General features: G+C 35.2%; 2 protein-coding genes across 2 annotated transcripts; one reads left to right on the top strand and one right to left on the bottom strand.

The window, feature by feature from the left end:
- Positions 1–62,818: 62,818 nt before the first annotated feature.
- OLFM3 (olfactomedin 3) lies at positions 62,819–257,803 on the top strand. Its single transcript, XM_036864400.1, has 6 exons — positions 62,819–63,309; positions 213,531–213,677; positions 219,756–219,911; positions 225,036–225,255; positions 255,792–255,898; positions 256,986–257,803. Exons 1-6 carry the CDS (start codon positions 63,241–63,243, stop codon positions 257,661–257,663), a joined length of 1,377 nt encoding a protein of 458 aa, XP_036720295.1. The 5' UTR covers positions 62,819–63,240; the 3' UTR covers positions 257,664–257,803.
- LOC118900471 (oocyte-expressed protein homolog) lies at positions 142,186–143,010 on the bottom strand. The gene is made up of 2 exons (XM_036862838.1): positions 142,647–143,010; positions 142,186–142,265 (listed from the first exon to the last, which is right to left on the bottom strand). Exons 1-2 carry the CDS (start codon positions 143,008–143,010, stop codon positions 142,186–142,188), a joined length of 444 nt encoding a protein of 147 aa, XP_036718733.1.
- Positions 257,804–288,358: the final 30,555 nt, after the last annotated feature.

The raw sequence follows: 288,358 nt of genomic DNA, 5'->3' as shown, positions 1-288,358 counted from the left end.
CTACATGTTATATTAAATCAGCTACTTGCAACTGATGAAATACATGTTAACACCTGTATATCTCAGGGTCACTGTTAGACATCTTTTGTTGTAAAATAGGTATCTAATTGCAAGGCAGTGTTATGTGGGATAAATGCCTAAGAGATTAGGCGTTCTCTAAACTCTCAGTTGGTCACAATGGAGGAGGCACTGTGGGAAAGGAAGATAAACCCAGATCTGGAGTTGATGTCAAATTCCTAACTGCTGCCTCTTCTAGGGTGAATGGTATCTGCTTCAGCTGAGGTATTTAAAGGGTCTCCAGGAAAGCGGAGATTTCTCTCCTCTGTGAAGGAGCACAGATCTTTTTTTCAATGCATAGAAAGTTGAGGGAAATTTAGTGGTCTGAGTTCCATGGAATCATCCATCAAAATGTCCCCATCCTGTTCTCAAAATCTTACTCTTCCTATCAAGGTCTTAACCAAGCAGAAGAAACAAGAAAAAAGGACACCTGTCAAGGCTATGGATTTATCTCCTTTGCAATTCTGCCTCCCTTATACATAGATTCTGACCTGATTTTCAATACAGTCTGTCTTGAGACTATAGGAGATGAAGCTGTCCTTAAACTGCCATAGAGACCTGCTACTCTTCAGTTGATGGTTATGAGATTTAGCCTCTGATTTTTTTTTTCCAAAGATCCCAGTGCCAGTATCTCCACAATCTTTGCAATATTTATTTCCTCTATATTTCCCAGGTATCACAGTCACAGTGTAACATAATGCCTTACTATTTTTCCTTCATCCCAATCCATCAAAGGTGAGAATAATATGAATTGTAAAGCTGGTGTGTATCCCAGGGTTTTTCAGCACTCCACTTAACCCCAAGAAACCCCAAGTTTCTTACTGCCATATGACTGATTAATGACCCACCTCCAAATTTCAGCTTTCTAGGCAACTTTGGATACTACTGTCTTAGCCTGTTTTTCCCAATAAAACAAAGCCTAAAATGAAAGTTTAAATATAAGTAATTTATTGGGAAGTATAAGACAAGCAGCAGAGGTTGGGAGTGGGGAAAAAAAAGCAAAACAGTTGAGCAAACTGAAATGGTGCATGACAGTGGTTGATATAAAGAAAAGGTAAACAATAAACAAAATAAAATGTACAGTTTGGTAGGTGGTGATAAATGCTATGGAAGAAAAATAAATCAAGAAAAGGGGATAGATACATCAGAGAAAGGTGAGTCAATTTTCAATAGAATGAACAGGGAGGGCCAGAGAGGTAAAATGTGGTCAAATCATACAAGGCTTTGAGATACATTTTAAGGAGTTTGGTGCTGAGACAGGAAGAAGCCTTTGGATGATTTTGAGAGGAGATGTGGCATGTATTGACTTATTTTTTAAATAGCTCTGCCTGCTGTCTGGAGAACAGACTATATATGGGGAAACAGCTGAAGCATGAAAATATATTGAGGCTATCACAGTAATCTAGTGAGAGAAGATAAAGTCTTGATCCAAAATGGTAGTGGTGGAGACAGTAAGAAGTGATCAAATAATGGATATATTTGGAAGGTAGACCCAATGTTATTTGTTGACAGATTTTATGTGGGGGTCTAAGATTACAGACTTGAACAATGCAAGGACTGAAATGGGAAAAAAGGTATATTATATTCATTATTTTAAATTTACTCTGTACAATTGGTATTATTATCACCATTTTCTGGATGAGGAAACAGGTTCAAGAGAAGTTAAGTGTCACATCCAAGGGCAACTAATACAGGCAAGAACTGGTATTTAAAAATATGTCTACTGGTCTCCAAGTCAGATGTTATCTCTTATAATACACTTCCTTTTCAAAGATCATTTCTGGAAATGTGACAGAACTGACTATTTTGAGTTTCACAGCATTGAATTAGAGCCCCTTATATTCTTTTTGCTTAACCACAGGATTTGGGAAGAAATGGAATGTTAAAGTATGAATTAAGTGACCTCAACTTTGGTGGTAGTGGGAGACTTTACAATTATTTTGAAGTTACAAAAATTGAAGCATGAAACTCTAAGAATTGTGAATTAAATCACCAACTTCACAGTCCAAATTATCCAAACCAATGAGCAGCCCCATGGCTATTGGAGCCCTGGAGAAGCTGCGTGGTTGTCAAGTCCTTAATGCTGGTAGTCATAGTGATCCATCAACATAAGAGAATGCTTCATGCTTCATACTTTAACCAAAAGATGTTATCCTTTAGTGAAAGATGACACCTTCATGAGCAATCATCTTGAAGGAAGGGAGAAGTACTCTTGGAATACCAGCTACTTAATTTATTGGTTTGGCAGGAGGGTAGGAAAGAAGCAATTCCATTGTCTGAAAAATAAATCTCTGGAGGTTGTACAGTCTGCCTTTACTCATGAAATTCATCTAGACATAGCACTTCCACTAACCTCCCAAGGAACTCTAACCTTTGATCGGCATCCCTAAGGATGAAGAATTACAGGAAAAACTGTCTAGCTCCACCATACTTAACACCTGTAGAAATGAAAAATGATAAATGCCTTTACTTTGGGTTTATAATTCTCAGTTACCTTAAGAATTCCACAGATTGAATGGGCAGTAGGACAAGGATGTAAATATGAAAATAAAATAATGACTGATACCAAGTTTTGTGAAATAACATTACTGTAAATTGAAGTCTTTTAGGAATTGAAAGGGCACTTTGATTAGTGCATTTTAAGTAGAAAATTTGTATCTCAACTATTGGCAATTGATTTGGAGATTTAACTCCACTGAGACATTAAAACACAAGCAAACGTCTCAGTCTATTAAAACACCAATAAATCCTGTGGTGTTAAATATTTGTTAAGGTAAAAACTTAATTCTAATGCATGTTGAAAGTTCCAACCTTTGGTGGAATTTTGAGTCTAAATCTACAACATTATCACTTAGCCTCGTTTATACTTGTGAAAAAGGAAAATATCAATTATATTAAAATAGGGCTAAAAATATAGACTACTGTAATTGGGCAAAATTTGGAAACTTTCAAGTCTATGAATTTAATACACATTTCTTATGTATGTTGTACATAATTTATAACACTCAACATAAAGCTATCAAAATAATTTATAATAAGACCAGATAGTAAAAAGTATTTAACAAATATTTTTCTTTAGCATAATGTATTAAAGTACTCTTTAAATACACATATGAGAAACAGAAGGATCTTTAAGTATCTGAGAGTTTTAAGTAATTACACAAGGAATTAAAACCTTAGGATTAAACTAGCATGTGCCATTAAAGAGATTTAGAAAAAATGCTAAAGGATTTCAGAGAAGATTCTACTCCCAGCTATGAAAAGGACAGGCACCAATCTAAAGCTAATGACTTAGTATCCGTTGACTAGATGTGAATTAAGTAATTAAGTAAAATATAAAGTAAAACCTTGGCAATGCAAAATCTTTCATTAATGACTGATTCACTTGAGACACTGAGGAGAAAGCATGGTTAAATCTACTATATATCTGCTTTCCTTCCTAAAAGGAGTCCAAATAACATAATATAGCTTTTACTTTATGATTCAATGTCTTCATTATAGTTGTTAGTTATTCTCGTGCACTCCAGTGGAGTGTTACATAATGGTCCAGCTGGAAATGGTATTGTACATGAGGTTAAATGTGTAGCAACTACAATGGAAACTAGAACTTGATTTATCAAAAAAAAGGTCAACCCTTTTTTAATCTTTTTATATATTTTTCAATCTTTTTCTTGGAAATTTCTGTCTTTAAACTGTTGCTTGAAGGATGAGTACTTGCATGAATTCTGAAATTTCATAGCATAGTTGTGTGTGTGTGTGTGTGTGTGTGTGTGTGTATTCACAGGTTTAAGTAGAGAGTCAAAGGCTAAAACTGTCTTTCCCCAAATGGCTTTCTCAAATACTCTTTAACTCTTTAGCACCATTTAAAACAGCATCTGATTTATACACAAACACATGAAAAACAAGCTCCTTCTTAAGAGCCTGCACTTATTATTCTAGGTCATTTGAAGCACATCTGACCTGGTTATGAAGAAGTGGTAACACCTTTCAAGAATCTGTGGTCAATTTTCTTAAGGAAAACATGATCCAAAGCCTATATTTTTCATCATCAGAGGAAAACATTTATGTATACCTGATACTAGGTAATATTTATTCTTTAGTTTTGACTTTTAACATAACTTCAGAAACAGAAGGTTTCTTCATCATGGAGCTACACGCCCTCCTGTCTCAGGAGTCAGAGAAGTTGAAGGAGAATTCAGGGGAAGGTTGAACAGATACAAGACTGCCTGCTAACCCCACACTGACAGGATTAGACAGCAGATTGGAGACAATATGTGCCAGCTAGAAAATGCCTGTTGCTTCACTTCTCTCCTCCAAATCTTGCACAGAACTCCCAATTATGGCCTCCCCTAACTGGAAATGTATAAAGAAGGAAATTCTGGGGTGTGCATTTCACTCTAGCCAAGGTAACACATTACAAAGCCACCACACCACATACCATTTTCTTAGGCTAAAGTTCAAACTTCTTAGCATATTATATGAGATTTTTTCAAAAAATCTCTGGCTTCACTTTCTACCCCTGTTGGACAGTTACCAAACTATACCCTATACCAGGGTCTCAAAAATTTTTCCTGTAAATATTAAATAATGAATATTTTAGGCTCTGTGGGTCATATATGGTCTCTGTCACACACATACATTTATTTATTCATTTATTCGTCAGCCTTTAAACCATTTTTAGCTCATGACCCTGTAAAAATAGGTCACAGGCTGGATTTGGTCTGTGGCTTGCAGTTTACAATGTTGTCTCACCCCATCCCACAGTGTAGAGGCTTACAATTACACCCATTTTCCTTACATAATCACATACTTTCAATAAATAAATCTATTTCTCTTTCTTTACAGGTCTTTCTTTAAGAGATACATTTCTCAATGTTCTGTAAAACTACTATTCATCAAATAAAATGTCTTTGTTCCTAAGAAAACTCTCCCAATCTCCTAAGCAATAAGGTACTTTCATTTTCCCCATAGAACATAAAACTCTATAACAAAAGGTAAGCATGAGGAATTAATAATTATAAGGCATTGTTAAATGCCTTATAATTATTAATTCCTCATGCTTACCTTTTTAATTGAACTATGAGTTCTGTAAAATGTGTCAACATTTGTGTATTTTGGTTTGCCAGTGGCTAGGACAATGATAAGCACTGAGTGGGCCCTCACTTGATATAACTTGAATTGTAACCACATCTGTATCCACTCTGACTCTTTAAACAAAGGATTTGAGGTTACTAACAGCAAAAATATAAACAATGAAATGACAAAATAGAAATGTAAAAACAGAGCCGTGGAAAGGGAGGCTACTGCACTACTAAAACATGTATCAACATAACTGCTGCGGTGAGTTTCAAATTTGAGGAGCAAGAAAAGAAACACAATTTGTTATATTGTTTTGTGCATAAAACAGAATGAAGCAGCATATCATTTGTTCATGAGAAACACTGACTTTCTTCCGGTAGAATTCTAAACCAATCTCAAGAACAGCTTTATATAGGAGATTCTAGTTGAATGATATGATAAAGTGTCCCCTACACTTTTGCAGCAAATACAGTAGTGAACTGAATCCAACTAAAATGGGAGTTTAAGGAGGATGAGAGCCTTCAGATGGAATCAGGTGCCTTGAATAATCTTTCTGGTACTGTTTTGGAGTGATTGCCTTACCCACATAGACATTGTATGGGCAGCTAGACAACTACAGTCATTATCTGCAGGAGCACAGTCTGGTTGATTGAGTTTGACAACCCAAGGAAAGCTGCTTTGAAGGAGAAAGAGGCGAAAACCACAAAAGATTCCTCTTTAATACTTGTCCAAAAGAAGAATGTGTAACCAAAAAAATGGCACTTTTGCCAATTTATTCATCTATAATCACTCCTATGTGGAGAACTGAGTAAGAAGAAAAGGTAAAGAAAATTGGCTAATATCATTAAATATTCTTGCTTCAATACGGAGCAGTAGTGGAAGTTTTCTTGAGGAAAACATAAGGACAAGATAACGGGTCCACCCAACAGCTGCTACTACAGAAAATCATACCCAAGAGCATAAAATTACAATACAAGTTATAATGAAAGGAATTTTGCTGTGGAGCCAAGTTAACATGGTTGGTACATGTAGCCTGATAGTGGTCATATCGATGCAAGAATACCTCAGAGTATTAAATTGCATATGTCTAAAAATTCTTTCCTAAATCTGACTTTTCTCAGTTGGAGTTTGGATAGAAACCAGGCAAGAGACCATTTTCTGTGTGTTTTCATGAAACGGAAAAGCCAATATTCTATATCACTTCTATATTTCAGATTTAATAGTTCAATGAAGAATTTAAAAATGAATGAACAGTAGGTGACTATTATTTACCATATCTCTTCTATGTCTGTCCCTTTATGACACTGTCTCTTTTCTGCTGCAGGCACAACCTCTGCTCGTGGCCTCCATCAGTTTCTAATAAACGCTGATATTAATGCAGCTTCCATTGATGCCATTACCGCCTCACATCTCTTCCTTTGGCTCTTCTTCATGCTTGTCTATCCTGCCAGTGTCACGTTTCCCATTCTTTCTGGTTTATAGGTAAAATAGTTGGGCTTTTTACACTCTGTGAAATAGAGAGCACGTTTCCTTTTATATGATCTTCAGATGTACCAGACATAAATAAAATCTTCCTAACTAAGCTCAATAATCTCTTGGTGTCAAGGGTAATTTTGGGGATGATTTTAAGGCTGGAGGTTTTCCTGGGGTCTAACATCCTAAGTGCCAGATTTCAGATAGCTGAGATTTCGATATCTATGCTTCTATATTAAATTTTGTGGCATTTGCAGTTTTCAGTGATTTAGTTTCTGGCTTTCTTGTAATAAGTCCCTCTGTGAAATTGCTGCTTCAGCCAACATATATTATCTATTGCCTGTTACATGGGTCTGGAGAGCTCCCTTCCTTGTGCCTTTCCTCAAGTGTTCTCTCTGCCTGCAGTGCCTCATACTCCTTCTTCCACTTGTGGAATTCTGATGGGTGTTTTAAAACCTGGTCTTTATCCAACTTCATCTGTAAAGCTTTCCTTATCTTAGCCAAAACTTCTTTCCCTTTGTGACCTGCTGTGACAGTGGCAGGATTCGTAGAAATGGAACAGCAAATAAGAAAGAGGTAGGAAATTTGCTTTCTATTCTTGGTTCCACTAATTATCTGACCTTAAATAAAACTCTTAATGTCTTGTAGTTAATAATAATTATCCAGCTTAACATCCAGTTCTATTTTGAGCTTCAAAAGACATATGATGCTTGAATTTATAACATGAAAAAAATCTTGGAAAATTTAAGGTGTGTTACAAATAACATTTCTGTTTTATAATTAAACATTTGCTTAAAGTCATTGTTTGTTATGATTTCATGCTTTCCTCACATGATGACAAATGCAGTACCCACCTCCTAGTGGTAAATGAAATACATGTGAAGTGCTTATCACAGAATCTGGCATTTAGGAAGAGCCTGATGCTTACCACAGTGCTTTTCTTTGACTGCTTTTAGATTCATATTGTCCCACAATTCACTTATGTCCAGTTTTTCCAGTCTTTTTTATATATGTGTTTGAGTTTGAATAATTTCTATTGCTATGTCTTCAAATTCATTGATCTTTTTTTTTTTTTGCTATGTCTAATGCACTTTAACCCCATTCGGTGTATTTTTAATTTTAGGTATTTTACTTGTTCATCTCTAGAAATACCATTTGCCTCCATTTCTTTCCTCATTTTATTCATGTGTTTCTTCTCATTCTAGACCATGTGGAACATACTCATATATGTTTTAACATCCTTGTCTGCTACTTCTATCATCTCACTTGTTTCTGGGTCTATTTCTTTCTCTTTTAATAAATTTATTTATTTTATTTATTTATTTTTGGCTGTGTTGGGTCTTCGTTGCTGCGCACGGGCTTTCTCTAGTTGCGTCGAGCGGGGGCTATTCTTCGTTGCGGTGTGCGGACTTACTGTGGAGGCTTCTCTTGTTGCAGAGCACGGGCTCTAGGTGCACGGGCTCAGTAGTTGTGGCTGTCGGGCTCTAGAGTGCAGGCTCAGTAGTTGTGGCGCGTGGGCTTAGTTGCTCCGCGGCATGTGGGATCTTCCTGGACCAGGGCTCGAACCCCTGTCCCCTGCATTGGCAGGCGGATTCTTAATGACTGAGTCACCAGGGAAGCCCCTGTGGGTCTATTTCTATTGATTGATTTTTATCCTATGTGTGAGTCATATTTTGCTGCTTCTTCCCATGTCTTGTAATATTTTATTTGGCTGCCAGATGTTGCAAATTTAACAGTATTGAGCACTCAATGCTGTATTCCTTTAAATATCACTGGGTATTCTTTTGGACCACAGCTATGTTACTTGGAATTAACTCAATCCTTTTCAGCCTTGATGTTGAGTTTTAATAGGGTATGTCATGTCCACAGAAACCTTATTCCAGGGCTTATTTAGCCCCACAGCTAGGGCAATTCTCTCCTGAGGATTCTATACAAGGCCCTGAAACTACAAAGTATTAACATGCTGACCGCTGGGAAAATAAACTATCCCCAGTTTTATGAGAGCCCCAGAGACTTTTCGGTCTGCTGCTTTCTGTTGGTTAGTGCCTACTCACACAGAGAGTACTCAGCTCAAGGGTCCTGCCAGGACCCTTCTGCAGATCGGAACTCGCTCACTCTCACTCATTCTAGACCTCTCTCTCTCTCTCTCTCTCTCTCTCTCAGCAACTCTTTCGTCTCTGGTACTCTGCTCCACAAATTGATCTCCCCAAACTCTGACTCTGTCCTCCACTCAGTGACCCCCCAATGACTTGTTTAGGTTCTCCCTCCCTGAATTGCTAGCTGGAACCTACTTCTAGGCAATAAGTTAAAGTAATCATAGGCTCACCTTGTCTGTTAGTTTAGTTAAATTTATTCTTAGATTAATTCTTATTTATTAAGAATTAATTTCTTAAATTCTTATTTATTTATTCTTTTTTTTTTTTATTTCCGAGATATACATTTTAAAGTAATAACTAGGATTATTACTTATAACATTATACCAGAACATATAAGATTTTTAGAAATTTCATGTAATGTCTGAAACATTTATATTAACATATTTCCATACATATTTCCATACAGATACAAATACACGATTTTTAGAAATTTCATGTAATGTCTGAAACATTTATATTAACATATTTCCATACATATTTCCATACAAATACAGATATAAGATTTTTAGAAATTTCATGTAATGTCTGAAACATTTATATTAACATATTTCCATACAAATAACCCAATGAAAGTTTAGTATTAGTTGTTTTGTTTGTTTTTTTATACTGCAGGTTCTTATTAGGCATCAGTTTTATACACATCAATGTATACATGTCAATCCCAATCGCCCAATTCAGCACACCACCATCCCCACCTCACCGCAGTTTTCCCCCCATGGTGTCCATATGTCCATTCTCTACATCTGTGTCTCAACTTCTGCCCTGCAAACTGGCTCATCTGTACCATTTTTCTAGGTTCCGCATACATGCATTAATATACGATATTTGTTTTTCTCTTTCTGACTTACTTCACTCTGTATGACAGTCTCTAGATCCATCCACGTCTCAACAAATGACTCAATTTCGTTCCTTTTTATGGCTGAGTAATATTCCATTGTATATATGTACCACATCTTCTTTATCCATTCGTCTGTTGATGGGCATTTAGGTTGCTTCCATGACCTGGCTATTGTAAATAGTGCTGCAATGAACATTCGGGTGCATGTGTCTTTTTGAATTACGGTTTTCTCTGGGTATATGCCCAGTAGTGGGATTGCTGGGTCATATGGTAATTCTATTTTTAGTTTTTTAAGGAACCTCCATATTGTTCTCCATAGTGGCTGTATCAATTTACATTCCCACCAACAGTGCAAGAGGTTTCCCTTTTCTCCACACCCTCTCCAGCATTTGTTGTTTGTAGATTTTCTGATGATGCCCATTCTAACAGGAGTGAGGTGATACCTCATTGTAGTTTTGATTTGCATTTCTCTAATAATTAGTGATGTTGAGCATCTTTTCATGTGCTTCGTGGCCGTCTGTATGTCTTCTTTGGAGAAATGTCTATTTAGGTCTTCTGCCCATTTTTGGATTGGGGTATTTGTTTCTTTGATATTGAGCTGAATGAGCTGTTTATATATTTTGGAGATTAATCCTTTGTCTGTTGATTCATTTGCAAATATTTTCTCCCATTCTGAGGGTTGTCTTTTCGTCTTGTTTATGGTTTCCTTTGCTGTGCAAAAGCTTTGAAGTTTCATTAGGTCCCACTTGTTTATTTTTGTTTTTATTTCCATTACTCTAGGAGGTGGATCAAAAAAGATCTTGCTGTGATTTATGTCAAAGAATGTTCTTCCTATGTTTTCCTCTAAGAGTTTTATAGTATCCAGTCTTATATTTAGGTCTCTAATCCATTTTGAGTTTATTTTTGTGTATGGTGTTAGGGAGTATTCTAATTTCATTCTTTTACATGTAGCTGTCCAGTTTTCCCAGCACCACTTATTGAAGAGACTGTCTTTTCTCCATTGTATATCTTTGCCTCCTTTGTCATAGATTAGTTGACCATAGGTGCGTGGGTTAATCTCTGGGCTTTCTATCTTATTCCATTGATCTATGTTTCTGTTTTTGTGCCAGTACCATATTGTCTTGATTACTGTAGCTTTGTAGTATAGTCTGAAGTCAGGGAGTCTGATTCCTCCAGCTCCATTTTTTTGCCTCAAGACTGCTTTGGCTATTCGGGGTCTTTTGTGTCTCCATACAAATTTTAAGATGATTTGTTCTAGCTCCGTAAAAAATGCCATTGGTAATTTGATAGGGATTGCATTGAATCTGTAGATTGCTTTGGGTAGTATACTCATTTTCACAATGTTGATTCTTCCAATCCAAGAACATGTTATGTCTCTCCATCTGTTGGTATCATCTTTAATTTCTTTCATCAGTGTCTTATAGTTTTCTGCATACAGGTCTTTTGTCTCCCTAGGTAGGTTTATTCCTAGGTATTTTATTCTTTTTGTTGCAATGGTAAATGGGAGTGTTTCCATAATTTCTCTTTCAGATTTTTCACCATTAGTGTATAGGAATGCAAGAGATTTCTGTGCATTAATTTTGTATCCTGCAACTTTACCATATTCATTAATTAGCTCTAGCAGTTTTCTGGTGGCAGTTTTAGGATTCTCTATGTATAGTATCATGTCATCCGCAAACAGTGACAGTTTTACTTCTTCTTTTCCAATTTGTATTCCTTTTATTTCTTTTTCTTCTCTAATTGCCGTGGCTAGGACTTCCAGAATTATGTTGAATAATAGTGGTGAGAGTGGACATCCTTGTCTCGTTCCTGATCTTAGAGGAAATGCTTTCAGTTTTTCACCATTGAGAATGATGTTTGCTGTGGGTTTGTCATATATGGCCTTTATTATGTTGAGGTAGGTTCCCTCTATGCCCACTTTCTGGAGAGTTTTTATCAGAAATGGGTGTTAAATTTTGTCAAAAGCTTTTTCTGCATCTATTGAGATGATCATATGGTTTTTATTCTTCAATTTGTTAATATGGTGTATCACATTGATTGATTTGCGTATATTGAAGAATCCTTGCATCCCTGGGATAAATCCCACTTGATCGTGGTGTATGATCCTTTTAATGTACTGTTGGACTCTGTTTGCTAGTATTTTGTTGAGGATTTTTGCATCTATATTCATCAGTGATATTGGTCTGTAATTTTCTTTTTTTGTAGTATCTTTGTCTGGTTTTGGTATCAGGGTGATGGTGGCCTCATAGAATGAGTTTGGGAGTGTTCTTTCCTCTGCAATTTTTTGGAAGAGTTTGAGAAGGATGGATGTTAGCTCTTCTCTAAATGTTTGATAGAATTCACCTGTGAAGCCATCTGGTCCTGGACTTTTGTTTGTTGGAAGATTTTTAATCACAGTTTCAATTTCACTACTTGTGATTGGTCTGTTCATATTTTCTGTTTCTTCCTGGTTCAGTCTTGGAAGGTTATACCTTTCTAATAATTTGTCCATTTCTTCCAGGTTGTCCATTTTATTGGCATAAAGTTGCTTGTAGTAGTCTCTTAGGATACTTTGTATTTCTGCGGTGTCTGTTGTAACTTCTCCTTTTTCATTTCTGATTTTATTGATTTGAGTCCTCTCTCTCTTTTTCTTGATGAGTCTGGTTAATGGCTTATCAATTTTGTTTATCTTCTCAAAGAACCAGCTTTTAGTTTTATTGATCTTTGCTATTGTTTTCTTTGTTTCTATTTCATTTATTTCTGCTCTGATCTTTATGATTTCTTTCCTTCTGCTAACTTTGGGTTTTGTTTGTTCTTCTTTCTCTAGTTTCTTTAGGTGTAAGGTTAGATTGTTTACTTGAGCTTTTTCTTGTTTCTTTAGGTAGGCTTGTATAGCTATAAACTTCCCTCTTAGAACCGCTTTTGCTGCATCCCATAGGTTTTGGGTCGTCGTGTTTTCATTGTCATTTGTCTCTAAGTATTTTTTTATTTCCTCTTTGATTTCTTCAGTGATCTCTTGGTTATTTAGTAACGTATTGTTTAGCCTCCATGTGTTTGTCCTTTTTACGTTTTTTTCCCTGTAATTCATTTCTAATCTCATAGCGTTGTGGTCAGAAAAGATGCTTGATATGATTTCAATTTTCTTAAATTTACTGAGGCTTGATTTGTGACCCAAGATGTGATCTATCCTGGAGAATGTTCTGTGCGCACTTGAGAAGAACGTGTAATCTGCTGTTTTTGGATGGAATGTCCTATATATATCAGTTAAATCTATCTGGTCTATTGTGTCATTTAAAGCTTCTGTTTCCTTATTTATTTTCATTTTGGATGATCTGTCCATTGGTGTAAGTGAGGTGTCAAAGACCCCCACTATTATTGTGTTACTGTCGATTTCCTCTTTTATAGCTGTTAGCAGTTGCCTTATGTATTGAGGTGCTCCTATGTTGGGTGCATATATATTTATAATTGATATATCTTCTTCTTGGATTGATCCCTGGATCATTATGTAGTGTCCTTCCTTGTCTCTTGTAACATTCTTTATTTTAAAGTCTATTTTATCTGATATGAGTATAGCTACTCCAGCTTTCTTTTGATTTCCATTTGCATGGAATATCTTTTTCCATCCCATCACTTTCAGTCTGTATGTGTCCCTAGGTCTAAAGTGGGTCTCTTGTAGACAGCATATATATGGGTCTTGTTTTTGTATCCATTCAGCCAGTCTATGTCTTTTGGTTGAGGCATTTAATCCATTCACGTTTAAGGTAATTATCGATATGTATGTTCCTATGACCATTTTCTTAATTGTTTTGGGTTTGTTTTTGTAGGTCCTTTTCTTCTCTTGTGTTTCCCACTTAGAGAAGTTCCTTTAGCATTTGTTGTAGAGCTGGTTTGGTGGTGCTGAATTCTCTTAGCTTTTGCTTGTCTGTAAAGCTTTTGATTTCTCCATCAAATCTAAATGAGATCCTTGCCGGGTAGAGTAATCTTGGTTGTAGGTTCTTCCCTTTCATCACTTTAAGTATATCATGCCACTCCCTTCTGGCTTGCAGAGTTTCTGCTGAGAAATCAGCTGTTAACCTTATGGGAGTTCCCTTGTATGTTATTTGTCGTTTTTCCCTTGCTGCTTTCAATAATTTTTCTTTGTCTTTAATTTTTGCCACTTTGATTACTATGTGTCTCAGCGTGTTTCTCCTTGGGTTTATTCTGTATGGGACTGTCTGCGCTTCCTGGACTTGGGTGGCTATTTCCTTTCCCATGTTAGGGAAGTTTCGACTATAATCTCTTCAAATATTTTCTCTGGTCCTTTCTCTCTTCTCCTTCTGGGACCCCTATAATGCGAATGTTGTTGCGTTTAATGTTGTCCCAGAGGTCTCTTAGGCTGTCTTCATTTCTTTTCATTCTTTTTTCTTTAGTCTGTTCCGCAGCAGTGAATTCCACCATTCTGTCTTCCAGGTCACTTATCCGTTCTTCTGCCTCAGTTATTCTGCTATTGATTCCTTCTAGTGTAGTTTTCATTTCAGTTATTGTATTGGTCATCTCTGTTTGTTTGTTCTTTAATTCTTCTAGGTCTTTGTTAATCATTTCTTGCATCTTCTCAATCTTTGCCTCCATTCTTATTCCGAGGTCCTGGATCATCTTCACTATCATTATTCTGAATTCTTTTTCTGGAAGGTTGCCTATCTCCACTTCATTTAGTTGTTTTTCTGGGGTTTTTTCTTGTTCCTTCATCTGGTACATAGCCCTCTGCCTTTTCATCTTCTCTATCTTTCTGTAACTGTGGTTTTTGGTCCACAGGCTGCAGGATTATAGTTTGTCTTGCTTCTGTTGTCTGCCCTCTGGTGGTTGAGGCTATCTAAGAGGCTTGATGGGAGGCTCTTATTTATTTATTCTTATTCTAACCTCTTCAGTTAAATTTATTCTTTCCCTGAGCATAGTCCTGAGCTGCCTGCTTCCCAATAGCTGAAAACCTTGTTTCATATATTTTGTGTAGTTTTCTAGTTTGTAAGTGTAAGGGTAAATTCAGTTTTTCATATCCCACCATGGCCTAAAGCAGAAATCCTTATCACGGTGTTTTACAGAAAATTATACTAAGAAATATTTCTGATATTAATATTCTAATTAAATAATTGGTGATGGAACACAACTAGGTGAATGTCTGAATGATTGAGTTGGCATGATCTTATCCTTCATGAACCTGAATTCTTTGCTTTAAATTTCCTGTGGCAGAAACAAATACAAGACCACCTGAAAGGAAATACAGTATACAGGAGAAACTAGAGAAACATACGTTTGGAAGTGAGTCAAAAAGCAAACAATCAGATAGGTATTAAAGTTTACCAGTTCACAAAATGCCCTATGTGTCCTGTTTTCATTAGTATCCTAGGGAAGAAAACAGGGGGACGGAGGAAGAAGCCTGATTTACTGTAGGTAAGAAAGAATACTTGGAATAAGTTTAATTTTTCCACTGACTGTCTTTAGAAATTAAAAGTTTGGGCATATGGTTTTTGAGGTTTTGAGGTTTTGAGGTTTTAAATCCTTTAGATACAACAATTATGAGTCTGCCAAAATGAACAGTGAATAAAGCAAATCCAAAAAAGTGCTGACCATGCTCTTTCTATTCTGGTTTATAATTTATGAGTGTTTTTCTTTCTGGTTGAATTCTCTATATTACAGCTTTATAACTTGTCAAATCCCAGCCACAACTCTATTTGTCTATCAAAACCTCAAACATCACAATATGGAAATAAAGTCCAGTGAATATAGACTGTTTTAGAAATGGCACCAGAATACGACAAACTGTACTCACTATACACAGTGAGATATGCCACCATATTTAAATATAGTTCAATATCAAAGTAGATTAGAGCAATAAAGACAGATGACCACATATTCACAGGTGCTGCTATAAAATCAAAAAGTAAGATTTATACCTAATATATGTTTTAACTAGTAATTTATTATGGGTTAGGAAACCAGCTAACCAAACTTGTTAGAAAGATATAAAATAAAATTAAGGACTTTTGTGCATGGATTTATAGATATCTGTTTCATTGTTTGGGGTTTTTAAAATTTGTGTTATTGTTTTGTTTTTTAATTTTATGTTTCCTTTTTTACATTTTCACCCCCTTCACTCATTTTCCCACTCCTCCACCCCCACCTCTGGCAATCATCAATCTGTTCTCTGTATCTTTAAGTTCAGTATTTTTTCCTATTTTTTTTAGATTCCACATATGAGAGATCATAAGATATTTGTCTTTCTCCGTCTGACTTACCTAACTCACTTCACTTAGCATAATGCCCTCAAGGTCCATCCACATTGTCAAAAATGGCAAAATTTCATTATTTTTTATGGCTTAATAATATTCTATTGTATAAATACCACAAATTTTTATCTACTCATCCATCGATGGACACTTAGGTTCTTTCCATATCTTGGCTATTATAAACAATGTTGCATCAAACATGGGAGTGTACATATCTTTTTGAGTTAGTGTTTTTGTTTTCTTTGGATAAATACACAGAAGTGGAATTTCTCATTCATATAGTAGTTCTATTTTTAATTTTTTGAGAAACCTGCATAATGCTTTCCATAGTGGCTGCACCAATTTACCTTCCCACCAACAGTGCACAAGGGTTTCCTTTTTGCCACATCCTCACCAACACTTGTTATTTCTTGTCTTTTTGATATTATAATAGCCACTCTGACAGGTATGAGGTGATATTTCATTGTGGTTTTGATTTGCATTTCCCTGATGATTAATGATGTTGAGTATCTTTTCATGTGCCTGTCGGCCAACTGGATGTCTTCTTTGGAAAATGTCTATTCAGATCTTCTGCCCATTTTTTAATCGGATTGTCTTTTGTTTTTTTGTTTTTTGTTTTCTTTTTGCCTTTGAGTTGTATGGGTTCTTTATATATTTGGATATTAGCCCCTTAACAGTTACATGATTTGAAAATATTTTTCTCCCATTTGGTAGGCTGCCTTTTCATTTTGTTGATGGTTTCTTTTGGTATGCAAAAGCTTTTTAGTATGACATAGTCCCCCATACTTATTTTGGCCTTTGTTACTTTTGCTTTTGGTGTCAGATTCAAAAAATCATCAGCAAGACCTATGTCAAGGAGCTTGCCACCTATGTTTTCTTCCATGAGCTTTGTGGTTTTAGGTGTTACATTCAAGTGTTTAGTCCATTTTAGCTAATTGTTGTGCATGGTGAAAGATTGTGGCCAAGTTTTATTCTTTTGCATGTGGCTGTCCAATTTTCCCAAACACCATTTATTGAAGAGATTGTCACTTCTCCATTGCATATTCTTGGTTCTTTTGTCATAAATTAATTAACCATAAGCATGTGAGTTTGTTTCTGGGCTCTCTATTCTGTTCCACTAATCTATGTGTCTGTTTTTAATGCCAATACCATACTGTTTTAATTACTGTAGCTTTGTAATATAGTTTGAAATCAGGAAGCATGACAGCTTCAAGCTTGTTATTTTTCAAGATTGTTTTGACTATCTGAGGGGTTTTGGGGGGGGGTTCCATAAAATCCATGAGCAAGAAATATCTTTCAATTTATTTGTTTTTTCTTCAATTTTTTGTGTGAATGTCTTGTAGTGGTCAATATACAGGTCTTTCACCTCTTTGGTTAAATTTATTCCTAGATATTTTATTCTTTTTGATGCAATTGTAAAAGAGATTTTTTCTTTATTTCTCCTTCTGATATGCCTAATAACTTTGACATAATATAAATATAATAATATATTATATAAATGTATACTATTTCAATAGATTATATGTATGCTATATAAATATATAAAAATATACAGATACTAATGAAAAGTCAGTTTACAATTATTCTGCCAGGAATATTGAACTAACGTATTATTTTACCGAAATTCCAAATAATTCCAAATAATTATAAGTAGCCTGCATTTTTTTCTAGATATAATAGTGCATTGGTGTGCACTGCTTATTCAATACTCCTTCATCAATAAAATAACTCTGCATGGGCAGAGACAGAGTAGAGTCAACAGTTCCACAAAGATTCAAGATTAGGACTTTTTGCCAAGAGCCCTATGTTATAATGATGAGTTAGGTTCATAAGGTACAAACTACATTTCAAAAGAATTTTTACATCTCCCCATAGTATTTTGTATTTGATTTTCAGGCAACTACATAATAAGCTAGCAGTTATTCCCTTAAGCACACCTCATGAGGTATCCCTTTAAATCCATGTCAGAAACAGAGTGCTATAAATGCTGTTCTGTCCACTGATCACCTTCAATTCAATAAACTATAATGGAACGTTTACTAGTTAGTTTAATTAAATCACTGTAAACAATAATATTTCTAAATATAATGACTATATTTTTAAAAATAAAAATAAAAGACAACTCTTAAGGACAGAAACTTCCTGTATATTTTATGGTACCTGGTATCTTAAACATACTTTTCAAATATATTAATTTCCAAGAAGATAAAGGTATTTTATTGAACAGTAATACATATTAAAATTTCTTAGTGTTTGTAGGCTACAAAAAAATCACATTCTGGGTTTCTTGAATTAATCTCGTTTGCCTCTAGATAGCAAAAGACTAACGTACCAACAATACTGATAGTTAAAACTTACCAATGGATATAGTTCAAAACCCATCATTGTTATGGCATGTAGACATAGTCATAATTAGGCTAAAATTTAAATAACTTAAAAAAGGTAAAAGATAGATGTTACCTGTTTGAGCAAGTGTATACAATGGTGAACTGACACACTAGAAAAGGGACTACCAAGAGAGACCATCAGAAAATTAAAAATATGAAGTTCACATTTTCATATTTTGCTATTTTTAGTAAAAGAAGATAATTTCAGTAGAATTCTTTTTGAAGAAGAATAGGAAATAAATAAATCAGCACATGTAAACTTTAATTATTGAATTAGGGAAATGTAAACACTATTAGTACAACCACAAGTTCCCCATGCATAAAATGGATGTTGAGCAAAACATGATTTGATTTGCTTGGGACTGAAAATGATTTTTTAAAGACAATAAAAATGAAATCTACTTGAAGTCAGATGCCTAAAGTTATAAAATGCTGCCTGTAAAATAAAGAGGATATATACATTATTTAAACAAAGGAAAATATGTACTAGAAAAGATAATTGATTTTTCTTTCTCTCTTGAGACTTTGGGAGCTTAACTATCGGGCTTTTATTCTAGCTCATGGCATCATTCAAGTTATCTCTCAAAAAATGTGTATAGCAAAATGCATTTATTACATATCCAAAGCAATTTTAAAATATATTAGCTCTTAATCGTCAAATATAGATAGCAGTTTTGTAAATGATGGCTTCTCTCATGGGAGTTTGAAAATCAAGATTTAAAACTTTTAAAAATTAGGTTTGAATCCTCACTGTGCCACTTGCTACCCAAGCGACTGTCAGTCATGCACCATTCTTAATCTTTGTTTCTAAGTGTGTAATGTATGTAATATCTACCAGCTTGCTGCAATGATTACATGCTATACATTCATAAGGCACGTAGTGTGGTGATGGGTACTGAGTAGTCCTCAGTAGAAAGCTGTGGTTGGTTACCACTTGTGGCAATCATTCCCAACAAATATTATTTTATAATTTATTTTCGTTACCTTTTCCTCTTTTGTGGATTCTACATTTTAGTCTAACTGTACTTCAAAATAGAATGCTAGTTGCAAGGGTTTTAAAATGAGAAAACTGTTCAGGAGAAAACAGGGTAGCTATTTGTAACACCCTCAGAAATATACTGGATCCTTATATGTTCACAGCTGTAGATACCAGTACTGTGCCAAAAGTCAGTGTCTTCCAACCCATGCTCTATAAACCCTGAGTAATTCTTGGTGGGGATGGGAGGTGGGGGTGGGCGATGTGAGGGGATCAAGATCGTTCAGTCTTCACAACCTAACAGTCTGGGAACTGAAGAAGATCAAACCCGGTTTATTGCAGACAAGCAATTTTTAACCTCCAAAGAAACACAAAAGGTACCCATTGTGATTGTCTCATAATCTTTGCAGTGTTACTACTTTCTGCACAATTCAGTCACCATTTCCACAAAGACATGTGTGTCAAAAACACAGCTTCATAAAGCAACATGACTCTTCATCACTGATTGCTAATTGTCCTTGCTAATCTCACACTTTTATGTCAAAGAGTAATGAATGCTGTGGGATCAGTACCAATTAACACGAACCTCTGTTTTCTGAAAATCAGAGTTTATTTAAAATTCTTTTTTCATCTAGTTGGCATTCCCCTAAGTAGAAAGTACTCCTACTGAGTGTTTTGTATGTCCTTTCTTTTCTAAGCTTTTTGTAGGCAATTGAAGATTTATGAAACAGGAAAAAAAAAAAAAAGAAAAAGAAAAAGAAAAAGAAAAAAGAAAAACCATGCCCTCTCACCGCAAAGCAGAGAGAAAGATCTCTAGCTTTCTCCAAATCACACTGAAGTGCTGGTAAAGCTGCTGAGAAATAGGTAGTCACACACTTTGCCAGTGGGAGCCTAAATCAATAAAATATATTTGCAAAGCAATTCAGCAATGTTTTTAAAACTCTGAACATGTTTATACCTTTGACACATTAAATGTAGTAATTTATTCTAAAATACCATAAGAAATGATGAAAAACTTTTTGCCCCAAATTTTTGTTGAAATATTATTTGTAATAGTGGCAAATTGAAAATAGCCTAAATATTCAATAAAAGAGTTACTATGAGGTAAGTTGTGTACTTCCAGTAATACTTTATATTATACCCAATACATGAAAAAATATTTTAAAAGATTTTTAAAGTTGTTTAAATGAAGGTAATATGATGTAATGTAAATAGCAGCTCCACACTTAGGTTCTGGAGTTGGACCCTAATCTCAATTAACTACTAGTTAGCTTGGTGATGTTGGGTGGGTGAGTTACTTAACTTCTCTGTACCTCAGATTCCTTATCTATAAAATGAGGAAAATCATATGATTTACCTCATCAGGTTGTTGTGAGCAACGAATGAAATATTGCATATAAAGTGACTACAGCATTCCTGACATAGAAATCAGTCAATAATATTAACTCTTACTATTACTTGCATAAAATTATGACACCTAAATCTGTGTGTGATGTGAAAAATACTTAGAAACAAGACTTACATAAATTGCACTCATATGTTAAAAGTAGTAATCTTTTAATGGTAAGTTTTTTTTTTTATATTTTGATATGATCACTAGATTTTCTATACTTTTCTACATCTACTGCTTTTTTCACTGAAGAAAAGTAATTTTTAATTATCATTTAAGATTAAATAAAAAAATAAATGTCTCTGAAAATTTTTGTAGACAACCTCTACTTCTAAATCAGCATCTCTGTGTCATGAGGAAAATGTCAACTGTGTTGCTCAATCACAAGTTAAGCTATACATTACATCAATCACAGCTTGTTAGATGCTAGTATACTTCCAAGAGAAATGACAGAGACACAATTTAACATCCTCAGATGTTCTCAATTAGTTCAACAGCTCACTCGCTCTCTCGATTAAAAACTTATATCTACATGGCTAGTCATATAACGTTCCACTTGCCATTACTCAAAAACTACGTTTCAAAACTAATCAGGATTAATGGAGGAGGAGTTCAAGTATAAAATGACTTGTTACACTAAGTCTATATTATAACGTGCCCTTTGCTATTCTATTTGTCAATGGATTTCTTCTTTCTTGGTCTTTGTCATTTTATATCTATTTCTAGTGTCATTTTTTGAGAGTCTTAAGCGAAACTGTATCTATCATTTCCTGCTTAATTGGCCCACAGCAAGACTCTTCACTGCAATTATGCTAGACAGCATCAATAAGTAATCATTATAATTTTAGCAATGGCAAATTTAATAGGTATGAGAGAAAAGGTTTATAATAGTACTTAAATTTCAAAATGCTGAGTTGTAAAAAAGTGGTAAAGCAATAGTATATATTATATGCAGTAGGTTATATTTCTTTTTATTTTAATACTTGTTCATTTTATGTGATACTAACAGGGTTCAACTGATGTAATGATTCTCAATTCTACCCTAAAACAAACACACAGAGAAAACAAAACATAATGTTGCTAAGAATTCAAATTCATGGAAGTCATAAGATTCTAGAAGTGATACTGATGTTAGTAAAGCTTGCCCAATATCATGAGACACATTCACTTTCATAGGCCTGCAGTCTCTTTAAGTAAATTACAACTCCTGATGCACTAAATAACACTACTCACCTGACAGAACATCTTTGAAAATTGAGGACTATCAGTTTTGATACATAAGTAACATAGTTTACTCTTTTATGTATCCTGCTTCCCAAAGTGGACCTGTTTTGAGATAAATTTAGTTAACTTGATTTTTATTTCTAAATATCCTTATTTACTTCTCTCTTGTGTATGACTATCATCACTGTTGAAGTAAATTCTTGGCATACTGTGGGAATGGAAAGGGAAAGAAATTTCGAAGAGCCCAGTAATAAGGACACTGGCAGAAGACAGCTATGGAACAAAACCAAGTGAAAAGTGAAGGCAAATCTGAGATAACAGACTGGAATCCAGTGGGTATCTGGAAGCCCATGTCTACGGAGAGCATGGAGCCTAAAACTGGTGAACACAAAGGAGGAGTACTGCATATAGGAGTTGTACACTGCTAAAGCAGTGTAGCAGGAGCCAGGAGACACCTGGCTGGATGGCAGCAGAATACAACTGGCTGCAGAAACATTAAGAAAGTTTTAAAAAATAATAAAATGTTAAAATAAAAACAAAAATAGTAGTGGCACTATAACAGCAGCAGGAGCAAGAAGGTGGGGTATCAAGTAAGAAAATTAAACTGGAAATCTTATAATTAGAAGATAAGGAACTTAGGAAGATAAACTAAGTGTCCATCATGGGTAATACAGGAAAGAATAATTTGTTTCTTAGACAAGTTTTTAATTCAACCAATGATTTTCTAATACAATTTCTGTTGGAGTAAGAATTAATCCTGAAATTTAGACAATTTATGGTCTTAGGAGTAAAAATGAAACATGCCAAAAAATAATATTAAGTCTGGTGAGACTGTGGTCCATATGTGTATTATCAAAGAATATGATCAAGGCAAACATTCATGAAATCAAACCCTTGCTGGATCATTTGCCATCAGGGTGACTGTGGGAACATCATTTCACTGAAACTCAATTTTCTGATCTCCAAAAGAGGATATGAATTCCCACCTCAGATATTATTGGAAGACTGGAGATAAATGTAAAGCATTTAGTACATAAAAGATGCTTCATAAATGATAGTTATTTTTACTAATATTAAAATCAGAGAAAATTTTAACCTAAATAATTTAAGCAGTAATATATTTCTTCCTAAAAATTATAAAACTTTTTATTTAATCTTAGCCATCTTATGATAATATATCATAGGGATCTGATTCCTTTCTTTTTGGTTTTGTGTATGAATTGCCAATTGTCTTTATATTTCTCAACGTCTTATATTTCTCCACTGACCCTCAAAGCCACTTCTGCCACAAATGAACTTTGTATGTATAGGTTTGTTTCTCAGTATTACATTTTATTGCATTGATCAACTTGTTTATGCCTGTGTTAATGCCACAATATCTTTGTTTCTTCTGCTTCATAATATATCTTAAAATATGATAGAGGAATTCTTACCCTTGGTATAAAATTTTTTTTCTGAGATAAATCTGGCTATTCTGTCTCTTATAAATTTGTTTGTTTTGCATGTTTAAATAAACCTATGGCTTTCAACCAAGGGTATTTTTCCCTCCAGGAGGCATGTGGCAAAATCTGAAGCCAGTTTTGATTGTCACTACTGGAAGTTAGGAGGTAAAGGCCAGGGATGCTGCTAAACATCCTACAGTGCATGGGACAACCCCAGATGATAAAGGATTATCTGGCCTCAAATGTCAATAGTGCTGAGTTTGAAAAACCCTGTATTATGGAATTGGTAGTCCCTAGTTTATGCCAACTTAGCACCTAGCACTTCTGAATTATATTTATCACAGTCTTGTTTCTCCCATCAAGGGCTCAGAGACAGAAAGAGAGAGCATGATAGCAACGAGCAAAAAGAAAGCCAGAGTATTCGGACCTGAGTTTCTAAAGCAATACCCCATCACTTTTACCATTTTCTACGTATTAGAAGCAAGTTACTAGGCCCAACTCATACAAGTGAAAAGGGGATTACACAAGGCTGTGAACACCAGCAAGTTAAGATCATTAAAGGCCATTTAATAGGTTGTCTACCGCAGTCCTTTCTCTGTCCTTTAATGATTCAATCCCTTCCTACTATAGCATCAGCTCAAAGTCTCATCATATAAATCAGATTCAAGCCTCTAAGGAGGCTTAGGTAAGCCTCCTTAGATGTTATTCTTAACACCTCAGCTGTAGTTAAGCACATTCATACCACACCATTGGGAAACGGCACATGGAAGCTAGTGCACAGTTTCTCTTGGACCCTTGCTTTTTTTTTTTTTTTTTTTTGCTGATTTTAATCTGTATCCTTTAACTGCAATAAACTGTAACTGTGAGGATAAAAGCTTTTTCTGAATCCTGTGGGTTCTATTAGTGAACCATCAAACATGAGGGCGGTCTTGTGGACGCTCAACATCTACCCTCAACTCTTTGCTTGCAAATCTCCTTAGCCATATCATCCAACTCACTAGGCATACTTTCTACTTTTCATGTTCATTAAGTAGATACTGTTGTTAAGCTTCTGCCACTCCATAACAAGTTATGTCCCTTCCTCCAGTTTCTAAGAACATGTTTCTCATTTCCCTTTAAGTTCTCCCTGGAAAGGCTCTCCACCTCCATATTTTTACTACGTCTTATAGTAAAGACAATTTAGGATTTTTCTAACACTATGCTGAAAATCCTTCCCAGTCTTTACGCACTACCAGCTTCCTAAGCCACCCTACACACGTAGATATCTGATAGAGCATCACTCTACTCCTAATACAAAAATCTGTATTAGTTATATATATGGATTTCTCCACAACTTAATGGCTTGAAACAACAAACATTTTTTTTAATCACCTAGTTTCTATGGGTCAGGAATCCAGGCATAGTTTAACAAAGGTCCTCTAGCTCAGGGTTTCTCACGAAGTTACAATCTAGGTGTTGGCTACAGCTGCAGTCTTCTCAGGGTTTGACTTGTATGCAAAATGTGCTCTTAAGTCTCTCGTGTGGCTACTGGAAGCCTCACACCCTCACTGGCTGTAGGTCAAAGACATCAGTTCCTTGCCACGTGGGCCTCTCTCTGTAGAGCTATCCAAATATGGCATCTTGTTTCTCCCAGAATGAGGCCCGATAAAGAGAGAGAGCAGGAGAAAGTGGTAGAAAGAAAGAGAAAGAGAGAGAGAGAAACAAAGAAATGGGAAGAAAGGGAGAGGAGGATAGAACCCAGAAACATTTTGTAACCAAATCTTAGAAGTGACGTCTCATCACATTTGCGCTACTCTGTTCATTAGAAAGAAGTCGTTAGTCCCAGCCCACACTTAATGGGAGAAAATTACACAAAGGTGTGTATACCAGGAGTTGTAGATGAATGGGGCTATCTGCCACCTACAACCAGACCAGAAAAAATGAGAGGAGACACAATTACAATAACAGGATTGAAAAAATACTATTTCTATAGATATAAAATGATAATAAAAGAATATTATGAAGAAGTTTATGCTACTACATTTAACAACAAATTCTTTGAAAGACACAAACTTCCAACCTTCTTGGAAGTTATTAGTTTTCTATTGCTGCATAACAAATTACCACAGATTTAGCTTACCATTTATTAGCCTACAGTTCTATATGTCAGAAATCTAAGCAGATTTAGCTAGGTCCTCTAATTAGGCATTCATGAGGCCAAAATCAAGGTATTTGCTTGGTTGAGCTCTTACATGGAAATTCCGAGGAAGAATCTACTTTGAAGTTCATTTATGTTGCTGGCATAATACATTTCTTGTAGTTGTAACACTGAGGTTCTCCTTTCCTTTCTGGCTTTTAAGAAAGAAACTCTACCAAATCTACACAAATACTTCCAGAAAACTGAACGGGAGGGAAACTTCGCAATTCATTCTTTGAGGCCAGAAATCAAAACCAAAGACATTCAAAGAGAAAAGTACAGAGTAATATACTAACCCTCACGAACATTGATGCAAAAGTTATAATTTTAACAGATGGTATTAAACAATATATAAAAAGAATAATATATCCTAAGTGGAGTTTATTCCAGGAATAGAAGGTTGGTTCAACATTTGAAAATTAATAAATGTAATTCATTCTCTTAACAAACTAAAAGAAACCCCTTATGATCATCTCAACAGACACAGAAAAAGCATTCCACAAAATTCAAAATCCATTCCTGATTTTTAAAAAGAGAATAGAAGAAAATTTCCCCAGTCTTATAAAGGGCATCTAGGAAAATCCTAGAGCTGAAATCATATTTAATGGTGAAAGACTGAATTCTTTCCTCCTAAGATCAAGAGCAAGTAAATAATGTCTGCTCTCTCTCCTTCTATTGTACAACTTGCCAGCACAACCAGGCAAGAAAAAGAAAAAAAAAGCATCCAGACTGGAAAGGAAGAATCAAAACAGCCTTTATTCCTAAATGGTGTGATTGTCTATGTAAAAAAAATCCAATGGAATCCTCAAAAAAAGAACTATCAGAACGAATAACTGAATATAGCAAGGTTGTTGAATAAAATGTCAATAAGGAAACATCCATAGTATATCTATGTACTAGTAATGAATAACTGTACACTGAATATTAGAAAAAATAACATTTACAATACCATAAAAATATGAAATACTTAGAAATATATCTGGCAAATGACATGAAAAATCTGTACACTGGTATTTAAAAAATGTTGCTGAGAGATTTAAAGACCTAAATAAATATAAAGATATATATCACTCATGACTAAAGATTCAATAATATTAAGATTTCATTTCTTCTCAAATTTAGCTATATATGCAATGCACCCTAACCAAAGTCACAGCAGTCTTTGTCAAAAAATTATAAAATAGTTCTAAAATTCATAGGGAAATACAAAGGACCCAAAATTGACAAAAAAATTTGAAAAACACAGAGTTGAAAGACTAATACTATCTGTTTTCAAGCCTTATTTTAAAGCTTCAGTAATCGAGATGGTGTGGTATACGGGCAAAGATAGACCAATAGAACAGAAGCGAATGGCTAGAAATAGACCCATACATATATGGACAACTGATTTTTGATAAAGGTACAAAGGTATTTCAGTGGAAAAAGAATAAAGTCTTTTAAATAAATGATGCTGGAATAAATGCATATCTATATACACACACACACACACAAAGTTAAGAAAGACCTGTGATTCATACCACATACCATACTCAAAAAATAACTCAAAATGGTTCACAGACCTAAGTATAAAATGATAAAGCCTCCAAAAGAAAATATAGGAGGAAATCTAAGTCAGGCAAAGATTTCTTGAAAAGTACCAAAAGCACGGTCCTTAAAAGAACAAATTTACAAATTAAATATTATTGAAAATAAAATATCTGTTCTGCTAAGGACAATGTTAAGGGAAAGAAAAGATAAGCTAATGATCAGAAGAAAATGTTTTAAAACTTATATCTAATTTTAAAAGGTACCTAGAATATATAAAAAATACTCAATAATAAAATAATAGCTACCTCAATTAAAGATTGGGAAAAAGCCTGGACACTTCATCAAAGAATATATACAGTTGTAAATAAGTTTATGAGAGACTCTCAACATTATCAGTCATTAGAGAAATACAATTTAAAACCATAATGAGATATCACTACATACTTAGCAAAATGTGTTAAATTTTAAATATCTGACCACACCAAGTGTTTCTGAGAATGTGGAGGAACTGGAACTTTCATACAGTACTAGTAGAAATGGAAAATGGTACAACCATTTTGGAAAATAGTTTTACGGTTTCTTAAAAAGTTAACCATAAACATACCATATTATCCAGCCATCTTATGTATTTACTAAGAGAAATAAAAGCACATGTCCATTCAAAGACTCATGTACAAATGTTAATAGCTGCTTGACTCATAATAGACAAAATCTGGTAATAACTCAAATGTCCATCAACAAGTGAATGGATAAACAAAGAGTTATATCCATACAATGGAACACTATTCAGCAACATAAAGGAATAAACTATTGAAGTGTGCTACATGTATATCTTTCTAAATAACCAAGCCAAGTGAAAGTATACAGACAGAAAAGAGTACACATTCTATGATTCCATTTATATAAGATACCAGGATATGCACATTAGTGTACAGTGAAGCTTATCAATGGTTGTATGTGAAATTAAGGGAAATGAGAGGTGGCCTATAGAGATTACAAAGTTTCATGATAAAAATTTTGGGGGTGATAGATATGTTCATTATCATGTTTGTGGTGATAGTGTTATGAATATATATTTATGTCAAAATATCATATTGTACCCTTAAAAATGTACAGTTTAATGCATGTTACTTATTCCCAAATAAAGTTATTTAAAAAATTATTTTAAAAACACACAATATAATACTACTTTATATAAACCATATTGGCAAAAAATAAAAACATAGACAATTCCATAATAACAGAAACGTTTATACAGTACTATTGGTCAAGAGAATATAAGTTTCAATAAGAGCAAAGATTTCTTTTTTTGATTTGCTCACTGATTTATTCCTAGGTCCTAGAACAGTGCCTAGCAGATAATTTATGCTTCATAAATATAAATTTAACACTTGAATAAATGAATGAAGCATTTATCAGCACATTTGACATTATGTCATAGAGTCAACAGTACTAACTTCACAAGAGCCAGTAATTTCATTTATCTTGTACTTGCACAAATACACCAAGAGACATATACAAAAGCATTCATTAGCAGTATTGTAATGACAAAAGCCTCAAAGATGCAAATGTCTGTGATAGGTAAGTGACAACTCGACAACATACCATGCAGTGGGATACTATAACTCAAATTAAGGGAATTAGTACAGAACCATGCGGCAGTATGGCTGACTCTCAAAAATATAACATGCATGAGTGAAAAGGGCAGTAACAAAAGAATATGTGCAGTATGATGCCAATGACATAAAGTTAAGAAAAATTAGTGATACATTGGTTTTACTATTAAAGTATCAATAGCAAAACAATTGTGAAACTGATATATAACAAGTCAAAATTCAGAATTGTGATTACCCTTGGTGTAGAAAGGAATAGGATGTGAGAAAAAGCACAGACAGTCATGGTCTATGTAACTGTATGTTCTTAGCTTCTGTTATTATCTGTTGTACCTTATTTATCTGCATTGTATTTATTATTTTGTACATATCAGATAGTCCATGAAAATAAAATCATTTTGAAAAATAGTAAGGAAATAGGAAAACTGGGAGTTCTGCGTGTGACAGCCCGCAGAGTTAGAAGGTGGGTGGCTGTGTTCCGGGGTGTGGGAGAGTAGTGGGGGTGTAAAGAGCTAAACTGAGGAGGCGTTAATTGCTCTGCCAACACTCACATTAACTTCTCTCTTTTTCCCAAGATGCTTCTTGGATGTTTAAGAGAATATTCTTTTTTATTTTATTTTTTCCTGAGGGTATAATCATCAGGCTCCTTTGCTCCGTGGGCCAGGGATATGTGAGAGGAATAGGAAGCAGGCTCTCCTCTGTACATCCCTTTGTATTCACCCACTGCTGGAGTTTCAACAGGCAGAGGAGCTCACTCGGTCAACACAAGAATGTTTCTGGTTCCCTCTCTCGAAAGGCTGCAGTTTTCTCTCCCATATTTTCCACCATTAACACTCTTTTATCTAACTTTTCTTGCACAGTTTTATTGAAACCTCATTTTCTTTGATATCTCTGCTCCTCTTACTTTATACAATATCCTTAAAAAATACATATCCTATATATTTTAAGAGAACCACTAGTGAGAGAAGCAATAAACACATTATGTTCAGTCTGCCATCTTGAACTGAATTTCTATATTTATTTCCCAATGTAAACACTCACACAAGAAAAAAGATACCAAATATAAATAGGCATAATGTTTTGAATAATTAGCTGTTTTGAATTATTTCATTTTTCTTTTCACTAGTGTGAAATTGACCATATAAAGCAGCCATTTTTAGCTATTGCTTTCTATTCTGTAGCTTACCATAAAATAAGACGACATTAAGATCAGTTTGTTCTGGTTTCTTAAATTGATGATTCAAATAATTTACTTCTTGATTTTTTATGAAGAGTATCTGTCTGACTAAGGGGCAGCATGTGAGAAAAACTTGATCTTTACCAACTGAGGGAGAGTGAGAAAATAAATAAACCAAGTTTACACAAACATCTAGTAGCTTAAGATTTCTAAATGACCGGAATGGCTTCCAGCTGACAAAGAGATGACATTCTGTATTCATTTTCAGTGAAGCACCTACGTTTTGGCTGAGTTGCTTAGGATCTGAACACTCAGCAAATCTCACAGTTAAGTAAGTTATACCAAAGCAAGACTTGGATGGGCACCATCCCCGAAAAAGGAATATAAACGTGTTATAGTGGAGATGATGTTAAATTAAAGATGTAGTTCTCTTTATTTTCTAAATTAATTTTAAACCTTTCATTAAGGCAACTTCTTATATAAAATTTAGGCCTTTGTTACCTAGGTTATTCATATCTGGGTCTAATCAAATGATTTATTTCCTTGGCAACTGTGTGACCAATAATACAAGTATCTTTCTTTTTAACAGACTAATCTTGTATATAATCCCCTGAACACCCAGACAAAGTCTCCTTAACAGTGGTGACAACAGAATGGCACAATGCCATGGTACTTATTAAAATGTGTATTTTGAGATATAAGAACTAAATTCAAGTTCTGAATTCAACTCTGAGATACAAAACCCGAATTCAAAATCAAGTTCTTAACTCAGGTTGAATTACAGGTTCATTTTTAAAGCTGTATCACAATGAGAAGTTACTTGAAGTCTCTTATCTTAATTTTGTCATCAGTAAAATAGTTAGTCCCTTAAAGAGAACACCTACTTACTTGGATTATTGTGAGGATCAAATTAAACAACACACGGAAAAGTAGTGTGCAAACTTTATAAAAGTTATGTATGTAATATGATACATTGCTTGATAAATATTTGCTCATTCTAATGGAAAATCCTGGATTGTTTGTAGTATGAAGGTTTCCTAAGTATATAGTAACTAATAAAAGTATGATGCACCCTAATATTTCTTGGAAGTTCTCTAACACTTCAAAGTTAACACAGCACTTTTTTTTTTGTTTAATAGTTTTTGGTTTTGTTATTTTTATTTATTTATTTATTTTATTTTATTTATGGCTGTGTTGGGTCTTCGTTTCTGTGCGAGGGCTTTCTCTAGTTGCGGCAAGTGGGGGCCACTCTTCATCGAGGAACACAGCACTTTTACACTCATTTGACCTTCCCACTCTTTTGCAACTTTTCTGCGTCTACCAGGTGTCCTCAATATTTCTTCTCACCACAGCCAAATAATAATAATAACTATGTGTGTTAATGTATCTTTAATGCCTTCTTATTATCTCTATAATCTCTACTTTTTATGATATAGTTCCAGAAAATGTAAGGTTATTCCATATAAACTCTCCTGAAGGTAACTGGAGAAGTCCAAACAAATGCCTGCAATGAAGAGGGCAACTGCATTAGTTTTCTGTTGACACAATGACAACTTTCTACAAACTTAATAATCTAAAAAACATGAATTTATTATCTCACAGTTCTTTAGGTCAAAAGTTCAAAAGGGTCTTACTGGGCTTAAATCAAGGTGAAAGCAGGGCTGCTTTCCTTGATGGAGGCTCTGGTGAAGAATCCACTTCCAAATTCATGGAGATTGTTGGCACAATTGAGTTCCATGCAGCTGGAGCACTTAGATCCCTGTTTCCTTGCAGGATATAGGCTGGGTCATTCTCAGCTTCTAGATACTGTCTGAGTCCTTGGCTCATGGCCCCCTTTACCTTCAAAACCAGCAACAGTGGGTTGAGTTCTTCTCATACCTCATCTCTCTTATCTTCTATTCTTCACCACATCTTTGTCTGACTCTTCCGCCTCTTCTTTCATTTTTAAAGGCCCATGTAACAATCCAAGATAATCTTTCTATTTTAAAGTCAACTTATTAGAAACTTGATTACATCTGCAAAGTCCCTTGTACCATATATCATAACATATTCACAGGCATTTAACATAAGTGGGTTGAAGATTATGGCCGATGTTAGCCAAAAACAGCACAACCTAATAGATAAATAACCATTTAGAAGACAGGAAAATATTAAAAACTTTTAATATTCTACAAAATATTCATATGAACACTTTTATGTACTCTGATTTTAGAGAAGATATTTATTCAAGAAAATATGAAATACGGCAATTCTGAAAGACTAATCAATATAATTCTGTTATTCCTGAGATATATTAAAACAAAACTTTTCAATATAATATGTACCTAGACTCTTCTTTTTTGTGGTCTAACTTTTTCCTTTTTCATTACATTCTGGATAATTTATTTTTATTTTCAGTTTTTTGGTTAATATGACTTAGGTCAAACTCTGGCAGAACTCAAAAGATGCCTTAGACCTTATTTTTATTTTCAAATAATGTCAACTACAAATACAATGGATTATTACTCTACCATAAAAAGAATGAAATTTTGCAACAACATGGATGGACCTTGAGGGTATCATGCTTAGTGAAATAAGTCAGAAAGAGAAAGACAAATACTGCATGTTATCACTTATACGTGGAATCTAAAAAATAAAACAAACACATGAATATAACAAGACAAACAGACTCACAAATACAGAGAAGAAACTAGTTGTTACCAGTGGGGAGAGGGCAGTGGGGAGGGACAAAGGAGGGGTAAAGATTAAGAGGGACAAACAACTATGTATAAAATAAGCTACAAGGATATACTGCACAGCACAGGGAATATAACCAATATTTTATAATAACTTTAAATGGAGTATAATATATGAAAATTTTGAATTACTGTGTTGTACACCTGAAACTAATATAAATAACTAATATAAATCGACTGGACCTAAATAAAATAATAAATAAGGTGGCATACAATCAATCCATTCCCTTATTATACGTAATGAAGGACAGATATTAATATTGGAACATATAAAGTATCATCTATAGAAGGACTGATCAACCAACATTGAATTTGGAGTAAGGAATTTAACACTATGATAAGTCCAGCACTAACTGCCCAAGTCACTACAGGCAGGTCATTTATTTCTTCCATGTACATACTCTTTGCTTTATAAAATATTGCTGAATGAGTTATCTTTATGCTTTACATAGTTTGGGCTAATTACTCTAATTGTAGCAATACAGCATTTTGCTTAAGAGGAACAATTTGTGACCACCACGGCCTGGTTCAAATCCTGGCTCTACCACTTATGAGCTCTGTGACCTAGGATAAGTTATTTAACCTCCCTATGCCTCAGATTCTTTATATAAGCAGTGCATAAAATTACAGAAAATTAATATCTAATTTCACATGATTATGTTAAAGATTAAATGGCTATTATTTGTAAAGTTCTTAGAAGAGAACTTGGCACATATGAAATATGTTCTTTTTAAAAAAATTTTATTTTATATTGGAGTATAGTTGATTTACAATGTTGTGTTAGTTTCAGGTGTACCACAAAGTGATTCAGTTGTACATATACATATATCTATTCTTTTTCAGATTCTTTCTCCATATAGGTTATTACAGAGTATTGAGTAGAGTTCCCTGTGCTCTACAGTAGGTCCATGTTGATTATATATTTTATATATAGTAGTGTGTATATGTTAATCCCAACCTCCTAATTTATTCCTCCCCCCACCTTTCCCCTTTGGTAACCATACATTTTCTAAGTCTGTCTGTTTCTGTTTTGTAAATAAGTTCATTTGTATCATTTTTTAGATTCCTCATATAAGTGATATCTATGATATTTGTCTTTCTATGTCTGACTTACTTCACTTAGTATGATAATCTCCAGGTCCATACATGTTGCTGCAAATGGCATTATTTCATTCTTTTTAATGGCTGAGTAATACTCCATTGTATATATGTAACACATCTTCTTTATCCATTCATCTGTCAATGGACATTTAGGTTGCTTCCATGCCTTGGCTATTGTAAGTAGTGCTGTAATGAATATTGGGATGCACATATCTTTTTGAAGTATGGTTTTCTCCAGATATATGCCCAGGAGTGGGATTGCTGGATCACATCTATTTTTAGTTTTTTAAGGAACTGTCAGATATTTACACCTGTTCTAAAATGCTTACTGGCATCTGATTACCTGTAAGTTTCAAATTTCTTAGTGTACCATTCATGATCTTCCATACTTTGATTGTATCTTCTTTTTCAGACCTAATATTCCACTCTTTTGGCCAACTTCTCCCCCAACACACATACCTCTCTGCTGACATGATTTTTGGTGACAAACAGGTTTATTTTTCACCTCAAAACACCCTTAAAATGTCTGGTTTCTTTTTTTATTACCTACACTACCACCATGGATTGCCCTCCCTCAATCTTTCTACCTGTTCAGTTGTTCTCACCCTGCAAAGTCCTATTCATATTAATAACACAGGTTTATCACCTCTGGATGCCTAATATTTATGTCTACCATTCATTTGACAAATGTATACTGCGTTACTTTCAGTATAGTTGCAGCTTCTTGAAGACAATGTTTTCAGCTTCTGCATATTCACTACTATGTCATTATTTACAATAAAACTGTGTGGGCTTATTTATTGAACACTGACATTATAATTTAATTAAAAATTGAAATTACACTATTATTGAATTTGATCTTATGCTACAAATTAAATAAAATTATAATAGGAATTGGTACTTCTCTATTATTTCTTTGTAATTCTATAGAACAAAAGCATGAGTTTACAATGTAATCATGGCAGAGACGCTTTAAGGTATATTACATTGTTGGTTTAATTTGAGAAATATGAACACAATGCTTTCTGGAATTTTTAATATAACAAAAATACAATGAAAATTTCAAAATAGCCTTCAAGGGAATAAAAATGTATTTTGTAAGAGAGTTTATAGCCTGGGTGTGTGTTTTTTTAAATTCTAGCTTTACTAAATATCTGAAGAATTGAAAAATTGAAACATTTTTCCCTTCCCTATAGCAAAGCCTTTTAATTTAACTACCAGGTTGCATACTAGCCATTTTTACTATGAGTTATAACATAATGTGAAAGATTAACTGAACAAGTGAAAAAGTAAATATACAATTTGTTTAAAGATTTACAAATGTAACAGAATAAAAAGAAAATGAGAGGTGTCAGATTTTATATTGCTATACAACTTTGGTTAGGCATAAAGAGGTACATCTGTTTCCCTTTAAGAATTTACAAGTGCTTCCTGAAATTAAATTGATACAGTCATTAGTTTGTTAATTTGGAAGCAGAACTTTAGGGATAAAAAACTATAATGGATGAGAAGCTTATCTAGTCTTGGTGTTTTAACAGTGACAACAAACCAACTGAATTTTTAAAAGATTTGTCTTGGATAAGCTAATAATTGAAAGCTCCTATAAGTATTGCTTGCCACTATGGCTTATCAGCAATAAAAACAAATGCAAATTTAAAAAGAAAAGCAAAGAATAAACTATCTACTTGATCAAAATTATTTCTGAGGCACACATTTAATACTGCCTATCTCTGATAACCCTATTAAAATGTTAACACATTTTAAATAGCACAGTAAGTATCACGGTTATTTTATATTCAGATTTATTAACTATTACTAACAGAATACATACGTAATTTGTCAGTAGATAAAAGTTTACACCAATAAACTGATAGGCTAAGTTTTTTCTTTGTGTTAGTATTTTGTTTTTATAACATGAAAGGTCAATCAAAAGAAACTACAGATGGGTGATTAAGAGTTTCATTTAAGATCCTGAATATATGAGAAAAAATTCATAAGATATGTAATTTTAGATAGCAAACAATAAGAATTTATCAAAGAAATTAAACGCATCAGTAACATTTCAGTTCCCTTGGATATTGTAATAGCATCAGTTGGTAGTGTATTTTATTTTGATTTTTTTTATTTTTGCTTTTTTTGTTTTGCTTTTTTTTGGCTTTTTCTTCTTTAGGCAATCTTACGAACAAACTGCTTTTTATTTATTCAACATGTTTTATTCAATTACAGTCATTATTACTTAAATTCCTCTAATTGCTCCACATTTGGCCAGTGAGAGCCTCTTTATATGAGCTGTTATGTCCTTTCGACATGACCCTATTAGTCTTTGAAAAATTTCTTCTTACTGGCACAAGACATTCTCTGCTCCTTTTGTGTAGTCTTTGCCCAAGACCTAGAATCAGTGAGTATTTCAAGGAGTCCAAATTGTTTTAAGTGGAGAAAACACACACACACACACACACACACAATCTGTTTCTGATTTTCCAAAATGTTAATGCTATTTGGAAAAAGAAATGCGAGGAGAGACTGTTACTCTCATTGCTCTCCTTGGTTTTCAGGAGGATAATGAGAAGATTCAGTAAGAATCTGCCAGTAGGGTCCTGATAAAACCCTGGAAGTTTACAGTCAAAAGAGATGTCAAATCATGAAACCATTGAGAAACCAAAAGTCTAGTATGTATAGGGATTGCATAGGTCAAAATAATAGGATATTTTGAATGCAACCTCAAACCAGAAGTACCCACATATCAAAGAGGAAAACAAGGCAGATGGCTGAAGATAGAGTGGCTGGAAGGAGCAAGGAAAGATCAAAACACATCAGACAGATACACAGCCATAGGCAGCAGTACCAAGAAGATCTGGAATCTGAAGTTAACTTTTTCCTGAAAATATCTTACATGCATCCTGCTGAGGTAAAGTTACATCTTTGGATTTGGCAGCCACCTCATAAGATAAGAGAAAAATAAGCATCTAGACAAAAGTAGTAATAATTAAAATTTTGCAAAGTCTTTGAAGCCCTCGCAAAAGGTACAAGCTGATTCACAAGTTAATTAATTAATTGCCTGAACAAAATTCAACACTGTCTATAGTAAAGCCACAAAATCCAGACACTCAACAACATACATGCAAAATGTCCAACATCTAATAAAAAACTATGTCAAGTAAGGAACGTGACCCATAACTAGGAGAAAAATCAATCAATAAACAAACTCAATATATTAAAGAAGATATAATTAGTAGTCAAGGACCTTAAATGAGCTCTTTTGACATATTCAACTACTTAGAGTAAAGCATAAAAAATATGAAGATGGACTTCGAGACTAAGCATGGAACTTCCAGAGCCAAAAAATATCAGAATGAAATATCACTGGCTGGGCTTTCAGAAAATTAGAAAAGGATGAAAAAATATTAGTAAAGTTGAAGACAGGAAATAGAAACACCAAAACTGAAGAAGAGAGAAAACAGACTTGAAAAAAGGAAAAAAACAGATGCCCAGTGTCCTGTGGGGTAATATCAAGCAGTCTAACATACATGAATTTGGAGACATTTGTAAAAGACAAAGAGAAAAGAGGACAGGGGAACAAAGGTAAGAAATAACACAAATTTCTTAAAATGCAATTCAGAAGACAATGTAACAACATCTTTAAAGTGCTGAAGGAAAAAAACAAATTGTCAACCTAAGTACTGTTTGCAACAAAGCAACCATGAAAAATAAAGACAAAATATTCACATTTTCAGATAGGCAAAAGCTGAGTGAATTTTGAGCCATCAGACCAGCACTACATGAAATGCTAAAGGAAATTACTCAGGCTGAACATAGAGTTTCCAAAATGGTAAATATGTGGATGAAAAATACTATTCTAGAGTTAATAGAATAATTCTATTCTATTCTATTCTATATACTATTATACTATAATAATGATAGTTTACTTTTTAAAGCAAAATTAATAATACTATATTGAAAGTTTATAACTTGTATAGAAAAAATTCATGATAATAAGAACAGCACAAAGATAAGAAGGGGGAAATGGAAGTATGCCCTACTAGAGTATTTAATTACATATAATGCTATAATATCTTTTAAAGGTAGATGGTCATATTTTAAGGATATACACACACACCCACATACTCCTACTATGTATAGTAACTTTAGCAACCATTAAATCATAAGGCAGAGAAGTATAGGTAATAAGTCAATAGATGGGTTGTTTCTCACCCCTTTCATTACTTTCTACATTCCTTCTACCTGGACTGAAATTTCCTGCTGTTTTCTCTTTTTCCCACCACTTCTGTACTTCTGACCCTACTTTGGAATTTTCAGTTATTTTATTATATATGAAATACTTCATATATCACACCCTCCAATCTCCAGTTATGTGGCCCACCATAATTAGGGCACACATCTTAGGGCATACAACATTACTGCAAGCATTTTCTTTGATGAGCTAGACACTAAAATAGGTACTGGGGATGTGGCACTGAACAAGTTAAAATGAATTTCTGTTCTCAAAAAGCTTGTATTCTATGACTAAAGACAAATATTAAATGTGTGATAAGTATAGCTAAAGAGATTTACAATACAACTAGTTCTTATTCATCTTTGTTTCCCTATTGCCTAGTCCATTTTGAATCACAGAAAGCACTCAGTAAATAATTACTGACTGAATAATGGAATGTAGTCATGATTTAAATGCTGTTTTCTGGTAATGTCTTCTCTGATTTCTCCAGGAAATATAAGCTTCCACAGCTCTTTGTTCATGTCAGTTCTTAATAATCCTTACCATCATATCGATGATAATCTATCTGCTTAAATAACTGTGGGCTACAGGAAGGCAAGTTCTGTACATATTCTATGAATAATCTGAGTATCTCCAAATTAATAAAACTTCTGAGGTAACCCTTTATTATTGTTTAAATCGCTTTGACTGATTTTTCAAATGGATAACCACCCTTGCATTACTGAAATAAATTCCACTTGTTCATGATGTATTATGCTTTCCAAATACTGTTGGGTTCCATTATGAGTTAGGAATGTTCTTCTCTATTTTATATGCTAAGATAAGATTGGTGCTATTTCTTTCTTAAATATTTGGAAGAATTCTCTGGAGAAGACATATGGGCCTGAAATTTCCTTTCAGTGAATGTTTTTAGTAAGAATTTCAGCTTCTTTAACAGATATAAGACTAACCATATTTCTTATTTCATGTTCTAGAAGTTTTAGAAAACTTTGTTTTTTAAAGAATTTGTCCATTTCACTTAAATTCTAAAATTTGTTGGCATAAAGTTGTTCAGATCACCTCCTAAATAGTGTGATTGTAGAAACTGTGTTGAGGTTACCTTTCTATTTCTAATCTTGAAAATGTGTTCTTTTCCTTTTTTCTTGATCAGTTTTAAAGAGTTTATAAATTTATTAATCATTTCAAAGAACATAATTTAGGATTGGATATATTCTTTATTAGACATTCATTCTCTATGCTATTGATTTCTGCTCTACTTTTATTACTTTATTCTATTTCCTTTGCCTTTGAATTACTATGCTTTTTCTAGCTTTGTGGAATAGCAATTTATCATTCATTTTTAGCCTTTTTTTCCCTAATATGTACATTTCATTCTTGTGAATGTTTTAGCTGTGTGCCATAAGTTAGATATACATATTTGTTATCATCAGGCTCAAAATATTTTCTAATTTCATTGTAATTCTTTTTGACCCATGGATTATTTAGAAGTGTATCTTAATTTTCAAGAAGTTGGGCACTCTGTTATTGACTTCTAGTTCATTCCACTAAGGTCAGAGAGTATACTCTGAACTACTGAGGCTTTCTTTATGATTTAGAATATAATCAATTTTGGTAAAAGTTACACATGCATTTGAAAATAATATAGTCTTTGTCATTGGATTCATTTTCTAAATATGTCAATTAGGTCAGTTTATAAGTTGTGTTAAGATTTTGTCATTTTATTCTGTCAGCAATTAATAAAGACATTAAATTCTCCCTTTCTGATGATGGTTTTGTCTATTTCTGCTTCTGTCAATTTTTGCTTTATTTATTTAAAACTATGTTATTGGGTGATATACATTTAGAATTGTTTTATCTTCCTTATGGATTGACAGTTAAATGAATGAAAACAAACTCCTGTAAATTTGCAGTGATGCATTTTAACAGTTGTTTTGTCAGCAATACATCTACATGAGCCTAGTGATTAAGGTTTGAATAGTAAATTACTTATCCTTTTACTTCCAAACTTTTGAGGGGTTTTTTTTTTTCCCCTGGGTATGGAGTTGTAGTTTGATCTGAATTATCTTTTAGCATTTTAAAGGTGTCATTTCACTGTTATATGGCTTCTGTCTTTAGTGTTGAGAAATATTATTGTTCCTTTGAAAATAATTCCCCCCCTTTGGCTAGTTTTAAGATTCTTCTGTCTTTAGTTTTCAGCAGCTTTATTATGATGTGTTTTATATTCACTGAGCTTCTTGAATCTGTTGGTTGATATCTTCCTTCAGTTTTATATAATTTTTATCATTGTTTCAAATATTACATTTGCCACATTTTTTCTTTCCTATCCTTCTGGGACTCCAGCAACATACATGTTAGGGATACCAAATACACATATGGTTGAATGTGTCCCACATATGTCTTACCATCTCTTTTTTTCTCCATTCTTTTTATTTTTTATTTCTACCTCAGAAAGTAGATTTCCTATTGAAATGCCTTTTGAGCTACTGACATGATTTCTGCTGTTTCCTGTCTACTGTTAATCTCAATTATTGAGATCACAATTTTGGACATTGTAATTTTCTAGTTTGAGAATGCCCATTTGACTTTTTTTAAAGATTCCATTTTATTATTGAAATTCTGTATCTTTTAATTCATTTTGCCAGTCTTTTTTCTCTACTTTAACATATTTATAAAAGTTATTTAAAGTCCCTATCTGCTATTTCTAACATCTTAATCATATGAATCTGCTTCCATTATCTATTTTTTTCTTGGCATACCTTATAATTTTGATTGAATGCTAGGAATAGTGCATACAGAGTCTAGAGATTCCATGCAATGTTATCTTCCATCAGAGTGGGTTCACTTTCTCCACTACACAGATAAATTGACACGTGGGTTGCATCTTAATTTAGAGACTGAGCTGAGTTGAGTCCAGGCTACAACTTTTCTATAACTAACTGTACTCTTACATTTCCCCTGTTTTTTAGATAACATCCTTCATGCTTTCAACTGGTGTTTTCAGTAGGTTCCTGGATCCTGGCACATCTTTGTCTTCTGAGCACCATTAGACTACAGGTAATTCCACTCTGCTTTTCAGAAGTCTTCAGCTTATCTGATTGTCCTACCACCCTGCTTCAGAATTGAGCAAATGTCTGCCAGGGAAAACAGGCTGTTCATTGATTCTACTCAGATTTCCTATTTTGTCACCTCAAGTCCATACAACTGCCAAAAGCTCAGTTGGTTTCTCTATTCTAGCAGTACATCTGTCCAAGTTCAGATTCTTAATTCTCAAAACTGGCAAATACCACCAAGGGAAAACATTTATAGATTATCTGTATCTTTAAATACAACTCTCAGATATATTTAGACAGATGATTTTTGCCTTTTAAAGTTTTCTCAGTGGGAGTATTTTTCTGCTACAAATAACCTAAAAACTGTTCCTTAACATGAGAAAAAAATCACTCAAACTCCACTCCAACAAAATTTCAATAGGTCCAGTACTCTTCCCAGTATTTCTACAGATCTCTAAATGTGGGATTCAATGCCAGGTGAAGTTGAGGGGTGGTGCTTTCTTTTTCTTGTGTATACCTATAATCTCTTCAAATTCCTGCTCTCTTAGCTCAGTTTCTGTCTTTTGTTGTTAGCTGCCCATGATCTTGCCTGCTGTTTTCTCTGGCTGACTTTTGCCTCAAAACATTAAAAAAATTACAGGAGACAAAAACTAATTTTTCACTACCAAACCCTCACTAACACAGCCGGCTAATATAAACAGACAGTTTATGATGTTTCAGGCATAATAACATGAAGTTATAACATTTAATTTATTCTATTATGTAAAATATTATAACATCCCCCAAAACAAACTAACCTGGACACACCCTTTCTTAGTCAAAAGGCTCGATAATATAACAAAGAAAAGAATAAGTTTTCTCCTGTTGTTTTCTTTGAACAATTAGTCAAACAAAAGCCAATATTTAAAATAGTATTTTTGGAGATACCTGTATATTAGTGTAAAGAAGACTAATTAATATAAAATTGTAAAGCTTCTGCCTGAGATATGGTAGATGTCTGGTGATATTTATAAGGGATAAACCACATATTTTTCTCAAGTATAGTTTTTACTAACTAAGCACAAAGAGTGGTATTTATTTTTTTCTATACCAAATGATCTTTAAATGCCAAAAACTGGGCAATGAGAAATTTACACAAATCTGTTTTTCTTGGGCACATATTTGAAGGAATTATTTGGATGGTGGCATTATTTGAAGTCAGAGGGTGTGTGTTGAGTTCTGATTTGGCAATTGATTAGCTATGTCACCTTAGGTAACAAATAGATTACTCACTAGTTCTTTCTGAATCTGTTTCCTCAAAAGTAAAATAAGAGAAAACTACCTACTCTGCAGGGTTGTTGTGAGGCGTAAATGCAAAAGCATTTAATCATTCATCTTTCATTTAGTGCCTATTTTGAGCACTATGTTGAATGTTGTGGAAGGAGATATAAAAGATACATTTCTGGCTCTGAAAGTGTTCAGTGTATACTGAGGAAAACAGAGATGCATGTACATGATTAGAATTAAATGTGATGAATACCATGGCAGAATCAAGCTTAGGATGTAATAGAAATCAATAGAAGGGCTAGATTCAGCCTGGAGGGGCTAAGAAAGAAGTAAATTGAGATGTGAAACCAAATACAGAAGTTCGGAAAAGATATTCAAGGTAGAAGGAACTGTTTGTGTAAAGAACTGTTGTGAGAGAGTGCACGGTATTTTGGAAAAGTTAAAAGTAAATCAATATAACTTGATTATCTTCACCTAACAATTAGGATAGTTGATTAAGGAGAGCAAGGTTGTATCCAAATGCTAAAAACCTTGTGTGCCATCCTAAAGGATTTATATTATTGTCATGGAGTTAATGGGGGGCCACCAAAGGATTTTCAGAAGGATCAGATTTGCGTTTTGGAAAGATATATACGTTCTTATTAAATGCTCAGTCATGATTATATAAATGATAATCTCTTTGCTGAACCTGAATTCATGGACTTGCAAAAGATTAAAGTTAATTAGAGAATGGATCCATGACACGGCCTCATTAACCTAAAAATTTGCCAGTCACATTTTGTCATGTCTGACTAACAACTAAGGGACAAACATTAAGCCCTACGAACCATAAAAAATCAAGGAAGTTTTATGACATCCCTATGGCAAGCTCTATACAAAACTTCAGCACATTTTATCTTCATTAAACACTTTCAAAATATCAAGTTGTGAGTTTCTCCACAAAAATCTGTATCAAGGGGTTACCATGGATCAGAGGAAGATGTAGATGCTGGTGGGGGGGGGGGTGGTGAAAAGCAAGTCATGTGGTGGGTTCATGGATTTATTTTTCTGCAGTGGGCCTAATCCAGACTATTTTTTTTTAAGTGATAGCTTTGTCATCCAAGCCCAAATCAAAATTCCTGCTAAGTCAGGATACTTTTTTTAAACTTTCTTTACCAGGTCTAGGATCCTTCCTTAAGCTAAAATTATAGTGCTTTTATAAGATCTGTGCTGCACACAACAATATTGATTATTAGCTAATACTAGTGATCATCAAGGTCCTGTCAAAGTTTATTGATGGTTTGTTCAAGTATTTTTCCAGGTATCAAGTTAAAAAAAATGACAGTTCTGTAACCTTAAAATTTTTAAGAAGTTCATTTACAAAAAGAAAAAAATGCATTACTGTTCCTTCTTCCTGGTTTAGAGGTGGGGTTGTATTGCAGTATCTTCAGTTAATACTCAAACGTAATAGCTAAGGAATATAGAAATATATGACACTAAGTTTCCTATAAATGAAAGGATTTAGATTATTTTAGAGAAAGGAGGAGCTTCTCTATTAAGAATGCATGCCTCTAATCACAGATTGGCTCTAATCTAGTTGTCTGACTTTATTTGCTAAAACTAACATTTTTAAGTAGAGTATTAATAGCCCTAGTGTCTTAATATCTTCTGACATCAGTGTTTTCACCAACCACCACCTCCCACCTCAAATTATCTCATTCTTGATCTACTGAAGGACACATTTTTTTTAAGCTGTCACAAAAATAACAGTTTGCTGTTCTTATTGCTTTGTGTATTTGTTTTTGGTTAAATGTTTTGGTTGCCAAAGGCCTTTGTTCTAAAACAAATGTCTAAGTTTAATAAGATGATATAAACCTTTGGGTCATAGTATATAAAGATCAAACATGGAAAATTGTTTCAAACCGACATGCCAAGACTATTAGAAAGTACATAAGAACTGCATTTCAACATTTTCTACCATTACAAAGCAGAATTTGATTAAAGTACAGAAACTGCCTTCTTTCTTTTTATTATTTGCAGTAAAACCAATGCATTAAGCTACTGTTCCTGATGACCAGACTTTCTACTCCTCCCTTTCCAAGCTCAAACTCAATTTAGAGATTATAAACTCTAAGTAGTAAATACGATTTGCAAATACCACTAAGGTGGCAAGTAGAGTCCATTAAAGGAAAAGATTTCTTCTACTTCTCTATAGAAATATTTGTCTTACTATTAACACAACGTATCAGGTTGCCCTTGTCTGACGACCCCAAATATAAATCTGAAGCACTGAAGATAGAAGTCCATTTGATTTGATTCCAAAACCTAAGGGCAGAACTTAAAAGAAAATAACAATTAAAATAAACAAAAAAACATTTTTTGCAAAAGCAAAAAGTGTAAGAACTTCTGTAACCCCGTATAACTAAGTGGTAGGGGAAGAAATGGCCTTTTTTTTTTCCATTTTATAATGGTCAATATACCCTCTCTTGAGAAAACATTTCTAGTTGGTGGTGGGTCAGTACTCAGGAATATTATATTCAAATGAAAGAATGTTCATCAGGCTGGTCTTTTTTTATAAATAGCAAAATACACTTACCATGAAATTTACCATTTTAACCATTTTTAAGTGTACAATTCAATGGCATTAAGTACAATCACAATATTGTTCAACCATCACCACGATCCTTTTCTAGAACTTTTTCATCACCCCAAACAGAAACTCTGTACCCATTAAACAATCACTCCCCACTCCCTTCCCCCTGCCTTACTAACCTCTATTATTAATTGTCTCTATGAATTTGCCTACTTTAGGTACCTCATGTAAGTGGACTCATACGATATTTGTCCCTTTTTTGTCTGTCTTATTTCACTTAGCATAATGTCTTCAAAGTTCATAGATGTTGTAACATCTATCACAATTTCATTTTTTAAGGCTGAATAATATTCCTTTGTATGCATATACCACATTTTATTTATCCATTCATCTGTTGATGGACATTTGGGTTGTTTTCATTGTTTGGCTATCAGATATAATGCTACTACAAACGTTGGTGTGTAAGTCTGAGTCCCTGATTTCAATTCTTTGAGGTACACACCTATAAGTGGCATTGCTGGATCATGTGGTAATTCTATGTTTAACATTTTGATGAACTGTCATACTGTTTTCCACAGTAGCTGCATCATTTTACATTCCCACCAGCAGTGCACCAGGATTCCAATTTCTCCACATCCTCACATTTGTAATTTTCTATTTTTTTGATGAGTCATCTTAATGTGTATGAAGTGATATTTCATAGTAGTTGATTTTCATGTCCCTAGTGATTAGTGATGATAAGCATCTTTTCATGTGCTTATTGACAGTTTCTATATCTTCTTTGGAGAAATGTATATTCAGATTCTTTGACCATTGTTTTAGTCAGGTTGGTTTTTGTTCTTGTTAAGTTGTAGGAGTTCTTTATATATTCTGGATATTAGTCTCCTGTGATTTACAAAGATTTTTTTTCTCATTCTATGGTTTGCCTTTTCACCCTCTTAATAGTATTCTTTGAAGGACAAACAGTTTAAATTTTTTTTTAACATCTTTATTGGAGTATAATTGCTTTACAATGGTGTGTTAGTTTCTGCTTTATAACAAAGTGAATCAGTTATACATATACATATGTCCCCATATCTCTTCCCTCTTGCATCTCCCTCGCTCCCACCCTCCCTATGCTACCCCTCTAGGTGGTCACAAAGCACTGAGCTGATCTCCCTGTGCTATGAGGCTGCTTCCCACTAGCTATCTATTTCACCTTTGGTAGTGTATATATGTCCACACCACTCTCTCACTTTGTCACAGCTTACCCTTCCCTCTCCCCGTATCCTCAAGTCCATTCTCTAGTAGGTCTGTGTCTTTATTCCTGTCTTGCCCCTTGGTTCTTCATGACCATTTTTTTTTTTTTTTTAGATTCCATATATATGTGTTAGCATACGGTATTTGTTTTTCTCTTTCTGACTTACTTCACTGAGTATGACAGACTCTAGGTCCATCCACCTCACTACAAATACCTCCATTTCATTTCATTTTATGGCTGAGTAATATTCCATTGGATATATGTGTCAAATCTTCTTTATCCATTCATCTCTTGATGGACACTTAGGTTGCTTCCATGTCCTGGCTATTGTAAATAGCGCTGCAATGAACATTTTGGTACATGACTCTTTTTGAATTATGGTTTTCTCAGGGTATATGCCCAGTAGGGGATTGCTGGGTCGCATGGTAGTTCTATTTTTAGTTTTTTAAGGAACCTCCATACTGTTCTCCCTAGTGGTTGTATCAATTTACATTCCCACTAACAGTGCAAGAGGGTTCCCTTTTCTCCACACCCTCTCCAGCATTTATTGTTTGTAGGTTTTTTGATGATGGCCATTCTGACCAGTGTGAATGATATCTCATTGTAGTTTTGATTTGCATTTCTCTAATGATTAACGATATTGAGCATTCTTTCATGTGTTTGTTGGCAATCTGTGTATCTTCTTTGGAGAAATGTCTATTTAGGTCTTCTGCCCATTTTTGGATTGGGTTGTTTGTTTTTTTGATATTGAGCTGCATGAGCTGCTTGTAAATTTTGGAGATTAATACTTTGTCAGTTGCTTCATTTGCAAATATTTTCTCCCATTCTGAGGGTTCTCTTTTCATCTTGTTTATGGTTTCCTTTGCTGTGCAAAAGATTTTAAGTTTCACTAGGTCCCATTTGTTTATTTTTGTTTTTATTTCCATTTCTCTAGGAGGTGAGTCAAAAAGGATCTTGCTGTGATTTTTGTCATAGAGTGTTCTGCCTATGTTTTCTTCTAAGAGTTTGATAGTGTCTGGCCTTATATTTAGGTCTTTAATCCATTTTGAGTTTATTTTTGTGTATGGTGTTAGGGAGTGTTCTAATTTCATTCTTTTACATGTAGCTGTCCAGTTTTCCCAGCACCACTTATTGAAGAGGCTGTCTTTTCTCCACTGTATATTCTTGCCTCCTTTATCAAAGATAAGATGACCATATATAAGTGGGTTTATCTCTGGGCTTTTTATCCTGTTCCATTGATCTATATTTCTGTTTTTATTCCAGTACCATACTGTCTTGATTACTGTAGCTTTGTAGTATAGTCTGAAGTCAGGGAGCCTGATTCCTCCAGCTCCGTTTTTCTTTCTCAAGATTGCTTTGGCTATTCGGGGTCTTTTGTGTTTCCATACAAATTGTGAAATTTTTTGTTCTAGTCCTTTGAAAAATGCTTTTTTGGTAGTTTTTGCCTGTGCTTCCGGTGTATTATCCAAATAGTTTTGCTTAAAGAAAAATACACAGTAGTTATGTACAACTATGTACTCTCAGAGGAGCAGAATAAGTTCACTTAATGGATTTACTGTATCCTTTAAAAGCTATAAATAAGCTTTTTGGAGTTATTGATTGTTGTTTAATTACTCTTAGGTCATGGTGTCTGTGATTCCATGTCTAGTTCACCAAGTAGCTAGAAGTACTCCCAAGGAGTGGTTACACTCTGCCTCTTGCAAGGCTTATCTGGGGGTATTTATCCTAAAATACATTTCGGCATCTAATTTTAAAAGTTTTAAAAATCAGTTTGTAAACTGCAAGTCACTTAGTATTTAGATTAAGCTTTATAAACTGAAAAGGCAACTTCCCCATTGCCTTCCAGATTATCCTAAAGAAATCTTAGGACAGATTTCTAGTCAACCTTCCAGATTATCTTTGCCTTTCATTGTTTTGATTAGGCTATTTTACAACCCTAGAGAGACAGAAATTAATTTGTAGAAAAATGTATAGCTATGCAAACAATTCTTGTCCATAGAAATGAAACATCTCTCTAGTGGAGGTTCAACTGGTTTCCTTTACCCACTGTAGAAAAAAAGAGTTTGTATCTATTAAAAAAACTTATTTTAGGATTTCTAATGGCCTGTAAATATGTCTGCTTTGTGGATTTTCCATAAAACCAGTTACAACATTTTTCTGCTTCCTTTATTAATTAATGAGTTAAATAAAATCTTTGACACATTTATTTTACATTTTTATGAGAGCCATGACTTGGAACATTTACAAAAATATTATTTAATAACCTGCACCCCACTAAAATAGTTATTTAAAAAATACTCAGGATGGGGCTTCCCTGGTGGCGCAGTGGTTGAGAATCTGCCTGCCAGTGCAGGGGACACGGGTTCGAACCCTGGTCTGGGAAGATCCCACATGCCGCAGAGCAACTAGGCCCGTGAGCCACAACTACTGGGCCTGTGCGTCTGGAGCCTGTGCTCCGCAACAAGAGAGGCCGCGATAGTGAGAGGCCTGCGCACCGCGATGAAGAGTAGCCCCCGCTTGCCGCAACTGGAGAAATCCCTCGCACAGAAACGAAGACCCAACACAGCCATAAATAAATAAATAAATAAATCTTAAAAAAAAAAAAAATACTCAGGATGATTTTTTTTAGAGAAGTAAATACATCCTTTAAAAAACAGCTTGTTTTAATATTCTTTCTGTGCCATCTTAAAATTCTTATCCCTATACTATGCATATTTTAAAGTCCAGGTCAAGGCTTTTCTGGATCAATTTAAAAATTTTGGATTTCCCTGAACTCAGATCCCTTATGCACCAACAATTTATTCAATAATTGATCTTGCACAGTACTGGAATGCATTTGTCTTCGTACACTGTTTAATTTTTCATATATTAATGTCTATTTTCTCAACATAGGTCTATAGTTCTTATATGTTGGGACTTTTCTTTATAACATCCATAACATAAGGCTTTATATAGAATAGGAATTTAAATATTTGATTTGATTTGCTGATTTAATTTTCACAATGTCTGATAAAGCTTACAGGTACAGTTCATTATCAGATTAATCAAAATTTTCTATTAGTTAATGACATAAACACTTAGGGCTTAAAAAAATAGTACTAACACTTTTTTTACTCTCCCCATCGAGATTATATGGAATGGACCTGAATAGATGACCAAGAATGTCTTCTTGACTTGTTTTTCCTTAATCTAGTTTAGTCTTTTTAAAATTTACTTTACCCTTCCTCCAGCTCCACCCCCACAAATCTCACACAGTCTAAGCTTGACTATAGATCAATCTTTCTCAACCTTTTCAGTTTTGCTTCTCAAGAGAAAATTTGAACTTAATTTAAATTTTCATTGAGTGTGGTAAAGTACTAAGGAATAACATTTTGTCATGTAAGATTGAGCTTTGGAGGGCCAAAATATATTGTAATATCTAAATTATTTTCTTTCCCACAAAGCCAAGTTTTACCCCCTTGCGGGCAATATCACCTCCACTGAGAATGCATGCTATATATGTTTTTCAAGGTTGCTGGAAGTTGTAATTTCAGGAAATGACTTAAACTTTTTAAAAAAGTGGAGCGTTTATGGGGACACAAACCTTTATCATATGACTGAAATTTGACACATTATTATGCTAACAAAGCCCTCTCCTTTTATGTTATTTCTCAAAGACCCTCACCCCAATTTGATAGAGGTGAGGGTGAGGGAGAAAGCAGGTAAAGAGGAAAAAGTATTGTCCTTTAACACTGTCATTTTTATTATCTCACTATATATTTTAAACATTTATATATTTAAACATTTCTAAATGAGTTATTTATTTATGAAGTTCCATTCTCAAGGAGCATGCATAGTACAGATAGTCCTATCTTTGCATGGTTCTATGTGCACAAATGTCAATTATCACGGTTTAGTTTAAAAAACATCAGTCACCCAAAAACATGGTTCTAATTTCATTTACCATACTGTACTAGCTCTAATTACATAAACTGCAATTTGATTCTGTCTCTTCAGACCACAGATCACTATGTAAATAATAGATGTACATCATGATTAGTGATCAGTCACATCACTTCTTTCAAAGTCTATCAATGACTGGTCACTGTGCATCTGTTATTTAGTTCACAGCAAAAGTGTAGCTGTGTTGCCTCCTTTTTCCCAGTGATAAACTCACAAGACATTTTACAAAATGATTAATCAAAAGAGAGCACTGGTCAGTAAAGATGAAAGAACAACAAAGAAATGAAAAGTGATAATGCTGGAAGTGAAACTGAGATCCAAAGTAAATGGAGTAACAGAAGAAACATCTGACTGCAGTATTGCTGACACCATCACAGTTCAAGAGATTCTAGAAAAGCAGCCAGGGAAACTTAGTGAAGGTGAACTTATGGGCATAATGGAAGAAAATGATTGTGATGAAAGGAAAGGACTTTGAGAGGAAGTGAGGTCAAAAAACTTCACATGAATGCAACTCAAAGAGATATTTCAGGACACTGAATGTGCAAAGCCTCCCAAAATTTTGGAAGTTGTTTCAAACTTAGAATGGAGTACGACAATCCTCCAAGGCAAAGAAAAAATACTCTATCATGTTATATCAGGAGAAGAAGCAAACACTGTTCAAAGTACTCTTGATAATTTTTTATAAACATAAAATCCTTTCTCATTTAAAAAAAAATTACAGTGCACTAAATACATACTAGTTTTACTATATTTTTTTTCCCTATACATTTACAGCCAGCAGTAAGAAAGTTTTAATGTTTTGACAGGAATATTTAGAAGTTATAGAATAATGGTATTTTCCCCTATTAATTATTAGGATTTTTTAGCACAGATTTAGCTTTCATGTCATTTTCACCTTTATACACTACCCAAGAAAGCAAGACCTGCCAATTCTCAAACTTGACACCATTCATTCACCAAGTTCCAATGTCTGATCCCATAACTTATTTATATTATTTAATGTAAATAAGTCTCATTGATTGCACATGTTAGTGGATGCCAGATATTTTTTAAGCCATTGGTTAGGTACCATCATGCTGATCTCTGAACAGAGATGGAGTTACTAGAGGTGTTTTCTGAATTTTTGTTCCCAGTTACTTCCTTTGCATATGATTGGGCACTAAAATGTGGCTGGTAGCCACCTACGGTGGTAGGGGAATTTTTTTCTTTCCTTCTTTCTCTTGACCTACTAGTTGATGGTTGTTATGATTTCCCCCTCTCAAGACATCTCACCCCTTTTCCTGTACTGAGGCTGATCTGGGTGATAAGAACTTTTACAAGCAAAAATAGCTGCAAGTAAAGAAACAAAAGAGAGAGAGGTACTAGAAATGCCTAATAAGAATTGAATTTCAAAGTATCTCCTGTTCCATTAGCTCTTTTCCAAGTAAAGCTTCTGACCTATTCCTCACTTCAGCATTTGTCATAAAATATTTGGCATAATGTGGGATTTTGTTTCTGAAGTATAGATGACTTTCACATATGGCTTTTGTGTAAAAAGGCAACCGATTAAAACGTACATGCATTTTTTTCTTTCCCTGCAGGATCAAACAGAAGGAGGAGAAATCTCTTAGTAGGAGTAAGAAATATTTTAGCTCTCAGTCTGTGTCCCCTTGGATAATATATAGTAAAATGATTTAAAAGACTTCAAAAGAACTTTGTGCCTATGTACCTGCACACATGGGGCTTATAAAAATGAAGATGACATCAGTTGCCTGAATTCAATTTCGTGATAGCACTATTCTGTTTGATTATACTTAAGCATAATCATTCGTCAAAATATTAATAATATGCATTAGGATTATTATAGTATCTTCATTAGCTATATTGGAATCTTTAATCAGAATTCAATTAAATGTTTTTCAGTTGTTAGTATGGATGAGAATATGTGGGGAATTTGCTAAAAACTAGAGATTCCACGTCAGAAGGACTTGAGTGGAACTGAGGAATCTGCCATTTAAAAAAATGTCTTGAATAATTCTGTTGCTGGTACACTGAGGACTAAACTTTAAGAAATATGGAAAAATAGACCTGCCATTATTCTACTGCAATGTGAATCAAAGACAGTCTCATGGGGGCTTCCCTGGTGTCACAGTGGTTAAGAATCCACCTGCCAATGCAGGGGACACAGCTTCGAGCCCTTGTCCGGGAAGATCCCACATGCCGCGGAGCAACTAAGCCCATGCACCACAACTACTGAGCCTGCGCTCTAGAGCCAGCGAGCCACAACTACTGAGCTCGCACACCTAGAGCCCGAGCTCCGCAACAAGAGAAGCCACTGCAGTGAGAAGCCCACACACCACAACGAAGAGTAGCCCCGCTCACCACAACTAGAGAAATCCCGCGCACAGCAACAAAGACCCAACGCAGACAAAAAGAAATAAATAAGTTTTCAAGGACAGTCTAATGAAGGTGGAAATGTATAGTTTATGGAGTTATATTGCTTGACTTCAACATTAACTCCTTCACTTATTAAACGTGTGATCTTGGTTAAGCCATAAACTTTCTCTGTCCCAGATCCCTCACCTGTAAAATGGAAACTAGAACAGAACAAGTTTTGCAAGGATGATGTGAAATAATCCTTCTAAGGGTTTAACACAGTGACCAGCAAGTAGGAAGGGCTTAAAAACAGTTGATTCATATTGGTTTTCTTTTCTTTTCTCCACAGGTTCTACAGATCACCTTGTTGTCCCCTGAAATTCTAATTCCATGTGAGAATGCATTGTAAGATGTCCTTGTGTCATGGTTGTTAGAGATGATTTCAAATAATTTTCAATCTCTTTTATATTTATTCCGTTTGAATTTTAAGAGTCAGAGACCTGGACTTTCTTCTAACACACCCTTTTAAACAGATATCCCTTGTTGACTACTATATGTAGGAAAGTTGCCCTTATCTAATGGAATATCTGTGCATCTCCTTGTGGCTCTCACTGCTCCTTCTGTTCTGCCAATGATGTGGCTATGGGGTAGAAAGGTTGTCCTCTCAGTGGAGTCAGTGCTAAAAGTGTTTTCTCCATTAAACTAAGTCAACACTATTAAATGGTTCCGTTACTGCAAAAACCTGCAATTATACTGGCACACTCTATCGGCAGATATATAGACTGCATATTGTTCCTCAATTGATCTTTTTGGTGCTTAAGTCTATATGTCAGGCATATCTCAAAGAAAAGGAGAGGAAAGGGTTTAAATGATTATGACCAGTGACATCTCCCAAATTCAGTAATCAGATACTTCACCCCTCCTCCCACAGAAATAAGTGAATAAGGGGAGGCAGAACGAGCAGACATGGTTCTCTGGCAAAGCCCTTCCTCATGGAAATGCAAGGAGATGGGAGTGAACAGGACTAATCAATATTCATCTTGGTAATGTGCAGCAAGTACACTGGCAAGGCCCATCAGGTGCTGAAATATTGACATAAAATGCAAATTTGAATGTAATGTATCTGGTCCTTTGCACACACACACACACACACACACACACACACCCCACTACAGCAGGCTATACCTGCTACTTTCTAAACCTGGAATGATACAAACCTGCACCTTTGGCAATTGAAATTTTGGAGACTTTGTTGCAATATGGCTGGGTTTTCTATACTTTCCTACCAATTGGTCAATAGCTGACCAAGTGGTAGTATACAGTATATAAGGCATAATAATGGGGTAAGTAAAGTAATTAGTATTTAATAATGTAAATACTATGTATACAAAGCCAAAAGTAATCATTGTATATAATGCCAAAAATATCTGGATTTTCCTACAGCCACTCTACACATGGGGCTGCCTCAGTACCTTCACTTGGATCTCTGCCCTTCCCTCCAACCCCCAGGATATCTGCAACCAACAGGAATTAAATGTTCAGCAGGTGTGCACCATACATTTGCTACATATTTTGAATATTCCCTTTGAAAACCAGGGTTTTTTTCCTAATCAGTACCACTGAAAGGTGAACTCTTAACTAGATTCAAGAGTTCATTATAGTGAAATGCCACAAGCCAAATTCAAGGAGCTCACCAAAGAAACAGAAGTGATGACTGGGAAAATAACTAATTAACAATACATATCAAAAGAAGGCATCACTGCCATATTTTCTGCCACTTCAGTCTACTAGACCTCTAGCCCTTTTCCCTTCCTACCATTCCAACTAGTCCTTTGCCTAAAGGAGTCAACTGGTCCTAGATAAAGGAGCCACTTCCTAATACTTAAAGCTCATGGCTGAGGTGAAAAGTAGACGCAGCCCCTTTCACACTGCAGCATGAAAACAGGTCTTCAGAGCACAAAAAATTTTTTAAATGCCCTTTCCCTAAGGTATGCATTTGCATATGGTGGCTTATGATGTTATTACCACTGTACTGTCCTTCAGCAACCTTGGATGATCTGAGATTCTAACACAAAAAAATATTTCTAAATGGAAAACTGACATGTATGATGTTTGGAGATTCTAGTTATACGAAAGTTAGATGATTGTTATATATTTTTCCCATCGGTGGTTACAAAATTTTACAAAATTATTATTTAATAAGATGATGCACTGAGATTCTTGACACTTACCTTTACTTAATACATAAAAATTTAATTCTGTCTTATTCACACATTAATTTTGAAAATGTTAAAAAATACACAGAGAAGTCCATGTTAATGTATTATAATTGTTTATGGTTTGCATATATGTATAACATATCTAAAAGAAATCAATCATTACTAATCATGTTGAAATCTTTATTACTTCCCTCTATTCTCAGGTGTATGTACAATGATAAATATAGTTTGTTATTTTCCAAAACACATATTTTTCATAATTATTACTGTCTACAAACAATAGTAATATTATTTTGCATGTTTTATTCATATAAATTATATCATACTTGAGCTGTATTTTCAACTTTATCTTCATCCTCTTATTATGCTGATGTATTTAAATCAAGTTTATTTATTTTAGAAATGGATAACAATAATTCATTTCTTCTTTTCCTACTGAGAAACATTTAGACACTTTTTCTGATTTCCCTATTACTAGCAATTATGCAAAAGGTTCTTTTTATGCACGTATGTGACACATTCTCTAATGTATCTACAGAGTATGAGTTTTGTATCACAGGCTATGTACATTTTCAACTTTATTACTTAATTATTTTCCCATTGATTTTTTTCCCAGATTGCATTCCCATTAGCACTATATGAGTACCACATTTTCCCACATCCTAGTTAACACTTAATATTTTCAGACTTTTACATTTTTTCCAAATTTAGAAATATGAAATTGCATCTCATTTTTTAATTTTCATTTTCCTGTTTACTAGTGAAGTTGAACATTTTTTCATATATTTTCAATTTTTATTGTTTTGGCAGAGTATATAATCAAATGAAATGTTTCTGTTGTTCCACTTATTAAAAAGAAAAAAAGCTGTCTAATTGGAATTAAGTACTTTAGGGAAGAGATTTTAAATAACATAAATAGAAAACTATAATAAGAAGGTGAGATACTTTAAGCTGTATAATTTGGCTGTTATAAATCATGGACTACAGAATTTCTCTCTACATATATGTAACCCATAATTTTTTCCACGCTCAATTGTTACATTTTGAATTATAATGTAGATTTTTCTGATTCTATGTCCTTTCATTAACTCAAATTCAACTTAATTAAAACCAACAAATATTTCTCCCACTTTCCCCAAAAGAAGCACAACATATTTTCTTTATGATTTTTTTGTTACCGATACCTCTCTGAATGCCCAATATTAAAATTTCAATTATCCTATAATTATCCACTGACCAATCAGGCACAAAATTCTGCCAAGTCATTCTTAAAATAATTATACACAAAACTAAATATTTAGGTTTAGAATGAGAACCAAAAAAGATTATGTTTGTCAGGGATCTATTGTTATGAGTAATCCCATATCATCTTAATACAGTGTTAGAGATAGTGATGATCAGAAGCTGTGCATAAAAGTATTCATGAAGACTTTTATTTGAGGTTCCCCCTTACTTATAGGTGTGTTAGTACTTAAATATCTCAACCCAAAATAAGGATAGGACAGGAGGAAGGGGAAAAAGGAGGGACTGCAGGGTGGTACCTTGGTGATAGAATCTGGAATTCCAGTTTGAGTTACCTTAGCCCTGTGAGGCTGTTAGAAGGTCTGCTAAGTTTCTCAGCCTCCACGTAGACTCTTCTGAAGGTGGCAGATGCTCTTAATGAAAATGTAGCCCTAAGTGCTAGGTATTCTTCTATTTCTTCACTCTTCCAGATCTTGGTCTCATACTTTGTCATTGTCATTATAATGCTCCAATGCCTTTAAGCAGTCGTATTTATATATCTCTGGCTCTTCCAGTCCTTCTCAGTGAAAGAGTTGGTCTAAATTATCTAGTCTTGCATTATTAGAAACAGAAGTCTTCTGTAATATTAGTGTTTATAAATATGCAATTCCTTCTTACTGGAATTTTTTCTTCACCCCTGCTAAATTATATCCAAATCAAAATCCATCTTCAAAAAAAAATGCTCAACACCACTAATTATTAGAGAAATGCAAATCAAAACTACAATGGGATATCACCTCACACCGGTCAGAATGGCCATCATAACAAAATCTACAAACAATAAATGCTGGAGAGAGTATGGAGAAAAGGGAACCCTCTTGCACTGTTGGTGGGAATGTAAACAGATACAGCCACTATGGAGAACAATATGAAGGTTCCTTAAAAAACTAAAAATAGAACTACCATGTGACCCAGCAATCCCACTACTGGACATATACCCAGAGAAAACCATAATTCAAAAAGACATATGCACCCCGATATTCATTGCAGCACTATTAACAATAGCCAGGACATGGAAATAACCTAAATGTCCATCAACAGAGGAATGGATAAAGAAGATGTGGTATGTATACGGAATATTATGCAGTCATAAAAAGGAAAGAAACTGGGTCATTTGTACAGATGTGGATGGACCTAGAGACTGTCATACAGAGTGAAGTAAGTCAGAAAGAGAAAAACAAGTATCATATATTAACACATATATGTGGAATCTGAAAAAATTGATATAGACAATCTTATTTACAAAGCAGAAACAGAGACAGAGACGTAGAGAACAAACGAACAAACATATGGATACCAAGGGGGAAAGAAGGGGGCGGGATGAATTGGGAGATTGGGATTGACATATATACACGATTGATACTATGTATAAAATAGATAACTAATGAGGACCTACTGAATAGTACAGGGAACTCTACTCAATGCTCTGTGGTGACCTAAATGGGAAGGAAATCCAAGAAAGAGGGGATATATGTATACGTATAACTGATTCTCTTTGCTGTATAGTAGAAGCTAACACAACATTGTAAAGCAACTGTACTCCAATAAAAATTTTTTAAAAATCCTAGCTCAGATAGATTCGTGATTGGTAGGGGTACCATGAGAATTTTAAATGAGTGTGCAAAATGATCCCTTTTTGAATATATTTTCAAATACAGCATCTATGAATTTCTTCCCTCCCTGTATGCATATATTGTACTTTTACATTAAGAGCTGGAGCCTAGTTTACTTCCCTTTAAATCTGGGTTGGCTTTAGCTGCTTAAGCAAAAGATGTTGCAAACGTGACTGTTGTGCTTCTGAGTCTAGGTCACAAGAATCTTTGCTGTTCATGCCTAGGTCTTCAAGAATACTAGCTCTTGGGATGCTCCCTCAGAACTTAGCTACCATGCTGTAAGAAATGTAAGCCACATAAAGTGAAGACATGGAGGTGATCTAGTCAACAACTCCACCTGAGTAACCAGCTGACAGCCAGCATCAACTGCAACCATGTGAGTGAGCAATTTTGAATATCTAGCCAAGACTAGCTGTGATATGACCCTAGCCTCCATCTGACTGACACTGCACAAGAAACCTCAAGTGAGAATTATCATAGCACCATGAGAGTTAATGATATTTTTTGAACCACTAAATTTCAGAAGAGTTAGTTATACAGCAATTGATAACCTAAACATCCTTAGGAGCTTTACAATCAAGTGAAGAAGACACAAAAGTAGATTCTAATAATCAAGTGTAGTAAATACAATGACAAAAGTGTTCACACAAGATGTTACGGAAAAAAAAAACTGAAAAGAGAAACCCTGAGAGAGGGTACTGCGGACCCAGGAAAAGATTTCTAGATGAGATAATATTCTTAAAGAAACTCAGAAAAAAAATAAGAATGGTTCAAGCAAAAGAAATGTCACTAAAGATGTTTAATGTTCTTCTCTATCCTCTTTAAGAGAGAACAATGTTAAGGGAACTACAAGCATTAAAATTTTACCGGATTCAAATTATTGGGAGACAATGGGTAGAAAAGACTGGAGAAAAAGGCAAGAGACCATATTATGCAGGGCCCTGGATTAGTCATTTTAAGGAATCCTCACTTGATTGTCTAGAAGATAGGGAGACATTGAAGGCCTTTAATCTAAGAAACAACGAGGCAAAATTAGTCTTCAAATCAACCATCTCAAGTGCTGTGTGGATAATAAATTGCAGATTGAAAGTAGAAGAGACATAATGCCTGAGGCAGAGTTGAGTCCTTACAACAGGGATCATTTGGCAGATACAAGAAGATGCTCATCTGTGAACCAGGAAGGGGGTCCTCACCAGACACCAAATCTGCCAGCACGTTAATCCTGGACTTCCAACCTCCAGAACTAATTACAGAATGCCCAGTCTTTATTTGATTCATGGCTGCCCAGAAGGAAGATTAAAAATCCAGACTTCTTCAGAGCTAGATATGGCCAAGTGGCTAAATTCTGGCCAGTGGGACGAGAGAAGAAATGATGTGCCTTAAAAGAGAAAGGCTTGCCCCATCCTTTTCCTCTTCCACACAGGTACAGGTGACAAACTAAGGTCACAGAGCCACCAGGAGAAGGAGACTTGATTCCTAATGTGCAGAGGTGCTGGAAGAGAGAGAAATCAACCCTCTCAACCACAGCTGAATGGCAAAGGAAGGAAGGAAAAAAGGAAGGAAGGAAGGAAGGAAGGAAAGAAGGAAGGAAGGAAGGAATTAGAAGAGAAAGAAATACTGATGGTAAGAAAGGGAAAGAAATCACTCTAATAATTCATATCATATAAAATAAGGTCCTGACCTAGGCATACATGGAGGAGTAGGAAGGATTTAGAGATATTATGCAGAAAATTTAACAGAATTTTTGATGGATTGAATGCAGGGATAAAGATGAGAGCGAAATCAAGTGTGATTTCCATGTTTCTTGCTTTGCAATGGAGAGAAAATTGTGCTACAAACTAATATGACTGAAGGAAAATATTGGTTTGATATACTGAGTTTGAAGTTCCTGTAAGAAATTAAGTTAGTGACATCTAGCAAATTTTGGGTATATAAATATCATGCACGGAGGTACTAGGGTTAGAAATTCACTCATTCACTCATTCATTAAATGATTACTGATTAAGTGACTACCAGGTGCCAGGCACTACTCTAGGTGATTAAATTAGAGCAGAACAAACAATGACCCTTCCTTCTGAAGAATATATTCTAATAAAAGAGACAGTAAATAATAAAAATAATAATAAATAAATAATAAATAGAGAATGATTAAGGTACTATTTTGACAGACTAGTTAGGGGAGGTAGGGGATCTAGATAGAAATGACTTAAAAACAAGGGAAAAAGTCACCTCAAAAGAGAACAAAAGAGAAGAGAGCAAAAAATGAAAGTGTGGCAGTACTCTGACAGGTCAAGGACCTTAGGAAACGTTTCAAATACTATTTTCATTTATATAATGAAAGGGGAAATTTTTCTCAAGGGTTTATATAACCTACTGGATAATCCTTTTTAAAAACGTTTATCTAAAATAACTAAGTTCATCAATATTAAATGATAGATAAAAATCAAAATAGGTAACAGCATTTTTTAACATAATGGAACATCTCTGGAATGCTGAAGCAGTATAACATATATGAAAGAAGTATATCATATAAGTTTTTTATCAAAAGAAGACTAACATACATAAACAGTTAACAATATAATCCATTATATACTATTAAGAACTTACTTTTGTAATATTGGGCATAAATGTTAAAAAAGTTTCATTCTTTGTTCTATGTGTTGTATATGTACAATTTCATATAAACTTATTTTTATGTATGCCTCTGTAGATAGTACTGGCTAAATATTTTTGTAGTACTTTATAAATTTCAAAGCTATTTTATACCCATTGTAGATACAGAAGATCAACTTTAATTAGATACATAAATATCAAATATTTTTCTCATGCATGTATTGAAAAATGCAATATTTCTAAATCTATGCTATGCATCACACTTTATCATTTTGTTCTAAGTTCCAGTTCCCAATTTAAGTTACAGTAACCAATCTGAAGTGACTGAAAACAAATGTAGTTATACCATTTCCTCTCTATAATAAAATTATTTTGAATATCTAATGTAGGACACAAGATACAAAGAGTTTCATGGACTTTCTAAAAAGGAGGAATTGCTATGTACAGATAAGATATGATATGGCCTACAATACTGTCAAATTGATTGTATGGAAATGTATTATAAGAAAGTTTTACTACAAAACAAATTACTAATTAGAAACAATAGAATTATGTTTAAGAAAAACTATGCAGTTTTATTTTATTTTTTAAAGAGAGATAGAAGAAGTAGTAGGGTATGGTTGAATTTATGTATAGCTACAGCTTCTGCTTTTCAGTGGTATGGTCAATAGTTTTTGGTTTATTACTAAACTTGAGTGTTCTCTACAAATGAATAAGCTTCTCTTACAGCAAGTATGTTTTCTGTATGCTAAAATCATCTGTTTTCATCTGTAACATATTACCATCCACTGCTTACTTGATCTTTAAGTATTATCATCTGGTATCACATTTTCATAGAATTTGTCTTCTTATTAACTGCTTGTTACAAATGATCTCCAGTACCATGAAATATAGGGAAATGGAGAGTTACAGGGGAAAAAATGTGCTTATGTAGGAGTTTTGGTCCAATCATTAATATTGGACCATACATGTATGAGATCAGAATAATTTTTATTCCCAGAAAAAATATTCATATCATTAAAAGAATAGCAGTTGACCTTGAGGCTTCATATGATTATGTTTTCATATTTTGTGTGTCTGTTAAATACAGCTTCCTGTACTCAAATAAGTATGCTGCCCTGCCTGCTGAGAGGTGGAGATGGAAAAAGATTGTAGAAGACATTCTGAGAAGAGTGAAAAGCATAAGTAAAAACAAATAATCAAACAATCATGTTGTATTAAGTATTAATGCACTATTATAACCACCCAGCTACTGTACCTCTATAAACTCATTTTCAAATTGTGCAGTGATTTGAAAGGTTTGAAAATGGGTGCAGAATAAAATTCCCAACAATTTTTATGTATGGATCATTGAAAAATACTCTATGCTGATTTACCCTTGATGATAGATAGATAGATAGATAGGGAAACAAATGTAAAAAGAGAAAGACAGAGTTAGCCTCAAACATGCTCTAGAAAGTTATCCCAAAGAGTGTCAGACATAACTCTGTAGTTTTATCTATTACCTCAATAGAAAAGTTCTGTTTTCTGTTTCTGCTATGAGATAATGGAAATTTCAAACTGTGGTTATGATTGCTAGGGTTATCATTAAACTAAAAACCCTCAAATAATTCCACCTTCTTTCTGCTATTCTGCAATCTCTTTTTTATGCGTGATCCATCTCTTCAAAAGAAATTTTCAAATTTATTTTTCTTCTTGTTATTGATGTTTTATGGGAAAAAAAGCCTCAAGTAATCATACACACATGCACTCATATTCATCATATCAGGATAAAAACAGATGCAATATGATGCAAATCCTTGGGGATTATAACTTTCAAAAGTATTTGAATCCTAATTGAGATTTCTTGAATTTAAAATATACATTATATATACATGAAGAGTTTTCAGTAAAAGATTGTAGAGATTTATACACAGTATGTGTCTGATATCTCAAACAATTTATCCTCTTCTTAATGTAGAAGAAATGCCCATATCTCTAGTTCATTTACTGTAGTCCTTAAGAAATATAACTTCTAGAAAAATCAACAGAAGACAAAACTCAAGTTGTATTAGAGGTGTAATTGTATGAGAGGGTGGTTGACAACTCTTCCCCATCTTTTTATCTTATGGAAAACACATTTTCCAGCTACAAAAAAAAAAAAAAAGTTTCTTGAGTATAGTTAGGTGATGCAGGGTGTATGAGAAAGTTAATTTGTCATTTACTCTTTCTTTGCTCTTGTGAGGCAGCTACCTCTTTTCTTGAGCTCTAGAAAACAAGTATTTGGAAGCTTAGAAATAATGCTTTTCCCATCCCACTGTCCACCCATCACTGAATTCTACCTCAGGTTGACAGGGAAACTACATTTCTGGGTATGGCTGTGTGTGAGGAGGAGAGATTTCAGCTGTGTGGGGTCACTAGTGGAATATCCCACTTACAAGAAAAAAAAAAAAAAGAAAAGAAAGCCTCTTCATTTATTTATGCGTAGTATTTTAGGTGACCAAAAGCCCTAGATAGATAAAAACACATGAATATTTAACCAAATAGATTATTTCAATAGGCTAGTTATAAATGACAGTGCATATATGCATATATAATAGCTATAGACTGTGTACCTTGAACACAAAATACACATTGATAGTCTGCATTGCAAACTTTCTTTAAAGCACTAAATACAATAACAAGTCCTCTGTCAATGACAGCAGACGATTCCAGGCACTATTTGTTTCGTAATCCTGTATCTAGCTGACTTTAATTCTCTGAAGATCAAGATACCAGCGAATGCTGAACTGGAGCAGGAGAGTCAATCCTTGTTTGGATAACAAATTTCCCACAAAATATCTCCCCAAGCCCCAAGGAGCTGTAGTGATGTCATATCCGTTGTCCAGGTCTCCACACCTCTCTCAGCTGTTACTCCCTTTATCTTTTTCTTGGGTCAAAACTTTTGAGGTAGTCTGGCTATATAGCCGCAGGAGAGAAAAGGTAAATTGGGGAGCGCGGCTTGGAGGAGCTTCAGCACCTCGGTCAGCGACCACTGCAGCTCTATCCACTCCTAGAGCTCGCGGACTCCCAGCCCTGAGAATGCCTGCGGAATGATCGCCCCCCAGGGCGGCTGCCGCTACTGCCGCTACTGCTATCGCTGCTGCTGCTACTACTGCCGCCGCCTCTTCTCCACTCAGCTCTGACTGGCAGGCAGAAAGTGCAACTGACGAAGGGAAAGGTCTCCGCAGTGAGAGTGGAGTGGCTACATGAAAGAGAGTAAACAGGGGCAAAAACCCAGATCAGAATGCAGGCGGCATCCAACCTACTCAATCTCCTGCTGCTGTCTTTGCTTGCTGGATTAGACCCTTCCAAGGTATGGGCAATATTTTAACTCTTGTTTGAAATAAATGTGCAATATGTAACAGACCGACCAAAAATGCATTTAATTGTGCAAAAAAAAAGCAGCATGAAAGACAGCTCTTCCAGCTACCTTGTGGTGTCTGGCGTATCCCCACTGCTTGGAAGATAACAAGGTGAACTACCCGAGGAATAGCTCCACAAGGTAGAGTCCCGGAGAGAGGGGGGAGGGACCAGGAGCGAATATAATGTGTATGGGCAGCGGGCAATGCGGCTCTTGGGAGAATTTAGCTTATTTGGTATCCAAGTGTTTAATGTTCTCTTCTGAAGTCGGACGGGTAATGCAAAGGACTTTGCAGTTAAAATAATGCAATTTGTAATCATGTATTAGGAGATGGTGAACCGTTTCTTTGTTGAAAGCAGAGAAGCGTTTTCCAGCTGATCCTGGTCAATAATCCTCCCATCGCAGACGTGCTGCGGTTTGTGTCCAAAACATTTGGGATGCTGCTTGTAACACACAGGGCAGAGCAGCAGAGCTCTACTCTCTGCCGTGGTTGAGAGGCATTGGTGAAAGGGGCTTGTGTTTGTTTCTCTCTTTTCATTAAGGAAATTACGGAGCACTGAGGAAGTTCTGATTACCAGTGTTAAGAAACAGGAAGTGAGAATCCTTTCAAACTAAGGAGGGCAATAGGAAGGATGAGTTGTCTCATATCTGCTGAACTCTGAAAATTATCCAGTACTGGCAATTAAAGTGAATGCTAACCTCTTTTGATTAAAAAAATCAGAAAATATGGAGAAATATTTTCAGCAGTGTATGAGAAAAGTCTTGAGCATAAAGAGATAATTTGAGAGCTTCAGCATTCTAAGAAAATCATAACTATCTGGAATCAGATATAATGCATCTAGTAAAAAGAGTAAGGGAATACAATTTCAGAAATTATTTTACTTCTTTAACTGGTCAAGAGCAATTTGACACAATAGGAGAAATGATGTCATGTTCTAAAACCATTTAAAGTTGTATTTTGGAATATTGTAAAGTTATTTTAAAATAACTGTGTAGTGTAGAGAAATTGTTTCTTTTCATACTTGAACTAAGATGTAACCAAGCATAGCCTAATACTGTGGTTGACTGAATATTTCTAGGCCTAATATAGTATATAGTGAAAATTTAGAATCATATCATCTATGCTTATAATTATTTTTGTGTACTTTTCATATTTAGAGAGACCTGATAAGAATAAGATCATTTCCTTTTAAAGCTATGGTTGTGATATTAAGACAAAATAATAATTTTGGGATCCTTAATGGGATATTTCATACACTAAGGTGTATCTTTAAAGCATTTTACATCTAGGTACAAAGTGTTGATTCTTCTTTCGTATTTTTCAATCTTTTTATTTCATTTTTTTCTCTGGATCTATAGTAACATATTCCATTGCCACTCTCAGTATATTATGTTCGTTACAACTTTGAACACATTCTACTATATATCTCATTTGAAATATTCTTGGTAAAACATTTTTAAAAAGCAAAGCTAATTACTGAGTTACTGAATAGAAAGTCACTTGACTTAAAGTGAGTTTTATCATTCTTTAAAATGAATTCAGAAATGCAGAGCTTTACTAACAACTGCATGTTTCATTTGATTGTTCTGATATCTTCAAATGCACAAATATCTTCACTTCTTGTATCCCATTCTTTCCCAAATTAAAAATATATCAACAAAGAGCTTCTGATAAATATTGAGATAAATTCTCCAAATAAATGACCTATTTTTAGTCGTGATCTTTTTCTAGTATTAATAAGTTTATTTCCATGTATTCAACAACAGAAAACTTTTCTTCAGACTTAATTTTGGCTGTTTGGTACAACTGAGCTGAGAAATCCAGGAAAGGAAAGGCATACATTAACTTTTCAAACTGTCCTTTTCAGTTTCTAGATATTGCAATACAGTATGCAAAGAACAGCAGATGGTATTTGTTATATACTACATATGACAATATAGAGAATATTAAAATGTTCATAGCAAGTGATTTTAATGTTGTAAAAAGGTCTTTGGACTAGTAGACAAATTTTGCTTTAAAAAAATGAATAAAACTACTTTTGTTATGTTTTATCAAACTATTGAGAATCACAAAACTATATCATCTCCCCTCCCCCAAATCACAAATGGCACCACTGAATTCTCAAAATGATTGTCAATTAATTTATGAAATAGAAATTTTCTCAAATTTTATTTTTTTACTAACTACTTAAAGGTTTAGATAATAAAATTAACATCCATGATGCAAATTACGTTTGGCAAAATTGAAATTAAATTCCAATAATACAGTAGCACAAAAGACCACAGTTTGTGGACAAATAATTATTAAGTGATAAAACTTAAATATAAAAAAATTCTAAACAGCTAATAAAAAATTTTTTTATAACATGTTAGGACTGATATATTTCAAAATCATACTTTTAAATAAATTCATTTAAGTATTCTTCTATGTTATTACATTTTATATTTATACTACACATAAATCATGCATGGATACACACAAACTGGCAATATAGTAGAGCTGTTAAAATTGAATAGACTTTTTTAGGTATAGGATTGTCACATATATCAAATATTGGAAATCTAAATTTTAGAGCATGCTTATTATATATTAATTTATCTGAAACAAAAAGGCTTCTAACAACAGTACCAATTCCATTTCATGGAAGATTATATAATATTTATGTTTATGATCATTCTTCCTGAGACTGAAACTTACAGATATATGACGTTTTATAAAGTGCTTAGGTATCACCATCTTACGGCAGGATAAATCACTTGAAAGTCAATTTTATTTTTAAATTAAAAAAAAATGCCCAAACATTTATATTCACAGGATGAACTTACTTTCAGCATCCACTTACTTTCTTTTCTCTCATTTAATATACCAGAATATTGGTAAGATTAGTACTTTCTTTCAGTAAAGGAAGGCAATTCAATACTAATCAATTATTTGTATTTTTATATAGACAGATTATCAATTTTCCTCTCAAGAAAATCATGAGAATTATGTTTTCTTAATTAAAATCGTATTAACAAATTTCCAGTTCCATTTACAAAAACTCATAGGTATATCACTTTGCCCTTTTTAAGAGATATTAATTAATTTCATTTGTAATGGAGTATCTGAACTACAGGCAATATGCCAAATCATCATTCATCCAATAAGTAAATTAAGAAAAACCAAAAGCTTGTAAGAATTCAATTATTGCTCGGTTTTATAGAGAAAGGACTATTTCTGTGTAGGAAATTCCTGAGGGCGGCTGCTAGATGGCATCTCTGTGCTTTTAAACAGAAGGCACAGAGTTTAGTAATGACCTTGATAGTAGGAGAGTGAACCTCTTTTTCTTTTACAAGAAGATTTTTAGCAGACCATTATTTGAACATTATAACAAAACAGTAATCCCTTGAACCAGAACTGTGAATATCTCTGCTCTGCAATGCTGAATTATAAAGAAAGGAGGTATAAATGTGACTGTGCAGATTTCAAATAGAACATTTACACTGGAGTCAGACACTTGGGGAACAGTTAAAAAGAGATGACATGGGCATAGCCACACATTGCAGTGACTGTTATACTTTTAAGCAGTCATACTTGTGTAATAAATATATTGCAAAATGCCCTAGCCTGCTTAGATTGAAAAAGCATTCACTATCTCCTTACTTAGAAATATATTAAAGAACTTATCACCATGGTACTTGCTGACACTACAGACATAAAGTGAAACAATGATTCAGCAATAATCTTCAACACCAAACTGTTTTTTCTATCTAAAACAACTCAGCCAATTAGAACTCTTGCCTTAAATAAGACGTTGCTTTAAGCCATATAAACACAATGGGAAGTAAGGGAATTTCAGTAATTATATTGATATATGCTTCATAACATAATATACCATGTATAACTGCCTTTGTGTTTTGGTATTGCTAAAAACAAAATCATCAAAGACCTAAATTGGCTAGAGGTGGCTTTAGTACATAAATCTAGTCAAAGTTTATTTTCGTATAACTTTAAAATAAAATTGATAAAAGCAAAAACAGCAATAGAAATAAACTAAGATCAGTATGAATTTGCTTTAAAATTCATCTTAAAAATCTATATTCTCCTGTATCTCCTGTATGCCAGAGACATCCTCTGTACAACAGGATCAACTCAAATTAGAACAGGAAATATGGATCGATGGCATCTGGCAAGGATCTGTAATTACATACCAATAAACCCGGATATGGTAAAAAATGAAAAGCTCAACACAGCCCACCTATGTTTTGAAAGTGCAAATGACTTTGCTACTCTCCTTTTATCCCATCCTTCTTAATCCAATTAAATATTTAGTTTGGAATGTAAATATTCTTTCTTAACTCTTTCTCTTGGCAACCTGAAAAGGTTAAAATGGTACTGCGCTCCTTTATTTTTTTAAAAAAATTCTTATTCCTTGTAATTTTGCAACAATTCTCTTTAGAAGATGACTATTGTGATGATCCGTTCTCTGTTGGGAGGGAAAGCAGCACAAGAGTGAGAAACAAAAGGGTCAGGATTCAGACAAAAAATCCCTCATTTTTCATCCCTAATTTGCCACTGATATGTATATATGTGTGGTTTTATTATATATATATTATATAATAAATACTTGTGTATGTTTATTATATATTATATTATATAACAAATACACACACATATATAACTTTGGGAAAGCTATGATCTCAGTGCTCTCACCTGTAAAATGAGGAAACTACATGCTCTTTTTTAAATTTTATATTGGAGCATAGTTGATTTACAATGTTGTGTTTCTGTTTTGTAAATAAGTTCATTTGTATAATTTTTTTAGATTCCACATATAAGTGATATCATATGATATTTGTCTCTGTCTGACTTACTTCACTCAGTATGACAATCTCTAGGTCCAACCATGTTGCTGCAAATGGCACTATTTCCTTTTTTTAATGGCTGAGTAATATTCCATTGTATTTATGTACCACATCTTCTTATCCATTCCCCTCTCGATGGATATTTAGGTTGTTTCCATATCTTGGCTATTGTAAATGGTGCTGCAATGAAGACTGGGGTGCATGTATATTTTCAAATTACAGTTTTCTCTGGATATATGCCCAGGAGTGGGATTGCTGGATCATGTGGTAGTTCTGTTTTCAGCCTTTTAAGGAACCTCCATATTGTTCTCCATAGTAGCTGTACCAATTTACATTGCCACCAACAGTGTAGGAGGGTTCCCTTTTCTCCACACCCTCTCCAGCATTTATTGTTTGTAGACTTTTTGATGATGGCCATTCTGAAGTTTGTTTGTTTGTTTTTTTTTTTAAACTTTGGGTTTATTTATTTATTTATTTATTTATTTATGGCTGTGTTGGGTCTTTGTTTCTGTGCGAGGGCTTTCTCTAGTTGCGGCAAGTGGGGGCCACTCTTCATCATGGTGCACGGGCCTCTCACTGTCGCAGCCTCTCTTGTTGCAGAGCACAGACTCCAGACGCGCAGGCTCAGTAATTGTGGCTCACGGGCCTAGTTGCTCCGTGGCATGTGGAATCTTCCCAGACCAGGGCTCGAACCCGTGTCCCCTGCATTGGCAGGCAGATTCTCAACCACTGCGCCACCAGGGAAGCCCCTCATTGTAGTTTTGATTTGCATTTCTCTAATACTTAGCAATTCTGAGCATCTTTTCATGTGCTTCTTGGCCATCTGTATGTATTCTTTGGAGAAATGTCTATTTAGATCTTCTGCCCATTTCTTTTGATTGGGTCATTTATTTTTTGATATTAAGCTGCATGAGCTGTTTGTGTAGTTTGGAGCTTAATCCCTTGTTGGTCGCTTCGTTTGCAAATATTTTCTCCTATTCTGTATGTTGTCTTTTTGTTTTGTTTATGGTTTCCTTTGTTGTGCAAAAGCTCTTAAGTTTAATTAGACCCATTTGTTTATTTTTGTTTTTATTTTCATTACCCTAGGAGGTGGATCCATAAAGATATCACTGCAGTTTATGTCAAAGAGTGTTCTGCCTATGTTTTCCTCTAAGAGTTTTATAGTATCTGGTCTCATATTTAGGTCTCAACCCATTTTGAGTTTATTTTTGTGTATGGTGTTACAGAATGTTCTAATTTCATTCTTTTACATGTAGCTGTCCAGTTTTCCCAGCACCAATTATTGAAGAGACTGTCTTTTCTCCATTGTATATCCTGCCTCCATTGTCATAGATTAATTGATCATAGGTGTGTGAGTTTATTTCTGGCTTTCTATCTTGTTCCATTAATCTGTAAGTCCATCTTTGTGCCAGTACCATACTTTTTTGATTATTGTAGCTTTATAGTATAGTCTGAAGTCAGGGAGCCTGCTTCCTCCAGCTCCATTTGTCTTTCTCAAGACTGCTTTGGCTATTTGATGTCTTTTGTGTTTCCATAGAAATATGATATTATACACAGAAAATACTAAAGATGCTACCAGAAAACTATCAGAGCTCATCAATGAATTCAGTAAAGTTGCAGGATACAAAATTAATACACAGAACTCTCTTGCATTTCTATATACTAACAATGAAAGATTAGAAGGAGAAATTAAGGAAACAATCCCATTTACCATCACATCAAAAAGAATAAAATACCTAGGAATAAACCTACCTAAGGAGGCAAAAGACTTGTACTCCGAAAACTATGAGATGCTGATGAAAGAAACTGAAGATGACACAAATGGAAAGATACACCATGTTCTTAGATTGGAAGAATCAGTACTGTCAAAATGACTATACTAACCAAGGCAATCTACAGATTCAATGCAATCCCTATCAAATTATCAATGGCATTTTTTGCAGAACCAGAACAAAAAATCTACATGTTCTTAAAACTTCTTTGTTAAACTCTAGGATGACTCTATGCTATAGTCAGTATGTGTGTGCCCCCTCCCCTTCCCACAAGTCATATGTTGAAACCTAATCCCAATGTGATGATATTAAGATATGGTGCCTTTGGGACGTGACTGAGTTATGTGAATGGAGCCCTCATGAATGAGATTAGTGCTCTTATATAAGACCACAGAGAGACAGCTCACTCTTTTCACCATGTGAGAATATAAAGAGAAGTCTACAACCTGGAAGAAGGAGCTCACCTGACCATGCTGGTACCTTGACCTTGAACTTTCAGCCTTCAGAATTGTGAGAAATAAGTAACTGTTTATAAGCTGCCCAGTCTGGGGTATTTTGTTATAGTAGTCCAAACAGACTAAGATATTCTGTTTAATACTATTTGATCATTCATTAAAAATTAGCAGATTCTTTTGTAGAGTATAGCTTATAAGATCATAAATTTGTGAGACCTGAGGGCTTCACTCTCATGACATAATCACCTCCCAAAGGTCCCACCTCCTTATACCATCACCTTGGGCATCAGGATATCAACATATGAATTTGGGGGGAGACAAACATTCAGACCATAGCAGTAATAGAGAAATGATCGTTTCTATGAAAACAATTTCTTTGCTCTTTTCTCTTGGATTGCTTTTTCAGTCACTCTGTTTATACTGGTTTCCCTGCTTTTCTCAATAGAAACTTCTATAAAATCCTTGAAAAGACCTGACCCTTAATTAGACACAATAGCATTTCTCCTGATGCTGTTCATCCAAATGCAAGTCCACCTGAGTAACTCAAGAATTGATTCTCTCATACGAAGGGCAAAAATAGATGAGAGCAATTGTATAATATCTAGGATAGACCCTACCCATGAACAACTAATATTTAAGAAGAAATACACTATTTCAAAAATACCTGCACACCATACCTTAGTGAAGTTTAACTTTTAACTCACTTGTTACTTACTCAAGAGGTTGCAAACCATTTTGGGGAAAGAGGGGTCCAAGACACAAAAACAAAATAAGACCAACTCTATCAATAGTGCCAGTAATTTAAACGGTGCTAATAAAAATACTCAAAAATATTGTCAAAACAATAAATTTTTCTAAAAATACATCTTTTGTGCTTTAAAAACAGGTGTTGTAAAGCATAATCACAAAGCTATGACTTCTGTTATTCTCATACCAAGCCTTCAGCAGAATAAAAATAAATTCAGAGAAAAGGATCACAGATGCTGCTATGTTCATGCTTTTGCCTCTCCCTGGAAAGCTCTATTCTTCTTCTCCATATGTCAAGAATTTACCTATATTTTAAGATGCAACTCAAATATCATTTCTTCCATAAATCCTTTCCTGACATGCCCTGCACCCCAGGAGGAGATAATCCTAATAAACTAAGAACTCCTATAAGAAAAGAATGATGTTTTATGTATCTTTACATCTACAGCCACTGGCACTGTGTCTGACACAGAATAGGTGTTCAATGAACACAGACTGAATTGTATTTCTTCCCCTCCAAGATTTATAAAACACTCTATTTCCAATCACTCTTACTATACTTACCACTTTCTTTTTTTAAAAAACTGGGTATTTATTATACTGTGTCTCCCCTACTAAATTATAACGTAGCTGAGGGCAGGCTCTGTGTCTTGATCATGATCTTATCATTTCCTATCTATCAACTAGCACAGTGCCTATTCAGATATAATATTTATCAACATTTGTTGAATGAACAAATGAATAGATGAAGAAAAAACGTTAAAATCCTAGGCTAAATGACTTATGGATATAATCTGTGTTTTTGGCCCATGCTCTCATCAGACAATATATTAGGGGTAGGGAAGTAAAACTAATTTTAAGAACCTTGTTTTTAAGGGCTTGGAATTCATATCAGGTTATTTATCTTGAAGAATGCTGCAAGATGATGTCTTTTTAAATTTTTGATTAATTTCCTGTCTTACCTCACCAACCTTAGTGCTATTTTTGACTTTTGGTAACTCTCTGGGATGCTACAAATTCAATACTCTTGTGAATTACTTGCTGTGTTTCATGATGCTTGCTGGCAAAGTTAGCATATCCTCTTATTCCTTGGTGTATGTATAAGTGTCCATTTTATTTGCATAAGTTTATGAGTCTAAACATTTTATTAATGTGTGCTTATTGTTTTGACTATCTTTATTTTATGTAATGTCTTACCTTATTGGATAAATTAGTATATTACCTATATTTCTCCACCTCTTTTAGGGACTGAGTTATTTTTTTAAGGATCTAAAATATTCCATTGAAATTATTATCTTACTATATATTCTTATAATATCACAATAGAAAGAGAAGTAGTATTGGCTCCATATTTGTACTGCATTACTAAATGAGCACAACACTCCCAAAGAGAATAAAGTTAAATGATTAAAAGCAAATAGAAGTAGAGTTAGATTTTTCTGAATTAAATATAATCAGAAATTCAAATTTTTATAATTAACTTTGTAAGTTAAAATGCTCTGAAAAGAAATATCAGTAATAAAATTGTTTCAACAGCACAAATAAACAGCTATCTAGATAACTCCATAGAAAGGGCATAAATTGAATAGAAGATCCTTTTCATTTTTCCAGCTAAATTGAATGTGATTAAGAAGGATTATCCCCTGATGATTTAAATAGCATTACTAGAGGGACCAGTTCCAAAAGGCAGGATTTCTTCAAATAGAGATCAGTACTGGATATGTTGATTCACTGGCACCAAAATGTCACTGATGAAATGTTGCCTTACAAAAGACGCCGTTGCTTCTGGGAATGATCTATGTCTATGGCTGCTTATGGAACTGTTTATCTGGTGAGTATCTTCACACCTACATGTGTTTTGGGGCATGATTACTACATCTTAGTGCATATTATTGTAGTACTAAACAAACTGAAATATTATCCAGCTCAAGACACACTAAAGACTTTTTACTATACTTGTTGTTTACTATTTATATTCTGCTAAAGATGTATTCTTCTTTAAAATAAGCTGAATGCTAGACCAAGTCAGGGAATAAAATGACTCTAGTTTGACTGCCATATACCTTAAAAGATTCCAGGGATAAGTAGGAGGAAATGTACAGAGTGCTATGAAGCTCATGCCAAAGAGGTAGTTAGTTATTGTAACATACAGTGACTCAAAACAGGGCATATGGGCTTCCCTGGTGGTGCAGTGGTTGAGAATCTGCCTGTCAATGCCGGGGACACGGGTTCGAGCCCCGGTCTGGGAGGATCCCACATCCGCGAAGCAACTAGGCCCGTGAGCCACAACTACTGAGCCTGCGCGTCTGGAGCCTGTGCTCCGCAACAAGAGAGGCCGCAGCAGTGAGAGGTCCGCGCACCGCGATGAAGAGTGGCCCCCGCTTGCTGCAACTAGAGAAAGCCCTCGCACAGAAACGAAGACCCAACACAGCCAAAAAAAAAAAAAAAAAGTAAAATAAATAAATAAATGTAAAATTATTAAAAAAAAAAAAAAACAGGGCATATGATACTTGAGAGTAAGGAATCAAGTGGGTTGAAGGAGTCAATATTTATTAGTAGTGCCCCCATTGGTGCCAAAGCATGATGACTTCCCTGTCAGGCAAAGCAAGAAAAGACTCCAAATCTAAATATCTGTCCTAAAATAAAAATGGATATTAAGAAGTGATGAAATTATAAATGAGCTTACATGCAGCAGGAAGGTGAACACATTCAAATATAGTTAAAAGAAAAAGAAAAATTGAGGGGAGGTAAGCATTTATTTACACATCAAGATGCAGCTTCTATAGATGATGTATACAACACATCTGCCAATGCTTATTTAAGCATTTCAAGTGACGTTTATTGCCCCCTGCCAACACCACACACACACACGCACACACACACACACACACAAACTCCTACACAATGACTGCATTCATTAATCTGAGACCTGGATGCCCTTCTATTACTAACTGTTTAAAATAGGGTCTCTAATTTAGTTCAACTGATCTTTAATATCTCTTGGTAAGAAGAAATAGAAGGAAGAAAAAGGCATGAAAGCGTTCTTAAATACCTTTTCCTTTCTTTATTTGCATCTAAACACTGCACATAGAAATAAAATAGAAACATACTTCATTTTGTCCATTTGTACATGGTCATTGCTTTTGGAAAAGATACCTCTCAAGGGACTCAACCTAATTAATATTAATTTAACATGTAAAATGAAGACAAAGGAAGAGAGAAACCATATCAAATTCCAAGCAAATTATATAATAATTAGGAAATTAGAAAGTTCATAGTGGAGTGAACAGAGTACTAAATTAGGAGTTAGAAAATCTGAGGCTTAATATCAGCTCTGCAACTATCTAGTTGTATGGCTTTGGGCAACTCACTAAACTTTTCTGGTTTCCATTTCCTCATGTAAAAATTAAGGATGCTGAACAAAATGCTCTTTTGTATTGGAAGGTCATCCTAAAATGGGGCACATTCATCTCTTCTAAATGTAGTTCATCACCCTTTCATCCTCCTTCCTTCTGCTCACAGACTCTCAGATTGTTAAAATTAAGGATACAATCTAGGCTTCTTCTACTTTACTGCTGAAAATCAAAGTTATGTCATTGAGCAGACTATAACCATTCAGTTGTACACACGTAGTAACACAAAAAAATACATGTCAAAACGTATAAGGTCATTCCATATCCCAAGCATTACAGCATATTTTACATTTATTTTGTATCATTCCCTTTCATTAGCTTTAGAAGATTTAATGAAAAATAAATGAGTGAACGACATTGTGTATCTACTGTCTTTATCTGACAATAGTTAAACTAAAGAGACTCTTAGAGTTACAGGAAATATAAAGGCCATCTATTTTAATTCTGCATAAAGGCAAAAATCTCCTCTATAACATAACTGATGGATGGTTAGCTAGCTTATGTCTATGTGTTTCTAATATTGGGGAGTAGGATAGTATTCAAGTAATTAGACTATTTTTAATCAAAAATAATTATTAGAAAGTTTTTTTATTGAGTTATGACTTCCAATGATATCTTCTAATACTGAGTTACAATTCTTTATGTGGCTAAATATAGAAAGAAAAAAAAGTACATGGACTGTAGTAGACAGAATAATGTCCTCCCAAAGATGTTCATATCCTAATCCACAGAACTTATGAATATGTTACCTTATATAGCCAAAGGCAATTTGTAGATTTGACTAAATTAAGAAACTTGAGATGGGAAGATTATCCTGGATTTTCTGATGGGATCATGTAATCAAAAAGGCCCTTTTTTGTACAGCAAAGGAAACCATAAACAAAATGAAAAGACAAGCTATAGAATGGGAGAAAATATTTGCAAATGAAGGCAACCAAGAGATTATCTCCAAAACTTACAAATAGCTCATGCAGCTCAATATCAAAAAACAAACAACCCAATCAAAAAATGGGCAGAAGACCTAAATAGACATTTCTCCAAAGAAGACATACAGATGGCCAAGAGGCACTTGAAGAGATGCTCAACACTGCTAAGTATTAGAGAAATGCAAATCAAATCTACAATGAGATAGACCTCACACCAATCAGAATGGTGATCATTAAAAAGTCTACAAACAATAAATGCTGAAGAGGGTGTGGAGAAAAGGGAACCCTCCTACACTGTTGGTGGAAATGTAAATTGGTACAGCTACTACAGAGAACAGTATGGAGGTTCCCTAAAAAAGATAAATAGAGCCACCATATAATCCAGCAATCCCATTCCTGGGCATATATCTGGAGAAAACATGGTTCGAAAGGATACATGGATCCCAATGTTCATTGCAGTGCTGCTTACAATAGCCAAGACATGGAAGCAACCTAAATGTCCATCAAGAGAGGAATGGATAAAGAAGATGTGTTACATATATACAGTGCAATATTACTCAGCCATTAAAAGGAATGAAATAAAGCCATTTGCAGCAACATGGATGGACCTGGATATTATCATACTAAGTGAAGTAAGTCAGACAGAGAAAGACAAATATCATATGATATCGCTTATATGAGGAATCAAAAATATGACACAAATGAACTTATTTACAAAACAGAAACAGACTCACAGACTTAGAAAAAAAACTTATGGTTACCGAAGGGGAAAGGTAGGGGAGAAGGATAAATTGGGAGTTTGGGACTGACCTATATACACTACTATATTTAAAATAGGTAACCAACAAGGACCTACTCTTTAGCACAGGCAACTCTGGTCAATATACTGTAATAACCTAAATGAGAAAATAATTTGAAAAAGAATAGATATATGTATATGTATAACTGAATCACTTTGCTGTACACCTGAACTAACACAACATTGTTAAACAGCTATACTCCAATATAAATCAAAAAATTTTTTTAAAACATACAATTTTTTTTCTTTTTTTTTTTTTACAAAAAACAGTCCTTATAAGAGGAAGGATTGATGCTCAGAGTCAGAAAAAGAAGAGAAGATGACAGAAGCAGAGATGAGAAAGAAGCACTTTAAAGATGCAGGAAGGGGCCAAAAGCCAAGCAATGCAAGCCACCTCTAGAAACTGAAAGGCCAAGAAAATGGATTTTTCTGTAGAGTTTCCATAAAGGAATACAGCCTTGCTGACATTTTGATTTTAACCTCATAAGATTTATTTCAGACTTCTGCCCTCCAGAACCATAGGATACTAAATTTGTGTGTTTAAAATCACTAAGTTTACAGTAATTTGTTATAGCAGCAACAGGAAATTAATACATTAGTCTAGATGATAATAATTAATATGTAAATACAAAATGTAAGTAAGCCAAATAATGCTAGTCTGTACTGGTGAATATTAAGATTAGAAAGACCACAGATATGAAATTACAGCGAGGTCTAAAAATTATAAAGGTAGTATAGAAAGTAAAAATCGCTTACTAAAGAAGACTTACTAGATTACACATAACCCTAACTGAATTACATGATAGGTTACTGTGTCCCCTAGTTGATATTTATAAGACACAAAGTGATGTTTGTTGTTGTTGTTAGGTAAAATCTGCCTATAGAATCTCACCCTCAACCTAAGAATTGAGTGGATTTCATTTCATGTCTTTGCCAGCATAGGACTTTTTAAAAGCATTTGATTCCAGATTCTTTGTCCTGGATTTATAATCTATGGTGAAAATACTAACTCTCTACCAATAAATGATTCAGTAAAATGATGATGACAGCTCCTTCTTTTTCATCAGTCAAATTTGATTTACTAAAGACATTGGCATGTCTTCAGTGCTGATTTTGAAAGCGATTTTGTTTAGAGAACCAATTCATGTTACACAAATAAAGGCGCAGTCAAACATGATGATTGCTTAGTAACATTCCACATACTATAAGCAGGATTCAACCTTTTTACATGCAGTCAAGAAAAACGTTGTTGAATTTGCTAATTTAATTTTAAATAATTGAGATTTGTTTTTAGCTTTAAGAAAATTTGTAATATGAGAAAATAATTAGTCCAGAAACGAATGATGATCAATGATCTTAAATATCACACATGATAAAGTAGTTCATTGGCATTCATACTGTAATAATTTTTTCAACAAATATTCATACCTGACACTGTTCTAGGAGTTGGAGATAAAAGCAATTTTAAAAAGGCACGGTTACTATTCTCAAAAAGATCTTAATATTTTCTACTGGAGAACTCATATAGGTATACTAATAATTGTAGTACTGTAATATGTCCTATAACAGTGACTTGTATGGGATGCAAGTAGGGCATAGAGAATGGACATCTTCAGTAGACTGGGACATAAAAGAAAATTTCCTGAGGGAGGTGATGCTTAAAGGAAGATCAGCTGGGCAATGAAAGGAAAAAGATGGGTATTCCGTTAAAAGGCAACAGCCTGTATGAAGTCACAGAGATGTAAAAGAGCATGTGAGTACTAAAGAACGTTTTTATGTGACTTAGCTCTTTTGCTGCTAATCATATGGGAAGTAAGAGAAGCTGATGCAGATGAAAAACAAAGAGAACTATTGGTGGCATTAAATTCTTAGAAAAATGACTACCTAAAGGGTCTAAGACTTAACCTGACCAGATTTTTAAATATTTCTGGACTTTAATTACCTTAACCCAAAACAAAAAACAAAACAAAATGTAGTTACATTAGAGTCCTCCAGAGAAACAAAACCAATAGGATGTATGTGTGTGTATACACAAACATATATTTATATAAAAAATATATGTGTACATAATACAGCATACATCATATGTAAAAATATTTATTTTAAGGAATTGATTTATGTGATTATGGAGGCTGATAATTCCCAAGAGCTGTAGTCAAGAAGCTGGAGACCCAGGGGAGCTAATGGTGTAGCTCCAGTCAAAAAGACTACAGACTCAAGACATAGAAGGAGCCAATGTTTTAGTATGAGTCCAAAGGCAGGAAAAAAAATTGATGTCCCAGCTCAAAGGCAGTTAGGCAGAAGGAATTTTCTCTTACTCAGCCATTTTGTTCTATTTAAGACTTCAACTGATTGGACAAGGCCCACATACATCAGGGAGAGCAATCTGCTTTACTCAGTCTACCAATTCAATTGTTAGTGCCATCCAGAAACACCCTCACAGGCACACCCAAAGTAATGTTTGATGAAATACAGGTGCACCCCATGGCCTAGTCAAGTTGATACTTAAAATTAGTCATCACAGTAATAAAATTTAAAACAATCTATACAGCTATATATCCAAGTGTCTCTGTATTATATCTATCTAATCCCATCTCTATCTACCAGGCTAGTTCTGTAACCATCTACCTATCTTAATTATCAAAACAGAAATTACTGAGAATCCCAACACATACCTTACCCCAAGATCTCTACAATTTTATTTTGATTATCTGTCCCTGCCTTGTCCATTTCACGCTGATTGGGCTCCCATGAAAGTCGTGACTGAAGATTCTTTGAATCATGGATTGCATCACCACCACCATGCGTGAAAATTATTATTACTCAATTATTAAAATTATTGTAAATCCTTTGGTCACAAGTCTTGTCGGGATAGTTTCCCCTAAGTGAATGATGTATTATATTTTCATCTGGTTACTAGATGATTTTGGCTTAGTTAAACCAGTCTGCGATTTAGCATCACCTTAAATTTTTAGTCAAGTTGCACATTGATTTCAAATTCTATTGACCAAGGACTTCCCTGGTAGCACAGTGGTTAGGAATCCACCTGCCAATGCAGGGGACATGGGTCCAAGCCCTGGTCCGGGAAGATCCCACATGCCACGGAACAACTAAGCCTGTGCGCCACAACTACTGAGGCTGCACTCTAGAGCCCATGAACCACAACTACTGAGCCCGAGTTCCACAATTACTGAAGCCCGCACACCTAGAGCCCGTGCTCCACAGTAAGAGAAGCCACCACAAGGAGAAGCACGCACACCGCAACAAAGAGTAGCCCCCGCTTGCCACAACTAGAGAAAGCCCGTGCGCAGTAACGAAGACCCAACACAGCTAAAAATAAATAAATAAATAAATAGATTTATTTAAAAAAAAAAAACACCTCTTCATTAAAAAAAAAAAATTCTATTGACCAGTTTTTTTTTTCATGATTCAAAGCTTATTCATCTTGGACTAAGAGGAATTTCTTTCTTCTGTCTTTCTTGTTTTTCCTTTTCCCTCCTTTTCCCCCTCCTTTCTTCCTTCCTTCCTTTTTCACTTAATTTCTTTCTTCTTTTCGTCTATTCATTCCCAAAATACAATAAAACCCCATCATAATGTTAAAATTGAAGCCCCAAAGTTCAAAACATGTAAAATGGGTTGCCATGTTGCAACAAAGGCAACAAAATGACTAAGGTAAGCCTGTTATAGAGGTTTGGAGCCAGTCACTGATTGCATGACATGTGCATCACTAGGGACTTGTGAAAGATTTTCAATGTAGTTTTAGAATGTCTGCCATGTACCTAGAACTATCTGGAATCTAAAGATATAGCAGTGATCAACAAGACAAAATCTCTGCCCTCATAACACTACAGACTAATAAAAAATAATAAACAAATAAATAAGCAAATATATGTCACAAAGTAATACATTATGTGGAAGAAAAACGAAACAAAGAAGAGTGAGAGGCAGTGGCATGTTGCGGGGTAGCGACAAATAGGTTCCACAGTAAATGTGCTACTTGAGCAAAAACATGAAGAAGGTGAGGGAGTGAACTACACAGATATCTGGGAGAAGAGAATTCCAAGCAGAGAAAATTTTAAGTACATATTTAGAAAAGCAAGAGCATACATGGCAATTTTGGGAAAGGGCAAGGAGACTAGGAACAAGGAAATTGAGCAAGGAGAAGACTAACAGAAAATGAGGCCTGATCACGTGGATCCCTGTAAGTGGTTTGTTGGATTCTGAGTGGGATGGGAAGATTTTAGTGGGTTTTAAGCATAGATGGGCATGAAATACATTTGTCTTTATAGGACCACTTTGGCTGCTGTGTGAAGAATTTACTTCTAGTGTTAAGGGAAAAAGTAGAGAGACCAGGTGGTATAAAAAACTAAGTTAATGTTGATGGTGGCTAATAGAATGTGTGAATGCACTAGAAATTGGTTATGAAAGGTTGTTGACTTAAGCCACTGGAAAGAAATATGCTTCCTGAGATGCAAAAAAAAAACACTGGGAGAGGAGATCAGGAATTTGATTTTGGACATGATAAGTTTGATATGTCTATTAGACATCCGAGTAGAGTTGCTGAGTAGGCAGTTGGTATTTGGAGTCCAGTAGAGAGGTCTGGACTGAACAGATCATTTTGGGAATCATCAATATCTAGACAGTATTTGAGTCGGTGAAACTGGAGGGGATCACCAAGAGAAGTAGCCGGACCACTAAGCCTCAAATATTTAGAGCTAAAAAACTGAGGGACAACCAGTAATATAGACTGAGAAGTAGTTCATGAGACAGGAAGAAAACTAGAAGAAGATATTGTCCTGAAAACAATGTGAAGAAAATGTCTCAAGGAGAAAGATTTATTAAATTACTAAATTATCATATGCTTCGTATGGGCTAAGTAATATGAAAATTGAAAATTATTCATAGTCTTTAGAAATGGAAATCATTGATGACATTGATAAGTGGTTTCAGTAGACAGATGGTGGCAAAATCCTCATCCTAATGGACTCAATAAAGTATGGAAGAAGAGCAATTTGAGACAACAGATGTAAACAAGACTTCCTAGGAGTTTTGCTATGAAGAGAAGAGAAATTGGGTATACCTAGAGGAGGATATGGCATCAGACATGTTTGTTTTTGCTGATATCTAAAATTAGATATAGCACCATGCTATAATGCTGATTGGAATAATCTATGAGAGGTTAGTTTTAAATAGGAACACAGAGAATTCTATGGAAACAAGTAGAAAGACAAAGTATATGTGTACAAATGCTGTTGGTAGTTTAGATAAGGAAGTGCAAGCAGGTGGAAGCTCTCTTGTAATTGCTTTTCTCTTCTCAGTGAAGAAGAAAGCATGGGCATCAGCTGAAAGTGAGAATGAGTTATTGGTAGACAAAAAGAATGTCCTGAAAATTAGGAGCAACGAGGGCTTTTCCACTGCCAGACTTAGTGGTAGAGGAGTGTGGCAAAGGGCTTGAGATTACTTTAGAAGCAGCTGCGTACTCAGAGGAAAACCTGAGATTTCAATAAAAGTGAAAAGGTGAAAGAAATTTTCAGGGAAGTGAGTAGACATGAGGGAATGTCACTGTTGATTGATTGTGAGTTTCTCATATGTTGCTGTCTGCAGTAAATCAATAATGACTCTTTCATGTACACTGAAAGACAAGTCTGAGTTTTCCCCAGGAACTAGTTATTTTTTCACTGACTTTATGAAAAGGTTTAGCAAGTTCAAATATCTCCAGATGTGGAAAATGTGCAAAGCCATAAACTAGTTGGAGGGCATTCAACAAAGATTATAGTAGAAAGTAGAAAGATGTGTCACTCCCTTCCCCCTCACTCTGGGCCAGATTTATCTTAGATGTCACATCGTACTTGAGGGAAGACTCATCCACTGAGCCTTAGAAGTTGATATGGTACAACCAGGAAAGAATGGCAAAGCTAACAGCAAACAGGGTTAAATATTTTAACTGTAATGGGTCAAAACTCTATCCTGAAAATTACCTTGGAATATTTTTAAAGCACTACAAGAAAGTTGTCTCACTGACTGATATGGGGGCTATCAGTTCTAAAGGGCAATTTTCCAGTGTCCAAGAGGACATGTTATTTCAGCCTCAAACACACAGGGAATCTGGGTTCACTTTTGTTTCTTCCATAAATCCTGAAACCAAAATAAAGTCTTATTTCAGTGTACTACATTAATGGAAAGAAATTTGTAGTTTGTTATATTTAGCAATTTACTTCTGCTCTAGCATATGCTTATAAAGACGCGGCTCACATATGGCTCTTAATCAATTATACGATGTCTTTCTAATTATCCAACAAACATAAAAGAAGAAAAATGTTAAGTTTAGTTTTATGTGACTAAAGCAAAACAAAAACCAAAAACCAAAAAAAAAAACCTCCGTGACATTCTTCTCATTTCCCTTGCTATTGGATGACAGTACAATAGAGTAAAAAGAATGTGTAAGGTAATGTAATGATGTTGAACTAAGAAATGGGAAATGGAAAATGAAAGCATGTGCCTGTGTATGTGTGCATGTGTATTTGTGTATGAAAAAGGAAAAGCTTCATCTGGTAACTACTAGAGTAAAACCTCAACAATTGAAACTAATTACACCAACTATGGAAGTAAGTGAACAGCATGAATTACAAAATATTTATAAATGCAGTTTATTTCCAAATCACATAATAATCTAAGTTAGTCCTACAAATTTTACTTGAATCTTGCCTAAGAGAGATCTTTAGAACCTATTACAAAAATAGATGAAATGACTTTCAAATTATCCTATCAATTGAATAAACAGGAGTGATTTAAATTTCCCATCAAAATTCCATTTACATTAAAAAAAAAGCTTGTTTCCTGCCTTCCTTACTCCTCTTCTTCCTTTTATCATCTTTAAAATGATAAAATGTCATCTTTAACCTGTCACAATTATTACATGGTCCAAATGACAGGGAATTGCAAAAAATAATGTTTATTGATTGAAATTGTAATAAATTACTTGTCTGGCTTGAAGCATGTTACTTCTCTCTAGATCATACATTTCTCAGTAATACAGTGGGGAAAATAATACCGCCCTCATGGGACTAAGTGAAGGTTAAATAAGATAATCTTTTGAAGCACCAAGTCCAAGGCCTGGCATTTAGTAAGTGCTAAATAAATAGCTGCTTATTTTTCAGTAAATCAGTGTTCAAAAAATATTGCTTGTGCTATATGTCCTACTTCTTAATTAAATGTGCTAAATTTGTTACCTGACATTACTCATCCAGTTTCTCTTACCCAATTTTACATTATTCCCAGTATATCTTAGGAAAACAGAAAATACATATTCCTTTCAGAAACTCTCTTCCTGCCCCTGCCCTCATCCTCATAAAGTTTAGATTATTTTTTGAAACAGTGGTGCGGAAGTGTTTATATTTAGGGGACCGAAAGAGAAAAGAGAAAGTAACATTCTTCAAAACAGAAAAGGCTATGCCTTTAGGAATAAATCAAGAGCACAGTTATTTTAAAAACTAACAACCAATGATTTGCCATAAGGGTTGACAAAAGAGGGGTGGAAGGAGGGGATTTTATATGTTCTATCTTTACTCACTTACAGATCGTCTCTGATCTCTTGAACACTGCTTGTTGGTATTAAAAATCATTTGCATAAAGTAGGATAGAATTGGATTAACAAATGGCCCCTAAAGTCCCTTCCAATTCTGAGACGTATTTCAATTCAACAAATCTTTGCTAAGCACACGTTCAGTTCATGCCCCCTAGATGCTGTGATTTTAGTTTGTTCCAATCTTCTATGCACTTTTTGTACTCATGGATTTATCCAGAATCATAGTAAGTGCTCAAGGAAAAGAAAAATACAAACGGATCTAAATTTCAGTTGATTGTGGTTCAGCTCTTTAGCAAAATCGAATATATCAAAGAACTCAAAGATTAATTAGATGCCAAATAAAGTATCAGTTATTTAACCAAAAAAAATAAAATAAAATAAAGACACCAGAATAGAATAAAATTGGTTAGGTTACTAATTATGCAAGCCTTCTCCAATTGTGCTTTTTTACAAGGTGGAAACGGTGTGGGTGCAGCTAGAAATCAGCAATAATCTGTCCAGTCATGGGCATCCATCCAGTGATCAGATGGTCACTACAATCCACCTGGATACATATGATTCTCCTACATATAATATCAGGTCACAGTTCCCTAAGTGGAATTTAACCACAAAACAGAGTAATTTGAAATTATCTAATTATATATTAGGTAAATTTATTTTAAAAGCCTAATGAAAAAGTTAAAAAAAACCCACAAACTGCTAATTACATATTGACTGCATTGTGTCCTAGCATTTTGCGGACTCTATCTCTTAATCTTGTATTCTTTTCTGTCCTCCCCTTATTAATTTTTCAAAGAACTTAAAATGTCCCTTTGGAACTTAATAATGTCCACTAGACTACAACTATGACTATGCTTTTGGTAACTTGTAGCAAATCCTTAAATCCTGCTTCCCATGCCTCCTGTACTTTCCTTCCTTCATTTCCTTTTTTTTTTTAGCTCTTTCTGTCATTTTTATATATTATTTTTACTCTCCTTTTTCAACTCTCTGTATAAGTATATTCCAATGCTCCTGGTGTTCTCCTAAATATTTTTTTCTGGAAGACTATACCTTCTATGCAATAACATTCTGCTGCCTTCCTCTTCCTTTTGCTGTCTCTTTTTATTAACTTCCATCTGTATGGAAAAAGCAATCTCTTATGAAATCATTGTGTTACTTGTTGTGTTGCAAGCATTAATAAGTGGTTTATGTTTTCTGTGGTAATGGTCACTTGCAGTTCCAAATGACATTTCTGTTGGCTGAAATGAGACTATTTTTGTCCTCAAGAAACCTTGATATTCTGGCAAAAAAGACTGGCTGTAAGTCAGAAAGCCACCAGAAAAATGGTTACTTTAGGAAACAAAGCAAATTATTTCAGATATTTTGTGAATCCCTCTACCTACAGGAAAAAAATGACATATTTCAAAAACACAAAACCTTTCAAAAATGTTTTACTATTAATTCTTTAATGTCCAAAGGATATTGCTTATGGTTCCTTACAGGTAAAAGCATCAGTGCATAGATAATAAGTTTAAATTCATTTTAAAAACTAAAAGCATGTGTGTGATTTAGCCGATAATTACTTTCTAGCCATGGGACTATGTAGGTATGTTGCTGTGCCACTTTAAATGTTAATCTAAATGTTATCCGACAATATCCACACCACTGTCCCCAAATAACAACTATTTGCCTGGGAGAAACCTGGATATGTTGTTAATTTAGATAACTGAAATAATTTGCTTTCTGTTGAGCAGGGATGCTTTACTTTCATCTGTAAAGCACAACCCTCCATGGAGCATATAATGATAACCTCATACTGGCTTCTCATTGGTTGAGGTAAAGTCACAATCAACTCACTAGACAAGTTCCATGGTAAGGGGGATTGAGCCAGAGCTTTTCATCATGTCATCAGGCTGTATGATTTCAAAAACCCTGGGAAAACATTTAAATCAAAGCAAGTTGATTTTTCATCTGCTTTTCTTATCAAAACCTTCAATAATCCCCAATTTTCTTCAGAATAAAATGTAGCATTCCATGTAAAATTCTTCACACTGTCACCTCATTTCTCCTTCTAGTCCCTGGACACTCTTTGCCAAAGCCCTACCAAAAATGTGCTATTTCAAAAACATCTATGCCTTTTGGAGTCTCTACTCCTTTGCTTCACAATATTTATTTTCCTTAGAAGACCAATATTTCTACTCTTTAACTCTCAAGACCTACTGATCTTTCATGGTCTCACTCTGCCCAGACAGAATTAGCTTTTTCTTCCATGGGGCCATAGCACTGTTTTTAATTTTTGCCATAACATTTAGACAACCTATTCTTTTGGAGTCATTTGTATTTGTGTCAGATTCCCTCATGAACAGTTCAAAACCAGAAACTCAATCTTCTTTATTTTTACAACTGCCCCAGAGGAGGCACACAGTAGCTTCTCAATAAGTGGCTGCTGAAGGAACTGAGACTGATAGATCTGTAAACTCACTTTTGTGGTACACATAGTAAATTCAGTAAACCATGCAGCTTGCTCTCCAAGCCTAGAAATCACTTTAGCAAATAATTAAGTTCATAAAACAGAATGTAGACCTTCCAATTTCCAACAGTTGTAGATGTTTTATATCAACGATCCAACCTGGCAAAAGTACTGGATTGTGCTCCAGAGCACTGAAGTTCTAGCTCTGGGTCAACAATGTTGTCTAAGAAATAATGCCTCACTGAGCACTCTGGACCCCAATGATTTCATCTGAATGTCAAGAGGTTGAACTCAGTCATCTCTACAATGTTTTCTAGACCAACATCCTAAAGTCTAATCTCAAAAATTAGACAATGAACGATAATAAACATTTCAACCAGAAGAGATAATCCATTGGAAAATATCATTAAGTAGCAAAAGGAATGCATTTTTAAGGTCAATATCAATGCACTAATTTTCCATTTTTGTCACTAAAATGCATGAAGAATAGCAGAGCCTACAGCATTATCATAAAGATATTTGGTATTCAAAAAGGCACAATTTCCAACATAAACTAATGTTTTAAATAGCCTCTTGGAAATACCACAGGACTGTCCTCTAATGAGACAGAAACACTTGATCTGCCCAAGGAACAGTAGGTACCATATAACCATTACCTTCTCAGAGGAAAAGAACAGTAGTAAAATTAAATGTCAGGGACGTGAAACAAATTGAACAATAACTTAAAAAAATACTAGTTATGCCACACTATTATAGATCTGCAAAGAGAGAAAAGTCCAGTTAAAAAAAAATACTTGCTAAACCATAAACTCAAAAGTTGACTTTTTTTTTTTAAGGAATTTCTTTATTTTTATTTTTTATTTATTTATTTATTTATTTTTCGCTGTGTTGGGTCTTCGTTTCAGTGCGAGGGCTCTCTCCAGCTGCGGCGAGTGGGGGCCACTCTTCATCGTGGTGTGGGCCTCTCAGTATCGCGGCCTCTCTCGTTGCGGAGCACAGGCTCCAGACGCGCAGGCTCAGCAGTTGTGGCTCGCGGGCCTAGCTGCTCCGCGGCATGTGGGATCCTCCCAGACCAGGGATCGAACCCATGTCCCCTGCACTAGCAGGCAGACTCTCAACCACTGCACCACCAGGGAAGCCCCAAAAGTTGACTTTTAAAAAATTATCTTAAAATCAAATTTAGGAATACACACACACACAGGCATGCACGCACCCACACACAAACTCTGAAATACTTAAAGCAAAACTAAATTAGATTATCAATCCTCTGTCATTAAACTACATAAAAGAAAGATATTCCTTTATTTCTTCTTTGGAATATTCTTCATACTCCTAACAACATGCTTTATAATAAGTGAAAAAATATAAATAAAAAATGATTTGACCAAATTGAGATTTTCTGTCAGCTCTAGTTCTTGAACTGTATTACCACCTTGGACAGCTCCAGGTCACACTAAAGGCTGGTCTGCTTGGGCCTCAAATATAACTTTAATATTGAAAACAATATCATACACTTCCCGTGAATTACTTATTCAATTCAACTTAATAAGCATTTAAATTGAATGCAGAAGTTTTGCTTAACTTCAACCAAGTTTTCAAAACTTCACTTCAGAATATGTGTGTCTTTGTGAACTATTAAGAATGCAGTCTGATCATAAAAGTTCTGTTGACAGGTGTGGCTATTCTCCAATTAACAATAAGGAAATGGTTTTACCAAAAGCAGACAACAAAAGACTGGAATATGGGGTTCCAGCATTCTGAAGTCTTCGCAACTGCTTTCTTTATAAATTGCCTCTTCACAGTTGGCAGAAAACAGCTGAAAAAAAAGCCTATGCCATCCTAAATCCTAATGGAGGGGTTATCCCAAATCCCCTCTCTATTTAATTCCACATTCAAGTGATTACCAATCCCTGTGATATCTGAACCCTTACTCTGACTTAAAATCTGCCCTTCCACTCTAATTCTTATGTGACTGCAATTACTCAGGACCTCAATTTTCTCTCACCTGGACCAGAACGAGGGATGCCTACTTGTCTCCCATACTCTATTTTCATAGTACATCCTCAACACTGCTTTAGGCATAAACTTTTCAATAATAGCTGAAGGGGGCGCCTTCAAGAGGGCGGAGGAGTAAGATGTGGAGATCACCTTCCTCCCCACAAATACATCAAAACTACACCTACATGTGGAACAATTCCTACAGAACACCTATTGAACACTGGCAGAAGACCTCAGATTCCCAAAAGCCTCAGAAGCAGAGGATTAAATCTCCACAATCAACTTGATACACCCTGTATCTGCAGAATACCTAAATAGACAATGAATCATCCCAAAATTGAGGCAGTGGACTTTGGGAGCAATTGTAGACTTGGGGTTTGCTTTCTGCATCTAATTTGTTTCTGGTTTTATGTTTATCTTAGTTTAGTATTTAGAGCTTATTATCATTGGTAGATTTGTTTATTGATTTGCTTGCTCTCTTCCTTTTTAAAATTTATATATATATATTTTTTTTCATTTTCCTCTTTTTCTGAGTGTGTATGTGTAGACTTCCTTGTGTGATTTTGTCTGTATAGTTTGCTTTTCCCATTTGTCCTAGGGTTCTCACTGTCCATTTTGTTTTTTTCTTTGTTCTTTGTTTTTTAGTATAGTTTTTAGCACTTGTATTCATTGGTGGACTTGTTTTTTGGTTTGGTTGCTCTCTTCTTTCTTTCTCTCCTTTTTTACTTTTTCATTTTTTTTTTTTAATTTTTTTCTATGTTAATAACTTTATTTTATTTATTTCTTTTTTCTTTCTTTCTCTCCCTTTTCTTCTGAGCTGTGTGGCTGACAGGGTCTTGGTGCTCTGGCTGGGTATCAGGCCTGAGCCTCTGAAATGGGAGAGCCGAGTTCAAGATGTTGGTCCACCAGAGACCTCCCAGCCCCATGTAATATCAAATGGCGAAAACTCTCCCAGAGATCTCCATCTCAACTCTAAGACCCAGCTCCACTCAACAACCAGCAAGCTACAGTGCTGGACACCCTATGCCAAACAACTAGCAAGACAGGAACACAACCCCACCCATTAGCAGACAGGCTGCCTAAAATCATAATAAGATCACAGACACCCCAAAACACACCACCAGACATGGTCCTGCCTCAAGAAACAAGAAACGACTCAAATAAACAACCTAAACTTACACCTAAAGCAATTAGAGAAAGAAGAAAAAAGAAAACCCAAAGTTAGCAAAAGCAAAGAAATCATAAAGAACAGATCAGATATAGATGAAAAAGAAATGAAGGAAACAATAGCAAAGATCAATAAAACTAAAAGCTAGTTCTTTGAGAAGATAAACAAAATTGATAAACCATTAGCCAGACTCATCAAGAAAAAAAGGGAGAAGGCTCAAATCAATAGAATTAGAAATGAAAAAGAAGGAACAACTGACACTGCAGAAATACAAAGGATCATGAGAGATTCCTATAAGCAACTATATGACAATAAAATGGACAACCTGGAAGAAATAGACAAATTCTTAGAAAAGCACAACCTTCCGAGACTGAACCAGGAAGAAACAGAAAATATAAACAGACCAATCACAAGCACTGAAATTGAAACAGTGATTAAAAATCTTCCAACAAACAAAGGCCCAGGACCAGATGGCTTCACAGGGGAATTCTATCAAACATTTACAGAAGAGCTAACACCTATCCTTCTCAAACTCTTCCAAAATATAGCAGAGGGAGGAACACTCCCAAACTCATTCTACGAGGCCACCATCACCCTGATACCAAACCAGACAAAGATATCACAAAGAAAGAAAACTACAGGCCAGTAACACTGATGAACATACGTGCAAAAATCCTCAACAAAATACTAGCAAACAGAATCCAACAGCACATTAAAAGGATCATACACCATGATCAAGTGGGGTTTATCCCAGGAATGCAAGGATTCTTCAATATATGCAAATCAATCAATGTGATACACCATACTAACAAATTGAAGAAGAAAAACCATATGATCATCTCAATACATGCAGAAAAAGCTTCTGACAAAATTCAACACTGATTTATGATAAAAATCCTCCAGAAAGTAGGCACAGAGGGAACTTACCTCAACATAATAAAGGCCATATAGGACAAACCCACAGCCAACATCATTCTCAATGGTGAAAAACTGAAACCATTTCCACTAAGATCAGGAACAAGACAAGGTTGCCCACTCTCACCACTATTATTCAACACAGTTTTGGAAGTTTTAGCCACAGCAATCAGAGAAGAAAAAGGAATAAAAGGAATCCAAATCGGAAAAGACGTAGTAAAACTGTCGCTGTTTGCAGATGACATGATACTATACATAGAGAATCTTAAAGATGCTACCAGAAAACTACTAGAGCTAATCAATGAATTTGGTAAAGTAGCAGGATACAAAATTAATGCACAGAAATCTCTTGCATTCCTATACACTAATGATGAAAATTCTGAAAGAGAAATTAAGGAAACACTCCCATTTACTACTGCAACAAAAAGAATAAAATAGCTAGGAATAAACCTACCTAAGGAGACAAACGACCAGTATGCAGAAAATTATAAGACACTGATGAAAGAAACTAAAGATGATACAAACAGATGGAGAGATGTACCATGTTCTTGCATTGGAAGAATCAACATTGTGAAAATGACTATACTACCCAAAGCAATCTACAGATTCAGTGCAATCTCTATCAAACTACCAATGGCATTTTTCACAGAACTAGAACAAAAAATTTCACAATTTGTATGGAAACACAAAAGACTCCAAATAGCCAAAGCAACTTGAGAAAGAAAAATGGAGCTGGAGGAATCGGGCTCCCGGACTTCAGACTTTACTGCAAAGCTACAATAATCAAGACAGTATGGTACTGGCACAAAAACAGAAATATAGATCAATGGAACAGGATAGAAAACCCAGATATAAACCACTCACATATGGCCACCTTATATTTGATAAAGGAGGCAAGAATATACAATGAAGAAAAGACAGCCTCTACAATAAGTGGTGCTGGGAAAACTGGACAGCTACATGTAAAAGAACGAAATTAGAACACTCCCTAACACCATACACAAAAATAAACTCAAAATGGATTAAAGACCTAAATGTAAGGTCAGACACTATCAAACTCTTAGAGGAAAACATAGGCAGATCACTCTATGACATAAATCACAGCAAGATCCTTTTTGACCCACCTCCTAGAGAAATAGAAATAAAAACAAAAATAAACAAATGGGACCTAATGAAACCTAAAAGTTTTTGCACTTCAAAGGAAACCATAAACAGGACGAAAAGACAAACCCTCAGAATGGGAGAAAATATTTGTAAACGAAGCAACTGACAAATGATTAATCTCCAAAATATACAAGCAGTTCATGCAGCTCAATAGCAAAAAAACAAACAGCCCAATCCAAAAATGGGAAGAAGACCTAAACAGACATTTCTCCAAAGAAGATATGCAGATTGCCAACAAACACATGAAAGAATGCTCAACATCACTAATCATTAGAGAAATGCAAATCAAAACTACAATGAGGTATCACCTCACACCAGTCGGAATGGCCATCATCAAAAAATCTACAAAAAATAAATGCTGGTGAGGGTGTGGAGAAAAGGGAACCCTCTTGCACTGTTGGTGGGAATGTAAATTGTTACAGCCACTATGGAGAACAGTATGGAGGTTCCTTAAAAAACTAAAAATAGAACTATCATACGACCCAGCAATCCCACTACTGGGCATATACCCTGAGAAAACCAGAATTCAAAAAGAGACATGTACCACAATGTTCATTGCAGCTCTATTTACAATAGCCAGGACATGGAAGCAACCTAAGTGTCCATCAACAGATGAATGGCTAAAGAAGATGTGCACTTCCTTATTTTAAGCAAGAATTTCTTTTTTTTTCTAAAGCTGAAGGTCAGAAAATTATAACTCCTTGATAATGGTGAAGCTCCATTCAAAGCTGTACAAATGTAACCAGGAGAAACACAAATCTTTGATTTGATGATGAGTGTTTCAAAATATACTGTACTTGAAATTACTGAATTTTCTTCTTTAAGTCCTTCATTTATAAACTGATGAAAACATATTTTACTCCCAATTAACATGTTTTCCACTTATAATCTTTCAAAAGCCCCCCATTATCCTAAAGATAAATGCAAACTCTTCAATGTGGCATATAAAACCCCCACAGTGTTGTCCGATCTGACCCCCTGCTTTCTCATTCTGCCACACACTCCAGCACTATCCAAGGGCCCCAACGTGTTCTTCCCCATGTTTTGGCACTTGCTGATCTCTTGGCCTGAAATGCACACCATGCTTCTTCCAAACCTGCTTCCACATATATTTACCACCACCACCCACAATCTGCTTCAAGACTAACTTAGGAATCCCTTCTATAAAGCCTTGCTCAGAGTTAGCTGAACTGAGAAGAAAAAACAATCACTGATCAGACCATATCAAAGTGATAGCCATGAAATGTGGGCAGAAATTTTGTTTTTACTATTATTTTTGAATATTCATACATTCCAGGCACTGTACTAGCTACTGGCAATATAACCGTGAGTAATAAGAACGCATGCCCTCTAGAACATGGTCATCCTTGGTTGAATCAACTCATCTGTAAATCAATATTTACAACAACACATTTAATAACTGCTATGTTTGCAGTGTTAAAAAATACCAGAATCAATCTCTTCCTTTCCTCAGTTTCAACAGAGAAACCAGTAAGAGAGATGACAAGGTATACCTCCAACCCCATATGAGAAATTAACAGAAGGGATGAATTAAAATCTCTTCCCATCTCTTGGTCCCCTCATCAAAACCAAGGATATTAAAAAGACATGAAAAACTGACAAACTGGATGAAAAGAAAGTTGCTTACATCTCTTGGATCCTTCATTATGCTCAAGGGTGTAAAAGGTATCTGAGAGAGGAAATGAAAAAACAACAACAAAACCTAAAACTAGTGGACAGATTTCTTCTGAGTTATGTCTCCCTCTCCAGATACATATGATGCAACCTTCTAACACAAATCCTGGTAAAGGGGGCTTCAAAAGGACCACCTACAGAGCTGAGATAAATTTTCTGCAATTAGACACATAAAACTGGCATCAGACCCTTTCGAGGCTGATTGTGGACTGGGGTTGGTCTACCTGGAAACAATCTAGAGGACAAGAGAAAAGCTAACTACCTGCTTTGGAAGCAGGCCAAGGAGACTGATAATGGGATTTGCTTGTACTCCTAGAGTTTGTCAGGAAAAGGGATATGTGGAAATTTTCCACATACTGTTTGGCAATGGGGAAAACATGCATTATGAGTCTTCTGGGTTCTGCGCAATGGGATGGCCCAGAAATATGAGGAGACTTCAACAGGAAGGGTATGAAGTTGTACTGCCAGCTGTCCAGGACAGAGAAAGGAACTCCACTCTGCACATGGTGCATTCACTAACGTCAACTAAATTGCAAGAAAAAGAGCCCACCAGGGAACTTGTAAAAATCCCAAGTCACACAATGAGACATTCAGCTTTAATCACTTGCATCCCCACAGAGTGGTACCAAATTTAACTAGCAGTCCAATGAGCACAAAGACACCTAGCTAAGAAAAAAACTGGCTACTCCTGCTCCCTCTCTATGCACCACCCTCAAACTTCGACTTTGGGAAAGAGTTAACCATTTCTGAAGGGTGGGGACAAACAAGTTGGAAGGATAAAGAAGAGCTACTAACCATGTTATCTATAGACTTCCTGTTTGAAGCCAGTGGAGAAGCAGGAGGGAAGAATATTTAACACAGAGAAGCTTCAGTTCTTTGATCATTACAAAGTTCATGCTAATTTCTGAATCAGGATTGTGTTACTGAAGCAATTTTAGAGCTGTATGTTATTTTTGTCAAAACGTAAAAACTCTAGGACCTACTGAAACTTTTCATTCTGGGACAGAGAAGTTCACCCTCATTGAAAAAAAGGATTGAGGATCAATAAAAATTCAAGAAGAAACTGCATTTTGATGATAATTTACAAGTCATTTATGTTCAACAAACCAGTTAGAGAATGAAGTATAATTTATTCTCCAAAAATCATTATAGGCATTTTTTTTCGTTTATTTGGTATTTCTGTATTTTAAAAAAGGAAAGAAAACAACACAGCTGACTTTACCAATCATCACTTACAATAATTAATTATTTGTCAAAGTCCCTACTAGAAGAAAAGTGTTTTGCTAGGTACTGCAGATCAAAAAAATGTGAGGGGACAGTTGTATAATATCTAGTCAAAATTCCGTATGTGTTTATGGCATTGAATTGTGAATCTCTGCAAACTTTGCAATCCCTGTAGTTCTAACCATCACCCCTTCCCCTTCCAACACTGACCCCTCAAAAATAAGAATATGCTGGTAACGATGAGAAGTGACTAACATTAAACTTTTAATTTAACTTTAGAAAATACTTCTATACCTATTTCATAGAAGGTGCTAAAAAAAAAGTCAGCAATTTGACAATCTGGAGAATAAATGAAAAAGTCGACAGGGGTATTAACAGATAAAAGTGAGCTTATTATGAGTGTTAGAAAAGAAGCCAAGAAGAGGTGGAAGGAAGCTAAGCAGTTGAATCTTGAGGTCTTCACAGAACTTCCCACATTCCTCAATGTGTATATTGCTATATAGTTTTCTTTCTTTTAGAATTTTTTAACATATTAGCTCTAAAGCCAAACTCTTGTGTGAAGGTTTATGCCCAGTTGCCTGCATCACTTTATAAGTTATATCTTTCAGTCATGAAAATATATTGGTTATTTAGCTTCCAACCCATGATGGGAATTTGCTTTTTACTAAGGCATGGTCTCCCCTCACTGTCTGCAGTAAATCTTTATCTACTCTTCTGTGAAACACTGCAAGATTATAAATCACAACAACAATATTAATGGCTTTTTATTACATAGTCCATTTGTCAGGGACCAGGGTCATTAGGAAAATTACTTCTGTAGGTGTTTTCTTCTATCTCTAACTTTATTTTATTTACTAGACTCAAATATTTTAAAATGATTTCTTTTTCAGTAAAAATATTTTCTAACATTAAAAATTATTACTTAACGGCTCTGCTCTTTTTGACTAACAAAGAAGGCTTGACACATGGTATTTAAGAGGGTCAAGGAATCAAGTTATTGAAAGCAAAGTTAAATATTGGTTTGGCTAAAACGTTCATCCAGGTTTTTCCATAACATCTTACGTAAAGTAGATTACAAAATACAGTATCCATCTTAAATATGTTACTATAATTTACAAAAGACTTAAATCATAAGGTTTAGTCAACTTAAATTTCTCTATGTACAAATTAGATGTAAAATTACATCTAATAAAAATTAGCTTATTTTTAAGATTCTTCATAAAACAATTACCACTAACTGCTTGACAAGTTTACAAGTCATTAATTATGTAAAAATACACTTCAGTGAAATTTTCATTGCCCCCATCATCCTCCTTCACCAGTTCTGTAGATGAGCCTTCCTTATGATAAACTGACATATCCAAAAAGATGTCTCCGAGGGCCACTGACCATTCTACATATAATATCCAAATAAATCTCATCACAGTATCTCAATATTTAGAATCAGAAATTTCTTTCTATTCAATTTATTCTTAAGCTAAAGACTCATTTAAATATATTATGTCTTCTCCAAACACTCAAAAGTTTAGAAATGTCATGAGCATATGTGGTTTTTATAAGTAGATGAAAGGATAGACCATTTAAGGTCTCCATCCCTATAAGAGTTCAAGCAAAGACTGGTTAACATGGGCTATGGATGTTGTGATAGGATTTTCTCAGTGGGACTGGAAGAGTTCTAGGGTTCTAGGTAACTTCATTTCTCTTCCATCTAAAGAGGGTGACAATGAGGTACACGGATACGCATTAAGATACTACATAGCTTAAGAACGTATCAATTAAAATGAAGAACTGGCCAGTAGTCAGGTATAAATATAAAAGGAGAATCACTGAGGCAATTTAATATACCCAACCCAAGAACTTCCCAGGGGGAAGGGTACAAACACAGGCAGACCATTCTGCTACGACACATCCTCTATAACACCAAGCAGCTCTTATGTGAGTGGCAAATACAGGAATAATGTTAACGTAACAGAAATGTGATGTTTTACAAATGCTTTTTTTCTAGGCATGTGGAGCTGGAATTATGAGACTAGAATGATAATGAGCCCCTGTACCCAGGTCACCTTGCCCAGTAAAATGTACCGCCACCCTTGGTCTAGGCTTGTGGCAGGTTGTACTCCCTGTTGTGGCAAACATAGTGACTCTGAGTTATGCTTCCATCTGCATTGTCCCAGGCCCACAAGTCACAATTTACACTCAGTTGCTCCTGGCATTTATAGTATCTCATGGTGCAAACTGAAGCTATTGTGAGCTGCCTTCCCAAGTTATCCAAGTAATCTCTCAAGGTACCAATTATTGTTTTTGTTAGTGTGCTGGATACACAATTACATAGGTTTTGGGTGATCTGTCCCAACCCCATTTTGCCCATAATACTATAATTTTTAGTACACAGTTTTTCAGGATACAGAGTTTTTCCAGAATCCAAGTATCATTTTACAACAGAAACGTGTATATGTTACCGTCTGTAGAGAGACTTAAGGGTATCCGACACTGGTATTATTTGAATTATATGACTAAGTCATCTTATTTTGATTTCCTTTGCTTGAAGCAACTTCTGATCATTACTGGTCATTCCAATGCAAATATCCAATCCCCCTGTCATATTTCACATGGGAAATTATAAATTTGCATTTTTATTACATATGTCAATCTCTTGTCAATTTGGTTAACATGTATCAGCAGACAACTGCTCAGTCAAGTCTAAGCACTAACAAAACTGAGTTTTTGACCTTAAAAAGCTGAAGACCAGACTGAACTCCTAGGAACTAACAGAGATTAATGCTACCCTCTAAGGTCTTGACTCAGTAGCCATCTACCCTCATCCAAGATTGATCCGTCATTCTATCTTGCTGTGCAACCTTTTAAAATGTCTAATTTCTGTACTGCAACACAATGGAGACTGACCTTGATTCAAACACCCAACTCTGAATAAATCAGTTAGCCTCACTAAGCCTAATTCTCTACATTAAGAAATGATGATATTTATATACCCATTGAATAGGGTTGCTGTGAATGTTTCACAAGTATAGCACAGTGCTTGAAATGTAGAAGTAGTTCTTAAAGTATATCTATTATTATTATAGTTCCTGGTGAGCAGTACATCCCATTTGTGCCAGTCCTTTCCCATCATTATGTCTCTAAATTTAACAAACGTTTAAAAAGTAAAAGGGGAAAAAAAGCATGGGCGGAGGAAAAGAAGAATGCATTGAGAATTTAGAAATATGTGGTTTTGAGAACTGAGACCTATCTAGTTCAGCTTTATACTTCTAACCACTGGCATATTTAACAGTAAGGAAAATTTATTTCTGTAGTACTTCTGAAAAGGAAAGTAGTATAAATTATGTCTATATATATACTGTAGCCTCAGATAGATGCAGTTCTTAGAGGGTCCAGAGCACCTCCTGGGGCCATATTATTGATAGAAAGCTCTACAGCTATCTTACCGAAAATTGCATTCTCAAGTCAGTTAAAAGACTATGCGTGTTCTATTTGAGGAAAAAATAATGTTACTCAAGAATCCACTCTCATGCTCACACAGTTTAGCCAGGAAATTCTTCCTATGTCTTCTCCAAATCCAATATTCATTGCCTGCTCAGAGAGAGCAAATATGGCCACATTCTAAAATTCTGATGAAAAAAAAGCTTACATGTCCTGAAGAAAACTTAAAATGCATCTAATTTGTATGCTCTTCTGACTCCAAAATCTATAATGCAGTCCTGTAAAAAGGACTCTGAATTAGTGAATAATCTTGACTTTTACTAATAAATTGTCTGAGATAGGAAAACCATTAGACCTACCTGAGCCTATTTCTTCTGAGGGGATCAATAATGTCAGTCATGCCTACCACTTCACAGTGTAGTAAAAACCACTATGAAAAATTTAATCCATTACAGTGGGCTACATAAATGAAAGAGTATATCACCATAGTAAACTTGCAAAGATTTTAAAATATGGAATTCAATAAAAAATTCCAAGCTAGTAAAAACAGTAGATACAATTAACATGTATTTCAAATTGTCAGTGTTAAGTAAAGCATAAAGTCTGTTTTTCCCAACATACTTTTAAAAGTTTCAGTGTTTTAAGGGAATTGGGTTGGCTAATGCAGGCACAAAAACTAGAGAGAGTACAAGTCACCTAAACCATTCACCCACCTATGCCGCCTCCTGAATGCTATAGCACCTCTAAGGTTCATTCATTTAGCTACATAAATCATTGCTTAATCTCACAGTTGCTGCATCCCTTTCTGCTGTGCATTTACATTTTTCTCTGGTTGTAAGTTAAATTCAAGCATTTTGTTACCATCTTTTTTCTCCCCTGGTATATTTCCTGAATTAAACACACTTAAGAAGAAAGTGTTGTCTGAAGTTTTTCTAATTTCCACTCTCACTTCCTTACCATTCCTTGATGTATGATGCTTGGAACTGGTGATATGTCAATTTTAATAGTCTTTAGCCTTTTAAGAACCCACAATGTTATCCTTTCACTTCCTAATTATTCAGCTTCTTCCCAGAGAGATCTCATTTATGTAACATCTAGTCTTTATAATTTTCTTAAATTTCAAAGGCAGAAAGAGAAAGTACATCTAACTTAAGCATTAACTATTATTTAATCTCTGTACCATTCTTTGGTGCAATAGCTAATCATACATTTTATTATTTCATCCATATTTGGCAATAAAATTAGTAACAATTAGATGTTTAGGTTATGCTTTAACAAAGATTCAGTTGGATTTTTAAATTTTTAATATATGAATTCCTCTGTGTAGTTTACTGTGAAGGTGAAGATTTTCATTTGTATTCAGAGTTTCCTATGTGGCTTTCATACTGTCCCTTTGGTGTTTCTTAATCTACTTGCCTTCTGATCTTCATTGTCTCTGGCACTCTGATGGAATACATTACATGAGCATTCAGTCTAAGTGTTCTTTAAACATATCTCATTTTCAACAATCAAAACACCAAGGTTGAATCTCCAAGTCTGACACAACAGCTGTAAAATTACCTTGTTCTTATTGGGCAGTAATTATTTCTGGAACTGTCCTTTGAATGCACACCTATATTTTTTTATTATCAGGAGTACATGATTCTCCTACTGGAAATCATGCACTGTGATAACAAGCCTCCTGAAGCACTACATGGGCATTTTATATCAGATACTGCCTAAAACTACAGAATATTTACACAGACATAGTGCAGGCACAAGAGGAAAGAATTGAGTATAGATGTTTATTAACCTAATTTTGTTGAAATGAAAGAATTGGTTGAATTACAAAATGTAAGATTATCAGAAAGAGAAAAATTGATGAGTAGTGCTTTCAATGGTTCCTCTTTGCAGCAATTAGAGATGAAGGAAAAGTATATCTCTCCTGATTATATCCTTCCCAGAAGGACTGTTTGCTGGTCCTCAAGTATGCCACGAGCTTAATGCCTCTGAGAATGTACTATTGAGGCAGTTAAGAAGGACACTGTTCAATGTTCTATCAAGACCCAGCTAAAATTTCATGATTTCTATTACATTTTCTCATCTTTATACTCCAGACTCACCACTCAGCAGAATTATTTGCTTCCTTCTATATGGCCTCATGATGTTTGGTTTATTCCTCTATTACAATAATTATGGTATGGCTAAGTAACTACTTGTATATTTTGCACATATATGCCTGTCTCTCTGAAGACTGTGAGCTCTTACCAATAATGGTAAGGTCTCAAAAATTATCAATATCAACCATTTATCAATAAATTAATTCAAATGCCATAATGCTATTTTTAATTAACTAGCTAGCTAGCTAATTAATTACTTACATTTACTGACCCTACTCTGAGCTCTATGCCAACATTTACAACAGCTATTTGACATCTCCTTGCAGGTATGTCAGAAGTACCTCAAATTTAATATATCCAAAAATAAATTCATGGACTTCCAGTCCCTAACATGAACTTGGCTTAATATCTTCTGCCCCAGTGAGTATTACCATCCACCCAGTTGTGTGAGCTGGAAACCTAGAAGTCACTCTTGACACCTCCTCCTTTATCACCTCCATTTTTCTTGATTTTGTCTGCTAAATATTGATATCTTTGAGTCATTCCAGTTTTTGCCATTTCCACCACCCCACCCTAATCCAAACAACAGCACCACAAGTGGGTTTAGGAGAGGTAAGCTAAAGATAGTAATTTAAAAGTAACATATGAATAGAGTTATAGGGTTTGCTGATGAAAAATGAATTTAAAAAAAATACAGGATGTTAATCACAGAATACCCACCCATTATGATTAATCAATAAAGATATGAGATTGGCCTCCAAAAGTGCATCCCTCATGACAGCCCCTCCCAAAGAATGTCTTTAGAAGGATAGCTGTGCAATTGGCTTTATTTGGCCTATTAACACTGAATTCCAATTGTGGGATTGACTATTGTTTAGAGGGAGAGAGGGAATCCTATACGCCTCATAACAGGAGAGGTTTTGTGAGAAGAAAAGAAAGATTGAGACTTTAGCATTCCTGTGTTTTTCCTCTAATGAGTCTTCTTTAAGATTATCGAATTCTCTTACCTGCAGTTTGAACTGTAGCCACATTTTCCTTTGTTAGCCAGAGGTCCCAGGATGAGAAATAATCTGTCTTGCAGAAGCTCACCATCCAATGGGGAAGAGAGATGTATAAAGCATTTGCTGTAATAGGATATGATAAGATTACGTATAGGCAATGGCTTAAGATAGTCAAAGACCAAAAGGATGCAAACTATGCCTTCTCTTTTCCCTCTATTTCATATAAACTATATTAACTGTGTTTGAATAAATCTGTCCACTTTCAATTACATGCTCTTTTCACTAAATGACCAAAATAGACATTTGAAGAACTACAAATGGCCATTCAAAATATCAGAGCCTTTCATTGATATTAGTTGTTCTAGGTTAAATAAATAAGCTACCACCTGCAGACTCAAACTTTCCAAACCTAATTTATATTTAATGTTGAATGGCTTCACTAGCTAAAGAAGACAGAGCTCTGGCAGGGGTTCCAAAGGGAAAAAAAGAATATTTGAATATTGAAAGGCAAATAGATGTTTCCCAAGAATGGAAGGCAAGGGTGAAGTATTACCAGTAGGAGAATAGTTCTATGAATTGGAGTGATAAGTGATGAGATGGACTAATTCTGTAGGTCGAGACCAAATTGTATAGCTTTATATGACACATTAGAGAGTTTTAATTTCATCTTATAATCAAAGAGCTAAAAGGGGATTTAAAAAAGATTTTTGTTTTAGTAAGATACCATGGTAGCACTGTGAAGTTTAGACTGGAATGGAAAAAGGATGATAACAAAAAATTCCAAGAAAAATCCTGAAAAGGTTTTATGTAAAACTGGGATTGTGCTGAATCGAGAGATGGCAGATTAAAGAAAGAACCATGAAGTAAAATGGACAGAATTTGGTGAGTGGTATGAGAAATATAAAAGTTTAATAACTGTGATTTATAGCTTGATGGTAGACAGTGATACCCTTAACTGAGATAAAGAGTACAAGAACAGGAACAGACTTTGGAGGTGGTGGTAATGAGAAATCATGAGTTCAATTTGGTACCTGTAGTATTTGAGGAAACTGAGGTATATTCAAGAAGCAGTTAGATGTTAAGTATACAAAGATTTCAAGACTGAAGACAGATTTGCGAGACATCAATACATGGAAGATAGTTAAGAGCACTGGGTAAAATGAGGTTCTCCTGATATATATATATATATGTATATATATATATATATATATATATATATAAATGACCAAAACCTTTGGAACGCCAGTGGGTAAGAAGCCTCCAGCAAGATGAACAGAGCACTAATAGTTAGACATCTAGGAAAAAAAGTCAGCAGGGGGAACTGTCTTAGAAACCAAGAGTGAAAAAAATTTTAATACACAGGGAATGGGTAATAGCAGTAAAAAGTGTACATGGAAGTCAAGTAGTGCTGAAGACAAGTTATCAAAGATGGTAATCATGAGTTTATTAAAAACTTTAGTGTTTCCATAAAGCAGCTTATTTAGGCAGGTTAAATAAAAAAAAAACAGATGTCAAGTAGGTGTAACAATTCAACAGAATCTTACTTGTACAAGGAATAAGAGATATAGGGTCATAACTTGATAAGAAATAACCCAGGGTAATAGTGTTTTGGATGAGAGATTATTTTTTATAAATTGGGTTAATCTCCATTTCCTAATTCCAGAATAGCTGAGGTGGCATCATGATAATATTCAGCAAACCTATCGATGTGTGAATTCTGCCTTGATCTAACCATTTCTTTTTCCCTTTGAATTCCCAATGGAGATATAGGAACCACAGCAGCAAAAGAATTTAACATTCTTCTTATAAACTAAGATTTCAATCTTAGATTCTTAGAATTTTAGCATGCCAAAATGACCCATATGGAAAATTTATTTTATATATTATTTGGTCTAAATGAAACAGCCTCATAATGAAGCAGACTAAATGGTCAGCTCATTCTTCCTTACCTCTCCCCCATCTCCAGCAATCAAACTGAGTTTGGTATGCAGTAAGGTCACACATCCCCACAACACAGTGCATTCTGATCCAAAACGTAACCGGGAGACGGCAACTTCCATAAAGGAACAACCTTGAAAATAGTCACACTTAGCTATCTGACATCATCTGAAAATAACACTTATTAGCATGGTACCCAATAAAATGTTTTAAATTTTGACTAATCTATATTATGCACTCTTCCTCCTTTAGGGTGGAATAAAGAGGGTGGGCTCACTCTTCAAGAAGGAGTCAATTGTTATCTATTAACTAAACTTCAGAAACATTGTTATTTACCTTTTATTTAGTTTACCTTTATGTTAGGACACATTTAGTTTGAAATATTTAAAGTAGAGTTGTTGCTTTTAGGTAAGTCATTATTGACCCTCAAGGTAAGAACTCATCTTAGGAAAGCTATAAAATTATTAAGGGAAGTTTTAAACCTAAATTAAAACATTTTAGTGTGCGTGTTCTTTACAAGGAAGGAAAATTATTACATGTCTTTAGAAATGGAATGAAATTCACTTTGATTTCACAATAATCATATATACCCATCTATACTATCAAATTTTACACATTTACTGATGTTACTTCTAAAATAAAAACCATACCAGGATATTATACATTCCTACATCTAAATTTGAAGTAAATCTTTTTACAATGAAAGTGGACAGGTTTATTTAATTCTGTCATATTCGATAGAAAAGCAATTTGCTTTTTGGCTACAATTCTATAATTCTATTCAAATGGGTAGGCAATTTGGTCAGTTTTTTTTTTTTTTTTAACATTTTTATTGGAGTATAATTGCTTTACAATGGTGTGTTAGTTTCTGCTTTAAAACAAAGTGAATCTTCTTAATTACAAAAGAAATAGTGTTATAATTAAAATAATTTTAAATGAAAACCCAAAGTCATTTTTAAATTTTATGCTAGAATATATATTTTAATAGTTATACTTAAATATGAATGTATCCTAGGAATAAACCTCATTTTAAAGAAAAGAACACTGTAATTCATGAAGATCAAAGTAGGAAGAAGCCAGAAAGCTGAACAATTTCCCCTACTTTCTTAAGTCTCAACTAATCCTTCATCTGCTCCAAAAGGCTGCTCTTAAAGACTCTCCCTAGAACCTAGAATCTGAACTGGTTGTTTCCTACTATCTGTATATGCATTTGTCACTCTCTTACTTACCTTTCTTACCCAGGGACTAAAATAGGGCTAAATGTGTTGGACACACAGATCACAGTGCCTGCTGGGCCCAGCATCCTCTCTGCCTGCTCACAGATGTCTGTGAAGGGTAAAAATATTAGGCTGCGTTTTTGCCCAGGGTTAGCCACATAATGGATTGAAATGAGTATCTGATCTATAGGTTGGATGAAACAGCCCGGCCAAAAATGCTCTGACCACATAGGATAAATTGAAATTTGATAAACCAAATTTTTGTTTTGTTCCAGAATTTAGACTAGAGATTACAAAGGAGTTTGACTAATTCATAGCAGGAAGAGGCAGAAGGGACACACAGGGAGAAGCAGAGATATCATGGAAGAGCAGTCTTCTAGAACAGAGATCTGCAATTTTTTTTTTTTGTATAGGGACAGATAGTAAATATTTTAGGCATTGCAGGACATATGGTATCTGTTGCAACTAGTCAACTCTGCCATTGCAGCAAGAATGCAGACATGAACAAATATGTAAGCAAATGAATGTGGCTGTGTTCCAATAAAAATTTATTTACAAAAACAGGTGATGCACCAAATTTGGCCAACAAGCCATAGTTTGCCAATTCCTGTCCTAGACTACTGTTGTCCAGTAGAAATATCATATGAGCCATGTATCTTACTTGACATTTTCTATTAGCCACATTAAAAAGTTAACATAGGTGAAATTAATTTTATTAATATATTTTATTTAACCTAATGTGTCCAAAATGCTGTCATTTTAACATGTCATTAATTTTAAAAATTATTGAGGAATTTTTCATGTTTTAATACTAAGTCTTGGAAACCCAGTATGCATTTTACCCTTAAAGCACCTCTCAGTTTAGACTAGGCATTTCAACTAAACATAACTTTTCAATTTAGACTCGACATGTTTCAAGTGCTGAAAAGCCACCACTTACTAGTGGCTATCATATTGAACTATGTAGCTGTAGACCATAAAAGAGATTGTGAGAGTAGCCAGTCTCCTGTGAAGCCCAGAGTCCTTATGGATTTCAGTTGCAGCATTCTTAAAAAATATTGTCTGGGGGGCTTCCCTGGTGGCGCAGTGGTTGAGAATCTGCCTGCCAATGCAGGGGACACGGGTTCGAGCCCTGGTCTGGGAAGATCCCACATGCCGCGGAGCAACTGGGCCCGTGAGCCACAACTACTGAGCCTGCGCGTCTGGAGCCTGTGCTCCGCAACAAGAGAGGCCGCGATAGTGAGAGGCCCGCGCACCGCGATGAAGAGTGGTCCCCGCTCGTAGCAACTAGAGAAAGCCCTCGCACAGAAACGAAGACCCAACACAGCCAAAAATAAATAAATAAAATTTAAAAAAATATATATTGTCTGGGAAGATCTTATACTTGGCAGCCCAAAGAGCCTCACCTAAAGTGTGAATAGATAAATGAATGAACGAGCAATGGGACAAATGCTGTTAAGTGCATAGATCATCCCAACCTATATATATTTTATGCAACTTAGTGCTTTCATTATTTTTTAAAGTGAAAATTTTGTGAGAAAGGGGGTTTTGTCCTGCATATGTTTGTGATTCAGTAGCTCTCCTATACTCTTTTTCTTATTTCATTCCATGGAGATGTTCAATAACTGTTTTTTGAATAAGCATTGAATGTTATAGTCATTATATTTATCATCTACTCACAGAAATGTGTGTTGCTTTAAAATAAATTATTGAGCCATAATACAGAACTGTATTAAATAGTAGGTAACTAAAAGAAGAAAAATGAAATAACTCAAGTATTCGATAAATTAGCCAAGAAGTACCTATATGTAAACAAGTCAGTCCAGTATAGGAGCAAGGAAGGAATCAGAGAGGCAGTCTTTCTTGAGCTGTCCTAAAAGCTAGGTAGGTGTTTCTTAGGCAGATTAGCTGTTTATGGTGGTAAATAATGCAGCCCAGGTACTGTTTAAGCAACGCTTTATAATAAAGGGAACCAGGGAGAAAGTTAATTTTTTTTTTTAAAAAGACAGATAACTATTAATTAGATAAATGTTGGGTATTTTTTTAAAGACCCACCAATCATTTATTTAACAAATATTTACTAGGTGCCTGTTTTTTTTTTAATTAATTTTTATTGGAGTATAGTTGCTTTACAATGTTGTGTTAGTTTCTACTGTACAGCAAAATGAATCAACCATACATATATGGATATCCCCTCCCTTTTGGACTTCCTTCCCATTCAGGTCACTGCAGTGAATTAAGTAGAGCTCCTGTGCTATACATAGTTATTGATATATAGTATCAATAGTGTATGTATGTCAATCCCAATGTCCCAATTCCTCCTACCCCCCGCCCTTTTCCCCTTGGTATCCATACATTTGTTCTCTATGTCTGTGTCTCTATTTCTGCTTTGCAAATAGGATCATCTAAACCATTTTTCTAGACTCCACATATATGAGTAAAATATTTTTGTGATTTGAAGAAATTTAATATCTACATATTTTAGCTTTACTTCAAAGAAACAATTATTCCAATTAATACCCCTAATTTTAACTTCTATACAAGGATAGAAAAATGGAAAACTATTGTCCCCATAAAACTTAGATATCTGTTTCAGCAAAGAATCCTTTCACTATTTGGGACAAAGAAAGTTGAGTTTGAATGGTTTTGCTGACACAAGCTCAAAACATACCCTTATTTTAAAGATTGGAAAATCTCATAATTTATCATTCGGAATGAACCCTTTATAGATGCAGAATATTTCAAATTCTATTAAGAAGAGAGCATGTTTGCTAAGGAAATGGCACCTTTGAAGTCTTGAATCTGGCTGACCTTTCCTTCTTTTGGATTATTCAAGATAAATGGCTTCAGAGAATGACTAACTGTGGAGAAAAGAAAAGCAGCAGCAGCAGCAGCTAAGAACCTCCAGAATTCTGAGGCACTTGTGAACAGCAGACCATTTCCTTTCACTACAGGAACCCCTGCCAACATCTGATCGTTCTGATGATTATTCAAACTAATCATGAATGATGCATTAAGTCACTCTCTAGCTTATTATGAGGTCTAAGCTGCATGTACCTGGAATATTGAGAAAGAAACCATTGTATTTCATTGAAAATCATATTTTCCCCAAAAATGTAGACTAATACTTCAGTTTTCCTTGAATATTCTACTGCATAGAAAACAAACTTAAGTTAAAAATAAGTTATAAATTCTCAATAGAGCATTTACAATTGCTAATTCAAAATTTATTCACTTGTCTCATTTGCTCTTCCAAAATATGTTTGTGGTGGTTGTTATTGATTTTTATTAGAGGAAATTGACTGAAGCAATTTAGAATAGGAAAATTAAGGTGCTAAAAAGCTATGCTTCCAAACAGTTTCTGGCCAAACTGTCAATGTAATATAATCCATTTATTAAGGCTTACTATATGTTAAAGTATCCCCATAGCATAACTGTCATTTAGCCTAAAACAGACTCTGCAGATTAGATTTTCTAGCTTCTTGCTGGGTAAATTAAGAAGCTAGAACATAGAGCTTTTACATAACATTCCTGAGTTGCAGTAACTGGCATATCTGGAATTCATTTATGTATTCAATCAATAAATATTTATTCAGTTCCTTTTCTGAGTTTGGCTCTATTCTAAGGGATATAGCAACGAACAAACCAGAGAAAGCCCCTTGTTCTTAGAGGACACTCTGGTAGACAGAAGTTGTCAATTAAAAAGAAATACAATGAAATATCATCACTAGCAATAGGGGTTGGTAAGGTGAGAAATCTATCCAGGTGGAGATAATGGTAAAAATCATAAATGGTTTGTGATTTTTATACACTGAGGTTATGCTGTGCCTCTCTGTTAAAATGATGTTTGAGCAGACATGTGAAGCAAGCAAGAGAGTACATGTACCAAGACAAAGAAAGCAAGGTGCTTAGTGGTGAATCTTGTTGGCGTATTCAAGGAACACCAAAAGGACAAGTCTGCTTGAAGAGGACAGGAGAGTAATCAGAGGTGATATTAGAAAGGTCATTGGAACAAGATCCCAAATAGTCTTAAACACAGTAAGCAGATTTTAGATCAAATCCTCAGTAAAACTGCAGCCATCAAAGGCTTTTAACAGAGTGACTGGATCTAAACTATTATTCTAAAAAGACTGCTCTTTATACTTTGTAGAGAATAGAGTATAACGGGAAATGTAGGGGTAAAGAAAATAGAAATCTGTGTTAATATGAATTTGTCTAGAGGGATGGCAGTCAAAGTACGAGAAAGGTTCTGATTTTGAAAATATTTTGAAAATATGGCCAACATCATAACTAAGAATACATAATTAATTGAATCTTTATTGCCACTTATAATCTTTGTAACTTTGCCTTTCAAATGACAGCTACTCTAAAAATATAAAAGTTGAATGAATCAAGTAATTTCTAAAGAATTTTTTAATTATTTATTTACTTATTTGCTTACTGGCTTGACTGACTGTTTATTTAAAGGTATGAAACCAAATAAAGTCCTAATATTACTGACTTGCTTGACACCCTTGCAAACTGCCTCTGTTGTGCAAGTTACATCCCTTTGTCTCAGGATTTTCATTAAAAAAAATGTATCTCCCTACCTCCCTTACATTCATCACATTCACCAAGTTCCCTCTCTGTAACACACATTTATTTCAAGAAGGAAACACATCCTCTCATCCTATTTTTCTTTTTATTTTTCTGCTTTTTTCTTTCTTTTTTTTTTTTAGGAAGTCTGTTGGCTGCTCAAAATAACAATACCAAATTAATTAACTTGTATGCACCAGAAAACAAAAACTTGGTAATTAAGAACAATGAATATGATTGGGATTGACATATATACACTAGTATGTATAAAATAGAGAACTAATAAGAACCTGTTGTATAAAAAAATAAATAAAATAAAATTCAAAAAAAAAAAAAACCAAAAGAACAATGAATATGGATTTGGAATGCCTAAATTCAATTCCCAGCCCTTACTGGCTTTGAGAACATGAAACAAGTTACCATATCTTTTCTACCCCTCAGTTTCCTCATCTGGAAAATTGAGATGACATTAGTAGTGTTTATCTCAAAAGAGTGTTGTGAGAATCAAATAACTTAATATATGTTAAGCAGTTAAAATTGTGTCCAACACAATAGTATTGTTTGTGTCATGGTCATCTTCACAGTTGCAGAGGGAATTAATTCATTGCTTTTCAAATGATAGGCATTTGATAAATATCAGATCAAATTGGATTCTTGTTGACACTGCTTCATTGCTTTTCACTGCAATACTTGGGTGGTTTGTAAGGTTTGAGAATGATGCTGACCAAGTTACTAAATTGAGACCAGATGATAGTACCAAGAATACACAGCAGGCATTTTCTGAAAGAAGAAGAGTATCAGAAGTGTCACTCCTACAATACTAAATTTTTGGAAGATTCCATTTTTAATAATTCCAGACTCTTGCCTTGTCCCCGACTCAAGACTATCTACAGGAAGCACATTGCATTACAATCCATTCCATTATAACCGCAATCTTCCTTTATGCTAGTATTTTTGTTTTTTTAAATTTTGTTTGTTGCTGTTGTATTTGTTTTTGTTTTTAAAATCATTTTATTGGGATAAAATCAATATACAATAATACATATTTTAAGTGTACAGTTTTATAAGTTGTATAAGTTTTGACATGTGTATTCCCTGATAAAACTATCACCACAATCAAGATAAAGAATACATCTATCACCTTGCAAAATTTCCTCAGACCCCTTGGTAATCCCTTTTTCCTATCCCTTCCAGACCTTCCCCTGAGAAACCACTGACCTGCTTCCTATAACTATAGATTACTTTGTATTTTCAAGAATTGTATATAAATAGAATCATATATAAATATGATTTATATATATATAAATAGAATATATATATAAATAGAATACATAAATAGAATCATATCGTATATACTCTTTTGTCTGGCTTTTTTCACTCAGCATTATTATTTTTAGATTCATTCACATTGTTGTGTTTATCAACAGTTAATTCCTTCTTTTTCTAAGTAATACACCATTGCAAGGAAGTACTATAATTTATCCATTCACCTCTTGATGAAAATTTGGTTTTCCAGTTATTGGCTATTTCAAATAAATCTGTTATGAATATTCATGTACAAGTCTCTGAACTGGACACATGCTTTCATTTCTCTTGCATAAATACCTAGTAGTAGAATGACTAGATAATATAGTATGTGTATGTTTATTTTTTTCTTCAAAGTGGTTTTGCCATTTTAGATTTTCACCAGTCATGTATGAGTGTTCCAATTCTTCCACATTCTTGCCAATATTTGACATGGTCAATCTTTATAATTTTAGACATTCTACTAGGTATGTAGTGATATCTCATTGTGGTTCTAATTTACATTTCTCAATGTCTAATGATGTTGAGCATCTTCTCTGGCCTCTGATAGTTCCTCACGTACATTGATGCAAGTGCTGATCAATATGTGCCAAATACTTGAGCGGCACCTTTACAAATCTATACGTTTCTCTCTGTGTGCAACTCTCTCTTCTACAGAACTCAACTTAGCAAGCTCTAATCTTCCAAGATTCTCAGTTTCCTCTACTCAGCTCAAGGAGTCCACTGGACTCCTCCTGGGTTTCCCCTTCTCTACAATCTGGAAACTCTGACAACAATAAACTGGTGTAATTTTAGTCTTCGTTCTGTTTCTTCCCTGTCTCTCTGAGATCATTATTCTTTGTTACCTGGTATCCAATGTTGTTAAAATCATTGTTTCACATATTTTGTCCAACTTTAAAATTTATCAGAAGATTTATCAAATCTGTTCCATGCGACTCCAACTTAGTCAGAAACTGAAGTTCCCTTTTCTGCTCTTATGGTCTACTGTTATATATCTATTAGATCTTATATCACAACTAGACTTGCATTATTGTGTGTTTCTGTGTTTTTTCATTATGAGCACTGGATTCACATAAAGGTATAATACCAGGTAATCTATCAGTTATGTGATCTTAGGCAAGTAACTTTACTTCTATGAATCTCTTATTTTTAATTATAAAATTAAGATAACCATATTTTACATGATATATAATATCATAGTATTAAGATAGTCATTCTTATGATAGAGTGAGCTTTTAAATTGTATAATGCATATATGTGTTCTGCATAGTAACTGGAACATAGTTAATATTTAATTATCATATATTTTAATACATGATCATCAACAGCATATACCCCAGGTACTACTAATGGTATGTTGGCATGTCTCAGAATGAGGAATGGAGGAAGATGGACAGATGAACATGTAAAATCAAAATAGAAGAGTTAGATTCATTCACTCTTGCTTAGAAATGATTTTCTCAACGAGCCAGCCTGCTTCTTTGAAGAGTGCTTGAGCAGGCACTACTTAAGTTTATCTCTCATTCTTTCCTTATTTCTTCTGACCAACCTCCATCACCTGCTCCTTTCAATTTCTGTATCTTTTTTTAGATTATTAATACAATAAAGTTATAAGCAATTCTTACAGAATTAAGGACTTTTACGTATAAATTTCTATGTGTATGTTCTGATCCATAATAAGTTGATATTATCATTTCATTCTCAGAGCTTATTTTCTTAGGTATTGGCAGATATTATATATAATTCATGTGCAATAATGAAATATAAAATAGAAGTAGCCATAGATTCTTTAAAGACATTGACATCAGAAATCTAGCCACTCTTTTATTACTAAGAATAGTAGGAACATAACTTTCAATGAAATATTGTGTTGGGGTTACTTTACCATAAGTTATTAGGCAATGCTGCAAGGGGCAAAACTTTTATCTTAATTATAAGCTTAGGGTAGTAATATGATGCAAATAAATTTTATTTCTAGAGTTTTATGAATTTAACCAGATATGGTGTTGTTAAATATACCAATACACAATATCACTGATTCTTCTGTGGCTATCCCTATGCAAATACATGTTGAGGGGTATTAGATATATACATAGATATACAATAGAGGATATATAGATATACAGATGTAGATACATATATCTATGTACTTTTTACTTAAGAAAATATTATAATTAAGACTGATAAACAATATATTTGCAAATTAAGTGAGGATAATAAGAAAGAGTGTATCTACAATAGCAGTTCTCTGATCCAGACCTGTTTAATGTTTTGAAAACTACAAGGGAATCATCATGTTTCTCTCTAACTCAGGGTCACTCTTTACATTGAGTTTGTATATTTTCTGAAGACTTAAATAGATATCTGAAGTTACTGCTCTATATCAGTTGATACTTGTATATGTGTTTCAGTGTGTTCAACCAGAGATGCAGAACGAATAGGAGGTAAATAAGAGATTTATTGCAACAAATTCTCTATACACAATCATGGGATGTCTAGGCAAGCCCAGAATCTGTCAGACAGGCTATCAAGAAGAGTAGGCTGAAACTCACAGCATAGGCTGAAGCTACTATCCACAGGTGGAATTTCTTCTCTCAGGTAAGCCTCAGCTCTATTTTTAAGGTCTTTCAACTGATTGATTTAGGCCCACCCAGATTATCAGGGATAACCTCCCATATTTAAAGTCAATTGATTATGAGCTATAATCACATATACTTTCACATATATTGATACTTTCACAGTAATACCTAGATTTCTGTCTGATTGAATAACTGGGGACTGTAGCCTAGCTGAGCTGACACATTCAAAAGACCATCACAATGTTCCAGTGTCCTATTAGGGGACATGGGACTAAAAAGCTGAGGGTTTGCCAATCCTGCATGTTTCTGAGCTCAGACATCCATACATAATTTCCATCCTAAGGTGCTGTAAGTGTCCAAGTTCTAAGCAGTTGCTTTCATCAGTCACTGTTCTTAACCAAAGAGGAAAATATGGTCTAATTGCTAAAAGACTAAAGGTCATTCTTAATTTTTTCCCTCTTTTTTCTAAGAACAAAGCAAGAATGGAAGTGCGGCTTCTTCTAATGCAATGCTATTATTCAAAGATCTCTCTCCAGTAATTTATTCATTAACTGTGGGAGGAAAATAATTTCAGAGCCCTCATACTGTACCACACGCATCAAAGAACAGTTCACCCTATGGCTACCAATTATGACAGGCAATTGTCTAGTAGTAATTGGAAAAACCATAGAAGGTTCATAAAACAATGGATCTGCAAATGTTCCATACAGTGATCATGTGGATTACTGCTATAGGAACAGAGAAAGATGAAAGATGTGTCATGGGGATACACAGAAGGAAATAACAACTATAGAAAACCCTTTGCCCCAGTGTGAATATATAAATACATTAGGAGGAAACACTTAGTAACATCTCCCTGGAACTCAAGATGTGACATCAATTACAAAAAACTCAATTCTTAAATTTCAGTGATGTGGGGTAGGGGCAGGGGTGGGGAAGGCTTTAAACTGTTTTTGTTGTTGTCTTATTTTGTTTTTGTTTTTACATAAACTCTCCACTTATTAAACTGAAATGTTATAGAACCACAATATACCACTAACCCTGGGCCTGACTTTCTTATCCTGGAGTCTTTAGATACATAGGGTATCCCTGAATATGTCTCAGAAGTGTTTCTGAAAGAACATTCTAATTTTGTATGCGTGCATGTCTGTGTTGTTTCCTGGGGAGAAAACTACCACTTTCTTTAGCTTTCCAAATATTCTATTACCCTAAATTATTAAGACACACTCTGAGTATAAACCAATACTCATAGCTAGGCAGCTGTAACTGTAATCCAAAATACTTAAGTTTAAAATCCCTGTGACCTAGGGTGTGATTTCATCTCTCTTAACTTTGATTTTCACACCTACAAAATTGGGATGAAAATATTTTCTTGAAAGGGCTATTGTGAAAAATAAATAAGATGATGGATATGAATGTGGTAAATTAGAAAGTGTTTTATTCAACACATGAGTTAGTTTTACTGCTATCTTTTTAAGGGTAAGGGAGTATAGCTCTTGTCTTCTACTTAGCTCTTTCTAACAGCCTGGAAGTATTACTCAGGCTGATACAAGTGCTCTAATTTGAACCAAAGCTGTACTTCAGTTTTAACAAATGTTGCTCATACTTTAACTTAGGTATTTTTTTACCCCTTGGTAGATTATAACTTCTGAAATATCATATACTTTCTAAAAGTTTTTAATATGTTCCTAGGATTTTAACTTTTCACTGTTTTTGGAATTTTCCTTTTTTTATAACCTTGCCTTCATGAACTTACACTAAAGTTTGTAAATAAAGTGCTTAAAAAAGAGTGTGATTTAGATCTACAGTGTTTTCTTTTTTTAAGGATTTTTTTTTTTCTTGTCTGTGCCGGGTCTCCGGTATGTGGGTCCTCCCCAGCAGCGGCGAGCAGGGGCCACTCCTTGCCGTGGTACGTGGGCCTCTCACCGCGGTGGCCTCTCTTGCCGTGGAGCACGGGCTCCAGGCGCACGGGCTTCAGTAGTTGTGGCGCACGGACTTCGACAGCTGTAGCTCATGGGCCCCAGAGCACAGGCTCGGTAGCTGTGGCACACGGGCTCAGCTGCTCCGCGGCATGTGGGATCTTCCCGGACAAGGGCCCGAACCTACGTCCCCTGCGCTGGCAGGCGGACTCCCAACCACTGTGCCACCAGGGAAGCAGGACTTGGATCATGTATAACCATCTCTGTAGGCACAACATATCTGACCATTAATGAGCAATGAACACACTTGTTGGATGAACAAATGAATGCAAGAAGCTACTTTCAAAATATCCTGCTAATATAAATTACATTTACTTCCCTATATAATTTCTTTATCCAATTTTAGTTCCCAAAGAAGTCTGTAAGCAAACAAATAAACAAAAAAGCAACTGAATTAGTTTCTTGGGAATAAAAATGTTAAGCGATTTAGTATATGAACTGCGATCTTTCTCTTTACCTGGCCATAGTACTGGATGGTGTTTGTGCCAGTTGTGAACTGCCTTACTTTCTAAAGAAGCTTTTTTTAAAGCATGGCAGGAATTTTACGAGATGAGGCCTACCTTGGCATTATAATTCATAAAAGAAATACTAAAATTAGGACAATATAACAAAACAAGGACAGAAAGAAACAACTCTCTCTCCGGTACCAGTCTCTCAACAAGGACTCCAGGCAATTTACCCTAGATAGAAAGAGGCAAAACATCTGGGATTTATCCTGGCAAATACACTGATTCTCAGCATGGGAGAATGATTTAGATGAATACTTGATAGAGACACTAGAATTCTCTCTAGCCTCAGGGGAACTTGTTACAAATACCCTGAGAGAGGCAGCTGTAAGAAACTGAGAAAGTAAGCCCAATAAGGGTTTCCTCTGATACATTCTAGGGAGCAATATAAGAAAGTGAGTGAATGGGAAAACTCAGCAGCGACTCCAAGAACTTGTGTTAAACACAGTGGGCCGAAGCTTCCCTCTCTCTTTAGCAAAAGCAGCATGTGCTGTTATGTGCATAACACAAGGAATGTTTGTGTTGATGATCTGGATGAGACTAGCAACAGTCAAGTCACCACCTAGTGGCCAAGTAAAGGCTGAGTCACAAAACAGGACACCAGGAAATAGAGCAAAGACAACCAAAACGAAAATAGGTGTGTGAAACATGTGTGTGAAAATAAGTTTATGAAATTATAAATACGGAGTTCCAGAATCAGGTATACTAAGTTCAAATCATCTACTACTTACTAGCTGGGTAATACGGGATAAGATCTTAACCACTCTGCTGTTCACTTTCCTCATGTGTAAATTAGGTTAATAATAGCATATATATATCATAGTTTTGTTGTGAGTACTACATAAGTTCATTTAAAGTGTCTGCATATAGTAGGCATGCAATAAACATTACCTATTACTAATATTATTATCATAATGTAAAAACAACCCAAATCTTCCACTACAGGGGCTAAGCTGAGTAAAAACGGCAAAATAATCGATTGTAATAATAAGTAGCCATTAAAATTATACATATAATAGAAAAGAGTAAAACATCCATTCATCCACTCACTCATGCATCTATTCTCTCATTTTTTACATTTGAATAGCTGTTATACATCAAATACTGTTTAAAAATTTATTTCATAGCTTTCCTTAAATAAAAGAAACCTTGATTTCTCTCAACTCTCCCATCTTCCTAGACTAGGGCATGACTTAGCATGGAATAAAACAAAGACAAAGATACATTTCTCTATATAGAAAGATGACATGTATTTGAGAGTTGTCACCTGAATCCCAGTAGCATGAGAGACAGGTTTGAGAAACTAGAAGTATGAGGAGTGATGTTCTACACAGCAAGGTCCAAGAAGATAATAGTAAGCTGAAACTAAAGGATGAACATGGAAAATAAGAAATTTCCCCCAGGAGAGGATACAGTTGATGGGAATTTAGACAATAATATTTAGTTAATTACCTAATATTCAGTTCCATTTCTTGGTTTGTGTTTTGCAGGGTGCATAGTACACAACCTTTATTCCTGCCTCTAATCAACATGGCTTTGTCTTAGTGTTGCTTAGGGTAATTGAAGGAGATAGGAATATGTTCCATGTTTGATCAATATGGCACAGAGAGGAGAATGCAGTGATGGAGACAAAATATAAGGAGCTTCAGATCTGAGGAGTGCTGGAAAACTGGAGTCAATACCACACATGCCAGATAATTTGCAGAACGTCTGAAAAGCTACTGGAATTGCAACTTTCTGAGTAGTGCAATTGAGCCATTTTATTAATAATTAAAGGACAGGATATTCCCATATAGCTGGATGACTAGGGGACTTTTATAAGCATCCACCAAAGTGAGTTTGGTGGACATTTCTGTAAGTTCTTATGTGAAGGTGAGCATACAGAGGAAGTGTTCCTAACTTTGCAGGAGGGACGGTGAGTCTCAGGGAAGGTGTCCAAAGACACAGTGATATTTGAAATATTTTGGGAGATAGGTAGGAATTACTTTGGGGAAAAGTAGTGTAAATAAAATGAACAAAGACTCAGAAACATGAGAAAGCATAAAGGATTTTTTTAGATTATGTTTTATAAAAACAGCTTATTATAATACATGATTCCTATTTGTTTTATGGGAAAAATTAGAATACAGGTATAATATTATTAGAACTTTATAGATATGTGTTACATATAGAAAAATATTTGAAAAAAATGTGCCTGGGCACATAAGATTATGTTATTTCTAAATTATTTCCACGCCAAATTGAAAGGGAGTTTCTTTTACGCTATGCCACATAAGTTAAAGAGCCTTCAGATGATTCCATTTCCCAGTCTTTGAGTCTTCTAGCTGAGAGCCCAGACATTATGGAGCAGAAACAATCCATCCTCCTAGTAACCTGTCTTAATGCCTGACCTGTAACAATCATGAAAGATAATACACAGTGTGACTGTTTTAAGCCATTAAGTTCTACGGTAATTTGTCATGTAATCAGAGTGACCAGAAAAATATACCCAAACATTAACAATTAGGACGAATCAAGAAATCCAGGTACATGAGGTTACCATATTTGCAAACTATGTATCACAGTTATTATATTTATATTAAAATAGAGTTTACAATAGTCACATCTATTTTTTCACTAAAAGAATATAATACACTAAACACAAATGCCAGTTCTGAAGTCTGACTACCTGGGTATGGAATCTAGCTTGCCACACGCTAGTTGTATGACTTCAGAAGAATTAATTGTCATATGTTTGTCTTTTCATCTATACAACGGGGATAATAATAGTGCCAGCCTCAGAGGATTATGATGAAGGTAAAGAAGATAAATATAAAGTCCTCAAAAGTTGACCGGAACACAGTAACCACATATTAACTCACTGAATGTTAGCTCCTATTATTACATTATTCTTTGATTTGTTCAACAATACTGTAAATTAAGTATGAATATTATTCCAACTTTATAGGTAAGGAATTGAAGCTCAAGGATGTTGAATGTTTTGCCCAGGGACATGCAGCTAATAGGCAGCAAAGCTAGACATCAAATCTGAGTTTTTTAACTCCAAATCCTATTTTTAAAATGCATACTCCTGTATCTCACAATAGCCGTACTGAATGAGAATGCAAGGTGGGTCCACCAATCTAATTTGAATACCATTCTAGGAAGTTCTAATGCACAGGAAGGTTTGAAAACCACTGCACCTAGTCAATATAGAGAATATATGATTTCCACAAAATTTAAAAATCAGTTTTTTCTTTCTGAAATCTTTACAGCATGGAAATAACACTCTCTGCACTTTTCATATAAGTAAAATAATCCATGCTAGGCAGATTTTGCCATTAGATTCCCAAGTACATTAACACAATCATGCCCTGTGAAAAACAACAGTTCCATTATTGTGAGTTGCCTTAGTGACCATGTGAGAACAAGAAAATGAGGAGATAGGCTGCCTTGTTGCTTTTTGGCAAGGATAAACTGCGATAGGTATTTTGAATTTGTTTACTGGCTGCTCACAGAGTTACAAAAAGTTTCTTATGCCTGCTTTCCTGAAATATCCCAAACTCACATAACCCAGTGGATTGCCAATTATTATTAGGATAAGATATTAATTAACCCCCCCAAAGCCATATCAGGGGCACAAGTCAAAACACCTACTTCAGGTTTGATGCACATTTAGTGGCCTACACAGCTGTTCTCAAGAAATGTAGCCCATTTTGACATACTTCCTCTGCCTTGCTCCAGCTCTCCAGTATCTTCCAGAAAGGAGCTTATACACTCATCTGGAACACCAATTTCTACAACTGGCTATCAGGGGACACCTCCAGATCACCTGCCTCTGATGGCCAGCAGGGCTCATGCTTGTGGCCCTGAGGACTGTTACTATTTGGCTTTAAAAAAACTGCTGCCAGAGTGTCTGGTTTCCACTCAGCCTAAAACTAGGTGCTGAAATCATTCCCATTGGGACACTGATAGGTCTTGGCACATTCTCAACTACTGGAAGCTCTTAAAAATATAATAGGCTGCGTGGACAAGCACAGATGTTTGAGAGATAATGAAAAGCTGGGGCAGGGTTAAACAAAAAGTTTCATCTCCTACACAAGGCCACTCCTTTAAGACTAGAAGACGTGGTTGTCTCACCTATTGGATATAAGAAAGCAACGTAGAGTCAAGCAAAATGAAGAAACAAAGGAATAAGTCCCAAATAAGAATAAGATAAAATCTCAGGAAAAAAACTAATGAAGCTGAGATAATTTATCTGATAAGAGTTCAAAGTAGAGGTCATAAGGATACTAATAAAACTGGGGAGAAGAATGGATGAACACAATGAGAATATCAACAAAGACATGGAAAATATAAGAAAGTACCAAATAGACATCACAGAGCTAAAGAATACAATAACTGAACTAAAAAATACACTAGATGGTTTCAACAGCAGACTGTGTGAAGCAGAAGAATCAGTCAACTCAAAGCCAAGGCAGTAGAACTCACCCAATGAGAGCAGCAAAAAGAAAAAAAAAGAATGAAAAAAAGTGAAGATAGCCTAAAAGGCTTATGGGACAACATCAAATGAACTAACATTTGTATTATAGGTCTCCCAGAAAGAGAAGGGAAAGAGAAAGGGGCAGAAATCTTCTTTGAAGAGATAATGGCTGAAAAATTCCCGGGTTAGGGAAAGAAACAGACATCAAGATGCAGGAAGCCCAGAGAAGTTGAAAACAAGATGAATCCAAAGACACCCACTCTGGGCTTCCCTGATGGCTCAGTGGTTAAGAATCCACCTGCAAATTCAGGGGACACAGGTTCGAGCCCTGGTCCAGGAAGATCCCACATGCCATGGAGCAACTAAGCCCATGTGCCACAACTACTGAGCCTGTGCACTGGAGCCCGCAATCCACAAGTACCGAAGCCCATGCATCTAGAGCCTGTGCTCTGCAACAAGAGAAGCCACTGCAACGAGAAGCCCACACACCACAACGAAGAGTAGCCCCTGCTCACTGAAACTAGAGAAAGCCTACGTGAAGCAATGAAGACCCAATGCAGCCAAAAATAAATAAATAAAATAAATAAATTTATAAAAAAAAAAAAGACACCCACACCAAGACACATTATAAATTAAAGACAAGGGAAAGACTATTAAAAGCAACAAGAGAAAAACAACTTGTTACATACAGGGTAACCCTCATAAAGCTATCAGCAGATTTTTCAACACAAGCCCTGCAGGCCAAAGGAATTGGCAGGATATGTTCAAAGGGCTGACAGAAAAAAAAAAAAATCCAAACAAGAATACCCTACCCAGCAAAGTTATCATTCAGAATTGAAGGAAGGAGACACAGTTTTCCAGACAAGCAAAAGCTAAAGGAGCTTACTACCACTAAACCAACCTTACATAAATATTAAAGGGACTTCTTTAAACTAAAAAGAAAGGATGCTAATTAGTAACAAGAACACATATGAAAGAATAAATCTCATTGGAAAAGTAAACATATAGTAGAGGTAGTGGACTACTTATAGAGCTAGTATAAAAGTTAAAAGACAAAAGTAGTAAAAATAACTATGATTACAATGATTGTTTAAGGGATACACAGAATAAAAAGATATAAAACATAACATAAAAACATAAAACATAGGGAGGAGTAAAATTGTTGAGCTTAGGAATGGAATCAAACTTAAGTTGTTATCAACCTAAAATAGATTGTTATAGATATAAGTTGTTTATATGTAAGCCTCATGTTAACCACAAAGCAAAAACCTATAGCAAATGCACAAATGATATAAAGAAAGTAATATAAACATACCACTAAGGAAAGTCATCAAGTCACAAAGGAAGAGAGCAAGAGAAAAAGAAAGAAACAGAGAGGAACTACAAAAATAGCTAAAAACAATGAACATAATGGCAATAAACCCCACCTATTAATAATTACTTGAAAAGTAAATGGGGTATATTCTCCAACCAAAAGACATAAGGTGGCTGAATGGATTAAAAAATGACCCATATGTATACTGCCTACAAATGAAACACTTTAGATGTAAGGACACACACAGACTGAAAGTGAAGGGATGAAAAAGGTATCCCACACAAAGGGAAACCAAAAGAAAGGTGGAGTAGCTAAACTTACATCAGACAGACTTTAAAACAAGGACTGTAATAAGAGACAAAGAAGGGCATTACATAATAATAAAGGGGACAATCCAGCAAGAGAATATAACATTTGTAAATATTTATGCATCTAGCATAGGTGTACCTAAATATATAACGCACATATTAACAGACCGAAAGGGAGAAATAGCAATATAATAATTGTAGGGGGCTTTAATACCCTACTTACATCAGTGGATAGATCACCTAGACAGAAAATCAATAAGAAAACATCAGCCTTAAATGACACGTTAGGTCAAATGGACAGATATTTACAGAACATTCCATCCAAAAAGCAACAGAATTCACATTCTTTTCAAGTGCACAGAGAAAAGTTTCCAAGGTAGATTATATGTTAGGCCACAAAGCAAGTCTTGATCAACTTAAGAGGACAGAAATCATATCAAGCAACTTTTCTGACCACAATGGTGTAACACTAGAAATTAATTACAAGAACAAAACTGGAAAATTCACAAATATGGGGAGATTAAACAACACATTACAGAACAATTGAGGGGTCAAAGAAGAAATCAAAAGAAAAATTAAAAAGAAAATCTTGAGACAAGCAAAATGGAAATGTAACATACCAAAATTTATGGGATGCAGCAAAAGCAGTTCTAAGGAGGGAATTTCATAGCAATAAATGCCTACCTTAAGGAACAATAGAAGTCTCAAATAAACAAACTAACTTTACCTCAAGGAACATAAAAAAGAAAAGCAAATGAATAAATGAAGCCCAAAATTAGAAGAAAGGAAATAACAAAGATTAGAGAGGAAATAAATAAAATAGAGACTAAAAAGACAATAGAAAGGATAGAAAGGATCAATAAAACTAAGAGCTATTTCTTTGAAAGATAAATAATATTGACAAACCTTTAACTAGACTCACAAAGAACAAAAGAGAGAAGACTCAAATATATAAAATACGAAAGAGGAGTTGTTACAACTGATACCACAGAAATACAAAGGAGACTATTATGAACAGTTATATGCCAACAAATTGGACAACCTAGAAGAAATGAATAAATTCCTAGAAACATGCAACCTACCAAGACTGAATCATGATGCAATAAGAAATCTGAACAGACTGATTACTAGTAAGGACACTGAAACAGTAATCAATAGCTTTCCAACAGACAAAAGTCCAGGATCAGATGGTTTCACTGGTGAGTTCTACCAAACATCCAAAGAACTAATATTAGTGCTTCTAAAATTATTTCAAAAGCTGAAGAGGGGAGAACTCTTCCAAAAACATTTTATAAGGCCAGTATTACCCTGCTACTCAGACAAGAACACTACAAGAAAAGAAAATTATAGGTCAATATCCTTGATAAACATAATTGCAAAAATCCTCAACAAAATATTAGCAAATTCAAGTCAACAATACATTAAAAGGATCATACACCATGATCAAGTGTTATTTATTCCAGGGATGCAAGGATGGCTCGGCATCCTCAAATCAGTCAGTGTAATATACCACATTAACAAAATGAAGGATAAAAATCATATGATCTTCTCGATAAATGCAAAAAAGCATTTGACAAAATTCAACATTAATTTATGATAAAAACTCTCTACAAAGTGGGTATAGAGGGAACATACCTCAACATAATAAAGGCCATATATGATAAACCCATGCTAACACCATACTCAATGGTGAAATACTGAAAGCTTTTCCTCTAAGATGAAGAACAAGACAAGTATGTCCACTCTTGCCACTTTTATTCAACATAGTATTGGAAGTCCTATCCAGAGCAATTAGACAAGAAAAATAAATAAAAGGCATCCACATTGGAAAGGAAGAAGTAATACTGTCAACATTTGCAGATAACATGATACTATATAGAGAAAACCCTGAAGGCTCCCTCAAAAAACTGTTAGAACTTATAAACAAATTCAGTAAAGTTGCAGGATACAAAATAAATACATAAAAATGTGTTGTGTTCCTTTACACTAATTACAAACTATCAGAAATAGAAATTAAGAAAACAATCCCATCTACAATTATATCAGAAAGAATAAAATAACTAGGAATAAATTTAAACAAGGGGGTGAAAGACTTATATATTGAAAACTACAAGATATTAACTTAAAAAATTGAAGAAGACACAAATAAATGAAAAGATATTTCATGCTCATGAAATGGAGGAATTAATATTGTTAAAATGTCCACACTAATGAAAGTGATATATAAATTCAAAGCAATCCGTATCAAAATTCCAATGATATTTTTCACAGAAATAGAGCAAACAATCCTAAAATTTGTATGAAACCTCAAAAGACCCTGAATAGCCATAACAATCTTGAGAAAGAAGAACAAAGCTGGAGATAGCATACTTCCTGATTTCAAACTATATTACAAAGCTGTAGTAATCAAAATAGTATGGTATTGGCATAAAAACAGAGATGTAGATCAATGGAAAAAACAGAGAGCCTAGAAATAAACTCACATGTATATTGTCTATTAATTTATAACAAAGGAGCCAAGAAAATACAATGGGGAAAGAACAGCCTCTTCAATAAATGGGGTTGGGAAAACTGGGCAGCCACATGCAAAGCAATGAAACTGAACCACTATCTCACACCATACACAAAAATAAACTCAAAGTAGATTAAAGATTTGAACATAAGACCTGAAACCATAAAACTCCTAGAAGAAAACACAGGCTGTAAGCTCCTTGACATGATTCTTGGCAATGATTTTTTTAAATCGGACAACAAAAGTAAAATAAACAAATAGGACTACATCAAACTGAAAAGCTTCTGCACAGTGAAGGAAACCAAGAAAATGAAAAGGCAACCTCCTGAATGGGAGACAATATTTGCAATTCATATACCTGATAAGGGTCTAATATCTAAAATACATAAAGAACACATACAACTCAACAGCAAATAATAATAATAATAACAACAATAATAATAAATTCTTAAATGGGCAGATTTGAATAGACACTTTTCCAAAGAAGATATCTGGATAGCCAACAGGTACAACAGGCTCAACATCACTAATCACCAGGGAAATGCAAATCAAATCCACAATGAGATATCACCTCACATTTGTTAAAATGACTACCACCAAAAAAACCCAAAAATATAACAAATGTTGGTGAGAATGTAGAGAAAAGGGAACCCTTGTGCACTGTTGGTGGGAATGTAAATTGGTGCAACTGCTATAGAAAACAGTATGGAAGTTCCTCAAAAATTAAAAATAGAACTACCATACAATCCAGCAACTCCACTACTGAGCTCATAAGATATTGTAAATAATGCTGCAATGAACATGGGGGTGCAGGTATTTTTCCAGTTAGTGTTTTCATTATCTTCTATCTGAAGATATTAAAACAACCTAAGTGTCCATCAGTGGATGAATGGATAAAGTAGATGTAAATACACACACACACACATAATGTGATATTATTCAGCTGCTATAAAAAAGAATGAAATCTTGCCATTTGTGAAAACATGGATGGACCTCAAGGGCATTATGCTAAGTCAATAAGTCAGAGAAACACTGACTAAGTAAATAAGAAAGACAAACACTGATAACATATGATCATATGAAACATATGATCTCTCTTATATGTGGAATCTAAAACAACAAAAACAACACAACAAGCTCATAGATACAGAGAACAGACTAGTGGTGAACTGTATTGTTTTGTTTTTAGCTTAATTGAATAAAAATTTTAAAATATTTTTGGTGTGAAAAAAAAACACCTGTGGATTCTCAGCAGGCTTCAGTCTTTCCCCATTTCTCATTAAGAACTAGTCATCTGTACAATATGCCTATGGGCACCTTTATCTCATTTTCTCTGTGAACCCTAACTTAAACTCTATTGTGTAATATATTTATGATAGCTAGTGCACTAATACATGAAACATTATTACACTGACAATGCATGCAGGGGGAGGGAAAGAAGGATGGAGGTGCTCACTGAGGGATACTTTTCAAGACTGTGTAAGAGCTATGGAAAAGGGAAGAGACAGAGGAAAGTACAGTAGAGTAGATCTCTCCCCACTGGGAGTTGATTTATATAAAGGTCCTACACAATACAGGAAAAAAAACCATTTTTTTTTTTTTGGTCTTATGAATCTTTATGAGCTCAGTGCCTTAGCATGGGATAAAAATGTGACTTTGCTGGGGGTCATGAACATGAAGAGCTCATTATTGAAATACAGAGACAGCTGATTCCATTTGTGCTGGCTTAGAGACAAAAACTCCTTGAAAGTAACCTGAAATATTACTTTAAAGTAACCTCTTAAATATTTCCATATTCTATTTAAAAGCCTGCTTTGCATGGTAATTATTTGAGTTAGTAAGATATACCATTAATTATAAAAAGTAATTACAAAACAAAATATCGATGTATCTGAAGTCCTCTGAGATATTGCAAAAAGCACATTCCCATTGATATAAATGATTCCTTTAGGTCTCATTGCGTGGGTAATCGCTTTCAAAGCAAACAGAATTGATTGCTTTCTGTGAAAATGCAGAAGCACTGGATCCTAGCTCAACCGTTTACTAAATATATACACTTTGGACAATTATTCAAATGTCCTAAACTTTCATTATCTCATCTGTGTAGCAAGGATTATGGGAGCCTCCTCTATGAAGAGATTCTGGATCTTCCTTTTATGGAATTGACCACACTTTTCTTTAAAGTCTTGCTGTAACCTACAAATACTTTCTATCAAACCACCTACCAATCTTTTTGCATCCCCACCCACGCTATACACCGTACAGCTGTACAACCAGGCCAACAGTGAACATTCAGTGCATACTTGTGTATGGATGAATAAATGAATAAGTGAGAAAAATCTTATGTAAAACACTTATGAAGTATATTCTACTACTACCATTTTACAGAAAACAAAGCTAAAGCTCCAAAAGGTTAAACAGTTTGCCTAGGATCCAGAACTAGAAGGTGGAAAAGCCAGAATTTAAACCTCAGTCTTATATCTTCTCATTCTGCCTTGCAGACTTCAGCATGATGTGGTTTCCCTTCAGAAAGCTCACAGAGCATTTTATGTTTGCCTGTGGCCACTACTATATTCTTCCTTGCATTGTGAGGTGCCAGTACTTGCCTTATCTATTAACTAAATTCAAGATTCCTTAAGGACAAAAGAGCATACTACTGATCTTTGTACTTGAATTCATAATGCCTAGTTCAATAAATATTTGTGAAATTGAGAAATTTAGCTTTTTAAAGAGATCCCAGCAATCTCTCTGGATTGGTTTGACTGTGGCTCTACCTGTGGCACAGGAAAGGATTAAATGATTTTGCAACAGTAATATTATTATACCTCTTTTACAGCAAATTCAAGATCCCTCCCATTCTCTTACATCTATCATAGAATTTTATTTGGTTTCTGAACAAATATCACCTTTTTTCCTTCCACAGTCTATATATTCTATTTTATCTCATAATTTTTGCAGAAATATGAGGAACTATGAAATAGTTTCTCATAAGTTTATCCTCTGCTGAAAATCTTTTCTACATGTACCTTATAATTTGTAAGCAATCTTGAAATACAAGCTTAGAACATCTGGAAGAAACTGAGCAAAAAAGCATTACTGGGATTACTTACTTTTCAGAAGACATGTAAAAATTTTATTCTCTCCAACTGTCTGATAATATTTGTATATTTCAGATGAACTTCAAATAAACTTAATGTTTTTTGTGTGGTAGAAAAGTTGAACTGTACTATTATGACCTCTGCATATAGCATTTTAAATTTGATTTTATAGAGCCCTAAATGGTTTCCTAAGTTATTTTTAATTCATGTAAATTACCTGAATTGGAGGTCTATTAACTTTCATTAGGCTGTCTCAGGAGCTAACTGCTGGCAAAGTGCCAAGCTCCTGGAGCCTGAGGGGTAGAGATAGATGTGGGACTGCCAGAACGGAGATACCAGAAATAAAGGTAAGAGCCCAGCACACTTACTCGTCTGAATTCAAATGAACAAGACTGCAATTTAACTAGTACTTTTGGCATTAAACAATCAAGATTCAAGAAAGTTTAGTGGAATGCAAGAGGTGGGTTTCCCAAGATGCCTCTATATTTAGACTATACTTTTGGTAGGACTTGGTATTACTCTAATGCTTCCTGGTTTTGCTCATCCAAATGTAGCAAAGAAACAAAAAGATGATTACACTGAGAGCGCTTATGACATTTTACAGTGCCAGGATGATGTACTATCTGCTTAGTTAAGAAGATTTACCTGCACAGTTGCTGCCTCTAGGAATCCATCACTAATGAGTTCAGGCCCATATATCATAGCTAGAAAGCATGTGACAGTTTGAGTACAATCCAAGTCCTGGCATTTCAGGATTGTACTCTAATTTCCATGAGAATGCTTCAGGGTGTGCAAGATCTTTACAGCGAAGACATAAGGACAATGGATTCTAATCAAAACAAAACAACACAAGCAATCATGCTTCGATCCACACCTACCAGAAATCTAATCTCAGGTCAGTCATTTCCACAGGGGCCTTCTATGACTAAATTTTATATCTCTGAGCCTTGGTTTTACCATCTAAAAATGGATGCGATAATGCCCACCTTTAGGGCTTTTTTTAGAAGGACTAAATTAGAAAATGAATATAGTGACAAGCATAAAATAGGCCTTCAGAATATGGTATTTTTTGTTGCCTCTGTAGTTGTAAATATATCTGTACAAAGAGTTACCCATTATCACACCCTTAGAATCCCTGTGCCAGAAGAAAACATCAGAATGACGGTGAAATTATAAAATTCAATAGATTTTTGTCAAGTTTTCTCTGTTAGAAAGTAGAAAAGTGCTTATGAATTTAAGTAAAAGGAAACACATACTCTGTGCAAATGTTACTGGCTAAATTTGCCAGTAAAACATTCTCCTAAAAAAGGAAGACACAAGTAGATGAGGAAGAGTCAGGATCTATTCCGCTCATTCTGTAGATCTTCCCGAATGCAATGTGTGTTGAGTCATTCACAATAAACCTCTATAACCCTGCAAAAAGAACCATTCTAGCAAAAAAAATGAACATGCTTTTTGTTGGTTTGTTTTTCTCCACTGAATGACTATATTTCCCAAAGCTTGCCCCTGTAAGTATTTTAGAAATGTTTATTTCCCATGGCAATGACCAAAGATGTGTTATTCAAGTCTAACAATGCAAATGTTCCCATAAGAGAAAAGATTTCACATGGTCTCTAAAGACAACCTTGAAATTAGTTGTGGCAGCTTTCTTTAATGTTTTCATTCACTCCTTCAAGAAATATTTATTAAGTGGTCTCTGTGAGGTAGACAATGTGAAACACAATAGTGAACAAGATAGAAACAGGGCCTGCTTTGATGAAGTTTATTCCTTTTCCTTCACATCTCACACTCTTCTTATGATGGCCTCCTACTAATTTTTTAATGATATAATTTTCTAATTCCTGAAGACATTTATATTCTTAAAATTCAAAAGACATGGCATAGCACGAAAATTTATCATGCCATTCTCTGCAAAATCACTACCACCAATAGTCTGGCATGCGTTTTTTTCACTTTTTCTAATCTCTTTCTTTCTTTCTCTCTCTCTCTCTATACATAAATTATATTTTATGTAATATCTTTTTCAAAAATGGCATTATATTATAAATTTTTAAAATTTAGGATAACGACTAAGTCATAGTAGTAACTCAATATATATCCTTTTAATAAAGTTTGCAGGCTCTGAATTAACTTGAATTTAAAACAAAAAGCAATGGGGAACAAGACTTTAGGCTTTAAAAAAGCCAAAGAGTCCTCGTAGAGTCATGAAAGGAAATTTTCCACAGAGCTGCCAGCCTTAACCTGATTATCCTCTTACCATAGGTCCTTATACCACAAATCTTAAAAGATGGACTGACTTTATCAGACAATGCTTCTTTCTTTCTTTTTCTTTCCTTCTTTCTTTCTTTCTTTAACATCTCTATTGGAGTATAATTGCTTTACAATGGTGTGTTAGTTTCTGCTTTATAACAAAGTGAATCAGCTATACATATACATATATTCCCCAGTTTCTGCTTTATAACAAAGTGAATCAGCTGTACATATACATATATCCCTATATCTCCTCCCTCTTGCGTCTCCCTCCCACCCTCCCTATCCCACCCCTCTAGGTGGTCATAAAGCACAGAGCTGATCTCCCTATGCTACCCGGCTGCTTCCCACTAGCTATCTATTTTACATTTGGTAGTATATATATGTCCATGCCTCTCTCTCACTTCGTCCCAGCTTACCCTTCCCCCTCCCCATGTCCTCAAGTCCATTCTCTACTTCTGCGTCTTTATTCCTGTCCTGCCCCTAGGTTCTTCAGAACCATTTTTATTTTATTTTTTTTAGATTCCATATACATGTGTTAGCATACACTATTTGTTTTACTCTTTCTGACTTAATTCATTCTGTATGACAGACTCTAGGTCCATCCACCTCACTACAAATAACTCAATTTCAAATCTTTGTATGGCTGAGTAATATTCCATTGTATATATGTGCCACATGTTCTTTATCCATTCATCTGTCGATGGACACTTAGGTTGCTTCCATGTCCTGGCTATTGTAAGTAGGGCTGCAATGAACATTGTGGTACATGACTCTTTTTGAATTATGGTTTTCTCAGGGTATATGCCCAGTAGTGGGATTGCTGGGTCGTATGGTAGTTCTATTTTTAGTTTTTTAAGGAACCTCCATACTGTTCTCCATAGTGGCTGTATCAATTTACATTCCCACCAACAGTGCAAGAGGGTTCCCTTTGCTCCACACCCTCTCCAGCATTTGTTGTTCATAGATTTTTTGATGATGGCCATTCTGACTGGTGTGAGGTGATACCTCATTGTAGTTTTGATTTGCATTTCTCTAATGATTAATGATGTTGAGCATCCTTTCATGTGTTGTTGCCAATCTGTATATCTTCTTTGGAGAAATGTCTGTTTAGGTCTTCTGCCCATTTTTGGATTGGGTTGTTTGCTTTTTGATATAGAGCTGCATGAGCTGCTTGTATATTTTGGAGATTAATCCTTTGTCAGTTGCTTCATTTGCAAATATTTTCTCCCATTCTGAGGGTTGTCTCTTCGTCTTGTTTATGGCTTCCTTTGCTGTGCAAAAGCTTTTAAGTTTCATTAGGTCCCATTTGTTTATTTGTGTTCTTATTTCCATTTTTCTAGGAAAAAAAGGTCAAAAAAGGATCTTGCTGTGATTTATGTCATAATGTCATAGAGTGTTCTGCCTATGTTTTCCTCTAAGAATTTGAGAGTGTCTGGCCTTACATTTAGGTCTTTAATCCATTTTGAGCTTATTTTTGTGTATGGTGGTAGGGAGTGTTCTAATTTCATTCTTTTACATGTAGCTGTCCAGTTTTCCCAGCACCACTTATTGAAGAGGCTGTCTTTTCTCCCCTGTATATTCTTGTTTCCTTTATCAAAGACAAGGTGACCATATGTGTGTGGGTTTATCTCTGGGCTTTCTATCCTGTTCCATGGATCTATATTTCTGTTTTTGTGCCAGTACCATACTGTCTTGATTACTGTAGCTTTGTAGTATAGTCTGAAGTCCAGGAGCTTGATTCCTCCAGCTCTGTTTTTCTTTCTCAAGATTGCTTTGGCTATTCGGGGTCTTTTGTGTTTCCATACAAATTGTGAAATTTTTTGTTCTAGTTCTGTGAAAAATGCCAGTGGTAGTTTGATAGGGATTGCATTGAATCTGTAGATTGCTTTGGGTAGTATAGTCATTTTCACAATGTTGATTCTTCCAATCCAAGAACATGGTATATCTCTCCATCTGTGTGTATCATCTTTAATTTCTTTCATCAGTGTCTTATAGTTTTCTGCATACAGGTCTTTTGTCTCCTTAGGTAGGTTTATTCCTAGATATTTTATTATTTTTGTTGCAGTGGTAAATGGGAGTGTTTTCTTAATTTCACTTTCAGATTTTCATCATTAGTGTATAGGAATGCAAGAGATTTCTGTGCATTAATTTTGTATCCTGCTACTTTAACAAATTCATTGATTAGCTCTAGTAGTTTTCTGGTAGCATTTTTAGGATTCTCTATGTATGGTATCATGTCATCTGCAAACAGTGACAGCTTTACTTCTTCTTTTCCGATTTGGATTCCTTTAATTTCTTTTTCTTCTCTGATTGCTATGGCTAGGACTTCCAAAACTATGTTGAATAATAGTGGTGAGAGTGGGCAACCTTGTCTTGTTCCTGATCTTAGTGGAAATGGTTTCAGTTTTTCACCATTGAGAATGATGTTGGCTGTGGGTTTGTCATATATGGCCTTTATTATGTTGAGGTAAGTTCCTTCTACGCCTACTTTCTGGAGGGTTTTTATCATAAATGGGTGTTGAATTTAGACAATGCTTCTTAAAGAAAATGTCCAGTGATGTGATAAATCTTCCTCCATATTGCCAAGAAATGTTTAAATGGATTATTTTTCAAAGAAGGATTTTTTAAAAACCCCTTCTAGATTAATAGGAAGCTGGTTCCTTTCTGTTTCATTAAAAAAAAAAAAAAAAAAAAACTTGAAAAACAAGTCAAAGCCCAGTTTCGAAAAAAATGCCATTTTATATCAAACCATTTCTGGTAGTTTTTAGTTCTTTTCTCACAATTCCTCTCTAGGCCTTTACAGTGTAGGGTTATAGAGGACTGTCATTTTCAGTCCTTCTGTCTATTTTTATAAAAAATGAAAGTGGTTATATGTAAAGAATGAAAGCCATCCTTCCTTTGAAATAAGGCTAAATCATTTTTAAAAGATTTCAAGCTAAGCGTGGCTCTCAAATGCTTCTGAATCCCAAGAAATGCTCTGGCCTTCACTCATCAATAGGCAAAGTGATTACATTATTTTTCCAATTCTCTTGTTATTGCTGTAGCTGTTTTTCAGAAGGCAATGCTAGAATTAAAGAACTTCCTTTTAAAAATGCAATAAAATAGTAAGTTTTCTTTTAAACCAAAGTTAGAAAACTTCGTTCAGTTTCTATTTTTTATGTCCTACCATGTTGAGAGACAATTATCTACCATATGTGAAATGTAAACAGCTAGTTTTAAAACACATCGTACAAACTTACAGACTCATAAAGACATCAGAAATGGTTGCAGCTAATCCTCCTATTTAAATAAGTGAAGAAACTCAGGGAGGAGACTAATATCTCCAATATGCCAGTTACTCTATTCAGTTTTTAATCTATTTTACCTCATTTAAGACTTACATCCAACTTGCAATCAGAGTCGTAAGTCCTAGTTTATGACTAGTCCAAAGTCACAAAGTGATTTAACTGCAGAACTGAGACTTTTGCTGGAGACTTTTGTCTTAATACATAGCTCTTTCTGCTATACCAAGCCATCTTGTACCATCGATTGATCAAAGGCTTACATGAATATAGTGACAGGCTGAAGAGAAATTATTTGGGGGACTGAACCTTATTGTCAAAGATAAGAGATTTAAGACTAGATACTATAAATGTGATTTTTTCTGTGATAGAGACTACCTTGTTAGATATAGATTAGATAACAGCCCTATTTTAGTACCATCTCAATTGCCATAGAGAAAAGGTCTGTGACCAAACAGCTAAATGTAGCTGAATATGATGCAGCTTAACTGGCTTAAGCCTACAGCTATAAATTTCTAATTTTTTATGCTCTAGCTCAATTAAGCTCACCTAAGGCTTTAAATATTCAGCAATTTATTATGAGCAAGAGTATAGCATATTCACTACCTTAAAATAATCATCCAGGTTCAAACCTAGACTTTGCCACTTCCTTGACTACTCTTTTACCTCACTTCTCTGCATCCTTGACACTTGGGTCAGAATTACTATCCTAAAGCATGTGATTAAATATATTCACCAAATATTTACTGTCAAGCCATTATAAGTAGAGAAGATCCAGATAATTAAGTTAAACAGTTTTAGACTCTTAGGTCTTTCTGATAATTGACTCCATTTTTCTTCTTACTTTTTGTGAACAATTTTAAAATTAAGAAATTTCATTTGTTAGATTTAAATAGGACTTTTCCCCCAAGCTTTGCTAATTACATAAACTTTAAACGGATTTTACCCACACTTTAATTACTTCACTCATAGGATGAGCTAAGAATATATTTCAGACATTCCTATTTCCAGGTTGTTCAGAATTCAGAAGTGCTGAAGTGTTTTGAAATTCCCCGGTAGAATTTAGTGCAAAAATACAAGTTAAAAATAAGTAATTGGATTGAGATTATAAATACACAGATTTAAAATGACATGGCCACAGGAGAATTTAAAAATATTTATAAATTCTACCAAACCTCCTTATTCTATTCAGGAGCAAATATTCGAAAGCAAAGGAATAGTTACACAGGAAGGAATATATCCTTGTGTAAATTTTAAAATTAGCATTCATTGGGGCAATCAGGTTAAAGTCAGTCATTCTACAGAAATATGTCTAAGAAATAAAGGGCACTGTCTGATGCATAAGACTACTTGGCATCCAGAAAATGCCTGGACAGAATCCTCTGAGATTCATGGTTAAGCCGAGCATCTACAAAAATAGAGTTGCCATTTACTGAGATGGGGAAGGTCACTCGAGCAATTTTGCATTGTTCTGTGACAGGAGGGGACAGAGATAAGAAATGCAGTTCAGAATAAGCTGATCATATGCCGCCTGTGGAGATCCAACTGGAGATATTAAGTAGGGAGTTTAGGTAAATGAATTTGGAGCTCAAGGAATAGATCCAGGCTGGAAATAAAATTATAGGGGTTCACAGCATGTAGATAATAGTTAAATCTCTAAGACTGGATAATCTCACTTAGGGATGAGTAGAGGAGATACAGAAGAGCAAATATCCAAAGACTGATTTCTGGGACAATCTACCATCAGAGATCAGGAAGCTGAATAATGAAAGCAAAGGAAGCTAAGAAGGGCAGGATGGTGAGAGAGTAGGAAAAGCAAGAAAGCCAGAGTGCTGGATGTCAAATGAATAAAATATTGACATTTCAAGGAAAAGAGAATGATCATCTGTGTCAAATGTTGCTGAGAGATCACAAAAGATGAGGACTGAGATTTGACTTCTGATTTAGCACTGTGGTGACCACTGGTGACTAACTAGAACAATGTCTGTGGAGCAGTGGGAACAGAACATGACTGGAACAGGTTAAGAGTAGAATAGGAAGACAGGAACCAGAGATCAAAAGTTCAGAAAACTCTTTCAAGGCATTTTACTTTTTTTTTTCTAAAAACCAACCTTTAATAAGCTCTGCCCCTGAGTGGTCAAAGTGAAAACTGGGGAGACTTTGGAGTCCACCTACTTCCTAGTTTATGTGACCTTGGGAAATTACTTAACTTCCTTGGGTTCAATTTTCTGTAAAATGGGAAAAATGATGCAGATGAGATCAATTTATAAAGCAGTGGGACAACATCAAGGCATTTTACTTTAAAGAAGAGCAGAGGCGCAGTGGTTGAGAATCTGCCTGCTAATGCAGGGGACACGGGTTCGAGCCCTGGTCTGGGAGGATCCCACATGCCGCAGAGCGGCTGGGCCCGTGAGCCACAAGTACTGAGCCTGCGCGTCTGGAGCCTGTGCTGCACAACAAGAGAGGCCGCGATAGTGAGAGGCCCGCGCACCGCGATAAGGAGTGGACCCCGCTTGCTGTAACTAGAGAAAGCCCTCGCACAGAAACGAAGACCCAACACAACCATAAATAAATAAATAAATATATAATTTAAAAAAAAAAAAAAGAAGAAGAAGAAGAGCAGAGAAATGGTCTGGTAAAGGGATATGTTGAGTTAAAAGATCTTTATAGTTATTTAAAGATTTATATCAGATAATATATTAAATTTTCTTTCAAATCTACTATTTCATTGTTTTACAATTCATCACAAGGAGCTAAATAAGGATCAAATTAAGCTCTAATATCTGGCATTGTTTGATCTCTGATAATAACACTTTTCAAATAAAATTAAGGTAAGTTTAGGTAGTTGGCATGTAACAGTGAACTGACAATTCATTATGTAAGTCCATTAACTAAATCTACACATTATCAACAAATTTCCTTCCTCCTTTTGAAACCTAAGATTGGAAATATTCTTCACCTATTTAATTGAATATGTTAAATCTGTGGCCTTATAATCTTCCCTATTAATATTTAAATGTTTTTCCATGAATAGATTAAGACAACCTAAATACTGAATTTTTGAGTGTGTCAATATCCACACCTAAGATATAAAATATAAGATATAATCTATTCACCATGTTTAGTCATATGTAGTAGGCAGATGTCCACATCCTAACCCCCAGAACCTATAAGTATGTTACCTCACACAGATAAAGCGCCTTTGCAAATGTGTTAAGTTTAAGGTTTTGAGATGGAAAGAGTACCCTGGATTACACAGGTGGGCTTCATTTAATCACAAGCGTCCTTATAAATGAAAAAAAGGCAGGAGAGTTAGAGTCAGAGAAGAAGATGTGATGATGGAAGTAGAGGCTAGAGTGATATGATTGCTGGCTTTGAAGATGGAAAGGAGCCACAGCCGAGGAACTCAGACAACTTCTTGAAGAGGGAAAAGGCAGGAAGCAGCCTCTTTCCTAGAGCCTCTAGAAGGAACACTGCCCTGTTAAGACTTTAATTTTAGCTCTATGAGATCCATTTCAGACCTCTGACCTATAGAACTGTAAGATAATGAATTCTATTATCGTAAGTCACTAAGTTGGTGGTAATTTGTTCTAGTTGCAATAGAAAACTAATACACCGTTAGGGATCTATATTTGTCTAGATCCCTCAATAAACTGTGAACTCCTTAAAGTCAGGCTCTGGTTTTGATCAGCCCTGTATTTCTTACAGATCTCTATAGTACCTTGCCTATAACACTTGCTCAACAAATGCTGAATTTCTTTGGAAAATTAATTAATATATAAGCACTGTATCAAAACTAGACCAGTAACTACAAAAATGTTTGTGCAGAAGGAAGCCCTAAAGGGGAAAATGATAAAATGTGGTATTTATCCTCATTGTTCTTTCAAAAAAATGAGTTTACCAACATAAATGAAAGACGCATTGGAGAATTATAAATTATGTGACCTTTTCTTACTCAGGATGCTACTATAATTCCTGAATATTAGAAGAAATATGCTCTTAGATTTCCACAAGTTTTTAATATAAGTGCATTCTAGGATTTGCATATTTTTAATCATAGAAGAAGTAATAAGGTAACTCAGCATTTTCTAAAGCAATTTCAGCAACAGTTACTGCAATTTGTAAAATACGTTTATTGATTTTATTTTTATTTTTGGCATGATATCTAAAAAAAGAAGTTTAATAACAATTTACCTTTTTAAAAAAAGTGTTTTCTGAAAATAACTTTCCGATTATACAAAACAAAGTTTGTGACTATCTTCATAAACAATGCTGTATCCCATTTCAATCCTTCATTGCTATATTGGTCACTATAATAAATGATACTGCGATTTAGACAAAGTATTAAAAATCACTGAGATCTTAACTTTTGATTTAACTCTGAAACATACTAACCTCTCCTCCCAGTGTACATAATATTGTACTATCAAATTATAAAAAAACATAAATAGCTGAAAAATCATCTGGATGATTTTATATTTAACAAAGAATGTAAATATATTGTAGTGCTTTCCTGTTTGTGATTCCTTTAGACATGTTATTCAACGTTAAATCATTCTTAGCTCAGTGAAGCATTTTTCCTCAAACTAAACCTAAAATGTATTAAAGTTTTCACTTGATCTTTTTTATAATTCTTTGATGTCCCGATATGGTACTATCTAGTTGACATATTTAGTTTTTTCACATGTCTTTTTTGCTATAGGAATAGTTAGTATACACTCCGTATAGGTATACTCAGTATATAGCTATGTATACTCAGTATACAGCTTAATATCTAGCTCAGAGTAGGTGCTTTATAATAAATCAATTACTCAGATCTCTCAGTCATAAAAACTCGTCAGTGATTTATTTTTTATGACAACATTCAGTCAGATCTGACAGTCAGTACAGATTTGAGCCAATTTGGTGCCTTGAATATCTATAAAAAATAATACAAAATATGAAAATAATAATAGTCCTTAGGAATTGAAAGGTAATCTTCATCAATAAAAACTTCAATTGCTCTCAATATATTATATTTAGTAAGGCAGGAAATTTAACTATGTATATATTTCAAAAGTATTGTCAACAATCATGAAAATTGAAAATTCAGCCAGCCAGAATGCCAATTCCTCAACTAATCTCTCCTTGTGATACTAACTCTCTGAGATCATCTCCAGAATTATAAAAAGTAAGGGACACTATACTTACCTCAGAGGGATTGAGTGAGAATTAAATGAAGTAATATCTCAGACAGAGGAGCTTGAACTTGGAAGTCAGATAGACCTAAATTTAAAATCCATTATGTCACACCTCTCAAAGTCTCTGCATCCTCACTTGGAAGAGGAGGATGGCAATATCTATCTTTGAAAGTCTGTTTGGACTTTTAAAGATAAGGTATGTCAAAGTATCTGATATAAAGTAAACATTCAATGCATAGTAACTATTATTGGAAAAGTAATGACCCAGAATAAATGTTTAAAAAATATTTCCACTATTTTTTTAAATTAGAAATATTTTTGATCTGTGAATCACTGTTCCCAGTTGTGTAACTGCCTAAAAGTCAATTCAGCCTTTATGTCTGTTTCCCACATATACAATAAGAATGATAATAACCAGTCCTTTGTACCTCTCAGAGTTGCTGAAAGAATCAAATGAGGCAATACAAATGAAAGCTCTTTGAAAAGTGGTGTTATTAATAGCTGTGTTAATACTCATAATAATTTAATAACACAGATAAATCTGACATTAATTCACAACAATGGGTCATCTTACTGAGGACATTACAATGATCTATTTTCAGGATAGAAAGTTCCCAATGAATTGGCAAGTATACAGAAGTAGACTTCTGAAAGGATGCCAAAGCTGGAACATCCTCAATTCTGTGTGTTTCCAGCTATAGGAAGTGAAACTATTCTACCTTGCAAAGATAATTATTACTTTATTTTAATATTCATCAATTTCTCCATGTTTTGAATATTTGCCAACTTCTTTTCTAGGAAGGGTTTTGAGCTATTTCTAAGAGAGGAGGGTTATTGTATTTTTAGATCTATCAAATGATTATGATCATTATCTTTAAGTTTTTCAAGAGTAGAGAATCAAGCTTTAAAAAATAAGCACAAATTTTAAGATAAAGTGTTTCATTGTTTAATGGCATACTTCATCATTTACCTTAAGACAACAGAAACTTCTTTATCAGTGCCTTTTACTTGGTTTAAAGATGATTTCTTTCAGACAGTTCAGATCTTAAGAGAATTACAGTGTAAAAATTATTCAAAGCAAATTTTCAAAAAGACATCATTTTAAAAGTAATAATTCCAGCTGGTTAAATGAAGGACACCAAAAAAATTTGAGTATTTTCTGTACCCTGCTAGCATACTGGCCCAATTGTACATAAAATATTGATATTTACTTCTATTCCTTGCCACTTAAAAATCAAATTGACTTTCTTTTATGCAACTTCATATTTTAACACATTCTATTAATTATCAACAAGTATTGTGTACATAGAATGCACACAGCGTACCATGTACAGTGAACCTACTTTATGTAATGTTTCTATGTGCATAATTTTTGGAATTCTTAAAATTGTTAATGTTTGCTGACTTTAGTAGGCCAAGTGAGTAATAAAATCAAGATTAAAAAGTAGTGTCCTTATTGAGTACATAGTGATGAATAATCCAAACATTAGCCAAACTGTCAAGCACTTAAATTACTATTGTAAAAAGAAATCTCCCCATCTCTCTTCTTTTTAACTGTATAAATGTTGTATTAGTTTGCCAGGGCTACTATAACAAAATAAGAAAATGGGTGGCTTAAACAACAGATATTTATTTTCTCAAAGTTCTGGAGGCTAGAAGTCCAAGATCAAGGTGTCAGTAGGTTTGGTTTCTTGTGAGGCCTTTCTCCTTAGCTTGCGGATGGCTGCCTTCCTGCTGTGTCCTCACATCGTCTTTCCTCTATACATGCACATACCTGTGTCCATCCATATGCCCTCTTCTTAGTAAAAAAAAAAAAAACAGTCATACTGGATATGGGCCCACCCAAATGACCTCATTTTACCTTAACTACTTCTTGCATTTCCAAATACACTCACATGTTGACATACTGAGGGTTAGGACTCCAGCATGTTAATGTATTTATATAGAGTAAAGGATCATTTAGTAACTTTGTTTTGGATAATTTTTGGAAAATTGGAATAAGGTTTAATTATAACCATCTTCCCCCAAATGTTGAACAGTCAAAAATGTTCAATGGTTTTGTAAAAATCCCACAAGTAAAATCCTGTAGGAATATTTATCAAATTCCCACAAAAGGAGACAAAGCAGGAGCTCCTAAGATTAAATGTAAAAGGTGCGGATGACGGAAAATCACACAGAAAACAGTAAATGGTTTAACTACATACAATAAAAATTTTTCATATGCAAGAACTTGAGAAGCAAAATGGTGGACAATATTGGTTATAATGGACCATTATTTGTTGCAAAAACTTATACAGATAATAAAAATCCTTATCTTCAGAGTTGAAAGAAGTAATGATAGGACTGAATAAAGAAAACTAAACAAAATTAAAGACAATCTACAGAATGGGAGAAAATATTTGCAAATGATGTGACCAACAAGGGATTAATCTCCAAAAAATACAAACAGCTCATACACCTCAGTATCAAAAAAACAAACAACCCAATCAAAAAAATGGACAGAAGATCTAAATAGACATTTCTCTAAAGAAGACACACAGATGGCCAATAGGCACACAAAAAGATGCTCAACATTGCTAATTATTAGACAAATGCAAATCAAAACAACAATGAGTAGTTTTAACTGGTCAGAATGGTGATGGTTTTAACCATCATCAAAACGTCTACAAATAATAAATGCTGGAGAGGATGTGGAGAAAAGGGAATCCTCCTACACTGTTGGTGGGAATGTAAATTGGTACAGCCACTATGGAGAACAGTATTGAGGTTCTTTAAAAAATTAAAAACAGAGCTACAATATGATCCTGCAATCCCACTCCTGGGCATATATCTGGAGAAAACTATGATTCAAAAAGATACGTGCACCCCAATGTTCATTGCAGCACCATTTACAATAGCCAAGACATGGAAGCAACCTAAACGTCTGTCAACATATGAATGGATAAAGAAGACGTGGTATGTATATACAATGGAATGTTACTCAGCCATAAAAAAGAATGAAATAATGCCATTTGCAGCAACATGGATAGACCTAGAGATGATCATACTAAGTGAAGTAAGTCAGACAGAGAAAGACATATATCATATGATATCGCTTATATGTGAAATCTTAAAAAAAAAAAAGTGATACAAATGAATTTATATACAAAACAGAAAGAGTCTCACAGACATAGAAAACAAATCTGCATTACCAAAGGAGAAAGTGGGAGGGATAAATTAGGAGTTTGGGATTAACAGATACACACTACTACATATAAAATAGATAACCAACAGGGACCTACTGTATAGCACAGGGAACTATAACCTATAAGGAAAAGAATATGAAAAAGAATATATATATATATATTATATATATTCTATTACATATATTATATATATAATATACATATAACTGAATCACTCTGCTATACACCTGAAACTAATACAACATTGTAAATCAACTATACTCCAATAAAAATTTTTTTAATTTAAAAAAAATAAGAAAAATGTAAAAAAGCATTTAAGAAACATGTGAAGCAAAGCAGAATAACATTCAATATCACTTGCGATCAAAGATTTGTGTATATGTGTGTTTAAAAGCCTTGCAAATGGCTCGAATCCATTACTGCTAACTGGTAAAGAAACTGCGTGAGTTGAATCAACTCCAACTTTGTGTCTGAAGCCACAGAATTCTTGGTAATCTTTCCTCCAAGAATTCTGCTTCCTGAAAGTGGAAGCAACAAGGGGTTGGGACTATTTTGCAAAGATTGGTCACACCATTGTAATGGGTAATGGAAAACCAGCCCAGCCTATGCAGGACACCTGTTTGGGGAGGGGCAGGGCGGGGGTGGGGACAGTGGGCTAGAAGGACACCTTCCAATGCACAAGCTGCCCAGGACCCTGGCTCCTTCTGGTAAGTCACAGCACCAGCAGAATGAATGCTGATCACCTCTCTTTGCTTGCATGTTGGAATGCCTACCCAAGTGCGAGGTGGGAAGCTCCACTCCAAGAAAATGCACAGGCACACTCCTTGCTACTCAGGGGGCAAACTACCAGCTTAAAAGTGAGAGCCTCGGAAGAGAAGTGTGGCATTACCTAAGAGCTTGTTAGAAATGCAAATTCATGGGCCCAATGTACTGAATCAGAATCAGTGGAGAAGGGGCCTAAGAAATTGTGTTTTAGCAAGTTCTCAAAGTGATTCTTACACACATTAAAGTTTGAGAACAAATGATGCAAAAGAAACACAAAGCTGATTGACCCTGCATTTCTGCCCCCTGTGCATGAGGTCCTGACTCTCACCATCAAAGCAAAAGTGTTAGCAGTTTCAAAACGGTAGAAACTGAGGAAAAAACAAAAATAAATCCACCACCTATCAGCCATTTAGCCACCTCTCACATCAAGACATGAATGAATAGTCCATCTTTTATAAATTTCCTTAGTTTTGAGCGAGCAAATATCTTTATGCCATTGGAGAAAATAAGGAATTCATTTATTTAGTAGAATGGCACTACAAACTCACATTTGCATCAAAATAATCAAACCACTATCCATCAAGATACAGAAAAAAAAAGTGCAGAGATTTAAGGATATTTGCTTCCCTTTAACTTTAGTAGCAGAAGCAGGATTATTCTCATGCTCCTGACAATACTTATGCAACAGGATGCTGGGGGGTCTGGGGACCTGATGCATGGACCTTCCAGAACTCCTCAAGTTGTACCATCTTCTCAGCTGGGTAAGAAAAAAATGCTCGCTGTTTCAAACTACTCCTTCATGAGGGTTGGGGAGGGTGGGAGAGGGGGAGGTTGGAGTGGTGTCGGCAATATCAGTTCTGAGGGTGGAAGCTCTGAACCTAGGATCTGGAAATAGTGGCGTAACCAAGCTGAGGCTGGCATGGGCAGTGATGGGCCTGAATGCATCACATCTCCGCCTACTTTTCCAAGGTCCTACTTAGACTCCTCTCACAAAGGGATGCCCAGGGTCTACATGCAGCATACTGGAGTTAGGAAACTGCAAAAAGTTGTGGAAAGATGAGAGGTTGGAAGGAAGCCAGGTACGACCAGGTATTTTCCCCGTGGCTCCCTCCACATGCACATTTTACAAGACCTTCACCTCGGGCACGATGCTCCCGGTGCCTCGACGCCAGGCTCAGGAGCCTACTCTTCACCAGATGTTGTACATCCGGCCATCCGAAGATGGTGATTTCGACTAAGTTCCGGGCCTTAACTGTGCCCACCGTCAACGGGGCCAGGCTCATCCACTCCATTTTCGGAACTATGGCTCGGTCTGGGCCGAAGAGCAAGTCAGCCAGCCATGCCTCCAGGTAAAACAACACTGGGTTTCTCAGTTCCTGCACAGGAAACCACCGTGGCCGGGTGCGAATCCATGGTGGCAGAAGTGGTAACCCCAGCAGCCCGTCTCCTATGGTGGGCGCCGTCCTTCCATACCCGCAGGCCCCAGTGGCATCTGCGTCCATCGTCAGGCTCCAACCAGCAGCCCGGGAGAGAGGTCATGATGAGCAGCCTCGTGGGACTTGGGGAAGTGCATAGCCTTTTAAGGTTTCCGGCTGGGCCCGCCCCTCTCCAACCAAGGATAACTAAGACCATAATCTCTTCTTATGGTCAAATGTGGTTTTGTATCTACACTCCTTGAGTATATGTGTATATAAAGTCCATGCTTTTGCTTTAGACCATTTGAAAACTTTTTTGTTGTTTGACCACTACAGTAGATTAAAGGCTGAAAGGAGTCCCACGTAGGCTTTCACCCTTCAGCTATTAAATGCTGTCAGTATTAAATCCTGTCACTTGATCCCTGCTTCAGCCTATTCTCACCCCTGAGTGATTTCTGGCATCACAGTATTATCGGAAGTGATACCTGTGGTGGTACAGGTGACTGGAATATCACTCCAAAGTAATGAGCTAACTCAATTCTATCGAAATAGTATCCTAAAAACCGGGTAGTCAGGGATGGACAATTGGCCAGGTTAAATCCTGAGCTTGTGACTCAGTCCAGTTTAACAATTATTTTTGGATGCCAGACACTGCCATCCAACAAGCAATACTGAGATAGCAGTGTTGTTATCAAATATATAGAACATGGTCATTATTCTCAATCATGCACCCCAGTGTATTTGGAGGAGTCTTACATTTAAATAGACAATTTCAAAAATAGTGGGATAAATACTAAGAAGCTGGGTATGGCAGCATGCTGTAGGAGCAAGTGATAGAAAACCCAGTTCAGACAAAGGCATCAAGAATGACTTCATGATGATGCATCAGTGGGGCAGACCTGAAGGATAACTAAGAGCTATTAGATGTCAGTTCACTACAATATGTAATAAGCAATTTATTTAATTATGTATATCTTTTTTTTCTGAAAAGGAAATAATATTGGTAATGTACAGCTTACTTGGAAAATATTGACAAAAAATAATGGGAATTCTTTATGAGGGTATCACTGTAAATATTTAGTTTCATATGTTTGATTTTCAGTTTTTTGCCTCTAGTCTTAACTCAATATACAAGGAATACATTTGGATATATATTCACTGTGCGTCCTGTGAGCAATGTCTAGATTTAGTAATGTTTTGGTCTTTCCTAGTCCCCTTTTTTAATATTTATTCATCCACTTCGTTTCTTCTCCTGAAGCATTTAAATCATTTTATTCAGCTGCTAAATTTTCAGATGATCTCCAATCCTAACGGTGATGGAGGTATTGCTTTCTATTACTACTTAATGGTCTTAGGGCATCAGTATTTTTGACAGTTAACTATTGGGTATTGATGGGTGTGTGGTGTGTGTGTGTGTGTGTGTGTGTGCGTGTGTGTGTGTGTGTATATGTAAGATTTTTAGGACTAAGAATTGAACTTGTAACCTCTTGATGCCAATAGTTACTACATGATGGTCCTGACATCATTTCCTTCACATGAGTACTCCAAATGTCAACGTCAATTGTCAATGAAAAACAATGTTAGCTGTAAAGTGGCAGTTGGGTCTTTTATAGTCTCTATCACAATCATCAAAAGTAAATAATGCTAAACATCCCATTCATAAACTAGGGTTATATAAAGTTCATGTCTTTTATTTCAATCTAGGCTTTAAATATCTTCTGCTGATTGGCAACAGTAATACTCCTTTTCCAAGAAGTGAAATTGTTCTTTAAAATTCTTGGCTTCTTGTCTGTTGAGGGAGTTTAAGTCCCAAATTATTTAATGCAGAATTAGTAACCTCAAACTTTGCTGATCCAGCTTCCTCTTAACCTTTCCATTAAACTGTCTGATGTGGAAAATCAATAGCTGCAGTTACATAATCTGTAGCCTTTCATGAGAGGGAAGATGGTGCAATTATGACTAAGCCAGATATATAATTATTTCTTTATATTCTAACTAAAGTTAGAAAGCTAAACTTGGAATACTGCTTTAAAAATTGCTTTGCTCCTAAAACACTTTCAAGACTTTCAAATCAGAAGGCCTTCCCACTAATTAATCTTCAAATTGCCATTATAATGTGTTAGCAGGGAGAAGGTAGCACTTTCAGTGGAATCTTTGCTTTGAAATTTCATACTTTTTATAGTTAGTGATAGGAGAAACCCTGAAGAGAATAAATGAAAGTGAAATTTTACTTTGTAGCTCCTTCACTTTTAGTTTCAGCTCCTTTCCTGTTTTTGGTATGCTACTCTCTCAAAGCTATTGCTCTCAGACAGCTTACAACTAACCCCTTTTAAAGTTTAATTTACAATGACTTTCTAAAAGGTACTTGCATTTTAGCAGATCTTGAAGATCTAATAAATATTTAATGGAGGAAATCTGAATAATCACGGAAGGTAGCAGGTAAGAGATTGTGGGTAGAAGGTAGCATCTGGATTTACTTTAAATTATATGACATCTGAAAATACAAGGTTTGATATACCTCCACTGTATAGTTATTTATTTTTCACTGTAGGCATCCCCATGGCTTTCTCAACCTCTGCCCTAAATTCCTTTAGCCAACAGATTCATCTCTGCTGCATTGCTTCAGTAAGTAAGAGTGTAGACCATGAAATCTGATAGATATGAGTTCAAACCCCAAGTCCTCCATTAAGAAACTCTGCCTTTGGGCATTTTGTTTTACATCTCTAAACCTCAATTTCCTCATCTTTGAAGCAAGGATAATTGTAAAAATTACTTTCTAGGGTTGTTGTAAAGATTAAATGAGTGGTACCTGGGGCTCAGACATGCTGAAGACCCTCTGAGAAGCCATGCTGAATGCGCCTCAATCTGCTTACACAAGGGATGGAGACAGGAGTATTTATCCCCTGGCTTAGGTCTCCCATTAGTTAAGATTTGCAGTGTTAAACTCCTTGCATTTCCAGATTTGCACATATGTAAGTCCAAATGTCAGAGTGGGTTCCCGTAGGCATTCCAAAGGAGTAGGGAAGCCCCAAGGCAGGAAAACCATAAAAATGCAGCCTAGAAAACGTGCTGTCAGGTTATATGTGCACAGTCCATTACCAGAGCAATAACTAGAGTAAATATATGGGCCAAGAGAATATCAAGCAGAACCAAGGGGTGTTCAGTAAACCCCCTTTCTCTTCTGGCTGAGGGCCTGTCATGCCTCATTGCCCAAGCTTCACTACTGGTGATATTTTTAATATTAATAACATACATTCAATATGAAATAACAATACAACGTGAACTTTTAAGTAAAACATCTTTTGAAATTATCTAGATAAGTAAGGTTAGAGATTCAAAATATGGAAGAGAGTTCAAGGAAGCAACCTGAAATTGTACAGTTCAGTGTAGTGTGAAGACTCAAATAAATCTCAAGAGACTCAAATTAAAATCTTCCCTTGGCAACTCACAGACTGCTGCTTTTGCGCTGGCTCCTTAATCTGATTTAGCCTGGATTTAGTCTTAAGAATTGGGCAATTACAGTCTTCTTCTTCTTCTTCTTTTTTTTTTTTTTACATTAGCTACTCAAAACAGTAACTGTGTCTGTATCTCATCACTCACTGTCTTTTTACAATAAGTGCTCAATTAGTATTTGGTACCCACTTGACAACCTTGGAGGACTACTGTGAGGTTAAAATTGGGTAACTAGTGTAAAAATAAACCTCACAGCGTATTAATTTCACTTTTCCTTCCATTGTATTATAGTTAAGTAGGTAGACATATCAACAGAGTCCTTAAAGTAAATCGTTTTTCTCCCTACCAACGGCTAATAACACATCCACATAATTCCAGTCATTTATCTCTTTCACCACAGAGCCTGAATTTGCCAGGAGGTCTCAACTCATAGTTCCAGATTTGAGTGCTGGTCTTCTGGTATTGATTCTCCTGGGTTATTTTTTTCTCCATTTAAATTAAAAATTCCATTCTAATACACTTCTACCCTTTCCTCCTATAATATATTCTATTGCTATTTACCAAATATAACCCTATGTATTTCAAGTTGCAGTAGATTATGCCTTCGCCCTGCCTATATAATACGTTTTATTGCTATTTACCAAATATAACTTTATATATTTTAAGTTGCAGGAGATTTATGCCTTCACCCTGCCAGATATTTGCTTCTGTTTTGTTCAAAGAATACCCACTGAGTTCCTGAGTAAATCATTGACTAGATTTATAATGCCTCTACTCACAGGGCAGGTATGCATGAAGTAATAACGAGATTCATAAAATATTACCCTTATGAGTTGCTATGCCATTGTATTGTTTTCCTTTCAAATATTTTGACACCACAATGTCAATAGCTCTATAGTGTGCACATCCTTTCTGGATTGTGCCTGAGAAAAATTGCTCACTGGAATTCTAAGTTCCCCCAAAGCATCACTGAATCTTAGTTTTGACTAAATGCTCTGTATCAGAAGCTTTAAATATATCAGTTATGTAATTTGGAAATAGGGGTGATTTCTATCAGGGATTTAGACACAACTTTGCTCCCTCATCAAAAAGAATTTTAAAGTACTAATTTTGCATTGTGCTATTTCAGGGTTTGTACAAAGAGAATTATTTAAATATGGTCCCAAACCCTCAGAACTTTACAATCTAAGAAAACACTGGCAAGAAAAAAACATATAAAGACATGTAAAATGCTAACCAGAGAAGAAAGACAAGAAAGTGACACAGTTGACCATGATTTTAAGTTTAGTTCATATATATACGTTTTGAAATTTATATTGTTGATAAATTTTTAAGGACAAAATGCTGAAATTCATACTGTTTACAGTCCATTCAGAATGTATTTTTACATTATAGGTACTCAATCAACTGTAGAGTTGAAGCTTCTTTGGGACAAGGGATAAGAAAAAAACAATATTATGCAACAAGACCAGATATGGTCTTCCTCAAAAATGCTATTCTCGGGCTTCCCTGGTGATGCAGTGGTTGAGAATCTGCCTGCTAATGCAGGGGACACGGGTTCGAGCCCTGGTCTGGGAAGATCCCACATGCCGCGGAGCAACTTGGCCCCTGAGCCACAACTGCTGAGCCTGCGCGTCTGGAGCCTGTGCTCCACAACAAGAGAGGCCACGATAATGAGAGGCCCGCGCACCGCGATGAAGAGTGGCCCCCGCTTGCCGCAGCTAGAGGAAGCCCTCGCACAGAAACGAAGACCCAACACAGCCCAAAAATAAATAAATAAATAATAATTAAAGTTGCTAAAAAATAAAAATTAAAAAAAAAAATGCTATTCTCTCATGATGCAAAGGACCTCACTGGATGATTCTATATTTTACCTGGACATCAGGTCTGTCTTTAAAGACATCTATCTAGCTCAGAGGATCGTAACAGTTTCCAAACTAATATATATCCTTTTTATTACGAATCTTTTAATGACCCCAAAGCAATTTTTTGAGAAAAACAACCTATCAACCTACACACAAAATAACAATCTACCAATACTTGAATTTAAAAACTTATGACTTCGTGCAGCCACTATGGAGAACAGTATGGAGGTTCCTTAAAAAACTAAAAATAGAGTTACCATATGATACAACAATCTCATTCCTGGGTGTATATCCAGAAAAAATGAAAACTCCAATTTGAACAGATACATGCACCCCAATGTTCACAGCAGCACTCTTTACAACAGCCAGGACATGGAAGCAACCTAAATGTCCATTGACAGAGGAATGGATAAAAGAAGATGTGGTGTGTATATATATATATATTTTTTCATGTCCTAAACCCTAGAATCTGTTAATGCCGCCTTATTTAGAAAAAGGATATTTGCAGATATAATTAAGTTAAGGATCTTAGATGATATAGATATATAGATATATGATGGAATATTACTCAGCCATTAGAAAGAAAGAAATAATGCCATTTGCAGCAACATGGATGGACCTAAAGATTGTCATACTAAATGAAGTCAGACAGAGAAAGACAAATATCATATGATATCACTTATATGTGGAATCTAAAAAAATGATACAAATGAACTTATTTACAAAACAGAAACAGACTCACAGACATAGAAAACAAACTTATGGTTACCAAACGGGAAAGAGGGGGGAGGGATAAATTAGGAGTCTGGGATTAACAGACACACACTACTACAGATAAAGCAGATAAATAACAAGGACATACTGTATAGTACAGAGCACTATATATTCAATATCTTGTAATAACCTATAATGGAAAGGAATCTGAAGGTGTTGCTATACACTTGTGTTGATTTACACAACATTGTAAATCAACTATACTTCAATTAAAAAATTAAAACTAAAAGTATAACAAAATTAAAAAATTAAAAAAAACATAACTAATATAATTGAGACATATAAGACAACAGTAATGAAATGATGCCTTTCAATATTAAAAGGCATAGTTAAGTAACCAGATGCTTTAACCTACATATGTAATCATCATAAGTGTTGAGAGTTACAAATGAAGGTTAATCAAGAGTGTAGTATGGACAACTCACATATCGTTATCAACAAAACACACTGGATTAACTAGCAGGCAATTTAAAAAATGGTGAAAAATCTTGGTAAAGTTCCAAACTAAACAAAATACATTCTTCTTTCAATTTACATGGTGAATATATTACTGGAAAACTCAGTTTATATTAAAAGCATGCCAAAACATTTTCCAGTTATACAAAAATAATGCTATTTCTAGGATCGAATAATTACAACCAGGATTTTTGCCTATATTAATACCTATTAAACATTTGGAATGTCTTGAGGGCTCCAGAATTTTTTTTTTTAAATCAAGGAGTGTCCTTCGATCTGAAAGACCTGTGGCCTATTGTTGGCTAGCCACTTAAAGCCATCAGAATTTCTGAGTGGGTTCCCACAGATGTCCCACAGGTGAAAACAAAGAAGCCCCGGGGCAGGAAGTGAGAGACACCTTGTACAGCTGAATGGAGGCAGCAGATCCACAGCAATGGCTGAAGAAAAAAGTAGGCAGAGCAGAAAGAGGGCACAAAATTTGTCTGATACACTCCTATTTTAGTTCCCAGTGCTGCTGTAACAAATTACCACAAACTTGGTGGCTCAAAATAACAAAAATGTATTCTCTCACAGTTCTGGAAGCCAAAAGTCTGAAATCAAGGTATGAACAATCCTCTGAAACCTCTAGAGGAAACCCAATTTCTTGGCTCTTCCAGCTTCAAGTGGCTCCAGGCAGTCCTTGGCTTGTTGCTGCATCACTCAGATCTCTGCTTCTGTGGTCACACTGCCTCCTCTTCTCTGTCTGTTTGTCTCCTTATTAGGACACTTGTCATTGGATTTAAGGCCCACCTGGATAATCCAGGATGATCTCATCTAAGATCCTTAACTTAATTAAATCTGCAAATATCCTTTATCCAAATAAGGCAGCATTAACAGGTTCTAGGATTTAGGACATGAACATATCTTGGGTATATTCATTCAACTCGCTACAACCTTTTTCCATTCCAGGCTGCTGTTCTGTCATGCCTCATTGTGTCAACCAAAAACACTTCTACAGATATCCAAAACACATTCGTGTGTGCAGTATTACGCCACTGAGAACCACCTAGGCTGGCTAGTTTTCCCGTGTATGACTTCTTCTAACAAAAGGAGGAAAGCTATTCAAGAGCACATTTCATTACTTTCTCCCACTATTTACTGATGTAGACCGGACTGCTTTTCATAATGTCATCCTTGACTGTTTTAGTTACAGATGTTCTTCTAGTGCTAATACATGGCACAATCAAGAAAAGCAAGGCAGTTGAGAAAGGACTGGATTTTGCCTATTGAGTCCTGGTCAAATCACTTAAACTAAGACTCATTTTTCTGCATCTGTAAAATGATGATTAAAGTTTTTCCCTCACAGTCATGTGCAATGATTAAATTAAATTATGCAGACAAATCCATTTTTAACATGTAGAAGACAATGTAAAAATAAATGAATTTGAGTGTTAGATTTTGAATCATATCTCCATATTTGGTGGGGAAAGCAAATTCTAAGTATACTGATTTTGCAAATATTAAATATTATATTTCCATCTAACATTTTTTCACAATTAATATATTCTAGGACTGCATATAGATAAAGCAACAATATGTCAGTGGAGGTTGATAGGTATATAGAAAATTTCCTTTGACATGGACAAAAACTATGAATTGTTTAGTACAACTTCTAAGTGTTTCCTAAGAAAATGGAACTTTCAAAAGATCCTAAGGATCTTCTTTTTACAAAAATAAGCTTCTGAGCTTAAAACAGGTAACCACAAAATGTCCCAGATTTAACAGGGACTTTTGCCCCTTTTCATTAGAAGTTAGCCTTAGGGTAGACAATGGTACAAGTTCCAAAAAAGCTTTGACACTGCAGTAATGTAAATGACATGTAAGAAAAACTATAAAATGAATATTTAGAAATGTGTTATTTGGAACCCACCTGGAGACCCAACTTTGCTAGCCCTACTGGGTAGGCTGGGTCACTTACTGCAATTCTGCTCATTAAAACCACAGGAACTACTATCAAAGTCAGAGTGACCTAGGTTATTTCCTTCTATAGTCCGCACAGGTAAGATCAAGTAATGTCAAGCAGTCAGCAGGAGTAAGGCAAATTCTAAAACCAGAATTTCACTGTCTGCATTTAATACCACCTGGTCAGAGAATGGCATTTCTCATCACAATGATTTTGCATTTAGGACATATAGAAATAGTGCTAATAATTGACCCTAATAACTGATGTGTGATTGGTACACGTGATTGTGGGCAGATGTATTTTAACTATATTATCTGCAGAGATTAAAAAAAACCCTTAAAATTCTTCTGACATTTCCCCTTTCACTGTATTTAAGTGATTGTCTAAACATCTCAATCAGCTTATGATTTTATCTGTATCCCATGGCAAAATAAAAAAAAAAAAAACCACTAAAAGCTTCAACCGCTTTTATAAAGAATACTAAAAGCTTCAATTGCTATTATAATGGAAACCTAGTTCAAACTCACATGTCAGATAGTCACATTTATCTTTTAGCTCAATTTTAATTCTTTTTTATTTGTCAAAGATAATTGTTAGAAAAGTGAACATTTTTATTCAAAATGAAGAGCTTAAAATATAAGAAATGTAAAATGCGAATATGAAAAATAATGAATATTCCACTAAAAGACCTCTACTAGTTTAGTTTAAAAACAACATATACATATTTATGCATGCATGTCTGCATATGTGTGTATACATGTATCATATATGTCATATTCTAAATCTATGTGTATATATGATTCATATGTATATGTATGTCATATTCAAAATCTGGTCACTGATGGTGGTGAAGATCATTGTAAGTCAAGTGAGTGAGTCTAGCTGTCAGATTTCCAAATGACTGAAGTAGATTTCCATTTCTTCCGTCAAAAGCTTAGTTTTTGTCAAGAGTACTGGGTAATCTCCACCTACAAGTTGCCGTTGCTTAGGGTAAGAGATTCATTCCTGCTCTAGTTTTGTGGGACCTGGAAAATGTGAGGTTTTTCCATGGTTTTATTGTTTTCTTTTAAAATATGGCAGGAATCACTTATAATCATTGGAAGATTATTAGACTAGAATCAAAGGATTCTACGTCCTAGACCGAGCTTTCCATTTAGTATTATCTTTTTCATTACGGAAAACTATTTAAGCTCATTGGGCCTGTTTTCTTACATGTATAATGAAGGCACTAAAATAGATTATCTCTAAGATGATGTACTTGGTAATATAAGACACATGAGATAAAATATGAGAACACTTACTAAGCAATGCACAGTTGGAAATATTGAAACCTATCACTTGTATTCAGATATTTGAATTTTCTCATGATTGCTAGGCCTTTAATTAAAATTGGGTCCATGTCATTTATTAACATATGTTTGTTTCAATTAAATAATTTAGCAATGATGTAAGAAATAAGAGATATTTTACAAGTGTATTTAACACAAAAGTGTTAAGAGGAACTGTGGCTATAAAAGTCATTTCTCTAAGAGAGCCTAGACCCTGTTTTCTGTGGAATAAATTTACCAGTCAAGGAGACACCTCCAATTTACGGGGGAGAAGAGAGCTATTCCTCCCCTGGCTCCTCAAGAAGAAGGCATTCTAAATCCATTCTTATTCCCACTCTACTTAGAAAATGGAAGAGAGGTGGAAGTATACGTTTTCCCTTGATCCTTACTGATTACTATTGATTTAAACAGATAGTAAAGGGAAAAGAAGCCCATACATAGTTAATATTTATGATGAGAATAGATCATTCCCTGGTTGTAATGCTAAGAATTGTGTTCTTCTGCGCCAAGTCAGGGGCAGATTATATTTCGTTCTGAATTATTCATTAAATCTTAAAGGTAACTTTTAGCCAATTGTTGAGTGTTCTCACAGATGCTGGCTGCTGCCAGTAACTATCTTCAAAACATTGACTGCAGCTGTGATTTCAGGCAATAATGGCCAATCACAATTCTGAAAGCAGGTGATCACAGCTTCTACAGTGCCTCCTCCTTGTGACACAGTCAATGCCATTTCCAGAGGCTTTATTTACTCCCTAGAAACAGGCTATTAGCTTGATGATCACTCCCCACTGAGAAATTTACTTTACAACTTTCTTAAGTCTGCAGGGGAACCCTTACAGAGCAAATTGTAGGCTTCCCCCAAGAAGTAAATAGATCTAAAATAAAATAACTCTTTTAGCAATACAACACCTGCAGGAGTTAACAGTTTCCCATACCCAGTCTGGTTACATTTGGCCTGAGTCCATCACTGCGTGTATCTTAAGTGATATTCTTATTTAATGGCTGCTTTAATGAGATTTTGATGTTCTGGGAAGTTTAGCTGGAATCATTTGCAGTCAATCGCAATCCAGTGAATGTTTGGCTACCTTCAGACTACTCTCAATGTTTAAAAACCGGGGGAGATTTTGCTCCTTGGTTGCATTAGAGTGTTACAATCTGGAAGGAGACTTGCGCCATGAGTGGAAGAATGTGCTCAGAGAGTAACAGTAGCTGAATGAAGTCTTACTAGTGAAAAATAAAAACTCTCAAAATGCAAAATACAGGGCTTCCCTGGTGGCGCAGTGGTTGAGAGTCTGCCTGCCAATGCAGGGGACATGGGTTCGAGCCCTGGTCTGGGAAGATCCCACATGCCACGGAGCAACTGGGCCTGTGAGCCACAATTACTGAGCCTGCGCGTCTGGAGCCTGTGCTCCACAGCAAGAGAGGCCGTGATAGTGAGAGGCCCGCGCACCGCGATGAAGAGTGGCCCCCGCGTGCCGCAACTGAAGAGTGGCCCCCGCTTGCCGCAACTGAAGAGTGGCCCCCGCTTGCCGCAACTGGAGAAAGCCCTCGCACAGAAACGAAGACCCAACACAGCAAAAATAAATAAATAAATAAATAAATAAAAGATTTTTAAAAAAAATGCAAAATACATGATATGACGCATGAACACTCATCCAATCCCTTGTCGCCATAACCTGACGACAAAAACTTTTTTGGAAATCATTGGAAAGGTTCCTTTTACCTTATCATAGCACAAGAATTGTTAACAAATACCTCCTCAGGCCTCCTCACTTTTTACATTTTTTTATGTCTAAAATCTACACGTTTGTCTGTGTCCACACACTGACAGTGAGTTATTGGAGACATTGGCTGGATGGTGGTAGTGGTGGTTGGGGAGATTGTGAAGAGTAGAGTTAAACAGGTGGGAGGAGAATTGATATCAGCAGTTTTATTTTTCCTGGACGGCTGATTTCTAATAGTAAGTTATTTTCAGGAATAGGGAGAAAGTTACTTTCCTTGACTTGTTTGCCGTCAAATTTCAATTTTCCAAAAAGGAAATATCTCTGAAAAAGAGTCATTTGTCGCCATTGAATTGCATTGCTGGCCAATAGCTTTTAGCAATTCTGTTCACAGCTTAGTGTAATGCAGTTTTCATGTATGTATCAACCATTTATTCAAGTACTAAAACAGATTTACCTTTCCTCCACATATTAAAGGATGAACAATATATTCCAAGTTACTTAAAAATTAGATATTGGAAATTCAGTCTCATCCCCTTTCTAGAAAATTGTGGACCACATGATAGGCTAGGACTTGTAGCCAGCAGCTGCATCTTTAGAAATGAAGAATGGAATGTCCCTTTCTTCTTTCATCCTGCTAAATGTTACAAATAACTTCTGACTGGTTCCTAAAATAAAGTCAAAATTTTTTTTTCTCCTGCTTGACATGATTAGTTTTGATGCTCTGTTCCAATCTACTCTGACCATATCCTCTCCCATCTTGAATCACTCAAGAATATTTTTTTAACTTCTTCCATTTATATTTTGATGATCCTAAATAGTTTCTTCAGGTAAATGTGTGTGGCGGACTATACAACATAAAGAACTATAGCTTCACAACTATAATGATGACTGAATCAACAGAAAAAAATACTCAACAGTTGCTCATATTCTCTAGTGAATAAAAGTTGTTACAGAAAACGAAAGGTTTGAAAAATGTTGATTTCATTGTAATAAAGGAAATATCTTGTTCGTGTATCCAGAGCCCTCTGAATAATGAAGGAATTTAAATCCAGAAAAATACAGTTAAGTGTAGCTATGTCTACAGCACATTGATAAATAAAATACAATCATATTTGTTTACTGTAATCAGAGAATCATTAAAAATAACTAGAAATAATTTATTGTGATACATAAGAATTACTATTGTGAAAATCCTTTTATCTATTTAAAATATTATTATATTTTGTTTCAAAGAGGTTTTCAAGTACTAAATTCCCTTAGGAAAGGCATGTATCAAAATATACAAAAGTATAAATTTGCAAAATAGTTTCAAGAATTGTTTTTCTTTGATAAGAAATGAGAGAATTCATAGATTTTAACAGAAGCTGTAAGCAAGAAGTTCTTAAGCATCACTAATAATAAAGCATAAAATAGCAAAAGTAAGAAAACTATATTTTGTTTAGCCTTTGTAAAGTCAATATTATCAGCCTCATCAACTCAACAGTTAACATCATGCACTGACCACAATCCCTGCCTATTTTTGGCCTCACGTTCTTTAGCTCCATGACTACAGCAACCCCCATTTCCAATCTATTTCAGCCATATTAAACCTATTATCTCAGGCAGACCGATATCTAATTAACCTTTGTACATCCAAGAGCTTATCACAGTGGCATCTATTTGGCACTTAAATATTTCTGAAGGAATGAAATCCCTCTCTTAACACAGTGTTTCATCCTCTCATACCAATTAACTCTGTCTTTGTCCCTCTTGTGAAGTCCAGACCCTTGATTATTCCCTGTGCTTCCAACTAGCTATTTTCTTGAAGGCTTCTCTTCTTTTCCACCCCACACTAGACTCCGATGTCAGTCATTTCAAATATATGTCAATGCTCGCCTTAGAATTATCTTCTCCTCTATTCTTTTGCAATATTTTCCTTGCAATTCCTGAAATTCTCTACTATCTTCTTTCTACTAAGGCTTCCAAATTCTTCTGGTAAAAGTCACAAAACCAGACTAAATACAATACCTTAGAGCCACGCTGTCTTAGTGAATCACCACAGCTGCTGGGAAATCTCTTGCATCCTTAAGTTCTCAACCTACCCACCTAGCAAGGTAGTCAGGGATTCACTGACCTACCTCTCAGTAAGAGCCTTGACAAGTTGTATTCTCTAAAGATTCTGTTTTCTGTATTTAAAATGAGAGTATTTATGGTACATACTCCACAGACCTGTTGAAAGGATCAAATAAGTTAGTGCATATAAACCATTAACTACAGTTCTTAGCAAACAGCAACCCCTAAATAAATATTAATTTTTTTCATTGATTACTGCAATTAGTATGAACCAAGTGCAGTTTCCTTAACATATCAATTATTTCTGGCATTTCTACTTCTCTTTTTGTATAACTGGTAACTGTAACCTTCTTTCGTGGAACAATTTCTCTTTTTACCTGCACTCTTGACCTCTGTCTAGTCTAAATTCCCTAGTTCCTTTTAGTTTCATTTCCATCTTCACGCTTTTCCTCTGTACTATGCAGTTCCTTCCTCTCTGGATGGCAAACATGTTCAATTTCTTCATTTCCTCTTTGTGATGCTACTATTTCAAATTTCTACACCATCTGTCTCCTTACTTTGCTGCCAAAATTATGGAAATAGAGCACATCTTGATACTTCCACTTTCTCAGAATTTATTTACTCCTCAAATTTATCCCTTGTGATCATGATTCACCGTGGACCTGTACTATTTAACAGGTCTACTAAATATTGAAATTATTCTCTCCAAACTACTACTGACCTCCTAATCACCTACCATGCCCTCCCTTCTTGAAATCTCTCCCCATTTGTCTTCTAGGTCATAATACCACCATTTTTCACCTCTTCTTTCCAAACCATCAGAGACACACTTAAGTCCAAACTCTTATTCCCGCAGCCTGCTTCTCTACCTCTCTTACCTTTCCAGCTCTATGTCTCTATACCCCATATACTGAAGAGCATCCCATCTCCATCTTTTCCTTCCCAAACATCTCTCACATTTATCTCTACTGTCTTCTCTCAGAGTTTGTCTCCTCCTGAAATTCTACCTCATCCTATATGATTGATGAAATTCTATGTATTCTTTAAGATGCCACTCAAATATAATTTTCCTGAAGTCCTCCCTGGTTCTCCCAACTGGTGTGACAGCTGTTTATTTTGCATGTCCAAAATGATGTAAACCTCTTATAATGTTGTTTGACTGCCTTAACTAGTATTACTTTTAACTAGTTTATTAAAAGAAGAGATTGATCATATTTATTTTTGTATCTCTCATGCCACATAATAGGCTCTGAGAAATAGTAATATATTGAATTGCTAAAGTAGACATATACAGGAATATGGTAAAAGATATTTAGAAGTAGAGGACATAGAGAATCCAAAAATCCCATGAACACCCCTTGCATTTTTGAAACCTTATTTTTGAAACACGTTTAATGATTTCTTTAAATACAGGCATCTACTTCTGAAAGGAATTTTGAAATTTTCACTAAATCTATAAAGTTAATACTTCAGAATGTCCTCAAAATAGATTCCATTAACCTTCAAACCCAACCCACTGTAGTACCCAAATCCATGACCCACTCTGACTTTGTCATCACAAACATGTTCCATATCTCAATCATAATCTCCAAAATTCAAATCTGTCTTACTTGTCTTTGACCTCATTGAGCCTTTTAATTCACTAATGCTTCCATTTTCTTCCATGTTATAAGCCTCTTCCCTGGCTTTACTTCCTTCACTATCTATCTTTCACCCCCTGATTTCCCCACACCAAGTACTTTCTTGCTTTAACATTCAATTTGCTTGCTTCACCATCTTTATCCCCACAGCCAAACTGCAACCCACTGAATGCCTTCTCCACATGACCCACATCATGAGCTTCTAGGTAAGATCAAACATATGCACAGACTGGTATCACTATCAGTTTAGGACCTTCACCTTCCTTTCCTCTAACGCCAGTATGTTTTAGCTCAAGCATTGTTTCCTCTGGGAAAACTTTTCTGATCAAACATGCCATGGACTTGCAGGCTGGCCAGGTACCTTTTTTTTCTATGTTCCCTAGCAATCTGTATATCCATTACATTCATTTCTTCAGTGAATATTTCTTAAGTCTGTGTCCATGGACTTATCTAAATAATAGCTACTCAGGAATGAACAAAGCAGACAAACTTCCTGTCATCCTGAAACTTACATTCTAGTGAAGGAGACATCAAAAACATAAGGAAATTCATGGGTAATATAATGTCAGGCTATTATAAGCAATAGGAAAAAAATAAAACAGAGTAAGAGAATATCCTATTTCAAATGAGGATTTTAAAATTTCTTGTGACAATTCAACTTCTATACCGCAACCTAAGATTCTAGGGCCAATATGTGGTAGAGAAGTCCTCTCTAAAAAGCTAACTTTTAAAACAAAGACTGAAATGCAGTTTAATACATAAAAAATGTACATATTAAGTGTTAAGTAAAATATGTATATAAATACATTTCCAAGTTTAAATTATTTATTTACATATTGAACATATATAAATGTATTTTATTCAATCCAATTTTATTGAAAATTCAAATTGTTTACATATATTTTTTTACAATTAAAAATTATCCTTGGATAAGAATTATCTCCTTTGGTGAACTCCTATAGATTAAACTCATGAGGTCAAAGTTTTAGTAATTCATAAGACTCTAAATTCATATGCCAAATGTTAACCAGAAATTAACAAATATTGATTGCTTTGGTAGGAGGCTTCCACATTGTCCCCAAAGATTCCAATCTGGTATTCATGCCCTTATGTAATCCTATCTACTTGAGTATGGGCCTCATCTAGTGACTCTCTTCTAATGAACAGAATTTGCAAAAGTGATAGGATTACACTTTCAATATGAGGTTACAAAGAGACTTACCTCATATTCTAACTAACTTAGTGGTATTCTAACTTCTTCTGCTTATATACCCCCTAAAAGAATGTTTAAAAAATTATGTACCCCCTCAATGAAGTAAATTTTTGAGTTGATCCTTTTTTTCACCTATTCTTACTCTCTGCCTCACTATTATCTCCTTCTTCTTCTGTCATGCTGTGAGCTGCCCTAGGGATAATCTTACATAGCAAGGAACTGAGGGCAGTCTCAGGCCAATAGCCAGTGAGGAAATGATACCATCAGCTGGATGACCTGTGAGGAGTTGAATCCTGCCAACACCCACGAGTGAGCTCAGATGCAGATCTTCCCCCAGTGAGCCTTCAGATGTGATCACAATTCCAAACGTGACTGTGGCCTCGTGAGAGACCTTGAGGCTGAGGCACCCGGTTGAGGTGTACCCAGGTTCCTGACACACAGAAACTGTGAGATAGTAAATGTTCATTTTTTAAAAGCAACTGTTTTGGGGTACTTTATTACACAGCAATAGATACCAAATATAACTGCCTTTTCCCTTTGTACACTCTGTGGTACCCATATAAATGCTTGTTGAATTAATTAATTAAATATATGTTGAGGATTTTCTACTTTTATCATCCAATTCTGTTCTTTTTTTCTTTTATGGGAAATGTATACTTGCCGATGTAAGTTAGTTCCCCAAATCACTCAGTATTAAATATAATCACTTAAACATCCAGAAGTCTGAATACCATTTAGAATTACATTTAATCACTCACTATAATTGCAAAACTTTGAATCACTTCACAAGTAAAGCTGCTGTTATTGTATGTGTTTAGAATCAGTCAAAAATCAAATCCTGGGGCTTCCCTGGTGGCGCAGTGGTTGAGAATCCGCCTGCCAATGCAGGGGACACGGGTTCGATATCTGGTCCGGGAAGATCCCACATGCCGTGGAGCAAATAAGACCGTGAGCCACAACTACTGAGCCCACGTGCCGCAACTACTGAAGCCCGCGTGCCTAGAGCCCATGTTCCACAGCAAGAGAAGCCACCGCAATGAGAAGCCCGCGCACCGCAACGAAGAGTAGCCCCCACTCACCGCAACTAGAGAAAGCCCGTGCGCAGCAACAAAGACCCAACACAGCCAAAAATAAGTAAATAAAATAAATAAATTTATAAAAATTAAAAAAATAAAAATCAAATCCTGAATCTGTCACTTAACCAGTTACATAACCTTGGGTGAGCAGTTTAACCTTACTAAGCTTCCTTAGCTTCCTAATCTGTCAAAAGGAGATTATATAATCCACCTCAGAAGGTTTTTATGAAGATTAAATTCAATAATGTGTTTAACCAATAGTAAGCAAAAATGTAGCTGTTATAATTAGACTCCAACAAGACATCCTGAAAAACAGTTCTTTTTTAAACCCCTGAAAGCTGAACTGAATATTCCAGTTTATCCTGCACTCTGAAGTATATTTGACTCAGGTCATATTAAGTCCACTTGAAAAAAATTGTATATATATACGACCTAAGAATTCCTAACTTGGGTTAGAATTTAGAGGTTGAATCACCTTTAAACACTTTTAAATCATTCACTTTTAAGTATGTTATTGTGCTTGTTTATGGTCCTTGAAGCTTTAAGAAATGGTAAAAGCAAATTTGTTTTTGTCCAGCACGTGCAAATGCCAAAACACACAGAATTGCTATTAACTTTTCCCAACTGGAATATCCTTATCCATGAAATTCTTTCCTTAAAGTGTCATTTTAAAATTATGATGTAATTTGAAAATGCCAAGCAACTATATTGTAACTTTTCTGTTATTTTTCCCTATATCCTGGCATAGTCGGAAAATGTATTTCACAGTTAAGAAACATTTTTCTTTCGGAATTAGGGTCCTTTACTTCTAAACTATAAGCTTGAGGGAAAATTCCTACTTGTGAAGTAAATATGCTCTTTTCCAAGAAAAATCACAGTTAGGAAGCAATGAAATGTGGCTCGATATTAAAATCTTTGACAAAGAAGGAAATGAGATCTTCTATTTGTTATTATCTCCTATAATATTTGCTCAAAAAAATTAAATATTTAAAAATCATCCTTCTAAAATGGAAAATATGAAATAACCCCTCTAAAACTCTTTTTTTTTAGTAAGCTAAGGATATTTCTGATATGGATAAATATTAAGGGAGGATGACTCATTTCCTTTGAAAATTTTTTCCTGTCTAAAAACTAACAGGTAAATGAATGACCAGAAGCAAAAAACAAAAATAAAAACAAAAACAACTGTTTTTTGCTTTCAGATATGTATGGTTTCTTCAAGCTAAATAGACACTCAACTGAAATATACTGTTAATAAGATTTATCTCAAAAGGAATTTCAAAAATTTGCCACAGAATCAGGAGAGGAGTTTTTTCTTTAAAGATCTTACAAACTATAACTGCTAATCATAATCTTAAAAGTTGTATTTACTTTAGAAATAATGAATTCCTGTTTGCCTCAGATGGGTTGCCTGAATTATATTCATTTCTTTCTTAGCTTTACATTCCAGAACTAATTGGCTATAGGTCAATTTTATGTTTTAATGTAGAACAATCTTTTTTTTTTAACCTCTCTAAAGTTTGGTAAATTTATAGCTATTTCTAATACTATATTTAAACTTTTAGTGTAGTGTTTCCTAATGTATTGTTCACCACCCACATGGACTCTTATGGCTCAAACTGATTTTTAAAAATACACCCTTTAGTTTCATACACTTTCCATTGGTGTTCATTTTCATGCTCACTTGAGGGCTATACTAGCAAGGTACTAAAAGAATTAATAGAGGTTTGGCATTCACAAACTAAACTTAGGGAGTACAGTATACTTAGCATTGTAATTTAGTGTTCTCCATATAATACTTAACCATTTTACAACATTCATTGTGTACATATGTTAATACAAATTATTGGAATTCTAATACATTTTACAAAGAACATTTTGTTACAAGTCCATCATAATTGCTATCTTGTGCTGGTAGTGGTATCTATTTTTTAATGTTTTTATAGTGATATATATTTTAGGACAGTTGATGGTGTTGTTAATTTTAAACATATAAATCCATGCATTGTTATCATTTTGTTTCTTTCAATATTTTTTTATCACAGATTATTTTTCTACAGACAATTGGGACACATGAGATAGATGTGTGCGCACACACACACACACACACACACCCCCCACACATATCCATCTGCAGTCAAAAAAGTTGGAGAAATCCTCCAGGGAAAGTTTTCCACATTGGGGTCTAAGGAATTCCTGAGCTCCATGAATATACTCCGGAAAGTTCAATGATAGATTTTAACTTTTGTGTTTTTTCTTCAAAGATAAACTGAAAAGGAGTGAAATTAAATCATGTTTTAGATCATCTTGTGACCATCTTTCATCCTAATTTTGACCCAGGATTTATTGCTTGCATTTACCTTTGTTTGTTTTTTGTTTGTTTTTTGTTTTTGGCTTTTACTGCATTTGCTCTGAGGGAGGCTCAAACAAAGTCAAGGAATGATATAAAACATGTTTTTTTTCAAGAGTTCTAATAGAAAAAAGTGATCAGAGAATGGAGATACCTTATAGATACAGAGTGCATAAGCATGCTAAACACGAATAAAAAGACCTGCACAACTGCAATAAGTACCATGTGCAAACTGTGAGTGTACAAAGTGCAGCTGCTCTTTCTAGAACATACCAGCTACAGCAGTTCATCAGTAGTGTCATGGTAACTGTGCAAAATAACTACAATGACCTGGACAGTGATTCGGGGATGATAAAACATTCTGAAAATTAAAAGATAGAATCAATAGCAAATGAAAATTAAAAGATGCCAATATATCTTTATATTATTAAACCTCATCTGGTCAGTTTAAAGTCAAGAAAGCAGTTATATTAATAACATTAACATTATTAATCTAAATTTTATTTTAGTTTTAAAATTTTACTTTTTTGGCTTTTAGTTATATAAGAGTAAAATGAATAATAAATCTATTCCTAATCTTTATACATATTTGCTGCAGACATTTGTACATATGTTATATTACAAAAGTCAATCTAAGTAAACAGTGCTATCCACAGTATTAGCAGTAATAGTAGTAGTATCATTACTATCATCATTATCATCTACCTTTTAAATGGGTCCATTTGATGACTCTAGCCTGAGAAACTCTGCTCTAGGCTTTAATGCTTTTCAAACACAAACCAGAGTAAGTAATACATTTCCACAAGCACACACACACACACAAACACACAATGAAAATTTCAGAGTTCTTACACCTACACTGGAAATGTAAGAATTATCAAATTCAATCTGATATCCTATTCTATTCCATTTTAATTTCAAAAGCTATTCATGACCCATTAAATTAATTTAATAACCTAATAATAGCGAAACCATACAATTTGTAAACCACTGCCCCAAGGACCCTGTCAAACAGTTCAACACCCTTCAGGAGGTGCCATGATATGGACCAGAGGTCCAGAATTGGGCCCAATAGGAGGGGATGGAGCTTTCGATGGAAGGAAAAAAAAGTTAAAAGTTGTCATTAATACATGGGGTGACTATAAGACTCTTGGAAAATGATGAATAAACCCTGGAATTTACGTCTACTTTAATATAAGCGAAAAAAAAAAAAAATCTTCTTGAGGTCTACCAAAGTAGAACAGCACATGTTTAAGGTCAAAATCCCAACCTGAATAAAGAATAATTTGGTCAGCATGTACTGATAATGCATAATTTATCTCTACCAACTGAACTGGAGGTTTGGGGTTGTAGCAGAACCCACCAGAAACAAGACAACAGATTGCAAGCAAATAAGCAAATAAAGGAACTTAGTCCAGGGCTAGGGTAAAACTCATGAAGAAATAAATCCCATTAACTGAGGTTAGAAATAAAAGGTTAGCAGCATGTACAAGGGCATAATGACTCCCAGAAAAGGGTTTGCAGATAAACATGTTAAAACCCTGTGCTCATTCATCTTATTTAGTCACTCTACCCCCTACTGACCTGAGAGTAATCAGAGTGTTTACATCTATTGGTATTCATATTTATTCTCTCTGTGAAAGGTAAACAGCTCAATGCTGGGATCGTGTTCTCTGTATCCTGAGAGTTCCAAGTAAAAGAAATCTCTCATGTGCTTCTACGCCAGATATATTTCCAGCTCCATTGGGGAAAACATTTCCAAATACGCTAATGACAAGCTTAAGAAGGCTTTTTTTAATACATGTGACTCCCGTTAAAGATGCCTGAAGTTACACTGTTATGGAACAAATAGTTTAAGTTGTTGAATAACAGTTACAATTTGTATTATTGTTACATTCACTGGACTGCGAAACATATTTAAAATGAATTTTAAAAAGACAATTCAAATATGACACAAAGGCAAATATTAAAATAGGCATTTATTATGCTATAAACTCTATTTTTCTTTAAAATGGAAAGTAGCAAAGTGGCACATTCTGAGAAAGTGCAATTCTCTTTGAGTTTACATAGAGTAAAGTGAATAAAAGTCAATCCACCTGAAACATTATTCTAAGGATCTAAATTATCTGGACTAAACATCAGCACCGATTTAATAAACCAGATAATTTATATGCTTACCATTTTATAAGTCACAGTATATACTGTTAATATCGCAAGAGATTGTTTTACAAATATCAAATAGTAATTGGGAATGATCATTTCCCTTCGGACATCTCATTAGTAGAGCACTTAGCTTATATTTCTGGTTCTCTGTGATATATCTCCCATTAAGTGACTCTGAAAATCAAATTTAAAACTATGTGTTGCAAAAATGAAGGGATCTTTGTTGGTCGTGCTCATTCTTGTCAGTTTGACTGCTTCTTCGGTGACCAAAAGTTGGCTCACAGGAATCTGTAAAGATCCTTTTCACTATAGGAGGGATCAAGCATTCAGGAATTGAGGTTCATTAGTAGTATGAATGAATGAATGAATGAATGAACAAATGCACACACACACACACACACACACACACACACAATCTAGCATTCAATCTATTTGAAAAAACTCAAGTCCTATTTCTCTGTTACACTTCACTAAAAATATTGAGTGAAAATGATAGCAAATTATGAAAACGACTACCTTCGATTTGTTAAATAATTATAGGTTGAATAGGGAGGACAAATATTTGCCTCTAAACAGATTCCTTCTTCTGTAGGGTTTTATCAGGTTCTGTGGTTTCTTTACTGAGGACATGATAATGCTCAGAGCAACTCATGGGTGTTAAAAATGGTTTGGACATCAGTCAAATTTTTACTGCATTTTGTATGCAATATAAATGTCACCGGCTTTAAAATATGAGTAAGCAAAATTATTGGGTTTCTTTCAACATTTTAATGTCTTGGACATTAAAATGAAAAGAAGAGAGAGAGAAGGGGAAAGGAAGGGAGGAGAAAATATGTGAACATGCTGTAAAGCAAATTCTCCAAGTAAAATTTTTCAAATTTCTAGAGTAAAAAGTGACTACTTTTGTTCTACAAAGGTTGTATTTTGGAAAAAATAATCAGGGAAAGGGTGGATTGTTAGATAAATGTGCAACTTTCAACTTAAAGTCAGCTGTTCACTGGTTGCTATTTTATAAGCCTCTGTGGATGAAGTCTTTGAAAGAACAATAAATTTGACCAGTTACCTGCTATGGGTCTCTTATATTTACCAGCCTGTTATTAGAATAGTTGGGGGGAATACAAAAACTCTTATCATTTCCCCAGACTTCTCCAGACATTCTGGTGTAGAACTGAGGTCAGACCCAGTACATCTCTAGCTTGGCACACCTGTATAGTTTAGGTGGGAAAAATAAATTGCAGAATCATTTATCATAAAAAATAATAGTCTCATCCAAGGTAGAATCTCATTCTTACCCAGCAGGAACATAGAATATATGAAGCTTGTGCTAATGAGGACTGTGAGCTTTATATAATTAAATTAGTCCCTCATTAGAAAAAATTAAAAGTATTGTCCTGAATGTGCCTAACTTTACCATCCACGGTGCATGTAAAGGCAAATTTGAGATTTTGTGAGAAATAAGGATTAAGTGAAACCATGTAAAACTGACCATATTCAACATTTATATCTTTTTAAAAATGGCAATTTCATATGATTCTAATACACAGTGAAATATCACTACATATCATGATTTTCATAGTAAATAATGTCCATGCCAAACCTGAAATTGTAAACACTAGTAATGAATATTAAATGTAGATAGCTTTGCATACACTCATCAGAAATTTTGCTACTAACATGTATTTTCTTTAATAGCTAAGCACCATGCTTGGCTTTACAAAAATGAAATTGGCATTAACATAGATGATCTAATGCATATAAATACTGGTCTTTGTTATTTATCACACCATGAAAGCATTGAATCAACTTGTGAATCTAAGTGAAAAAAAGGAAAATCCATTTAAAATGAGAATACTCTATAAGAAACTGACCCAAAAATAAAAAACTGCTTTCTATGAGTAACAGTGGTCAGTAGATCATCAATATTTTTGTTCTTTTCTTCTGGTGCTTACATTTTATTTTTATTGCTTTTAGTTTAATATATTCATCTAGTAATAACTAGCATGTTATTCATATATTATCTATCTTCCTTATATGGAACACTTAATAAGGTATGTTATTATTTCTTTCAAACTTAATGGCCATTTAAAAATTTCCTCTTTGAATCTCAGCAAAAGATTTCAATTGCCCTAACTCAAAGAAGAAGGCATTACATACTTTACACACTAAGTTACTGACTCATGGGGCAGATTATGTACAAGTTTAAAATCTCTAGCTACATCCTTCTAAACTCTGAGATCTGGGTAGAAGTAATACACTCACCTACCAAAAACTTATCTGCAGGGTTCTGACATTAGTTCAACCAGAATAAACCAAGGTTAAACATTTATCTAACAATCACTATTTTTCTCTAATTTTTTTTCCCAAAATACAAGCTTTGTAGAAAAAAGTGGTCATTTTTTACTCTAAAAACTTGAAAAATTTTACTTGGAAAAATTTGGTTTATAATATGTTCACATATCTTTTCTCCTCCCTTCCTTTTCTTCACTCCCTTCCTCCCTTCCTTCCTTCTTCTTTTTCTGTCTTTTCTCTTCCTCTCTCTCTCTCCCTCTCTCTGTCTCCTGGGCTCCACATTGCCCCTCCTTCCCTCTACCCCTCCCCCTTCCCCTCCCCTCCTTCCTTTTCATTTTAATGTCCAAGGCTGCTTGAACAGCCTTGGTTTTGAATGTCCAGAGGAAGATACATTTATAATATCACTATGAAAACTAAGCTAATACTAATAAACTCCTGGAAGAAAAACTTTTATTAAATCAAATTTTCAGATTACTCAAATATTTGGCTAAGTTAAAATTATGCTATATGTATTAAATAAGGTCTGAAGGACTCATGCCTTTATCTGGAAAGTGGAAATATTTGCTGCTTGAAGATTAATTTATTTCAGCAATGATAATCTGTTCTGTTGCCTTGAATTTGCTGAACCACTACCTCTTTTCATTAGTATAGAAATTCTATCTTCCCAAATTTTTTCTTGAGTATGTTTTTATAATGATTTAAGCAGTGACTCAAATAGTTCTTTCTTCACTGAGTTTTAGAATTCAGGATTTTCTCTATACTCAGCACATTGAAAACAAATCTTATGAGGTTTTGTTTGTGTGATTAATTTTGTTTTCTTCATGATGAGCATGGTGTATAAGTGTGCGATATAATTAACTCCTTTATATAGATATCAGAAACAAAGTTTTACATTGATTGGAAGGATAATCAACTAACTCTCATTTACAATTTTAAAAATTCACAAAATTCCTGAATCATTCTGGTGTGTTCGTGTTGGTTATGATATTTTCTTTTGAGAAATTATAAAATCACTAGACACTTATTATAAAACTTTCAGAAATTACAGTAAAGTTTAAAAAGTGAAAGGAAAATAATGTCACTTCTAATCCTAGCAAAGTATTTGATCACAATAGTTTTCTTCCAGATTGTTTTCCATTCCGTGTGTGTATGTATGTGTTTGTGTATGTACATAACTGTGTAAGAATATGTGTTCTAAGCATTAAGATTATTACTTGTGTGCAATGTTTATCCTCCTTTTTCCACTCAATATTATAACCATTTTATAAGATCAGTAAAAGTTTTTTAAAAGGTACAATTTTAATATCCATGAATATCATATTTAGGACTACAACATGATTTACTTAATCAGTCCCCTTTGATTAGATTTTTGGGATGTTTCCAATTTAGTAGTTATTTGTTATACAGATGAAGGTATTTTCTCTACACTTTTTCCCGGAATTTTCAATTATTTTCTTAGGATGGTTTCTGAGAAGTGCAATTGTTGGTTCAAATGATATGAAAAAGTATTCAAAAATACAAAAATAAGACACTTAAATATTATACGTATACAGAGAAAAAAGTAAGCATCTTTCTACTCCCTATAATCTTTACCCTTTAGTTAATTAATGCTATGAATTATATTTATATTTGTACTTAAGTTTCCTGTGACCAAATATTTGTACAAATTTATTACATATACATTTTCTTCTTTATTTCTCTTTATTTTTTAACCACTGAAAATGAATGATACCATAATTACCCTGCAATTTGATTTTTCCCATTTAAAAATATAACAAGAATTTTGGATAAAACACATTCATGTGAAGGGCTAAATGCTGCTATACAGTACTGATGTATGATAATTTACTTAATTACTATCTTGTTAATTGACATTCATGTTGTTTGAAAAAAAAACAGCAGTAACCATAGTACATATATCCTTCTTTACTGATTTTTTTCCTCAGAACTGTCTGAACTGTGGGACTGGTAGAGTTTTAATAGACACCACTGAATTTACAAAAGACTTTAGCAATTCACATGCCTTCCCTTCTCTACCCCTGAAAAACAAGCTGTGTAAGAGACTGCCAGTATCTTAACGTTAAACTAACTTCAGAGTTGTTTTCTATTAGTGAGTTTAAATATATTATTCTATGTTTATTTATTTTCCATTTTTTATTCCATGAATTGCATTTCCATATCTCTTGCCTATTTTTATACTGGATTATTTGACTTTGATTATAAAAATCTAGGAGCTATTTAAATATTTTTAACATTTTCTCTGTCATATATATGGTATCTTTTGTCACAATAAAGTTTTTTTTATTTTATGGAGTCAAATACTTAAATATTTTGACTTACGGTTCATAGTTTTGCATCTTGATTATTAAAGCCTTTCCTACCAGGAGGTTATGCAAAGATTCAATCTACTATATCTATATTTTCCTACTGCATTATAGTTTGTTTTAAAAAATTATCTATAAATAATTTGAAAAAAGAGGTCTAAATTAATTTATTGCAGAAGAATAGCTTATTGTGCCAATAACAAGTACTAAAATATGTATTAATTTCCCTCTTAATGTTTCTTAAGAGAAGGAATTATATAATTGAGGTTGCATCATGTGTAATCCGCTGGAGGAATATGACATGATATTTTATTTACCTTATTATACCAAGAGGCTGTCATAGTATATGGCATTTAATAAATGTTTGCTGAATGAATTGGAAATAATTAAAGAGAAAATATGGTTTCATAAGTAAACTGGTAAAGGAGTGAGCTACAAATATCTATTGCTGTATAACAAATTATCCCAAAAATTTAGTGTCTAATAAATTTAGTGTCTAAAAAAATTGACACAATTTACTATGGTCTCTCACAGCTCTGTGAGTTGATGGGCTTCATCTGTGTGGCTTTTAATCAGGGCCTCTCATGCAGCTGCAGTCAGATGGCTAAAGTCATCTCAGATGGCTTCTCCACAGCACTTGCAACCTTTTTTATTTATTTCATTGAAATAGCTCAGTTTCAATTTGGTAGGAGAATATACAAGAATGTTAACATTAGGATGTATGTTCGTTGAGGGAAAAGGTCCACTCTTGAAAATTCATTACCACAACTATCTGCTGGGATCTTCCTCTACTGTAAGATCCAGAAAATTCTGTCCTAACTCATTCCAAGCCCTTGATCCTACTTCTTCCTTCTCCAGTCTAATTTTTTTTTTTTTTTTTTTTTTTGCCTTGGGACTGAACCAGATGTAAAACACCAATTTACCTGACGTACACAAGTACATCCACCATCCAGCCTCACCCCTTCCCAAGACTTTATGTTTCTATACATAATCTTTGAGCCAAAAAGTGTGATTCAATACTATAAAACAATCAATTTAAATTTGATTATTATTTATTCTTAATTTTAAAAGTATTTGGGCTTTTCTTTTATATTTCTTTCTCATGCCTTTCATTTTTCTCCTCCCTTACCTCTCTTCTCTTCTCTGTCCCATTCCAAATCTCAGGGGAAAAAATAAACACAAAACCTTCCCATATTTATATGCAATCAAGGGAAAGTAACTTCCCATTTTGTACACACACTCTCTTGTTCACATCCCAAATTCAGCTGCAGACCTCACTCTGAATATTCAAAAATTCAACTGAAGCTTTTATAATACCTTTTATATGAAAAGAATTGAGCGTTTAGACAAGGGCTCAACCTCTTCCTTTGTCTCTGATGTCTATATACATATTAAGGGAAACTGATGTACTTCTTCAAATTATCCAAGAAAAAAAAAAAAAAAAAAAAAGAACATTACTAACATACAGGCAGAGAAATATGAAAAAACAGATAACAAGTAAAGAGGGAAATTCCAAGGAGACCGGAAAAATGAGATGTTGGGAGAAGTTTGGGGCTCCAGAAAGTCCACAGATGAACCTAGAAAACAAAAGATTTAAGAAGAAGCCAAGGAGAGTGCAGATTCCCCTAGATCATTGACGGTGCTGTGAATGAATGTTAATAAATAAACCTAGGTTTCTGCTTATTTGGTAAGGCTCTTGATGGTAGTGGTTCCAAAGATAGGGAGAGGCAATAGAAACCAGGGGAAAAAAAGTGACAGCAAGAAGTAAGCCTAAATGGAACCTCTTCCCTTGCCCTTTTCTCTTTTGTTTCTTATTCTCAATATTATTGTCATGAGTGTATTAAATCCTGAATTGTTTGCCTCTCACACATTAATCTGTAACTCTAAAAGTACCCATTCTTAAGAATGCCGATATAATAAATATGTAAAAATATATAAAAGTAACATACAATATATGTAATTGAACACAACTTCTAAATCAGTGCACACTGTTATGGCCAAAAAAAAAAAAAGGGGACAGGTATTTGTACTAAAACTGGTATTGGACCCAGGTGGAAAAGCCAAGTAACTAGAACATGACTTTAAAAGGTGACATAATTGGACATTATCAAAAGTATTAAGGGTATTTCACCTTCCACATAACAGTGAGGGAGGAAGGGATTCTGAAATATACAATAGGATATACTCCTCCTACCACTTAGATGTCAGGGAGCTTATATCACAGTGGAGTAAGGAACGGCTTGAAATTTTGTATGACTACATTATTTTAACTGGCAGTAGAAATCCGGAAAGAATTTCTATTCCTTTGACTTATATACATAGATTAAAAACAAAAATACAGCAGGTAAACAGGTTTGATCCCAGCCAGACTCCTCTCAGGTTAAGGTGGAAACATGACCTTTTTTTTTTTTTTTTTAATTGAAATATAGGTTACATTTTCCTTCTATTTCCCTATATGCTAACGGCCCCTGGGACAGTTACTGCAAAGTAGGGCTGACTGCTAGGAATAACCTTAGACTCACTTAATCCCCATGTCTTATTTATTCCTTATCTTCACTCAAGCAAGATCTATGGTAAATTAACCACTACCAAAAGCCTTAAACTAAAAATCTGTGACAGAAGACATTTTGACTAGGTTCTTTGAGAGGAACAGATATAAAAGGCAGAATAGTCAAAACAGGAGAGAAATGAGACTGGGAGCTTCTACTTTCTCATCTGTAGCTCCAACTTGAGATTCTGACAGATGTCTATGTGACACATAAAGGGAGAGGCATGATAGGAATGGGGCAGTGGATAGAAAGAAATTTCTTGGTGTTAGTGGTCTTCCTGATCTCTTAACTTCCAGACTTCGTACTGACCAGCTACAGCTTCCACGGCTGTACCTAAAGTTACCTGGTTCCCCAGGAAACGCATGGGTGTGGTGTACTTCAAGTTCTTGTCTAATTCACAAACAATTGGAATACCAGTGGGTGCATTCAAATCCCACCCACCCCCATGATGGTTTTTTCAGAGAGATACTCAGATATTTGACAGTTTCCTGAAGACTTCTGTCATAATCTATGATCACAGTATCCACATCACCTTCTTGATTTATGAACTATTTATCTAAAAGCGTAAGACCAGGCCTTAGTACCATTTAGGCTTTCACCAAAGGGCAGCTGATCTTCAGTGTGATCTATATAGGGATGATCCTCACTGGTGTCGCTGTAGAGAGGATAATTGGACTCCTTCATGGGAGGTTGGACTTTACAAAGTCTCCAGCTATTTTCCTGGACTTCACCATCCTTGACAGCTACCCCTTCTTTGTTGAGATTGGTCAGACCTTCATAAGGTTGCTCACTACTGGTAACGATAATTGGTCAATGTCACCTAGCACTGTCCAGAGGGCCTAGATTGCTGTCTTCCGCACAGAGATGCATCAGATGTCAGTCATAGCTGGACTCTCATACTTTACCTCCTTCTGCCCTTCCAGGTTCACATAAGTGTTGTCCCTGCAACTAAAGCAGTTTTCCAGGTTCCAAAAGCTTTCATGGTGCCAGATCAGTATACTCTTATAGGCAGCCATGGCTGTGGGACTGGCAGACAGCACTGACATATACATGAATGGGAGTTTCACTGAAAGTTTGCATAGTATTTTTAGGGTTACCCTAATCCAGTATATACATGGACATAAAATATATGATTACATAACAATATCAGAACTGGTAGAGCTCCTCTACTCTTAAAAGAAAAAGCAATATATATGTACACCAATACTAAGAGTAGAAATAATTGTGCTACTTTTGTTGAGTCTAACATACATATATTTTTGGATATAACATTTCAGAAAATTGGATTATTTTACAATCGATATTTGTTCAATATAGTTTTCTTCAAAAACATTATTAATCTTAATGTTGCATCTTATACTCAATGGTATCTTAAAATCAAGTATGTGTATATATAATAAATATTTCATATGACTAAATTTCTATGTACAGTACATAAAAACTAATGAAACTATATTACATGGATTGAATTTTCTTGAGGCTCACAACTAAAGTAATCAGTGAAGAAATTGTTAATAATCCCTTCATGTTTTCACCAGAAAGCTGGACATAATGTTAAATATTTAGGCAAGAGTACAGAAAAACAGATGGGATTTCTGTCAGTAAAATGTCAGAATATTTGTTGTATCAACTGCTCTTTTTATAATCCCAGATTCTAGGGGATGGAGGACATCCTCTAAAATGGAGTTTTTTTCATCTACTATGTACTGTTTTCCTTACGGTAAGAATGTAATTTAGAAGAAACTTGATATTTAAGTAGTTTTCCTTCTTACAAATTCATGCTACCGCTGACTGTGAATATTTAAGAACTTTAGAAAATGCATTTACCAAATGGGCCTTGTATCAGTTTTCTATAAATTAAGATTTTCTGAACATGGAATAGAAGGTGTCTGGCTATTTGCTATTCAGAACTACATTTATCAAAATGGCATTCAATTAATCCATAGCTAAATCTAGGCTTCTATATAAACTCTCTTTTCTTATGTGAATCAGTAATATCCCAGCCATGATGAAAGACAGGAGAAAAGGACTTTGGAACCAGACCCAATGTATTGCATCAAAAGGCAAAACAGCTCATTAAATCCAGGAAAGACATATAAAATATCTAACATATATCAAATGAAATCTTTTAGAAAGAGAAGATGAAATGATATAGAGCACAGCAATAAATAACTTAAAACATAGCAAAATAGCTAAAATATTGAGTTGAAAGATTATTATTTTAAGGAATAGTTTTTCATTTTGTAAAATACAGATACTATCAAAAATAGGAAGAAATATGAACAAATTCATATTCAAATTCAAATTCATAGAAGGTCACCATTCAAACTCTGTTGTATAGTCAGCAACACACATAAATAATACCATGAAAATTGATATTGGAAAGAAAATATAGTGATTAATAAACAAACCTTAAGGCATGTTTTTCGTGTTTTAGACAAAAATGGATTCTCATTAGTCCTTGAAAAAAGAATGGTAGCACAGTCCACCAGGATCCCATGACATCCTCTGACGAAGTTTTTATAGCTCTCCTTTAATTTTGTTAGAACCTTAAGGCTAAAAAGATAATTCAGCTCATTCCAAATTACCCCTTCACATTTTTCTCCCTTGGTGACAGTCCTCAGAACTTTCACAATCATTGCTGGTCAATACGCCAACAAATATGATTAAACTATATTTATATATAGTTCATATATATACATATATATGCAGCTCATATGATTTCTCTGAGGAACAATAATTATTGATTAATAAAAGTTCACAATGAGGTTCATCTGAATGCTGTTTGCATAACTGCTCTCTGCTAATGAAACTACACCTGATCCTAAAAGCACAAACAAATATGTATGGAGGCTAATGGTGAATCAGTTTTCAGGGATTCTGGTTACCTTTGTTTTCTAAAGCTCTATAGTAAGATTTTCTGCTACCATCATGAGCTTGCTTCCTAGAACTCTCCTACCATTACTCAAAAGATCGACCCAGAAGATGCATAGCTACTAAGGATGTTGGTAGCTCACAGGTAATGGCTTCTGGCATGAGCCCAGGTTGACACTAGCATCTTGCCTCTCTATTATTTCCATCCGGGCTGCTACCTACAACCACCAATCTAAAGCCAGTGTTAGAGTGTCAGGTGCTACAAATGGCACCATTATTCAATTGTAGTTGGTGCAGGATACAAATTTATCAGATTTTGGCAGTCAATTTCTCTCTGCTATGATATTTTTAATGGGCTGACCAACATACATGAATGCCTATGTGCTTTGTGGGCTCTCCATGGTAACTGTATAATCTGTTCCTCTGACACTGACAAGATCCACAGCAGAACAGTCTCGGCAGAGGTTAGCTCAGGTATGCTGTACCATCATGGCATACCAGCCAATACCCCGAAATGAAGCATATGACCATTGAACCAATAATTTGAATAAATGATCCTCCATATTATCCCTTTAATTAACAATATTGTCTAGGCCTCTCTTTCTAGGTAATATTACATTTTGTCTCTTTCTAAAGTATAAAATCTTGTTTTGGGTCTCTCCAAAGATTTGTCAATTTCTAGAAGCTCACACTCTTGCACTGAAATGGAAGGCTTAGTGTTCAGTTGTAGTTTCTCTGGGACACCCACTGAGGAAGACACTTAAATCTCACTATGCCTCCTGAGCATGAGATCCTGTGTGCTCATGAGATCCTCTCAATTCTTGAGCTGCAATTAAAGTGATGTCACCTGCCATACACATCCTAAACCAGTCATAACTATCAGACAGAGAAAACTTATCCAACAAACTCTGAGGAAATCTGAACAGTCCTATGACTTCAAGACAATGATATTAAAGTCACAACTAAGCTTTAATGAAAAATGTGTTGTATAAATAAAATTTGAAAAAAGATGTATTTCATTAAAGTCTAAGTACTGAAGTGCCATGTAACCAACAAAGTTATCTTAAAATACTTAAACTAAGATCATGTTTTAGTAAGATTATTCATACATACAACAATTTGGGGGGGGGATTTAATTAAAAACAGGTTGATATTAAAAGTAGCACTGAAATCTACAAGCCAGAATAAGTTTCACCTATTTATCATTTTTTCATCCTTCTCATATTTCAAAATGATTATTCAACATTTTCTCACAAACATTAAGATATACAAAGGTAACATCTGATCATGTTTTTTGTTTTATTTATTAATGCCATTTTAGAAATACAGCTCTTTGTAAAACTAGTTTTTAAGATGTAATAATGGCATCAATAAAATCTGAACATCTTTAACCAGAACAAAATACATGTTCAGTATTCTGATCTCCACCTTATAAAATAGAGGTCAAGGTACCCTAACCAGAGTCAGGAAGTCTGTCAGGACTGAGGTGGAAGATGGATGAAAATAGACTGATTTAGTTTTTCCCTACAGAGTTCTGATGGTGCCACCCTTGTGGGTTTATCTTAAACAAACAGGGGTTGACATTTTAAGGTTCTGGCTCAACTCTAGACTGTTTCAAATTATTAACAAATGAAAAATAACCATGGCTTGTGCCATTGATTACTTGTCAAATATTGTAATTATCTGCATATTTAATAACTATTCTTTGCCTGCTACTTTATTCTTCGCAAAGAACCATCACGTGTAAGCTCATTTGTTCTTCAAAATGGCTCAATGAAGGATCCGTTTAACAACGATTATGTTTCAGCTGTCATGTAAACAGTTTCTTGAGAAACAAGAATTTTAACCCAAATCTCACACATCAGAGGGTGGCAGAACTAGATATAGGATCCAGATATGGCGACTTTATCCCATGTTCATCCCACTATAGGATACTCCCTCTCACAAGGCAATTTAAAATCAATTATGTGATGCAGTGATTTGTTACAGCCTATGCTGAAACCCTTAGACAAACCATGCAGTCTCCGAAAAAATTTGATATACAGAATTAAGGTAGAATGATTATTATGAAAAAAAATGAAAACCTGAAATATAGAAAAGCTTAACAAACTAGATGAATGACAATACGCAATTTGGAATTTTCACATTAAAATTATCTCTCACTTTGCACTGGCTTAAACTCATTTTTATCTTAAAACAAACAAATACAAACAAAACAACAGAGCCAGAGCTTTTTAACTGACTACCCTAAATTTCTGAAGCTAACATTTATTTTTTAGCCACTCTTCCTCCCAGAGGATATAGAAATACTTTAAAAAATATAAGTTTGTAAAAGCATCTGAGAGGGTATATATACCATTATGTAGTGGCCCAGCACCTATCATTTCTCTGTGTTCATTGTCCAGGTGCCTTTGGAGTTGCTGCACGGAGGAGGGAGTTTGAGAAGGCATCCAGCACTTGGCGCCACTCCCTTCTGGCATATGCCAGTTTCTTCTAACATGCTTTGCACTCTGAGGCTCCTCAGAGTAGGTGGCTTCCACTATAGGAAGAGAGTTGGGGAAAGATATTCATGAAATGAATATTTATGAACAATCCCAATCTTCATTTTAAGTGTAAGGGAAAAATACATTTTAAACAGAGAGAACCTTAGGAATTGCTGATCTAAGGCTCCATCTTTTAAATATTTACAACCTCCTTGTGTTACTTCTGAAATCCTTTAATCTGAAGTACAGTAAATAAATTAGGAGAGCAACACTGAATCTGCCAGAGAATTCTGATAAATTCTCTTTAGCATGAGCAAACCAGTCATTTATGTAAGTAGTTTCCTCATTTTTGCGCAACTTGTTTTTCAAGCAAAGTTAAATTGTTTTGTTATTCAACTAAAATCTAGTTTGTGACACTCACTTAAATGATGCCATTGAAGTCTTTCCTTGTAGTTATTTCAAAGTTGACAAGGCCATTTTCACAAGATTATTGAAGTTAGGTATAAGGATTGATGATATTTTCCAATTCCCTTCCATACAAACATTTTTGGGGGTCTTGTTATAGCTTCGAAATGGGGACAAATGGTCTAATGACAGAAAAAAACCAGCATATTTGAAATAATACTGTTCTATAAAATTCAGTATAGGTATTATAAATTGCCACTTCTTGTATGCGATTTATGTTTGCTCATTTAAATCTTCCTGTGTCCTAGAATATGTACTTCAAATTTTTAGATTAATCGAATTTATTTTTTACAACAGTTTTAGGTTTACAGAAAAACTGAGCAGAAAGTAGACTGTTACCAAATACAACTTCCCAGCACACACACCTGCACAATTTCCCTTATTATTAACATCTTGCATAATGATGCAATGAACTGTATTGTGTGCTCCTCTCGAATTCATCATGTTGAATCCCTAAACCTCAATGTGATGGTATTTGGAGATGGGGCCTTTGGGAGATAAGTAGGTTTATATGAGGTCATGAGGGGTGGGACTCTCATGATGGCATTAGTGCCCTCAGAAGAGGAGGAAGAGGTAACCAGAACTTTCTCTGCATGTCAGGACCCAGTGAAAAGGCAGTCATCTGCAAGTCAGGAGAGCTCTCACCAGAACTTAACTATGCTAGCACCCTGATCTCTGACTTACAGCTTCCAGAGCTGTGAGAAAATAAATCTCTGACACCAAGACACCCAGTATTTTGTTATGGCAGCCCAAGCTAATACAATGCGGTACATTTGTTAGAACTTATGAACTAATACTGATACATGATTATTAACTAAAGTCCAGAGTTTACATTATGGCTCACTATTTGTGTCGTACATTCTATGGGTTTTGACAAATTATAATGACGTGTCCACCATTACAATATCATACAGATTAGTTTCACTATCCTTAATCAATATGTATTTTAATTACTTTTTCAGATTGCTTACCAACTAACATCTTAGTACTTTCCCTAGCAATCTAAGGGAGATTACCTATTTAAAAATTCTGGTGTATACAGAGTCATTCCATTTTTCTTCATTAATACGAGATTTAAGTACTTTGTTTCATAAACCAGTTTCTTTAAATGGATTTCATCAAGAAGTATGAGGTCAGAAATAATTCTACTTAATGAAATTGTTAGTCATGAGGGGATTCACAGTCATTGTGACTCAGAAAGTCTAATCCACAAATAAAAGAAGTTGGGATTTAAAGCTCTGAAATGACTTTCAGTATAATGTCTACTAATTACTTAAATCGGCTTGGAAGATTTTATAGGCTGGCCAGACAGTTAGAAACTGTATAGGCAGCTGGGGAGGTAAGACCAGATCCCTGTCCCTTTCTCTTAAAGTCAGATTTTGGGAAAATCTGCCTTCTCCTCTCTTTCCTACCTCATACAGTATCACAATGCAGTTAGAACAACAATTCTAACACTGGGGATGGAATACTACCAGTTGTACTGTGTGACCTTGGGTGAAGTATTTAATATTGCAGAGCCTCAAATTCCTTATTTGTAAAAGATCATAATGATACTTGCCTCAATTTCTGCAATAATTAAATTACTTAGTATATATCAAAATTCCGAATACAATCCCTGATATTTGACAGATGCTCAATGAATATTTGTCACTGTTGTTGTCATAATCATTATTATTATATTATTAGAATTATTATACAGTAGAGATCCAAGAAAGAAATTAACCATAGCAACAGCTACCTGCAGTACAGGCAAAAATGATCAAGAGTTGTATCAGACCTTCTATTTCAGATATGATAGCGTTAGCTCTACAGCCAACATAATATAGCATATAAGGAGTGGAGACAGTATTAAATTCAAGAAGTATTGATTGAAATTTCTCCTGGCTTCCTTCTGGGTTAGTCTGACATGTGTCTATTTACTAACAGTAATAGTTCAAAATATAATGTCTTTGAAAACCACATGGTCAACAGGCAGAAGAGTAGTCATTTTCCAGAACAACCATTGATAGTAAAAATATATTGAAAAAAATTCCAATTTTTTTCCAATTTATAGAATTAGAGGATTACAAAGGTATGGTGATTATCCCTGCTCTCAGGACAGCCTACACATAGTAATCAATGTAGGTAAGAGGAAGAAATGAAAAACTAAAGATTGGAGACGGCATATTATATTTCAAAAGTCAAGATACTTTCTCTTTGCTAGATCATGAATTTGGAGACAACTTATCTTAATAAATAAATGTAAATTATTTGGGAATAATAAAAATAATATTTAATATTACAGGTGTTTAACTGGTCTGCCAAAATTAAAATGCTGAACAAGTATTTTACCATTTAACCCAAACAGTCACTCTCTGAGTACCATTATTTTCTCCATTCTGCATTAAAGAAAACTGAAAAAGATCTACTAGTAACTTAACTAAGCTAGTAAATGGTGAAAACAGAATTTTAGCCAAGGATATCTGGTTACAAAGATCCTGCATTCAACTATTCTTTAATATTAGGAAAGAAATACATTAGGAATCAGAAGAATTAATTTTAATATGAAGATCTTGCACATACTTGTCATAACCATGGAAAAGTTGCAACCCTCCTAAAATACTTTTTTTCTTTAAAGTGGGGTCCTACTCTGAATTAGTCTGAGGCTCGAATGAGAGGACTTTGAAACCTGCAAGAGAAAATATTAGGTACTTGCACATTATTTTTTTTTTTAACCAAGGGACCCCATGTGGTTATGTAGAACTTCTCCTGGTTTCTTTCTGGGCTAGTCTGAGACGTATCTATTTTTTAAAGTATAACAGGCTTGAAAATTATTTTGATTTGCATCTGTGCACATGTACACTATGTGTGTGTGTACACAGTTACCTCTAGGAATTAATCCTTTTGAACATTTAAGTAGATAAAAAGCTAGGAAAGTTTCCAATTTGATAGTCATCATTAAAATATCTTGTTGTGGTAACGGACAGAACTTACACAAATGATTTATATGATTATAATATTTGTATTTTTTATGTTATTTTTAATATATAAGCTTGTATTTTTATTAGCCTATCATTTTACAAGCCTGAACTTGATATATCAAAGACAATTTTCCCCATAGAAAATAAATTGTGATGTATGAAACAGCAGAAATTCAACGTTAAGTCACTTCAGGGATTTTCTTGAGGCTGATACTTCCACCTCTGGCCCTCATAAACGAATACACATTCGCAGAAGAGCAACTGAAGGGGAGCTTGCAGAAGATGCAAGAGGACACCGGACACTCTTCTTCTCATATTTGTGTTATCACACTTGTATTATTCAGTCCTACTTTAAATTTATTCATACTGAAAGAATTCTATTTTACTGATATTCTGATAGACTTAACCTTGTTTTGGTTTGTGAAAATCTACGAACTTTCCAGTATTCACTGAAGCATAGTTTTCAGCTAGCAGCTTTTGAGTGTCCTATGACCATGTAACCCATACACTCACTCAGCTGTAGCACCTATAGCTCCATGGTAATTAAAATTAGCCTATCTGGAAAAAAAAAAAAAAGATTCCGAAAATCACTGTTTTCCATATTTTCTGGAATTTATTTTTCACAATGTACCCATTAAGATATAAGTGAGAGATAATTATCAATAGAGTTGATACAAAAGCAAAAATGATATAACAGGCTTTTGAATTTTAAAAGTTACCAAAATGTTAATCATAATTACGAAAATAAATAAGATATAACATTTATCTTATTACAAAACAATAAGATATAATATTTTTTATCCCTATCCTATGCTGCATAGCTTCTTGGTGCCCAGTTGAGGTTTCATTATGAATAATTGTCATTCATCATCATTTAACCTGGAAAGTCTAACTTCTAAGGAAAGTGAGATTAAACTAGAACAAGTGAGATCTTTCCAGGGAAGAGAGATAAATACCTAGTGTCTGCAGACACTATTTTTAAAAGGTGAAAATCTATAATTTTAATTTTTAAAAACAAATCTACTCTAAGGAAAAGTATCGCACTTACTTCAAGCAGACATCTACTTATTACAGCTGAATGAACTACAGGGTAAGAAATTTTGCTGAAAAACCTCAAATTTCAGAATCACTCAGAACTACTTATCAAAAGAATATTCCCACATATAATTTAACTTCATCTGACTTTCCCCTTGAGTCCCTTCTTCTGCAAAACGGACCTGACATTGTTGTTTACATTCTGATCTCCCACTTGCTCCTCAGTCTGCACACTTCAGATGACTGGCTCTACTAATCCACTGTTCAGAAGACTGGCTCTACTAATCCACTGAAGGCAATCAAACTAAAGTAGTGAGTGGCTTCTATACTGTATGATGGGATAACCATTTTTCTACTCCATTTCCCTGCAACATGTGACACTGTTGATGCAACACGTGACTCTCTCCATGGCACACAGGACAAAACTCTCTCCTATTCCTCTTTTAACCTTTCCCAACATTGCTTCTTTTGACATTGACTCACCCTATTTTCTCTGCTTATCTCTAAAGATATGCTATCTCAGAGTTCTGTCCATAATCTTCTTTTTTGTTTTCATTCTGTATGTTCTGTCTTGGTAGTATTCATCCATTCCCGTGAGTGACAGTGATCTAATCTGAATCTCCTGATCCAACAAATTCCCAAATCTCCCATTCATATTTCTGCTTATAAAGCATTTCCACTTGGATGTCCCACTGGTATTTTATTCATGCTTAGCACGTTCCAAGCTGCATGCATTTCTCTCCGCCCAAACCTATGCCTCATCTTCATTTCCCTCTCTCCAGTAAGGGGTTCCACCCATCTCTTTTCTCTACTCCAATCAGCCCTAAAAACCTTTTTAATATATCATTCAGGTTTTCAAACCTTAAAAAAAAAAAAAAAAACTTTTCCTGAACTCTTGCCATGGTCACCTAACCAGTCATCCTACCAAATCCACTCTCCATTCATTCACTAGAGTTCTCTGACTAAAACAAACTGTCAAAATCCAGAAACTATCAAAAATCAAACCAGATTAATTAAAAAAAAAAAACAGATTAGTAAGAATTTACTGAGCACAGAAGCACAGTTCATGAACTGGGAGTCTTCGAACCAACAGTGGAATGAAGCTCAGAGGCATGTTGTAATAGGACAACTTACACAGTGAAGATGCAGAGGCTGTTTATTCCTCATGAACATTGGTTATAGCACTGGAGTTTCTCCAAATGAAAGGCGGCTGGGTAAAAATGGTTATCTTATGCCATTTTTGGAAGACAATTTAGGTTTTATTTGTGATTTTCAGAGGCATTTACAAAAAATGACCCAAGTTTCACTTGCATTGCAGGATAAGCTAAATTAGGTTTCTTTAAGTGGTTTAACTGGTTTTATCTGCTCAGGGAGTTTTCAAATCTGGTCTCTATTTTGTATTTTATTTTAACAACAACAACAAAAATACCCAAATACATCTAATCGTACCACTACCTTGCTAAAAACCTTTGCTACCTCCCTGTTGTCTATAGTATTAATTCAGACCTCCTCAGGATGGCCTACAAGTCTTTCCATCTCTTTCAACTTCTCCCAACTCATCTCTAATCCTCACCTCTCTATAATTCAACAACACAGAACTTCTCAACTCCTCCAAGTACCCCAGGCTCTCCTTTGTACTTCTGATTTTACTCCTGTGAAATGCTACCCAGAAAGCCACCCATTCTTTAAACACCAGCTTATTCATCATCTCTCATGCATTTCTTAACTCTTCAACTCAAAGTGAGTAGCTCCCCTTTTGATCCCATAGAAATAATTCATTCTTCTATGGCAACATTTATCACATTATGTTATGCACACATTTACCTCACTTCTCTGTGTGTTACTTAAGTTCTAACACATAGCTAAAATATGTATTTTTTATCATTTTAACATAAATTCTACATTCAATGTACACATTTTGATGTACATTTAATATGTATCAATGCATATTCATGTACATTCTATTTTCAATTTATTATAATCAATTTAACATTTTAATACAACTTAGAATGATTATAAATATGCATTTGTTTTATTTTTGTTGCTCCTGAGTGACATATCTATGGAGATGTTTATTGTTAAATCAAAACGCCCCAAACTTTTCAGCTATTTTAGGTGTCTATTTTAGGATTTGTGTTATTGATAGTCTGTTTGACTATCAACTCTTGCGGCTAAATGGTGCATCCTTCTGCAGAAGATTCCAACCAAATCCATTCACTTTTCTTAAATCCAATTTACTAATTGGTAAGCTAGAACACCAGCAAGCTAACCTTATAATTCTGTATACAGTTAAAGTGGATGACGACCTGAGGGCTTTCTTATGAAAGGAAGTGTTTGCACTTTATGCATAGACTATTTTTTCTCTGTTTCGATCTAAAAACAAATTAATGTGACTTTCTTTATTCACTTGGAGGTGTCTAGTTAAGTGACAATAAAATAAGTAATATGGTACTAAAATATATTCATTCACATATCAAAATAAAAACACCAATTAACTTCCATCAGGTACTTACACTATACTTTCTTGGGATTAAAATGGTGAAAAGTCCTTGAAAAGTTTGGTGGGGTAACAAATATAGAGATAAGCAATTATAAAACAATGTGACTATACCCTCACCAAGTAGTATGAGAGCCATAAAATCAAATCAAGAATCAGTTCTTCTCTTTGAGGCTACAGGAAGAAGCAGTGGATGCTTTATTAGAAATACCTGGGAAATGTTTTATATTACACATTCTAGTGCTCATTCCAACAAAATTTGTGGGAAGGAAAGCCCCCAGCATACAAATACTTAAAAAAAAAAAAACAACTCCCTAGGTAATTCTGACTCTTTCTACCTCTACCCCCACTGAAAGCACTGCAAGAAAAGACCTCTATGATCTCCCCTAAGTTTGCTGAAGGGCAGGAGTTGAGAAAACCTTCAGACAGAAAACAAACTTTGAGTTAAATTTTTATGGGTAAGAAGTCCATTAACATTCTAGAAGAAGGAAATAGTATCTAAGGACAAAGAGGAACCAGAAACTTAGTAATTGGGGAGTCTTATACTGTGATGTGTGAGGACAAAGTAGAACAAGCAGTTGGAAAGCTAGGCAGGGACTACATATACTTTATGAAAAACTGGAAATCCCATACTTGTATGATGAGGCAACTGTGCTGTCTGCAGCCAAGTCAAGCAGGGATAATTTCACATTCACTACTCTCAGTGATACCAGTGGGGGGGAAATGAGGTCATTGTTGTGCACTGTAGCTGAAACTCTGTGTCGGGGAAGACTGTTAGGGGCAAAGGTGAGCACAATGTTGTTGATGAATTATAGAGGATTTTTAAAACAGTGAGCAACATCCCTGGAGCTACTGATATCTCAGAGATCTTTTAAATGCCCAGGTACAAAGACATAATATCCACATGATGTGGGAAAGGTAAAGCAATTGTTTTTTTAATTGACCAAGTAAAATTTCACAATTATTCACTGACTACATGCTATTTCTTGGGAATCTTAACATTGGTAACAGCTAATATTTTTAATATTAATATATTTTAGACACTACACTAAGCATTTTAGCTGGTCAATTATTCCATGGTAATCCTCACAATAACTTTATCAGCTAAGTAGTAGTATTTATTCCTAATATAAAGATAAGGTAACTGAGGTATCCATAAGTTAAATAACTTCCTTAGAGTACAGAACTGCTAGGTAGCAGAACCAGAATTCACACCCAGGTCTGGCTAAATCTAGACTACAAGCTCTTTATCATTGAGTTGTATTGACAGGGTGGGATAAATAATTATGGACCTCACTCTTCTTCAAGAAACAGAATACTGCCTAACATGAAAACAACCAGGTTGAGGAATAACATTCTAGTCTAGATTCTCTTTATAAACACTGTGTGGCCTCCAGGGTGTAAAACTCCTTCAGTAGCACTCTTCATGGATATTAAGAACATTGCCACCTTTGTAATATAGAAACGGCAGTGTATCATTTTTAGGTCAGTGCTCAAGTTATGATAGCAAAAATGTCTTAGTTGTAGAAGATCACAAAGAATAAAATTACCGGTAACTATAATCTCCAGACTTGAAGAATCAGAGGTTTGAATTTTTTTTCTGCCTCCTTGCTGTGTGACAGTGTTTTTAACCTCTCTGGGCCTCCAACTGTTCATTATTAAAACAGGTTTAGCAATACAAACAAATCACAAAAGCCTGTTGTACAGTATTAGTAACACAACTGCTAGTAGGGGCTTGTAAATGAAAGTACTGCTTTCAAAGCATTGTCACACCGCTGTCCCATGACTGCACGAAGGGCAAACCAAAAAGTCACGACTGTTCATGTAAGCAAAGAGTCAAGTGCTTGAATTTTAAAGAATGGCATTGTCCTCTAGCATCATCAAAATGTAATATTCTTCCTTGGTTCCTCTCGGGCACAGCACACAGTAAAACCAAATAAATGTTTTAAATCACGCACACATATAAAACTTAAAATTAGTGAAGCCATATTCCAGTATTGTGCTTTGCTTATTATTTATAAAAAATTACTTCAAATATTTGACTAAATAAATGATCATTACATGTTGCATTTCAATGATTACCTAACTTGCAAAATTTTTATGTAGAATGCATATATAAAAACATTAATATGGATAGATGAATGTTTATTTACATAATTTACATTAAATACTATTAAATACTCTTTAATTTCCCACATTCTTTTATAGCTATTTTTAAAATTAACATTAACCAGATTTCAAAATGCAGATTGCATTCCTAATAGACTATGACATTTAACAAAGTACTTATGATTTTATGAAGCCAAGCATTTAGATTAAGGCACTAATAATCACTGTAAGCTAAGAGGTGGCGTTACATATTTTTAAAATTTTATTGTCTATTGATTCAACATGTAAATTACTGTAATTGAACAATGATATTGAAAGTATTTAATTTTGGTAAAAGAAATAATATATAGTCAAAGAAGTTTTATTCAACTTAAATCCAGCACAAAAATACATTTTAATGAAAATCAATGATTCTATTGATGAGACAAGAGTACTGAGCTTCTACTTCCAAAACAGCAATTACATTTTTAAAGTAGAAATAATTGTATCTTATTTATATTTACCAAACATAAATAGTGTTTCCTTAAATATACTTGGCTGGTAAAACAGTTTTCTGAGAATCAGACACAATTTATTTCATCTGGCTATATTTTAAATATACAAATGAATGGTTGTTAGTGCTCTACATATTGATAGATCCCTTCTGTTGATGAAATACAATGGCTGTTTTCTCTTTCCCGTGCATTTAGAAATGCAAGCAGCTTTGTTACACATAATGACAAATCATTGGACTAGCTTTCTCTTTGAGAAAGATTCTAACGAAATACATAAACATTGAACCAACTAAAAGTGTTGTGTAAATTCTTAGAGACCTTAATAAAAACCTTTCATTTTCTTTTTAAAAGCAAATCTAGTAAAGTTAAATGTTTGAGTTTCATGTTTTGACCTAGTAGTCCTTGAACTTGCCAACTCTGAGTCAACTGGAGCATTACCAGCCCTGGACTGATGGCACCACAGCCAGTGTCTTCTAGGATTTGTCCAGGCTGTGATTTTATGGGGCTGTTAGATACGCTGGGATAAAGTCTAATGATTTTAGAGTAGGAAGTTGTTATATGGCACAAAACATTCCTGAATGACCTGCCACTGATCTGAAAGAATTAATGAGCCTTTACCTTCTATACTAATATCCCCCCACATGTAGAATAATGTTACATACTTGGAGAACTTACCAGAATAGAAAATAACATTAAAAAACATTATAAAAGAAGAACCAAAGACCTAGAAGTCTGCAGTATAAAGTGAATTCCACTTTGGGCTTGTGCTAATAAATAGATTGCTTTTGCAGATACAAAGATTGAAAAGGCATAGCCTTATTGGAGAGTAATGGTGACTTTGAAAGTAAGCTCACAGGATCAAAAATGTCATTATGTGCTCCCATGACAAAGTCTCTCTAAATCTAATTCCATATATATGTGTTACCATAAGGTATTTGTTTTTCTCTTTCTGACTTACTTCACTCTGTATAACAGACTCTATGTCCATCCACCTCACTACAAATAACTCAATTTTGTTTCCTTTTATGGCTGAGTAATATTCCATTGTATATATTAGTTAGTCTTTCTAACTTCCTCTTAAGGATTGGCCAAGGTTGTTCCAACCAGAGACATTGCTGAAAAATCAGCCTGGTTGAGAAGGCTCCATTGTGCTTAGAACTGGAATAGAAAAGACAGAATAAACAAGAAGCCACACAGAAAGTTCGTGGTGCAAACACCTGAGGAAAGCCAAAGTGAATTCCACATATGGAGGGCACAGAGATAATTATCAACTTTGGGGCCTGAGACAAGAAATTAAAGCCAAGGAGTAAAGATAAAGCAAAAATCATATTGGATAAGACTGAGTGGAATGGGATAGAGGCCACTGACATGGGACAGAAATGTGGGAATCCTGAGAATTTGTTTTTATGGGTCAGCCTCTGTGTGTAGTGGTACTGAGGTGGCTTACAATTCCTGAGAGGGAAAAGTGTCATCTATTCAGCCATTAGATTTTCACATTTAGTGAGGCATATTGGCACTGATGTTGAGGGTGACCCCAAATGTCTGTGTTAGAAGAGGCACAGGCATTGAGTTGGGTGAGGGTTAGAGGACCCCAGCCCCACAAAACCCTTCAAACCATACTGTCCCTCCACCAGTTCTGGCTGGGAAAGTCCTGAACACTCTGCAAATAAAATGCAAAATATGCATTCCTGAAGAAAATATCATGTTTCCAAAGTCATGCATTAAAAACAAGAAGGGTTACAGGATAATGGGTTATATCAGACCACTCAAACCTATATAAGTTGATTAGAGAATTTACAAAACAATAACTGTACTAGCATACTAACACAGTTAAAAATGTATCTTAGTTTCTAATAAATAAGGAAAGACTTCAGTAAACATAGGATTTTAACTTTCAAGAAAATTTGAAGGCAACTTGATGGAAAGGGAGGTAAGGACCTACTGAGGCTGCTGAGCTATAAAGAGCAAAACGCACAATCTGGGAACACCACAGCAAGAGGGACAAAGTGAATGTCAACATCAAGTCAGGAAAAACGACATTAGGTAAAGTATCATCCTGTAAAGAACCACATAACTTCAGCTTGCTGTGTTCAGCTGTGCTACTATACTCTGCTTCTGTTACTTTTGGTGCAAAGTGTTAATAATTTGGAAAAACATGTATGAACCAACCTAAATTCACATTATATTGACATCATTCCTTAATTAACCAATTGTGTATCAGCTAATCCAATACATTTGAGTTTGCTAGGAGAGTAAGGAGAGGGGGGAGAGAGTTGAATTTTAACCTAAAGTTCAAAGCAATAAAACAGAAGAGAAAAGGTACTGGTGGCCTCTAAGCTGTTTTCCCCACTGAATTTCAGTCTACTTCTCAATCAGGAAGATGCTTAGAGATCTAAAGCCAAAATTTAAGACTCTGAAATTCTCTGTAGATCAGCTATTTGGGAAACCCTAGCATAGTGACTGCTTAAGGGGATTCAAAAATACAGTGTTATCTTAAATCATCCTGTGGACTGATGAGAAAATTTTAACTCGATTCATCACTGAGATATACATTATCATAGGTGCAAAATTACCATGTTCTCTCCAACTGGACTTGACTTTAACAAACATCAGTTATTAGAGTGGAAAATGTTTTATGTCAGTTATAATCATAATTCTTAAAGGAAAGCATAATATATTTAAATTGCAATAAATTTCATTAATCCTACAAAAGAAAAAAATGTATCATCATTTGTTATGAATAAGCCTTTTTACTCTTCTCTGATCTAGGCTGATCAGACCAACCTGGCATGTTTCAGAGAATTTCATTCTGTTCTGAGCATAATAATATTGACCAACAAGAATGTGTCCAGATGAGAATAACCAGGAAGGTGGAAGCCCTGCAAGCATAACATAAGAGGAAGAATCAAAAAGTCTGGGCATATTCTTCTTGGAAGAAGGCAAGTTTAGGGAGCTTGTTATTTTAAAGGGCTATAATGTAACAGAAAGAAGTAGACCTCTCAGTTGGTACAACACAAGGCAGAACTAGAACAGTGAATGGAATATGAGAGGCAAGAAGGACTTACTCATGATAGGAAACGTCCAATATCAAAGCATCTAGTAGCATAAGACTGATTTTACCAACACTGAAAGTATCCAGGTTGAAAAATCTAGGTATCAGGGATGTTGCATCATGCATTCCAATACTGAGCGAAATCTGGACTAGATGACCTTTAAGCCATATTCTTTGATGTTCTAAATCTTTACTCCTAACCATTTGGGAATAGTATATATTATACTGTGATGTTGCTTCCCCATGCTCTTTTGGTTATATAAATGTTTCTGAAATTTTGCCTGGATATCAAAACCAGGAGTTTTTGAAAAGTGCAAATACACGTTCCATTCCAAGCCCCTTGAGCAGCATTTCTGATCAAGTGGGAAATCTGTATTTTCAATGGCAACAGGTGACTATGCTGAATCCAGACATCTTTTCAAAGCATTGGGCTTCTAAGGTCAAAACAATGGACTCGGTTTGTGACCACCTAGAGGGGTGGGATAGGGAGGGTGGGAGGGAGACGCAAGAGGGAGGAGATATGGGGATATATGTATATGTATAGCTGATTCACTTTGTTATAAAGCAGAAACTAACACACCATTGTAAAGCAATTATACTCCAATAAAGATGTTAAAAAAAAAAAAGGACTCCATCCCTTTATTGACTGATTAGATTTTCAAAGTTGTGGTTTAGTGACTAAAGACTGGGCACTTTTAACTCAACAGCCAATTTTATTATGGGAAGGTTTATGTGTGAAAGGACAGCTAAGCAATCCTACTACTAATAATAATTGTAATAATTGCTTAGAGGACTGTGCCCAGCACTTCATATGCATTGTCTAATTTTATTAGTACAAGCTTATTAAGTCAACCTCTAAATACTGCTTTTGTTATTTTACTGGAGGATGTAGAGCCAAGACACTTTGATTGCTGAAATCAAAGACTATCAGAAACTTAGCTATTTGAAATCAGATCAGTAAAAATGGAACAGTCCACTCTTTTTTTTTTATAAATTTATTTATTTTATTTATTTTATTTTTGGCTGCGTTGGGTCTTCGTTGCTGCACGCGGGCTTTCTCTAATTGCAGAGAACAGGGGCTACTCTTCGTTGTGGTGCACGGGTTTCTCACTGTGGTGTCTTCTCTTGTTGTGGAGCACGGGCTCTAGGCACGTGGGCTTCAGTAGGCGTGGCTCGCAGGCTCACTAGTTGTGGCTTGCGGGCTCTAGAGCACAGGCTCAGTAGTTGTGGCACATGGGCTTAGTTGCTCCACGGCATGTGGGATCTTCTGGGACCAGGGCTCGAACCTGTGTCCCCTGCATTGGCAGGCAGATTTTTAACTACTGCACCACCAGGGAAGTCCCTCAAGTCCTCTTTTTAACCCTGTGTCTTCCTTTGCTTGGTGAGATGCTCCATGGTTCCTCTGGTGTGCCACCTGTCTTGATGTGACAAGTTAATAAGCCTAACTCTGTTGGACTATAGATATGTCCTTGATGTTCTTTATCAGATGGGGTCTATCAGTAGATATTAAAATCCTTAATTTAAAGACCAGTAAAATAAGGTTCAGAAAAGAACTTAGGATCACATAGTAAGTGACAGAACTGGGATTCCAACCCAGGTCTATATGATTTCAAAACCCATTCTCTTAACACTATGCACACAGAGTCAGAGAATGTTAGAGCTGAAAAGGAAACTAAGGTATGCCAGACTGCTAAATTTAAATGAAAAACTAGGATTAGAATCCAGGTGTCCCTACCTCCCAACCCCCATCACATGGGTAGTTTTGTTTTCATTCAGCTGCCAATCAGCAACTTTTCAGGCTTTTCCTTTAGCTTGCACCTTTTGTGGATCCAGTATGTTCCTGGGGTTTGGGGGATACCCTGAGCCTTCACTGAGACTCTAACACTGGTAACTTCAGGCAGTACCCAGAACTCCAGATATTTCCTGATTATTCCCTCCCTGATGGATGAGAATATAACCAATTCAAACTAACACATTTCAATTTTCATAGCTGCAGAAACACAATGCATCAAGCTTTCTAGATATAGTTAACAGACTACTGCCCTAAAATGAGTGAATTAAGTGAAAACATCATCCTCTTCCGTTTCCACTCATCCCAATATCAGAGTACATGGGTGACCAGCCGTGCTAAGTCTGTAGTCAACCCTGAGTTCGTGTTACCCAAGTCCTGCCATTGTGAAGCTGCGTAAGGCAGCAACAGCTATCAAAACTCAAATATTTACAAATTATGACCACTTTTTAAATGAAACCCCTCAGATTCCACTAAAATATCCCTCACTGCCTAACAGTGGCATCCATCTTAAGCCACTGATTTTTATATATGGCAACTATCCAATGTTATTCAATGCAAATATAATGGAAGGTAATCAAAATCATGCAAATGACACATGGTTTCGTGCAGTGATGGAAGTGTTATGAGAGAACTGTCTGATAAAATACAAGGGGATTATTAAACAGTGCCTGGCAGATTTATATCCTTTAACAATTGAAGAGAGAAATTATGGAATGGGCTCTTTAAAAGATAATGATTTGAATATCAAAGGCTCTGAAAAACTTAGGTAACTCCTTGAAGAGTTTTGCAAAAACAAATCTCTTTATGATTGTGCTGTGAAAACAGATGACAATATTTTTTAAAAATAATCTCACACACACACACACACACACACAAAGACTTCATCTATTCTTAATTCATGCTAATATATCCCCACAATTGTAAGATAATTTATTTTATTTTGTGTTCATCTTTCTTTTTCAAGATAAAATTTTAGCTATAACTTTACTTTCAAGAAATTTTAGGGCCCATTTAAACTGTATTAAATTTAAAGGTCTGCTTTCTGCTAACAACCATCTCTGGATGGTGGGAACTCCTGAACCCTTTTCTTCAGTGAGACATATGTGTGTTTAGGAATCCTCACTCTCCCTTCTCTTGCAGAGCTTGACCTTTTTTCTTTCCTTGGTTGTACTTTCTTCATCACACAGGATGTGTGTCCACACACATCAGCCCTTCACTTAGATCTACCCTCTCTGAGTTAGCTTCCATGGCCCCTTCTCCTCAAAGTGTGGTCTGTAGACCAGCCACTCTGACCACCTGGGAGCTTGCTCAAACTGTAGAATCTCAGGCCCTGACCTCAACTTCTGAAGTAAAATTTACATTTTAACAAGACCCCCCAGTGATTCATATGCACCTTAATGTTTAGCACTGTTCTCGATGATTCCCCAGCACTTTTTCTGCAATACTGTATTTCATGAAATCCAGAGTTTATTCTTGTCGGCCTCCACATCTAATAATTCACAAAATTCTATGTAAATTGCCTAGCCCATGTGTTATCCTTCCTCTGTACATCTCAGTTCTTACTGGAGCATCCAAATAGCCCCCTAACTGCTCTCCCAGCTGTCAAACTCCTCCTTACCCCTCTCCCCAGTATTTATTGCATCTTTTCTGAGTAATCTTCCCCCAAATAACAAACAAGTTTGCTATCACTCTCCTTCCTGCAACTCTTGAAAGACTAGTTGTAGTAAGATCTAATCTCCTCGGAGAGCCACAAGCACCAGCTGGTCCCTGCTACCTCTCTAACCCTATCTCCTCCCTCCCCCCAACCCACCAGGCGCTTTTCACTGGCCCCAGTCCAAGCTACTTAGAGCTCCCTAAAGAACATGTGATCTCTGACACCTTGGTGGTACATTTTCACATGCTGTTCCTGGGGCAGAATGGCCTTTCCTTCCTGATCTACTTAGGAAATTCTACTGAATCCACCTAAACCCACAGTCTCCTGAAGCTTTTTCTATCCTACCCAAATTGAATTCATTGCTAACCTGTTTATGTCCTACTACATTTTGTACAAATTACATAGCACATTATATTGAAATTATTTTATACGTGTTTTTCTCTCGTTTCTGAGATCCTAAATGAGTGAATTTTATTAATCTTTGATCTCTAGCATTTAGTGTTTAGCATATAAAGGATGATCAATAAATCCCTATTGAATGCATAAGTAATTCACCGTGAAACAAACGTTGCTCCTCAAATAATTCTAAATGCAATTTTTATAGAAAAATACTAACTTATACATGTATTTTGACAGATATTAATAAATATATTATTGAAAGGAAAACTATTTAAGAAAGGACACACTTTTTATCATGGGCATGTTTCTGAATCACTCTTAGAAGAAAAATGAGGTGCACATGAATGATGTATTACCATTATTGAACAGTAGTTATGAGCAGTCTCCAGTTTTAAGTTTAATAACCTCTTGAAAACCTTACGACCACAGTAAGGGGTAAACCATAGCCTAAGCATGCGTGCTTGAATGTTTAGAAAAGGGAACTTTTGTTGTTTTGTTTTAAATAGTGTTGAATGAGTAGAAAGGTAAAACATAAAACTTCCAAATTTGAAGTGTAAAATACTAGAATTATTTGTGCTTAAATTGTAGCTATACAGCCTAGGCTGTTAAAAATTGGAAACACATCAGAATCACCTGGGGAGCCCTTGCAACCATACTAGTATCCTACTTCAGTGCAGGACACTTAGGTGAAAGTGAAAGAGAAAAAGAAAGAAAGGAAGGAGAATAAAGGGAGGGAGAGGGAGAGAGAAGAAGGAAAGGAGGGTGGAAGAAAGGGTGGAAGATAAAAAGGAAAGAAGGTAGAGAGAGAAGGGAGAAGGAAAAGTAGGGAGGGAGGGGAAGGGAAGGAGAGAGAGAGAACGCACTGCAAAGACAATCTACTTTCAATAATGGCAAATATTTCAGCACTCCTCATGCTATACCCTATCTGCATACATTTTACCAGACACTTGACAAGAAGCATCTATACTAGAATTAAATTTTCAGCCATATGCTTTATGACTCATATTATATGTAAATATTAGAATTCAAACTACTCCTTGTTGACATGTGCGTGTAATTTTAAATACTATTTTCTTGATAATGCAAGGTCCTTCAAGAGCTTTGATATTTCTATTTACCTCTCTTCCTTCTCAAGGAAAATGCTGTTTTCACAATAATGTTCATTTTTTCTATTCTCTTTTTTCACTCAATAGCCCTATATTATGGTTTAAGTAAATATCATGATTTTATTTTATTAATTGGAAGAGAGGTAAAAATGTACTAGGACAAATGATGCATATTGACAAAGGAAGGGCTGAAGAATATAATTCTCTACTCTTTGAAGCATAGCACAAAATTCCTTATGACTTAAATTTTATTTTATTTTTGGGTCCATAGTAAACTACACTGTCCATTTCCCTGAGTTAAAAATAAAGAGAATTGAGAGCTAAACTTTGAAAACCAGCTCAAGCACTATCTTTTTCCTGACCATTTCACTAGAAGGTACCAATCTCCTTTTCTTTTAATCCTCCACTATATCTCTATAAGATTGGAACTATTCAGTTCATCTGTACATATTTGTTCATAGTCTGTTACATTCCCAGATTGATAAATTACCCAAAATATGAGGCTGTACCATATTAATCTTGCATTTTTCAGTATTGTACTGTTCCTGGCCCAAAGAATGTACTTAATAAATGTTTAATAGATCAATGCCTTTAAAAGTCAATGAGAGAATAATGACATACTTCTGCTTATGTTTTTCTAACAACAGAAAATAATACATAATTAAGCTGGGAAATGTGGAGAGAACAAAAAATATTAGGAAGCAGAAAAACATCATCTATTTAACTTCAATAACAAGAGATAACCTTTGCCAACAGTTTTCCTTTACTTATCCATTGTCAAGTTTATATATATGTCATTGGACCCCTTTCAGATGAGTATTCACAAAGGGAGCTGTTTCTAAGTCAAGTTACTTCTGTCCTCCTAAAACTGTTTTTCTAAGGTCAGTAGTTCTTAAATGTGTTGAAACAAAAAAGGACAAGTAATGAGCTTGTACAGCATCATCTGTGTGATGGTTATTTTAATGACCTGGCCTTAACTGTTTTTCTAACCCCCTTTTATAAAACTATGTAACTCTCATGACACTCTCAATGACGAAGCTTGCCTGACTTGTTTCAAGTCCAGATCTTTAGACATTTATGTTTAACTATGTTTGTCTGCTGGAGCTTTCTTTCAAATCACAAAACAACTGTGACTGCACATACTGATGAGGGGACAATGCTGACAAATAAGTAGCTAATGCTGCTATGTACAAATTAACTCTGCAGAGCTCCTGATGTTTATGTGAATTTGTTAAAAAGCAAGCTACAAATGTAATCTTCTTTTATACTTTGACGTTTGGGGTTATTTACTACTACCAGAATTTTGGTTCCTGCTAAACATACATTTCAAGAGGGAGATAAGCTTTATGAAACAACTTACAACAACCTTTCAGAAAACTGCACATTTCAAGATCCAATTTTATTCTTTCACGCTACCACTGAAACAGTCTTCTTTCTGATCACCAGGCAATTTTCCAACCTCTTTGAGATTTCTTTCTAAACAATTTCCTCCAGAAAAGCTTTTGGCAATAATTTAACACTTGTCTGCCCTGGTGAGTTGGGTGAATTAGAAAAACCTGAAGATAGATTCCAATGAAAATGAAGCAGGGACTGAACACTTACCTGAGTCAGTGTCTCCCTGACCTGGCTCTGTCACATTCAAAGATAAACTCAATAAGTGAAGACACATTACTTTTAACTTTTGTGCTCAGCTTTAAGTATTCATTTAGTGAGAGCATGCAATGACTAAACTGCATTGCTTCCCCCAAATAATTCCAATTATTTAAAAAAGATTAAACTTGAAATAAATAGTTGTTATAATACTGTTATTGCATGTGTTTTGTGTGTGTGTGTATGTGCATATATGTGTGTGCATAATACTTAAGAGCATACTTAGAATGTGACAGTTGAGGTTCAAATACTGAACTTGCCCTTAATTAGCTGTGTGACCTAGGCTAGCTTACTTAACTTCTCAGTGCCTCAGTTCCTCATCTATAAGCTGGTTATAGTAACAATACCAACCTCATAGGGTTTGTGTGAGAATTAAATGAATTCATACAAATAAAGTTCTAAGAACAGTGCCAGGCAGACAGGCTTAAATAAGTGGCTCCTCAAGGCTGGCCTGTGGGATGGGTATGCTTTAGACCCTTTCTAGGATACTGCTGGCAGCCAATCCCTATGACCCAAGCATACTGGAATCAAGAATATTTTACCCTTTTAAAACTCTTAAAGCTAAACCTTTACATTGGTAATTTATACAAAATTTGATGGTCTTCACTTCCTTATTGCTAACAATTTCTATCTCTATTCTCTCTTCTATAAATATGGAGAAAAGATACATAAACTTCTTTTGCACTAGAGTAATGATGACAAATATTGACTGAGAACTCCTTGTTTGCCAAATCTTGTGATAAGGGCTTTATATGTAGATGTTTATTTCATCCTCACAAATTCCTAAGGAATCAGGTTCTCTTGTTATCCCCGATTCACACATAGGGAAACCGAGGCTCTGGGAGGTCACACAGCCAGCTGTCTGGTAGTGTCAGAGCAGAAAGCGAGGAGGGGCTTGTGTAACTGCAAAGATCGAAGCTGAGCTCTTAAGTATGGCACTATATCATGGAAGGGACTATATAGGAAATTCCATTTAATCTCTTCATTTCCCAGTTGAACGACCCAGAGCAAGGCAATGACTAAGTGATGCAAAATTTAAGTCTTTTGCCTTACAGTCTGAGGGTCTCTCTGTCACACCACTTTGCATCCTCCTTTCCTCTAGCCTAATCCTGGATTTATATTTTTTTACTTCTTCAATTTTGAGTAGAAAGTCAGAGGAAAAAAAAAAAAAAAATGTTTGCCCTGAATATATTCCTCCCCCACACATCCATTTTTTCTCCTTTGAAGTAGCAACAACAGCTGCCAACAGAGGATCCCCCGGGCTTATAGAGCATCAGTCGGCTTCTCAGATGAAGGCAAAGATGAGAAGACAGAAATCCCTCCTTTAGAGAACTTTGTTAATGTTTTTCACTCAATACATTCTTTCTTTAGTGAACACTTTTAAGACAACCCTGAAACCTCAAGGCAAGAATGGCAAAGCGCTGAATTCTAGGAGCTACAAGTGGTCCCTAATTGATTGCCAGGAGCCAAATGAAAGGAAGTTGAGTGAATGGACACTCAGATCTCCATCTTCTCCAATTCATTTTATTTAAACTCATCCTTTCCATAGCCTACAGTCCCTTCCATCCTCCCCTATGTTATTAGAGACAAACTTCATTAGCCAAAGGCAAGAGGAAGAGACGACTGCTTTCATATTTATTCAGGGTTCCAGTGACTTGAGGCTTATCAAGAGAAGTCAAAATAAGAGAGACAGTACTTCTTGGCTTAGACCAAAAGTGCTTGCATTCTAAATATCAAATTTGGAAGGAAGAAGCATTCTTAACTTTTAAGTTTACACTATCTTTTTACTCAGGTATACATTCATCATGTACATGTAAAAACACACATGCAAAATGCAATAATATTACACTGGCTCATTTTGCAACAAGGGGGGGGCTCTATTTTAATTTTTGCATTTAAAATGGTCTCCATTTTACAATGGGGGAAGTTCAGGAACAAAACAGTAATATATTAATTTATGCATTAATTTAATACTTACTGATAACCTGCTATGTACTAGGTACTCTCCTAGGCATAGAGAATACCCCAGTGAACAAAATAGGCAATGTTCCTGCTTTCATGGAACTTTATTTCTAGTGGAGAAAACAAATAACAAGATGAATAATTAAAATATATAGGAGCCTAACCTGTGATAAGTTTTAAGGAGAAAAAATGTAAACCAGCAAAAGACAACGTGAAATGATCAGATGAAAAGTGCAGAAATTTGAGATAGTGTGGTCAGCAAAGATCTTATGAGAAAGTGATCTTTGAATTAAAACAAAAAGGAAGTGAGAAGACATTTGAGAGACTGGAAGCCCTGAGGTGGAAAATTATCTTGCATTTCTGAAGAACCAGAGTGACTCCAGTGAAGGGAAGGGTTATAAGAAATTGAGATCAGAGAAATAAGAGGAAGCCAGATCATGCAGAACCTTGTGGTTCATGCTAAATATTTTCACTTTTACCAGGAGTGAAATGGGAATCTATTAAAGAGTTTTAAGAAGAGGAATAACATAATCTGACTTACAATTTAACAGAATCACTCTGGTCGGGGGGTTAAAAAAGGACTGAAGTGGTACAAGGTCAATAATCGGTGGCTCTTGTAATAAACCAGATGAGAGGTGATGATGACTTTGGAGCAGCATGGTGGCAGTGAGAGTGGTGTAAAATGGTTGAATGCTGGGTATATTTTGAAAGTAGAGATGAAAAGACCTATTGATGAAACTGATAAGAGATGCGAAAAAGTTAAGGTTGAAATCTAACTTTTCAACCATGGAATTGAAATGAAGAAGACTACAGGAATGGTTGCATGTATATAATTTTTTGGTTTATTTCTTTTGTTTTCTTTTGTTTGCTGGAGATGGGAAAGGCATATCAGAAGCTCATCTTTTTTAACATGTTCAATTGAAGATGTCTATTAACCATCCAAGTGGAGATGTCAAGTAGATAATTGGATATACAGGTCTGAATTGATAGGACAGGTCTGCGAGGAAGAAATGAATTTGGGAGTCATTGGCATATAGATGAGGAAGAATCGACAATACAGACTGAGAAAGATAGGTCAGAAAGTAGAAGGAAAACTAGGTGGATATGGTATCCTCGAAGACAAGTGAATAAATTATTTCAGGAAGGATAAAGTAAAAGTCTAATGAATGCTATTCATAGGTCAAGAAAGTTGAGGACTGAGAATTGACTGCTGGATTTAGCAACATGGTATCATTGGTAGCCTTGATAAAAGTGGTATCAGTGGAGTAGAGAAGTGTGAACAAAACCTTGATTAGGGAAAGAGAAACTGAAGATGGTGAGTACAGACAACTCTCAGGAAGGTATGCTGCAAAGGGATAGTGAGTGATAGGGGAAATAAATGGAGAGAAAATAGGATCAGGAAACTATTGTTTACCTGTTTGTATTTAAAATGAGTGATATAAGGGGGTGTTTATATCCTGCTGTGAATGGCCCATTAAAGTGGGAAGATTTATTGATGTCAGTAAGAGAGGAAAGGATTAAGAGAGCTGTCATTGAGTTAATGAGATGGATGTGATCTACTCAAGGGTGGTCCAAGAATGGCAGAATGAGCATCAGCTAGGAGACTGTCAGAAATGCAAATTATTTGGCCCTGTGCTAGAGCTAATAAGTCAGACTCTCAGGGTGGAACAAAGGAATCTGGGTCTTATCAAGCTCTCCTGGTAATTCCTATGCATGATAGTTTGAAAAGCACTGATCTAGTGCAGAGTGGGGGAATCAAACTTACCTAGGAACACAAACAATTTATCTGTGGAACAGGAGAAAGGGTAGAGTCATGTGGGCACAGGTGAGGTAGGTGGGTAGGTAGAGTACTGGGACCTTACGGAAGTTCTCTTGTAATTGCTTTGACTTCTCAGTGAAGGAAGAAGCAAGAACATCAGTCCTTTTTCTCTATTTTCAGTTGGACTATTAGCTCCAGAGACCCAGAATGACTTTGTGTCACTCAGCAAAGTTGTATTATTCTCTTCATCCTCTGTGACTGAGTACGAAGTCAGCATAAACTTTAAGCCTCTTCCTCTACTTTATGCCACTCTTCCAATTTCTCCTCCTTGCTAGCAAGAGTCTACTTTGTTTTTTCTAGAGGTCACTTTGGTTCACCTATTCTTTTAGTCAAGCTAGGTTCCCCAGAAACCAACACACACACCTACCATACAGATAGTCCCCAGACTAGCAAGTGTACTGAGTACCAAAGCAATGTTAAACTTTTGTGCTCCAGATCAAAGAAAAATAAAATTCCAATGACAGCACATGCCAATATTACATAAGATTACCTATAAGTCTTTCTTGGTCATTAATTATTTGCTTCATAATTATTTACTATATAGGTTTATCATGAAATCACTCTGAATAATAAAAAGTCTACCATAAAATATCTAATGAATAAATATATTAATCAAGTAACTCCTCACATGTATTCAATCACTGAGTGCTATCGATTTCACCCTAATTCTTTACAGTATCCATCCTTTTGAGCTCCACTGACAGTTTCTTGTTCTAGGCCCTCATCATCTCTTGCCTAAACTATGAGAATATGCTCCTAAGTGACGTTCCTGTCTCTGATATGCTTTGCTGTTCCTACAACCCCCATCGGCCTATCCTGCATCATGAAAATGCCAATGTAATAATTTCAGACATGAAACTAATGACTTCACAGCCTTGCTTAAAATTCTTGAATTACATCCAAGATAATATCCAAACATCTTTGGCTGTGAAGCCCTGGGAGTTGGTAACTGCGAGTATTTCCAGCCTTGTCTCTTGCTACTTTACTCCATCAACATTCACACCATGCTTGTGGGACTTCTGTAACCACTGGGTTTCTGGCCCTGAACACAGGTTGCTACATCCACATAGAAAAATCAGCTTCCCCATCTGCAAACAAGAACCCAACTTATAAAATGGAAATTATAATCAATTTACTAGATTATGAGAGCAATGCAACCTATTTAACATTTTACAAATCATAGCTATTTTATTTCCCATAACTAACAATCATTATAATTTAAGCTTTTCTATTTCAATGTGTGCCATTTAAATGTTTTTTTTTTTAAACCACACATTATAGCTTTTACATTGTTCATAAACATCATCAAATCATAAACTTTCACTGTTGTTCTTTTTCAGTTCTTCAGTGCAGGTATTTGAGTCTCTGGGAAATTGCAAGAAGCCTTCCATTTATATTGTATTTTTCTTTAAGTTCTTCATTTCTTTTTAATTTGCAAATAAGAGTACTGGTTTCCCCTGACATTCATGCTATATTCTTCTAAAGAAGCTATTATTTTGTTGATTGACAGCTCATTAATAAGTATAATTACCATCTGCCATGTTGCATCTTAAATTATCCAGTAATTGCATTTATATTAGTTTTCAATTTTGGAAATTAAGCTCTTAAAAGATACTCTTTTCCTTTATTAAAGTCAGGTAGAGTTCCTGGTAATTTTTTGAACAACTAGATTTGTATATCCACTTTACTTTTCGTTACTGCCACATTGTAATAATAATGTAAAATTTAACAGTCCTTTCTATGAATGCTGTTATTTAATACTAAGTTTAATATATAAACTATGGTGCTTTTATGTTAAATTTTTCATATGATACGATTTTTGAAAAAGACAAAAATACGTAATATTTGGTTTTCTGGGCACTGTGGTTAAAAAATAAGGGTCAGCTGAAATCATCTGGATGTATTCTGAAGGAGAAAATGTAGCCTGGATTTCAAGGTAATATATGCAAGGAAGATTTGAGGAGTCTCAGTATTCACCCCAGTTTAAAGCTGTTTTGAAGAATAAAGGCACACACACCTTTATAAATATCTATGTCTTTCAATTTTATTAAAGATATTCTCTTTAATTCTCCTGCCAAAACTGTTTAAGAAAATACATATCTTTCCAGATACAAACAATTCCAGAATTCTCCTAAGGAATCAAAACAGTATTTTTTTCCTTTTCATATGATTCTTTTTCACTTAATTTTCATTCACCCATATTTCCCTTCATGTCTTCTCTCTGTATTTTTATTTTAAACCACATATATTATATAAGACAATGGTCTCTGATTTATTCCATTTGGGACCTGAGATTTGGATGTGGACAATTTTGCAGTATTTGTAAAAAGAATATAATAAAATTACCCATAAGCCGCAAATTCAATATACACATTTGCCGTCGGAACTCTAATAAACAGATCATTGAATTTTACAGCTGGAAGGGGCCTTGGAGAGCAGGGAGTCCACCCCCCACATATCGTAGGAAAAAAAAAAGTGAAGCCAAGGAGTTTTAATTCACTGGCCATTCACTCAACTAACTGCAAGAGAACAAGGAGCTAGACCTCAGACTCCCTGGGGAGTCACAGAAGCCAAGTCTTGTGCTTTTTTAATGTCACATGTTCTCTCATGACATAGACTTGCGGTACTGGTCTGTCATTCTTCACAAGGTGAAAATAGAGTTAACTGAGTTTGCTGTGTGCCTGAGAAACTGCTAAGCATTCATTCGTGAAAGCAAAACTGGGAACCTATGAAATTTCTTTATCAGGAGCTTTTCTCCAAGGCTGCCTTTTCTGTCTGTTCACATGTAAGGTGCCTAGGGCAATGTCCTCCACAGGCAGTAGCTATTAATCTCTGACATTTTTTTTAAGAGGCAACAGTGCTAATTTTAGGTTACTATATAAAAAATAATAATTTCTTACTCAATATCTAATCATCTTGGATATTCTCTGCAGACTTTGTTTTCATGTTTTGTCTAAAAGCACTTTTTTCCATGCTCAGAGAAATCTGTGGATATTAAATTTGGTGTTTGAAATGGGCGCTTTGACAGACCTCAATTTAAGGTGCTATGTTTTTTTATGAAGGATAAAGAGCAGCTGATTATACTGGCAGAAATCCCAGAGGCAGTGAACTCTGTTGATGGTAACTGACTATATAGTGGAGCAGGAAAAGCTCAAATTTCCTCCTTCCTTCAAGCTCTGCTCTAACAATTACCAGCGAAGCCAGAATATTTTGTTTGATGATCCAGCAAAGTATCTGGTAAAGGAGGAAAAGGAAGAGCAGGGCACTTCCTGTGAGGGTGAGGGAAAGAGGTTCTGTGAGCTTTCCCTGCATGATTAGAGCTTGGGAAGTTGATCTCTTTTCATGCTGTACATGTGGCGTGCTGCAGTCACGCCTCCCGCTGCCAGCCCAGAACCGGGATCTTAATCAGTCACTATGAAAACTCATTAGCTCCACAGCAATGAGTCTTCCACTGCTGAAGCTTGGCGCTGTGCTTAGCACCATGGCAATGATATCAAACTGGATGTCCCAAACTCTCCCATCCTTGGTAGGACTGAACACCACGAGGCTATCAACGCCAGATACCTTAGTAAGTCACTCCGGTGGGTTTGGCCGTCTTGGGAAGTAAGTGCATTAAACCAGTGGGCTTTATTTTGTAAATTGCAAAGGCTGAGATTTTGCTTCTCTATTTACAGGTCTTCTTCAACAATACAATATTTATGTGGTAACTTTAGTCATGGATGTTCCTTTAGGAACACTTTAAAGTTACATCAAAGAATAAACGAACTGCCTGAGAAATTAGCTATGAAAGGAAATACTAGATTCATTAAATTCTTAATGAAAAGCTTTAATTTATATTGTTCTGAGGTTTTGAAGAATTCTTTCTTTTAAAATGTTTTGTTTCTTATTATTTTACTTCTTTTAACATCTGTAAAATCCCCATAATTTTTCCTACAGAATATGCTATAGGGTATATTCTAGCTAATCTAGTTTTACTATAGCAGGTTCTTCTTTGAAATTCAATTCCTGTGACTGAAATGCATTCAGTCAGAGAAACCAACCTCTTTTAAACATAAATGAATAAAAACAAAAAACCTCAGCAATTTAAAGCATGACCAAAAAAACCTTTAAGAGAGCTAAGAATCATGAACAGAAAACTTACTTGATAAAATCATCTCCCTGTATTGTTTAATTTTTTCATAAAGTCTTCTCCTGTCACAAGTCTAACTCCTGTAGTCTTCATTAGTCTACAATTAGTGGCTTTTTAACCCTTCCCACATTATAACAAATGTCTTTTCTCATGGTTTATTTAGCAATACTCTAAAACATTTCAAATAAAAATGAAAACTATTGGTTTTTCAAATAGAAGCTTACAAATTGAAATAGAAGGAATATCCTGGAAAAACAATTTCCCTGCTAGCAAATAAAAAGTACAGAAACAATTAGGATTCAGAGCCCTTTACCTTTTTATCTTTATCTGTCTTTTACCATTGGACTGCTCCCACAGATCAGAAAAAGTCAGATACTTAAAAAAAAAAAAAGCAACTCTCCATTTTGAAGATATGTTTGCAGTTACTAATAATAATTACTCTATCAATCAACGTGTAACTAACTGAGTCAGATCAAATTAATTACATAATTTACCAGATTCACCTGGTGCTCAGGGCAACAGCAGAGCACATGTGAGGCACACTCTGACCTGCTTTTATATTTTTACCTCCCTTGAATCACTTATGGTACCTCAGTGCTTCCATTATTGAGATTCCCCTCCTTCCCTGTATGACGTGTGTGGCAGGAGGCATGTAAAAGACATTTGTAGTTATAAAGAAACCATGACATGGCATCAATAAGCAATCACAAAACAAAGAAATTTACATTATTTAATATTTACTGAGCCAAATTTCCTCAATGTTCAAGTACCTGGTGACTTTTAACAACTTAGTTGTTGAATTAACTCTTTCAAGAAATGAACCTAAGCTAAGCAATTCATGAATAAGCTATGTTTCAAACTTGGTACCTTGGTTCTGATATGTATATTTTCTGTGTCTACAGATATTGGTTTGGTTATTTCCTGTTTCTTGTTGATGGAGGAGAATCAACTTTCCAAAAGTATGCATGATTCTTTTAGAACTTCTTGCTCTCTTATGAGTTTAAAGTAAATCCATTTTCTTTACCTTCTGATAGTAATCTGTTGGTTGAAAAATATAAAATATTGGTATGGTCTACAAATGTTCTGCCACAACTGAATCACCCTTTGAGTGACAAAAAATAAATAAAGTTCAGAAAAGTTTACACTATGTTATTCACTGGAATGGAGAAATCATGTTGCAAAAGTGTGTGAGTATGAGTGAATGAGTGTGAGTGTGTGTGCATGCATGTTTTACAGAAGTGCCAAGTATTACAGAAGTAATTTCCCCACCTTAACTATTCAAGATAATTGCTCATATCTTAGGATTCCCATGGTGAGAAATGAATGAATCTATTTCCTAGATTAAGATCATTAAATGTTAATGCTGGAAAGGATCTTAGAAACTATCCAGGCCAGTTATTTTTACACTATTTTTTGGCAGCAGTGCCTTTTTTTTCCGAATTAAATCTTATGTAATACATGCAGAATAAATATTTGTTGAATGAATCTTGAGGTGGAAATCCAATATATAAAACAGGTCATGGGTCAAATAATAAATTATGGGGGGGGGAGGCATTTACTGTGTCTCTGTCATCTGTTCCCTCCCCACATAATCAACCCCTTTCCCTGGTCAAAATGCCTCCATAGAAACCTTAGAACTCTCAGGAGCTTAGCTGGAAATATGACTGATCTAATCCAACCTCCTCATTCTGCAAGTGGGAAGAATGATCCCAAATGTTTAAGTGGCTAAAGAGATTTCCCCCAGCTGGTTAATGACAGAATCAAGGGTAGAAGCAAGTCACCTGACTGCAGTCCTGACCAGGGAAGTCGTCTCACCCACCTTTGCTCTCCTTGCCCCTCCTGGTCCCTGGTGCCACACTAGGTTCTCTCTGTCCATCTCAGGTGGTTTCCTATGACCCTGGACTCCACTTTCCTAGATGGAAGGGTTGACAGTTCCCTTCCCAGTAAGTAGAGCTATGATGTCCAGCCCTTCTCAACTCTCTCACTCTACATTCTCACTTTAGACAGTACGAATGGTATAAGCTTGCAAGTCTGTATACACCCCCAAAAAAATGAATGAATGAATAAATACATAATGTAGGTCTTACAATTTGTTTTATGAGTGTTTGTGGGATGTGCAGATGGCAAAAAGTACAGATTTACACAAATATGAATGTGGTCTTTCTTTAAAATGGTAGTTTCAAATGACCTTGAAAAAACAAAAATAAGAAATATAGGGTTTTAATCATTAAAGGCAGTTAAATCTGTTTATGGCAGGTACCTCTGAAATAGGCAGTGTACGTTTGATTGTCTTAAAAGCTGAAACAGGTTTTTAAATTTCCAGGATATTTTTGTCAGTAAGTAGTTAAACACAGCTCCTTATTAGGGGAATAAGCTCCCTCTGGCTTCTCTTAGAATCTTGAAACATCCCTTTATCCTCCTCTTTGGCCCTGTTTTCTTTCTTTCTTTCTTTCTTTCCTTCCCCTCCTAATCTATAACTGGGCCCATCTGCCTTCGGAGGAGCTGGTGTCTGCAGAGACCAAAGCCTGGGCTCTGAGAAAGCTCAGGCTCCCTCTGGCATGTCTCTCTGATGCAGAGTAACCTCCCCCTGAGGCTGAGCTTCTGAGAAATCACTCACACTGTGGATTCCACACCAGTAAGAACCTGGAAAAGAATAATTAAATAAGCAGAGGACATTTAGCAGACACCAGCTGTTCTCAATCAGCCCCTCCGCTATGGTGGGAAGAGGCCTCCCAGGGACCTGTGGGCATCAGTGATTTGTTTTGCTACATTTTGAAATGTCTAGCCAGCTTCTCCTCATAAATAACTACTTCAATGAGTTAGTCAGTTTTAAGTTCTGGAAAATGAGTAGAATACTCTGATACAAACTCTCAATACTCTCTAAGTTTCTTAACTCACCAATTTTTTTTTTTTTTTTAGTCCTGGATGAAGACATCTGACTTCTCTGTTTTGTACCACTGTTTTTCTTCCCCAAATCCTTAGGCAATGTCTATTTTGTGAAAGACCAACTAAACAAATTAAGGAAATGGATGAGAGAACAGAATGGTAAATCTTGAAAGTCACAGAGAATGTGATAATTGCCTTTTTAGAGTAGAACTGTGGCATAGGTAAGAGGGTAGATTTATTCTTAAGTACTTAAAGCAGAAGGAGGGCAAAAGGGGGAACATTACAAAGAGAGAAGTTCAGAGCCAGTCCTTTAGCTTTCCACCGATGGAAGGGGCTGCCTATGAAGCAGGGAAATCCCTATCATGCAGAGTTCAAGCGGAAACACAAGGAGAATACATAGGAGAAGTGTCACTGAGTGGAAAGACATAGGACCAGATATGACTTCTAAGTCCTTCCCAACTCTGAGTCATTACGATTTCCAGAATATGAGAAGAAGTGATCAACCAACCTGAATTTGAGGATGTCTTTGGTTTTGTGTTTAACTGTTTTTTGTCGTTGTTTTTACAGTTGTTTTTCTTAGAGCCTTGAGGTTGCCTTGAGTGAAGAATATACATTTCTTATTTCAGTTCCAACTAGTCTCATAAGAAATAGGAGGAAAACTGCTATGCAGTGACATCTTTATTAATACATCCTCCAGAACACAGCTTCTTTTAGTGTGGTCTGTCAACATCTCTATTATTCCTGTCCTCACATTTCTTCTCTTCACAACTAAAGTCATTAGCACGCTAAACCACATTTCATTCTCTGAGACCAAACCTATCCTCAGACAGAAAATTTATAAGGACTTTTCATCAGGTATCTCCTCTAAATCATCAGGTATCTCCTATTCTAAATTGAATAGGTTTTAGTAAATGGAGTTTTTTCTGCTTTATTTTCCCCTACCTTGTACCCCCCTTTCATTAGCTAGATCCCTTATTCTTTTTTGCCTCAGTCTGTACTTTCATGAAATTCCCAGACATTCAGCATAAACATAAGACCTAGCAATGTTCAACCAGTTGATTCTGTCCTCTTCAAAGAATCAGAATGCTGTCCCTTTGCCTGTCCCTCCACTTGTGTCTTGCCAAGCCTTTACTGCTAATTATTCCTTTGGAGTCCCAACTTGCTACTTGTTTCCACATTGTTTGGATAATGCCCTCCACCTCGCTGGGTGCATCTCCTCTAAAGCGAAGTTTTTTCAGCTATTGGTGAATGGACATAGGCGATCTATCTGCAATTTATCTGCAGAGGATGAACATAAAGAGCTCTGATCTGAAAATGGGAGAAAACTGGTATAAGTCCCATATATAGCATATATGCTATATATATATTTATATATATATAAATATATATATCATATATATTTGATTATATTATATATGTTATATATAATATATATGATATATATATTATATATATACATATATATGATATATATGTATATCATATATATAACATATATAATATATTACTAAACGGGTGACTTCGGAAAACACTGCTTCAGTTCTTTGCGTTTCAGTTTCCTCATAAATAAGATAATGTCTATTTCTAAGGGTATTGGTTCAAAAGAAGTGAGACTAATATAAGAGAAGGGGTTTTATAAAAAGAAAAACATGCTGAAATGCAAGATATTTTTATTTTTATTTTTACCTCAGTCTTCAGGATCTTTCTTTCCTGTTCAAAGCCCCTGAAGTTCTCAGAGACTTCTCACAAAGTAGCTTTGTATTTATAAAGCATAGCTCTGTAATTAAATTGTAAGCAAAAAATCCAAACTTGAAATCCAATTGTTAAAATTATCATTTTAATTCTATTTAGAGCATGCCTAAATATTTCATGAGTTTTGTAATATTAAAAACTGCTAAATAGTTCATTTAGTTCTTCTAATTAACACAAAAGGTTCAAAGAGAATTGCATCAGTAATCACTGTGATTAGCAATGCTTTGGATAGCAATAAACCGTATGCACCCTCCAGGTCCAAGTAGTCAGCTTCACGGTAGTTCAGGAAATGCTATCAGAATTATCTTCATCATATATAAAAGGGAATTTCAGATAACTGGTGGTGCAATATGGGGGTTAAACTTTCAAGCTCTGATATCAGACTGTGCAAGTGCAAATCTCAGCTCTGCTGATTACCTCCTACATGACCTTGAGCAAGTTCCTTACTGTCTCTAAGTCTCAGTTTCCTCACCTATAAAATGGGCAGAATAACATCACCTGGTTCATAGAGTTACTGTGATATTCAAAGGCAGTAATGTATGTGAACTGCCAACTAATGGCTAGAGCACCATAAATGTTTGCTATTACTATTATATGAGTTTTATTGACACCTAAGTAACTGCTCTTTTAAGTTAAAATGAGAGCAGATCTTTTCTCATTGGTATCCAAAATCCATCTAAATATTTCTTTCCACCTGAGGTCTTAGCTGGTTTTATTTTTATCCTCTTTTCAATGCCAATATGGGTGTCATAAAAGAGAACACTAGACACGCTCATAAAGCTTCCTTTATCACTAAACCTGACACAGAAGTCTCTGTCAAACCCACACAACTGTCAAGCACTCATCTTTTATACTAGCTTTTTTCTCTTTTGAGTTACCTTTTTCTTGCCAGAGAGGTAACTTGCTATAGTTGAGATCATTCAGACTAACTCTGTAGCAGATAAAGCCATGGCTCTTTTCAATAATTCTTACAAGAAGACAATTGAAAGTACAAACAAAACTGGAGTCTACTTTTATTAAGCTGACACTTCAGGAAGAATACTAAATGAACATCAAACCCTATTCACCTTTTCTGCTTCCCTCATTCCAGAGAGCAACTGACACCTTGCCCTGACATTATAAGCTCTTTACTAGTTAGCCAAACACCTGGCAAGAGAACATCAATATTAATGATGCCAGGTTTAATAATCAGTATTTGCACTGCTGTTAAAGATATTTTAATATTATAATTGGGTGGTCCCTGCTCCTTTATACAAAAGCTAAATTTATTCTAGTGAGAAGCCTTAATTTTCTGACATATTTGAGATTTGTGTCCAATGTCAGGAGAAGCCTAGTTGAAACTGTAGAACCTATGTCGAGATATATTCGTTCCATACTGTTACTCAGCTTAAACCTTTAATTACATCATTGAAACTACTCTGCTAAGCTGTACCTATCTCCGTTCTGTAGATAATCTCTTTGCATTTTTTCTTCTTTAGTATGAAAAGATTATCTTTACGATCTTATCTGATTCTAATAATATATAATTCTAAGTACATCTTTCTGTCCCAATCATAGTCAGGCATAAATGCTAGAAAGAAGGAGTAAGGGGAATCAAAAGAAAGAAATGATAATGAATCCAATACCTCAGAAATAAAAGGCAGCACAGGACACTTCTATGAGCTATCTGAAAAAGGAGACTAAAAGACAGGTTTGGCACCATTTCCTTTTCATTACAGACCAAGGACAAGGACTATGACATCTTTTTGAATTTCACGAGTTTATAATTTATAGCTTCCCCATGATTGCTGTTGGAATGCCTATAAGCACCCTATAGTGATTTTCTCTAAAGCCCTTGAAAGGAAAAATATCTGTGTGTTGGTTGATGGTATGTGACGAGCTAGGGCCTGGGAGAGAATAAGTAGGAGATTATATCTGTTCTGCTGCAAATTACAAGACAGAAGATGCCACAGACTATGGCAGCTCTGTGGAGAGAGGTCAGGCTGGTTTAGTCCTTTTAAGAATCTGCTTCCTACCAGGCAAAGCGCTCCAGTCTAAAGGCAAACAGACCAGCCCAGTAACACTGGGCATTGTGCAAAATAGTTCTCTGCTGGGCACCATTCACCTCCATGTTCCTAGCCCCATCTCAGCCTCTCTTTCATCCTTCCTTGTTCCAGCCCCTCCAGCCTGAGTCATTAAATACCTTCTTTTCTAGACAAAATTCATCTCCCCCTTCTCCTGATAATATAAGAAATATCTCCTTATCTGCTGATTCCCCTGGAAACCATAGAGGGAAGGACAAAGACAAGAATTTCAGATCCCAGCTGTAGAAGTTAGTCAGAGCTTAGCTAGAAGGAGGCCCACTGGTTTATCTGATATTTCCACAGGAAAAAGAAACTCAGATGCAAATTGGATGGTTTGTCTATGTAACACCTGTCAGGTAGGTTTTTCAATATCCATATGATTGACCTTTAAGAACGATTATCTGGATGTTCAGCATCATAGTAATATGGCCATAGCAGTGGAATTAAAAGCAAGATTCTATAGCTATACAGTCCAATAAGGAGGCCACTGTGGCTACTGGGCACTTGGGATGTGGCTGGTCCGAGCTGAGGTGTGCTATAAGTGTAAAATGCACACTCAATTTCAAAGAGTGTACAAAAAAGGAGAAAAAAACAATGTAAAGTATTTCATGAGTAATTTTTATATTGAGTACATGTTGAAATGATAATATTTTGGATATACTGGGTTAAATAAAATATATTATTAAAAGTAATCTCACTTGTTTCTTTTTACTGTTTTAAACCTGCCTACTAGAAAATTTAAAATTATACACATGGCTCTCATTCTATTGGACAGTACTGCTCTGGCTTCATACATAGCTCTACTATATACAAGCTGTGCATTCTTAGGCAAGTTAACTAATTTTCTCTTCTGTGAAATGGGAATAATAATTATTCCTGCTTCTTAGCATCCTTCTTTGTACCCCTGCATCAGCAAGTCAATGGATGTGAGCTATCCCGTGTAATAGGGTCTGACCTCGAGCAGGCAGCATTCTTCAGCCTCAGCAAACCCCAGAGAGAACTCAGCTGAGAGTCAAGCCACTGACACTCTCAGCACCTGGAATAATGAATGAGTGTCTCTCTGGGCAGTGCATTAAGACATCCACAACAGCTTCTGATTGCATAGTGGAGAATGTATGCTCAAAGCAGAGTTCTTCTGAAAAATAACTAGACAAAAAATGAGTTACTGATTTTTGTACTTGATAGAATGTACTTGATATGGCAGATAGGAAGTAGCCAATATATCCTGTAGCTGGATATAGACTAATTATTGAAAAAGACATATGAAAGACAGATAACAATACTAGAAAATACACATTAAGTGCCTAATGAATAACACAGACAATCCTTCAGAAGAGGTTGAAACCATGAGGACTGAGTAAATTGAAGGTTTGTAAGAGGTATTCCAAGTAGGAGAACAAAATGAGTAACATACAAAGATGTGAATCAAGGTTGCACGCTTTCAGGACACAAAAAGACCAATTTGGTTGGAAAGAAGTTTCTTATAGGAAGATACAGAAAAACTAGAAACAATAGGAGGCAGACTGCAGTAGAACAGGAATGTCACTTTAAGATAGGGTTCTAGTGAGTTTGGGTGACAAGTGCACAAAAGTAATTTGGGAAGATCAGTTCGGCGGCCTATGCCAAAATACTATCTTTAACTCTTCTGAGACTCTATATCCTTTGCAAAACAATGCTGGTCTAATTATTTTTACCCTATATTCTCATGTGATACCTTTCCAGCTTTATTAATAATTGACCCTTCAATACATGAGAAGCTCTCTGGGAGAGGACTTTGCTTCAGAATATCACACATGAGTAATAATCAGAAAAATACATACTACTAATTACCATTTACTGTTGAGGAAGACAAGCTAACAGACCCTGTGTAGAAAGATTCGTGATATGTGACTAAGTATTGAATATTTAGTAGATACTTCTAAAGTTGCATTAAATTGTCCAAATATGACAGAAAGCATTAGGAAGTGGTGTAGGATCAATAAATAGTTAATAATATGGAATCAAAAGAAAAAGAAAGATTCTCCTTCTGAGCACTGAAAAGGAAGGTATAACTGAATGAAGCTGTGCTGCCTATGCGAATTATTTAATCTCTTTCTTTTTAACTTTAGAGAATAAAATCACAAACTTTAAATATCAAAAAAAAACATGCTTTGCTTACAATTATACAAACCCACACTCTTTCTCTCTTTGTCTGTGTTTTCTGTGTTTTGTGCTATTGATTTCCTCAGACTCAGATTAGTCCCAAAGAAGGATGGCAGGTATACAGCTCAGCACAGGATCCTGATGGACGATGCATTTGCACAGTGGTTGCTCCAGAACAAAACCTGTGCTCCCGGGATGCCAAAAGCAGGCAGCTTCGCCAGCTGCTGGAAAAGGTAGGTGTCCTTTGTCCCCTGTGAATACTTTTATTGAAATCTACCATTCTTTGAAAAGGAAATTATGGGAAGGCAGGTAATGGTGAGGAGGGTTCTTCCAATTTTTGTCCCCCTTCTCAAATAAATGCTTTCCCCTTCCTTGAAAGTAGTACCTCAAGATTCCTGCTCTGTTGTTCTATTTATATGACTTTTACTTGTCCCAATCTTGCCTTAAGACTGGCTTTCTGTCATATTTCTTAATATCTAGTCTATCTCTCCTTAAGAAGAAAATAGTATGAAGTCTTATTCCAGTGACAGAAATTTAGCCTCAACTTTCAGGATCACACTAGGCTCTTTGAGCTCATACTTTTCGATCTCATCAACAATCTTGCAGGGAAGTTAAAATAATGGCATACAATATGCAAGCTATCTGGACAGATAATGAATAATTCCAAGCATTTAACATCATTTTCTAAGTCATTCCTTTGAACATTAAGTTCTTCAATTTCATTCAATAGCATTCTCTCCATATAATTTACTTAAGCTGGATCCATAACAATCAAATGCAGAATGCCCTTGATTTATTCTCTTTCACAGATGAAAGTCATCTCATGAAAGGTTATTTATGTTTAGTTTAGGGAGAAAAAAAACAATGAATGGTTCTTTCAGTTTTCCTCATTCACACTTTCACTGTGTTGGCCTCTGAATATGGTTGGACAGCTGGGGTGGCCAGAGTGATGGAAGGATGACAACATATTTGAATTTTAAATATCTTCAGGGATAATAAGATATATTAGGTAGTATGTGTTTTTAGAGGATATCATGCTCAACAATCCACTCTGTGAAATATCCTTTCCATGATCATTTACACAATTATAGCACTGAATAGGAAGCTTTAACAGAAAATTAAGAGAAGCTAGAAAAATGAAAGCACTGAATTTGTTAATACAGACATCCCTAGTTTATGCAATTTTAAGTCTAGCTACAGTAACTCTCTTCCACTGCCATATAATTAAAATAACTTTCCTCAGTGTACATTACTTGGAAGTATATTGATGCCCTAAGATTTTAAGAAGACTTATTTTCACATTTTCATACAGAGATTAGTCTGTTTTTTCTGCCCTTATCCTTGGAGTCATCATCACCTATTTGCTTTCTCTTCTTAAGTCTCTTTTTTAAAAAGATCCAGTCTTCCCTGCTCCTTCAATATCTGTCCCCTAAACAAGAGCAAATGTAACTGTCATTCAAGTTAATGACCCCAGCTAACGTGCCTCTCAACTGTTAAAACTGTTCATGACATATGAACTATGATTATTCTTCTCTTCATAGATTTTCTTTATATCTATGAAAAAGTTCAAACATATAGTTTAATATTATTTGGTTACTAGGGAAATTAATTATTTTGGTAAAAAGATTTAATCTTTTAAATCCAATTTTGCTTTTCTATTAACTTGTATTTCCTCTCAGATTACTAACTTTCTACTCCATCTTCTTTTCTACGCAAAAATATCTTCTTTCTACATCAACTATGATGAGAAACATTTTCTTAGACTCGATAATCTTATTTCTGTTACTATTTTCAGTACAGCATTGCATACACACACCCACACACAGACTTGGACATTTCTTCAAAAATCAGCTGAAAAATTCAAATAAACTATGAATGTCAGGAAGTGGATAATACTCTCTTCATGTCCAGAGGGAAATGTATTCCAGAGCTATGATAAAACCAGGAATTAGTAAAGGATGAATAAGGTCTGAAAAGTACAACTAAGGGGATTGATTGAAGCAATCATTGAAGTTTATATGACCATACCATCCAATAGGCAATTTGTTTACCATTTTAACGAAATTCTAGAAAATCACACCTTTAAAAATGCAGCGGCATAGCACAGGGAGATCAGCTCGGTGCATTGTGACCACCTAGAGGGGTGGGATAGGGAGGGTGGGAGGGAGACGCAAGAGGGAGGGATATGGGGATATATGCATACGTATAGCTGACTCACTTTGTTATACAGCAGCAACTAACACAACAATGTAAAGCAGTTATACTCCAATAAAGATGTTTAAAAAAATGCATCAATACCTAAATGACAAAAAACAAAATTTATTAACAAAATCAAGGTCACCACAGGTTAGATTAAGCAAATTCACCATTTGGTAGTGTTATGGAAACAGAGGAATAATAAATTGTGTGTACTATTTAGAGTGGCCTGAAGGAAGTAAGTAGCACTGGTTTGCTGCACTGACCCAAAGAAAAAACATCTGAAAGCAGCATTCCTTATGCAGACTGAGCCAGTCCCTTGCTGGCTTCTCTATAGTTTTACAAATATCCAAGGTACCAGATGGCAAATAGGAGCCTGACCGTTAAGCAGCCCATGTCATTATTAACCAAAGGATTGATTTAGTTTACAATAAGGGAATATTCTTATTGAGAATAATATTAATAACAACAGTTCCCATCTATTATATTTGTATCTGCTCCATTCAAACCTTATAGCAGAGGTTGTTGCCCTTCTAAGTTTACATAAAAGGAAACTGGTGTTTTTTGAGGCTAAAAAACTTATCAATTTCACTCAACCAGTAGACTGTGGAGCCATACCAGATCAACTTTGCATTTTCTCAACACCATGCCAGTGTCATTCAAAATGCCACTGGTGGTACCCACACTTATTTAACTGATGTTCTGTCAAATATTTTGAATAAGTATTTATACTACTGAATATTAGAAAAATTACAATTGGTTTCACAATACATCAGGTCTTAGTGTATACAAACTAAAAATTTTCACTTAAAAAAAAATGCTTGTCTCTTAGCTATGCAGCATCTCTGTACAGGCCCGCATTGTCTAGGTCAATATTTCCTAAACTGTGATTTTTGGAATAGGATGCTGATGACATCCTCCAATAAAATAATTTTAAGAAACACGGTACATGATACTTCACTCTTGAAGATTTCCGTCATACGGTTTAATACTAAAGGTTCTGTGAAGACCTACAATAAAGAAATCCCTGTTTATTTTTGTTAATCCCAATCCTATCCAAGCATACTGAACTGTAGGGCTTCTTTTTTTCAAGTAGCCTCCACACTAATTATAAATGAGAGTGAAAATCTAAGTTAGTTGTGTTTAAGTTCAGAAAGGCCTCAGACGTTTTATTTATACAAAGAACCAAGGTAGATAAAGAGTTCAAAACATTATCAGTGAAGAGTAACAATGAGCTTGCCACACTATGTAGACAGTCTACCCAGGGGCATGTGTAGACAGCTGAATAGCAGAACATCAGAGATAAGCAGACTAAAAGAGGAATGAGTCTCCTTCCCACAAGTGTAATCATGGGGATCCAATCTCAAGTATCACCAGGAAACTGATTCTCAGTGGGTCTCCATAACCAGTGGGAAACTAAACAGTCCTAGGTACAGCCAGCAGGAAAAGCAAAAGGCAGCCCAGAACCATCCTCCCCAGTTAGACAGCTCCATCTCTAGCTATCACCCCAAATGTAGCTCTTATAATTTTACATGATTCTGCTTGAAGGTCACAATCAAGTCTCAGCAAAAATTCTCTCAGTGCATTTTCGCATAACACAAATAAAGTTGAAAATTAAATTGATAGGGTAAGTTAGAGGCAAAATAAGAGAGGCTGTTTTAACTTTATCCAGGATATCTCACTTGCCTATCATTTTCTAATTGTATGGATTCTGCCTAAGTACACAGAATTCCTAGGAAAATACTGGACATGCCAGAGATGTGTGTTTTCATAGACAAATGCCATATTTAAATGTGTAAATAGTTTCTTTAACACAAATGGCTTTTCTTTATTCATGCTTAACCATAATGGAGTTGAAAATTATTTTGAAAGCATTGCATTCATCCAAGATGCAGTTACCATGCTTTCAATGTTGCCTCAGTAATTCTGTGCTGCATCAAAGTTTTTTTTAAATGAAGCTTTCTGAATGTATGAATGACAGTAAATTAAGAAATATTTGAGGGTCATGTAATACTATAGACAAACCAGTGACAGGAGAAAGATACTTTTGTTAAAATATTAAAATACTTGTTACATATTACTACTGTTGGAAGCCTAAGATAATTTTACCCAATAAATATTTGAGCAATTATTCTGCGCCTAGTTCTGTGTAAGGTCATGGAAATAAAAGGTATGAATAAGACACAGATTCTAACCTCAATGAGTTTACAGAAGGGCAGCCACTTTTCTGTTTCCCATTCACACACATTACACAATTAGATTTAATATAAGCTAGACTGTAGTATGTCCCGAAAAGACAGGGTTTATAAAGGACAGGACTATGGATCAAGACAGCAGAAAAAGAAACAGAAAAATATGACCTTCTCTGACAAAAAAAAAAAAAAAAAAAAACAAGTGGAGGAACTGAGGCAAGCCAAGGCAGCAGAATTCACTGCCTTTTCTGAATGTTCCATTGCTGAGGAATATATTGACAATGGGCTCTTTAAAGCCAGCTGGTCCACTAAGCTTTGTGACTTACCTGATGACAGAAATTGTCTCTGAACAAATCCCTTCCTTATTTGTAACTCACAAGGTTTTACAATGAAAATAACTTTTTTATGTGTTACATAAATAATACTTGTTTATTTTAAAATACATGGAATAACGCATAAAAATATATGAAATGAGGTAAAACTCATCTGAAATCCCATTTTTTGAGCCCATGCTTTCATGTATTCATTTATGAATATAAAATATAATTCTATGCAAATGAATTTATATACAATATTTACCAGGGACCTCTTTCTACAATATTTATTTTGTTACTTCTTCTCTCACCCACACCTTACCACCCCCCACCAGAAAACTAATTTTAATCACCTAATATGTATTCTTCTAATCCTTCCATATCTTTCTCCATGTTTTTTGCTTATATACTGCTTTCTTTTACATATGTGTGCTCAAGTGTGTGTGTGTGTGTGTGTGTGTGTGTACGTGTGAGACATAGTGAGAGAAAGAGAGAGGGCGGGAGAGAGGTGAATTTTATTTAGAATAAAAGGATTCAAATTATATTAAGATCTTTACATTTGCTTTTCTCACTTACTTTTCTCATGGATGTTCCTCCATGTTAAGCAATGTTTCTTAAAATGTATAAACATAAGAATCACTTAGGGAATCTTGATAAAATGAAGAGTCTGCCTCAGTAGCTCTGGGTTGGGCCCCAAGATTCTGCATTTCTGACAGGCTCACAGGTGATGCCAAGTTGTTGCTCTGTAGACAATACTGTGAGTACCAAAGTATAGAGCTCTATTGTATCCTTTAAATTAGTTTAGTCATATTCTACTCCTCAACTCATTTAATAGCTCTCCTCCTATTAGAGGCTTTCACTTTGTTTTCCAGATTCTGCTGCCATAAGAATTAGAGTAGTCTTTCTTTCCTCATTTCTACATGCTTTATAGGTCACCTATTTCCCACTTCTAAATAGCCTGGGGCTCAATGAACTTCGGATGGTGCCATCACCTTAACATATATTTATTGCCTATCTACCAAACACTTAATGCAGTGGCCAATTTCCAAGTCTCTTAAACAGTATGGTCTCTGAGTTAGGAGGTGTCCCAGCGCTACCACCACTCATCTTGCTCAGTTCAGCCTCACCCCTGGGAGTACTTCAGATGCAGCTTGAAGTAACTGTACTGGAATGAATGCACGCTAGATCTGTTAGACACTTCACCACCATCCACAATTGCTAAGCATCCCAGACCCTGAGGAAGTCAGAGTCAGTACTTAAAGAAACAACTTAACATTTAACAGATTGAGCCATGATAAGCTTACTAAGCCCTGGAATGAATATTCTATTTTTTAAATTTATTTTTCTGATATATCAAAATCTTATTAATATTTAGTCATTTCTAATGCTAGAATGTCCATTTTATTATTTCCTGCCTAGGTACAGTTTTCTTTTGCTAAATTATTTGAATGTTTATCATGAAGAATTAGTCTTCTGAAAGTATGTCCTGTGGAAATGCAATTATGGATTTGGCACTTCCAGTTTTTAATGTTAATGTCATTTTTGCTACTTCAGTAGTGACTGTATATACCTGTAAAAAGACAATAATGCCAATGTTCTTGTTTAACAGGTTCAAAACATGTCTCAGTCTATTGAAGTCTTAAACTTGAGAACTCAGAGAGATTTCCAATATGTTCTAAAAATGGAAACCCAAATGAAAGGGCTGAAGGCCAAGTTTCGGCAGATTGAAGATGACCGGAAGACACTAATGACCAAGCATTTTCAAGTAAGTTTGACTTCAGCAATCTTGTCAGTCCAAATGAGACACTGAGTATGATGGACAGCCACCATGGCACTCAGCTAGAAATAACTGTACATCAGCCCATATATGCAAGGTTCAAAATTCACTGGGGACATCAATCATCTCTCCACTGAAACTGACCATTAGCTGGTAGGAATGCATAGAAGACTTGCTATAAAAAGAGCTTTACCCTCCTAGAGCTAGGCAGAGATTCTGGATAGATTTAAAGGCATTTCAATATGTATAACAATGGTCAATCTAGGAAAATTAATAATTAAATTTATCAAAGATTTTCTGATGATTTTATGCCTTGCTAATATGAGGAGAAATACAGAGAATATGAATTATTAAAAGAGGCAATAATACCATTATTAACAGCACATAAACAAGGGTTGTTTCACAATTTGATACAAAAAGTATTTATTTATTTTATTTTGTTTATTTTTTTATTTAGTTTTTTGGCTGCGTTGGGTCTTCGTGGCTGCGCGTGGCTCTCTCTAGTTGCAGCGAGCGGGGGCTACTCTTCGTTGCGGTGCGCGGGCTTCTCTTGTTGTGGAGCACAGGCTCTAGGAGCACAGGCTTCAGTAGTTGTGGCACATGGGCTCAGTAGTTGTGGTGCACGGGCTTAGTTGCTCCGCGGCATGTGGGATTTTCCGAGACCACGGCTCAAACCCGTGTCACCTGCATTGGCAGGCGGATTCTTAACCACTGTGCAACCAGGGAAGTCCCACAAAAAAGTATTTTTTTAGACTTTAAGCTGTTTATTGGTAATTATCTAGAAACACTGAAAATGGAGAAACAATGCTTTTAAGCATGCTATGTGGATTTTTATTAACTATGTATGACACTGTCATAGATTAAAATAAAATCTATGATAATGCTATTTGAGCTTCTATTAAAAAGAAATAGTCTGCCTTACAAAGGCATAACACATAGTTTATAAAACATACTGTGATTTTACAAGCATAATAGCCTCTGCTTTCCCTGCCAGTTAGGAAGTGAGATACACTGCTAATGGTGAGGGAGTGGGCCTGAATCCAAGTTCTTGGTCAAACATTAGAAGTGCTTTTCATACAAAATTATGATTGGCAGGGAGCTAGTCAGGGACATGAAACAGGGTCTCTGCATGACACAGTTTAATATGGCAGAAATTAGCATGGTTTTGTAATTTTCTTCAGTGGTGCTCAGGAGCCTGAGTAGAAAGGTATAAAAAACAATCTTGGGCTTCCCTGGTGGTGCAGTGGTTGAGAGTCTGCCTGCCAATGCAGGGGACACGGGTTCGAGCCCTGGTCTGGGAAGATCCCACATGCCACGGAGCAACTGGGCCCGTGAGCCACAACTACTGAGCCTGCGCGTCTGGAGCCTGTGCTCCGCAACAAGAGAGGCCGCAATGGTGAGAGGCCTGCGCACCGCGATGAAGAGTGGCCCCGCTTGCCGCAACTAGAGAAAGCCCTCGCACAGAAACGAAGACCCAACACAGCCATAAATAAATAAATAAATGAATAAATAAAATAACGTGAATTTCTTTAAAAAAAAAAAAAAAAAAATCTTGCACTGAACCAGTTTTAAAGTTTTCCCAGAAAGGTAAAACAGAAGGACAAGAGGGTAAGAAAGTTTAGGGTATTGACAAGAGAGGGGGCTAAAGTGATGAATCATGAGATTAAATTGAAGAGAGAAGTAAGCAAAGCCAGAAGGTTAAGAAATGATAACAAATTAGAGCAAGGCCTAGAAGATAAAAATAAATTTAAAGATTATTGGAAATAAGAGAATGAGTAAACTAGAAGAATAGAGAAATTATGGGGGAATGGTAAACACAGAAGAGTATAAGGCTGAAAAGCAAATAAATTAATTTTAACCAATATTTATTGAGCACATACTGTGTACAAGGCAGTGTTGGGCCCTCTGCTGGGTCTATAATACATAATCTCTCTTCTATGAAAGACAACTAACAAACAGGCAGATAAAATTTGACAGTAAAAAGAGGCATAAACATCAAAATGGCACAAAGGGAAGAATTATTAACTTTTCTTAATTTTGTTTAGAGAAGTTCAGGGGAAGAGCTACAAGACTTGGCAATATTCAAGAAAACGGTTTTGGACTAGTGCCCACTTTCCTCCCCAGAAAATACTAAATTACAGAGGAGATCAAGAAAACCAAAAGATGTTCAATGTCAATTTTCAATATTCAGGGTTAGGGTGTAGACGATAGAGCAATACCGTGAGCCTGATGCGATGCTGAGGCTATCAACAAAGCAGGAATGATCAGCCGGTACTTACGGCACATAGGGAGCATTCCCAGAAAGGAAGGGGGACAGAAGGAGAGAAGCTCGGGGTTTCCGGCTCAGAGTGAAAATCATTCAAGCTCAGATGGACAATACAGAACTCTGTGACGCCAAGGGACAACTTGCAAGTACCAGGGCTGGCAGAGTTGGTGACAAATGATGACACGTGTGCATCTATGGGAACTTATGGGAGAAGAGAGGAGACAAAGAAACAAAAAGATGCAAGTTTGCCTAGCAGAAGCCAAGCCACCAATAAGAAAACTTAATTTTTAGGCAGCTCCATAGAACATGATGATTTTGATTTTCCTAGTTCATGTAATCCACGTGCATACTGAACTTGTATGTCAAACTCCAAATAGCAATAATGATAATAACATCATTTTCTTGAAGAATTACACATATTCAACACATAGTTCCAAGCACTTTAAATATACTATATATTAACTAATCTAATCCTCACAACAATCCTATAAGGTAGACACTGTGTTTATTCCCATCATTCACATGAAGAAACTGATGTACAAAGAAATTACGCAATTCGTCCAGGATCGTATATCTAATATGTATCAGAACTACAAAGTCCAGCTCCCGAGTTAAGCCTCCTAATACCAATGCTATATTACCTCTCCAAGCAGACTATAGCTCTCTGAATTAAATTTAATAATAATAATTAAATGCTCAAGATATGCTTGTTAAATGTATTTATTCACCAAGTCCTATCATGAGTCAGATTTTGCTCTAGCTGCTGAGGTGCCATATATGAGAAGAAGAAATGGAACATTCCAAAAGTAAGTTTAACATTGAAGAATACTTTTAAATTGGAAGAAAATCCTCCTCTGGCACACCCTTTTCAGCTTATCAAAAAATCTAAGTAGGTTGTGTCTTCTATATTCTTTATGATAAAAAAGCTTGTTCTAGTTATCATACTTGAGACTATCATTCTTATATGAAGAAATCTTGGTTGGGTAAGATAGTCTAGGTATACACTTTGCTATAAGAGCAACATAGTAGAAAATGAAATTCTAGAAAGGATAAGTAAGCACAGATCTGTGTTATTCTACTTTAATCTTTTAAGTATTTGATATGTACATCAGTTGGACTTTCTATTGCTCTCTGACAAGTGTCCAGAGTTAGAATCGACTGCCAATAATTGAATTATAAATTTTTGAAAAGACCCCAAAATTCATATACACACACACACACACACACACACACACACACACATATACATATATATAATTTTTAGCTCAGGGGAAATAAAATGCCACCAAAATTGTGACACTGAAGTACTCTCTTTTCAATATTCCCATACTAGAATATAAAACTCTTCACTGTAACAGTTGCTATAATACGCAGCAAATGGTACCATCAGAACTCTTCTCATTAAAATCCTAATGAAGCAACTGTGTCTTCCTTTAGGGATAGCAAAAAATGCTCAAACTAATAAGAAGTTTATTTCAAAAGGAGCCACTAAAATGAGCAAAGCTGTGCAATTCTGCCTTTTGACTGTGATATTTATCAATCTTTCTCATTATTAAGACTCTCTGTCCCCTCCCACTCAATATGGACATACAGACAAATTCTAAGTATTCCAATCTTACAGAACAAGTGGAAATTCCCCCCAAGATACACAAGCCCATAAATCAGGGTGGCAATGGGAGCTCCTGCTATCTTAATGCATTGATAGTGATAACATGTTCTAAATGTAATTGTAAAATGCAGTTTTCAGCTCCTTAAATTCATTAATATACAGCGCGGTTTCTGCTATGATCATAGCAGTGACAGCTCTTCAGCGAATGCGATAGATTGCAATAAGCTCACAACTGAATCAAACTCATAAAATGTTTTCACTGACCACCACCACCAAGTTAAAAGAAAGGAAAAAAAGGTGACACGTTCAGAAACTGAAAGTGAAACTGCAGGTTTGGCTCAGTCCCAAGATAGGAGTGAGGGAAACAGTGTTGGCAAAGTATACTTCTTGTTCTCTAGACCAAAATCAACGTTTCAGTTTCAAACAACTCTGTGCTCTTTTATTACATAAATTATGAGCACCTTAGCCCCTGAAAGAGTTAATTTCACTACATTGGTAAGCAACTCTGCCTTACATAAAGAGCTCTAAATTATCTTTGCTAAGGCAAATGAAGTCAGAGAATGGGTAATAATTCAAAATAGTAAACAGCAACATACATTTCTTTGAGCTTTGAAAAGCTTTGCATGATTTACTATACTTGCTGAACTTACCTTCCTAATGATGCTGTGCTAAGAAGGATATTAAAAAGAGGGAGGAGTAGAAGGACAGAGTGGTGGAAGCCCAAAGTTGGAAAAATTCTGTTAGGCAAAAGCTGTTCCAGGATCCAAAATTTCCTGTAAGTACCCCTATATTATTAATAATTAGTTAATGGGTAAATAGACTAAAACAGGATATTTGACCTATTTCTAATAATTCGTAACTAGAAGATGGACCCTGCTTCTATTTCCTAACTAAATAATGCATTGTTCACTTTTTAAAATGCCACCAGAAAGCAAGATAGTACATAAACCCAGAACTGCTACCATAGGAAGTTTTGTAATTATGATAAGGATCAATCTGTTTCATAAGCAAGTAACCATTTAAAGAGGTGTTCTTGTATTGAAAAGCTGAGATAAGTGGATTTACTATTAATGATCATGTAGCCACTTACATTCTCACGAAATACACAATTTCAATCAAAAATCAATAAGCAATTGTGAATCTGTCTTAATAATCTCCCTTAAGTATCATGTGAAAAAGAATGTTGCTGTTTGATCTGTTTAAATGACTCTCATGAATAATTGGCTGCTTTTCACAGGAGTTGAAAGAGAAGATGGACGAGCTCCTGCCCTTGATTCCTGTGCTGGAACAGTACAAAACAGATGCCAAGTTAATCACCCAGTTCAAGGAGGAAATCCGGAATCTGTCTGCCGTCCTCACTGGAATTCAGGAGGAAATTGGAGCCTATGACTATGAGGAACTACATCAAAGGGTGCTTAGCTTGGAAACCAGACTTCGTGACTGCATGAAAAAGCTAAGTGAGTAGAACAATTCCATCTGTCCAGGTTGTGTTTTTAAGTAGTTTCAATGACAACTGCATTCTTACATTTTGGAAATAGTCATGAATTCCTAATTCTAGGGAAACTAGTACCTGCTTTCTAAGTGTAAAATAAGTGTTCCTTGATGGCTTAAGCAGACCTGGTTATTCAAGGTTATCTGATTAACAGTTGCCTGATTTTCAGAGCACCCTGTTAACCGCAGTGGCTTGAAATAAGAGGTCTGGCAAATACAGCAATGCTATTGGCCACACTAATGGAAACAGGCTTTATTCCAAACAGATTATCAGTGATGGTCAATCACTGTGTGGCCACGGAAGAGGAAAGCCATTTCTGGCAGTAGAGAAAGTTAGAGACTGGGGAAAAGGCCATTGCCCTGGGACCAAACGTGAAACAGCAATGATAAGGAAATGAATACAATTTCTCTACTATGCAGAGCTGCCATCTGCTGCTCTGATCCACTCCAGAAATAAAAAGGAGGTACCTACTCAAATACATATTCACTACTCTACAAGGGGCCAAGCATGTGACATGGGGAATGAACTTTAATTTTTGACTCCTAAAATGTGTGGTTCCACCTGGTCTGAGTTTACAGACTTTTCCATTGCCAATCAGTTGAAGTCATCATGGGACTAGTTTGTAACAATGTGAAATAAATAAGTGTTCATGAATTGACTAAGAGGGATTGTAAATCCATTTAGGAATAGTATTTTAGTTGTTGACATGCTGTGATATGATGGTGTTAGGTGAGGGGGACTCAACAACCATAGAAAGTGTTCTCTCAAGGTAAGAAGAACTTTTCTGGAATAGGAAATAAACTGGGAAGAGGAGTAAAGAATTTCAAAAAAAAAAAAAGTGAATTTCTAGTAAAGAAACATTCAGAGCATAAATGTAAACACAAAATAAAATTTGGATGACTTACAAAAATATTTTAAAGACTACTTATTTTACAGATGCAATCCAAATGATAAAAAAAAGATAGCTAAAATACAGTATGTTGCATTCAGTAATCACAGCCTCAAAACAAAGTGGGGAATTGCCACATCGGAGGCCCCACTGCAGTCATCTCAGGATTTCCAAGAGAACCCAACAGAATTTATCAGAAGGCAGTAACATAAACTCCTAAGGCTAAACACACGTGCAGCAATCCTCAGCTCCTTATTTCTCATCATGCAAGGCCCATACTTTTTCACCTATAACTGGTCTCCTCGTAATCATGACTCCAATAGATTCCATGACTTGCTCTTCTCTACCCACTGTCCACATTATTGCCAAAGGGATTTTTTTTAAGTACAACGTCTGAAATTATTTTCCTCTATTTAAAATTTCCTATGAATCCCTTATGCCCTAGGATACTGCCCATGGCTTAGGAGGCCCTTCACTGTGGCACTCCCTACATCTCCCATCTTAGGTCCTGCCATTTCTCTCCTCATACACTATGTCCCAGTCACATGTGCTCTAACACTCTAACCATGGGGCCATATTGAGAAGCTGTTTGTTCCTTCTCCTGAAACACTCTTTCCCCTGTTTATCCTTGCTTTATCAGTAAACATACTTTCACCTGCCACATGTGACAGACTCCTATTCATTTTGCAGGTCTCAGTTTAAATGTAATGTCTCACCTGAATCTTCACTGCTCTCCCCATGTATCCTCTGCATCCCTGCTAGGTGCTCTCAAATCTTGAAATCTCACCAATGATTGGACTTTTCATGTTTCATTATCATTTTGTGTGTTATTGGATGTCTCTTTTGCTAGACTTCTGTTCCATAAGAATAAGTACAATGTCTATGATATTCACTCTAAATACTGTATCTCCCAATGCCTAGAAAACTAAGAATAGTTACTCAGTAAATATTTGCTGAATAAATTAATTCTATAAGCAGTCATAGTAATAATTTCTAAACTTTCAACAGGGTAAATATTAGGTATTTCAACAAGTAGCAGAGAAAAATCCCCTTTACTTGCAAAACAATGATCTCTTTTAGCCACATATTTGTGTCAAGATGGCATAGGACTGATTAAGATTAAGCAAGGGAAAAGTCATTTATTTAATACAGCACTTAAAAACTCCCTTATATGGTGTGCTTTTATAATTCAAGTTATGGAGTTTATTGCTAACAGAAAATAGGTAAATATTACTGCACAAAGAAATTCTGCTGTCATCATTTATTCTTTTTTAATCAAGAAATACTTTTAGTTCAATGCACAGATTCATTTTATAGCTTACCAGATGATGTCTGCACCAAACAAGAAGAAAATCCCAAACCAAGAATTGTTTTAGTGCTCTCAATATCTAAAAGTTACTTTAGGGGTTCAAAGGAGTATTCAAATGCATATTTATTAGCCCATAAAATATCTGGGTAAAGATATTCTGTAAATGACAGTACATAGGACTAATCTGTGTAGGGCTTTGATTTGATTTGGAAGAGGTCCATTTGTTGTTGATGAACCATTGAAGACCTTGAGAATCTATTCACTCTGTCATTCCTAGTATCTCACAATAAACCCAAGCCATTGGCTTTGTATGCTAAGTCCAGGCACCTACTTAGCACAAATGGACTCAACTAATAAACAAGGACAGGCAACAGAAAGGTTCTACACCTAGTAATCACCTTGAACCTTAAAGTGTGTCAGTTATGTTTTTGAAGGATTAACATGGAAAACTCTTGGGATTTGCTCTACTTTACAAATGAACTTCACTTCTAACAAACACTCTCTCTGAGTTTACTTAGCTGGAAATAATGTCCACCACAGTCAGGAAATTCTACATTCCTCTCAGCTCTTTCATAACTCCCAATTTGTTTTTACTAATCCACATATAACTCCCAACACAGAATCTCCTCCAATATTAGAAATGATATTTGGGACAAACAGGGTTAATCTAAGTAGACACAGATTCATCCTATTCCTTCTTACTGAACCATGGATAATGTCTCTATGGTGTCCTTAGGCCTCAGGACTGTGATCTGCAATATATGTCACAGACTTGTTTTATTAATTTTCCCCCATGGACCACAAAGTTTGAAAGACTGTGACTGTCAAATTATATTAATTAGTTAACATTTATTTTTATTTTAACTAATCAAAAATTAAAATCTAGCAACCAATATAGATATCAAACAGTAATAAAACTAGCATTTAATTTTCTTATTTAATGAGATGATTGCTATTTGAGTTAACTGATATGACCTTATAAAATATTGAAAACAGTTCTCACATCATAATGCTTTAGATTATTAGTGGCCCTCAGATCCCTATTCACTTAGTACAGAGGCCAGTGCCACAAGCAACGACTCTAACTCATTTATGCTTTTGTCCCAAGAACTGGGTACTTTTCTCCATCATACCATGCTTATGTCAATTAATCAAAACCACTTACTGAGACTCTCTTGAGCAGAGAGGATGTCTATCAACTGGACCACAATGCTTAATTACAATGTAGAAAACATGTCCAGGTAGAGACAGACAGCCCTAACACTGTGAAATCTAAAGCCACATGGTTCCTGAAAAAATACATAAGTGAATCTTCATATTTTTCATTAAAAAAAGAATTACTCCAGTTTCAAAGGAAGTACCTGATAAGGCACATATATTTACAGAAGAAAACACAAACAATTTTGTGTGGCACTAAGTTATAATTTGATTAACACTTTACTTAGTTTTTACAATTCCTGAAAATTGGTATAGACGGGACCAAGTTATCTCTGTGAACTCTTTTAATTCCATGCCTGGCAGTATCTCATAAATAAGGGCCTGAATATCAAAATAGCAGAGCACACAGACTCAGAAAACAGATGTTAAATAACATCAGGACCATTCACAGGAAATGTAGAGAAAAAAACATATCAGGGGTTCAATGTTCCAAAAAGGTCTAAAATCCAGTTGCTAAGCTGCTCAGATCTAGAGTGGGATATTGGATAATTATGACATCAGCAATATAGTAACAGGAGCAATAAGGCTCATCCATCAATGGCATCTTTATTCTTCACAAAAGCCTCTAAACACACACAGCCAATTAGCAGAGGGTAAAAATGGGCTGGGGAAAGAAAATAAAATTGCAGCCGTGATGAATACATTTCCACTCACCTTTTCAGTGGATTTGCTTTCAGGGAAGATGTCACAGTGCACATCACATGAATTTTAAGAAACTAAAAAACAAACTAGTGTCATTGCCTGCAAAATTTAACTTAATAAGGTGCTGAAGGAATCACAAGTCACTGAGACCACTAGGGCACCATTCAGCTTATTTCTACTAGGGAATTAAAGTTTTAGAGAAGATAGAAATTAGAAAAAATGCTTCAACAGCAATGCATCCTAGTGGCCTGAATGAGGTACAGTAATGTACTTTCCTAAAAGTGCTTAATTTTCTCTATGAGGGACTGAGTAAAGTCCCCTGTGCTTAATTAAAACATATCACATTCCTAGACATGCAAAATATAATTGTATGCATGTGAGAATTTGACTGGAAAAGCACAGCTGAAGCTCTTGCACACCCCCTGGGATCACCAATAGCTATTTAATGTAGATTATAATCAGGCTTTCCAGGTTTCCAGCCCTCCACCCCCAACCTCCCCCCGCAACACTTCCTCGGGTTAGTTCTATTTTAGGGCAATAGTTTGGTGCCATCTAGTGAAGTACAGGATGCATCCTTCTATTAACAGAAACAGTTTTGAGCCTTCATGTTTAACAGAAGTAACAGTAGCATTCAAAATTTGAGATTACAAGTAATCTCAACTTGGGTTACTATTTTTATCATGTTTATGCCAAATTAGTTTTAAAAGAGAAACCAAATTGTCTACGTGGTAGTAGTCTTATTTGTACATTCAACAAATATTTATTGACTCCCCAGTGTGCACTGGCACTTAACCAGGTATTTGGGGCTACAAAGATGAGTAGCAGGCAGTGTCCTCCTACTGTCAGGAAGCTTGCATTATAGTGGGGACAGTAAGCACATAAGTAGGTAACTACAGCAATGCTGAGAGCCTACTGCTTGACAGACACTATGCCAGCTTTTTTATGTGTGTTAGTCCTAATTGCTCTAAGAACTCGGGGTCAGGTATTATTATTAGCAATTTATGGAAAATAGATACTCAGACAGCTTAAATTAATTTGCCAAAGGTACATGTTGGAGGCAACAACTTTAAACCCAAGTCCTTCTGAGTTCAAAGACTGAGATTTCTTTCCCACACAGGATGTGTTTTGTTGGGTACCTAATAATAGAGAAATGCCCTGGACACCTCAGTAAGTTTAACTCAGTAAATAGAACCCAACTGCTGTAGAAAGAAAGAAGTCAGAGTCACTTTTGATTCTTCCTTGAACTTCACTCACATGCAATCACCACATCTCCCCTCTCCCTCACGATTTCTCAAAGCCACCTCTTTTCTGCATTCACACTTCCACCACCCTAGTCCACAGCACCACTGATCACCTCTCAAATGGATTACCGCAATGGCCTCCTAACCACTCCCCTTACCTGAAGTCATTCCCTCTCTAGGAATTTAGAGTAATCTTTTTGACATGCAAATCGAATTATATTATACCTTGTTTAAGTGATTTTCCTTTAAAATTAATTCTAAATAGCTTTGCCTCGTTTGTCTTGATGACATGGATTCTGCCTAACTCTAGCCCTTCTCTCTCAAATTCTCACCAGGCACTCACTCTAAGCGTTAGTCATTTTAATCCTTTCAGTTCCTCAATCATGCATGCTTCTTCACCTCCTGGACACTGAACTTCCTCTCCCCTTTCATGGAACACTCTTCCTCCCTACCTTACCTACCCAAATTCTAAGCTTGCTTTTTCATTTTACAGACCAGATACCAGCTTTTCTGTGGAGCCTTCTCTGATTGCTCCTTAACATGGTTGAATGCCCCTGGCACAGTCTCCCACATGCCCCCACCGCACCCCCGTGACACTTCAGATATTTTACAGAAAATTCCCATTTCCTTTTCTTTAATCTTCACTACCTTATAGACGAGTTGTCCTTGCTCTGAGAAGTCAGGGATCATCTGTGTCTTGTTCCAGTTGAATCTCTATAGACTGTGATAAAACATCTGAAACATAACAGGTAAAAATTGGTATCTACAGAGTTTCTGAGAGCAAATATTATTTTTAAAATAAAAAGCTTTATGTTGCTTTCAAGAAATAAATCAGTGTATGTCAAAGATAAAACATCTATATTTTTTACAAAACAAAAAATCTTTTGGGAAAAAAGACAACAAAAGCACAGTCTCTTTTTAATCCTTGTTTTTGTTGCCATCTGTTCTTTCTTCAATGGCAATGCAGTATTTCATTCCCAAAACACCTGATATTTGGCTGGACTTAGTACTTAAAGCAAGAGACAGTGAAAATCTCAGTGAAAGAAAGAATTAACAGGAAAGTCAAACTGTGTGCCTGGGATGAAGAAGAGTGAGATTTAACTTGGAAATATAATGGGAGAAATTTATAAGAATACCTCCTCAAATTAAATTGAGGAGATCTTCAAGTAAGTCATTTACCAAAGAGTCCTATTCTTCCTAAAATTCCAGATTATAATATGGAATGCAATTTCTCTGGTATCCATGCACTTGATGATGATTCATTCTTCTGGAACCCTGAGACCCTAGTGATTTTAGCACATTTTTGGGGTAACTGGTATATCCTGTTTTACCATAAATTGATTTATTGTTTATCTTTCTTTTTATGTCCTAAATTTTCCTAGATTACAACTAAATTATAAGCCTTTTAACAATATAAAGCCTGTGTTTTCAGAGGCAAGCCAAATTATTCAGTTTTCATAATGCAATTCAGCTCCATTTAGTTTGGATGTTAGATAGGCTTCTCCTTAAAGATATGTTCATAATATAAGCTTTATTTCAGAAAAAGTTCAGGCAGTTTTTAAAATAATTTAAGAGTAAAATTGTGTTAACTTTGGAAAGTGGAGGTATTTAGACACATATTATTCTTGATCGCATTTACCAGACACCCACTGAAAACTCATTCCATGCCATGCAATATGGCGTCTGTTATGTTCATTCTTATCCCCACGTTTCCTTCAGCAGTATAGTTGGTAAGATTAGACATACAAATAAAAGGTTAAATAATATAAATAGATTTCAGTATCAAACATATGGTAGAGAAAAACTTTAAGTAGCTTTAATAGATAGACTTTAAAGATCAAATCATATCTACTTCTTGCTACATGAGTTCTCCAATGGCCTTAAGTAAAAAGAAGTAACATTCTTTCATAAACATATTTGCCACTCCATTAAGTTTATTTATATGGGCATGGCCTTAGGATTCAAATCCAGAGCTATTAGTATACAATATTACAAAGTAGAATTATATATTAAAGAAATAAACAAAAAGATGGTTTTTATGCTTCATTGATCCAAACAACTGATCTTCCTGCTGAATCCCAAATGATACCTTTTCCTGAGCTACTTATTGATAAATATGGATTGTAACTGATAATAGAAAAGTTAATGTCTCAAAATCATCAGAGTATTAAAATGGTTACTTTTCTCAACTACCCATTCAGTATATTTTCTGAACATACAGAACCGTGCACATGTAATATATTATAAAATGTTAATATTTTCATGTGTCTCACTGCAGACAGAAGAGCATAGCAGGAAAAAAATCAATGAAGCAAGACTCTCAACTTCCTTCTTTGCCATCCACTTTTGCAGGAACATTTGTCTTCCACGCATTTGGGGAAATTATCCTTTCTGTCTGGCTTCCTTTGTCCTCATAGAAAGTGAGAGTAAAGTGAGAAAAATAATGTTTATTTGAACAAAAGCTAGTTTGGGGGAACCAATAAATGGAAATGACTTTCACTGTTTACTTTATAATTTCTGTGCTCTGTTAGAATGAGAATACCTGTGTTTACTTAATACTACCACAAATTATAAATAAAAAAGTGGCCAGTTTTTATAAATTCCTGCAACTTTAATTTCACTAATATCATTTGACAAGATGAATTTTAGCTTAGGACTCTAATAACTATTTTTAAGAGAAACTCCTACTGGGAAGAAATCAACATCAAGAGCCCTTTCTGTGTTTTGCTTCCCAAGAGTAAGGGTAGATGATGATGATGTCCATGATCATGATCACCCTGATGACATGTGTGTGTTTTACAACCACCACAAATAATACCACCTTCTCCCCATCAGCATAAATGTCTACTGATCCCATATCCATTCCACGTTCCCTTAGAGCAACAAAATGTCAAGCTTCAGAACTTCCATCTTAGAGATGAGGAAACTCCACCCTGGAGAATATTGTGGCTCAGATTAGAAACCAGACCTCCTAACACCCGCCTCAGGATTCTAACCTGGATGAAATATACTACACAAAGAACATTTCCTGGAAAACTGTGGAGGTTAGAACAGAGAGACAAACAACAACAACAAAACCGTTAAAAGATAGAGGCATAGTTAATAAATAGATTAAACTACCATTTGCTTATGAAATTCATTTATTTATTCTCTTTCATATCATAAGTTTCTCCCTCTCTACTAGATTATTTATAAAGGCAAACAAATCTTTATTAAGCAACAATAGTAACATCAGCAGAAGAATAAAATTTCCCCACAACTTTATATTTCTTCACCCTCTTTTCTCTGCTTCTTCTTCTTCAAAATAATCTTTTATAGCTGCTGCTTTGGTGTGCAGTCTTTTCAAAACCAACTCCAACTCAGCTTCTGATCTCAACATTCTCTTCATTTCATTTTTGTAATCACCAATGACCCCTTGCTGCCAAATTCCATGTCATTTCTTTGATTTTCTAGACACCTCTGTATTCCCCAGAGGTCAGTACATCATCCTTCTTAAAACATTTTCTTCTATAGGATTTCTTAACACTGCACTATTTTTCCTATTCCATGTATAGCTTCTTATTGGGCTCCTTTGCTGGGTGCTAGAAATATTGTGATGTCCCAGAACTCTGTTCTAAATGCCTTCCTCTTCTTTGTGTATGTCCTCTCACCAAAGCTCTGGCTTTCACTATCTTCAGTGTGCTGAAGACTGTCAAAACTGTGTCTCAGAAGAGTGTCTCCTACCTACATTTGCATACTATCTTCTCTACATCTCTACTGGCATGGATAATAGTCATGAACAACTTTAAATAATCCACAGTGAATTCTTGATTTGTCTTTCTAAACCCATTCCTTCCTCAGCATTTCATCTGAATAAATGACAGTACAATCTGACCATCTGAACAAACCAAATATCTCTAAATTATTTTTCAGTTTGAGATTTTCTTTAATTTCTCTTTTTAATTTTCATCCTAATGTCTAATCCAAAGCCTGGTCCTATTGACTTTATCCAAAAAAAGAAAAGAAAAGAAACTAAAACAAAACCATAACCCAAATCCATCTACTTTTCTCCATCTTCATCACCACTTTCATTATCTCCCACCTGACCAATGTGATGACATTCAATGCGTCTCTCTGCCTATACTCTATCTCCTCTACAATTAATTTTCCACATGTAGTTAGAATGATCTTTTTTTTTAAATGTAGCTCACATTCTGTCACTTTCCCATCTTCTTAAAATCCTGCAATAGCTTTCCATCATACCTAGAATAAAATCCAAATACTCTGATTTTACAAAGCTTTATTCTGTTCAACTCTCCAACCTCATCTTCTACTTCTCCAAGTTTGCTCTGGACACACTGGCCTTCTGCATTTTTATTTCAATTTCTCTTAACTCACCAAGCATATCCAAATCCACAAGAACAATAATAGTAGCTAACATTTATTAGACAATTAACTGTGTACCAAATACTGATCAAAACACTTAGCATTTATTTTTTATTTAATCTTCCCAATAACCCTTTGAGTTAGATATTATTACTGCTATTATCCACGAGACACTGACAGGTTAAAATTTGTTCAAGTCCTCCAGAGAGTGAGTGATAAAATCAGGATTCAAATCCAGGCAGATTTCTTAAACCATGCCTCCAATTACTTTAAAATCCTACCTTTTTCTGGTTGATTCAATGCCTAAAGATCTTTCTCTTCAAGGATCCATGGCTGCCTGCTTGTCAATTAGATCCCAAATTAAATATCACCTTCTTTGAAAGGTCTTCCCTACTCACCAGTCTAAAGCAGCTCCCTTGTCGCTCTTTATCAAATTGCCCTATTTAAATATCTGTATTACATTTATTCCTACCTGATATATTAGCTTGTTTGCTCATTTGTTCATTTATTTTCTCTCTCTCCCTATCAAAACATAAGCTTCACCAGAACAGAGACATTATGTCTTTCTCATTATTGTAATTCTAGTACCAAGAACAATGTTTGATGCTCATTAAATCTTGGATGAATGAATAAATGAGGGAATGAAACACACCTAACTGAAGACCACATCCAAAGGCCCTTCTTTCAGCACTTACGGGTGTGCTTTCTGAGGCAGAATTGACTACAATAAGAATCAATTACTCCCACCAAACAAGGTAGATGGTAAAAGAATTGATTAATCAATAGGCCACCCCACCATGATCACCCAAAGTGGAAGAACTTTATGCAAAGCACTTTATCCATGACACAGTGTAGAGTAAAGGACATTTCCATACATAATTATCATAGACCTATTTTGGGTTTTAAGCAAGTTTATTGCCATGGAGTCCAAAATTTTCAATGTAGTCACTTTTTCAGACTAAGAAACTAAAGGACTCATTTAAGATAAACATAGACATTATTTTAAAATTGTTAATACTTTGGGTCATTAATTCTTCACTTCAAGTGTATTTTTTACACTAATACTACAAAACTTGGTTTACTCAAAGGCTACAACTTTGGAATGAAAAGTTGTGGTGGACTGAGTTCAAATTCCGAGTGGTGCCAGGAAGACAAACGTTAGCTTTGCACATTGTGAGTCACTAGGCAGAGGGGAGATAGCTAATGGAGAAAGAAATACACAAAGAATCAAAGCAGGAAAAACACAACAATCATAAATGTTCATAGAATCTTCCCTGGCCAGAGACTAGACATGAAATATCTTTATTTGAAACTAGAGCTAACATAGTTTCACATGCATTTTTTTTTTTTTTTTATTGTTGTGTTGGGTCTTCGTTTCTGCGGGAGGGATTCCTCCAGCCGCGGCAAGTGGGGGCCACTCTTCATCGCGGTGCGCGGGTCTCTCACTATCGCGGCCTCTCTTAATGCGGAGCACAGGCTCCAGACGCGCAGGCTCAGTAGTTGTGGCTCACGGGCCTAGTTGCTCCGCGGCATGTGGGATCTTCCCAGACCAGGGCTCGAACCCGTGTCCCCCGCATTGACAGGCAGACTCTCAACCACTGCGCCACCAGGGAAGCCCCTCACATGCATATTTTGAAAATGGTTTTTATCTAACTTAAAAACCCATTCACTGAAATCTCCCAGAGTTAAAAGTTTGCAAATTTATATTGATTTACTAGATAATAGAGATAAGTTAACTTTCACAAAGACAAGACAACTACTATTAAGACACATAGGCAGGACCAAATCAGTGAGACCTAATAAGTAATATAACTGTAGTAAACTTATCCTTTCTAGACTCTCACCTTCATTTTTTTACAGAAAACGAACATGGGACATTAGTTGAATTTGCTTGTTTGTTTCTATGTTTCACAGTTTAAGGGTATGTTTTGTAGAACAGTAGAGGTAAATGTGTTTTAAAATGAGATAAATTTCAAGTTATCTAAGAAGGTTGTCTTAATGAAAGAAGTGCTATTGTATATTTTAGTACCCAGGGCTGAATTTCTATAATTTTTATTTATTATCAAGATATTCAGTGCACTCAATGCTACATCCTTTTTTTCTCAACATAGATTTGGCCTGAAATAACTTCTTAACTTTCCTTGCCAGTTAATTCAAAAAAAGAAAAAGAAGAAAAGAAGTAGAAAGGATAGCATATAAGCAATAGTAATTTGAGAAGCTACAACCTATGGACCTATTTTGTCTCCCTGTTCACCTTATATCCCCAGTATCTAGCACAGTCCTGGTACATAATAACTTCTTTGTGAATGGTTGTTTAAAAAATAATTATTTTACATTTAATTCATAACTATTTATTTTATCCTCTACCATATTTCAGAGAAAAACCCACTGCTACAAAAAGAAAGCAAAGTCATTTTTAGTTGAGATGTCAGAAGCCTTTAACCTCTGTTATAATTTCTGTCTTAATTCCTGGTCTAAACATTACAAAGCTTAGCAGTATCTCTTTGCCATATGGATACAATACTGGGTTAGAGCCAAATACCCGAGAAGCCAAGATACCCCAAGCCACCAATGCATTATCAGTATCTGGAAATGTTGATTCATGAGATTCATGGCGTGAATCCTAGTCCCAGGGATTGTTCTTATTCAGATTTTACTAACCAATCCAACTCAATTCATATTAAAGTTATGTTGACATAAACTGAATCCAGAGGATCATTTAAACCCAGAAAACAAATCAACATCTAAAATATGCATATGACTGAGAGAAATATGAGCTCTGTGTCTTCTTGCTTCGTCCAAACTATGCTTTAGCCTTCAGGCAATAGAGGCCACCTATGGCAAAGGGGCCAATTTTGCTGATAAGGTAGGTTAAAAACCACAGTTTGAGGTTTAATTTTACAGTTTGTCCCTCTAAAATGTTATATAAAACTTTGTAACTACAAAATCTCTATTCACTTTTAGTATCAGAACAACCTAACATCATCATAATTTCTTACTGATTGTGTTACCACTTGGTCATTTCCTCTGGGTATAAAGTTTTCTGGGGATGAACATTCCATTATGTTTACATTTCATATTTGGGATATTATATTGATCTATATCCAGAACAAATTTAAACTGGCACCTGAGATTCTTTGTATTTTTTTTTTCAAATGACCATGAAATATTATTCATCTTTAAAGGATATTTTTCAAGACATTTTAGACTAATTTTTCCTCTTACAGAAAGTAGGTATTCAACAGGAGCATATTTTTCCAAGGTCATAATCACTTACTATTTTGAAATAAAATGTACAACATTTCTACTTGAATCATATGATTAGTATCTTTTAGTACAGCTCCTCCAAATGTACTAACCAATGTTATCACTTACTAGCTTTTTTTAACATCTATATGAAGTAACTGATGAATGTTAAAATTCATAGTATGGATTCTAATTTTTTTTAAGATTAAAAGAACTAGAGAGAGATTACATTACCAATTGTAAGACAGAGCTAGAAGTTTAAAGAACACAATTTCAAACTAGTGCTTATGGTACTGAAACCAAATTAAAATGCAAAAGTATTCACAGCTTCCAATTCTGGAGACTTACTTACATCTTCAATTTCCACCTACTTCCTAAATCTGCAAGGAAGCATGGCAAATAAAAATCTGGAAACGAGGGGCTTCCTTGGTGGCGCAGTGGTTGGGAGTCCGCCTGCCAATGCGGAGGACGCGGGTTCGAGCCCTGGTCGGGGAGGATCCCACATGCCACGGAGCAGCTGGGCCCGTGCGCCACAACTACTGAGGCTGCGCTCTGGAGCCCGCGATCCACAAGTACTGAACCCCGCATGCCAGAAATGCTGAGGCCCGTGCGCCCGGAGCCCGTGCTCCACAATGAGTGGACACCGCAGTGAGAGGCCCGTGCACCACAACGGAGAGTAGCCCCCACTCCCTGCAACTAGAGAAAAGCCCGCATGCAGCAACGAAGGCCCAATGCAGCCAAAAATAAAATAAAAAATAAATAAATTAAAAAAAAAATCTGGAAATGATCTTTCAATAGGCAGTATATAAATGTGACTTTTGCTTTTTAAATTTAATGTCTGCTTTTAAGTTTTTGCAACTATTTTAACTTTTTAAATTATAATTAAATATTGTATGTGCATGGCTAGAAAATTATATGCTTAAATAAAAAGGACCTGGAATAAGAAGCAACAGTCTCCTCCTGCAGCTCTGCTTTCCAGAGGCAATCACACTTAATTTTAGGGCTTCAGGTGGTGAAATTTATGGCTTCAGGTGGTTAATATGCTTTTTTCCACTTTTTTTTGGTTTATCAGTTTTGGATGTTGTTTACTGATTTTCTGCTCTGCAATGTGAGCATATAGATAGCCCAACCAAAGCCACTTTCTTTCTTGTTTCCTGATAATATGCTTTCATAACTATTCAGAGTCTAATCCTTATCAACTTTGTAACTTCAAGCCTTATATTTAAATATTTATTATTTTTTCCTCAACTCTAGGAAAACTCTCTAAACACCATATTTTTAAATACAAAGACAGTTATACTCCCATCTTTCTATCATTTCTTCTTTCAATTTTTACTTTTCTCACAGTGTGAACTTTACCTATGCTTTTATGTTATCATGGTTGGAAACATTTTGTCTTTTCGATAATCACAGAACAGATGAAATGTCTGTTAAATATTCTGTAATTAGTTCACAGCCTGATTCTACAAGTTAAACATGAGTGCTTGCATTATTATCACAATGCTTATGTTGTTCTTTGGAAGCTAAGTGGTGGACTTCAATGTCTCTAAGTCAAATGTCACATCAGTGCTATTCAAATGAGACTGTTACTAGAGTTAAGTTCAAATGAATTCTCCTCTTATGTACTCCAATAACTGCCTTCACCATAACCAGTTTCTTCCTAGAAGGTCTCATACAGTATTTCTATAGATTAATTCCTCTTATTTCTGAGACCACCCTCCTAGAGATTCTGTCCATTCTGGACTAACTGTTCTCAAGGCCTTCTGCACAGCTGTCATTCTGAAACAAGAAATCATATTTTCCTGATTTTCCACTGTCTGTATATTTGCTTATTGTTCTGCAATATAACCTCAAGTAACTTCTTAAAAAAGAGTGCATTGTAGGTAAACTTTGAAGTTCGCAAATCAGAAAATATCCTTATTTTCTCTTCCCCTGATTTTTCTTCCTAAATATAAAGGCACTGATTATTATCTTCAAGCATCCAGTATTCATGAAAAGCCAATATCAGTCTAGTTCTTATTTGTCTGCATGTGTCCAGGTCACACATTTTCTGTGAAAAGATCCAATGTCTTCACTTCATTCAGTATCTTCTAAAATTTCACAGTAATTTTTTTAGGAGTAAATATTTTGTCATTTATTATGGTATAGGCTTTTATTCCAAATATTTAGGTTTTGTATCTGGGGAAATTCCCTGAATAATTTCTTTGATAATTTTCTTTACTCTTTTTCTCTCTCCTCTCATTCTAGAAAGTTGCTTTTCAGATGTTGGAGCTTCTGGATCAATCCTATATGCATCCATATATTTTGTCTTATTTTCATTTTTATCTTTTTCTTTTAATTTTGGGGAAAACTCTTTTTATCTTCCAACCCATTATTTTTTAAAATGAAATCTGTAAGCATTGTACTAATGTATACTGTCAAGAGTGCCTTTTCCCCACAGTTTTGCCAACAGAATTTGTTATCAAATTTTTGGAATTTTGTCAATCTGATAGGTGATGTGTATCTCAGTATGGTTTTTAAATCTTCTTTATTGAACTAAACTTTCATACAGTAAAATGGACTCATTTTAATTGTATACTTCAAAGAGTTTTGACAAATGTATATACCTGAGGAACCAACACCCCCAATTAAGATATAGAACATTTTCATTGCTCCAAAAAAAATAAAAAAAATAAAAAAATGAAATCATATCTTTAATTTCCAGTAGATCTTCTGTGTTTTCCTTTCACAGTATATAGTCTACAATATACAAATCTCTTTAAAGACACTAGGATTTCTTCTGCTCTCTGAATTATCTCTCTTTTTATGGTGGTCTGGTTTTTCTGCACATTTACGTTGGTCATTCTTATTGTAAGCTTTTGAAAAACATATGCTAATCCTTGTTTAACCACTGATTTTTTAAAAGATTTGAACAATAAATCTGCTTGGAAACTCTGTATTTAGGTAGGACTGGACACTTCATTCCATGGTGAGTAGGCAAGGAAACTACCAATGTCAGAATGCAAGAACCTTTGTTCTGGAGCTCCAATGCTTTCATAAGTTGGCCTAAGTCTCATCAGGCAATTAACACAGTTTTGTAGATTTTTTAAACTGCCTTCTGGGGTCCCACATCAAGGATGAATATGGTATCAATTGCTCTTAAGCAATTCTTTCAGTGATGTTCTTGTTTTCCGGGTCCTATCTCACCTGCGACATCCTTTATACCCATGTTTCTGAATCCCTAACTTTTTAAACAATTTTTTGTTATACAAGTTTCAGGGGTACAGCATTATAATTCAACATCTTTATATACTACAAAGTGATCATCACCACAAGTCTAGTTATCATCTATCACCAAACAGTTGACCCCCTTCACTTATTTCTCCCACACCTCAAACCCTTCCCCTCTGGGAGACACTATCTGATCTCTGTATCTATCAGTTTGCTTTTGTGTTATTTTGTTTGTTCGTTTGTTTTGTTTTTTAGATTCCACATATGAGTGAAATCATAAGGTATTTGTCATTCTCTGTCTGAATTTTTCACATGGCATAATACCTTCAAGGTCCATCCACATTGTCATAAATGACAGGGTTTCTTTTTTATGGCTATGTAGTATTCCACTGTGCATACTTCTTTATCCATTCATCCATTGATGGACAATTAGGTTGTTTTCATATAATGGATATTGTAAATAATACTGCAATGAACACAGGGGTGCATGTATCTTTTCAAATTAGTGTTTTCATGCTCTTTGGATAAACACCCAGATGTACAATAGCTTAGTCATATGGTAATACTCTTCTTATTTTTTTTGAGAAATCACTATACTATTTTCCATAGTGATTGCACAAATTTAGTCCCACCAACAGTGTAAAAATGTTCCCTTATCTTCATATTCTCTCCAATATCAGTTATTTCTTATCTTTTCAATAATAGTCATTCTAACAGGCATAAGTTGATATCTCATTGTGGCTTTGATTTGCATTTCCCTAATAATTAATGATGTTGAACATCTTTCATATTCCTATCGGCCATCTGTATATTTTCTTTGGCAAACTGTCTATTCAGATCCTCTGCCCATTTTTAATCAGCTTGTTATTTTTGTTGTTGAGCTGTATGAATTTTTATATGTTTTAGATATTTTTTATATGTTTTGGATATTAACTCCTTATCAGATAGATGATTTGCAAATATCTTCTCCTATTCAGCAGGTTGCCTTCTGGTTTTGATGATGGTTTCCATGCTGTGCAGAAGCTTTTTAGTTTGATGTAGTCTCATTAGCTTATTTTTGCTTTTGTTTCCCTTGCCTTTGGAGTCAGAGTCACAAAAACACGGCTAAGACCAATAGCAATGAGGTTACCACCTACAGTTTTTCCTAGAAATTTAATGGTTTCAGGTCTTACATTTAAGTCTTTAAACCATTTTGAGTTCATTTTTGTGTATGATGTAAGATAGTGGTCTAGTTTCATTTTTTGCATATGGCTGGCCAGTTTTCCCAACACCATTTATTGAAGACTATTCTTTCTCCACTGTATGTTCTTTGCTCCTTTGCTATAAATTAATTTTCCATATATGTGTGAATTTATTTCTGGGCTCTCAACTCTGTTCCATTGATCTGTGTGCGTGTGTTTCATGCCAATACCATAATGTTTTGATTATAACAGCTTTGTAGTATAGTTTAAAATCAGTGAGCGTGATACCTCCATCTTTATTCTTCTTTCTCAAAATTGTTTTGGCTATTGAGGATCTCTTTGGTTCTGTACACATTTTAGAATTATTTGTTCTAGTTCTATGAAATATGCCATTGGAGTTTTGATAGGGATTTGCACTGAATCTGTAGATTGCTTTGGGTAGTATGGACATTTTAATAACAATATTAACTCTTCCAATCCTCGATCATGGAATATCTTTCCAGTTATTTGTGTCTTCTTCAATTTCTTTCATCAGTGTCTTACGGTTTTCAGTGTGCAGCTTGTTCACCTCTTTGGTTAAATTTATTTCTAGGTATTTTATTCTTTCTAACACAAATGTAAAAGGGATTTTTTTAATTTTTTTTTTTCTGATAGTTCTCTATTAGCATAAGGAAATGCCACAAATTTCTGTATATTGATTTTGTATCCTGCAACATTATTGAACTTATTTATCCATTCTAACAGTTTTTCTCTTTTTTTTGGGTGGAGTCTTTAGGATTTACTCTATACAGTACTGTGTCATCTGAAAATAGTGACAGTTTTACTTCTTTCTTATTGATTTAGCTGTCTTTTAATATATTTTTTCTTCCTAATTGCTGGGGCTAGGACTTCCAATACTATGTTGAATAGAAGTGGTAATAGTGGGCATCCTTGTCTTGTTCCTGATCTGAGAGGAAAAGCTTTAAGATTCTTACCATTGAGTATGGTGTTAGCTGTGGGTTTGTCATATATGACCTTTATTATGTGGAGGTATGTTCCTTCTATAATCACTTTATTGAGAGTTTTTATCATAAATGGATGTTGGATTTTGTCAAAAGATTTTTCTGCATCTATTAAGATGATCATAAAATTTTTATGCTTCATTTTGTTAATGTGATGTATCACATTGATTTGTGGATGTTGATCCATCCTTGCATCCCTGAAATAAATCCTGCTTAACCATCGTGTATAATCCTTTTAATGTATTATTGGATTCAGTTTGCTAATATTGTGTTGGGGATTTTTACATCTATGTTCATCAAGGATATTGGCCTGTAATCTTCTTTTTTGTGTTGTCCCTGTCTGGCTTTGGTATCAGACATACTGGCTTTGTAAAACGTGTTTGGAAGATTTCTCTCCTCCTCACTTTTTTGGAAGAGTTTGACAAGGATAGGTATTAAATCTTCTTTTAATGTTTTGTAGAATTTTCGAGTGAAGCTGTCTGGTCCTTGGCCTTTGTTTGTTGAGAGCTTTTTTATTACAGTTTCAACCTCCTTAGTAGTAATCTTTGATTCAGATTTTCTATTTCTTCATGACTCAGTCTTGAAAAATTGTATGTTTCCAGGGATGTATCCATTTCCTCCAGGTTATCCAATTTGTTGGCATATAACTGTTTGTAGTAGTCTCTTACGATCCTTTGTATTTCTATGGTATCAGTTGTAATTTCTCCTCTTTTATTGCTGATTTTATTTATTTGAGCCCTCTCTTTTTCTCTTGGTTAGTCTAGATAAAGGTTTGCTGGTTCTGTCTTTTCAAAGAATCGGCTCTTAGTTTCATTGATCTTTTCTATTATTTTTTTAGACTCCATTTATTTCTACTTTGCTCTTTATTATTTCTACTTTGATCTTTATTATTTCCTTCATTCTACTAATTTTGGGCTTCATTTGTTCTTCTTTTTCTAGTTCCTTTAGGTGTCAAATCAGATTGCTTATTTGGGATTTTTCTTGTTCCTTGAGGTAGGCTTCATTGCTATGAAATTTCCCCTTAGAACCAGTTTTGCTGCATCCCATAGATTTTGGTGTGTCATATTTTTATTTTCATTTGTCTCTAGATATTTTCTGATTTCGCCATTAATTTCCTCAATAACAAACTGGTTACTCAGAAGTATGTTGTTGTTACTTCATGATTATTTCCCCTTTTTATCTTCTGATTGATTTCTAGCTTCACACTATTGTGGTCAGAGAAGATGTTTGACATGATTTCACTCTTCTTGAATTGACTGACACTTGTTTTGTGACCTAACATGTGATCTATCCTGGAGAATGTCCCACATGCACTAGAGAAGAAGGTGTATTCTGATGCTTTTGAATAGAATGTTTGGATATTTCTATTAAACCCATCTGGTCTAATGTGTCATTTCAGTCCAACATTTCGTTATTGATTTTTGTGTCTGTAATGGATTTTTGTATCCATTACTGTAAATGGGGTTTAAAGTTCCCTACTATTATTGTATTGCTTTCAATTTTTCCCTTTAAGCCCATTAATATTTGTTTTATATATCTAGGAACTCCTCTGTTGGGTGGCTATACATTTATAAATGTTACATTTTCTTGTTGGATTTACCGTTATCATTATGTACTGCCCTTCTTTGTCTTCTATAACAGTTTTTGGTTTAAAGTCTATTTTGCCTGATATGAGTATGACTACTACGGCATTCTTTTCATTTCCATTTGAACAAAATATTTTTTCCATCCCTTCACCTTGTTTGTGTGTGCCCTTACTTCTGAAGTGAGCCTCTTGTAGACAGCATATAGATGGGTCTTGCTTTTTTATCCATTCAGCCACTCTATGTCTTTTGATTGGCGAATTTAGTCTATTTACATTTAAAGTAATTATTGACAGGTGTGTACTTACTGACATTTTTGTACACTGTTTCTGGCTTTTCTTGTGGTTCCTCTCTGTTCCTTTCTCTCTTTCCTTCTGTTTTGGCAATTTTCTTTAGCGTTATGTTTAAATTCCTTTCTCATTTTCCTTTTTTGTATTTACTGTAAGTTTTTTCTTTGTGATTACCTTGTGGTCCTCATAAAAACATAGTATGTTAATAGCTGTCTTTTTTCAGGTGGCAGCAACTTAAATTTGAACATATTCCAAATCTTTATTTTTTCACACTCACCCTCTCTCATATTTTATACCTCTGATGACACATTTTACTCCTTTAACGTCTGCTTATCTAAGAAATTCTTGATCTCTCCTTTAAATTTGAATGATAACCTTGTTGGTTAGAGAATTCTTGGTTGAAAGGTTTCTTTCCTTTTAGTATTTTGAATATGTAATGCCCCTCCCTTCTGGCATGTACAGTTTCTGCTGAAAAATCTTCTCATAGACTTAAGGGATTTCCCTTGTATGCAACAAGTTGTTTTTCTCTTGCTGCTTTTAGAATTCTCTCTTATGCTTAACTTTTACCATTTTAATTATGTGTTTTGGTGTATCTTTGGGTTCATCTTATTTGGAACTCTCTGGGCTTCCTGGACCTGGATGCCTGTTTCATTCCCCAGATTAGGAAATTTTCAGCCACTCTTTCTTCAAATAATTTTTCTGGCCCTTTCTCTTGCTTCCTCTTCTGAGATGCCTATAATGGAAATGTTATTCCACTTGATATTGTCCCAAAGGTCCCTTACGGTAACTACACTTTTTAAAATGCTTTATTCATTTTGCTGCTCTGTCTGGGTGAGTTTCATTGTTTTGTCTTCCAGTTCCTTGATTCCTTCTTATTCCTTAACTGGTTTGCTGTTGAACCCTTCTAGGTTATTTTTCTATTTCCGTTATAACTTCTGTTTGGTACTTTTCTTATGCTTCCTCTCTCTTTGATGAAGCTCTGTGTTCATCTATTCTTCTCCCAAGTTCAGTAAGCATTTTTATGACTATTAATTTGCACTTTTTATCAGGTAGATTGCTTACATTCATTTCATTTAGTTCTTTTCCTGAGACTTTGTCTTGTTCTTTCTAGTAGAACATGTTCCTCTATCTCATTTTGCCCAATTCTCTGTATGTGTTTCTATGTATTAGGTAAATAAGATATTTCTCCTAGTCTTGAAGGAGTGACCCTATTTAGGACATGTCCTCAGGGGTTCAGAGGCACAATCCTGCCTGGCCACCAGGCACTTCAGTTGTGTCCTCTATTTGGGCTGCATGCACCCCACCGTTATTGTGGGTGCGACCTGCTACTGGACAGTTCTACTCCTTGAAACAGCTGTGGGACCTGGCCATAGCTGCTTCTATGTACTGGTTGGTGGGGCTAGGACTCAGACCACCTATGGACCCAGCCGCAGCTGCTGTAAGGCACAGGTTGGCAGGGATATTGCTTGGTCAGCTGTGAGGCCTAGCCAAGGCACAGGGGTGGGTGGGGGTTTCAGAGGGATGCATCCACTGGCACTAACAGGTTAGAGGAAGAACTGCAAAATGGCAACCACCAGCACTGGCATTAGCAAGGTAGCCTGAGACTGCAAAATTGCTCCCACCAGTATCTCAGTCTCCAAGTAGTATCCCAACTGCTTTCTACCTCTCCAGAAGATGCTTAAAAATTAGGAAGTGGGTCCCCTTCACCTTTGGTTCACAAGCTTTTCAAGGTGGTGCTTGATTTTTCCCTCAGCAAGAGGCCCCATCTGCCTTGTCTACCCATCTCAATGCTGTCCTTTTACCATTGGTTGTGGAGGCTCTGTTCATCCAGCTTTCAGGTCCCTTTCCAAGGGAATTATTCCATAAGTAGTTGTATATTTGCTGTATCCATGGGAGAAGGTGAGTTCAGGATCTCCCTACATTGCTATCTTGAACCCTCTTAGATGCTAAGTCCCTTATTTTTTTTTATTTTTTTTATTCTTATTAGTCATCCATTTTATACACATCAGTGTATACATGTCAATCCCAATCTCCCAAATTATCACAACACCACCTTCACCCACCGCCACTTTCCCCCCTTACTGTCCATACATTTGTTCTCTACATCTGTGTCTCAATTTCTGCGCTGCAAACCAGTTCATCTGTACCATTTTTCTAGGTTACACATATATGTGTTAATATACGGTATTTGTTTTTCTCTTTCTGACTTACTTCACTCTGTATGACAGTCTCTAGATCCATCCACGTCTCTAAAAATGACCCAGTTTCATTCTTTTTTCTGGCTGAGTAATATTCCATTGTATATATGTACCACAACTTCTTTATCCATTTGTCTGTCGATGGGTATTTAGGTGGCTTCCATGACCTGGCTATTGTAAATAGCGCTGCAATGAACATTGAGGTGCACGTGTCTTTTTGAATTATGGTTTTCTCTGGGTATACGCCCAGTAGTGGGACTGCTGGGTCATATGATAATTCTATTTTTAGTTTTTTAAGGAACCTCCATACTGTTCTCCATAGTGGCTGAATCAATTTACATTCCCACCAACAATGCAAGAGGGTTCCCTTTCCTCCACACCCTCTCCAGCATTTGTTGTTTGTAGATTTTCTGATGATGCCCATTCTAACTGGTGTAAGGTGATGCCTCATTGTAGTTTTGATTTGCATTTCTCTAATAATTAGTGATGCTGAGCAGCTTTTCATGTGCTTCTTGGTCATCTGTATGTCTTCTTTAGAGAAATGTCTATTTAGGTCTTCTGCCCATTTTTTGATTGGGTTGTTTGTTTTTTTAATATTGAGCTGCATGAGCTGTTTACATATTTTGGAGATTAATCTTTTGTCCGTTGATTCATTGGGAAATGTTTTCTCCCATTCTGAGGGGTGTCTTTTCATCTTCTTTATGGTTTCCTTTGCTGTGCAAAAGCTTTTAAGTTTCATTAGGTCCCATTTGTTTATTTTTGTTTTTATTTCCATTACTCTAGGAAGTGGATCAAAAAAGATCTTGCTGTGATTTATGTCAAAGAGTGTTCTTCCTAAGTTCTCCTCTAAGAGTTTTATAGTGTCCGGTCTTACATTTAGGTCTCTAATCCATTTTGAGTTTTGTTTTGTTTTTAATTTTATTTATTTATTTATTTATTTATTTATTTATGGCTGTGTTGGGTCTTCGTTTCTGTGCGAGGGCTTTCTCTAGTTGCGGCAAGTGGGGGCCACTCTACATCGCGGTGCACGGGCCTCTCACTATCGCCGCCTCTCTTGTTGCGGAGCACAGGCTCCAGATGCGCAGGCTCAGTAGTTGTGGCTCACGGGCCTAGTTGCTCCGCGGCATCTGGGATCTTCCCAGACTAGGGCTTGAACCCGTGCCCCTGCATTGGCAGGCAGATTCTCAACCACTGCGCCACCAGGGAAGCCCTGAGTTTATTTTTGATTATGGTGTTAGGGAGTGTTCTAATTTCATTCTTTTACATGTAGCTGTCCAGTTTTCCCAGCACCACTTACTGAAAACACTGTCTTTTCTCCATTGTATATCCTTGCCTCCTTTGTCATAGATTAGTTGACCATAGGGGTGTGGGTTTATCTCTGGGCTTTCTATTTTGTTCCACTGATCTATATTTCTGTTTTTGTGCCAGTACCATATGTCTTCATTACTGTATCTTTGTAGTATAGTCTGAAGTCAGGGAGTCTGATTCCTCCAGCTCTGCTTTTTTCACTCAAGACTGCATTGACTATTCAGGGTCTTTTGTGTCTCCATACAAATTTTAAGATTTTTTTTCTAGTTCTGTAAAAAATGCCATTGGTAATTTGATAGGGATTGCATTGAATCTGTAGATTGCTTTGGGTAGTATAGTCATTTTCACAATATTGATTCTTCCAATCCAAGAACATGGTATATCTCTCCATCTGCTGGTATCATATTTAATTTTTTTTCATCAGTGTCTTATAGTTTTCTGCATACAGGTCTTTTGTCTCCCTAGATACGTTTATTCCTAGGTATTTTATTCTTTTTGTTGCAATGGTAAATGGGAGTGTTTCTGTAGTCTCTCTTTCAGATTTTTCATCATTAGTATATAGGAATGCAAGAGATTTCTGTGCATTAATTTTGTACCCTGCAACTTTACCAAATTCATTGACTAGCTCTAGTAGTTTTCTGGTGGCATCTTTAGGATTCTCTATGCATAGTATCATGTCATCTGCAAACAGTGACAGTTTACTTCTTCGTTTCCAATTTGTATTCCTTTTATTTCTTTTTCTTCTCTGATTGCCATGGCTAGGACTTCCAAATCTATGTTGAATAATAGTGGTGAGAGTGGACATCCTTGTCTCGTTCCTGATCTTAGAGGAAATGCTTTCAGTTTTTCACCATTGAGAATGATGTTTGCTGTGGGTTTGTCATATATGGCCTTTATTATGTTGAGGTAGGTTTCCTCTATGCCCACTTTCTGGAGAGCTTTTATCATAAATCAGTGTTGAATTTTGTCAAAAGTTTTTTCTGCATCAATGAGATGATCGTATGGTTTTTATTCTTCAATTTGTTAATATGGTGTATCACATTGATTGATTTGCATATATTGAAGAATCCTTGCATCCCTGGGATAAATCCACTTGATCATGGTGTATGATCCTTTTAATGTGTTGTTGGATTCTGTTTGTTAGTATTTTGTTGAGGATTTTTGCATCTATATTCATCAGTGATATTGGTCTGTAGTTTTCTTTTTTTGTGGTATCTTTGTCTGGTTTTGGTATCAGGGTGATGGTGGCCTCATAGAATGAGTTTGGGAGTCTTCCTTCCTCTGCAATGTTTTGGAAGAGTTTGAGAAGGATGGGTGTTAGCTCTTCTCTAAATGTTTGATAGAATTCACCTGTGAAGCCATCTGGTCCTGGACTTTTGTTTGTTGGAAGATTTTTAATCACAGTTTCAAGTTCATTACTTGTGATTGGTCTGTTTATATTTTCTATTTCTTCCTGGTTCAGTCTTGGAAGGTTATACCTTTCTAAGAATTTGTCCATTTCTTCCAGGTTGTCCATTTTATTGGCATAGAGTTGCTTGTAGTAGTCTCTTAGGATGCTTTGTATTTCTGCGGTATCTGTTGTAACTTCTCCTTTTTCATGTCTAATTTAATTGATTTGAGTCCTCTCCCTCTTTTTCTTGATGAGTCTGGCTAATGGTTTATCAATTTTGTTTATGTTCTCAAAGAACCAGCTTTTAGTTTTATTGATCTTTGCTACTGCTTTCTTTGTTTCTTTTTCATTTATTTCTGCTCTGATCTTTATGATTTCTTTCCTTCTGCTAACTTTGGGTTTTGTTTGTTTTCTTTCTCTAGGTCCTTTAGGTGTAAGGTTAGATTGTTTATTTGAGATTTTTCTTGTTTCTTGAGGTAGGCTTGTATAGCTATAAACTTCCCTCTTAGAACTGCTTTTGCTGCCTCCCATAGGTTTTGGATCGTCGTGTTTTCATTGTCATTTGTCTCTAGGTATTTATTTATTACCTCTTTGATTTCTTCAGTGATCTCTTGGTTATTTAGTAATGTATCGTTTAGCCTCCATGTGTTCGTGTTTTTTATGTTTTTTTCCCTGTAACTGATTTCTAATCTCATAACGTCGTGGTCAGAAAAGATGCTTGGTATGATTTCAATTTTCTTATATTTACTGAGGCTTGATTTGTGACTCAAGATGTGATCTATCCTGGAGAATGTTCTGTGAGCAGTTGAGAAGAAAGTGTAATCTGCTGTTTTTGGATGGAGTGTCCTATAAATATCAATTAAATCTATCTGGTCTATTGTGTCATTTAAAGCTTCTGTTTCCTTATTAATTTTCTCTTTGGATGATCTGTCCATTGGTGTATGTGAGGTGTTAAAAGTCCCCCACTATTATTGTGTTTCTGGCAATTTCCTCTTTTATAGCTGTTAGCAGCTGCCTTATGTATTGAGGTGCTCCTATGTTGGGTGCATATATATTCATAATTGTTATATCTTCTTCTTGGATTGATCCCTTGATCATTATGTAGTGTCCTTCCTTGTCTCTTGTAACATTCTTTATTTTAAAGTCTATTTTACCTGATATGAGTATTGCTACTCCAGCTTTCTTTTGATTTCCATTTGCATGGAATATCTTTTTCCATCCCCTCACTTTCAGTCTGTATGTGTCCCTAGGTCTGAAGTGGGTCTCCTGTAGACAGCATATACACGGGTCTTGTTTTTGTATTCAGCAAGCCTGTGTCTTTTGGTTGGAGCATTTAATCCATTCACGTTTAAGGTAATTATGTATGTGCCTATGACCATTTTCTTAATTCTTTTGGGTTTGGTTTTGTAGGTCCTTTTCTTCTCTTGTGTTTTCCCCTTAGAGAAGTTCCTTTAGCATTTGTTGTAGAGTTGTTTTTTTGGTGCTGAATTCTCTTAGCTTTTGCTTGTCTGTAAAGCTTTTGATTTCTCCATCGAATCTGAATGAGATCCTTGCTGAGTAGAGTAATCTTGGTTGTAGGTTCTTCCCTTTCATCACTTTAAGTATATCACGCCACTCCCTTCTGGCTTGTAGAGTTTCTGCTGAGAAATCAGCTGTTAACCTTATGGGAGTTTCCTTGTATGTTATTTGTCATTTTATCCTTGCTGCTTTCAGTAATTTTTCTTTTTGTTTAATTTTTGCCAATTTGATTACTATGTGTCTCGGCGTGTTTCTCCTTGAGTTTATCCTGTATGGGACTCTCTGTGTTTCCTGGACTTGGGTGGCTATTTCCTTTCCCATGTTAGGGAAGTTTTCGACTATAATCTCTTCAAATATTTTCTCTGGTCCTTTCTCTCTCTCTTGTCCTTCTGGTACCCTTATAATGCAAATGTTGTTGCGTTTAATGTTGTCCCAGAGGTCTCTTAGGCTGTCTTCATTTCTTTTCATTCTTTTTTCTCTATTCTGTTCCACAGCAGTGAATTCCACCATTCTGTCTTCCAGGTCACTTACCTGTTCTTCTGCCTCAGTTATTCTGCTATTGATTCCTTCTAGTGTAGTTTTCATTTCAGTTATTGTATTGGTCATCTCTGTTTGTTTGTTCTTTAATTCTTCTATGTCTTTGTTAAACATTTCTTGCATCTTCTTGATCTTTGCCTCCATTCTTTATCCAAGGTCCTGGATCATCTTCACTATCACTATTCTGAATTCTTTTTCTGCAATCAAATCCCGCTGCCTTCAAAGTCTGATTCTCTAGGAATTCCTCCGCCCATTGCGGGACCCCCAGGTTGGGAATCCTGACGTGGGGCTCAGAACCTTCACTCTAGTGGGTGGACTTCTGTGGTATAATTGTTCTCCAGTTTGTGAGTCACCCACCCAGCAGTTATGGGATTTGATTTTATTGTGAATGCGCCCCTCCTACAGTCTCATTGTGGCTTTTCCTTTGTCTTTGGATGTGGGGTATCTTTTTTAGTGAGTTCCAGTGTCTTCCCATCGACGACTGTTCAGCAGTTAGTTGTGATTCTGGTGTTCTCGCAAGAGGGAGTGAGGTCACGTCCTTCTACTCCATCTTCGAAGACGATTTTAATAAAAATGACCTAGGACAACTTTAAGCAGTGTAGTGTATCAGTAACCCTTGCAACTGCTACAGGCTTCTTTCCTCCACACTGTTTGCAAGACAAGGCTGCGTGTCCTCTAAGATCCGCTTCCTACAATAGTCCTCAAGTATATTATGTTAAAAGACAAAGGTTCTTCCCATTAGGTTAAAAAATCCAACTATGAAATCCAACTATGCTCCACTTATAGGAAACATACCTATCTCCCAAGGCTCCAGTAAAGAGTCATAATATGTATGGTAAATCCTTTTAATTTAATCAGTTTTCCTACCACGTGCACGTCACGGCAAGGTGTCCCTTACTTTCCTTCAAGGCAGAGCAGCTCCATCCTCAGCTCTTATCTCCTCTGCTTAGACACTAGTGCATCTTATTTCATCCTACACCTTTAACTACCACTCTCCATCACTTTCTGCCTTCCAGAAATTTGTTAAAAATTTCTTCTCCGGGCTTCCCTTGTGGTGCAGTGGGGTTTCCCTGGTGGCGCAGGGGTTAAGAATCCACCTGCCAATGCAGAGGACACGGATTGGAGCCCTGGTCCAGGAAGATCCCACATGTCGCAGAGCAACTAAGCCTATGCGCCGCAACTACTGAGCCTGCACTCTAGAGCCTGCGTGCCACAACTACTGAGCCTGCGTGTTACAACTACTGAAGCCCGCACGCCTAGAGCCCATGCTCCACAACGAGGAGCCACCACAATGAGAAGCCCACACGCCACAACAAAAAATAGCCCCCGCTCACTGCAACTAAAGAAAACCTGCACACAGCAACGAGGACCCAACGCAGCCAAAAATACATAAATAAATAAATAAATAAATAAATTTTAAAAAGAAAAGTTTATTCTCCACTAATGGCTCTGTACCATTCTCTTTGCTTTGGGTTTTCCCCCCCATGTTTTACTCCTTTACTATCATTTTAATGAGATTTTGCAAAATAAAGGAGATAAAAGCACCATCATCTTAGCCAGTTACTTGTCATATTTTACCTATTTTTGCTATTTGTATTCTGTTCAACAAAAGTATTTATTATTCATGCATAAGGAAAAAGTCACATATTTTATTTGTGGTGTTTTTTAGGGGGAGCGATATCTTTCTATTTATTTCAATATACTTATAGTTTAAATTTTCATGCACTTACCATTGTGAATTTAGAAATATTTATGTAGGCCATCATTAAAGATCATATTACTTTCACTTATTTAGTGCATTCAGAGAATATACGCAACTTATATTCTTTCAGGATACATTTACTTTTTTCTAGTTCAAACTGATACTATTTTATTCACATATTGTTCATGTGTTTATACCAAGTTGAGCTAATATATTCTAAATAGGTTTAACTGAAGATCTTGCTATTCAATATAGATAATGCCATAAAGACTTCTGATTTGCTCAGTTTATCAGGTCTTAGGAAGTTATAAAGTAATTCCTTTTTATAAAATATATAAAGATGCTATCACATCTAGTTTCTTCAAAAAAGAAGAAAAAAATATATTCGGTTTAGGTTTCATGAAAAGTTGGAGATTACTAAATGTGTAGTTATCACTGAAGTAATAGCACAAAATATGTTATCGTTCATCATCTTTCTAACCGCATGGCTTAGTATTCTGCCAGTTACAAATTATTCTTATGAGGAACACACATAGAGAAAAATGAAGCAAAATAAGCCCTAAGTTACAATTAGTTTTGTCCTTTATTTGCTTTGGGGATCTGTTATTTCCCTTCCAAACACACAGGAACTGACAGGCACTAAGTAGAAATTTATCAGTTCTAAGGATAGGCAGAGGAGGATCTAAGAAACACGGGCCATATAGAACAATTTTTTTTAAGTAAAAAAAGAACACAAAGAAAAAAGGAGTATAAATGGATAGGAAAATTTCTTTGTTTAGACCAAAAGTCAACATTTACAGGCACTCATACTGCCTTTCACAATGTGTACAATAAATCACTTTTAAATTATTCTGTTGTAAAAATCTCACAAAATCCCTGGGTTTCTTTTTGGTTTAGACTTTGGCATTTATGAAGTCCAAGCTTTTCCTAAGATTTTATTCATAGATAGAGTGATAAAAAATATAATTTTTCAAGAAAGTCACTAATTTTTTATCATGTATTACATCAATTGATACTCTACATCTTTCACTGCATGGGACTACAGGGTATGAGGGCTTGAGTTTTGTGGGATTTTTTCCCTGTACCTTTAGGGCTGCTCTATCAGGCTTGCACAAAGCATTTACCTTTCAAAACTCTACGTCTTTCAGGTAGATTGTGATTACATTTTTATTATTATATTCTATAAATGTAACTTTCACAGGAGCTGCTCATTTACCAATACAAACTGAAAATCGACTTAACAGAGTTCTTTCTGGCTTGCATAAATAGTCCAAAGTCTAAAAGCATGAGCAGAGAGGGTCAGGTGAAGGGAAGCTGATGATCAGGTAAACAGCGTCATGGAAAATTTAATTTTGCTGACTTCTTTACTTAGAAGAAGCAGCTGAACTGGTATAATGATAATGACGTTCCTCATTTATTTCCTTCCAGATTGTATAAATAATTTCCCATTTTAAAATTCCACACTTTAGATTTAGAGCACTGAAAAAGCAACTACTCATGGTTCAAATTATAGTTAAATGCATAGCATCCAACATGAATGATCATTTATTCAGAATGTGATATTAATTCTATTTGCTTTGTTTTAGGACTCCTTTCTTTGCTCTTGGTGTAAGTATGTGTGTTGGAATCATTGGCCATGTTCACCCAACATGTTCATGTTACTCTAATTTCAGCATGTGGCAAATTGATGAAAATCACAGGCCCAGTTACAATCAAGACATCTGGAACCCGATTTGGCGCTTGGATGACAGATCCCTTAGCATCTGAAAAAAATAACAGAGTATGTTGCTTCCTCAAATGCCTTTGCTTAGAATTATGTTTTATTTAAGCTTTATGCCTACTAGACTATCCATTTTTTTTTCAGGGATATTAGTTTCAACTTGAAAAGTGTTACACTATTTGCAAATATTTTCAGTTTGATAATATTAACATATCTACAGATACATGGCAAACTTATTTTAGTAAAATGTTCTATCCTATAATTCATCAGTATAGTGAGTCTAATTTTTTATTGGTTGGTCCTGTTTTATGCTTGAAAAGGGCTAGTTACAAGTATACAAAATTTTCTGTATATTCCTTCTAAAATTTGCTCCTTAGTGTGAAAAAAAAACACTAAATAAGTAAAAAAGCTCAAGAGCTAACCAATTCACTAAACAAGCTAAAATATACCTAGAATCTAGGGGTAATTTTAAAGAAAACAGCATAGAGGGTATTTGGCAATGCCTGTATTATGAAAATCAATATACTAGAGACTTACCATAGCTCCATTTATGTTCTATTACAGAACTCAGTATACATTAGGATTCTCACGGGTTACATCCAAGCAAGTTTAGTAGCTAAATTAGTAAAATTATTTCATTAAAAGGTGGTTGTACCTATAAGCTGGTCCAATGAACAAGTATTACTAGAAGGTTCTGTGGTATACATAAAGGAAAAATAAGTTGAATGTGCAAAATTAAGCCATATATTTTTCAGAGCAAGGGATGGACTAAATAAATTTTCTGAACGTGATGTTTTTTGCAGTTAATCAAATTGATCAGGTAAATGAACAAAGTGATGTGATTTGCATTGATATATGTTTGATTCACTCAGTGATATGCACTGAATGGTAAAAAATTTTTAAAACAACAAAAAATGAAAGGACAAAAAGCAAATCAACTTCAAGGCAGTACATTTAGTTGTTTGCTTTCCACACAGACCATGTCACTACTTTTGCCAAAGCCTGCAGTACTATCACACTGCAGCAGGTTAAGTGGTAAGAGAATCTTCCAGAGCCTGAGAATGACAATATTAATATGCGCTGATTCTCACTGTCCTTATTTTGGAATTCTCAAAATTTAATTACTCCATTTTTTCCTTCTTTCCAGGTTTGGTACATGGACAGTTATACTAACAATAAAATTGTCCGTGAGTACAAATCAATTGCAGATTTTGTCAGCGGGGCCGAATCGAGGACATACAACCTCCCTTTCAAATGGGCAGGAACTAACCACGTTGTCTACAATGGCTCACTCTATTTTAACAAGTATCAGAGTAACATCATCATCAAATACAGCTTTGATATGGGGAGAGTGCTTGCCCAAAGAAGCCTGGAGTATGCTGGTTTTCACAACGTTTACCCTTACACATGGGGTGGGTTCTCTGACATCGACCTAATGGCTGATGAAATCGGGCTGTGGGCTGTGTATGCAACTAACCAGAATGCAGGCAATATTGTCATCAGCCAACTTAACAAAGATACCTTGGAGGTAATGAAGAGCTGGAGCACTGGCTATCCCAAGAGAAGTGCGGGGGAATCCTTCATGATCTGTGGGACACTGTATGTCACCAACTCCCACTTAACTGGAGCCAAGGTGTATTATTCCTATTCCACCAAAACCTCCACATATGAGTACACGGACATTCCCTTTCATAACCAGTACTTTCACATATCCATGCTTGACTACAATGCAAGAGATAGAGCTCTTTATGCCTGGAACAATGGTCACCAGGTCCTATTCAATGTCACCCTTTTCCACATCATTAAGACTGAGGATGACACATAAGCAAACGTAATTTGTGTTCATTGATCTAAACTGTGTCATCTGTGATAAACTCTATAGGACCCCTTCTGGTTTTCCTTTATAATAACTTTCATCATTTCTCCAAAGCATTTTTTGTTATAAAGTTGGTGTTTCAAAAAACATCTGAAAAAAAAAAATGAAAAAAAAAAAAAAATCTGAGCCTGTATAAACTAACCTGTTGGAAACATCTTATTAACTCCTAAATTTACAAGGCCTATCATGTTCTTGTCATGAAAAGCATTAAAATGAGGTTAAATGGCTAAAGTCATAGTTTTACAAAAGATTAATGATCTGCCTTATATTAGAGTCAGAGATTAATGGTGGCTTAAATGCATGAATTTTTTTTTTTAACTGTCATTTTTTTACTGTCTTTTGCTCCACATCAGAAAATATTTTGGTAGGAAGTAGGAAAAAAAAAAGCACTTTCCCCCCATTTATTTCTAAAAAAGATTTAAGGATCTTATTTATATGAGAAAATATTATTAATCATTTTGCTGTTATACAGTTCTCTGATGCGGTGCTGTACAGTCATTTTTAAATCTCTTGCTAACATTTTATTGGCAATAGGTATTTCTACCATTGTAACCACCATTGTGCAACTGTATCTCTTCACTTCTGTGAAAGTAAGTAATATTTTTTATAAAATACACTGAAGTTTAATCTCAGTAATCATTATGGGTCACTTTTCAAGAATGGTCAAAAAGGAAGTATCTTCTCAGCTTACCCCTTTGCATAAGCATTATAAACTAAAAAGAAAATCAAACCAGATTCCTTACATAGAGTCTTTATTTTACCCCAAGTTTACAGGACCACTGACATGGAATCCTAAAATTGATTCAGTAAGGATGAGTTATTCTGATCACTCCACTGAAAGCAACCCATATAGTTGCTTGCAAAGATGCAGTTGAGTCACAACTGACTTGAGTTGACTCTACTCATTTATTACACATTCAAATTCTGTTCTTTATAATTAAATATATTAATGTTTTAACTTAAATTTTACACACAACTGGCAATAATGTAATGTCTTGTGTCAGGACTCTAAAAGTACAGGAAGCACATGTGAAAACTCTTAAAAATAAAATTTCTGTAATGTCATCTAGACTTATAAATTCTGGAGAGCTACTGGCAAGATTTGTGCAAAAGAAAATTGTGGGAAAACTTGGGAGTTGTATGTGTGGTTTATTAAATAACCAATTTAGAAAACAAGATGGGACAGCAACCCCCTGTTACCCTGATTCATTGTGTGCAGAAATACTGTAACCAAAAAATAAAGCTTTAATAATATTTTATGTTAATAACACCAAAAACATATAATCAATATATATAAAACATGTCACTGAGTTTGGAGGTACTTTCCACATACTTACCTAAGGCAGTTTTATGGAAACTAGTGTGGGTTGGTTTTACAATTTAAAAAGCATATTCTATAATAAATAATATATAACTTAAACTGTTGTGAATGTTTAGTTTCACACATACATAATATCATCATTTCCTTTGTAAAGTAAGGATATAATAAATCAGATAAGGCATTGTATAAAGAAATAATACTTAAGAGTAATTCACTTCAAATGTCACAAGTAAAACATCATTCTCAAATATCTCACTGTCAAAACTATAGTATGAAAAACTCAATCTCAAAATTGTTAAAATTTAACAAAGATTTCTTTTTTTGCCTACAAAAAGTTAGCATGATTTAATGACCACTCTGGGTTCTTCTGCAATGCTGTCTTCTCTTTTAAACATTTATATATGTTCTCCTCTGCTTTTGAAAGTTAGAAAATTTATGGGACTCACTTGTCATTGTACACACACCACAAAAATAATCAGCCAATACTTTGTACATCAAGAGTTTGTATGAAGAAAGAAAGTCAATTTCAGAAATGAATGAGTTTTTAGTAGATGGCTCTAGCAGATATCTGGGTCTTCATTACTTGTTTTTTAAAAAAATAATGTAACATGATATCACGTAAATTCAAAACCTCAATGATCACAGCTTTTTTGTGAGATGTATGGCTTGTAAAGCACTTTATTGTTTTCTATGTAAGGGTTCATCACCACATCCAGGTTATAGTGTATGTGCTGCTAGAGCAGGCACAGATTTTATTATTGTCACTAGAAGTGCGGTTGACATGGGTTTAAAAATGTAATTTGCATTAAACACTTAGTTGAAAAGCATTTTTCTTAATAAATTATTATCAGTTTGTGCCTGAAATAAATAAGAACTTACTCTAATCACTGGTTTTTTTTAATCTCCAACAAATAAAATAAATTTTATGAGGGAAATAATGACTATTTTAAAATCATACATGTAATCCAATCCATAAAGAAATCCAAGCTCAGAAAGTTTTAATTCTAACTGAACTGTGTAATTGGAATTTTCTGAATTAACCAGATCATTAACAAACTTCCATGTCATTTAAATAATAATATGATCATGGTCTGATTGTGTTTGTGTGACATTTGTATTTGTGGCACTTGAATCATAATATTTATTACTTGCACCTGCACTTACATCTATGCATTCAGAAAATGACAGTGTGTTAGTGCATTACCAATATGTAGAGATAAAAGAGAAAATAATGATAAGTGCCTATATGCCACATTTCATATAGTGATAAGGTTGTGATAAGGTTTATCATGAACTCAGAATCTCTGGTTCCTATCACCATACACATAGAGTCATTTCATCGTTATAATCTACAGTATTCTCTGATGAAATCTTATCTTCATAAAATTGATTCTTAGTCCTAACAAGAAAATGGCGTTTATATCTGAAAATTACTACCAAACTTAAAATTACAACTTTTTCAAACAGAATTATTTTAAAAGTATAAATATAAAATTGTACTTATGTTCATCAACAAATGAAACCAGTTATTCTTCTAATAAGGTAAATTATATATACATATAATTATACATATTATAATCTACTATATATATATATATATATATATATATATACACACACACACATATAATAATCCCTTAGCTTTATTCTCCTTAAAAAGATTTTTTAAAAACCCTATCTGAGCACTCAGGATTACCAAATTGTTTCTTTCTACAAATGCTAAATTTGAATGCAACTGATAGCAAAATTCAAAGTATCCCTTCGAGTTAGAGCAAATATGAAAAATTATTGACATTACAGAGTTTCTAAAAGCCAAGTCTTCTAGAAATATGGATATTTTTGAAAAAAAATTAAAAATGGCATCTTGCTGACTTGACAAGTTAGGTATGATTATATCCTTTGCTAAACGTACAATTTGAGTTCCTATGACAATATAAAAGAATGTGAATTTATAGACAAAGCATACTTTGCCTCTCCATCATCACATGATTAATGGACCATGAGAAAAGCTACTAAAAGTGGTCTACCTAGCACAATAGGCAGGGAACATTAATTAAACTTTAGATGCTATAGGATGATACGAAGCCTTAATCTCTGACTGCTCATAGCTAGAAACAGTCATTTCTAGAAAGGCTCAGAGGCACTAAATATCATTCAGTTCAGTAGGCTGTATCCATACTGAAATCAAGATCATGGAATGATTTCTGTTTCTAAAATTAAGTAAGCTCAGCGTAAATCTGTTAGCTGATAGTTTGTCATAATCAGTGACTCTTCATAAAAGGTCTTGAGCTTAATAAAATGTGTTCTTTTGAATTGTTGAACTCGAACTAGAAAAAACACTGTGAAAACATTAGCTGATGGAAGAAAAACCAACTTCACCAAACTCTTTTAGTTATTTTTCTATCAAATAATGAATTCAATTGATGGCAATATCTTGAATAAAGAAAAACGTTTACTCTACTGTTTAACCGGTCAGAAAGAAATCCTCCCCAAACTGACTTTACTAGGCTGATTTTTCTGAGCCATACCTTAATATTATGTGATATAGTTTATCTCTCTTCATCAGGGTTAGAGGAACTTTAATCGTGTTTGGAGTCTGCCTTGTCTCCAAAGCGTCAAACTAATTGGCAGAAAACATATCCTCATTGAAGCTCAGTCCATCGATTGCCAAATAAGTTTTACAAGTATAAATTATTATTAAGCATGACTTGAAAATAATATTAAAAAGGACATAAAGTTGTACCTTGTCAAGAGTACATAGTACTTTTCATAACTATAACCATCTTAAAACATTATTCATAGTTAGAGATATGAAGCAAAATGGTGAATACAAAAGAGATCTCAGGAATAGAGCTGCAAGAAATCTGCTGGTAAACTATACACACATATGCAGTTCAGTACAAAGTTACATCCCTACCAAAGCTATAGTCTTCCCAGAAGAGACTGCACACATTTTTTTAAAAATAATTAAAATATTGCCATAAAATATCATTCTTATCACAGTTCAGACTTGGAAATATTGCATATCCTTCAGACATTATCAGAAAGTAAATACTATATGACAAAAGTCTTGAAAATGGAGCAAAAAATGAGCTGATGAAAAGAAGCATTAGCCACTTTAAAGGTCTTCATGGGCTTACATTCTAGTAAGAACAAGCAGCAACAAAAATATTAATGAAAAATAAGTTTTGATTGTACTAACTGCTATAAAGGAAGTAATTCTATCTCATAAAGAGTGACTGGGTGTTTACTAGGGGCAGGGTGGGATAGGAGATCTTTGGGTGGGATAGTCAAGGTAAACTCAGTCAAGGAATGAAATGTCACCATCTGATCCACACAAAAAATTTTACCTCTTCCTTTCCATTCCTAGAAATCCATGGATCAAATATTTATTAATATTTCTCTATTCAGAAATTTGTTTTGTTCATTTTTTGTTTTTTTAACTTGGGAGTTCAAGGATACACTTCTGATGATGACTGAACTCCCTGAAAATATATGCTAAATTTAGTGTGTGCTTGTACATTATTTTATGTAGGGGACTTACAGCTTTCATCACATTCTCAAAGAAAGCCATGACCCAAAAGATCACCACTATGTCAATGAAATTTTAATCCCAAATTTATTAAGCGTCTTTATGACAAGCACTGAATGTCTGTCATCTGTCTTACAATCCTCAAGAATTTAGCTTGCTTCAGAGAGGAAAGAAATTAACATCCTAGTATTACCTGTAATTTTTTTCTTCAGAAGAACGCAAGATTAAGTTGTTCCCTATTAAAAACAAAACAAAACAAAACCTCTAACAGGACTTTTTTTATATTTGGACCAAATCCGATTATTTTTTTGTGATCCAGCTTTAGAGCACATTCTTGCCACATTTAGTGGCCAAGAGTCTCTATTATGAGGCCTGTCCTACATCTACTGGAGTCTGGAGAACATTCTCTTATAGTTCTAACGCAGCCTTTTAGCAGCACCATTAGAATCTGACTGGAATTGAGGAGATGTAGTGTGCTCCATCAAATTTAACTGCAAACTCCTCTTCTGAAATTAGCTACCGCAGCAACACATAAACAGCAAAAGAAAAGATTGTAACACTTGCCTTGGTTTAGAAGCTATCGTGGTTGATATGCATGTAATCAACAGCTACAGAAAATAAAAATAATTTTTATTTAAAAAAATAACTCTAGTCATGTTTATACAGATAAAATCATGCTGAGTAGATAACTGAGGCTGCTTCCATCAGTGATATTTTGTTTGATTTCTTTTTGTTCCCCAAGGTACTTAAGAAGACATTCATTAACTTCCACTCTGATATGAACCAAAAATAATAAAAATAAATATCTGCAATGTCTTTATTAAACTCCATTAGAAACCATTCTTGGAAGGTGTAGTACACATTGAAAAAGAAGTTGAACGTGTCTTTGTATAGGTAATGAGTTCCTATACTCAAATGACATTCTTGCCCTTCAGGTAAAGTGTGGCCCAGAAAAGTGGTTAAAATGTATAATTAATTTATTATTAGCTTTTTTTTGCCATTCTTCCTTAGAAAATGTACACTAAACAAATATAAAGAACCCTTTCCATTTCACTGTTTTCCATTTTCCAAGGCTATTTCATTTCTATTCTTTCATGTAAGGCCTTACGACATCCTTATGGAACAGGGAGGGCAAAACATATCATTCTGATTTCACAAATGAGTAAACAGAACATTTATGTTTCCATGTTTATATTTCTCCATAGATAGTTCACAGGCACCTCACACTCAGTATGTTTCAAACCAAAATCCTTATCTTTCCTTCACCTGCCCCCCAATCTATTTTTCCTTCCTACCCCAGTTAACAAAAATACCATCCCATCCACAACCTTGTTTTCTACCACAGCTTTGGCTCTTTAAACACACCTGTCCCTTCTATTATCAGATTACTATGATAAATAAATAAATCTAATCATATCTAAAATCTAAATCAATGCTATTCCAGATATTTGTTCTCAACCATTATCTTCCAATTTGTTTGGTTCACTCACTGTTTCCTGCTCTAGTCAATCAATCCTCTAATCTTCATCTCCATGCCCAGAGAAACAGATGCCCTCTTTGGAAACACCTCTTCTGTTTACTGACCTCTTACTCCTCTCCTATATAATCAGCTTTACTTTTTGCTTTGGCCAAGGGCCACTTCCATCAGCTATGGCTTTGGAATACTTCCTGATCAAGCAAGCTCCCCACTTTCCAAGTCAGATTAAATGTTGGGTTTTATACCTTTCCTCATAATTCACATTTAAGACTGACCTCTTACTCTCTAAATTTGTATTTATCATTCACAATTCACTTAAAATACTACCTTATTTCTGAAGCTTAGAAAACATCATTCTCTCAAAGTACTGATCTTATATTATCAAAATTATTACATCACATTTTAATTATTTGTTTCTTCCAAGTTAGTGTGGACTCCTCAAGCATAGGCACAATGAGTTATATTCCTTATATTTCCTGGCACAGTGTCTGATACAGAATAATCTCACAGTAAACATTAATAACCAAAGAAGTATAAGACTGAATGACAAGGTGACCACCTTCCCATATCTAAAAACTTTAAAAACATTGTTCCATTCTGAGAACATCTTAAGAAATTAACTTTTCCAAATTTATTGTATTGAAAATAAATTTCCATTTCTTACTAAGGTCAGATTCTAAATATAAGAAGCATAAAGACAAAACGGAGCTTAATTTACTCTTTGGTTAAACTGATCTCTCCAAATAAATTTTATTTCAAAAGTAAATTTTATTTCTATAGCTACCATAGTCATTTGCAGTCTCACCTTAAAACTCATTTTTTTAAAAGGAAAAAGCATTTAAATTTTCACCCACTCAGTTTCTGGTTCCCTATTTTGCCTTTTTTTCTCCTGTAAGTAAAGACATCTCTTAGAAATATATGTCTTGGCAGAACAAACAGGGTTTTATTAAAGAGGCATGTGCTACCAGGTCAGGCAAAAGTGAAAGAGTCATCATTCTCCTCTCACGTGTTACCCCTTCTTCCTTATTCTGTGTTTTCAGAGGGTGCACGAACAAGAAATCTGATGTTCATTAATCTGTCAATGGTTCTAAGTAAATGCACCTTCTAAGTAACATTAGTGAAGATCAGTTCTTCCTACAGTGCAAGAAACTCTTCCAGAAGGCAGAATATTTGTTCTAAAATTAGATCTAACTGCATGTCTTTGAGCAAGTTTGTTGGTTTCTGTAAATGAAAGCACTGGGCTCTCAGTAGTTTTCAAAAGCTGTCCTTTAGGGCTTGAGGTTTCCATAGGGATCCCTCAGAGTCTACCACAAGGGATAGAGGAACTTAACTGAGGTGGGACAATGAACTACAAACTCCCCACCACCTCACCACCTCCAATAAAAGCAAACTCATTTTATCTATTTTTAAAAATGCTTCTATTTTAAGCTTTTATTGCCAGAAAACATTTTTGTTGTTTTTTTAAAAAGTATAAAAGCCACTTACCTAGATGGTCCCCAAGGTTTCTTTCAACTCTAACCTTCTCCTAATCTGTTATTCTAAAAGATCAATAAAGGCTGTACATGAACTGGGGCTTGGATGCTTGTAGATCTCAGACTCAAAGGGAAAACACCAAGAGGAAAGGAGAGATAAAAGTGAAAGTTTACTAATTCAGTTTCCAAAAGTTTCCAAGTAGTTTCTACAGAGTCACCTATGTTATGTTAAAACTAAGACAAACATTTCATATTGTTCTCTATTACTTGACTAAAACTTTGTTCCTAACTAGGAATGTCTGCTCCCCCAATAAATCAGTTCAAAACCCATGGTTCTTTTTTCTTTGCACTCCTTTTAAGAACTCATCCTCTCACATGGCTTCAACTACTACTTAATGACTTCCAAATCTGTGTCATGTCTCCAAGTTCAGAATTTTTATCTATCTAAGTGGTACCTATAATGAAAATGCTCCATCAATATAAAGGTGGCATTTCCATAAATGAACTCATCTTTCTTACACAAGTGTCCCTCGGGAATAAAGTCTAATCTCCTTAACACAATACACACAACCCTCCATCATCCTCAACAAATAAATACTTCGATTTCACTCCTCACCATTTTCCCCCTGCTATTCCTTCTCACTATAGCACTATCTGTAGTATCTTTCTTATCTGGTTAATTCTTGCCCATGTTTCAAAGATGAGCTTAGATTGTGCTTCTTCTAGGAAGCTTTCCTAACTATTCCCTCAGCTGTGCTATTTGCTCCCTTTTTGTTCTGTCATATTACCTGGTAACTGCCTCAATCACAGCACTTTTACTACAAGTGAGCATCTGTTTACTTGTCTGCCTCCCATCCTGGACTATGGGTCTCCTGGGATCATGTATCAGCATAGTATTCCCTGGCAAACTGTAAATTCTCTATGTTGCTGACCTGACCAGTCAAATCATTGTACTTCTTCAATAATATCACTAATATCTTCTAGACATATTGAACTCTTCCATCACCCTGATTTCCTATGTCCAAACTCTCACTAAAATACAAAAAATATGTTGTTTTTTCTTTCAAAGGATTTTTCTTCCACCTTAATGACTCACTCCAATGTCACAGGTAAATAATACAAGATCTTACCATCTTCTACCTACAAAATGCCAAATGTTGCTGGCAGATATCTCTGTCTCCAATCTCTCCTCACAAAATCTAACCTGCATTCTTCCATCAGTTTCACCTCAATAAAGCATTATGACACTCCCTCTTCATTAGGAAATCATAGCTTTCTGTTTCCCATTAAATCAATTTCAGGCTGTTCTGACTAAATCCACCTGTCATTTACAAATGTGCTTTCCATTATTACCCAATATACTTCCTCTGGCCCAGTCATAAAGTCTAAATGCATAATATAAGCCTTCTTTCCTCTAAGCTTATATCTACATTCTGAATGTTTTCACTCCTCTCTTCTTATCAGAATCTTTGCTAATGCCTCTTGGCCAAATGTAAAGCTCACTTAGTCCAAATAATTCCATACAGAGCATCAATATTAAAATGTAAAGAAAAACAGGAGTCAGACAAATTCACAAGGAAATGTGTGGCTTTTGTTTCTGCAGGAATATATACTGATGTGGTGAAATGATTGTCAGGGAAGGACTAGGTCACATTTATAAAATGAACAGACATAAAACCTTGTCCTTGACCTTACAGTCTAATTAATTACTTTCCCAACTATATGTGAGCTGTTTTGTTAGACCAACCTTTGTCAGAATCTGACTAATGATGCTATAAAATCTCCTAAAATAAACCCCATATTTGAACCAACATATCACAGCAACTCACATTGTTTATTTTGCTCTGGAGGAATGATACAATTTCTAGTGGTTCTAAGAAACAGAACCTCCTCTAGGGACTTCCCTGGTGGTCCAGTGGTTAAGACTCTGTGCTTCCAATGTAGGGGGCAGAGGTTCGATCCCTGGTTGGGGAATTAAGATCCCACATGCCATGCGGCACAGCCGGAAAAAAAAAACAAAACAAAACTCTTAACTTCAAATGTCAAATAACAATAAAGAAAAAAAAGAGAAAAGAAAAAAATAGAACCTCCTCTAATGAATCCCCAAAGGAAACTGGACTATTTGTTAAAGAATAAACAGCTCTGGACTACAGTGAAATTCCTCCTTGTGGCCCTTAACCTTCCTGGGGCTTTCTTTAGGCTGATTTTGAAATGTATTATGTCTAACGAAAGCTTCTTGAAACCCCAATATTTCAGTTCCACCAAAACAAGGGAGGACAGTTAGGATCAGAATGCGTAATAAAAAAAGGAAGGAAAGAAATCAGACAATGGGAGAAACTAAAATAAAGCTCAGTAAGAAAACAGTTAAGTTTAGGTTATACACAAGCTGATTCTAAATTGAGACAATCCATCCCCTCAGTCAGGGGAAATATTTATGGTCTATCTACAAAATTCCAGGTGTACCTATTAAATCAGCTAGGTACTAATTACTGTGGACACTGAAGATAATTAAAGGCAGACTTAGGGACTGCTTTTATGAATGCTGCAGTCCATAGTACTTGACTAGGTGTGCCATGAATTTCATAAAAGTAGAAGGCAGATATGGACCACTTTGTTAAATGCTTCTTGATCAAACGCAGCTGCAAGATTCAATTTCATGTCACTGAATCTGCTTATTTTCTCTACTTTTCATAGAATGCCAAACAACAAGTAAGCTCCATCATGGTAGGGATCACGCACGGTTGCTTTAATCATGTTTTTATCTGCAGTGCCTAAATTAGTGCCAAGAATATAGTAGTATCCCAATAAATAACATTTGAATGAATGAATGAATGAATCAGTCATTGAAAATCAACAATTATCTCAGTCAGAACTCCAGACTGTGCATCCTTAATGTTTGGTATAGTTTAGTTGCTTATTTCCTAATTAGCTTTTGAATTGCTTTGAATTTTTTATATTTATAGTCATAATAGAATTAAATACTTGTTTGTTTAAACACAAATGATTAAGTAGCTGATTAAGAGAAATTCCAAGTCTTGAGTCTACAATAACACCAGTCAAATACCTCAGTTTTTTACCTGTCAAGCAGTAACAGTGGAACAATATGCTTATTACAAGACTTTCTATAGCTATTATCACTACTACTAATAATAATGATGCTAGACCAACAATGGTAGGAAAGATTGATAGTATCTGTTTGCACTTCTGTGGTCAGTCTTTTTTAAAAAAATCAAATAACAAAGACAAGTATTTTGAAATTTGGGGTTGGATTTCTTATCGCTTCCTTTATTCATACTCATGGAGTGATAAACTATTGAGAGAGAAATTTGCTTTCTAATAAGAACTGAGATATATTCATTAGATTTTTCTTTGTCAGAATTTTATTGTTCCACTTTTATAGCGAGGCTGTTTAGCCCTTCTTATAGCTAGCAAGCAATTGGAAATTCCTTACTTTTCCCTAAGAGAGATAGAGATTCACAATATAAAGTCAGCATTTCCCTAAAAATCATCAACATCTGTTGCAGTCATAAGTAACTTGCCTTTAGAGTCTCCCCAAAACATCCTGCAGAGCTTTGCCTACACCCACTGCTTCAGCCAGAAAAATAAAATAAATGCCTTGTGAGAGTGATGTAATGGTCTAAGGGAACAGAATACAGTTGAGTAAAGAAGGCATAAAGTTTCAAGTGCTATAAATGACATAGGCACTGATTTTGATTAAATTAGGTGTACTGGACAATTTGCTGATGTTCCAGTTCTGTGTAAGTTCTGATTCCCCTAAATGCCACAGAAGTACTATAGTATAAAAAGAGAATAAGAAAAAAGAAGTTAAGTTCCAAAAAGTTATCCTTTACATATATATGCTATGTTCACTTTATTGACGTACCAAATTCTTAAACCATATAGGGTCTTCAGTTCATGTTGACACTGTAGATTTTTCTTTTCTATAACCTAGACCCTCAGAGACACAGGAGTTGTAAAGTCTTATCTTACCAGCAACTTACAGATATTCAAATGGCTAGAGTGCAGAATTTAATCCTCAGAAGATTCATGCTGAGCTTTAATCCCTAGCAGAGAGAACTGCTCCTGCCTTTCATGTCATCATCAGGAAGGCTGTGTCAATATAATTCCACTTTTACTGAATGCCATCTATAAACTACAAGCTAATACTGAATCCTCCTTTGGTAAAAGGAGGATTTTTACTACCTAACGTGTTCATCTATGTGAGATATAGGTTTCCTAAAATACACCTGTTCAACCTGAGATACAGTTTCCCTAGGCATAAGAGATGACTGTGAAACAAGAATTCACAATTCTTTATAAAGTATCTTAGTCAATGTTGTTTTTAAAAAAACAGAAATATTCAAGAAGGTTGACATTTTGGTTATCTATCCAAAAAAGTGAGAAATAAAGCAAACAAAAAAAATGTAATCTGGATTGTGGTTTAACTCATCACTACTCCCATTGGCAGGGGTCAAAAGGGGGTCTCGATTACTAAGAATAAACTTTTTCCCTCCCCTATCCTCCTGGTGTCTAATGCGGAAGAGTGAAAGGGAAGGCAGAGAACTCTGTGTGCCCCTGGCAAAAACTCTCTGCCTCCCCAATCCCCACGGTCCAACGATCACAGCCTGTGGTCAAGTCTGACATCTTTATTGTCCAAGAAACCTAGGACCGTACGTCACTCCAACCTGCTATGGCATTGCACATCCACTTTCAGACTTCTGACTCCCACTCAGAGCGTCCTCTAGAACTCAAAATCTGTCATAAGCAAAATCCCCTACCTTTCTAACCTCCACTCTCAATGTTCCCTTCACCTTGATCAAACTGAAACATGGCTATGGTACTAGTTTCTGAACCTTGCTCAATTTCTTGGAGAGATGTTTGTTGGGTTTTTGTTTGATTTTTCATTCTGTTCTTTGGGATCTACCCTCAGAGATCCTGAGTTAGTTGGTCTGAAATGGGGCTCAGCAACAGTATTGCTTTTAAAGTTTCTCAGGAGATCCTGGTACACAATCAGTGCTGAAAACCTCTGCGCAATAAATAACAGAACCTGGTCTAATAGAAACCTGGTTCTCCCTGAAGAACATGACTTCCCCTCTCAAAAGAGGGCTATTTCTTCTCCCAGCAGTCCTCAAACACCTGTGTGTGAAGGTCAGTTTGGGTACTCTCTGCTCTTCGTTGCTACTTATTGTCCCTTCATGCTAATGGTGCCACAACTCAATTTTGAACCTCTTGTCACCAGGTTTCACCACGTGTTACAACTCTTTGTAGAATCATCTACAGACCCTCAGGTCTCACTCTTATTTTTCATAATTCTGCATTTTACCATCACTCTCTTTAACACTACTACTGTAGATGATCTTCTAGTACTGAAGCCCCTCAATTCCTTGACCTCCTCTCTGCCAGTGACCTTATCCTGAGCCACTTGCTCACACGATCATACCCCAGACAAGAGTGTATATACACAAATTGTTTTTCACATGGAAACTTCCTCTCTTCAGAAGGTTGGCATCTTCCTTACTTAAACAGCACTGCTTTTTTTTTTTTTTTTTTTTTAACCAAAAAGCAAAAAGTAATCAATTTACCAGAAAAAGAACTGGGGAACTGAATCAACCCTATAAATTGTAGTGTGGGAGTCATCACATTTCTGGACCAGACTATAAGCCAGATTCCACTGCTATTACCTCAAGGTATTAGAATTTTTACATATTGAATAATTCTTGAAATAACTAAGTCTTTTGCCACAGATTACATTTTTTGTCATTAAATTAAGAATTAGACTATGCACTCTTTGATATAAATCACAGCAATATATTTTTGGATCTCTCTCCTAAAGAAAATAAAAGCAAAAATAAATAAATGGGACCTAATTAAACTTGAAAGCTTTTGCACAGCAAAGGAAATCACTGACAAAATGAGAAGACAAACTACTGAATGGGAGAAGATATTTGCAAATGACAGGACCGATAAGGGGTAAATATCCAACATATAAACAGCTCATACAACTCAGCATCAAAAAAACAACTCAATTAAAAAATGGGCAGAACATAAAAAGAAACGAAATTGAATTATTTGTAGTGAGGTGGATGGACCTAGAGACTGTCATACAGAGTGAAGTAAGTCAGAAAGAGAAAAACAAATACCGTATGCTAACCCATATATATGGAATCTAAAAAAAAAAAAAGGTTCTGATGAACCTAGGGGCAGGACAGGAATAAAGACACAGACGTAGAGAATGGACTTGAGGACACGGGGAGGGGGAAGGGTAAGCTGGGACGAAGTGAGAGAGTGGCATGGACATATATACACTACCAAATGTAAAATCGATAGCTAGTGGGAAGCAGCCACATAGCACAGGGAGATCAGCTCGGTGCTTTGTGACCACCTAGAGGGGTGGGATAGGGAGGGTGGGAGGAAGATGCAAGAGGGAGGAGATATGGGAATATATGTTTATGTATAGCTGATTCACTTCGCTATACAGCAGAAACGAACACGCCATTATAAAGCAATTATACTCCAATAAAGATGTTAAAAAAAATAATAATAATATCCTTAAAAAAAAAAAAGGTCAGAAGAACCGAATAGACATTTTTCCAAAGAGGAAATGCAGATGGCCACCAGGCACATGAAAAAATGCTCAACATTGCTAATCATAAGGGAAATGGAAATCAAAACCACAATGAGATACCTCATACTTGTCAATATGGCCATCATCAAAAAGAACATAAATAACAAATGTCAGGGAGGACGTGGAGAAAAGAGAACCCTTGTACATTGTTGATGGGAAACAGTATGGAGGAGCCACTGTGGAAAACAGTACGGAGGTTTCTCAAAAAACTAAAAATAGAATTACCATATGGCTCAGCAATTCCACTCCTGGGTATATATCCAAAAAAACCAAAAACACTAATTCAAAAAACATACATGAACCCCAATGTTCATAGCAGCATTATTTACAATTGCCAAGATATGGAACCAACTTAAGTGTCCATCAACAGATGAATAAATAAAGAAGATGTGGCATATATATACAGTGGAATACTACTCGACCCTAAAAAGAATGAAATTTTGCCATTTGTAGCAACGTGGATGGACTTGGAGGGCATTATGCTAAGTGAAATAAGTCAGAGAAAGACAAATACTGTATGATATCACTTATATGAGGAATCTAAAATATACAACAAATTAGTGAATATCACAAAAAAAAGAAGCAGACTCACAGATATAGGGAACAAACTAGTGGTTACCCATGGGGAAAAGGGGGAGGGGCAATATAGGATGGGAGAGTGGGAGGTACAAACTAATGGGTGTAAGGTAGGCTCAAGGATGTATTGGACAACACAAGGAATATAAACAATATTTTGTAATAACTATAAATGGAAAATAACCTTTAAAATTGTACAAATTTTTTTTAAATTTTTTAAAGAATTAGATTATGATCCAATTCATTATAAAGAGGTTTGACCTATAGTTACATGTATCACATGCCATAAGGAAACATTACTTTAGACAATCAGTCAATTTTCCAATTAAAATAAATGTGTTTCAATCATCATGTTTCACACAGGAAAAGGAAAAATGACTTCAATAATTGCACTTTGCATTTCTATAGCAACATTCATCTAAGAAGCTCAAAGCACTAATTTAATTAAACCTCCAAATATTCCCATGAAGAGGTGTTATTATTTCTATTTGACAAAGGCATAAATGAAGTCACAGGAAGATTAACTCACTTGCCTGTGGTTAGGCAGTGATTTAGCAGTGGAGGTCAGAATAAACCCTGAAATTTGGGCAAGTTGTTCTCTATAGTCTGGATCAACGATCTCTCAGTATCTGTAATTTTTCCCAAAGTCTCATCAGCTCAACTCCTGCCTTTCACTGGAGCATTAGCCACTTTTATTCTTCATGAGTTGGGGGGAATCTGAAAAATAGATTATTCAAAAATGCTTCTGCTTTTAATTCTTGTATTCCACTTTCTGGGATGGCATTCATTTAGGGCAAACTCTGGTGGTATTTTCTTCCCTTTTTTCTCAAATACTCTTTATCAACATATTCTCTCTCTTTTTATACATAATTAGGTGGCCTAATCCCAGAAAGCAGGGCTGTTTGCTTTTAATTAAGGAATGAATTGTACATCAAAATTTCATGGGGAATTTACAGCATCTCCATCTAATCTCTTAATGAAATGGATCTGATAGCTGCTCTGTTTGCATTAGTCACAGCACATGCTGTATATGAATTTAAGAAGTGTATTGAGCAAACAAAGTTAAAATACACCAGGAAGTACTTATTATCCAGGGAATAAATATTTAGATATTTTCAAGGGCAAAAAGTCCATCACCATGTTTAATTATTATAGAGAATCATCCCATCTTTTTCACAAGGCAGTTTCTTACAATTGCTTTCTAACCTTTCAACCAAGGAGCCTATAAGTCCTTTTTAAAAATGTTTTTAGAAAAATCCATTTAGAAAAAAAGTAAGTTTTAATCTCATCTAGTCACATAATATATAGATGTTGAGACCAATAAAGTCAAATGGATAGAATTAAGATATGTTATTTCTTACTATTAAGTAATACATTAATCAGCTCAGGCTGCCATAATAGAATATCACAAACTAGACAGCTTAAATAACAGAAATTTACTTTCTCACAGTTCTAGAGGCTAGAAGTCCAAGATCAAGATGCCAGAGGGCTGGATTCTGATGATGCCTCTCTCCTTGGCTTGTCCTCACCTGGCCTTTTCTCTGTGCACACACACAGGGAGAGAGATCTCTGGTGCCTCTTCTTCTTCTAATAAAGACACCAGTCTTATCAGATTAGGGTCCCACCCTTATAACCTCATTTAACTTTTTTTTTTTTTTTTCATCTTTTTTATTTATTTATTTATTTATTTATTTATTTTTCCACACACACACACTGTATTTTATTTTTACAAGAGATAAATAGACTGACACCAAGCATTGTACATGGATGACCACAACAAAAGCAACAATGATTGCAATTACCAAACATGAAACACACTCATACTATGTCATAATATTGACATTCAGTCCAGTAATCCTCCACTGTAACAGCTCCTTTACTTTGCAGTGAAAATTGATTTGTATATTCTTTGCCTCTGAGTCCTTGTGGGATTTTTTTTTTTTTTTAATTCAGACAGAAAGTCACAAAAATTATACTCATCCTCATCAGTTCACTCAGTCCCATGTAATTAATTTTTTTTTCATCTTGATCTTTTGTTAGCACTTTTATGAGTTCATCAGTTTTTCATTAGAGTTCTGAAAATGCTTATTCATTCAGTTCAGCAGTACAGTCAGTTACCAGAAACCTGTATTTGTCAGAGTCTTTTCCATGAATTTCTTGAAGATGAAACCCTTTTATAGGAACATATTTGCAAAATCATCAGAGTACACCCAGAACTGTCTGTAAATGACAAAAGACTTAAAAATGACCACGGTTAAAGATTTGATGAAAGTTCATAATAATGCAGTTGACAAGAAAATTAGTTATTTCTGAGATATACATTTTAAAGTAATAACTAGGATTATTACTTATAACATTATACCAGAACATATAAGATTTTTAGAAATTTCATGTAATGTCTGAAACATTTATATTAACATATTTCCATACATATTTCCATACAAATACAAATATAAGATTTTTAGAAATTTCATGTAATGTCTGAAACATTTATATTAACATATTTCCATACATATTTCCATACAAATACAAATATAGGATTTTTAGAAATTTCATGTAATGTCTGAAACATTTATATTAACATATTTCCATACAAATAACCCAATGAAAGTTTAGTATTAGTTGTTTTGTTTGTTTTTTTATACTGCAGGTTTTTATTAGGCATCAATTTTATACACATCAGTGTATACATGTCTCAACTTCTGCCCTGCAAACTGGCTCATCTGTACCATTTTTCTAGGTTCCACACACATGCATTAATATACGATATTTGTTTTTCTCTTTCTGACTTACTTCACTCTGTATGACAGTCTCTAGATCCCTCCACGTCTCAACAAATGACTCAATTTCGTTCCTTTTTATGGCTGAGTAATATTCCATTGTATATATGTACCACATCTTCTTTATCCATTCGTCTGTTGATGGGCATTTAGGTTGCTTCCATGACCTGGCTATTGTAAATAGTGCTGCAATGAACATTCGGGTGCATGTGTCTTTTTGAATTACGGTTTTCTCTGGGTATATGCCCAGTAGTGGGATTGCTGGGTCATATGGTAATTCTATTTTTACTTTTTTAAGGAACCTCCATATTGTTCTCCATAGTGGCTGTATCAATTTACATTCCCACCAACAGTGCAAGAGGTTTCCCTTTTCTCCACACCCTCTCCAGCATTTGTTGTTTGTAGATTTTCTGATGATGCCCATTCTAACAGGAGTGAGGTGATACCTCATTGTAGTTTTGATTTGCATTTCTCTAATAATTAGTGATGTTGAGCATCTTTTCATATGCTTCGTGGCCATCTGTATGTCTTCTTTGGAGAAATGTCTATTTAGGTCTTCTGCCCATTTTTGGATTGGGGTGTTTGTTTCTTTGATATTGAGCTGAATGAGCTGTTTATATATTTTGGAGATTAATCCTTTGTCCGTTGATTCATTTGCAAATATTTTCTCCCATTCTGAGGGTTGTCTTTTCGTCTTGTTTATGGTTTCCTTTGCTGTGCAAAAGCTTTAAAGTTTCATTAGGTCCCACTTGTTTATTTTTGTTTTTATTTCCATTACTCTAGGAGGTGGATCAAAAAAGATCTTGCTGTGATTTATGTCAAAGAGTGTTCTTCCTATGTTTTCCTCTAAGAGTTTTATAGTGTCCAGTCTTATATTTAGGTCTCTAATCCATTTTGAGTTTATTTTTGTGTATGGTGTTAGGGAGTATTCTAATTTCATTCTTTTACATGTAGCTGTCCAGTTTTCCCAGCACCACTTATTGAAGAGACTGTCTTTTCTCCATTGTATATCTTTGCCTCCTTTGTCATAGATTAGTTGACAATAGGTGCGTGGGTTAATCTCTGGGCTTTCTATCTTGTTCCATTGATCTATGTTTCTGTTTTTGTGCCAGTACCATATTGTCTTGATTACTGTAGCTTTGTAGTATAGTCTGAAGTCAGGGAGTCTGATTCCTCCAGCTCCATTTTTTTGCCTCAAGACTGCTTTGGCTATTCGGGGTCTTTTGTGTCTCCATACAAATTTTAAGATGATTTGTTCTAGGTCCGTAAAAAATGCCATTGGTAATTTGATAGGGATTGCATTAAATCTGTAGATTGCTTTGGGTAGTATACTCATTTTCACAATGTTGATTCTTCCAATCCAAGAACATGGTATATCTCTCCATCTGTTGGTATCATCTTTAATTTCTTTCATCAGTGTCTTATAGTTTTCTGCATACAGGTCTTTTGTCTCCCTAGGTAGGTTTATTCCTAGGTATTTTATTCTTTTTGTTGCAATGGTAAATGGGAGTGTTTCCATAATTTCTCTTTCAGATTTTTCATCATTAGTGTATAGGAATGCAAGAGATTTCTGTGCATTAATTTTGTATCCTGCAACTTTACCATATTCATTAATTAGCTCTAGCAGTTTTCTGGTGGCAGTTTTAGGATTCTCTATGTATAGTATCATGTCACCGCAAACAGTGACAGTTTTACTTCTTCTTTTCCAATTTGTATTCCTTTTATTTCTTTTTCTTCTCTGATTGCCGTGGCTAGGACTTCCAGAACTATGTTGAATAATAGTGGTGAGAGTGGACATCCTTGTCTCGTTCCTGATCTTAGAGGAAATGCTTTCAGTTTTTCACCATTGAGAATGATGTTTGCTGTGGGTTTGTCATATATGGCCTTTATTATGTTGAGGTAGGTTCCCTCTATGCCCACTTTCTGGAGAGTTTTTATCAGAAATGGGTGTTGAATTTTGTCAAAAGCTTTTTCTGCATCTATTGAGATGATCATATGGTTTTTATTCTTCAATTTGTTAATATGGTGTATCACATTGATTGACTTGCATACATTGAAGAATCCTTGCATCCCTGGGATAAATCCCACTTGATCATGGTGTATGATCCTTTTAATGTGTTGTTGGATTCTGTTTGCTAGTATTTTGTTGAGGATTTTTGCATCTATATTCATCAGTGATATTGGTCTGTAATTTTCTTTTTTTGTAGTGTCTTTGTCTGGTTTTGGTATCAGGGTGATGGTGGCCTCATAGAATGAGTTTGGGAGTGTTCCTTCCTCTGCAATTTTTTGGAAGAGTTTGAGAAGGATGGGTGTTAGCTCTTCTCTAAATGTTTGATAGAATTCACCTGTGAAGCCATCTGGTCCTGGACTTTTGTTTGTTGGAAGATTTTTAATCACAGTTTCAATTTCATTACTTGTGATTGGTCTGTTCATATTTTCTGTTTCTTCCTGGTTCAGTCTTGGAAGGTTATACCTTTCTAAGAATTTGTCCATTTCTTCCAGGTTGTCCATTTTATTGGCATAAAGTTGCTTGTAGTAGTCTCTTAGGATGCTTTGTATTTCTGCAGTGTCTGTTGTAACTTCTCCTTTTTCATTTCTGATTTTATTGATTTGAGTCCTCTCCCTATTTTTCTTAATGAGTCTGGCTAATGGCTTATCAATTTTATTTATCTTCTCAAAGAACCAACTTTTAGTTTTATTGATCTTTGCTATTGTTTTCTTTGTTTCTATTTCATTTATTTCTGCTCTGATCTTTATGATTTCTTTCCTTCTGCTAACATTGGGTTTTGTTTGTTCTTCTTTCTCTAGTTTCTTTAGGTGTAAGGTTAGATTGTTTACTTGAGATTTTTCTTGTTTCTTTAGGTAGGCTTGTATAGCTATAAACTTCCCTCTTAGAACCGCTTTTGCTGCATCCCATAGGTTTTGGGTCGTCGTGTTTTCATTGTCATTTGTCTCTAGGTATTTTTTCATTTCCTCTTTGATTTCTTCAGTGATCTCTTGGTTATTTAGTAACGTATTGTTTAGCCTCCATGTGTTTGTCTTTTTTACGTTTTTTTCCCTGTAATTCATTTCTAATCTCATAGCGTTGTGGTCAGAAAAGATGCTTGATATGATTTCAATTTTCTTAAATTTACTGAGGCTTGATTTGTGACCCAAGATGTGATCTATCCTGGAGAATGTTCCGTGTGCACTTGAGAAGAACGTGTAATCTGCTGTTTTTGGATGGAATGTCCTATATATATCAATTAAATCTATCTGGTCTATTGTGTCATTTAAAGCTTCTGTTTCCTTATTTATTTTCATTTTGGATGATCTGTCCATTGGTGTAAGTGAGGTGTTAAAGTCCCCCACTATTATTGTGTTACTGTCGATTTCCTCTTTTATAGCTGTTAGCAGTTGCCTTATGTATTGAGGTGCTCCTATGTTGGGTGCATATATATTTATAATTGTTATATCCTCTTCTTGGATTGATCCCTGGATCATTATGTAGTGTCCTTCCTTGTCTCTTGTAACATTCTTTATTTTAAAGTCTGTTTTATCTGATATGAGTATAGCTACTCCAGCTTTCTTTTGATTTCCATTTGCATGGAATATCTTCTTCCATCCCCTCACTTTCAGTCTGTATATGTCCCTAGGTCTAAAGTGGGTCTCTTGTAGACAGCATATATATGGGTCTTGTTTTTGTATCCATTCAGCCAGTCTATGTCTTTTGGTTGGGGCATTTAATCCATTCACGTTTAAGGTAATTATCGATATGTATGTTCCTATGACCATTTTCTTAATTGTTTTGGGTTTGTTTTTGTAGGTCCTTTTCTTCTCTTGTGTTTCCCACTCAGAGAAGTTCCTTTAGCATTTGTTGTAGAGCTGGTTTGGTGGTGCTGAATTCTCTTAGCTTTTGCTTGTCTGTAAAGCTTTTGATTTCTCCATCAAATCTAAATGAGATCCTTGCTGGGTAGAGTAATCTTGGTTGTAGGTTCTTCCCTTTCATCACTTTAAGTATATCATGCCACTCCCTTCTGGCTTGCAGAGTTTCTGCTGAGAAATCAGCTGTTAACCTTATGGGAGTTCCCTTGTAAGTTATTTGTCATTTTTCCCTTGCTGCTTTCAATAATTTTTCTTTGTCCTTAATTTTTGCCACTTTGATTACTATGTGTCTCGGCGTGTTTCTCCTTGGGTTTATTCTGTATGGGACTCTCTGCGCTTCCTGGACTTGGGTGGCTATTTCCTTTCCCATGTTAGGGAAGTTTTCGACTATAATCTCTTCAAATATTTTCTCTAGTCCTTTCTCTCTCTCTTCACCTTCTGGGACCCCTATAATGCGAATGTTGTTGCGTTTAATGTTGTCCCAGAGGTCTCTTAGGCTGTCTTCATTTCTTTTCATTCTTTTTTCTTTAGTCTGTTCTGCAGCAGTGAATTCCACCATTCTGTCTTCCAGGTCACTTATCCGTTCTTCTGCCTCAGTTATTCTGCTATTAATTCCTTCTAGTGTAGTTTTCATTTCAGTTATTGTATTGGTCATCTCTGTTTGTTTGTTCTTTAATTCTTCTAGGTCTTTGTTAATCATTTCTTGCATCTTCTCAATCTTTGCCTCCATTCTTATTCCGAGGTCCTGGATCATCTTCACTATCATTATTCTGAATTCTTTTTCTGGAAGGTTGCCTATCTCCACTTCATTTAGTTGTTTTTCTGGGGTTTTTTCTTGTTCCTTCATCTGGTACATAGCCCTCTGCCTTTTCATCTTCTCTATCTTTCTGTAACTGTCCTCATTTAACTTTTAAGACCCCATTTCCAAGTACCGTCACATTGGAGGTTAAGACTTGAGCATATGAATTTTAAGGGGATACAATTCAGTCTATAACAAGTAACTTCCATCTTAGTCAACGAAGAAGAAAAGACCCACTGCTATGTTCAGGAAACCACACACACAGGGATAACCCTAATCAAAAGGACATAATTTAACATTCCAAAAATATATTTAAAATTTTAAAAGTCTTTATTGCCTTAAAAGGAGGCTAATTCCATGGTTCACTGCTAAACTTTAATTCAAATTCCACTTTTCAAACAATTTACTCTCCAACCCAGATCCATTCACCAACACAACTGCTACTCCAGGCCTAGGAAACTCCTCATCTGAAGCCCACTCCTCTTTGAGTATGTTCAAAACACAACTCCATTTCAGTCTTCAAAAGGAAGCAATATCACATGGCAGAAATTCCATTCATATTATAAATCAAAAGATCTTAAATTTAGTTTTAGCTCTAATATTCAACAACACTATATAGTCTCAAGAACTAAATTTAACAGCTTTGCCCTCCAGCTTCAACTTTTACTATTAAATCCAGATTCAAAAATATCTACGATTAGGAGATTGTGAGCACTTTATGTATTTAAGGAATAATGGTAAATTATAATGGTCATATATTTCAAATACATTGAACCATTTAGACCCATTTAGAAGGAGGGAAGGATAGATGGAAAGACATGGTACTCAAAATATAAGTATCCTTATTTAAGCCTCAATAATATGCAAAACAAAAATCCCTTAGAAATATCTGGCAGTTTCTTATTTCTGCTGCTTAGCCCCACCAAAGCTAATAGTCTGTATGAATTTGAATAGCCTATATAATTTAAAATGCTTATTTGGTAATTTATGAGGTATTTCTTTCTAGAAATGATTTCATATTTATACTCTATTTTTATACCCGTTTATCTGTTCTCATGCATTTTGCACATACTCCCATTGACGATTTCACATTGTATCATACATAATTAGTTACTTGTGTCTTCTTCATCTATTGTAAGCTTCTTAAAAACTCGGATCAATCTTTCATTTAAATGTGTTTCCTCAGCAATTGGTATAGGGCCTAGAACATAGTGTGACTCAAAACGTGTTTAAACATGTAGAATATTCCTCCTATATTGCAAATAATAATTTGATTTCCCCAGATGTCTAAAGTGTTTATTCTTGAATATATATCTATATAGAGAATTGAGGATTAGATTATAATATATTCAAATTCCCACTATTTTTAAATTAATAACATTTTTGTCCTTTAGAACTTCATATAATCTCTAAATCAGGAGTCTCCATAGGTCACTTGTAAAGTGTTCAGGCCTATAAATTTGTGTACTAGTAAAAAACATAACACTATTTGGAGGGGTAGTACCTGTTGGTGATCTGGAATTCTGAGAAGCTGAAAAATGGATTATCAATGATCTGTGGAAGTATTATTTTCAGAATTAACCTAATGCAAGAGTATTTTCCACTCTCCTAACTGTCAAAAGCTATCAGAAAGCTAGAGGAAGGCATAGCCATAGACAGACCATCTTAAAAGACGTGAGAGCCAATATTCTGCCTCCTCAAAAAAACAAAATAATAAAATTTATGTCCATTTTTGATAATACAAAATGTCCAAGAGGACACTGGAATTTACCACTGACAGTCTCGGTGTACTAGAATAATCTGATTATGTTCCCAATAAAGTAGGCCAAATCAATGAAATAGTCTTAGATGTAGATGAAAGAAATTTTTTAAGAAAATATATACATTTAAAAGACTTCGCACACATAAATACTATAGTGGTAGACAGTCTTCTGTCACATTCTCTGCCTGAGGAAAAGGAGGCTCATGTAGGTCCCAATGATGAGCTAAGCCAATGGTTCACAAAGTATGGCCTCCCGTCAATCAGCATCACATGGGCACTTGTCATAAAGGTAAATTCTTGCGCCCTCTCTCTAGACCTACTGAATCAGAAATTCTGGGTTGAAGCCTAGTAATTTGTGTTTTTAGAAGTCCCCCATATGATTCAGTTTAGGCTTAAACCTGAGAACCACTGGTCTAAGCTCATAGCTTTAGCTGATGGTAAAGCCTCGGTTTCAATGCTTTAGTCCCATCTTTGCTTCAAGTACAATACCTTGATTTTGGCCTTGATGCAATAAACGAAGGCTTACTGTTGATGTTAACAATAACTTCAGGAAATAATGCTAAACCTCAGCATCTACTTTCTTAGCTAAAATCTATCTTGAATACATTTTTGTTCACTGTGATTCATATAAAGAGATCTGATTTAAAATCGTGAGTTCTCATCTCTCTTTTTTCAACCAAATTCTTCATATAAATCATTCTCATGCGTTTATTTTCATATTGTCCCCTAACTCTCTCCAGCTTTCTCATTCTCTTTCTGTTGTTTCCATTTTATCTCCTCTTCTCTGTCCTCTTTATATTAACCATGATCATTGCTTACACCTGCTCTAGCCCAACTTACCTTAGTGAATGAATTTTAATGCCAAGGTATATATATAGAATTTGAAACTGCAAAGGAGATTTATAGTTCGGGGAGCATCATCTGGAGAAGGCCCTAATTTATTTTCTCAGATATGCAAAATTTAGATCTCCTATGCCTGTAAAACCGCCTGGAAGCAGCAGCAATTGTAGTTCACAGGCTAGTCTGCACGAAACATTTAGACCAGACTCTAAGACAACAGGCACTCTTTCCCTCACCGTTTTCCCCCAGGAAAGATTTGAATATTTTGCTTTCTAAGAGAAAGAAAAGGAAATTAAATTAGACTATCACAAATATAAACAAAATCAGAATGTCCTTCCATATTAGGAAGCTGTGTCCATCACCAGGAAAACTGAAGCAAGCTTCTCTTTCCATCTCTGTAAGTAAGATAGACACTTTGTTGCCCTATAATATAAGTAAAGTAGACAGCATGTTCCCTTTGGGAATATCCCCAGAAACTATCACTGTGGCAATTTTTTAAAATTCTTTTCAAAGATAACCCTGAGAACAGAAACATAGCTGAGGAGTTGCTGTGTGCTCATGACTCCAGCAAGCCCAGCTGAATCAGCCAGGCTGCCCTTGCACACTACTGAGCTATGTCAATCCTGCCCACTTCTATCACATTTACCTTTATGCCACATACAGTCATGCAAGTCAGAGGGCATAGGATTCAGTCAAAAGCCCTGCCAAATTCAAGTATTAGTTCTACCAGTCACTAGACAGAGGACACTGCATAAGACACATAAACACAAAAATTTAGTTCTCTCAGCTGTAAACGAGAAGCCTGATATGGCCATTCCTCCCACAAGGAAGTGTGAGGATAAAATGAGTATCAATGGTTCTCAAACAAAGCTAAATACGATCCCCGACATATGTTTCACAGTGTCTGGAAACGTTTTGGGTTATCACAACTGGGACGGAAGACAGGATCGTGGATCTAGTAGATAGAGACCAGGGATGCTGCTAAACATCTTACATGCACAGGACAGTCCTCCCCAACAAAAAACTACCTGGCCAAAATAGTCAACAGTGCTAAGCTTGAGAAATTCTGGATGAGATGCTTTGTAAATTAGAAGAACAGTTATTTAACAAATATTCACTGTGTGTCAGGCCCTGTCTTAGAAACCAGATAGTGTTCTTGTGTTAAACCTAAATGCACAGAGATGAGATACTAAGGTCCAACATGCTTCCATCAACCCAAAAGGACTTAATTTATTTCTTTGACCTTCCAATGCTGTGCTCAGTGCCTTCAATATAGCATTATGTGCTACACATGTTTTGCTTGCTTACTTAACTGATGCAGTCAAAACAAATTGCAAAGATCCCTTAAAAACTGCCAATGTTTATTTTGTGTCACAAGTATCCCTATGTCAGACACCACCATAGATATTCAAGAGCTAATAATCTGGTTTACTATCTTCAACAGCACTTATCACAATGATATGGACATAACATATGTAGTCAATAAACATTCCAGAATCATTGTGTGATGATATCATTAATTTTTCTGGATCAGCAAAAAAGGATTGAATGATGTATCAAAGTTTAATCATAATCAATAATGAAAATCTTAATAATAATTTACACTGATGGACTCCTTACAATATGCCAGTCACTTATGTTTATTTGATCTTCACAACCAACCTCTGCCCCCATTTTACATGTAAGGAAACTGAGGCACCGAGAGATTAGGTAAGTTTCCCGAAGTCATACAGCTAATTAGTGTTAGAACTGGGATTTGAACCTCAAGATAATATGGCTCCAGAGTCCACGTGCTTTATCTACCACACTATTTATCACTGAAGCCTAGAAGCAGCTAAATCCATATAGCAAAGCACAGCTATGGAAGACATTCAGCACAGGTAGAATTAGTAAATCAGCTCAATTCAGGAAAATATTAAAATGAAATAGTGCCCATCTGATTGACAGCTGCCCGCATTAAAAAGGTGCTGAAGTATTTGGGCCAAGTCATAATTGAAGTTGTAGCCCTTAAAAAACTGGGGCCCTTGGTTTTGATCAAACTGTTTAAATGGCCAAGTATATGACCTTGTTGTTGCCAAACATATGTTCACTGCAGGTGATATTTCAGTAGATTTCTGAAGGAGAAATTGCTACTTTCACTTTGCTCCTATATATTGTGCAAAATGGTCCATTACCTCTGGTCCTGGCAATAGGGAACTTCAAAGGCAAACAGAGAAGGAGAAACACTCATCCGAATGGCAAGCAGTCAGTAAGCAGACAAGGTAAACAGGCACACCGTGCAGGCTTGGGGGCATCAAGAGCAATCTCAGCAATTGCTTCATCTGATTTCCTGTTTTCCCTCTTACTTCTGCCAAATGCAACTGGATGTGATGCAAGTCCTCCACGATGAAGCAGGTTCTCTTCCACAGAAACACACCCACATTTCTCTCCTTTGGCCCAGAATGCACAGGAGCTCAGTCTAGTGTCCAGAACTTTGAAAGTAACAAAGCCAAAGAGAATAGCCTCCTGGTAAAGAAACACTGGACTTCACTAAATCAGATGTTTTGTCTGTTGAAATTATATAAAGTCAACTGTTTTACTCTGGTCATCAAATTCATTTAAAACAAGTCTGTCTTTTTTAAAAAATTGCTGAGTATAGAAAATAGCTTGATTTATTCATGCACAAAAATCTCATTATAACAGTGTTTACGATATGGCTCGCTGACCAATCCTTCAAAACATAGCTATGAACAACAACAAAAAAACTTTTCTACACATCACATAATTAGCCCATAAAACAGATGTTCATTTTTTCACACAATGTGAACATTCTTAAAAAACATCACTTTATTGCATATAACTCTAACATACTCAGAAGTGCACTTTATAATATCAAAATAAAACTGTGCCCAAAATGTTAACCAAAACTTGAAAGCATATAGTGTAGTGACTGCTACAAATGTTTTAATCTTTGAAAGAAGAGGCACAGCTTAATTTACCAAAGTCACTAGAGATTAAAATTTATCTAGTCCTCAAGTCATAATCATAGGTAAGAAATAAATGTGCATTATGGTGACTTGAAACTTTTGAACATTTTTATGTAAACTAGCCTACCTTTCTCCTCATAAAGAGCATATGGGGTACCTATGCAGAAATCATTTACTCCAGTTAAAACCTGAGGGGGCACCGATGCAGAGAACTTAAGTAACTCCTTGAGAATCACCAATACTAACTGGTAGAAGTGAGACTTACATCCTTGTCTCTTGAGTCTCAGCTCCATTACTATTCTATTAGACCCGCTGCTCCTCAGTGCCCTGTGATATGGTTTTAACTTGCTTGCCAAGAAATGAGAACATTAAGAGCAATAATTTTATTAAATTATTTCTATCTTAAAGAATTGTCTTAAAAGACAATAACTTCTTCCTATCTTTTGTGAAAATGTTTTTTTAATTAAATTACGGTGATAAAAAATGGTAGCTGTTTGTATTTCTGAAAGGTCTTTCCTGGTATCAGTCTGAACTCCCTCTGTTGCACATATCTAAAACCTAACTCAAATTGGTTTAAGCTAAAAAGAGAATTTACTGGCTCATGGGATACTAAAAAAAATCCATGGTTGTAAAATCAGATATGGCTGATTCCAGGATTCAAATGATGTTTTCAGGACTTGGTCTCTCTTTATCTCTTGGCTCTGGTTTGTTTTGCTTTTGCTTTTGTTTTAAGCACAAAATTAGCTCTTTAATTTTTTTTCTAATTTACACTGTGCGGTGACAGATTTTTTTTCTAATTGAGGTAACTTTGGTTTATAACATTATATAAAATTCAGGTGTACAACATTATAATTCAACTTATTTACACACTACAGCATGCTCACCACCAAAAGTCTATACAATTGACCCCCTTTACCCATTTTACCCACCCCCACCCCCATTCTCCTCTGGTAACCCACCAATCTGTTCACTGTATCTATTTGCTTGTTTCTGTCTTGTTTGTTTATTTATTGGGATATTTTATATTCCACATATGTGTAAATCATATGATATTTTTCTTTTTCCATATGATTTATTTCACTTAGCATAAAATCTGCTTTGTTTTTCAAAGACTTTTTATTCTCAGATTTCAGACGCCCTCAGAAGATTCAAGCTTACATCATCCTGACTGCTAACTCTGCTAGTGGAGTGAAAAATGCTCTCTTCCTACTAGTTCCAGAAAAGTTTTATTGGGTGTGGTTAAGTCACATGACTAACCCTGAACCAATCATTTGAGCCAGAAGATGCAATAGTCTATTTGCCCATCCATAAACCCAGAGATAGAGTCAGGTCCTTACGAACAACATGCAGTAATCATGAAGAAGATGTGATCCCCTAAGAAAATCAAGGTACTGTTACCAAAGAGAAAGTGAATAACTTCAAGTTAAGCAAAAACATCAGCTATTCACTAGTCGTGCCAAAATAATACTTTGATAATATGTTTCCTAACTTCTGAAGAATAGTTATAACTCCCTCAAAATTTAAAGGCTAGAAACTGCCATGTTAGACTACATGCCCTAATAATAAGCAAACTTTTATGATGCCTACCACGTAGTCACAAAGAATCTTTGGAAACTAAGCAAATAGTTCAATATTCCCTGCTTTTTTAATCAGCTGTTTAGACATCTCAAAATTCAACTTTTCTTCACTAATAGCCAAACATGTCAATTAAACTTCCCCTCCCCAAATTTTGAAATACAAAGACAACCCAGCTACCAAAAACATTGTTGTCTATGAGCTAAATTTTAATTTACTCCTACCAAAAATGAGAGAATAAAGAAGAGAGGACTATTCAGCCATCTGCCAGCTCTGCTCCTAAGTCATACTCTGCTTAAGGTGAACAAAGGGACTCCAATTAGAGACCTGGTACTTTTTGAAACCTGTAGGTTCCCTGTGTTTGGAAAGTAAAAAAAAAAAGAAGAAAGAAAAGTGTTAGAGTTATGATCCTCTTTGAGAATGGAGCAAGAATACTCTTTTTTTTAAAAACTATAAAACTATGTTCATAACTGAAATTTAGTCCAAAGAATTTATTGGTATATTAACCCTTGAAAAAGAAGTCAGGTTTATCTTTCAAGTAATATCATTATTTCTTCTCTGTTTTCTACAGACTGCTTCAAGCTCTTGCATATTCCTAAAGATAGCTGGCTTTGGATCATTAACCAAAATTTCAAAATCTTTTGAAAGGGTCTAGTAGGGTTTATTTTCTTCAAAATATACTCGATCTATTGACCATAGTGTCTTCACAATATCAAGACAAGAAAATTTTAAAATACAAATGTTTCATGTAGAAAGAATATCTAATATAAACAGAGCCTACTGATCTTCCTGTGGATAACGTAAACTGATGGAGACTCTGAAAGTCTGGACACTGAAACCCTCTATTGCTCCTAAAGCTAATATTGGGCTAATTCCATTCACTGCAAGCTGTTTAAATGACTACTTCCTAGACCCTGCTCACTCATTTCCTCTGTAGTCACTAGAAATTTGGCTTCGATTACTACCAATCTACTAATCTGCAGAGAAAAGACAAAAAGGTCCTTTTCTCATTCCTCATTCTTCTTGACACTTTGCAATATTCTATTTTTTTTACT

The sequence above is a fragment of the Balaenoptera musculus genome, chromosome 1, assembly GCF_009873245.2.
Source record: "Balaenoptera musculus isolate JJ_BM4_2016_0621 chromosome 1, mBalMus1.pri.v3, whole genome shotgun sequence".
Classification (NCBI taxonomy): domain Eukaryota; kingdom Metazoa; phylum Chordata; class Mammalia; order Artiodactyla; family Balaenopteridae; genus Balaenoptera; species Balaenoptera musculus.
Note: the sequence above shows the minus strand (reverse complement) of the source record. Positions and strands in the feature narration are given on the sequence as shown.

Bases quoted from the DNA above. Each gene is read 5' to 3' on its own strand.
- LOC118900471 (XM_036862838.1), bottom strand. From the start codon at position 143,010: ATGGACGCAGATGCCACTGGGGCCTGCGGGTATGGAAGGACGGCGCCC. The intron at 142,266-142,646 runs GTGAAGGTCTTG...TTTCTTACCCAG, and splicing joins CCGGGAGCATCGTGCCCGAG to CTGAGAAGATGGTACAACTT.
- OLFM3 (XM_036864400.1), top strand. From the start codon at position 63,241: ATGCAGGCGGCATCCAACCTACTCAATCTCCTGCTGCTGTCTTTGCTT. The intron at 213,678-219,755 runs GTAGGTGTCCTT...CTTGTTTAACAG, and splicing joins TTCGCCAGCTGCTGGAAAAG to GTTCAAAACATGTCTCAGTC. The intron at 225,256-255,791 runs GTGAGTAGAACA...CTCTAATTTCAG, and splicing joins TGACTGCATGAAAAAGCTAA to CATGTGGCAAATTGATGAAA.